This window comes from Cinclus cinclus, chromosome 5 (genome assembly GCF_963662255.1).
Source record: "Cinclus cinclus chromosome 5, bCinCin1.1, whole genome shotgun sequence".
Classification (NCBI taxonomy): Eukaryota; Metazoa; Chordata; class Aves; order Passeriformes; family Cinclidae; genus Cinclus; species Cinclus cinclus.
In genome coordinates, this window is record NC_085050.1 from 22,781,918 (window position 1) to 23,070,275 (window position 288,358).

Genomic DNA, 288,358 nt, shown 5'->3' on the forward strand with positions numbered 1-288,358 from the left:
CATGCACAGGGAGGTGAGAGCCTGGTGGCTAATGGCACTGCCCTGCTGCTCAGCTCTAGAAGAATATAGGAGGGATGATGACTATGGATTTACTACCAGTACAAACTTCACTTCTTTGCCATTTGTCAACATTGGTTAAATGAAGTAAAGCAATTTGAAGACAGTGACTGCACAGTTGAAGCAACAAACAGTGAGTGTGCTGTGGAACTGGTTTTAATTCTGTGTTTCAGATCTGCATCCCATCTTCAGGTGCGTTTGTGTCCCTGGGCAGGTTTTGCAGGTTTCTGGGCAGGCTGTGCCAGCTGGGATAGTGCTGCACTGTTTAATGGTGTAAGATATTGTTTGGGTTTTTTAATTTAATTTTACTGTAATCAGGCGCTGTGTCATATTGTGGTACCTCATTCTTTAAGAGGGGTGAGGGAGAGGGAGTACTCCCCAGCCCCTCTCCTGCAGGTCTTAGCCTGACATTAATTCAGAGTAAAAAAAAAAAAGCCCAATTTCCCCAGCTCATGTAGTTAGACACTGACATGAGTAACTGAGAGCTGCTTTAAACTGAAATACTTGTGAAGTTGTCCAACAGCCTTGTCATTTCTTCCAGCGCCCCAGAACTGGAAGCAAGTTCACAGCTGAAATTGACTGATGGTGCTTGCTAGCTTGACTCGTCCTGTACTTAGTTTTCTGTTTCAGTGGCTGTAATACTGACACATTTGGCTCTCAGATGGGTAACTGATACCTCCAATACAGCAAATCCAGGATTTTAAATTGTTTTTAAGATCAAGTCTGGATCTGGAGCACCTGTGTCTGGTATAATGTCAAATAAATTACATTGCTTCACTTAGTGGCTACTTTGTGTTGAAGTATATGCATTCTTTAGCTGGGTTTGTGACAGCCTGGTATAAAATAAAGGGTAATAAACTGGGCTGGTGAGGAAAATATGGGGGGGAGAGGGGGAAGGGTGGTAGAGAATCCCTTTTGTGCTGATGATACCTGAGCCACCAGACCCCTTTAGCACCCCAAGTTGTCCATGTACAGCTGCCTTTGCTCGCAAATGGTGCAGGGCATGCTTGGGGCCCCCTGCTCCTTTAGTGCCTGGGGAAGAGGGACAGTGCCATAGTTTCTTCCCTTTGTCTTTCCCAAAACCTCTTCTCACAACTGGCAGTTTAAAAACATGATGATGGTTAAAGCTCCTGCTGTCCCTGAGAGGTTTGGGAAGTTCACTGCAGCAGAGCCACATCACTGTATGAGGGCAAAGCTACCTATCCCCATTTTTATACTTCTACCCTGCTGCCCAGGTGCAGAGGTGGGTGGGAGGGTGCCTTTCTTGAAGGAGGAACATTTTGCTGGTTATAGCCTCCCAAAATAGGAGCCAGTTATGCACCAAGATGGATTTTGGTTCAAAAGCAGAACTGGTTTGTCCCATTTCACACTGCAGTCCAGTCATAATGAAGAGTGGGCATGGAAATCGTGTCATTGCCACAGCTTTAAATTTCCATCTACACAAGGCTGGAGAACAAACACCAAACACAAAGTGGGTCCCGGGTGTTTCTGGAAGTGGTGGCCATCACATCTTCACCTTGCTGCAAGAAGCAGTTGGGTGTGAAGTAGTTTATCTATGTAGAACTGGCTTAAAGGATCCAAAGCTGTAATTGCAAATGGAATGAAAACACCTGATGTTTATGGCTTTTGCTGTTAAAGAGGCAAGAAATGAATCCTGTGTATGAACAATCTGCTGGGATGGGGGCTTGCTCACTCTCTACTTGGCATACATGTTGCCCACTATAGCTTATTCCACATTCCAGTCCTTTAACAGTCTGAACCACATCAAAAATACCTGGATAAAGTGTCTCCAGACCATGCTTATCAGGAGAACTATTTGGACTATATGAACAAAATAGTTACCAAAGGTTCACTGGGTCACACGATGAGGTGGAAGGGGAAAAAAAACAAAGCATAAACCAATCCCAAACATTTCTTAAAAACAAAGAGGGAAAGTCATTCTTTGTATTGTTTTGTGCCATTCTTTTCACCTGTGAATGGTTTTCATCTGTGAGGAATTCAGGAAGGGGTAGTGTAGAGCCCTGAACCTGGGGAGGAAAAACCCAGCCACCAGTACAAGCCAGGAGAACTGTAAAGCAGCTTGGCAAAAAAGGGACCTGGGGGTTGGGATCTGGACCAAGCTGAACGTGACCCACCAACCCATTCTCGTGGCAAAGGCGGCAAACTTATCCTGGGCTGCATGAGGAAAAGTGTCAGCAGCAGGCTGAGGAGGTGATCCCACCTCTCTGCACAGCCCTGGTGAGGCCACATCCAGCAGAAATGGCAGGCCCTGCTCTGCTGGGATGGGCTGGAGGGAGCCAGCTGTCCACACAAGAGATTGTGTACTCAGGGGGCCTGGCTCTGTTCAATGGGACTGCAAAAGAAGCGAACAGACACAAAAGGGACCACATACAGCAAGTGTGAAATGACAAAGCCCTCTTAATAGCAAAAAGGTTAAAAATCCCCACCATCAACTCCAAAAGAAGAAACAACTTATGTTTCAGTTTAAAGGTATGTTTTGGAAAGAAAGCAACTCAGTGATGCAGAATCAAATGACATTCTGCTATCATCTTGGCCAACTGCTTTGGGCAGCTTCCAAAACCACCCTCATGAAAGAATGCATGCAAGGGAAATACTTAGAGCAGGAACCCTGGCAATGAGTCACCCTGGCATGTGGTGTAGTTCCCATGTGGCAGCAGGAAGGGGCTTGGACACAGCAGGGTAAGAGGTCTCCTGGAGGAGAAACTCATTACCATTTCAAGGCTGAAGAGTGACCAAATAATAAACAGACTTGAGCTCTTGAGATCTGAAGAAGCTGGCACATCTGTCTCAAGTAAACTTAACAGAAGGCCCTGTGCCTCTGATTGTAGCTCTGGGGATAGAGGTGCCCTCAAAAACAGCCAAACAGCACCAAAGGCACAGTGGTTATGTGGGAAAAGAGTGTGTTGGTCAGACACAACACACTTGGAGAAAGTGTGTAAACACATGGAGTGAGGCAGTGGGGAAGAAGTGGTGCCACAGCACTGGCAGGGCCTGTCCCCCTCTCCACAGGTACAAGAAAAGCTCCAGGGAGCAGAAACCTACAGCCAACCTGGGCGGGGGGAATGAGTCAAGGGAGGGGATGCAGTGATGGGTGTTTTGCTGTGACCAGTCACCTACAAGGGATGTGATTTCAGGTTGGTATTAATTGGTTGGGGAAAAGTTTGGCCTGGAAATAGGAAAAGTTTCCAATTTCCATTCATTTCTCTAGGGATGTATTCTGGCTCTATTTGTTTATACTCTCCTATTTAGGTATTTATACACATTGACACACTCTGAAGGATGATCTCACCAGGAAGGCATCTGAAACTTAGAGAGACAGATACAACCACATCTACTTCACGGTCAAACACACCAGGACTGCTGTGAACGCCACCATGATCTCCTATGTGCAGTTTGTGAGGGTTTGGTGTTTCCTACATGTGTGGTAACTAGAAAGGATTAAAACCACACCCTATTTGTGCATGGGGGGGCGGGAGGGGGAGAATGCTGTCCTGTCTTGTAATAGTCCAGATGACTAGAAAACTTTGCTAAAGCACTGGAGATGTGGCCATTTAGTACTTTGACAGACAGAGGTAACTCCAGAGGTAGCTGTGACCCTCAGGTGGGTAAGTCTTGCAACACGCAGGTTATGTGAGCCAGAATCTGCATGGTGTGCTGTGGGTTCAACTCTCCTGACAAAGGCAGTGAGAACGGCAGGAACCAACTGCTGACCTCGGGAGGATGGAGGACACCAGCACTGAAGATGGTGTCCTTGTGGGAAAACCAGACCTTACAAGCTTGCTACTAAAGCAGAGCCTGATAAACTGTGACATGCAGGCCCCCAGCAAGTCCCAGAAATGAATCAGGGCAGAGTCCACTTTCTTCCCAAATCCTTTTATGCTCAAAGCTAAACTAATTTAGAATAAAGTGAGAAGGTAATGCAAAAGACACAGTGTGCAGGTATGGATGGATACTGATGCCATGGGTTTTAGTTTTTATACTCTTCAGATTCTCTGCTGCTTAATGTGTAACTCTGAAACTTCATGTTAGGTGTAAGTAACTTCTCTTCACAGGGTAGTTAGACAAAACAATTCCTTTCTAGCTAGAGAATCAAGGACAACCAGTACCCAAAAAACATAAACAATGGCTAAGGGAAGGGGGCAAGCCAGGGGGCTGAGACTTCATAGTCTGGGGCTGTGGTTGGGTAATTGACCCCAACATGTAGATGAACCAGAACTTACAGAACTGTGAAGACTCACGACCAGGATCCATCTTGGATTTGACCAGGGTGTAGCCCTGGCCGGGCTCTGTCACTGCCCCAGGTGGATCCTTTCAATAAATACCTGTCCTATTCCTTTTGCTCTGTCTGGTCCCTGTTCCGGGTCAGCCTTTCCAGGCATCAGTTCTGGCACCCCAGATGGGACTTCAAGGCATCTGGAGAACCCCTGGACTGGAGGAACACCCAGCTCCAGTTTTGTCTAACTACCCTGCAAAGAGAACTTACAAACACCCAATATGAAGTTTCAGAGTTACACATTAAGCAGCAGAGAATCTGAAAAATGTAAAAGCTAAAACCCAAGGCATCAATACAGCAAAGAGACCTTGAAGAACAGCTTTTGGGAAACAATGTACTACAAGGCTGAGAAAAGGGAATTGGAAAGGGCATTAGGGAAAGGCACCAAGCTATTCTGTCATGCTCACACACCAGGTGTACAGAGCAGATTCTTTGTCCGTGTCCCAGCCTGAATCCTGTCCTGGTGTAATAGCATGAGGAAGGACAAACAGTGGTTGCTGCTACCACCACGAAGAGTAATTTATCCAGATTACAGATTACTCTCCCCTTTCCAGGGAATGCTCAGGGATGGAAGCAGGTGATGGCTTGAATTACATGGGCAGTGACAGTCTCTCCTAATTTTACAGCAAGTGGAGAAGAGCTTATGTGCAGGCAACAGTGAGCAGTGCAGCGCACCTAGCATGTGCTCTGGAGACAGCACATAAACCTCCTGAGAGGAGACCAGTGGCTCAGACCTCTGGCATCAGCATAAACCCAGCGTGTTGCAGTACCTAGGGCACACCAAGACTCCTCAGTTACTTTACAGCCATTGGACCCAACACCTAAGAAACAGCCATAACCACCCTTCATCTCTTCCTTCAAAAGCTTTGATGCAGCAGAGTCAACACATCAAATTCTGCTTCCAAGGCAATAAAGACAATTAAATGCCTGAACTAAGAAGCAGAACATGTATTTCTTGTTCCAGAGCATGCCCAGCTTGCAGCATTATGAACACACATCTGAGCTCTTGTGGCTGGCAGGGCTGTAAGAGGATGCTCCGTATTCCAGAGCTATTTGGTCAGGCGCTTTGCCTGAGCTGGCACATTGTTGAGACTACACAGCTGCCAGCATGACCTAAGTGAGTTACAAACTGGCTTGGATAACCTCTGTGCTCCCAGTGAAAAGCAGATGTCTCCTCATGGCTGTCCCTTCTCATGAAGCAACACAAGACTCAACTGCACCATGCACTTGTGTTGTCTCTGGAGGTCCTGCTTCTGCTGACCACGGACAGAGCTGCACAGCTGATGACTTCACCAGGTTCAAAGTTGAATGGCTCCTTAAGTAATTTCTTGCCAAAGCTGAAGGGGTTACCATGGCCCGACTTCCTCCTGATGTCTCCCAACACCCAGCCACTGCATGCCAGCAGTCCTGTTAAAATTGCCAGGACTTTCCCTAGGCAGAGAGATGCTCTGTTGCAAGTCAGAAAGGTCTTTCCAACAGATCAACAGGAAGATTTGTTCCAAAGGTATGACAACTGCCCTTTGCCTGGTATGACACCAGGGCTCCAAGGAACATGTTCACAGCATCTTCCAGCTCGTGTGATGCCCACCAAGTTCAGCTGCTGAGCTGCTGCTACCAACTGCCAGAGTACTTGTGGCTGTGCCGTCAGCTTTTTTTGCAGAGTGAGCGGGAGGTCTAAACTACAACACGCCTTTGGCTCTGGTCCCACTCATCTCTTTACAAGCAGGTGCACATGCCAAAAACTTGCTTATCTCCTTTCAGACTGCAAAAAAATAGGGCTATAAAGTTCCCCAGAGTCAGAGATGTTCTCATTCTGAATCTAAAGTACACTAGGGAGTGATTTGTGAAAGTAGTCATCCTGTGGGTCATCACACTGACTTGGTGCTAAGGAATCTCTGATGGGAGTACTGGGTCATTCACCTACTTGGTGTCTCATTTAGAAATAAGAAATAAAAGGACATCCTGGATCCACTGTCCTGACTCAGGCTGTGCAGCTAGGAAGGGACACGTTGTCAGCAACCACTTCCAAGTTCTCCTGAGGAAGTTCTGTCTTGTTTTCTGTCTTTGAGGAACTGAGGCAACTGAATCCAAGAATGTGTGGATTAAAAAGTCTTATGGAATGGAAGCTACTGTTGGTCTTCGAAGTTTAAGAGTATTTTACAGTATTGTTTGAGGTTCCTTCTGGCCACCTGAATACCTGGGGTACTCATCAGCATGTTGATTCCCTCCTGTCCAAAATTCAAGAAGTAGAAGCCTTCAAGGGACACATAAAGTGCTGCTGTACGGAAGGACTTTGCTTTCTGCTTTTTAACACCTTCCTGCTCCCTGTGCAAATCTGTTCCTGCACCCAGATACAGTGCCCTAGGCTTAGACCAGCCACTCTGTGACTAATGCTTGGTTATCAGCTCTGTGCACCTGCAGCCAGGCTGTCAAGTAGATTTTAAAGCCCAGGACCTTTAGTTTGGGCCATTTCCCTGAGCACCAATTTGAGATTTGATTTTCAGGCACAAACAGAATTATTACTGCTGATAAAGACAGTAGCAGAACACAGAGGCAAGTGAACTAGGATCCACATGGATGATTTCTTCAAGAAGCAAGCCTCCTCTATATTGCAAATGTTTGGTGATCACAAATCTTTCCTTATCTTTAGAGGAAATGGTTCAGTTGTTACAGCCCCATCAGTTAACTCGACCTTCAAGAACCAGTCTGATGCTGAGCTTGGTCCAACAACGTGAGCTAAGTGTCTAACAGCTGGAAGCACATTTTAGATAACATTCTGTTATTTATAATTTCTAAAACTTGCAGGGCTTGTCAGCATGTGCAGAAAAGGTTTGTAGTGCATGTTACTTCTTCTGTTTAAGATTGCTCTAGACAACATTACTTTTTTATACAAAACTACTATTCAGATTTAGTTTTGCTGAGTAGTAGAGCAAATGTGTAATTAATTTAGTACAATACAAAATATGTTCTCAGAACAGCTTTCTTGTCTTACTGTGATGAAAGCCATGCAGTCCAGGCATCAGAAGACAGAAAGAAACAGAAATAAATGCATGTCTACTAAGAAACACAGCCAGATTTTTATGAAAATGGGAACTTAAAAGATCGTAAGAACTTAACTCTAACTATGTAACCGAATGTGAAATCTCAGCACCTTTAAATCCTATACTGGTAAAAAGCCATAAAGACTGGGTTTTATCAGGCTTCCTATTAATTGCACAAAAGCAAGTGAAGAAGTCTGAGCACCAGTTATAATAATATTACAACAATAATAAATATAATAATCCTTATTATAATGGAAGAATCCCCACTCATATGTACAATCTTTGAAAACTGATACATGGCCAAGAACACACATCCCCCACCCAGCCCCCTTTTCTTTGAAATACTTGGCTTTCAATTCCAGAGTTTTATACTCCTTAATAGATCTTGATTTTAAGGCCTCAGCAGCACTGGCAATGCATCACTTACGTCTGTGTAAGAATGCCTGGTTCTCCAGGCTGCCCCCTCCCTGCATGCTGTCTGGCCTGGGGTGCAGCTCTGACACAAAGGTGCCCACCCATGGCTTCGGCAGCTCCCAACAGCACCACGGCTGCCCCAACAGCTTCAACAAGAGAATGGGGGCAAGCAGGGAAGGGAAATTCTGTGCATAGCCTTGCCTGGGGCAAGTTCTGAAAAGAGGCAGTGAGGGCCCTTTCTGGTAGCTCTTGTAAGCTGCATTTTGGTTCAGCTAATTATGCCCAGCATGATTTGCTACATGAAAGCGCCAACTGACTCTAGTGATATCCAACATACGAAAATAACTCAAATGTCCACATTAAAAAAACAAACCCAACAACAACCAAAAACTACCAAACAACCAAAAAAACTCAACATAATCCCATCTGGAGAAAGAAAGACAATTGAAAACCATGCTCCAAGCATGGCAGTGAACCTCCAGAAACCTCTTCTAACCAATATCATTCTATGATGATTCATTGAATAACATGACATTGTGATTAATCAAAAACTGACCAAAAAACATAAAAATGAAAAAAATCCAATCATAATCTGCTTTATAAAAAAAAAAAGCTTTTGAAAATAAATCTGAGTTACTTTCAAGATTCATCAAGTCTAGATTTCAGATCACTGTTAAAGGCACACCACTAGGTGCCAGAACTCATTTCTAAGAAAAAGCAAGTTTCTTTTTCAGGTAGCACCAGAAAACTTTGAACTTAAAAATTTTAAAATTAGTTTAAACGAAAATACTCTTAAACTTTTTTAAGTGGGAAGTATTTGACTAGAGCACAAAAAGAAACTGCATTACAATCAGTAAATCCATCTTGAGAAATTATTTCAGTTTTAGAAATCAAACCACCAATAGGTGTGTAATTAAATTATTTAAAAGTCTCCTCTCTGCCAGACGCATTTCAAATCCTTCAGGTCAAAGCACTGCACGTTGCTTTAGAAGGGGAGCTGCCCACACTGCTTTAAGCACAAAGCCTGATTTCCTGTTACAGAAGAAAAATAACACTGGCTGTACACTTGCTGAGAGAGACTTAAGTCATTTCGAAGAGCACACAACTGCATCCTATCCATTTTAGGAGCACAAGCAATCCCTAACTAATGCCACCAGTATCCAGCTTTTCTATATGAATCAAGGGATTTCAAAACAATCTGGAGAAGAGAAATGGGGAACTGAGGCAGTGGGAAGCAAAGCAAAACTCTTCACTGTCACCCTGCAGACCAACCCAATCCCATTACAAGATAAAGCACTGCAAGTTCACTGAAAAAACTTAACTTTTTAACTACCTGTCTGCATTACAGTTCCTTTGCTCTGTACAGCACTTCTGTGAATGTCCTAGCCCATGCACAGATACAGCAATTAAGTTTTCTGTGAAAGGAAAACAAAAATAAAAAAAAGACCTCCATGTGACACCTAGAAGCGTTTATTTTATGCAACAAACTTAAATATGACCATGTGTACATAAAAGTGTACACTGTATCTATGCTGAACAATGCCAGGAAACATAATATTGATGCAACAATCTTCTAAAATAAACATTAAAAAATGAGCCTGGACAGGAAGACAAAATGCAAAACAGACTTAATTCCAATCAGCACAATGCTTAAAATTGAGAGCAATCCTAAACATTTCCAACTTTCCTTACAAAGCTGCCAAAGTCCAACTATTTTTAAAAACTGATTTTTTTTTTTTTTACATCAATAATAAAAATCTGGTGACAAACATTATAAAATCAAATGCTGGACTGTCTTTACTCCTTTAAAATTTAGAATATTCCAACAGAACCGCAGGAGTAAAAACACTTAAAAGTGATATATGTTTTTATAAAACAAACATCAATATGTACATTTATTGCAAATTATATTAAACTAAAATGGAGGGAAAATTAAAAAATGAAATGTCTACTTGCGGATTAATAATAATTTTAAGTGATTACTTTCCCACTCTGATAAAAATCAGAAAGCAACATTTATAAAATTGCCACCACATGACTTTTCATAGCAGGGAACTGAAATCTGTACATCTTATTTTTGCAGAAAAGTAGGCAGGCAGAAAGAATTATACATAAAACAGTCTCCAAAAGTAAAGCAAAAAAAAAATTGTTTTTTTTTTTCCTCTAGTCTTGTTTAAAATCCATTCAGTAGACTTCTACCTTTTCTGTGAAACATGGGAATACCTGGCTCTAGGATCATGAATTTTCAATGTCAGTGTAAGGACCTTCTCTGACTTCCTTTAAAAAAAAATGCAGCATGAAAGTTAATGGTGTAAATACACTTTTAAACTCCAGAATGCAGGAACTGGAACCAAGTGTTAAGCAATTTGCTTAATTATTGACTTTTCATAAAAAAAGTCTCTGGGGAAATAAGTACAGATGCTTTTAGCCTCTTTCTCAAGAGTTTCTGCTTTACATTTCCATTGAGAAGGATTAATTTCATGTGAAAGGGAAGCATAGTTTTCCTTCTGGTTTCAGAGCTGAAAGCTGTGTGTTTTGAAGTAATTTCAGTTCCTGTATAGGAAATTTCTGAATCCTAGTTTTTGCAGAAGCTTGGAGCATGCCTTTATTTGGCCTTCATTTCCTCCCTTTTCGAGCAAGTTTTCTTTTTACCTTTATGAGGGGAGAAAAGGAAATGAAAGTTAACTGTAAGGACATGGAAATTACAAGTGATTCTGAATCAAAATCCTGCCAAAAACTGTTTATACTCTTTATTATTCCAGCTCCATCTTTTATCTTCTCAACAATTACAGAATTGAATACTACTGAGTTTTCTTATTGTATAGCACAACTTCCTGATAAACTTGAAACTACCCAACTTTCATTGTGCATTTTATAATTTCATAAGCGAGTTACGTTTTAAAGCATAAATATAAACAGTTATCTACTGCTTTCACTGGAATCAAGAGAATAAGAACAGTAACTTGATCTAATTAATTGCAATTACCAAGGTTTATAAAAATAGCCCATTTTACTTCAGAATAGGCACTTCCAAGTATTTACAGTAACTTGTATAGGTCTACTTAAAAGCAAAAAACCTATTAGACAGATCTTTTTTTACACAATATTTCTTTGATTTCATACTGTATAAACTACAATGAAGAAGTAAAAACAGAGAATTGTCCTATATAAGATGCCTGCTACACCTTAAGGAAGCCTCCCTCTGCTATCTCTGTATCCTCAGTATCTTCCTGGCTGCTCCCACAGGCCTTAAAAAGATCCATTGCATTTTGAGAGTATTCTGAACTTGAGTCTATCTCCAACAGTGAATCTCCATCACTTCCAAGCACCTGGCTTCTGAAAAACGTTAACAATGTTTTGGTATTTTGTCCAAGAAACACTGAGATACTACACATTTACAAGATGTTATGTGATACAGTAGCTTATTAAAGGCTATGGATAGTGCAATTTGTTCTGAAGACTTGAAGAAATTTGACATTAAACAAGCATTGCAAAAGGCAGCACACAAATATTACGTTCTTGACAGAGCATTTTACTGGTGTATAAAGCTTACTCTGAGAAGAAAAGGTAAAGCTATTTTTGTTCAAGGTTCTCTGCAAGATCTTCAACTTACAAATCACTGAAAGGAAACTATTCCAATTATTCTTTTTGCCTTTAGATTAATTTGTGATTTCTTAGAGCACATTGGTTTGCAGACCTTATTGCTCTATCACTTTGGACACTTTTGCATTAATTATGCACCAGCAAAACAAACTTCTCATCTTTATGAACATTATGAATTGCTTTTATTGCAAACCAAGTCAACATGTTTAAACACTAAAATAGCCCAGGTTATCATTATCTTTCGTAGTTTACAAAGTTCCAAATGTTCATTTTCAGTTACTTGAAATAGACATTATAGTACTGCTAATATTAAACAAGCACAAACTCAAAATATCAGAAAATAATAACAGCTGGAATTACAAATTTTCCTGTGCATTAAAGACAGTCAGTTTCCAAGTCTTGCTATCAATGAAGGGAAGAATCACAGAGTAGCCAAATGCCTGTGTGCCTGGCATTAATGAATGCACTGAAACACCATCAACTCTTAGTTCCTTTACATAGCAACACTAGGAAGGGGAACCAGGATGCATAAAAATATCATTTGGTGAAAACAGGTTAGGTTTATCCGGTTCTGACCAAACAAATTAATTTCTCCAGTTCCAGCTGCCCAGGTACTTACTCTGAAAAACAGAACTCAATGCAACATATGGTAGACCATGGTATTATGTCCTTAACTATGCTAAGACCTGCTGTAATTGTAAACTCAGGGTCTGATTTGAGACAGGAAAATACCACTCCCCCTCCCCTCCTCCCCATGTATTTCATTATTTATTTTTACCTCTGTAGATCAATTTGTCTCTGTGCTGCTGCTGGCTTTTTTGCTGTGTCTTGCTGTTTTGGTGCTTTGGCATTACCTGCCTCTAAACTCCCTGGACTTTCTTGGTTGGCTGCTGCCCTCTTCCTTCCCCTGACAGGTGGTTTATTTGTTTCCTCGTTTTTTGCAGTGGTACCCTGAGGTTCCGGTTTGGTTGGTCGCCCTCTCCTGGTTTTTGCTGCGAGCGATGGGCCTGTTTCTTCTACACTTTTTTCCTCTGTTTTTTGATGAATATTCTCAGTTCCAGATGCTGTTGCTGTTCTTTTTTTCCCACGTTCAGTGCTATTTCCTTGTGTTGTCTGATCAGAATTCATCTCCTAGAAAATAAAAATCATGAATGTGAACAAAAAAGATTCCCAAAGGCAAACCCAAATTGTTACCTCCCTCCAAAAGAAATACAAGTTATTAAAACTGTAAGTACTGCTATGAAAACACATCACATGATCTTAGACCTAGCAATAGGTTTTACTAAATGGGATTTTGGACCTTATCCTTGCAAAAATATTTTTGACATTGTGTGTAATGTTATTAACTCCACCCAATGTATCTTTGAGAGAGATTACACTAAGAATAATTATCTTTATGAGCTCCTCCCATGATGGTTTTTCTGAACAAGCTCCTTGTACTGTCTCTTTGTCAAATGACAGGAGAAAACTGAGAAGCAATATAATTATTCCAATACAGCAGTATTTACTATTTACTTCCATACATACAAATTTTGAAAACAACATTCAGTAAAGGTGCAGTTTACTGAAGATCTAAGTGTCACTAAAGAAAAACCCAAGACTTGTAGGGAATAAAGAAGTAAGATCACAGCAAAAATTAAACTTGCTGTGTTTGTTAATTCTTTGTCATGTCTGAATAGGTATGGTCTACATGCATGTTTTTCTCAACACACTGAACAGGGTAATGAAGTGATTAAATACCATGAAGAGGAGTGAAACAAAGGCTTAGCAATGTACTTCTCTACACAGAGCAGTGTTCATATGGAAAACAGGAAAACAACTGGATGCTAAGCCTTCATTTGAACACTGACTTCCAAACCAGCTAGAAGTGGTAGAGAAAAAGACACTGATGAAATATGGCTGGGATGACTTAGCAATTTCAAACAAATCAATGTCACTATTCTAAGTGCTGTATCTGAACCAAGGACTTTTTTTGTTAAATATTCTACTGTTATTTCTTATGTGTTCAAATGATTCAAGACAATCTCTGTAATCTTCACCACTGTTCCAGCAGCTTCATAGTAGACATTTACAATTGCTAGCCACATGAACTTTACAGATTCTCTGAAATTTCAACTTCAAGAACCTAGAAACCATTGTTGAAGATTTCCTTTTTATGTGCTTTCCCTAACTTTTCTGTGATCATACAAATCCAAAAAACCTGCTTATTACTCTGATTTCATCCAATAAAAAGAGATTAAGCATTTATATAAATTATTATATTCTTAAAAAGCCTAAATCATCTATATATCCCTACATTATTACAAAAATCTGCTTTAAATCACAAAATCATCTAGGTCGGAAGCGATCTTCCAAAATCATCTTGTCAAACCTGCTGACAATGTGGCCTCAGTGGTTATCTAGGGCCTTGACAAGTCAAGCCATGAACACTGATAATCCACCACCACTTTTCTGGACAGTCTGGTTCCTGTGTTTAAATTTCTCCACAATGTAGATTTTTTTTTAAGCAATTTTTTTTCCTGCTTGAATCCAGACAGAATTTCCCCTGACGCAACTTCTTCCAGTAGCCTTCTGTCCTTCCAGCAAGCAGCCTTGAGAATACTTCCATCCATCTTTTCCATAAATACCTTTTAGACACTGAAAGACTGCTTGATCCTCTCCAAGGCTTCTCTTCTCGAAGCTGAACAAACCCAACACCTTAAACCTTTCTTCACACAACAACTCAATGCTTTAATCATCTTGGTGCCCCCTACAAGTATCTGCACTGAACTGAGGAGGACACAGCATTCCAGGTACAGCCTAATGAATGCCCAATGGGGTTGCATAAGCACATCTCTATCTGCTGACGACTCAGGACACAGCCTGCTGCCCTCACTGCAGCCAAGGCACACAGCCAGCTCACACTCTGTTGGTTATCCACTGGGGATGGTTCCCCAGGTCCTTCCCAGCCAACCTGCACTCCAGCCATGCAGATCTCAGCATGCTGTACAGCTGCTTGAGTTTAGTCTATCCCAGGTGCGGGACTAACCGTGTTTAATTCATGCTATTGTATGTTTTATAAATTAAAAAATCATTATGATTTACACATGGTGTTCTCTCTTTATTGAAAGGGGGGTGAATCATACAATGTATTTGTAACAGTTTAATTAAGATTTTAGTTGTGACAAAATTCAGAAGTTAGATGTTTATCTCTTGCTGTAGGACCACTTGACATTTTCTTGGCAGTATTTCAGTTAAAGCTACTACAGGTGTGAACTTGCACTCTGAATCCCAGGCTCACATTACTTATATTGGAAAACGTGGAATACATGTGGGATTACTTCGGAATTTTAGAAAAGAAGAATGAAGTCCATTAAAATGAGTGCTATAAATTACTCTGGATAAAATAAATGGCTGTTTTGAAGATAAGGGGTCTGCTGTGAGGCCAGGAAACTGACAGAACTACATGAAATGAAACTGGACATTACCAGTTCCTCAGAGACCACCTGCAATAATGTATACTAAAAAAAACCACAATGTCAAGCTTATTATAGACATACAGTCCATAAAATCCCTGGACATACCTTGTTTTTCACAGGTTCTGTCTTTGCTGGTGTGACTGAAATAATTCTCACAGGATTTTCATCATTTTCACTGACTCCGGTTTCTGATATATCTGAACTTTGTTCCCTGGGGGCATCATGGAAGACATAATAAAACAAAAACATACAAGAAAGAAGAAAAATGTTTGGAATTATTGGGGGTAAAAAAAAGGGGGTGGGAGGGGGAAATCAATGCAATAGGCTAAAATAGTTTAAAAACAATTGAATTTGCCAGAGTCCACACTTGTATTTTCTTTCCCAGAACTGGGAAAAGTCCGAAAGGAATTGGCTAGTCACTGAGCCAAGTAGCTTACCACAGACACACCACCGTATAAAAATTTTTGCAAACTTAAGACCAGAGCTCTAAAATAGGCTGTGCGCTTTTCCAGATAGAAAGAGCCGATACTGGAAAATGTAGTGAAGAATAATAAACACCAATAATGCCCCAACTTCACAGAAAACAAAAGAACAAAAAAGAAAAACTAAGATTACAACTTACACACACACTTACAGAACAAATTCTGAACGCAGTTATACTTTCCTCTGGCTTCATAGCAATTAGAGCTGACTTTCTCTGCTTTCTTTAACCCTTTATTTTAGTCAGATAACCAGTTCCAAACCAAATTAAACTATTAAAATCTGAAAGTGTAAACTGTTTCTCCAGATTTACAACAAATTTTAAAACTCTGCATCCATATGAAAATAATGCTTGCTAAAAGAAACACTGAGTATTACAATCATATGTGGCATCTTTCCACTGAGACCCTGGCCTGCTTCAACAAGCTCTTTTTATAGTTTTTAATCTTACACAGATCAGAATATTTCATCTATATCATAGAAGTTTCTTTTTTCCAGTCAGGATTAATCCTAATTTATACATCAAAACACCAACCACACAATCTGAACCAAAAAGCAAGTAAAGAGATTTTACCTATTGACAACTACTACATTTTCTAAAACTGGACAAAATAAGGACACTCTTCAAACATGCAAGCACACACATCAAATCATCTCCTGTCCTAACACTTGCAAGCACAGTGGAGAACATGAAGAGCTGATGGAAGAAATTTTGGACTCCCGTACCTTGATCTGTTTCCTGCAGAAGAACTCAGCTCAGAGTTTACACTGCTTCCAGTCTCTGATCCTGTAGTCCTAATATATGGTCTCCTTCCAGTTGCAGATAATGGTTTGTTTACTGTACCTAATACACCGGTTGGTTTTGGCTAGAAAAAAAAATGTTTAAATCCTTAGAAATGCAAACTTCAGATACATACTTAATTGTACAAATATTTGCTTGAGTATTTAAAAATACTTTTTCTGGATTAACAGTCTTGATCACAATGCCATCAGTTTAAAGCTACTAACTTTACTTTAAAAACATTGTTTATCCTTTTACTTCTCGTAATTTTAGAGCATTTTATCAACTGCCCTTCTCTCTCTCATGCTTTGAAGGAATAGCAGCTAGAGAAATCTCAACAGAAGCCAAAATGTTAGGCAATATTAAGAGTTGAGAGCTTCTGGATAAGGATAAATGGGAAAGCAAATGAAAGAGGATATTGTGGGAGTCCACTATTGACCACCCAGCCAGGACACTACCAGCAACACCTAATTCTACAAGGAATTACAGCATCTTTTTGGATCAACTGCCTTTGGCCTTGCGGACAAGCTTGGCCCTGTATATGGGGGACAGCAGATTTTGGATGCTCTGAGAATCTGCTTTTGAGGGTACTGCAATCTATGAACACTGATGACTTTTTAGGAACCATCTCTTAAAGCACAGGAGCAGGCAGTTGCAAAGTGTGAGATGTCAAGCAAGTGAGGCAGAAGTTTAGTCTTGCTGAGCAGGGATCTTCTTCTGGAAGTTAAGCAGAAGACAGAAGTATACAGTATTTGAAAGCAGTAACAGACAACATGGCAGGAATACAGAAATGCTGCTCTCCACTGTAGGGAGAAAATTCCTGTGGCCAAAGCTTGATTACAGGTCAAGTTGGCCAGCACTATAAAGGCCACAAAAAGGGCTTTTTAAGATATGTCAAAAGCAGAATGAGATCAGAGATAACACTGGGACTGGGCCATTCCTTGATGAGGCTGGTCACCTCACAAACAGGAGGTGGCAAAACAGAAACATTTAACCCCATCATTGCCTCTGTCTTCAACACCAGTGATGGGCCCTGGAACCCCCAGAAAACTGTGTTGAAACACTGTGCCTGGGGGGACTGATAACCCCAGTTCCCTCAGCTGCTCCTCATAAAACTTGTGCTCCAGACACATCATTGTGTTTTCCTTCTCTGAATATGCAGTAAACTCAGCTACTCAGTAAATGGAGCAAACAAATTATTTTATTAAAAGAATAATATGGTTTTTTTAAGTAACTAGTGTGCAGAATTTGCACTAGGATGATGCAGACACTGAACATGTTTCCAGTAATAAGCCTTTTCTACAGAGATTATTGCTATTTTTGCTAGCCAATGTTTTCCAGCATCTGTAATATCTTTCTCCTGCCTGCTCCATCATAACTTCCACACATGGGAATTATTTTTTCTTCTCAGGAATGTCTTAATTTATTAACTTGGCCTCTAAGGAAATGTAAGATTACATGAAGAATGTGACATGCCAGTTACAAAAACTTCCTTGACTGCTCTCCAGGGACAAAATAAAAAACTTCCTGTTGCCTACTCAGCCTGAGCACATGGGTCAAGTCATCAGCCACAGCAAGATCTAAAATGTTACAACTGTATCAGAGAATCCCAAAGAGACAGCATTTACTTCTAAATCACCTTTCTGCATATAATTACGTAAATATAATATAAAAAATATATCATAAATACATAAATATAACAGTTCAGTTAAAACTGAAGCTGGCCACTGCAATGGAAGATAGTAAGAAGTGTTTACACAAATACATTAATAACAAAAGGAAAGCCAAGGAAAACCTCAATGCTTTACTGGACATGGAGGGGAACCAAGGACAAGGAAAAAGCTGAGGCACTTAATGCCTTCTTTGTCTCTTCTTTAACAGAAAGGTCAGTTATACTCAGGCTACCCAGCCCCTGTACAGGTAGACAGGGACAGGGAGCAGAATAGATCCCCTGCAACCCAGAAGGAAGTAGTTAAGTGACCTGGTGAGCCACTCACAAGTCTATGGGGTTGGATGGGATTCCCCTGAGGGTGCTGAGAGAGCTAGCAGCAGAATTCACTGAATCTAAAAGAAGGCCCGAGAGAGAATCTGGGAGATCTACAGGTCTGTCAGCCTGATCTTGGTGGACAGGAAGGTTATGGATGATCTGCTGGTTATCTTGAGTCTGATCACATGGTATGTACAGGACAACCAGGGGATCAGGCCCAGCCAGCATGGATTTAGGAAAGATGGGTCCTGCTTGAGCAAACTGATCTCCTGTTATGACCAGATGACCTACCTAGTAGATGAGGAAAGGCTGTGAATATAGTCTATCAGGACTTCACTAAAGCCTTTAATGTCTCCCAAAGCACCCTCCTGGAGAAGCTGGCAGCACATGGTTTGCACAGGTACACTCTTCACTGGTTTAAGAACTAGCTAGGTGGTCAGGCCCAGAGAGTGGTGGTGAAGGGTGCAACATGCAGCAGTGGCTGGTCACTACTGGTGTTCCTGAGGGAGCAGTGTTAGGGTCAGTCCTGTTTGGTATCTGTACTGATGATCTGGACAAGAGGATTGAGTGTCCCCTCAGTCAGTTCACAGATGACACCAAGTGACAGGCAGCACTGTCTGCTGGAGGGCAGGAAGGCTCTGCAGAAGGACCTGGATAAGCTGGATCAATGGGGCAAGGCCCATGCTATGGGGTTCAACAAGGCAAAGTGCCGAATCCTGCACTTGGGTCACAAGCTGCCCAGGCAGTGCTAGAGGCTTGGGGCAGAGTGGTTGGAAAGCTGCCCAGTGGAAAAGGACCTGGGAATACTGGCTCAGAGCAACTGAACATGAGCCAGTGTGTGTCCAGGTAGAAAGAAAGCCAACAACATCATGGCCTGTGTCAGTAACAGTGTGACCAGCAGGACCAGGGCAGTGACTGTCCCTCTGTACTCAGCACTTGTGAGGCCACACCCTGAATCCTGTTTCTGATTCTGGGTCCCTCACTGCAACACTGAGGTGCTGGAATGAGTCTAGAGAAGGGCCTGGAACAAAAGTCTTATCAAGAGCAGGTGAGGGAGCTAGGGGTGTTTAAAACTTTCTACAACTGTCTGAAAGGAGGCTGTAGCCAGGTGGGGAGGAGCCCCTTCTGCCAGGCAGCTAAAGACAGCAAAGAGGCAATGGCTACAAGCTGTGCCAGTGGAGGTCAAGCTTGAAAATCAGGAAAAATTTTTTCACTCAAAGGATCATCAGGCACTGGAATAGACTGGTCAAGGATGTGGTGAAATCACCATCACTGGAAGTATTCAAGAAGTTCTCAACATGGCATTTAGTGCTGTGGTTAATTGATATGGTGGTGTTTGATCAATGGCTGGAACTGATGATTTTGGAGGTCTTCTCCAACCTTAATGGTTCGGTGATATCTCCTACTGTTGCATTCAACCAAATTCTGCATTACATTTTGGAAAGCATCTCCCAGAGGTGCTTTGCTTTGCAAATACAGGATGCTAGAACCACAGAGTAATTCCAGTTGGGACTTCCTGAAATAGATGTTCAGAAGTGCATAGACATTTGCAGCTGAATTTAACAGCATTAAAAGCTGTATTAAAAATATTACAACTGAAAATTTAAGATCTCCAATGCTAGTGGTATCACAATTCTCTATATGCATCATAACTTTACACCAAGCTTATTTCAGTAATAGAAGAATCTGAAATCAAGAACCTGTACCTCAGTACACAGATAATCTTGGTGCTGTGTACTCATCAGATTGTATGTTCAAGGAAATAATTATGTCATTGAATAAAGAGTCACAAATTACTGTACATGAACTCTTAATATAATTTTTAAATTACAGCAGTCCAGAATATTTTAAAAATCCCCAGTCATAGTCAAAGACTTGCAGCTTGTCAAAATACAGTACCTTTCCTGTCAAAAGAAGAACTCTTGTCTCTTCTGAAATGTAATTCCTGTCATTGCAGAAATCCTGCATAAAAAATAAAAATTTGTTTGTTTGATGTCTCAATCTCACTTCTTTTTGTATATGCTCAACTGACTTCTCAAATTAGATACAACTATCAAGTGTTATACATACTTCACACCGTGCAACCTGCTGATCAATGAATCAATCTAACAAAGATCTGTCAAACTTGTAATTTGGTGAAGATTTACAGTGAGCATTACTGAATGACAGCATGCCATACCTGAAATTGGAATGAACATACTTCTTTCTAAAGTGACATGAATTGTTTGAAATTATGCAAAACTGCTCTCCCTATTCGTTCACTTGCACATTTTTAATGGGAAGTCCAGAGGAAAAGAGGAGCCATTTTCTCTAAACAAGTTGGAAGTTGTTACATTTGCCACTCTGAGTATCAGAGTTTACACAAACCAAAATGCTGTAACTGAATAAAGGCACCAGCTCACTGTTACATGGCATTTGCCACTTCTCAATTACAAAGGAAACCAAATTTTGCTTAAATTGACTCTGGAAAGATTGTTAATTAACAGTCTAGGGCACTGAAAAATGTCAGGCAGTACATTCTCCAGGACAACTAAAACATCAGGTCTGGTCCAGAGAATTAAACTTGTGTTCCCTTTACACTTTTCAGAAGTGATTCTCTTGAAGTGCAGTAGTGCCACTGCTGACAGCAGAGCTGTACTTGCCAAAGCTATTACTAGGCAATAAGAGGACCAATATGTACAGCAAGCAGAATAGCCCAACAGCTACTGACAGAAACATACCATGGGTAAAATAAAATAATGTTCTGGTTTTTTTGTCTGGTTTGCATTCTAATTCACTTATACAGTCACAATCATATATTCAAGATGCACTTGTAAAACACACTAATGAAATGATTCAGCAATACATGCCAACATATCAGCATTAATTCCAATTAGCTCTCACCTGGTTACAAACATTTCTGTCACATCTTCATAATACACAGACAGCATAGCATAGAGCTGACATTAAAAAATTAATTGCTGCTAATAAAGATGCATTTTCCCACTCATTATCATATGGACATAACCAGCTCTCAATCATAAAAAAAAAAGTATTTCCCTTATTACTTTGGAAATAAAATTAACAAATTTACCTTTTCAGGTTGTGTAAAAAATTTGGTTGGCAATACAGGGTCCTTCGGTGAATCTGCATTGCACAAAGCACTTTTGCTGTTGATTACACATAGTGCTACATCACATACTGTGTAAAGTTTCTGGAGGGAAAAAAAAAGAAAAGCATGCTTTAGGAATTAACTTATTGTGTAAGTTAACTTACTGTGTAGAAAGAATGCAGTACTTTAAAAAGTTTATACTATGTGTTTAAATAACCACCACTAAGAACATATTTTGTACTTATATCATTAACCATACTGCTGGGTCTTAAAACACATGGAGAAGTCCTCATTTTTCATATTATACTATTTATAAAATCTAGTAGTACCTTACATGACTATGCTTCACAACTGAAGCTCCTGCTCAATCAAACCATCTTTAATGGTTTCTCATCTCTGCTAGAAACTAACAGGTTTAATAGTAGCTGTATAATGCAGTATTTCCTCCCCCAACAGCAGAAAATACTTATGTCAGGAAACCAGGCAGTTGTTAAAATAAGGCAGGCAGTAACAAGAGTATTTTTAAAAATTGCAGGTGTTATGTACAGGGTGAGGTCAACAAGGTTTTGCAAGAATGAGATTGGAAACATACACACAGTGCTTGCAATTACCAGTGTCTCTAAAAAACCATAAAAATGTCAGAGCTAGTTCTTTCAGACTTCCTGTAAATCCTGCTTGTGAAGCCCTCAGCTCATCACCCAGCACTAAATCTCAACGGCATTTCTTACTTCATTGGCCTTTGGCTCATCAGGAGACTGAGCATCTCGGGTAAGCTTGATGTTTTCTGACATCTTTTTCATGAAGGCATGGCTATTGTTTTCATTCTTTGTCATTAAAACTTCAAGCATGAACCACAGGCACCTAAAAAGCCATAAAACCACAAGCAATTACACTCCAGCTTTTACATTACTGCTCCTACATAGAGCAAAGCTTTACAAGATTTTGTTAGCTGTACTAGCTTTTTTTCTGAAGAAACCAAAATCAATATGACGACATAAACAGGTAACATCATATAATCGTGTAAACAGAGTCTAGGCCTTTACCACACACAGTTAATTCTACTCCTTGGAAAAAACCTGCCAAATTACTGTGCTTATTATTACAGCTGAAAATACTGCCCAGCCAATCAACTTTTTTCTCTTCCACATATGAATAGAAGCAGGAATTCTGATGCTGTCATCACCCAAATCAAATTCTGTAATCACTAGCTTGAGCAACATGTCCCTATCAACAATGTACCATGAGCACACTTTAAGGCAAGCTTAAACAAATCATGCTGCTGCTAGTCAGTTATCTACAGGAATTGGATTAATACTGCAGCTCAAATAGGAGAAGAGATCCAAAAACAGGTCAGATTCTTGCTAACGTTCCATATGGGAAGAAAATTCTCCCAGGTAAGACTTAACGGAATTAGCTTTCCTAGGCTTCTTTCGTTAAATCTAGTTTATTCATAGTGAGACTACATTTATTTTGACTGAAAGTTTGTTTTAAAAATTTGTCAGTTATGATATAAAGCACAATTTTATTGTCCATCTATGGTCCATCCATGCTATCAAGTTTCACCACTGCATATGGTTAAAGGGCCGACAGTCACAATATTGTAAAATAGTACTTAGGTGGCAAAGACATAGCAGTGGTTCTGTGAAATGCAGGGTTTACCAGTAGCTAATTTAATTTTGAAGCTTTGGAAGAGAGATTATACTTTAGAAAGTGGTAATAAAACCCAAGAAAAATAGGATGACTGAACATTGTAACTGCCTGTTCACAAAAACCCCCATCTTCTTACCTGATACAAACTGTAATGAAAGAGATGAAGGAACATTTCTCACAGAAGCTCAGAGGCTTAAGCTCCATCAAAATACTGACAGGGCTATCTGATGTTCAAGAAACTAAGATGTCTCTAGTCTGACTTGCATCCAAGAACTACAAAGGCTTGGTAAATCAGTCTTAACAGACAGGTTTACATCCATCTATCCACTATTTCAAGAACTTGAACAGGATGAACACAGGACCAGTAACATACCATCCTGATCCAGGTTCTGTAAAATCCAGTGTCACCCCAAGATTACTACTGAGAACACATTATACTCTGGTAATTCCAGTTAATTCATGTCAAATTTAATAGCTTGACTTTTTCATTAAGTCAGCAAATTACATAAATAATTATCAACTTTGAACCAGACTTTTCCAAAACACCAGTGGGATTTCATGTAAAAAAACATGCACCTAGAGGAACACAGCCATATAAAGTCATTCTTTGTATCCATTCCAGTAATTTTGGAATATGAATTAGGAAGAGAAAGACACTTGAGACTGTATAAAGATAAAAAACAGCCAACCCCCAAACATACCCCTGCAGGATAAGCTTAAAAAGCTTCATCAGTAACAGCAGGTATCACAGATTATGGTTCAGGAACTGCTAAGCATGCATTTATTGTACATCCCTGTATCTAGGCCATGTAAACCAAGACGAACTAGGGAGACGCTGATGAAACACACTGCAAAGCCTGCTTTTCCAACTTTGCAAGCATCTATGTTAACACTTTAAAGTGAACACTAAGACACTCAGAGCTGTTAAAAGAAATACTGTATCACATTAAATGGAAAACATTTTTCTTATATCTCAGGAGACTCTTCAGAGAAGTATTCTTGCCAAAATTCCCCCACAGAGTATTTCTTTGTTTGGAGCAGTCCCTTCTGGCTAGTTCAGCCAGTCTGTAACAAGCATGAGGGAGGAAATTCGACAGCAAAGAAAAGCTATACAAGGAGCGTTCAAAAAAGCTCTGTGCAAGAGAAAGTGCTTCTCAAAGAAAGTATTAACTCAGTGACTGCAAATCAGAACTTGTTCCCATGCATTTTGGATGAAGTACACGCTGGAGGATGCTTTCAGATGTTGCCAGGAACAGGGAGAGCTGGGACAAAATGCAGACTTGTTGATAAGGTAAAAAATCTTCACCGACTTCAGGTCTGACCAGGTGTGAATCAAGTAGCTCAGAAATCAGAACACACTAAGCTTTTAATTTAGAGAAAGAATCAGACTTGGACTGTGACAAGTGAAGGTGCAAAAAGCATTAAGATCTGAACTAGTCTATTGGTGACTAAAAAGAACTACTTTTCAGATGATGTATATTGATTGCAGTGTGCGGTTCTACATGCCCAATACAAAACCAACAAACCTCAGTTTCATCAAAAATACAATAAAAAACCAAAGCACTAAAACCAGAGCTGTGTGGTAGGAGAGACAACAAGCTTTAGCAATTTAAGTGTTGACTATTTTTCAAAATTTTAAAATTCACTGCAAGACATAAGGAGTAAGAAGTTATAATTAAGACGTGAAATATTATTTGAGGCACACAAGAAGGTCTGAATCTGTAAAGAGCACAGAACAAGTTCCTGCCAAGTATGACTGTATTGTGTACAGTAATCTGTGCTGAATACATTAAGAAGTACTAAGCCTGCACTGCTGATGTACAGTGCAAATGTTAAGTCAGCAGCAAACTTAAAATGCATTTTAGTAGGCTTGCATAGGAAGGGGAAGAAAGTTTCCAGTGAGGCAGGACTTACCCAGCCTCAATGTTTTCAAATCTTGGAGAAGCACTATTTTAAAAGCTCCAAAATATTTGAACTAACATTACTTGACGTCCTATAAATATTCCCAGGCACAAAGACAAGCCTCTAAAATAATTACTTACTTTAAAAGAAGCATACACAACTCACTGATGTGGTATACTACAGTATGACCTACAGGTTACCATTTGGCCATTCAGAATATACTGCTAAGCAGCTGTTGGTGCATTCCTCCCATCATTAGTGTGCCGTATTTCCTCTTCCTAATCAGTTTCTTTCCAAGTGCAGAACAATTCTCAGCATAAGAATTCTAGAATCACTTGACACTTACTCTTTGACATCACGAAGCTGATCAACATCCTGAGGTTTTGTGAAATCTGGATCATGTGCCAGCAAGTGAATCATATATGGTACCACATATTCAGGCAGCAAGGACAGCAATTTTTCTACAGTAACAACAACAAAAAGTTGCTTCTATATTATACACATATATGAGCTTCATAAGAAAAGCTCTTTCAAAGTATAACTTTTTCAAACATGAAATGTAAAATTTTGACTTGCATTTTCTTCCTACAGACTTTACTTTTAATGAACCATTAAAAAGATTAACAGGGTTTAGTACTACAGAACTACTTGGTCCTGCTTCAGGAAGAAGGTCATAAAGCTTAAAAATATCAGGACACAACGTTTTATTTTTTGAGCGAAACAGCTACAACTGTAGTTGCAGAACACTTTATTTTACATCCATAATTCTCAGCAATGTACAGAGAAGCATTTTCTGGTTTATGCTAATACTGAACTAAGTAAATTTAGATTTGAATGTGTCTAACGTAAAGATGGAGAACTAGATTAAACTTACCTGGCGTTTCTTTAGAAAAGCCAATTGCTTAAGGTTTGAAAATTACTCCTTCCAGTTTAGTATTATTGTATTCTTAACAATTTTACTGAAATACTAACCGTTAGCCATAGGATTCTGCTTAATATATTCTCTTCGTATACTGATGTTTTTGAGCAAGCACTGTCTGGCATGTGCTCTTCTCTCCTTCACAGGGTCTTTGGCACACAAAGCAAAGATTGCCATATATTCCAAAGGGAGCAGTAATTTCACCAGTGCCTTATGCAGCTTCTGGGCAAATATCTGCCTCACTTGGTAGCACTCATCCTACAGCAACACAAACCATAAATGTGCAACCATCAAAATCCTGGTCTTCAAAAAAAAAAGGCATTCAAGCTGGAATTATGAGGAGGCTTTTTAAAAATACAAACAGGAACAGCACTATAAACATTTGAAACTGAAACTTCAGTAACTCTTGTGAAAGCTGCAGTGAGGAACAGAATATACTCAGTGTAGCAGCAACAAAAGCTCAGGCGTAAGGACTCAGAACTCAATTAAGGGTCACTTCAATTCTAATGCAATTACTTACATTAATGACGAGTGCACAGAGCTGGAACTGTTCTGGGGTAATTATTTCATGGTAACAGGGTTCCTGTGCAAGCTTCATTATTGCACTACCAGCAGCTAATCTCAGTCGAGACATATCTGATTTACTAAACATGGCAGAGAAAAAAATCCAAATAATTAATCACAGCTTACCACAACTATCCTTAAATTACCTGCATGCCTTAATTTCTTTTTACAAGATCAACGACCAATCAATGAAATCCCAGTAACATAGCTATAGATCAAGCTAAATTAACCATACCAAATTTGTGAAAAATATAGTGCCTTACTTTCCCCACAGAAAAAACTCTAGTTCCAGTAAAACAATAAAATTAGATGAGACAAGTTTCTTGTTTTCCTATCATTGTCTAAAGGAAAGCAACACTTTTGCCACAGTTTTTATCTTTCCTTCCTTCACCATCAAGATGAAGTTGAGGTGCAGTTACCTCACAGTTGGAATGAAGAAGCTCCAGCCAAGATAAAATCTACCATGTTTGGGAAGTGGTTATCATTTAATTGTTTTCAAAGATACCTCTGCAGATGCTTTACTCTCTATAGAGTCTTTTACTAGGAAAATTAAGTAGTTTGGAACTCCGTATGTATTAGCAAATTGCAAGTAAGGAAGCATCTAACATAATTTCATGCTGCCACTCTTCTCCTAATATTACTACTCTGATCAGATCTGTAGCCAACATTGTGCTGACCTTAGCATTCCACAAGCACTCTCAAAGAACCAACATTCTTTGAAATTCTGAAACAAAATTTATGGAAGCCTGCAAGGAACAAAATCTGACCTGATTCGCTTCTGTTCTGTCAAGTCTCCTTCGCTGACGAGCATGGCTGACAGTAACCGGAGTGTGGAATTTGCAGATTTTGACTGGTTATTTTTCATACCCAACAACCAGCGTACCAAAAGTTTAATTGCTTGCACCTATGGCACACAAATCAACAATCAACTTTCTTGCCAAAGCTGGTAAGTTACTAAAACCTACTCTTGTCAAATTGAAATTCCCATAGTGTATTAGAGCTGATACATTTTAAAGGAACAGAAGGAAGCAGTAAATATTTAGAGTGAAAAAGGAAGAAGTAGTTAGTGTTTATAACCTCAGGAGACTTCAACTATGGTCCACTGTCTTTGCAGATTTGCATCTGCAAAGGATCCAGGATACTTGATATACAATTAAAAGCAAGAGCAACTAGATAAAAATTCCTAGAAATGGCCATAATTAGACTCACACTTGGGGTCTCTATTTCAAGTATGTTTAAAAGTCAGCAAAGTCCAAGTAAAGTCACCTTTCTTGCAAGGAAAAAATTTTTGGATTTCTTGATTTTCTCAATGCTCTGAATAATTAGTATCAGTAAGTGAAGCGAACAGAATGCATAGCTTCTATCAATTTTACAGTTCTGTGAATAACCCAAAAAACCCAACAGTATTCTAATAGGACTAATAAAAAAAAACAAAAACAAAAAACAAAAACACTTGAAGGGATTTCTTCTAATATTCCTGATAGTGCAACTGGACGAATAGTAAATTTTTAATTGCAGATATACATATTATTGCTGTCAGCAGATAACCCACCTTTGCTAGTACTTCTGGAGAGACTTCTTCATCCGGAGACCACAATTTTCCATTTTTCTCACCTGTTGACTATAGAAATTAATGTAAGTTTACACACTGGTTCAATCCATACAGAAAATTAAGAAGCAAAAACAAAAAAGCCATGGATTAGGCTTTCTTTTACAAAAATACCTTTTATAATGCAATTATCACTGTACTAACCACTCACAGAACACTACTTTATGGACTTGTTTGACAAAAAGAGTTCTATTCCCCAGAGTTCATAACAGGCTAACAGCATAATAAGCACTTACAAAAAAACCAAAAAAATCTTACCCTGTCATTCATTAGGAGATCCTTCACAATGAAATTTGCAACAACAGATTTCATTGGAGAAGCAAACTGGTCTGGAGCCAACATAGAAATATGACCCAAAGAGACCAAGGGAGTTATAAGCTGTTCTGGTACATCAGCATTCAAACTTCTACTAAGAGGCTGAGGAAGGAAAAAAAAACATTCAAAATTCTACTTCAGGTAATAAATTAGCATGTCTTAAAATAGTTTATTTTACTACTGTGCTACTGATGCATTTCACTGTTTTTACATAAGAATCAATAAAATTAGCCATCAGAAGTATAAAGAATATAACTTCCTATTTAACAGAGTAAACAAAAATCTCTCATAAGGTAAGGGAAAAACAAATTCTGTATTCTCTTCTTATTTTAACATGAAACACATTCAAACCCAAGAGACATGTGGAAAAACTGACTCAATTCCTTTCAGAATTGTGAAAACCTGAATCCCAACTGCCAAAGGTAGAAAACAGCAGCAAAAATTTTGGAAACCACCAGGGACATTTCTACTAGCCATCAGTATTTACCTTCCAGGTAATAGTCACCAGGACAATTCCTGCACCACCCCACACCATGGCATCAGATTCTGGTATTAGGGAGGGAACAAGCACTCTCACAGAAGTCTAAGCAGAGACTGAACTCTGCAAGCTTAACTCAAAGCTTTTCCACACTTAGGAATTATGCACAGGTTCAAAGACAGCCAAGATTAAGCACCTAAAATTATTTACAAGTGCAGATTAATAATGTTATTATTTAAAAGATGACAGTGAGAAGTAATAAACTTCCTGCTCAGTATAGAAAATCTTTCTGCTTAATAATTTGTCTAAGGAAGCTGTAAGTGGATGTCTGAGCTTACAGTCAAGTCATTCTGCACTAACTGCCTTAGTAAGGGCAAGGCTGTATGTGCAAAGACCTTAAAGCTCCATAATTCAATACAGCCTTAAAGCAGGGGATGTTATCTCTCATTTAGTATCTGCTAAATGTGTCCCCATGGGATTTGCTGTGGTCAGGCCAGCATATTTAGCTTACTTCCCCCAAACATCTCCCACGCAGATAAAAAGGAAAATCTTCACCTGTCAGACATAAGAATATTAATAAATTGTGACTTTATGACACAAATATTAATAACTTGCTATTGTAAAACTAATTACTTAAGTACCATACAACTGTAGGCTTCCTGACCTCATAAACTATTACGTTAATAAACAGCAGGAATTAATTTTATTACTAGTATCAATTAATAAGAGAAGCAAATCATTAAAACAAAAAAGCAACACATACCTCAAAGATCTGTGCAAGTTGTACTTCTTTATTTGAAAATATGGCATGTATACAGTGAACAGCTTGTTTTGCCTGATGAGGAGTGCCTCTTTTGGCTTTCTGATGCAAAATCGGAATTAGTGTTCTGTGTGAACATTAAATAAAATACTTTAAAATGCAATTTGCAATCTACAAAAAGTAAGTATCTTCACACATACAAATCTATCATCGCTGTCTTATGAATCAAGCATTCCTTTGATGTCTGTTCAGGAAAGATCACAATCATAAAGTAAAAACTGGAGGGGGGGGGACTGTATTTACCAGTACTTGCTGAATATCTAACTGTACACACACCAGAAGGAAACAGCCCACAGGAAAAAAAAATCAAACATGAAAGAAAATAATCATCAAAATAGGAATCAAAATTTAGTAAGACAAATATAAGGTGGGGGGAATATGACAGTTTCAGCTAGGGTAAATTCCTGCACTTATTATCCAATCCTGGGAATGACAGGGCTGAAGAAAAGCTATGAAAGCTAAGAATAACCACTACACATCAGTGTTTAACAGGCTTTTACAAATGAAACTTTTAATTGCAATGCACACCCAAGTAAACAACTGCTTTGTTGTGAGATCTTGAATTTGAATCTTCTGCAATCTATCTGCTGATCAGAAGGAATGGAAGGAAAGCGCAGGGCAGAAGCCCCTCCTGATACCAGGTCCAGGATGGTCAGACTACCACTGTCTGTGCCAGTGTCACTGCCCAGGCAGTGCTGGAAGGCAGGCCTATCCCCTCAGAGCTCAGAAGCTGAGACACTAACTGGAGACACTAACTTTACCCTACAACTGACATGAAAAAACAAAACCACCTAGAAAGAGAGTCTGACACAGAAACATCCCCCCAAAAAATCCCCTGCTTTACTGAAAACCTCTTTAACAATATAGTATTCAGTACATGGATTATTCAGCACCCCACTGACACATTCTACATAATCAAAATCAGCAACTGGAGGCTAAAGAGCAACTTGCTGGGTTGAAAGACTCAAACCTCAAACAGTTCCCCCAAAACCCCCCACAAAATCCAAAATCAAACCGAAGACCCTGAGAAACATGTTAACAATATCCTGAAGTAGAAAATCTCTTCTCAAACCTGCCAAGATACCACAAATTGGATTAAGAGCCAACACAGGAAGGAATTCAGTAAAACCTACAGTTAAAATAAGCTTCAATGCCTAACCTACAGTTGTCATGGTGTTAAATACATGTACATTAAAGTGTCTTTGCCAGACCTTGGTGCAGCAGTTACAAACCACACCTCAGCACGCCTTAACTGACACACACCTGGAAAAGGTGAAACCTGAAATGCTGACATGCACCTTTACATGTTTACATCTATATGTTTACACATGGTCCACGGGCACTGTTTGAGCATGCCCAGTGCCTCCAACAGCCCCCCAAGTCATATGGTAGTTTGTCCATGAACTGGTACAAAAACCCTTATTCATTTCCTACACAAGGAAGAATTGGAGCTGCTGCTGGTGAACACTGCTTCAAAGGACACTAAGTAACCTGCTCACAGAAGCATTTAAAAAATACCCAAAACATGAACAGGTCCCTTGAAACAAACCATAGTGCTGATTGTATCAAATAATTCATTTATGATAAAGATTTCTGAATACATGAAATCTAGAATATCTACTTCTCCTGAGACTTCTTTTTCTTTGTGTCGAGTGTAAACACTGACATGGCTTTTCAGAATGCCAAACTGACCTGCCTGGAAACCATGCCAAAGATGCCACCTCTACTCTGACAGATTTTTGAGACCTCCCAGACTAAACTTCACCAGTAACTGGCTAAGGCACGACATCAAAAGAAATGTCAGCAATACCAGATCCTTTGAGACAACATGATATAGGCCAGCAATAAAGTGTTGATTAAATTCTGGTAGGGAACCAAAGACACTTGGGACTATACTAGGAACTGTACTGACAATGGGGACTGCTGGGCTTTTCCTTCTCTTTACCCCTACAAATGTCTGAAAACGTATCTCATATACCTGTACTGGTACTATTTTTCTTTTGTCCAAAATCTGATCCCCACTCAGAAGAATCGCTGAGGTTAGAGCTTTAATTTACAGTAAGCTTAAAAGTGTACAATGATACGCATTTTAGCATGGCAATATCCAAAATGCTACTGCAGTATATGAGAACTTGAAACCTGAGATTTATTATTTGGACAAATTAGTTATTGACAGGGTGATTCTAAGGTTTCAAATGTTACCATAAGGTATTTAACAGTCTGTGAATACCTAGTAGATTATTCACCTTTAATCAGCAGTACAGCATTAATTGCATGACAACTTACAGCCAGCCTATTATTCTTTGCTAGAAATTCATGCCTGCTCTTAGATTTTGTTTCTCATCTTGTTTAATAACAAAGAGAGCTGTTAACTACATCAGAGATTGTATCTGCATTCCTTACAAAGGTAGAAAAACCGTGTGAAGGACAGATATGAGTAGAAATTATGCCAAGGAATCGTATTTTTTTTGGCTTTATTTTTGCTGTTGCTTACTTTGTAACCAAAAAGATTTGGCTATGCACTGGTTTTGATGTGTCTATTATAACAAATAATATTTTTAAGAAGTACCTAACATGTTCAATAAATACGTAAAAACTATGAGAGCACAGAATTTAAAAATGAAGGGACAGAAAGGTATTGAAGGAAATCAAAATCATGGAAGAGAAGTTGTTCATATTAAAAAGACTAGATAGGGGCAACATACTGAATCAACTATCAAGAGGCAGAATTCCAGATATGAAAAGCAGTACATAACAATACTTACGATCTTATCTGTGGCAAGTCTGTTTCTATTTTGTGACCCGTGTTTCTGAAAATCTGTATGGCTGCCTCAGCTACCTTATCATCTTCCATCCTGAGGCACTGCAGTAGAGACTCATAGGTCTCTGCAGAGTGGAACGAGGTAGGATGTGTAAAGGACAGAACCTGCAGACACACATTAAAACAAAGGTATATTTATTCATAGTAAATGAATAATCAGAAAAACAAAATGATGGCTGTTTATGAGCATTATCATCAACGTAAATAGCTGTTACATGAAATTATCACATTCAATAACTACATTGTGGAGAAGATTATATATAAATTTTTAAATAAATTCACCTAGGTTTTGTTTGTCAGGTCCTCCTGTCCTCCAAGAATTTTGTAAGATACTACATTATTTGAATATATAAAAACACACTTCTTCAAATAAACACTTATTCAAGAGAATTTGTTTATATTGCAATCTATTTAAGAACACTTCTTCTCGACCTAATTTAACTGAACTGAAATTTTAATTTCTCCAGAATCTATAGTCCTTGAGCAGAAAAGAAACCAAGAAAATTAAGATATCTACAAACAAAACATGGACTACTGTTTTCCAGATATTTAAAATCCCTCTTTCTCCCCCTTCCACTTCTCAGCACCACTGAGAACACAACTCCCCTTTTTTCTCTACATAACATGGCTCTTGAGCTAACTGCTTGCTTTCCTTACAGTATCATACACACCCAAAGAAAGTATCTCTCCCAGTTTCCCTGTTTTCTCTTCCTCTCACTTTACCTCCAACACCTTCTCTACTACTTCCCTAAGCAGAAACCCATTTCTACTTTAACATTTCCATTTATATGCTTGGCATCCTTTTCAAAACATACTCCTCCAAACAAACCATCTCTTCCATTACTCTTCTTTCAAGTGAGTATTAATAACCAGTTTCATACATCAAAAAGTATTATCTAAGTAATAACTATTAAAGTCATGCTAACATTAATTTGTGACTCATGCCACTTTTGTTCCTTCCACTACAGATTATAACTGCATTACTGTAGATTACCTTGAGAAGTTCAAGTCCTGCACGAATAGCAGTATCAGGACTTACACCCTCCTCTTCATCATCAGCTGTCCCCTCTATGGATTTATTCATTAGTTTTACTAGTGCACTGAAATGGGAAATGCAAAAAGGAACAAACAAGTAAGTATGACAATGTTAAAGGCTGGAGATACAAGCAACATTACTTGGTTTTCACAACATATAAAAGGAAAGCAGCAGTCCTTTGGGGATGGTGTTGGCATTGCTGTATGGTTTTTGCTATTTATAAATTATTACATTTGTCTTTTTCCTTCTAATTTCACTTTCTGCAAAACGAATTCTTTAGGGGGAAAAAATCCATTAAAAAAAAAAAAAAAACACCATGCTGGCGGCATTAGATCAACACATACTTGCAGAAGTTTCAGAATGTAATTAGGTTGCCAGACAAGTCTCAAAAGGAATCAAAACATTCTCTTACACAATCCCACAAAAGCTAATTAATTCAGATGATATATGGACGACTCTGCTGCAGTTAACTATATGAAAATTATGTTCACAGTTTTCACCTGAAGCACCACAAATAGAATTTTCACTGTGAACTGCCACATTTTCAAAATCATTTTGCAGACAGCACCACAAAGCAGCATCAAAAGAAGTTGCATCCTCTAGATAGCTGGGAATGAATACATCTACATAATTTTGATTTAAAACTCACCCACACATTTAGTGCTAGGACAGACCAATTTAAATCCCAGGAAAATTACTTTTTCTTTGCCATTTCTAACATCTTCTTAATAATTTAAGAGTCAATTTTTCATGATCTTCCAAACTTACCTAATGGCTTCTGAGTCAATATGTACAGGGGCAATTCTTTCCAAAAGAAATTTGACCATTTCCAGAAAAGGATTTGTTGGCTGCTTAGGATTTGCTAGTTTCCGGGCTATCTCCCTCTATAAGAATGTTAGATACAAACAAGAATTACACTCATTTTACTTACTTCTTTAATATGCTGAGTAAACTAAATATAGTCACTTCTTGTTACCACAGAGATTGGGGTATAATCAGTGACATGTATTTTAAGGGGAGGGGGGACTGTTGGTATCTCCACGCCTTTTTTTTATCACATTATATTCAAAGCAGACATTAGAGTTCTTCAGGGGTTCTTAAGAATTGAAGCTCAGATTCAAAATAGATTTAAGGAAGAGTGAAGTGCAGTGCACAGAATGTGTATGTCTGTTGTCAAGTGTAATCCAGAAAACTGTGGGGCAACCCTGTAGTATGAGATTTCATAACAATGAAAAAATTGTCCTGGTCCCCTCCCTGTCAAATTTCTGAGCCATTAGACAAAACTCAAGAAGTCATGTCTGCTTTGTAGATGCTCTTTGTTATCTTAAACTTCTGTCAATGAAATGGCTTACTTTGCCTTAGACCATTTAAAAAAAAAAAATCTATGTGGTTGGCAGAATCTGGAAAAGTACAATTTAATATTAAGGCATGTATTTTCATCCAAGAGGTTAAATAACATGAGAAAGAGTGATCTTGAAATAGTATTCTAGGATGAGAAATTAATAATATGCAGATGGTAATATGACTTGCTGGCACTTGAAATCCGAACCAGTGTGAGAAGACAGTTTGGGAACCCTACCACAAAACAAGCACTTGAAATAAAGTATTTTTCAGAAATAAATTGGTGTTCTAGACATTATGCTTGATGCTCATAATCCCAGGAAGGAATAAAACTGATGTCTTCTTAAGATGATGACTGTAATTATCTTTTCCCTGATCTCCACAAATTAATCAAAAAGGCATTTTTTGAAAACTGGAAACATGTAAAAACCATGTTTAGGTAACTAAGGTGACCATTAATTCCAGGTAGCCATTTTAAGCACAAATACTTATGGTATAAAAGTTTGCTTTTCCATTTCCTTACCACACAGACATCTGCCTGTTTACAAGAACATGTAGGGCTAATTAACAGTTCAAGCTGGGACCGAAGTTTCTCATCATCACCCAAAACCTGATTGAATTTCTTCACAAAATCTTGTGCTTTTCCAGGATCTGGAAGGTTTTCTGTATGATTGAAAACAATTTAACATGAGATAAATTTGAAATTTCAGCAGGACCAGATTCACAGAAATGCAGTTTCCAGGAATGATGAAGTAGTTTATAGAGTATTTATAAAAAGTTATTAACACTTACTTGCTATGGTCATCAGCTTTCCAAACATGGCAGCACTGTTTGCTTCTGACTGAGGACAACAGTAAAAACAAACAAATCAGCAATATCTCCTTTATAGAACACACCTTCAAGCTGATCTGTTAGTTCTTCTGCAGCACTACTTTCTACCCCTGAATCTTATGTTTTATGTTTTTTTAAGAATAGATACAAGAATAGCATAACTATCATTAGCAGCTACTACACAGAAAGGGGAAAAAACTTGTAACACTGAAGAACTGCAATAAAAACCATTAATTCACGTAACAGGTCAAAATCAGGAAAAAGACCCCAGCACCCCTCAAACCAGAAAATTCCCACAAGACCACTTTCTCACCAAAACATCAAAGCAATGCCCTTCTATTTCATATTTCTACTAGTAAAATTCCAGTACAAATATTTTAAAACTTGTTTTTTCTAACCTATGAAGAAATCACTGCTTTATGTTACAACATATTCAATTTTCAGAATCTCAAAGAAAGAAAGAAAGAAAGAAAGAAAGAAAAAAGGTCTGTCAAAAGCAAACAAAAACCTTTGAAACTCTAAAAACTTGTTCCAAAGTTCTTGAGCATTACTATGAAAAAATGATCAACAGAAGGAGGTCATACACCTTCAAGCATTACAGAAAGCAACTTTACTTGGGGAGAATGGAATGTCTTCAGCAATCAATAAATAATGAAGTTACACTGAACAAACAATACAGTATTAAAACCCCTCAGTAAATTAGTCCCATAGATCCACTGGATAAAGTATAAATATTTTCAAAACCGTACAGTGGGCTGCTTATGCAAATCCAGCAATTCTCGTACATGACTCCTTAGCATGTTCTGGCACTTCCACATCTCATTCAGTGCTCTGCAAAAATGGGAAACCAGAAAAGAAAAGCTTATTCATGACAAGAACATGCCGAATGTTTTATTAAACAAGATTGTTTATTTATTTATCTTAGAAGTTCAATACCTGCTAGGTACAATCAAAACCTACCAAATATTAAAAATACGTGTTGAAAACAAGGTGGAACTGATTTTCTCTTTTTACAGAACATCATCTCTCATTCTTCTAGAACAATTTAACAATTTTTAAATTTAGCAATTTAAAGTATTTCTTACAACCACTCAAATAAAAAACAGGCCACCATCAACCAGAATTCAGTTACAGATACCTTCATCATGGTCCCTAGTACAGAGCAAACCTAGGAACCATCACTTCTGCACTTTCTGCATTGTTCTCATTTGATGGAAATGAATGGATAAACCCGCTCTTCTCAAATACCATGGGATCTTTTTGTCTAATGGACGTGTTGGGTTTGTATATAAAAGGGAAATGTTTTCAAATGCTATGCTACTTGCAAATAATGCCAAGAATGCATTATTTGTATTCTTATTACATAATACAAGCAAGATAACAGAGATGTTTGAAAAGCCTAAGAAAGCAAGTATTTGTTGAATACACACTATACTTACTTGACAGCATTTGGATCTAAGCTAGCATACAAATAGTACAAGCACTTCATTCGCTCTTCTGTTTCCAAATTGTGTGGAACAAGATACTGAGCAAAGATTTTCTCTACCAGTAATCTGCAGGAAAAGAAGAAAAAAAAAGAAGAGAAATCACTACTGTACATGGCAAACAATAGTGGTACCTTTCAGACAAACTGAAAAAACAGGAACTAGTGTAAGTTATTAAAACCAGATTTTTCAACAAAGAACGAAGACAAAAATAGTAGTGGCCTTTTTCTCAGCTGTAAAGATTACTTCCACTACTGACAGAAAGATTAGCAAGAACTGCTCCTTGAGAGCTTTACCACACTCTTTCACTTTCACCTCTAAGAGGGAGCAATTTGTCACCATCCAAATTCTCCTTCTCTTTAGGATCTGAGAATCTCCCTTTGTTTACTCTAATATATAGAGGGAAGGAACACAGACAGTAAAAAGCTCAAATAAAGGAGAAAGAAAGTAAGAATATAACTCAAAAGGGAGGAAAAATAAAAATCTGAAGTATCCTTGAGGGAATGGTTAAAATTGAATTGTAAACTGAAATGTAAAATTGAATTGACAATCTACTCATTCCAATACCTAAGCCAAAATTCAGCACTAAAAGGGTGGAGATGAAGGAACACCAAACATATACAATTAAAGGGGCAAAAGGGAAACTAAGTGAGAACAAACCAAATCAGCAAAAGCCATCTCCAATTATCTATCTTTTTAAAATACACACCTGAAGTTTTACATTAAATACCAACTTCGAAGAACAAAATACAAGTAATTAATCTAATTATAGCCCCCCCCATGAAAGAACATTCAAATGTTAATTTAATTCATACTAATGAAAGCTGTGCACAATGTTCAGCTATACAATTTTATATTTATTGACAAATACTGTGTGTTTTAAAACTTTTTCACTATGTACCAGTGCACTAGTATGAGCAAGAACTCTGTGAGTGCCTTGTACAGAGACCACAGCAGCACAGATCAAACACACCTTACTTCTGCTGACATGGTTTATTTTTGTTAAAAGAAAATTCCAAGAGATGTAAGGGCAAGGCAGAGGAATAACGGATACAACTGATACTCAATACCATGAATATGGATACAATTATCTCAACACAGCCCACTATTATAAAAGAAAACTTGGCTTTGTCTCTTTAAATGTACACTTTCCTACTGATGACTCCACAAACTAAACTGTTTGGGGAACAGGATCTTCAAATCTCAAGGGACTCCATCTATTTAACACACTAGAAGATGAGAGGCATCAGAGCTCTTACCAATTTACAAACATTGCTGCTCTAGTCCACATCTCTGTAGAAACAGGTTCTAGAAAAGTTGTCAATACAAATGGAGAGACTGCATCATCCCTTCCCTGGTCCCTGCTGGCTAAGGGTAAAGATTTACAAAGTGGGAATAACTGCAAGACACACTTCACTTCTCTCCTCTTAGGAAAGTGACTGGCTAGCATGACAATAGCTGGTAACAGGGCACTGCTTCAGATGTGGTTATTTCACTCCATTCCCTATGCACTTGTTGTAAGACAAAACTCAAAGAACACATGAGAGGCAGCTCGCATTGTCCGAAGTTTTCAGTCTTGAGTACACATGTACATCAACAGTCAAGCAACAACAAAAACTTTATCAAGTGATCAAGTTAGCCATGTATGGGAAAAAAATCTATTTATTCCCCTTCATGCCTAAACCCTGTGTGACACTGCACTATCTTCTAAAAGAACTAGTGCTATCCCACGGACCCTGTGCAAAGTACAGATCTTCCACTGGTACTCTTTAACCTCTTTGCTGCATTACTGAAGGAAAGTAGGCCAGAGTTGGCTAATTTTGGCCCATGTTTGCTTATGTGTTTAAAAGGATTGGACAGACTCTGTCTTCAAGGATCACTGCATTTCTACAGCTCTTCAAGTGCTAAATCTTTAACATCCTGACAATAGCGCTGAAACACATTTATCCCTCCACTGAGATCAGGGAACCAACTCAAAGTTGTCCCTGAGCAAGAACTTCATTGTCATCCTTGAAGATTAGTAGAATTTGAATTGAAATTCAGAGTAACAAACTGACCTAGAGGAACATTAAAAATCAAGTCACCAATCTTTCTGTGTGGACACCCAGAAAACAAACAGGATTACAAGCCATGCCTCCTTATGAAAAAGTTTCAATAGTCTAGTCAGACTTTCTGAAATCACAGAGAAAGGTTCAGAGAAAGAACCTCAGCTTTGATAACACACTCTTCCCTTAAAATTCCTTGCTTCATTTCCATCAGTGTTCTGCATTTGTTGTGAGCAGAAATACAGAAAACGTCTGTCCCATTCACTATACAACTTTGACTCATTGTCTGTCCACTATCAAACTTGTGTGTTGAAAATGAGATGTAAACATGGTAGAAAAACCAGAAACTTCTCAACGCAAACTAAACCAAAGTATATTTTTATGATATGCTGAATTAGCTTTGTATAAGCTACGTGAAGATTTCTAGATTTTCAAAGAAGGTACCAACTAATCAAATACACAACTATGGCCCACTTACGATAAGCCACATGAACAAAGTGAGAGACTTCACCACTGCAGTGGTTAAAAATCTGGTATCAGAACTGGTAACTGAAGGAGGCCATTGGCCTTCAAACTAGTCACCAAGATAACAAAACATACTGAAGTAGCAGGCTGCATAAGCAAAGCAGAATCACTGTAAAGAATTTTTTGAGTCCATCATATTAAAAATCTAGGCTGAAATTCTTAGTTGGTGTGATCTCACAGCTTCTCCCTTTCTGAAAGACTATTAGTAATCTTCCAAAGCCTTGGCCAAAATACTTTTTTCAACACCAAAATGGTATTTCAAAAAATCAAAGGGACTGAGCGACAAAACAGAGATGAATCAAATATGAAAGCACCTCTGATGTTTCTTCAGCTTTTGGTCTACCAAAAGGAGATATCTGTGCACATACTGTGGTGTGGACACATCACACTCGCAGATGATGGATTTTAACAGCCTGGCCTCTGGAAAGCAGTAAGGCAAACAAGAACTGGCACAGTAAATGGCAAATTTGACTTTTTTTTTCTACACAGTAGTTAGTGAAAAATCTGCTGTCATCATAGATCTAGTTCCATCAGTATATAAAAATGAATCCAAGAACAGATAAATGAACAGATAATACAAACCTGAGTATGTGCATACATGTCTTAATGATTAAATACATCATACATCAACCCATAAATATAGAATGTAACAGCTTTCACAGGATAAACATTTTTTCACAGTATCTCTTATTACTAGACGATTAAAATTAGAAAGACTTAGATTGACTCACTTGTCATCAATGCTATTTTGATAATATATGTGCAAAAGTTTATCCTTTATCCAGCTCACTTTCTCTGCAGCATCTTTTCCAGCCTCAGCATGAAGACAATACTTCTTGTACAGCTGGGCAAGACCCATCATAGCTTCTTTTCTTACTCGCCACTAGAGAGGGAAGAAATTAAAATAATTTGGGGAACTGGTTTTGGTAAATAAAAAATAAATGAAACAATATACAGTAAAGTTGTAGAAGCATGAAAGACAAAAATAGTCACTTTCTGATTTCCTAAGTTTAGACACTTCAAAAGCTGAAAAATACTGTTGGAAGCCTCTAGATGAGAATTTGCAAAGCCTGTGTAAGGGTTTTCTTGCCAGTACTATGCACATTAAATACCATGGGTACCCAGGATTTCAGTACTTCCCAGTGCCGAGAAAAGAAAATCTGGGAGCTAGCCAGCAGAAAAGAAGTTAAGTACAGCTTAACATGTACACCTGAATAAATGTCTTAGTCAGGATCTGGAAGGCTTATCTATTCAGAGACAGGCACCAGAAGTGGCAGACTTTTCTCTTCCCATTGCCTTGCACCATCTTATAGTACCCTTGACTAGACATGCGAGATCTGGAGCCTAGGCCAAACCAAACCTGCTAGGCTTGAACTAGTAGGCAGCTTCCCAGGACAGTGGGAGAGGCCATTTTGCTGAAGCCTTGAAGCAATCGCTCCAAGACTGCAGGGATTAAGGGGAAAAAAAAAATCCCAGAGTACAACACCTACAGGAGGAGTTCATGGCTTCTCAATCTTGCTTTGTGGTGGTCATACTTTATCGCCTCAAGCAAATAACAAGTATCCCATTATTAAACAATTTAACAGACAAGATCCATAAGCCATCCTGTGCTTTGTGTAAGGAATCATACCGGAGCCAACCTGAGGATTAATTTAGGCAGCAGAGTGTCTCATGCTGAACGATTTACAGAGTAAACCTCAGAAGACACTTGTTTTCCCACATCATTTAGAAGAAATGCATGAAATGAGAATTTCTTCCAGAGTACACTAGGTATCACTTTTGGCCTTGAACTCCCAAGGACTAACAATGCTCAAATAATTTCAGCCTATGAAGTATAAATGCAGATACTAATATGCATACTGTAACTTCCTCAATCTTGTTAAACTGAAGGCTTGACTCAATACCACTGAGGTACTGTACATTTAATTCCTTAACAGTTTTACTGATTGATTTCCTTTTCTTGAAGAGCAAAGAAAAGACAAATCTTCAAGATAATAGGGCTCATGTCACCACAAGACACCACTACCTGTTGAAGTAGATTGTAATAATAAGATGGAAAAAACAGACTTGCATTTTGTTACGTATTTCTTAAGTATTAAAACTGTAAGTGACAGGTCAAGAGAGTAATGACTTTGCTAGACTGCAACACAGTAGTTAGTTTTCACGAAAGAGAAAAACTTTAGCTATAAATACATGTCATTGTTTAACTTTTCTGCAGGAATTTGTTCACTTCAGCTACGATCTAAAGCACATTTTAAAGAAAATAAAGGCCTGAAAGGGAAACATTTTCAGAGAAGTATTAGTATTCTTCTGCATTCAGATATACCCTTCCAATGCAGGTGATAGCTTCATCAGATCTCCTATATGAAACAAGAAGGATGGCAAAACTTGTCAGAAGAAAACAAAAAAGCGTTTCTAGAAATTATTCCAGGTAATTTAAGCCTAAAATGAAGGAGTAACAAGGGGTTACAAAAGAAAGGATGTTTGGATTGCCAACAGAATTCTGATTAATGAAATTGCTGTAGAGGAGATCTCGGACCATGTAGAAAGGCAGTTGTAGACCGACAATAGGAGACACTGGACCAAAGCCCTTAGAATATGTTTTTAACACCACAGAAGCAAGTCACTGAAGAGGAGATAGATACATGTAGGGGGAAAAACAGATTAAGATGCTTATGAGAATTAAAGCTGTAACAGCAAATAAACATAAATAGGAATGCAATAATCAGTTTCAAAGGCAGCATATGAATATACACAGCTAACAGAATTACCACTCTGACTTAAATTAATGGAAAAATTTTGATAACCTTAGCTGCCTTGGTTGACCAACATAATTAAATTCCTCCACTGATGACTGCTGGGCTGAGTTCTGAAAAAAAAGTTGCTATTGCAAGTTCAGTACAATCCCTCACCCATTAGAATAACTAACCTGTTCCTTCCACAAACATCTTATAATCATTCTCCTTCATCTGGAAAAAGCTGCAGTAGTTTTCAGCAGAGTTAAAACAAATACACATACAAAAAAAAGGTGCAAAGAGGAACCAAAAATGGGTGTATGATTCTATGGATCCTCATTCTATAACTTTTGGCTTCAAGCTAATGATGTGCAAGACAGTTCTTTTGAAGGGCCTCAGTCTCTACTCCAAGAAGATTGTTGGGAGAAATGCCAATCTCTTAAATTCTTCAGGTTCTTAAGATTATCCCAGTATAATGGAAATTAGTATTTTTGCTATTTGTTTTTTAAATGTCTCCTAACTATTCTTAGAAGTGAAGATGCTGGAAAGACCCTCAAGTCAAGTGTCCCAACAGAGTTCTCCTAAGACCAAAGACTAGATTTCAGTTTCTTGGAAGCATCTGTTACCAGAACTGCTTTTCCATCTGGAGCAATAAAAATGGATTTGAAAACTACTGGTGGAAAAGGGTTTGTTTGTTTGTTTGTTGTTTTTTAAATAGTTCCAATCATCATGCAAATGTCTATATAGATCAAATCAACTAAGGACGTTCCTACAAAAAATTACATAGTCTCTTTTACCCAGAAACTTTTACTCTAGAAATTGGAATATGGTTAGGAAAAAGAAAATGGATCACTTCAATGGCGTACCAGTTAGCACAATTTAATTTTTTTCCCTACTTTATAAAGGTAAGAGGCAGATCTGAAATGACAGGTTGGCACTTTACTTCAGCCTGTTGGACAAGCATTAGTTTCACAGTAATGGTGATACTCATTTGACAGATGACTGCAGGCCTAAAAAGATGAAGTCAAACTCATGAACGATCATTTAGGAGTTTGCTGTTGATGTGTCCAACAGAAACCCAGCTACAAAGGGTAAATAGCCAGCAAAATCCACAGCTCTTATAAAGAAAAGGAATAATTAAAATAGGTATAATGCATTCAGCCTGGAATTGAGAAAAGCCTAAATAGAAAACATAAAGAATAATTACATGGACACTATCAGTGTTCCTCTCCCAAACTGGAGAAAAATCCTAAAAACAAAGAAACAAACAAATAAATAAAACAGATGAAATTTTACAAGTCCTTGATCTTCATTTTATAGCACTAATTGTGTTTACCAACACATCCTGTATTGCTAGGGTCTACTTCAAATGCTAGCTATTTGTTGTAGCAATTTCTAGTCAGTGCTTAATTTTATTTTCTCCCCAGGATATATTTTCATTAAAGCTCTCTCCAGAGACTTTTTTTTTTTTTAAGACTAACATCATGTAGCGACAGAGTTATTAGTCACTGCCAGAAAAAGCACCTAACCTCTAAAAGGAACACATCAAACCTACGACTGGTATGACATGACTTAGTCAAACATATGAGAAACATTAAGTGCCACGACACTGATGTAAAGCCATACAAAAAAAGACCTAGCTCTGTAGAAATCAGCATTACAGCTGTGCAGCAATAGCTGTCCACCTCTCACTGACAGCAGCATGCTAAAGGAAAACAGACAGACACTGTGTTAAAGACATAGTGACAATCATCCCATTCTCACTAGGTGGAAGTCACAGTGGGATGTGGTGACTACACTAAAAGTTTTTAGATCTTATAAATGACCTTCTGGACATGTTTAGTGGCTGAAAAAGAAGGAAGGTGATCTTGATCACTCCTGAGGAACATGTCAAGATGCAAGTACAACTAATTGAAGAGCTGCTTTATAACAGTGAACATGTTCAAAATCAGTATTTCTCTGTGTAAAGATGGCATCCTTTATTCAAAATCCATTATAATAACATTGTCATTTTAAAGGGGAACAAAAATGTAAAACTCAAAAAAAAAAAAACTGAAGTCACTAGCTAGAATGACATAGGGGGTATCCTTTCTAAAGCCTATCAAAAAAGAAGAATAATAAGGAAAAAAGAAATCAACATGGCTACACAGCACAGAGAAGTCTGCTATTAAGCATCTTCCTTCAAAGAGCATGGAGCCACATCTGAAAAAATGTAAACAGGAAACAGTATAAGCTCTGGCAAACTGAAAGTAAATCCTTGATGAAGCACAAGCAATAGTTTCAAAATGAAGTTATTAAAAGCACACTAACTGAACAACTTCACCAAAGCTTCCAGAAGCAGGAAGCCTTCCAGACCCTTTCTGTATGGCTTAAAGACAAACAGATTTATTCCAGGAGAGAGGTCTGAAGAGGTTTCTTAAAGTATCATTAAGAGATACTTAAAAAAAAAAAATAAAGCAAGCAGGAATAAAATCATTAAGACCAGGTCCAGACCCATCTATGACTTTTACAAGAATTTGGACACTATATACCAAATACTAATTATTCTATTATTGCTATCTATCCATAAACAGATCGAAGACTGCAAACGTGAAAGTAACCAAAGGGTCCTATGAAGAACAAGTGCCACTCATCAGAACATCTCATTCTGAATGGGCAAACAGGCTGAAATAGAAGAGTAATGACAACAAGGAGCTGACACTTAAATAAAATAAGTTGAAAAATAAGTTACGAAAATGTGTCACTGAACTTTATATAATGGGAAGTTTTACCTAAGAAAAAATAACTTTTAGCCAACCCAGAAGTACATCAGTAAAATGCATAAGGATCCCAAAAAATTTCCAAAAAATGTCTCGTACCAGAGAGCCTTAAAATAAAAATTCAGTTGAGAATTAATTATTAACTAAAACATAGGGGAGAATGGGTGGAAATAAATGACTGATTTTCACAATGAAGGGAACAAAAGGAACCTACAGACAGAGTCAGAAAGGAATCTCTGATCCTTAACTTATGAAAAATTATTACAAAATGAACTGAACAGTGTGTATAAAATCTACCGAGGTAGTCAGATATAAATCATAATTAAGAATTGCAGAAAAATGTCATGCTACTGAATTGTTACGGTATGAAATGGAAGAAGTTCAGATTAAAGACAGGTTTTCCCACCAGCATTAACTGCATGTACAGTATTTGGCAGTACACCATCTATAAATTATTCAAGAAAAACATTGACATTAACATTAATGTTTTCCAAAACTGTCAGCTGAGTGCTCAGAAATAGCAGAAGAGACAGACAGAATGCTTCAGAATAAGAAAAAAAGTTATCATCAACTATGTACACAACACGGTGCAAACTGTGAATGCCATTCAAAATCAGATGTTCTGATGAGAGGCACATTGCTCCTAAGTCTGGTCGCCTTAGTCCCAACAGGATAGGGAACACCCAGACAAGAATGATCAGAAGTACGCAACAATCAATCTGTGTTGAAGTTAATCAGGTGATTCTTTAGAATGGAAAACAATGAACTGGAGAAGATGTAGTATTCATATTTGTTAAACATATATATAATATTTAATTATAAATTAATATAAAGAATATTCATTCTTTCATGTAATCCATGAACTATGAGATACCCAGTCAAATTATCAGACAAGTTAAAAAGCAAACAAATGAAATTACTTTTCCCAAGCATGCATTAAACTTGAATTTACTGATGCATATGCCATAGAGGCTTCTAAAGAAGAAATGAATTCAAGAAAGAACTTAATAAATACATGGAATAAAGTTCTATTAAAAGTTCTTATGAACATGTGCCAGCAGACATAAATCCTTAAATCACAAATTGTTGGAAGACAAAACTGACCACTGTGAGAATTATAATGGGTTATAGTGACCTTTGGGTTAAACATTTGAGACCATTCTTATGTTCTTAAAATGCAACTGTGTTTATTACAAATCAATGACCCTACTGCTTGACAAAACTTGACTGATGCCACCGTAATACGGAATTTTCATTAAGATGTTCTCATAAGAAAATCAGTTTTTTCCCAACAGTATTCTTGTTAATCATCAACTCTGAAGATTCTCTGGCTTTGGGTTTTTTTTATTTTACTTTTACCAAAATATATTAGAAACAGGTAATTGCTGAAAATACAATACGAACACTTACCCGTTTGTCCAGAGTTCTTTCCCTTACAAAGCCAAGCAGCTGGTCATTGACTAAAGAGAGATCTCTCTTGCCCGCAGTAATAATTGTAACAATAACATCATGTCGAATGGCTTCTTCTGGGTCATGTGATCTAACCTTCAAATACTCTGTTAGAAGCAGAAACAATGACAAGCTTGGGTTTTTTACTTAGGTGTGATGTGTTCTGATTTATTAATCATGTTCAATCAATTAAATGTCAGTCATATATCACAACCGTGTAATCTATTAAATACAGAGCTACCCACAAGAAACATCTGTTCTGATGTTTTCTATGTTAAATATAATTAGATAACTGTAAATATCAGAAGAATATAGGCATGATATGATATTTTTTGAAGTGATAGCTTTCATGATAACCTCATTTGCTAGAGGCAATAAAGTGAAATAAAGTTGACTAGAATATATTGTAGGCAAAGGGAGTTGAAGGAATAAGAAGAAACAAAAAGAGAAGAAACTCTCACTCCCAAAGAGCAAAAAATGTAAATAAATCAAAAATACTGACTATTCTTGTAGAAGAGCTCGCATTAAAAAACAACAGTATTTTCAGTTAAGTCTGAAAATCTTCTCATAGTTATGATACTGTAGAGAATGAAGTAATTTCATAGTTTAGAGCAGCAAAAAGGTATTTTCTGAACTCAGTGCAACAGAGTAGTGGGGAACTCAATGACTGGTTTGGAAAATAAGCAAGGATGCTGGCACCAATACTTGCCTGGCACTCAAAGTTTCTTTAGAACTTTATTTTAAAATTACTTTAAAATTCATTCTGCAATGGGTAGCTTCTTAACAACCCACTCTGTCAAAGTGCACACAAAATCACACACTCCTCCTCTTTCTAATAACTAGCACTTGTCTTCAGCAGAAGCCAATTAACTCCACAGATACCTCTGCCATCCAGCATCAAGCACTGGACCTGATACATTTCCGAACTACACTGCTATGTACAAAAATAGTTACACAGTTCCTTGCTCATTTTACAGATTATTCTAAACCCCTGTACAAGCATCTCACCAGTGAGGTCTTTTGCTAAGTCTGGATGGTTCATTAAACAATGACTGGCGAATTTCACACTCTCTAATCTCACAGGGACATGGATATCATTGAACCTAGAGGGATAGAAGATGTTGAATGTTAATTTCTAATTAGCTTTGCAAATCAGTATTATTCTCTACCTAGTAACGTGTTGACAATATGTTCTCTCAACCATTAGAATACTTTTATATGACAAAATTAGAGAATATAAATGCTTTGAATCTATCTCCATAATGTACCTCATATAAACATTTGTTATTTCTTGTGAAATTCAGTCAGGACTAAAATGAAAGAATGAGTATGGTGTATGTGGATAAAATGTCAACCCAATGGATTTTGCCCACTGACTTCTGAACACAGCTCTCCCTACAACATCAACTGTGTGCGTGCGTATATGCACACACAAAATTACAGAAATGTAAATTGCCATCAAACAGGAACCAGTCAAAAAATTAACTTTTTAAACTCTACATTTACGTGAAAGAAAGCGTCTCTTCACTCAGGTAAATGCCAAGCATAGTAGACTGAGTTGCAGATACAGCTGAACAGTGTGAAATTTCAGACAATGCTGGCATACCCGTTGTGCAAATTCTGCTATGCATATAATGTGCTGTCTATCTAACTTATATGCCCACAGTTGATAGCAATATTGCAGCAGTTCTTAAGGCTTCCTCCTTCTAAAATATAACTGTATGCAGTTTTCTGCTTTGAAGATTTAATAAAGTAACTTGTTCAAATACGAACAGTTAAATCCTCAAAAAGACAATGAAAAATGCAATATTGTTAAGAAAACAGAAAAAAGAATAGAGATTTAGCATTCTATCCCATTTCTCCTACCGCCCAAGAAAGCACTGCCAAAGAGGTCGATTTTGCGTGGCCAGATCAGAATCTTTGGAGCCAAAGAGTTTAGCCAGAAGTCGAACAACAGCCAAACGTTCTTCTCCATCATTGCTCTAAAAATCAAAACATGAAAAAAGAACCGTAGATCATTATCCATAATACGTTAGTAAAAATGTTCTGTTTTTTGAACAGATAGATTAAAAACTGAGTTTGAAATTATTTCTGACAACCCTCATTCTCTAATTATCTTACTGGATTAATATGAGGCAAAATATACATATACCTATTAAGATGATGTACTACAGACATTGAATAGATGGTTCTGCTTTGAAAGGACCTTCTCTTTCAGGAATAAAACCCCATACACAGTACTTTAACACACATTTGACAATACAAACAATTAATGATGTGTTTTAAAACTATTTTATCAAATTTTAAATTTTTAAAGACTATTACATGCGTGTGACAAAGACACCAATTAAGATGCTATAAACACATGTGCACTAATGAAAGCTACCTGTAATTTCACTAAATACCTATTTCTTGGTAACTTTTGTTTGTTGCAACCATAACCTACACGTACATCCACACATACAATCCACTTACAATCCTAGGAAAGACAAACAGCTTTTTAATTAAAATCCCCAAAGACTTCTAAATCAGGCTAAATTAACTATTTTCAAGGATTCAAAAGCAGTCAACTGATTTATTAGCTGACAATAACAAATGTGATATTAGGAAATACTTCCCTATTATCAAAACATTATTTAATAGAAGAAAATTCTGCAAATCAATACTGAAGCCAACACATTTGCATTGCATAAGTCAACCACTACGTAATTACTTCATAAATTTTGTGTGTAATCCAAAGATTAAGTACATAAAGCTTTGGCATTAGACTGCATTAATTTATTATTATAATGACTGTATGTATTTTGTGTGCATAATACATGTTTGCAAGCACAATAAGCACATAATTGCATACAAATTTCCAGTATCTCTTCTGTAATATTGTATTTGCTTTCAAAATAAAACAATACAGATTTTTTTTATCCCCCTAGTAGAATACTTATTAAATCTACAATTCTGTGCTCTTAAGACCCCCCCCCACAAATTTTACGAATTGCCCAAACTACACTGTAACCCACCTTCAGCTTGAATTCCAGCTGTGGCATGACAGACAGCAGTAAGTGAGGATCTATGGCAAAAAGCTCTTGTATCAAGTCAAACACGTGTTCTGATAAGTCACTTACTGAAGACTTTCCCAGTACCAGAACCTGGTTAAAAAACTAAAATACCAGCAATATTATGTAGTATATTTTCCTTCATCAATGCAAACTTTATTTTAAAAATTATTTTTATGTAGTATCAGTAGTGGTTTTACACTAATGGAAGGCACTCAAAGCACCATTTCTTCATTATATCAAAGCATTTCACCCTTACAATTTTGGCTCAAGCGAATTACAAACACCCTTCTCAGTTCAGTTCTATTAATTCTATCAAGATAGTTTAATACATGACAATTTGATAATTTCAAATCTCAATAACTATCACCCAAGCAAAATTAACAGGTAGTAAAAGAACTGTTAACTTAAAATGAATATTCATCCAGTAGACCAAAAAACCTAGTACTTTAAAAAAATTTTTATGATTGAAACCAAATCTAACTCAAGTTCATCAAATGCTGAAAATAAAGATTCTCTGCTTTAAATCCCTTTTAAAGAATGTCAGATGTCTTTATGTTATGTCTTGCAATATTTGATGGGTAATATATCAAGGTCATTAGTGATCTAATAGAAACAAACTGAAGTAGTCTAAATTATGAATTATTTATTTTTGGATTTAAATAAAGTATATTATAATTTAATACTTCCTATTAGCTATTGTGGGTTAATATTATTTAAGCAGTGCAAATGCAAGAGTAAAAAAAGCTATTATGCACTTGAAAAGCAAAGTAAGGAGAACAGTATTAAACCAACTCAAAAGTTATTTTACATACTATCCTGTTTGCAGATATGACTAATTAGAAAGCTTAAAAAACAGGAGTATTAGAATGTGGTAACTGTTAGTGAGACTTCTCCAACTTTTACATACTTACTGATGAATCTGCCTAATTCCCTTTTAAACTACTCTGAATTCTATTGATTCTATTGGCTTCAGCACCAAGGAAAGGCAACAGAATGGATCAGACTACATTCATCAAAGACTGTAGTAGCTGTATTAATAGGCAGAACATACAACACTCACATTTGACAAGAAGGAATTATAATTTGAAGGAAGCCTTGTAAAAAGCATAGATTTTTACTCTTTATGAGTACAATCATAGTAGGTTTAGGAGTGAAAGAAAATCTAGCAAGGAGCTGGTAGCTTGAAATGCTTCATCCTAAAGCTTGGTATGAAATGGGGCTACCTGGTTGCTGGACATATGAAGTATTAGTAATTCCTTTTGTTGTAACACGATTTTTGGTGATCACCTATTTTCACAGCCTGGATTTAGGCATAACATTAGATTGAGATGGATAAAAATTAAATTCCTCTTCACTTATTTGAAATACTCCACACACTTAACTAAGCCAACAATATCCTATCTGAAAAATTGTAGTAGCTTCTATAAACAAAATTTAAAATAATAAAAATTCCCATCAAATCTCTAATACATCAAGACAGTAACAAGAACACTTGTTACTTGCAGGTAACATGGATTAATTGATCTACATACATTGGCAATACACGGTTCAATGGTCTGGACGGTCCTTTTCAACAGGACTTTTGCAAGATCAAACGCTTGTTTGTTAAGGTTCTGAAATAAAGAAAATATAATAAATTTTACAGTTTTCCCACACAATAACAAATTTTGAAGAAACATTATCATACTTCCATACTCTGAAAATTAACGTGCACCAAATCTGGCACTGAGAAATGAATTAATTTAAATTAATATTTAAATGTGGTTTTGTTTGCCCCTCACATACTCATTAAAGATACACTCTGTTGCAAGTTCAGCCTTGTCTAGAGTAAAACTGTGCACCGACTTCTCCACAGACCATACCATATGCTCTGAGACAGCCCACAGTGAGACTACAGAAAGTACCTACACTTGGGCAAAGTTAGCAGTTAACTTTCCAAGTAGGCATTTGATTGCAACATGACAAATCTGAATATTATTTATATTGCTATTGAGCAAGAAAAAGAATGTAAGTGTACATCTGAAAAATCTGACTGTTCAAGTCTGTACAAATCCCATATGCAGTATCTCATATTATCTAAGGATTAATGCAGCTTGGAGGAAAAGAAAATAGATTTGGATTAGCTGATTGACCTGACAATTACACATCACTGCAGACAAAATGCAGGTAAAGCCTAGGGATGACTGATTATTGGAAATACAGCATTTGGCAAGTCTGCATTGGGAACAACTCCCACATGTTCTTTTAACTAATAAGATGACAAGGACAGCTCATCAACAGACAGTAAAGAGAACCAAGTGGCCAAAGGCTCAAACAAATACCTCCCCAGTCACCAAAGCACTAAACTGATATCTCATTATCGAAGACAGATGGATTTGTATGAATTCTTCTCAAAAAATATCCCAACACTTTCTCTCCAAACCCAGCCATGAGTAAAATCTTGTTGATTGGTATGCTGGTATTAAACTAAAGGACCGCCAATCTTAAACTTTAAAATACATTTTCTATGGATTTTCAATAGAGCTTCTTCCACAGAACCAAATCAACAACCCAAATACACACACAAACACAGAACACCACAATACCAAAGAACCAAACACCAAAACAGCCTAGAAAAGTAATACATAACTTGACAAAACAAATAATCAACTGTTTCAACTCTTAGGAGAAAAGAAACCCTGTGGGGTCCGGATTATCCATGATATAGAACATGCAGAAGAAAACTGACTTTTAACACATTAAAATGTTTTTAAGAAATAACTTAGTTAAGACTGGAAAGGAAAATATTCACTGAATAGCACTACTTTTCAAGTTAATAAAAAGAACTAGTTTGAGGCCACAGGTCAAAATGTGAGCAAAATGTGACATGCTACTGCTACTGAAAACCTGGATTTACTAGATCAGAGTCACATTAGCACACACAGAGAACAATCACCACAGCATCACTTTACTAAGAATGGATGTACAAATTCAAATAACCTAGATTTGGAGGTAGACAGTATATAATGTCTAATTTTAAAAAAGGCAAAACATGAACAGATTGCCTTATCCAAAACACATTATTTCAGCCTCCTTACAAATTTCCATCAAGTCTTGCCAGACAGATATTTTTGTTACATCACAGCAGAGAATGACAGGCATTTGACTATTTGCACAGACCTAAATGTATGGCTATTGTAGTCATCCTACAGAAAATCAACTGTGCTCTTAAGGCTACAGTGCTTCTGATTGACATACCTAAAGACAAGCAATACAACCACAGAATTTTCTTGAGGATCTGTTCACGAAAGGAGAACATAGTTACGACACTCAGACTCTGCTAGGCAGATCAGACAAAAGAGCTTTCTGGTTGGTTTTATTTTTTGAACTACCATGGTAAAGCAGTCGTTTAAGTGCTGTTGTTACAGGAAACAAAGTAGCACAGACCAACACATTGACCAAATTACAATAGTGAGCACTGACTACAGGATATAATTTGCTCAGTCAATGACCAAGAACTGGTATGACTGGCACCAGTCCTCTAAGTGATACTAAATATGCATCACAAGTCATTATTTACACCAAGTTTATCTCCCTATCAGAGCCTTACTTCTTCATTAGGCAAAACAATAACAATGTTAATGTTAAAGGATCACATTCACTTTTACTTTGCCTAAATCAAGTAGTCACAACACACTGTTAAGTTGTACAAGGTTCTACTGGGCCTTTGTACCCTCAAAGCAATGCCCACCATTGTTAATAGCATCACCTCAGATCACCACTCTCTACCTTCCCTTCCCTTCCTCGTATCTACTGCCTATAATTCATCAGAAGCAACTTACAAAGAACAGTGCATTTTCACAAGGACTCTCATTATAAGAGGCCTCTCCACATCACTAATTTCAATAAGTCATTATCCCACTGCTGTCAATAAAAATCATTTGACAGAATGGCATTATTGTCTCATTATCATGACAGAAGAAATGCGAACTCATCTCAGACAATAGATACTTTTATAAGATTGATGAGAATTCACAGGTAAATGACAATGGTCACATCTTAGTCAATCCCATGCTACATATTTCCATGAATTCTCCCTCTTTATGCAACCAAATGAATAATGCCTGCTTTTATATATTAATTTAATTATACAGTCAGGGATGTACCCAGCTTAATTTTTGTAATTATTTTAAATTAACTAACAAACAAACACATATTTGGTAAACAGAGCATAGTTCATCTACTGTAACTAGTAAATGAAAATTACAGTACTCTGTACTATTTTTGATAAATACAAGTGTTCTAGCAAGAGAATTTTCTTGGTCAGTGTAAGGCATCCCCAGCCTGCACTTCATTTTCCCTTATTTCACAGCTAAAGGAGTTGTATTTATTTTCTTTTTACATTTGTTAAGGCGTTACAGTGAAGGTACTTTAAAAGCTCAAGTGCAGACCCAGTGATCCCCTCTTCAAAGAGCATAACCTGCTCTAGAAAGGGAGTGTGTGTGTTCTGTGTCACTTTGTTCCATATTAGTCAATTAAATGAAAAAGACAGTGCAAGGGGTGGGAGACACAACCAGAAAGGTGCAGCGAAGTCTGACTGGCAAGCTGGGGAGAACAGTAAGACACCACAGAAGTCTTGTTAATATCTTACCCCCACTTCTATTTAATTCAAAAATATTAAATATCTTCTCCATTAAAAAAACCCCAACATATCCCAAAAGCAAAACAACCAACTGCCTGCAATCCTCAAGATAAAATGCTTTTCTATTATGTTTGCTTGAAAACACTTCACTGATGTTTCAGTACAGAGATCCTGAGGTGGCAATCTCCCGGTATTGAATAATCTAGACACAGCTAATCAACAGCACCAGTTAATTCCCAAATGAATGTGAGAAAATAAGAGAGTCACGAGAGCTAAAATGTATAAAGAGATAAAAACAACACGTAAAAGGCAGTAAGTATTATTGTTGTTATAACAGTATACTATTGGCAGACCTTGTGTGCAGGAATGAGGTTAATCAAAATTGAGTCCAGCAGCTCCTGAGTTACTCCATCGCCTTCCATGATGATAGAACTCATCAAATCCAGCATATGCATTTGTACCTTCTGGTTGTGGCTATTACTAAGATCATAAAGAATATTATCAATATTAAATTCTCAGACTCTGGCAAATACTAGTGGTACAATCAAGAAACAACATCTAGTGTTGTCCAGCCTGGACTCCCTTATACTCTCCACATCTCAAAACTATTTTATGTGCCTTATACAAAGGTTCAGAAATCTAGAACAACCTAGTTCTGCTTTAAGAGAATCAAAATAAATAAGGACAGTAACAACCAATACAAAAATATAGATAAAATAATCAGAATGAAGTATACTGCTGTAACGTGGACAATAAATTTTAAAACACATCTACTTTCAGACACACATCTCTCCATAAATGTCAGTAGTTCACACTCACCTGCTTTCCCAGTAGCTCTTCATTTAGGGAAATAAAGACTTCTGTTCAGACATATTTATCTGTAGACTATGCAATGATTCAGTCTACCCCCAAACCTGATGATATTTTGACAGTTAATATAATGGAAGCAATTCAACTTACTTGATAACTGAAAAAAGAGTCCTAAAAAGCTGAATAAAAATGTCATTGCAATCTTCCAACTCAAAGCAGATGTTGTAAGATTTGACCCAAGCTAAATTCTAAAAGAAAAATTAGGATATTTAGGCTAGTGCAAGTTCACATTAAGTAACAAATATAATCATGTTAGCTATATTTTTTTTTCTATTTAAGGAAAAATAATATACAATAGATGTAAATGCTTTGGGGAAAAGAGACTGGATATTTGCTTTGCATATTAAGAGCTCCTAACACAGAGAGTCTTTGCAAAATATATCCAGAAAAAGCTAAATACAGAATGATCTGATTTCTTAAGTATAAAGGCCGATTGACAGAACTTTAGTATAACAACACCTTACTTTTTCTTCATGCTATGAAACAATACAATTTCAAACATCGTGTTTTAAACATTAAATATCTTGTTTATAAATGAGATACTATTTCTATAAGCACACTGAACTCCACCACTTGGCTCTTATCAAGACTATGTTTTGCAATGTTTTTAAAGCAAAAATCTTACATTTCCCTCCCATCACCAATATAGGCACATTTGCATTTTCATCAGCCTTTGAAACTTTCTCTCTTGATAAAATCCTTCAATGCATGGAATTGTGAGATAAAGGCTAAATTTTAATGAATACCAATTGTTTTATAGATCGACAAACTTATTAAACACAAACAGCACTATAAGTACTAAAAGAAGCAATTCACTGAACTTTAATGAGACTGGTGTGATTTACACAGTAAAAGATATTTGCCAGGCATACTGGAGCATCAGGAGAACAACTGATTATACTTCTTAGGCTTACAAAGCTAATACCATCTACTGAAAGTTACAACTATTGTGTTACCTCTAATAAGTAAAAGTATCTGTTAAATTGAGGGCTCTTCGTGTCCTCCAAGCCTTTTAATTGTCTTGTAATAAACAAGAATATGTCCTGTCAAAAAACAAAGTTTACAAGCTTGATTCAGCAAAAAGTGAAAAAACAGTCCTTTAGTAGTGACATCTATCCACATTTTCAAACTCATAATGTGAGAACATTAAATTGTCTTTTTTTGGCACTGACAGAAAGCTATCACAAACAGATACTGGCTATCTAGCATTCCTTTACACATCTCTGGCCCTGAAGTATTACGCTGATTTACAGGATTAAAGCAACTTCTCTTTAATAAAACTAAAACTCAGAACACATAAAAACATTTTTCTGTTGATTTTTTTTTTTGGGGGGGGGTACTGTTTGGTTTGTTTGGGGTTTTCTTGGGGGGGGGGGGAGGGGGAGCTGTTAATATTTTCTCAGTAAGAATAAGGTAGGAGAAAAGCCTTTATTTTATTAAGTTTTTTTACCTTAAGTTTGTCATGGGAAGTATATGGAGCTTCAGGAGCATAGATACGAAATATATCAGCCAAGCAACAAGCTACAAGGAGGCGCACATCTTTATTGGGATTCCTGAGGAAGAATTCAGATGCAAGGTGCAAGGCTAATGGGAGATACTGCTGCTTCTCATCTTCCGAGTCCTGGTCCATATCCATGAAGGTTTTTACCACCATCTGAAAAATATTGAAAAAAATTGAGTTCCTTCTGCTTTTATTCCTTATTACCAGCCAAGACTTTTTAAAAGGATGCAGTGCTATCAATGTGTGTTCTGCTGTTTAATCACAATTAGTACTTGAATTTTTTTTGTTAGGACAAATATTAGAAGAAGAGAAGCGTTAATCTGATTCTTACAGGTTTATTGAATTTGATGCTTTAGATTACGACACTGAAAACCACGTTACAGTTCTGCTTATTTTGTCAATTTTAACCTGAGGGACAGCACAGAAACTGCTGTGCACAGATGAGGCTGGAGATGGCTGCACCTCTTCCTCAAAGCAGTCCCACTGCAATTCCAAGTGAGGACTCACCTCAGTGTGAATGGTGCAAGGGGCTGTACGCCATCTGGCCTAACGCACGGCTACAGTACAATGCAGCTGCTTTAGAGCTGTGCCAGGACCAGATGAGAGACCACTCTTAATACTCTGCCTCTACTGAGGCACAGACTTCACAAAGTACTTCACATATGCACAATCTTTCTATCTAGTTTAAACAAACTAGATACTGGATAATTTAAGCCTTCCTGAAAAATAAGTCTTTACACCACAGATCTCTCTTCCTGCATATTTAGAGCTGCATCTTTAGCCTTATTAACATCATGCAAAAAATTTAACCACATGGTTTCCTCACTTCTTCCAGCGCAGCTAAGAACTACTAATTCCTATGACATTCCACCAAAATAGTTTATTTTTAATTATTATACAACCCCAGTTAAGTGAAACTTCTCAACATAATGATTGGGCATAACTGAAAGTAAGAATTTAGTTAGAAGAAATAAAAAGTTGAAGATTTAACTTCTAGAATAGTGTTTACTAATGGATGAGAATGACTTCTAGGATGCCAGCACAGAATGGGCAGACATTGCAGGGACTTAGAATGACCTTAGTGAAATCAGTCTCTGTGTTCCATTCCTCCACATCACTTGAGCATCCTTAGAGTTAAAACTGTGAAGGACAGGCACACTGCATACCAGTAGGATTTGGTATGCCCACTGTAGACACAGTATACACAATGCACACAATGAAGAGATACAAGACAGAACAAAGAATGATAAATCTTGATGAGTCAAATTTGTCTGTAAAACAATAACAGTAAAACACAAAAGAAGAACGAGCTCACACAGCTAATAAATACATCTCATACTCTAACCAGAATTTTTTTGTTATGGTGTCGTTCAAATTATCCTAGGGCTGCTTCTCCATTATTAAGTATGTCCCTGCTTCCAACATGAAAGTGCTGTGTTTCAGCTTTCTTTCCTGCAGGAGCGTTGAGGGGTAGGACGGTCGGGATGGATGGAGACGAGAGATCTCTAAAGCCAGGTCTTGGAACTTGTGGTTTGTTGCAAAGGGCGTGGGTGAAACGGCCCTGCCTGGAGCTGCCAGCTGCAGCTTGGAGCAGGCCCGGGAGAGCAAGAGAACAAGAAAGTAAGAAGTAAGAACAATAGTAAAAGGAAGGGCAAGAGAGTAAGAGAGTAAAAAGTAAGAGGTAACAGCTAAGAGTAAAATGAAGCATAAGAGCTAAGAGTTAGGAGTAGAAGGAAAGGTAAGAGAGTGAGGTTCCTGTTACAATACAATAAATCTTCTGTGTTGAATATTCTAATTTTCATTAACCAATTCAATACAAGATACAAATCCTATAGCATTTACATACAGCCTATAAGAATCACTACATTACCATACTGTGTTACACTTTAAACCCTAAAAACTACTCTTTGGACCCCTTCGGCCAAGCTAGTAGGGTCTGCTCTGACCCTTGGACCTGTCTGCAAGCAGAGGGAATTGTTCAGTCAAGAGGGGATTACTTTCAGCTGGCCATACTATGGTTTTCCAGTTGTTCAGTAACTAGGGTTGGGTATCTCAAAGATGGCTTTCATTTCAATCTTGCTCATAGTATCCATATTCTCAAAATCTTTTGCCATGCGATCATATTTATAAAGTTTTCCTGTTTCATCTTTCCCAACACTTTCCTTCCCGAGTTTTGAAATATAGTTTTAAATTCAAATGTTATAAATTAAAATAAACGTTGACAGCAACCTCTCCTACAGTACATTACTTAAAAATCCTTCTCCGTTTCCACTAGAAATGTACAAGTATAATCCAATTTGCCACAAAGACAAAAAAGAGGAGATGAGAGACGAGAAAAACCCTACACAAAAACAAACAGAAAAAAAAAAAGAACTTTATACCTACAGTCCAGAAAAACACGAATTGTAACTTACTGGTCTTTTTCCTAAAAAATATTCTTAAGCTGTGCTTTAAAGCCCTAGCTGAATGCACAAAAACCATTCTTCTACTGTCAACTTATGTCTTCCTGTTACAGGGCCATTTGTTGCTGTGTCCTGGGGTGCATCAGGCACAGCATCACCAGCTGGTCAAGGGAGGGGATTGTCCTGCTCTGCTCGGGTAGCCTCACCTGGAGTCCTGGATGCAGCCAGAGATTGATCTGCTAAAATAATCTGATAACGAAACTGAAAACCTAAAATAAACTCTATAGATACAAAAGGCTAAAGTCAAAATAATTTAAGTTTTGAATCTCCAAACTGGAAATCACTCATTATCACGCTAAGAGTTTTTATTCCTGAAACATGTGATCAAACTAACAGGAACTCACTACTTTTTCAGATTACAGTATTACTATCTAACTGATGTCTGGCTCTACAGTTGAAACTATCTAGAACACTAATATTAATTTATACAAAAAGCATACAGACTTAGCAGCTTTCACAACAAAAATCTGTTACTACACTCTGGGTAGAACAAGGGACAGAAAGATAGTCTCTACTAATATTAATGTAACATCATCCATTCCTTTCCAAACAACTGAGCAGACAATTTAAACACTAATTCTAGCAAATGTAAACAGAATACAGCTATACACATTTATGACTAAATTCATTCTGTATCACTTTTGATTGAATGCATCTCCAATAATTTGTCACATATTGGTACTTAAGTTAGCTTGAAAAAATAAAGCATTATAACTATTATAAAAATTGACATTGTCATTTTTACCACAGCACCCTGAAATTCTAATTATCAGAGCAAAATCTTACTCTCACAGACTGCAAATAAGTGAAATGACTGGATTATAACATTGGAGAAATGCAAACGCCTTCACTCAAATTAGCAAGAACAGCTAAATGAAGACTGCTAAAGTCACTCTCAGCATGTTATGAGTATACTGAAAATTGAAAAGTTAAAGCTTTCAGGAAGGTGTTCATCTGATTGCATCAACCATGCAGTGTGCAAGCCAGTCACTCTGGGTTACTCTTTCACCCACAGGAGAGAAATACACAGACCCTGAGTTCAAACACAGATGTCTATGATGACATCTACAGATGTTGGCTTAGTTTTGCCCTGGAACTCTGCACCAACCATGAAAAAACTCAGTGAGACTAGAGGCCTGAAATGAGGCAAAATGATCAATACCTGCAGCATCTTGTGAGACTGTCAGCCTTTCAACTGCACTGAAACACACACACAAGGTTGCCAAAGGGCTCTTCACACACTGCCCACATCTCACATGCAGCTTACATGTGGCCTGTTTCCAAAGATGAAATCAGCATGGTAGCTTGCCTTTATGTGACTCAGCTGTGGCTCTTGTGCAAGAGCTATGCCTCAGACAGGAATACTAACTTTTGCTGTTCCGATCTGCAGGATTTAGGAAACTGGTTTGCTGGAACAGGAAGCCCATCTACTGCTGAAACATACTGATGACTCCAGCAATATAGGGGGCAGAGGTATATAAACACCTAGAGGGGATAGGGTTATCAGTACAGACAGCAAAAAGACTCAAATCAGCAGCTGCAGCGGGGAGGAAGCAGGCAGATCTAGAAAAGCCTTGCTGCAGTTGGCAGGACAAGCATAAACCTCCAAGCCAATCACAGCAGGGGGAAGGCGTGTACATGTTGAATTTGTTTTACTGTTCTGACACCAGCTTATTCACAGGGCTCCAAAGCAGTAACATTTAACAACCTTTGACTTGTAAAAAGACCAGGAAAAAATACTCAGTATTTTAGAAAACCTTTTGCAGTCACTGAAAGAAGAAATTCAACAATTGAGAAAATTTGATATCATTTGTTATAACAGGGATGATACTGTAAAATAACTTCAGTACTAGGATTAAATTACAAAATATATTTGAAAGTAAAACTTAACCAAATGGATGTGAACCCAGATGACACTTCATGAGCTAGGACAATTCAAGCAGAGATGCCAAGAAAAGGCTGAAATCACAGCAGACCCAAATAATGCAACTCTGTCATCAGAGTGTTTTTACATCTTTCCTCACAGTACCACAGGTGATTCTTGCCATTAACTATTAACATTATATTATATTTTTATCTCACATCTCACAGTAAAACTTAGCAAAATGTTTCACAGACATGTGAACTCTGTGTGTCTGAAAAAAATACTTCTATGTGGCAGAGATTTAGAGTCCTATGCGTCAGCCAGAAGCACCAAACAAAAGTGGGAAAAAGAGACATTGAAGTGTGAAGAAAAGAAAAATACTCAAATCAGGAGGACTTGATTGTTATTTCAAAATCTTTAAATTCCTGAAAAATGAAATCACAAATGTAGTAACACAGGTTTTGTCGGCTTTTCTTTAAACAAGCAAAATAATCCCAAACAACTATACACACACCACCCCAAGCTAATGCCCAAACAAGGGAGATACCAACTGAATAGAAAGCACCAAATATTGAGGTAATAATCAAGAAATTACATCTTGCCAGTAAATCCAACAGGCTGACATCAACAGAACTTTATAATACAAACCAAACCCGGAATGGTCAAATGAACCCAGAAGCCAAGAAAAACAGGGTAACATGTGAAAAGCAAATTACTTTGATAACCTTCATCTCAAAACAGCTCATGCCTTTAATAAAGATAATCAACACTCTATACAAGACTGACCATGACAAGAAGCTTAGTTTGAGTGTCAAGAATAGCATCACATTGAGCCACATGTCAACTGAGGAGCTCGAAAGAGATGAAAACTAGGCTAATACTGTCTCCTTAGCCCCTTCCTAAAGTGATAAACTGAAAGAATGTCTTGGAACTGAATCAATTTATTGGTGGAGAATGATGTTATAGCTGACCCTACTTCCATAAAAAACTGTGGTATGAGAAGTAGGAATTGATGGTGGTAACAGTTACAGAATGGCAGTAGAGGACAGGATACTCTATGAGAAGAACAGAAATACCAAAAAATCACCATTGGTAAACCATCACATGCTTATTGCTTAAATCCAAGAACTTATGCTATTAAGACCATATCTGCTGTAAAGAACAGAAAAGGAGAAAGATGAACATTTAGTCGGCAATTGTAAAGAATTTATGAGCCAACAACAGGCTATGTACATGAAAACAATCAAAATGCAATTGCAGGATATGGCAGAGGAAGGAAGGAAAAAAATCAGCAATACAACTCATGAAATGCTAAAAATACTAAATGCTGATTGGAAACACATTACTCAGTCCTGATTACCTTCACTAATTAAAAAATAAAATAAAAATGACACAGGTACAGAAGGTATCTGCCAAAGGAGTCTCAAATGCCTTTCCTTGTAAGGAGACATTTATCAGACTGTGCTAATTAAGAACAACAGCTGAAAACTTCTTTGGGGCCAGTATTTTGTTAATGATCTGGACTAAGGGATTGGGTGCACCCTCAGTAAATTCACAGATGACACTAAGTAGGGTGGGAATGTTGTCTGCTGGAGGGCAGAAGGCTCTGCAGAAGCACCTGGACAGTACAGACTGGTGGGCCAAGGCCAATGCTATGAAGTTCAGCAAGGCCCAGTTCTGCACTTGGGTCACAGCAACCTCAGGCAGTGCCACAGGCTGGGAGAGAGTGGTTGGAAAGCTGCCTAGTGGTAAAGGACCTAGGAATGCTGGTCAACAGCTGCTGAATATGAGCCAGGGTGTGCCCAGGCAGCCAAGAAGGCCAATGGCATCCAGGCCCGTGTCTGCAAAAGTGTGGCCAGCAGGACCAGGGCAGTGACTGACCCTCTATATTTGGCACTGGTGAGATCACACCCTCAATGCTGTTTCCAGTTCTGGGCCCCTAAGTTCAGGAAAGACTTTAAAGTGCTGGAGCAAGACCAGAGAAGGGCAATGCCCCATTTTCACTACAAATTCTTTTATCTATATTCTCTGACAACACATTTAACTGGCTCTGGATAACCTGGGGAACGGAAAAAAGAAAACGAAAAGTTGAACAAAAGACAATAATATAAAGCATATACCCTTTGAGGTGCAAAGACTATTTGCTTTCTTGTTTATGTCAATCTCCTCCTCACCATGTGCAGCCAATGAACAGTGTTTCCAGATGCGACAACAAATTTATCATATGAGATGTAAAGTTGATGCAGCAACAGCAATGGTAGCCATAGCAATACCCCCCTTCCCCCAACTGGGCAAACAGTTCAACTGGCCATTCTTCCCCTGGGGACTGACCTACACCAGGCTTTTCTTGGGAGTTCCAGCCAACTGACCAATCACAAGCAAAGAAGTCACAGATTGGTAATTTACCACTATCTTCTCATTGGTGAAACAGCATATTCTGTATTATTTTAATTACATCAAGCAAGTCAGATTGATTTAATAACTAGATTATTGGAAAATAATCTGACATACGAAAAAGTAGAAAGACTGACTCCTATGACTACTACTTGTAATAAAAACAGTATATGGAGCAGATAGCTCATGGGTTACTTGAAGGAACTTCCTTGATACACATTTTGAAGTAACTACAAAGTGAATTCAAATATCACATAAATAGGACAAGTACTGTTACCAAACTGGGAGAGAGATGGTACAATTACCTACATATAATATCTTCATAATCAATACACAGTAGAATTCCAGTTCTGTTGTAAAGCTGTAAGAATCCTCATAGTAAAATGAATACAACAGAAGGGGGGAAACAAGGCAAATAAAATTAGAAAAATCAGATGCCCTAATCCAAAATACTTTTCATGGCACAAATTAGAACATGTTTTTTAAATTGTGCTTCAATATTTTGCTCAGCAAAAATCAGTCACATACTGACAATCAGATTGCCATCTTGGTTACAGCAACTCATATGGACTGCTGCAAGGAAAAAGTTCCAAGAAAGTATGCTTCCCAAGATTACAGAGGTGCAAAAGGAAGTAAAAGTCTGTCCATCCTTCCCAGCAGAAGATAATCCTAATGCTGTCACCTCTGCATGTGATAAATGTTGTACTCTTTGGCCATGAACAAGCCCATGGAAAAAAATCAGATTCATGATGTGCAACAAAGAAAATACTACATGGCTTTTCTTATCACCACAACCTCGTCAGAATATATTTTGCTCAGAACTACTTTAGACAATATCACTGATTTTAAATTTTTACTAAAGTAGATTTTGAAAGATTCAAAACTATTTTTGTACACCTTCAGTTCCTTTACCACCAAATGCAATAGTAATGTACTTTTTCCTCCAGTATTTTAAACCCAAGTCAATTTATTTTGTGTAAGAACAACCTGTAAATTTAATTACATTCACACTATTGCAACAATACAATGAAAGGAATCTTTATAATCTGTCATTTCTTGCGAAATGATGACTATTGAGTAATCACATGCAACAAATTCATAGCTGTTTGGAGACAGGTTTGAACTGTGTACCGCTAAGATTACTGGTTGGCAAACAGGTCTGAATTTCTGTCTGGTTTTGGCTTCATGTGACACGGAGATCCCGTTTAACCACTTGCAGCCACCATCTCCTTCTCCCTTTCCTCTTACTCACCCTGCCCTGCTTCTTGCCATGCAGTGCCAGCACACTTGTTGAACAATTCCATGATTAAATTCAATTTTCTGATCTGTCTGAAAAGCCTCTTGGGCAAAGTCCTGGATAGTTTTCTGACAGGCATAGTTAGATCCGAGACAGACCTGATACATTCCAGAAGCAAGAAGGTAGTTAGACTTCAACAGCCCAGAGCAGGAAGGGAAAACGTAAGCCCTTCCAGTGCATAAATTCTTAACCACCAACCCAACAGAGGCACGAATTCCTAACCTTACTAGTGGCAAGCTCAGGAAGCATGAAACAGGCAGCTATAGATAGCCAAATCCTACTAGATCCCCTGAAAATTTACCTTTAATTCTATTTAGTAAAAACTGGCATAAGATGTGATCAGCAATTGTTTTAAATTCAAGGTCTCAGAAATGTGTTGCTACAGTAATTTTCAGAAGTTGTATCCAATGTGTCAATTAAATTCTTCATTTTATTTTAATAATCTGTTTCCAGGGGTTTTATCATGACCTGAGACAGCAGAGGTTTCCCATTTACCTTCAAAGGCCATCTTTTTCTTTGCCTTCCAGGTTCTTATTATTTTCATCATCCTCAACCTCATGCCTTTGGAGGCAAAGGTTCACTATAGTATGGCACAGAGTACATTCTCATAGTATGCAAACAAGCATACCTGTTTGATTCATATAAAGGAAGCATAAAACAGTATTCACCATCTGCCTCCTTATCCAGCACTAAGTTCCATAAGGTTTTTCAACAGAAGCTGTTCAGTCAAAGATTTCATTGAGCAGCCTCAACTGATGCATCAGAATTCCCTTATTTAGTCCTTTACAACTTCATGAAGTCATAGTTTTATTTTCTCTCATTATTCCTCACTATGCTTTAATGAACATTAAACCTAAAAGCTCCCACTGGGTCAATTCCATTCAAATTATTTGACTTAATACAAATTCTCCTTAGTTGTGATGAACAAAACCAACTCACCTCATCACATTTCCCAAACAGCTAAAAGGTTTTCAAGTGTGCAAAGTACTACCTGACATTAGGTCACTGTATGGGTTGTGACCAACAAAAATATTTCTTTGTAACTGCTTTTTATTTACAAGCAGCTTTGGATGACATGGCAATACTTGGCTATTCAATCCAAGACCTTTTGAAGTTATTTTAATGCAAGAAACATGGAGAAATATTGTTAGTTTGGTTGTATCAATATTGCAACCCCGAAAGTATTTTGTTATCCCAGTTCTAAACTGGTTTGGTGTCACAGCACCAATTTTACTTTTTTTTAAGGGATTCAGTTCTCAGCAGTATCTAGTCTTTAATACTGGAAAGATTTGTAACGGCATTCTTTGCAATTTTCCCGCCAAAGACTAGTAATTGTTTAAATATCCTAAGAAGATTCTTAAAGATACCTAAATTCTCAAACTTTGCTTCCACATAAACAAGAGAGTGTTGCAGAAGGACTAAAAAGAGCCTATTTTTAAAATGTTCTAATGATAATTCATCAGTTAGCAGCATTTCCTTAAGAAGTCCTCCTCCCCTAGGTATAATGGCAAGTGTTATATATGGATGGGGTAAAGCCAAAATAATCTTCAAACCTTATTCTCCATGGTGAAGGAATTTCTGTTTCCAAATGAAGTTTCGCAAATACTTTGATAATAGCTTCCAGATGTGAGAGAGAGGATTCTTCACAACTAGCTCAGTGCTGTGTGTTAAGTCATTTTCTCTTCCAAAGAGAAGGTGGTGCTAGACTAAACAATGGCATTTGCATTTCTATTGTGAATTGACTGTAAGGATTCATTTTGAAGTGATTAAGATCAATTCTTACAACACAATCATGTATTAGGGTTTCACATTAAACACACCTAGGAAAGCTCTGCTACCAGCAGTACTGGTGTTGTAAAGACTATATCCAAGTCTATTTCTACACTAGGGTGCAGGTGCATCCCATGGTACATCCTACACTCTCCTGACAACCAGAAGCAGCACCATGCTTTTTCCTGCTTGTGTTTTGTAGTAGGTTGATCTTGGCTGGATGCCAGACACCCACCAAAGCCTCTCTACCACACCCCTCCACAGCTGGACAGGGAAGAGAAAACAAAGGGTTCATGAGTTGAGATACAGAGAGTGATCACTCACCAAATGCTATCACAGGCAAAACAGGCTCTTATTAGAAATAATTTATTTATTACTAACAAAATCAGAGCAGGATAATGAGAATTAAATCCTTAAAAACACCTTCTCTCCTATCCCTCCCTCCTTCCCAGCTCTACCTCCTCCCCCAGGAGCAGAGAGAAACAGGGAATGGGGATTATGATCAGTTTGTCACATGTTGTCACTTCTCAGGAGGGGAGAAGTCCCCTTGCTCCAGCGTGGGGTCTCTCCCCCCGGAGACAGTTCTCCAAGAACTCCAACAGGAGTTCATCTCACAATCAATACTTCTCCACAAACTGCTCCAACACAGGTCACCCTTCCACAGGGTGCAGTCCTTCAAGGACAGGCTGTTCCTGCGTGGGTCCCCAGGGGGTCCCGAGTCCTACAAGGACACCTGATCTGGCAGGGGCTCCTCTCTCCATGGGTATGCAGATCCCTCCCAGGGTCCTGCTCCAGACAGGCCTCCCACAGGGTCACAGCCTCCTCTCAGGCATCCACCAGCACTGGTGTGGGTCTCCTCCACAGGCTGCAGGTGGATCTCAGCATCTCTGTGGTCCTCTGCAGGCTGCAGGGGCACAGCTGCCTCACCTCACAGCTACAGGGGAATGAATCTCAGCTCCAGTGCCTGGAGCACCTCCTCTGCCACCTCCTCCACTGACCTGGGTGTCTGCAGGGTTGTTACTCTCATATATTCTCACCTCTCTCTTTCTCTGGTTTCCATCAACACAAACAATTATTTTTTTCCTTCTTAAATCTGTTAACACAGAGGCATTACCACCATTTCTATTTGGCCCAGCCTTGGAGAGCAGCACATTCATCTTTGGAGCCATCAGGGACTGGCTCTGCCAGACACAGAGGAAGCTTCTGGCAGCTTCTCACAGAAGCCACCCCGATAGCCCGCCCCCACTACAAAAGGTTAGTCACTCAATCCCAATACATGTTTCAACACAATCAATAAATGAGACCAAAAAAAAGTTTCTTCCAAGAAAAGCATTTTTCTCTTTCAGCAATCTTGTAAACTGATTCAGCTGAAGACCTCATAAAGCATAAAATATCAACTTTTTGGACCCTGATCTTTAACTGACTGCACATTCTTATTTCTTTTAAAAGCAGAAAAAAAATATTCTTTTATCTGTGACAGTAAGAAAAGAAATAAATTAGAATTTCTTTAATGCAACTTGTTGAATGACCTGCAATTGCACAAAATGATGTCCCACACTGTAACAGAACAACGGTACCATGGGTTGACAAGAAAATACTCTTTAGTTATGACATGAATTTTCTGGTTTGTTTAAGAGCCAGATTCCAATGCACCTTAGAATTGAAAATCGGGGCAAATCATGTAAGACTCTAGCATAAATCATACTTAGTGACCAAACTTCACTGAAGAATTTTGTCTCTTGTCATCTACTGGAGTCACAGTACAATACTGTCATATTAACAACAATTATACAGAATGCAAAAACTGAGAGTTGCCGTTCCCAATGCAAAAGGCTGGACAAAAATCAGATTTGTAAAACTGTAAAAATCTTCGGTCTTTCACAATCAAAACTTATACTACCAACCAGTAACAACAAAAAACACCAACAAACCAGAACATCAAACCAGTTCCCCAGAAGGCACTGGCTGCCACGGAGATCTCTGTCAGCAGCTGGTGAGGTGCCTACCAAATGAGATGCACTGCTGAAAAGAATTTCTGACCAGACAAATTATCTTTCTGCAATGAAGCACTGTTTTACCAGACCATTTTGCTACCTATTGAACACTATTATCAGTATCAGAAACAGACCCCCCCCGACCCCCTGCACACCACAGCTTTGTCTTTAGGCAGGTACCAAGCTCAAAACTAAGGCACTGCAAAATTGAATGAATGCAAAATGCAAGAATTTTCTTACTTTGTGCGTGTTTGGTAGTTTAATTTTATTTTTACCTAGTCCCATCAAAAACAAAGTTTCTGAAAATTCCTAAAGCACAGGGAAAAACTGTTGCAAAAAATTGGACCTGAAACTTATCTGTAGTGGTTTTCTCGGCTGTAAGTCTTATTTTTTTAATAAGGAGGAAGAAAATTATTTCTAATAAATGTATAAAAAGTATTGTATTTGTAGAATTCATTTAGCAAGCCTGAATTATTTTACTGTGCATAATGCCAAATACCCCTAAGTAATAGACTGACTTATGATATATGTAAAATGAATAATATTTTTAAGGTATTTTCCATTTAAAAATTGTCATTACAAAAGAATGGGAGACCAAAGGAAAAATAAAAAGGCACCAATATTGCTGATATAAGGACAGGAAAGTCAAATCCACAGTGCTCAGCAAAAGGATGATGTTAAAGACCTAATAATTATGTGTAGGATATTCAGTTTCTGAGAAACAAACCTGTAAAATCAATGATATAACTACACGATTCTAACATTGGTAGCAAAGAATAATATGATAAGTCTTCAAGAAATTATTATTACCATCATAATTGCCAATATTAAACATGTTGAAATATTTCAAATCAAATATATTATTTATAGAAGCATTCTCCTGGACTTTACAGGACAGTCCTTAAAAGGCTGGATTTAATGTTATAACTGTTATAACATGATAACACATGTAGACTTTTCCACTTTGAGCATGGGAGTAATGCGCATTTATACATCCAAACAAAAAGTAAAAATGAAAAGGTAGAAACAGGAGAGAAACAACAAATAAACAAAGACCAAAAATCAGGTTCTCTCATTTGTGTCTCTGTATCATACCTACCTTTATTTGCTCGGTCTTGACATTTACACCCAATCACCAGTAGCAGGATTATGTTTTAACTTGTTTCTAACTTTGTTAAACATTTTAGTAGTATTTTCAAGCAATATAGCTACCTTGAGCTGATTGAAAGTTATCCCAAATCCAGAATACGTACTCTGTTTAAAAAAACATTACTTCTTCCTTACCTAATAAAAGAAAAAAAAAAGTCAAATTCCAGCTTTTAGAGAGCCCTAATATACCTTTCTGGACTAGCAATATTGTTTCAGAAGATATTATGTCACATACCTCAGAGAAGGGGTGGCTTTGCTCTGATTTTCTGCAGTTATTTTAATGTCAGGCTAAGTCTTGACTGGGAATTTTTGTCTAGTATTTTGAGAACTTAAGTAACTCCTTGTTTCCATTGTAAGAGTTCTGCAACTGCTCTGCCTATCAGTTCCATCAAATTCCTTTCTTGTAGATAGCTAGAATATGACCATAACTGCTGTACCTGTCCCTCAACATTCCTCCTGTGTAATTACAGTTTTATGGTTACTGATTTTGTTAAGATAAGAAGTAGGCAGCATATCAGATATAAAGGGCTAATACAAGACTTTTTTTTTTTTAGGAACATTTTCAAAAAGTGACTGACTTTTTTAAGTAGTTCTAATAAGGAGTGTCTTGCACTAAAACTTCATTTTTGAAAAATACAAATCTCACTGAGGTCCCAAAAATCAGAGAGCACTGCCATTTCCTTGCTCTGCTAGAAAATGACTTCAGAAAAAGGCATATTTTTTACTTAAAAATAAACCTTATTTGATGCCTAATTTATATATTTTAAATACATCATTCAAGTTCAGTCTCACAATTGATGATGCTGAATTGAACTGAAAATAACATTTCACTGAACTACATTGTTGGAATCAGAAACTTGCAAGTACCAAATATGATTTAAATAGCTGTCAGCAATATCCTCATAAACAATGCCTAAAACAGGAATCACACAAAATTTCTTAAGGTTCAGCATACTTAAAAATAGTACTTGAGGCATAGTAGCTCTGTATTTGTAAAACACAGACCCTGGTCATGGTCATACAGAAAAATCACTTATCCTCACCATGACAAAATTTGAGAAATTTCGATGCCAAAAGTACAAAACTACACAGGTGAGACTTGAGAGAGGTTCTTGAGGTTATACCCCTTAAATTGGTTTAACATCTAGTTCAATACTTCATTAGAAATGTTTTGTTACCCACTAAATTTTACAGTTCCTGAGTTTTTAAAGCTCATTCAGTAAACTCCATCACCACAACACACAGTGTCTCAAGACAGCCCGTGCTCTGCAACAGTGAGTAACTTTTGCCTTCACTTGAAATAGGGAATTAGATGAAATTTCCAGCGAAGATCAGACAGCTGAAACAACCTTAACCTGTACCCCAAGCATGAACATAAAATTGGTACCCCGTGGCACCGGATCTGGTCATTTCACAAATATCTGCATCTGAGACAGAGTGTGAAAGAGAAATTTGAGAAACTTACAAAGACTGCACCAAGCTTCAGGACAAATATGATTGCCCAGAACACATAAAAGCAGGCACTTCATCAATAGTACTGGACTGAAGTGGCCAGAAGCCAAAATAACACCTCATTTAGAAATTATCTTTGTTTCTCTGACTCAAAAATTACAGATTTCATTCACTTGCTCAGCTGCAGTGACCTCAGAACAGTAGCCCACATGAATGTTCTGGAGGTTCAATGTATCATAAAAAACTCAATGATCAGGAAAATTAAAAAAGAAGAGGAAATATTACCAGTAGGAGGACAGAACAGATCTCTTCCACATACAAACTCTGCAGGAGAATGACAACTAGCTCACTAGATGATTGTCAACATAAACTTGGTCTTTCTTAAACATACATAGGGCATTACACATAGGCACAAAATTTAACTTTTCTTATCTAAAACCATTCTAGACTGTATAGTTATTGTCTTGAGGTCCTGAATCCTATATAAGAGTAATATGTTTCCTAAGCTTGCATACACTATTTTAAATACATGAAGCTCCATTGCTTTTACTCTTCAGAAGCCTTGAATGGCTTTTGAAACAATGAAAACTTTTTCATTCATGCTTGGTAAGCTGTATTTCTGGGTTTTTTGAGTGTTCTATTTTTTTTTTTTTAAATCACCCTCATGATCATAGCATGCAGATCATGTAGTGGTATACTGAACCCATTCACATAAAACTCTCTGTGGAACATACCTCTGCTATCTTTGCTTTCTCATCTTCCCACCCTAAGAAGAAAACTCTAACATTGCAATATTTTATTCTGATTGAATTGGTGGTCTTGTTTCGGTTTTTTTTAAATTGAAAATCAACACATTTTGCAATTCATCTTCATAGCAAGGAAAGAAAACCTCAGAATGCATTTTGGCCTACGAATTGTAGAGGTATGCAATAGTCTTCTACAGCTGCAAGAATTCACTGGACATCCTAAAGATGCTTTTGGCTAAGATTTATGGTAAGGAAACAAAATCTGTCAACTACAATCTTTAGTGCCTAAAACTCAAAACATTGAACTGAAGCCACCCAGCACCTTAAAGAAAATGGCTGAGACATAATACTGTACTATGGAATTTAAGGGAAAATAACGGAAGTAGAAACAGGCAGATGCTGACCAAGTAACTGATCTTGAGAAAAATGCTTCAGTGTTTTTATTCAATAGTCCCAAAATACTGATACATTCATGATGAGATTTATTACAGAACTCTGTTCCATATGTTGAAAGTAGAGCAAATAACCCAAATCCAGATGAGGCTCAAATTCCTAACCAAGGAGAGAGGCCAAAACATATTACTCCCAGATTTCATTACTGGCAGTTTCCCCATTGAAGGTAAGTATTGCTGTACTAAGGACCAAAAAGAAGTATCAAAGGGAAACAATGCTGCAAAGAAAACTGAAGTACGCAGGGAAATGCTTCCTGCTTGAAACCACTGCCTTGTTTTACTTTAGGCATCTTTCTTTTGCCAGAGCTCTGACTGCACACATATAGGGTTAAAAATGCTAAAATCACGGGTAACATTCAAATCAGGTAGTGCCCACCTGCATATCGTTGACACTGTGTTACAGTATTTGTTCTGAATTTGCCTAGGAGCTGCCTTCAGAGGTCGGAAGACAGCTGATTCTTGTATGTGTCAGGTATTGAGAAGCTGAGTGGTAGGAAAGTAGTTTTCAATCACTGAATAAACTGTTCCTACAAAGCATTTTGTATCCTGTGTGCTCATCACTTCTCTCCGGTGAGAAAGCAGTATCTCCCAGTCAGCAGTCTTAGAGAAGCCCAGCTAACCCAGAACATCTTCCCCCATCATTTTCAGTATGATATTTTTGCAAGCATTCTGGTCACAATTAGGACAGTACAAAGTAAGTTTAGAGTAAAACAGGTATTAGCCTCCATCTAGCTTCCTATAAATGTACCCAAATATCTTTGTGCTGGTCAAACCTCTGAACATTTGATTCACTGGTCATGAATGGTATCAGTTACAGGGTTTTTTTCATAAACTATCAAAGGCTTGCCAGGTAATTACAGATTTTTGAATCAAGACTCACATAAGGTCTCCAGAATTTATATACAAACAAAAAGACTGAACTCCAGGAATTCCAATATACTACTCAGATGTGAATATATGTAAAGCATATCCACACACTCATTTCTTAAACATTATTTTGAAGTTTTCTGAATTGGAGAGTACCAGAAAGGATTTACTTCAATAATATAAAATGAAATTAATAAACCAAACCACAAACCAAATGATATGAGGTGAAATCAAATTATTTCAAAGTAATCAAAATCATCTATGTAACTTCATCCAAAAGTTTCTGGCAACATTCCCACACTGCTATTTTCTTAGAAGTTTCCATATACAAACAAACTGCTACTAGAAAAGCAGGCAAAATTCAGCTCTAATGTTAGCTGAAGTTTGGCAACTACAGAATTTCAACGCATAGAAACACTAAAAAATTGCAAACTCCTTGTAAACACTGTCTCTAAGAAGAATAAACAAAATTATGTTCAAACATATTTCAACAGCAGCTGGATTTTTGCAACTCCTATCAAAGAGTCCTTAATATGTTCCGCACAACTCTCAAGCGTAAGTGTAAAAAAATACTACTTAAGTGAGTTAGAGTTCTCACTTTCTATCAATAATTCTGGAAGCGCTTCATGTGCAAGGGTAAACTTGGAGTCTATTCCTGCTATAAGCCCTGTGGAGTGTTAATAACTGGCTTTGATATGACACACGCACACTAAAAAAGATTCTACTCCTTGCATTTTATCACTTTATGCTTGGGGGAGGAAGCTATTTATGGTGCCTATCTGCTGGATAGTACAATTTTTATTTTTTTTTTTGCATTAAGTGTGGTTCTGGAAATAAAAGATTCATTTCTGTCTACATGTACGTATCCATACAATTACTCCCCTACAGACAGACACACATCCTGGAAGTTAGCACATGTCTGTTTAAAGAACAATCAACTACAACAGGCATTAGGAAGGGAAAAAACAGTAAGATTCAGAGCCAGCATGAAGACAAATCTGTTTGCAAGCACTGGCCTGTACCACCTACTCTAGTTCAAGCCACAGCACAAGACTCAGTAGTTTGGACTGCAGAACAGGAAAAGACCAGTCTAAACATCACAGACTGCATCTCATAACCATAATACTGGTACAGAACTGTGAGCCATCATGCTTAGGGAGGCCTGAAAAACACTAAACCCTCAAATTCCTTCTCTGTACAAACAGGACAGACAATAAGAGAGAAAGAGAAACCAAATGATCCTAGAGAAAGGAGAGGTGTTACCTAAGTATTTCTCTCTATTATTAATACATCAATTCTGAATTAAAATATAAAAATTATTAATTTTGAAAGCAATTAAGATTAGGATTGGAAATATTAGGATGAATGGTATCTATTACTGCATTTATTCAACTGAACATCAGAAAATTCTTTGTGGATTCCCCAACATTCATGCTTCAAAAATACTGGCACCAGCAAAATCACACATTTGCGTATAAACACAGCACTGATCTCAATTGTTTGTAACCAGAGACTATTCTCCTCTATTTCTTAGCTTCTTTTTTCAGACATGGAAGGCCAGTATATCACTCACAGCACCGACATTTGCAGCTGCCTGAAACAAGGGAGACACTTCATTTTGTTTACAGAGATACTGTCTCACAAATAGATGGGGTGGAGGGGTGTTTGTAGAATTTCTTAGGGTGTAGTTTCATGGCTGTGTGAGTCAACCCAAATCTGCCAGATCTGTCCCTCCATTATGCCAAGACACAAGTGGCTGATAAGTGACACTACTGAAAAATCCCTTTTTCTGCCCAGGTTACTTTTCAGATATATCTGCTTCTTGAACCAGCTCATTACATGGCTGTAAAAATGACAGGGGAGGGTGAGATTACTTCAACCCAATCTCAGGGTACAGTTTAATGACTTAGAAGTTGATTTAGTAGGGTCAAGCTCAATGAACACAATGTTCCAAATTCAGCTGTCACTGCAAGTAATAGTTCACCCCAATATTGTCACAGAGCTTCCGTGAAAGCAAGGAGGGGGTAGTGGGTGACTGTGCAAGTCACGCTGATCCAAATGAAAACTTACCTGGCAAAACTGCTTTTGAATTGGATCAATTCCACAATCCAGTATCCTGCAAGCCACAGATACACCTGGATACACATGAGGAAAAGTATGGCCCACAAGCAGCAAGAGTATTTAACTGTCTCAAATTGCTGGCTTTGGTGTTTATGCTCCCATACACCAGGGTTTGATTCAGGGCAATCCTCCACCTACTGGCGTAGAAACTCCACCCTTTCCAACTACATCAATTTTCCCCTCTTTCCCTATAGTCACTATGTGCCTCTATTTTTTACTTTTTCTCCTCTCACACTTCACAAACTTGATTTGTTTCTATGACTTCAGGAGTGCTGGTGACTCAAATAAGGGAAATTACTATGAACCATTATTCTTCCGGAACAGCAGTGGCAGCAGCAGTGAAAATGAGCAACTGCTTCTTCAGTAGCAGCATCACACTAAAAGTACTCAAAAAGTAGTCAGACACAACAGTGACAGGATGACAAGCTTCCAGAACACAATTCTGGCAGACTATAAAGAGAACTAGCCTTTTTAAAAAAATTATTTACTTATTTATTTTTAAGATAAACTAAATTGATTTAGACTGTTAGAATACCCACTATGCAGGTCAGCTCAGATTACTAAACTGACTGCAATACTCTACAAAACCAACCTCCTATTACTTACTCCTCCACATTGTTACAATCCTGACTAAATTATTTTTGCCCACAGCTTTGTTTTTGAGCAGAAGACTGATAAAGATGATGAAAAATCATGAGAAAACTCTCAATGACTCTTCGAAACAGCAACTAATATTGTTCTTATTTCTAAAATTTTGAGGTTAGTTTTAAAATTAATGTTCTGGGGACATTTCATGATGCCAACCTTTTAATGAAGCGTTGAGAGGCTTCCATTCAGATTCTGTACAGAAACGAACGCATGACAGCCCTCATACAGACTGAAGTTGGAGTAACTGAGGAGTCTCAACAGTGTGAATTAGGGCACAGCTCCACAGTATGAATTCTCAGGAGGCAGAGCCTGTGAGAGAGAGTCCCTCAAGGCATTTCTCAAACCAGTTCCACTGCTAGATAAAAATCTAATGGTGAACTCTATCCTCAGACATACACAGGTATCAGAAACTAGTTTTAGCATCAAAATATGGAGTGACACACACAGCTCCAATTCTAGGATGAGTATTCTGTAATCTACATAGCATATCCAGCTCAGGCCAGAATGCTCCAATTTGCACAAGAACCTAAACTAAGAACAGTATCTAAAAATGTGAAAGTGAAACAAAATTAAATGGCAGCTTCTAAATCTGTTATCTGACTGAAGGTGATTTAACCTTACAGGGAAACACAGGCTAGGACTGAAACCATAACTTCAGAAAATATTACACACCACCCCTGCTTTCCCAGTTGAGATTTAGAAACGCTGACATTAAACTTGGTTTTTACTCCCATTTCAAAGTGATTTTTTAACAACTTATTAAGTTTTCTACTGACCTACTTCCAGTTCTATTAATGTGTATATAGTCTACAAAGATATGGTTTTTGTACTTGTTGAACCCTCCATTTCCTAAAGCAAAATTTTAATGATTTTACAGCAGTCTAGACTACCAGTTTCAAGCAGAACAAAGCTGAAATCTTATTCTCAGATTTCCCAATTTCACTTCAGCTATAGTAATGCCCACTTTCATAGTCTACATTCATTTTCTAAGAAAAAGAATTGTTATTAACAGCTCACAAATGCAACTCCTAGACCTTCATTTAGTAACTTCACATGAGCAAAAATAACACTTCTTGCCACTGATATTCTACTACTGGTAAAGAGCAGAAGAAGGAGCTTTAGAGAAGAGATGGATTTGACTTTTTCAGGAATAATGGCAGATGCCAACTACATTTATAAAAGATGATTGAATTAGGCATTTAAATAAACATGCATTTTCAAGGAAAAAAGCTTTAAAGCTGCCTGGCATTCTTTATTTGCCTTCTAGGTGAATGAGTGTTAACTCTGCAGCACTTCATTGATGAGAAAGAAACACCTCCTAAAACCCACACATATAGGACCACTTTTTCCATCTCTCACAAATCACTGAGCTGTTTTCAACCATCATAACAAAATACTGAGTTCACCTGCTTTATTTTTATTACTCCAACAGCTTAAGAATTAAACTTCCCTTCACATACTCCACAATACATTGTGCCATTGTGCAAACAAAGCAGCATAATTTCTGAATTATTCCTCTTCACTACATCATGTCAACTGAAGTTTTTGAAAAAATTATTTCCTTTATGACTGACAGGAATAAGGCCCACAGAAAAGAACTGCAGTTAGTTAAGTGACTGAATAGCTTAAATCACAAAAAAGAACAATTTTTATATTCTGCAGAATTTACTTTCAAATAATTCTCTACTAAATTATGAATAGTTTGATTAAATTTCAGTAATGAGTTTATTACAGAGAATCATTACCGCATTTGAATAAGTATATGCATGTATTTTCAAATGGTACCAGAAGAAAAGCAATTAAAAGACAAAATTATATTAAAATAACAGGATTTACTGAACTTTGACTACCCAATGGACCATAAGACAGAGTAAAAATTTAAAGGTGAAATATCTTCCTTATACTGAAAATGTAACAGAAGTCAATTAGCTTATTTTTTTCAGGGAACAACTTATAACCAACTTAATTTCATAGCCACATCACTATTGGCATAAACATAACACTTGTATTGCGAAATTTCTTTATATTAAGCACTTCTTAAGTTCAACTATAGTTTCATTGCACACATTCTGCTTCAGCACTTGTACCATAACCCTGATTCTAAGAAGCCAAAAAATCCAAAAAAGCTAATTGCATAAAAAAACCACAATACAAAACTTCAATTGAAGAACTTACTGTTTGTCTTTTAAGATTTTAAACTACTTTTGATTGATTTGAGTCTTGTGGAGATTTTAGGTTGGCTTTTTTAAATTATTGCTTTACCATTTCAGTAATATCATATTGCATAAGCAATTTCCATTAAGAGGATGATCACAGAATACAAATATTATATTCAGTTGTTAAAAACCAATCACTTTCAAGTTTAAAAATTAGTCATATTTTTGAATACCATGAACCACCAGTTTGTCGGTTAAGAGAGTATTATAAACTTTTTGTGCTTTATTTTCCTTGTTTGTCTCCTGTGCTGTTGCTATTTGAAGCTGATTTTATCACAGGCAGAAAAATTACCACTGGCTTGTTTCCAAGAGATCTCATCCCCATCACTCTTCTCTCAGAGAGCTGCTGCATCCCTTGCCTTGCTCTCATCCTCCTTCATTACCTGCCCACTTTCCTTTGGGCGCCATGTCCAGAAAGCTGGGGAGAGGGCAGCACATCCCCTAAAACATTTGAAACACCCATGAAGCAAGTAGTTGAATTTATTCCAGCTAGCACATGGACTGCTGCCTTCTGAAATGTTTAACAGTGCTGGTCCATGTTCCTTTGTGTAAACAGAATTCAGATGTCTCTATTCTGTTCAGCACCAATTAGAGAAGTGTTCCATCTCTGAAACCTCTCTCCAACTGCCAGCAAGTTTTGAACTAACATAACTTCAGGGAAGATCAGTAACAAAGAAATAAAGCTTATTTCATTAGAAAAGTGAGGTAAAAACATTTTCCCGGGCAAAGTTCTACCATATAAAGTAAATTGAGACACATGGATGTTTTCCTCCAGTTTTTGAGAGACAGATTTTTGGGTACTTAAAACAACAGTAATAAGATTTTCATAGTAAGCACAAGTCTGCAGCTGGTCTTTCAGTGAGCTTTCACATTTATCAGCTGCACTGATAAAACTGTTTTAACATCAGTAAGTTACATTATATTTTAGAAATACTGTAAAACTGCACATGTTAAGCTATTTCCTCATGATCAATCAGGCTATTTCCACACAGAGCCATAAGAGAGAACTGCAGAGGAAGGGGAATTCTTTAATGACAGCAAGCAAATCCTAACACTATCAAGTACAAATCTAGTTCTCTTGTTTTTTTAAGCATATGCATTTTTCAGGTGCTGTAGACACCAAAGAATGGTGTGTGTGAGAAAACTCCAGAAAAGTCCAACTTCTCTAAAATCCTTAACAAAAAAAAAAACAAGTTCTTTCTCCTCTTTCATCTTCAATATCCATTAAAAAAATATTGGTAAATAGGAGAGACATGTCTCTTTAGTGCTTATGAATGTATTTTGCCAGTACATAACTTTTACTCTGTTTCAATAGTTTGGAAAGTTTTCATGAATCTCACGGAGAGAGACATCATAATTTCTAGCATTAGAAACTGAAGACATGAGACCTAAAATGCTAAAATACCAATCTGTATTCCAGCAAAACGTGACAGGCTGTACTCATGGAAGACAACAGAGTACCATTAAGATTAGGTAATATAACTGAACAACTATAAAGAAACAGGAACTCACTTGACAGTAGGACATTAAAAAGGCTGATCAGCCTTCACAGTAAGTTTGAAAGAATTTTCCTCCCACTACAGCTGCAAAACTGATCCTAACACTGAAGCTCTGACACCTCCGTCAGGTAAGTATCTATCTTCTGTCCTGCATAAATGAAATGTATGTTTAGAATATCCCCACTCTATCCAGGTACCAGAAAGTTTTCAATCCTCATTCCTGAGCAGCAACTACATTGTGCCAATTTTATCTTTGTTTCTCCTTAGCAGTATTTCATCATACTTAGGGAGACCTTTACAACAGCCAAATTCTGATGTCAGCACAGCAGCGGGAATACAGTTCATTAGTTTACTGCAGCTGCAAAGCCACCAAAACACACATTGCTTTGAGTAACACCAAGAACAAGCACGTGTTAGGAACTGATTTCTAGGTAACAATGGTGATTAACAAGACATTGCAGCCTGGAAAAAAACCGCTCAGATAGGAACAATGTTTAACTTCGGGGGACTACATGAAAGTTTGGCTTTCTTTATTACCAAAATGGCTAAATGGCTACAATACATACTGTGAACCAAAGATCTGCTAATATTTTGTTTGTTGCTTTTCACAGCAGAAGATGCACATTGACATTAAGCAGACAAAATAATATTAATTTATTCAAGTAGACAAGGTAGAAAAGTAACTACATATATATGTCTGATTTCTCTATCAATCATCTCCATATTACTGTCTGCAAGCCCAGGGATACTTTTCTTTCACTTCGTATCACTGGGAAGAGAGTAACACTTCCTTTAGGAGACTTTGCCCACAGCTGAAGCTCCTGCTGTTTCACAAACTTAGGCATACAAACTCCTCATAAGAATGATTTCTTGATTTGAAAGTCACAGATTTTGCACCCCAACTTTATTTAAAAGATTTAAATTCACATAAAGTCTCCCACACTGTACCATAAAAATACACACTGACTTGCATATCCATTGAAAGTGACTCATGTGACTAAATCATGTCACTTATACTGAAGACAACATCAACTCTGGTCTGCCACAGGCTTCCAGTATGCCCCTAAGTAATATTAAGCCTTCTATAATTTGTTTCAGTTTCAGAAGAGGACAAACCCAGAAATTTGCAATTTATTATCTCTTTTGCAAGGTAAACAATCCTGTGCTTCTCAAAACTTCTAATCAGCCTTCATAATAAAAATGTTAATACAGTACTTGGTAAGTGATTACACACACACACACACAAAAGGAAACACCACAACCAAAATCTTGAAGCCATTACTTGGTTCCATTCACATTAAAAAGTCATTCCAAGTTAATCAAGGCTGTTTACTAGAGAAGCATATTGTTCAAATACCACCTTTCTTGTTTATTGAAGATGGAATACTATAACTGAAGGAAAATACTTGAAGAAAAGGAATATTCTATGCTGTATTTTGAAAGTCTGAAGACTTGCATGCCAGCCTCCCACCTATTACAAAGTTTCTATACAATGCCTGTAACACAGTTTTCACAGAAAACATTAGTCATTTTCTGAGTTTTTTTAGGAGAGATGATGAGGCCTGATATACAGAAGCCCTGGGGCACTCAGAAATGTAACTGAAATCAAAGAAACTTTCAGTTTGAGCCTATAAAGTGCAACAGAATGCACTTCACTTCTCAAGTCACAATTTAGAAATACCAAATCAGGCATACGAAGCCAGCTTGTCTTTCTGGTATTGGGGTTTGTTTTTCTCCTTTTCAGTATCTCATCATGCAGTCACCTCACAAAAAAAAAGCATTAGCATAAGAATAAGATTTAAAATTCTTTGAAGTTTGTAGTAGAATAAATAAGGGTATAAAGACTTTTGAACTACTCCGTCCATTTCAGTGGTCAGACATCAGACATTACCATTTCTAATTCAGCAACCTTCTGGGTTCCCCCCCTGCCCTTTCAAATAGGGGCTTTTTTTTCCTTTCACAGCACATTTATCTTAGTGTTGCTGGGAAACCATTAGAATAATATTGTACATGTGAAATTGCCATTAATTACTGATGCACTTGTAACAAAAGAAAATTATCAGATACAAAAACAAAGGGTGTCATCATCAATCAGTTTGAAATTCAGTAACATCTGGGTGAACTTGGTAAGTCTACATGGTCCGTTCCTCTAAGGATTGACAAAATTGGGACATTTACAAAGCAACTGGTTAATATTCCATTGGAAAAAAAAATCAGAACATAATTTCTTCTTCTCTGACTAGTGGCCTGTCCTAGTTAATGAAAAACTTGATTGTTACAGACTCAAACTAATTAAAAAGATGAAACTATGAGCAAAATCAAATTAAAAATTTGGCTTTAGGCTTACATGGCCAGCTCAAGAACACTGCAACTGCAGTCTGCAGTTAAATACAATTAATGAAAGTTTAATATTATTAGAATAATTAACTGTGGATCATTTCTGTAACCTGGCTGTATGACCTCCACAAAATTACTTACCATTCTTAAATATAAACATGTAAATACATACAAGTCATCCATGTCATTTAAGACTTGCCAGCAAAGAGCATTTATTGGTTAATATACTATCCAACCCACTTAATATGTATATACCTTTTCCTCTCAAATATACCAAATTCTTGCGGGTGACAATACCAAATGATATTTTAATTTGTATTTTTTAGTATTGTTTAAAATGACTACCTAGGTAAAAGTCAGGTCAGATCAAAGGTGCACCGAACTACACAACCTCAGAGAGCAGCCATTAATTTACACAGAAATATCAGGGCTACTTAAGATAACCTTTTTTCCCTCTCACATAACTACAGCATACTCCAAAACAATTAAGTATCAACAAGCAACCCATCTCAATTTTAACATGATGTAACAGATGCCTAAAAACCACCTGTACACGATGTAACAAAGTGTTAGCATCAGCTATATCTAGTGGTATGGAAACACAACAGGACAAACTACAAATGGGCCAACACCTAATAACCAGAGGAACATGCAGAATGACAATGGAAAGAAGGAGAGGGAGGGTGTTTGCTTCATTCTCGCACAAATACATATAATAACTAAGAAATGTCAAGTGACAAGATAGGGAAGACTCAAGGCACACCTGGACTGCTAACTAGTCCAGATGACCACAGGCTAGGCCTTGGGGTGGGCATGGCAGGGGGAGAACTGGAGAGAGGATGAAATGGTGTGGAGGCCACTGAAATCAAATGCAACTTTCAAAGCAAATGCCTTGCCTAACTGTCACTATGGGAAAAAAGAACAAGACTAACGGGCTCACTGAAAAACAGGACAATCACTCCCCCAAAAAATCCAAACAATCACAAAACAAAAACCAGAATCCTAACCCAGATATGATAAAGAACTGTATCTCCCTCACTAATTCTAACCTATTAAACACCTTGAAACGCTGCCTAAAATCTGTGTTTAAAATTCCCATGCTGAAATAAATTTATCACTGCCTTTGAAAAGTTACAGAAATATTTTTTTTGTATATTCAGTGTCTGATTAAATGTGGTTTCCACAGATTTCGTGAGTTATTGTTTACAATGATATCTCCAGGTAAAAGAAAATGCTGCAGTGTAAGTATTTTCTTTTTTTTTCTTACAGACTTGTTTTACACTTTACCAAACGGGTAGTTTTTAGTAGAAAGCTTTATCTGAACTCATCATCATTCATTCTTTATTTCACATTAAAAACTCTAGCAGGCTGATGGTTTTCCAGAAACAATGCAAATGACCCCATCTCTAAGTCAAAAGAAAACATTCGCTAACTTTCACATTCAAATCGACTCTGAAGTTCCTTCAATACTCTAAGGTAGGACTGCCACAAAAATAAGTTGTTTTTTCCCCTGTGCCAGCCCCAGCATTTGTGAGTTCTCATGATATATTACACAAGAAAATGGTTCCAGTTAAAATTAACATAGTTGGAGAGGGGTGTTCTGTCGTTGGTTGATTTGGGCTTTTCTCCCTGCTAAGTTTTAACCTGGTCAACCCTTACATTCTGGTGTGCAGCAAAACAAAATGCTTGTAAAGAGGGTACAGAACGGAGGTTGGGACAAGCAAGTGAGAGCCCCACATACTTTGGTGGCCGCTCTGGCTTTGTCTACAGCCTTAAAGGGCTGTTTATGTCAGTCACTGAGAAAATCAGTCTCTATGCATTCTGGATTGATGGAGCTATTTGTAATGTATCTGACAATTAAGTACACCACTATTAATCTTACTCATAATGACTAAAATGTTTTATATAGATGAAATTTAAATATTCTCTTGTGATCAAAGTTATATCTGAGATTTAATAGTTTGCTGACAGCAACATATAAGTCTGAAGTTTAACACGGCAGTAAAATATAGTCAATTTTGAAAAAAAAAAAAATCAATAGTCATAATGAAGCTTTGCAGCAAAGCAGATGTCAAATTTCTAAAACTTCTTTCAACCTTTAACTATCTTATGGAAATAAATATAATATTGCTAACACAATTGCTCTCAAGTTTTATTCAGGTTCCGGTTTCACCTTGGAACTGAAGGAGGACTTCTTGGGTCCCTTATAATTATTTGCTTTCCCCTTCTACCACTCGGTTATGTCAAAGTTACCACCCCTCTTCACTAGCCTTACCCAAATTATCAAACATCTGACTTGATGCAGCTCTAAAACCAATCCCTATGTAACTTGAACATCTGCCCTGTAAAGACGGACCTAAAATTAAAAAAATGTAGTCAAAAGTACAGTAAACCTCAACACTCTGCTACATGCTAGCTGCCTAGTTTGGTTAAACTTAATAGGATCTATTGACTGGAGACTTGACCCCAGCCACAGCACACCAGTTAAAATCACTTCCTCAACAGTTGAAACTATACATCACATACTGTCCCAGTCTAAGAAGGCACCAAACCATCAGTGTAATCTAACACACCAGAAACTACCTTTGACTTCACTAAGCACCTGAACTGGTGTTTCATTTGCCATACATATGCAAGGCATTTCCTTTCTACAGCCCTCAGAAGATGCATGTTAATTTTAAAATTCTCGGTACTTTCCTTTCAGGACAATGATAATGCTATCATACAGATACATCAAAACACTTTGAAAGTATCTGGCCTACATTTTATTACCCACAACCCCAAGCAAAAGGAGGGAAAGGATATAAAAACATTCTTTTTAAAAGTCCTTGGCACAAAAGCTACTGCTCAGGCACTCTGGGACAGGTGCCCAGAATGTCTCAAGTTCCAATAATAAGAAAAGCTTTCATTAGGAGGTCTGGACACAAAAATACAGACATGATATCAGAAAGCTTGCTAATAAGGACACGAATTTGTAACCAATTAAGTTGACCATGACTTTAACAAGCTAAAAGAACAAGAATTTGTAGGAACTGACACACATCCTGGTGGCCAAAACTCTAAGCTGCAAATTTTCTGTGAGTAAAACCTCCTGTAAGAGCATCTTCGGCTGACACGTGGCCAAGAAGACAAAAAATCTAGTTTCAATAACTGATTCATGCCCGAGGTGGTACATTCTGTTAAAGTTGGCTTTTATCATTGAGTCATATTTAAAGTTCTGGAAAGTTATCTTTTGAAGAGAACCAGAAGAAATTGAACTAAACTTTTTCAAGCATTTCCATCCCAAGCACAGCATCATCATTATATTCCACATTCCAAACTGAATTTGTTTTTGTAAATCAGGTCAATATAAAGTCAGAATTCATAAAGAACATACACATGATACAAAACCATAAAAAATATACTTGTTGGTTTAGTTTTAGAGTGGACAGTACTTCACATTTTCTTGATGCTTCAGTAAAGTCAATACCTGACTAAAAAAATTCCTTTAACTCAAGATTATACAGTACCAATACAGTATGAAAAATCTTTCTCTGTCATTTCAGCGATGGTAGATGCAGTAGCGAAGTATTTGTTTCCATTTAAAGTTGGTCTCAATTTCTTTTGGTGGGGTGAATTCCATAACAATAATTTAAAAAAGGATGAAAAAAACCTCAACTTTTAGCCTGAAAATTATGTCTAATACACACACATGTGAATTCAGTATAACATATACATACTTTTGAAGTTCTATTATTCCTATTACACAAGAACGACATAGTTCACCATTGTAAGTCCACCAACAACTGGGACAAAATAAAATACCTGTTTCAAGGATCACCTCAAAACTGCATTCCTCCACATTCCACAGACTTTGATCCAAGATATCTGTCTAAACTGTCACAACTCTAAGTGTCCTTTCCTGTAACTGGCAATATTCCACTGCAGTTTTGAAAATACGAGGCTGGATTTGACCATTCAATAATTTTCAAAACTGTAAATGGACAACAAGGCTCACTTTCAAAAAGCACACTGACACGTGCCTTGCTGCTTAAAAAGCAAAGCACAAAGCCTACGTTCTCTTTGTATTTATAACTAAGAAAACTTTTCAATGTACTAACCAACCAGCCAAGACTGTGATTTCTATTTTTCAGTCTTGGTGGAATCACTGCTGTCATGGGAAAAAGATCATCAGATGACAGAGTATTTCCAATCTCTAAAAATCATTACTCCACCCTGGGCACAGGACCAAATCCTAGGTTACAAAAACCTTTGATCCAAAGACCACAGTGTTAAGAAACGAGCTGTGTCAATATTTGATCAATGCTCAACTTAATTCTCTATTTGGACTTAAGAAACAATACTACTGTAACACAGTGGCATTTAATTTTATTTCCAGTGGAAAAAGGGATTAATAAAATAACAAAGAGGTAAGACTTGCAGTTCCCCAGGATGCTGTCAAACAAGCAGAGAAGATGCCTTTCTAACGATCCCTTTTACTTATTAAAATTTTGCAATTTTGTCACTTACATTAAATAGGAAAAAAACACTATGTATTACACTAGGTTAAAAAAGGGTTTTACATTTTAAACTCTTTCAAAATTGCATTCTTAAACTCCAGAAATGAAGCTGGTTTTTTTCTGCAAATAGTGTGATCTTTTCAATTGAGAATGCTCTTACGTAGATCTACTTGTTTCCTCTGCTCAACTACAGTTTCTTCAAACGCTGGAACCAAAAAAACCACCTAGCTTGCCAAAAAACTGTGCTAACATATCCTGTCATTATTACTTATGATTCCACCTCAGACCTCTCCTCTAAACTGTGAGTATGTTTCACGTACACATTAACAGTTAATGTATCAACTCTGGCATTGAGAGAACTCACAAGAGTACTGTAATGAATTACAAAAATGGGAAAAATGGGGCCTCCACTTTTAAGGAAAAGCAACGAAGTCATATTCCCCTAAAGGTCTGCAGGCAGGAAGGACAACAAAACTCTGGCAGTTCTCCATTCCAGTGATAAAATGTTTACCTTAATAACTAAAAGTTGCAGGGAGAAAGGTGGTGGTCAGAATTGCTCACCTTTAACCGTTTAACCACCTCATCGTTGGTAATTTTGTCCGTAATCTCCTTCACTCCAGGAGGATAGTAGATGATTTTCCCGTCGGCAGCAGGTTTTGGTTGGGTAGCAGGGAAGTCCATCCTGGCGCTGCTGGTTATAAACTTTCCTTCTCCACAGTCCTCTACCGGCCTCTATCGGTCAGAAAACAAAAGTTCATCAGAATGGAAACGACTTTCTAACCCTCTTTTTCCATTCCTCACCCTCAATTCGCTGAAGGCCCCGGCTATCGCCCCGCCGGCCGCGCCCCCCAGCGCTGCCCCCGCCGCATCCCGGCGGGAGCGAGGCCCGGCCCGCCGTCGCTCCCCGCGACTCGGGCCCCTCCGCTCCCCTCCGGCGCCTCCTTTCATTGCGGGGCTGCTCCAGCCCAACACTGTTAGTTCACAGCCGACGGTTTTACAATGAAATTTGGGGCCCAATCGAGGGATACCCCGCGGCCGAGGGCCCCTTGCGGCCCGCAGGGTGGGCCGGGGACACCGCTCCCGGCCCCAGGGGGGCGTTCAGAGCCGGCACACCGGCCCCGGAGCCGGGAGACGAGGCCTAAACAGTTAGGCCTCAAAACTATCGGGAGACAGAGAAGCCAACAGGAGAGGGGGAGGGAGGGAGGAAGGGAGGGAGGCGGCGGCGAGCGCAAACAAAACCCCCCCGCGACCCCCTCATCCCCTCAGAGCCCCCCGCCCGTCCTCCCGCGCCTCCAGGAGCCCCCCCGAGGAGGGGGCCCGGCCACTCGCCACTTTCCATTTGTTCCCGCAACTTCATGTCCCCTCAGCCCTCGCCCCGCACCCCCCTCCGCCCCGCCGCCCCGCATTCGGCCGGGCCCACAAAGAGCCCCCCACAGCCCTAGCTCCGCGCACACACCCCCGCGGCCGCGGGAAGCGGGGAGCGAGCACGGGGGGAAGCGGGACCCGGAGCCGCCTTTACCTCATGCAGCTCCGGAAGGTGCAGCATTGAGCAGCCTCCGTGCCGGGTGGTGCTCGCCGCTCCGCCGCCACCCCGCCGGCCGCTGCCCTGGGCGCTCCCGCCGCCTCCTGCTCCGCGGCGCGGCAGCTCCTGCTCGGGAGCGCTGGCTGGGGGAGGGGGAGCGGCTCGGTGAGCAGCAGCGGCGGCGGCAGCGGCCGGGAGAGGGGGAGGCTCGGGCGGAGCGTGCGCCGCGGGAACCCAGCGCCGCTCTCCGCCCGCCCAGGGAAGCGCAGCCCGGGAGGAGCCTCCGCGCCGCCCCCGCCCCTTCCCCTTCCCCTGCCCTCCCGCGGCCGGCGGCGACGCCCCGCCAGGAGCCCCCAACCCCCGCCCCGGGGCAGAGGGCGAGGCCGCCCAGTAAGTGTGGCACTGCGCGGAGCCCCGTGCAGGGCGGGTAGTAGCGGGTGCGGGCGGCGCTGCGCAGCGCTGCTTCGGCTTGGCGCCTAAACCCTGGAGCGGCCGGGCCGGGCCGAGCAGGCTCCTCCGGGTCGGCGGGAGCACGGCTGGCGCCGAGCGGCGATGCCCGGCTGCCGGCTGTGTCAGCGAGCGAGCCTGCGGGTTCCCGGCTGCAGGGCGGGAAGTCGAGAGTTCACTTGGTTCTTCCTTAGGGAGCCTGGGCCGCTCATGGCTGCGCGGGCTGGTCTGGCCGCTCCCTCAGTCATCTGGGGCCTGGTCAGCGTGACAGAGAAGACAGTGTGCGGAAAGGGTGTGCGAGGTGGCACGGAGCGTGCGGCGACAGGCGAGAGTGAGCATTCCTTCTTCAGGCAGATGAGGGGAACGAGCAGTACCCACACCTTAATTATAAATCTTAAGGAGAAACTTGAATATGCAGACCAAAGGAGCTTTTGCCAGCCAACTCAGGAAATCCTTCCGTGCAAATTGTCTTTGTAATTTAATATTCATATTTCCCAGGGATGTGGTATGTCTGGAAAGTGAATAGCAAAGTGGGATATATCTGTCTGTTTTGAATCTGCAGTATGTATCCAGTCTGTTTGAAGTGTAGGTGGCTATGAAATGTTTCTGAGATGCTTGTGCTGCTCAGAGAAGGTGTGTGACAGCTGAAAGATGACTTTTAACTGATCAAGACTAATTGCGCATCTTCAGCTGGTTATTTTTGTTATTCAAACCAGCTAAAAGTATTATTTTTCTAAATTGTGCAAATCTCTGATGAATTTTCTTCAGAGCAAATTGAAGGTAGGAGGTCAGGATGAGTGTCCATGGAGGGATGTTTCTCTCCATCTGTGGATTGCACAGGTATGACGAGCCGCGCTAGGCACAGAAGGGTGGCTAGCGTGGTCTGGCAGTGGCGAAGGAAAGATGCAGGAGGGTGATGGGATGGGAAAGGAGTGAGTAAGATTACGGTGAAATATGCCATATTCCAGCTTTACAAGTTCTGGGTGGAAAATGTACAAAGACTGAGAAGCTCTCTGGAACTTAGGGTGTAATAGCATGTGGGTAGGAAATTGCTCTCCTACACTTGTATTCCATGTCTCCTTGCAGTGTTGTCCTAGGGGAGTAAAACCCTTGAATGTCCACAGCCTCTGAACCAATCTTAGAAGGAACTGTAGTGAAAGTGACTGAGATTTGCAAGGAACACTTGAAGGATCTCAAGTGATTTTGGAATTTAGAAGGGTGTCATCAGACCAGCCATTTAAATCTAGCTGTTAATCCAGACTTAGGTGAAATTATTCTCTCCAAGCTTAAGGATCAATAGATTTGGGCATTCACAATAGACAGGTGACCCTAAAGTTGTACTGATTTTAGAAAATAAAGACAATTCAAAGTATGTAATCTTTTCTCTGAATCCAAACTAAAGGGGCCATTTAGGTTTGTCTTAGCATTGAAGTACTCAGACTAGCTATCAACTTTAATTTGTTGTCAATCAAAAAAGATGCACTGTCAGAACTTATATACATTGCACATATTTGGGTCTTCTGTCCTTCAATTTGTTACATAGGTACTTCCTTCTCAAATCAAATTACTAATATAAAACATTCGGTGTAGATTTCTTATTTTTAATACACTTCTATTAGCACAATAAATTAGAAACAAATCCTGGAAGATTTTTCCGTAACTAAATAAAGTATATATATATAAAAAACCTATATGAGCTGGTTTTAGTTTAAATAGAAAAAGACAGAATCTGAGTCAGTAAAAATAATGCAAGAAATAAATTTAAAGAGTCCAAACATAAAGCTAGAAAGATGTTAGGTAGACTTCTCCTTGTTCAGAATTGAAGTACTATGGGTTTTGCCTTCCAGAAATTTCACCTAAGTCTCTGAACTTCCTGGATTTTGATATTTGTTTTTTAATATTCTTTAGTAGTTATTGAAAAGCGCTGCTTTATGTACATCATTAGTGTGATCTACAATGTCATAACTTCTTGTTGTAATCTTGTAGTTGCAAGTTATTTTTTTTCACAGACATCTTTATTTAGAATTGTTTATACAATGGGTCATGAAGTAGGACTAAGAATGGTCAAGGGCTACATTCCCTCAATTTGCTTTTAGTCTAAGTTAGGGACAAACACAGTGCAAAGCCTCTAGTATGCACTTCTAATCACTTTTATTTTTCACCAAAGAGTAGGATAGTCTTGCATTGTAAGGAATATGCACATAGAAAGTAGCACTTAGTTAGACAAGGCAGTTCAAAGACTTGACATGAGAAGGCCAGGCAAGGTTTGCTCATTCAATTAAAATTCTGTTTCATCTTAGGCAAGTACTTTGTGAATCCCCACACTGAAGTGCTCTTGGTTGTGGACCAAGATCTCTGTCTTCTTGCAGATTTCAGATAGATAGTGAAGTTAGAATTGCACAGAAAGTCTTGAAGGGCATCAGTGGAAGGTTGACTATCAAGGAGCTCACACAAGATTCCTGCTTTTTTGGTTAATGAGTGATTAGTCAGCAGTATGTTAGCCAGATATGTCATGTTTTGACTGATGAGTCTTGGACAAATCATATCAGCAAAGTGGTGCAAATTCCGTAATCGTGGGCTGATTAGGCAATGGTCCTATCTTTTCTCGGAAGGGAAGCAATGGGATTCATACTTCTGCACCATTTGAAATTCTGAAGGGCTAAAACAGAGCATGTGGTTCTGATATGTACCCAATTAAAGGAGGTATGAATGGACACTTAACTGCCAATTAGCTTGAATATATGCATGGTGTTTTCAGCATGTAAAAGCTTCAGATAATCTGACTTGTGGTACTCTTTAATCTGAATAGTCCTGAAATCTGTTCTCATCAAATACGATTACAGCTGCTAGTATCTGGTTTGTTGCTTTTGCTTGTTTGACCTTCACCCTTCTAATTTCAGCAGGCAGCTGAGATCTGACTTGGACTATGCTTATACAGCTGTAGCCAGGTTCACATGATCCCTTGGGTTTTACTGGATGGCTCTGTCTAATCATATGACCGAGTCCTTTAGTCTTTACCCAGATTTTTGCTGTTTCCATTGAAATTTTATTACCTTTGATCACATTGTTTTTATTAGAATGTATTTACTCTGATCTGCTCATTTGTTTTGATTACATTTTAGACTCTGATGGCAAGCATTATTCATAAACAGACTGAAATAAAGGGTGCCAAACACCTGTGGGGCAGCTTTGTGAGGTACTTCTTTCTTTGTATTGTGATAGGACAGGTTCAAGGAAAGGATCAAGAAGGGAAAAATGTGTTTTTACTGGTAGGGAAAACAATTCACCACAAGGTTTTCAGAACAAAACACTTTTCAGGTGAAACAGAAGAGAGTATGAAGTGATTACTTCAAGCACAGAAAATCCTTTAATTCATGTTGATTAAATTAAGCTGTGCTCACATGTTTCCAGGAACTGCTTAGTGGTTCTCCTCAGGTCTTTGTTAATACAGTAAACATGGATAGTAACAATGACTAAGAAGTAAACAGTCACATTAAGACATGACACTATGTAGTGAACTGCAATAAGTAATACCTGTAGTATTGCAGTATAACATACTTTTGATAACACCACCTAATTGTTTCAACTGCCTGTTCTATTAATTGATGTATTTTATATCTGCTTTAAATTGAGAGGATGTGGGTTTCTTGACAATGTACATTGCTATAATGAAAAAGCTCCAAAAAGTGTTCCATTCCAGGGAGTATTTACAGTGAAATTACTCTTAGAATAGCCCAGGAAATGAGCTTTGTCAGAAAACTGGGGACCTGTGTATCTCCCGTATTGACAAGATAAAATCTATAAAAGGGTGCAGGAGGACTTATGTGTATTGTATCATAAAGACAATCAGATGGAGACACAAAGTGCTTTTGTGGTGGAGTCCCACAGCTCACTGAGTCTTCATGGAGTAGTACCAGTTCTGAATAAAGGGAAGGACCAAATACTCTATGGATGATAAACTCTTTTGAAACTGATCCCTAGCTATTTGTCTAAATGTTATTTTTGCTCTGGTTTTGGTAAGGAGGGCTTCTCCATGTGCTGCCTAAAAATGCCGTTATTTTGAATCATGCTTGGAAATAAGGCAGTTATCATAGAATTAAAGAATAGCTCAGGTAGAAAGTGACTTTAAAGGTCATCTAGTCAGTCCAGCTTCTCCCACAGTAAGCAGGAGCATCTCCAACTAGATCAGGTTGCTCCAAGCCCTGTCCAGCGTGACCTTGAATGTTTCCACAGATGAGGCATCCGTAACCTCTCTGAGCAACCTGTTCCAGTGTTTAGCACCCTCCTGGTGAAAAATATTTTCCTTATATCTAGACTAGATCTACGCTCTTTTGGTTTAAAACCATCACCCCTTGTCTTATCCCAGGCTCTGCTAAAAAGTCTGTCACTATCATTTGTTTAAGTCCCCTTTAGATACTGGAAGGCTGTTACAAGGTCACCCTGGAGTCTTCTTTCAGGCTGAACAACCACAGTTCTCTCAGCCTTTCCTCTCAGAAAAGATGCTACAGCCGTCTTTCTGATCATCTTCAAGGCCTTTCTCTGGACCAGTTCCAGCAACTCTATGTCCTTCCTGTGCTGGGACCCCAGAGCTGGATGCAGCCCTGCAGTGGGGTCTCACCAGAGCAGAGCAGAGGGACGGAATCCCCTCCCTCCCTGCTGCCCACGGTGCTCTGGGTGCAGCCCAGCACACGTTTGGTTTTCTGTGAGTGCTCATGGCTGGGTCATGTCCAGCCTCTCATCCAGCAGCATCACCAAATACTTCTCAGCAGGGCTGCTCTTGATTTGTTAGTTCCCCAGTACATGTGTGCGCGCGCACACACATACATATACACACGTGCCAGAGACAATTACACTTGTCACTGAACTTTTGTAGTGTCCTGGCACATTTAGAAACAGCGAGGATTGTCACTGTTGATAATATTTCAGCCACTGTGAAAAAAGTGTATATTTATGAATACATTTTTGATTTTCAAACCACTCGACAGAATGATTGTGCTTCTTTCATTTGCTTGCAAGTGAAGTAAATCAATTTATTGGCATCTGCAGATTGGTGATTTTGCAGGAGAATTTTTAGAAGCTTCCATGATCTATTGCTAGTTTTGAACATTCAGAAACTGAAGTTACAGCAGCCTACTGCATGCCATCTATCCACCTTCTTTCTATCTGCTCTTAATTATGATTTGTCACTATTCACTCCATAATTACATTCTCAAGGTTATTTCTATCTCTGCTTCTGATGTGTCCAAAGCACATACATTGACACCTATTCATTTCTGACAACCAAGTCTACTTTTCTCCAATAATATATTTAATATGTGCATTTATCACCTTTCCTGTCCAGAAGGTACATAAGACTTTGCTTGCCCCAGACTGCTAAAGATTCAGTTTTCTCTGTCACAATCAATAATTTCTCAAAAGTCACATTCATAAATTGCTGCAGCAAGAAATTGGGCATTTCACCAGTCAAATCTTTCTATTTCCATGGTGATTTTTTTTCCAGGCTTTTATAAGAGAAACCATGGATGGATCAATTAATCTTCAAAATATTCCAGTTTCTATTGGACAGATTCTGATTGGGTAAATTTCACGTCAGGTGAACTGAGTTTATGAACAGTCTCTATAGCTATACCACTAATCATGAACCCTGTTAATACACTATTTTTATTAAGTAAATTATTTTATTTATGGCATACTCAACAATACCCTGTGTTTTTCATTAGCCTTTTATTATCTCTCTAATACTTTGTGAACAGCAGATGTGGTTATGACAGATGTTATGTCATCAGCTGAAGGTCATTTAAAAGAAGTCAATGTCAAACTCAAATTTTCCGTTCTGTGAAGTCCTTCTGAGATTTTTTATATTTTTTTTGTCCCAGTCAGGCTACAAGGAAATTTGCAGTTACCTGTAGTTTTAACAGTAGCACATGTTTTTTTATATTCACTTGGTATTTTTTTCAAATAGCAAGGCAGATTTGGGGAAATTCTGAGTGTATGGGACTGCTTAGAGGAAATACTACTGGGGAAATCAGGAAAGTTTGGCAGTATATCTAGCCCATGGCAGCTGTTTTCTGGAAGCTAAACAATGCCCCCTGCCCCATTAAATAAGAACTGTCCTATGATCTATTAAAAAATGAGAACATGTGTGGTACTAACAAGTTCTGATTAAGAGGCTTATTTGTGAAAAGTGTTGATAATATTTGCGATGCTGCTGTTGCTTATTCTTCCAACAGATATACTGTCTGCTTCTCCCAGTAAAGAAAAGAATGATATGAAATTTTACAAATTATTATGAGATTGGAATTTACCATTATGGTCAAAGAAAGACGTTTGATGAATGGATGTGCAGCCTCAGAGCTGTGCTGCAATGACGGGGTCATTTCACATTGTTGTAGAGGTTATATGGTGTGTTCAGAGGCTAAAAAAGGGTTACATTTGTCAAACACAGGGAAGCATCAAAGTGTGTGGGTATGACTGTGTGAGCAACAGAATCATTATAGTTTGCCTTTGAACAAAGCCAGGAAATATATTGATCATATAGGTTTATGCACTAGGGGAGCAGCTAATGATGATCCAGTCAATGTGTTCTGTGAACGGCTCAAGGGTGTAATCATTAAAATATTACACCACTACACCATTTTGGAACCTGAATATGAACCCTGGAATTTCAAACCCCCAGAAAGAACAATTTCCCTTTGAATTTATGAAATAAATCTATGAAATAAAATTATTTCTTTAGTTTGTGCTGCTCCAGTCACTTCATCCTTACAATTCTACTGGATGTTTGCATCCAGGTCATCAGCCAGCATGACAGTAGCAGCACACTGACAACGTAGTGATCCAGCAGCAGGGAATACTGAGCATCAGTGGAAGAAATTTTCCCTAAATTCAGGGTATGTGGCAGCAGAGAAGCTAAATAAGGTTATTTGAGCCAGTGCTTGCATGGGTTCTTGACAAAGCAGACATTGAGTTAGTGTCTCAAGAGAGCACAGAATATCAAGTATTGAGCAGACAAAGCCAGAAGTAGCCTGGACAAGGCACGAGCAAATAGAGACATGAGAAAAGATTTGTCTTGACAAAAATGCTTAGTAATACAAAAACTGTGTTAACAATATACAGATTTTTAGCCAAAAATTCTTCATGATGCAATATTAAAAAGTACATGATGGTAGAATGATCAATGAAGGTGATACTAATGCCAGCAGAGGGATTACTGCTTGTAAAGTAGACTGCTATGTATCCACTTGGAATTTCACCAACATCTAATACCACTATTTATATCCTATCTGAATTTGGCAAGGCAGCTCATGTGTACTCTGTGCATTATACTATAACTACACTGTATCAAGCACATAAACACTTACTTTCTTAAGTATATCTCTGTACTGTGCTTTTCATCTTCCACTGCATACCTATACCTAATAATTTATATTTTCAGGGAAGCACTCACTAAAATTGTGCACTTCCTTTATCTAAATCCTTTAATAAGGCAGAAAAAGACTTTTAGCCACCATGTGAATATTTAAATCACTATTTTAGACGTAGTCAGGTTTTGTTTATGAATTACCATTGACCTATATTTAATCAATAATTTTTAAACCTTCAAGATCTGTTCAGCAGCAACCTCTAATCCAGAAGAAAATTGGAGTGAACCATATTTTTCATCCATTTTTAGTATCATTCAGCTGAATTTTTCAATCAAAAAAAATACGTTGACAAGTCTATCAGATTCTGAATATAGTAAGAACATAATAATGTTATTTATAGGGGAGGAAAGCAATAGATCCTTAAATCCCCTGAGGAAGCTCCTTCATATAGCAAGTACAAAATAACACTAGAAGTACACAAATGCTGACATAATCTATGAGCAAAAAAAACCCCCAAAGCCTCTACAGTTTCCCTAATTTAAGCAAACTTGCAGTAGTATTTTTTCTGTCTTACCAAAGCCTTATTTTGGTGTTTGTCTCTCTCTTCCTTTCTAAAAGATTTGTCCCTTGACCCGCTGCTGGGTGTGGGAAATGGGAACTCAGGAAAAGGTATGAATGAACAGGAGAAATGGGATGAGCAAAGATGAACACGTAGTCAAAAAGTCTGCAGCTGGTTGGGCAGTAGGAGTTTCATGTGAGCAAACAAATAATGCAGAGATAGAAGGTGAAATAAATAGTACACAGTGAATTGTAAGTATCTTTTAAATATCATTATTTGTGATCTGTAAGTACAATTTTGCCAAATTCAAGATGAACTGGAGAAGCCAAATTCTGAAAACAATATAATTAAATGTTCTGTTATAGATCTTAAAACGAGTTGCACCTACAGTTCTATTTAATAGAAAGGCTCCTTTCAATTTTGATTTTGGCTTTCCCTATTTAGCAGCCACTATAATAATCTCTTTGGAAACTAGCTGGACAAACTTGGAAGAAGGTTTTCAAAAAAAGCATACTATTAAAATTCAAAGTTAAAAAGAAGATTGTTGTGGATTTCTTTTACCCCCTGTTTACATATGAAGGGGAGTTTCAGGTCAACTGGAGAGCTACATCAAAATATCTTGTGAGCTTTTATTTCTGTGTGTGTGCATGTCCTGCTTGTTATTTTTATGTCTCTTGCTGAGACCTGGGAAGAACATATGTGTGACAGTGATTGCAGTCACTAAAGCAGTGAACGTGACAGTGTAGAGTCTAGAAAAATAAACTAAACAAGCTTCAATTATGGAAATGTTTGTTTTCTATTTCATCCCATTAACGGGTTTAAACGTAAACCTGATTTACTTGTATGGTATGTGCCTTTTATAATTGCTGAATTTGAAAAGTACATGTATAACCAGAAGCAACTAGGGGAGTCCAGAAACATGTGTCTTTAAGAGTTGTCAAAGCCACAAACTGCCTAATGCTGCTGAGAAAAAGAAGTACCAACTGGCTGTTGTGGTTTAACCCCAGCCAGTAACCAAGACCCACACAGCCACTCAATCATTCTCTCACAGTGGAATGGGAAAGAGAATTGGAAGGGTAAAAGTGAGAAAAGTCATGGGTTGAGATAAAGACAGTTTATTAGGTAAAGCAAAAGTCTCACACACAAGCAAAGAAAACCAAGGAATCCATTTACTACTTCCCATGGGCAGACAGGTGTTCAGCAATCCCTAGGAAATCAAGGCTTCATCACATATATTTGGGAAGTACAAATGTCATCACTCAAAATGTCCCCCCCTTTTTTATTCTTCCTCCAACTTTAGATGCTGAGGGTGACACTCTGTGATCTGCAAAATCCCTTTGGTCAGCTGCTCCAGCTGTGTCCCTTCCCAACACCTTGTGCACCTCCAGCCTCCTCGCAGAAGATGGCTTGATACTGTGTAAGGGCTGCTCAGCAGTAATAAAAACATCTCTGTTGTATTATCAACCCTGCTTTCAGCACAAATCCAAAACACAGCCATCCCCATATCAGCCACTGTAAAGAAAATTAACTCTACCCCACACAAACAAATTGCCAATTTGTTCTGCTGAACATGAAACCTTTTCATTTTCTACTCTTCTGCTGCATAGTATATTTAGTTTATTTTTTGCATGTGGATAATAGGAAAGTTCATAATAAAAACTGAGACAAAGATATAACTCTCACTTAAGGTATATATTTTTGTCTCCTAACCATCACCACTGTACAGCAGAAGATATACCAACTCAGAAATTGAAGAACTACACAGGAAATATTAACTACTCCCACATCAATGTTCTTTTACGTTAGTGTGTTCGTTCTTCCAGGTTTTGAGGAATGTAATCAGAGGAATAACGCGGTTGAAAGAGTTCAGTGTTTGATCATCTATTTGTAAAAGCTTAAACATATTTTCATGCTGGTTGTATCAACTGTTTTTGTTTGGGGTTGGTTTGTTTGTTTGTCTGGGTTTTTAGTAAGTTGTCTATTATAGATGGGCCCAGATCCAAATGACACCGCCTCTGCTCCAGCCTGAATTGTGTGTATCAGGTTGCAGATATCAATCCGAATGTCATGAGCTTGAGCAGGGTGGAGTGGAGCTTGTCTTAAGATATGATTCCCTCATTCGTTGAACTTGGAATTGTTATGGATTTGTCAGGTACAAGCTAACAAATTTTTGCCTAGTCCTTAAATAAATTGGAAACTGTAGACTGTCCTGTTAGAAGGAGTAACTGTCCTTTTATGTCGCTGAAACTGTAAGATGGTCCACAGCTGCCTGTGGCTTTCTAAATTTGAGTTTCTTTTGTTGCTGATGTTATTCACTGGGAAAGAAAGTGGCCCCGTTTCCAGTGAGAGAGGGTATGAAATGTTAAAAAATAGAAGTGATAGGTGGATTTTAAAGGGACTAAAGAAAACCCCAAAGAGGTCAGAATTTACAGGAAAGCAAAAGAAGGCATTCCCCACTCAGCAATAACCAAATAGCTATCTGTTAATTTCTTATCTAAATAATTAGATTCTATCATGTGACACAAAGAAACACATAATAAAACAAAGAATTTTCTTTAAAAGTTATAGACTACACAGCTGTTTTTAAATGCACATCACTCACTTGCTGCTTCCTTCCCCCATCTCCTTGGCTTCTTGTTTCAGCGTAAGACATCTGGCATACATGTTATTCAAGTTCAGAAACTAGTTACTGAAATCTAATTAATAAATGAGTGCTAGTGGGTTAAGACCGTAACAAGTTCCCTAATTTATTATTACGAGCAGTTGGAGTAATCTACAGATGTTCATGACAGATGTCAAGCACAAGTATTGCTGTAACTAGCAGCTTTTATGTAACAAATGGTAAGTGAGGAAAACTGACACTAAGCAGGATACCTGCAAGATATGTCATAAAATTTTGAAGCTATTGAGTTGTGGTATCAGAAAATTTTGTAAAATATTCATATCTCGATAGGACATGTACATATCTGGACTTGAGAATAAGGCCTCTATGAAACTATTTTTGGAAAGAAAATAGATTTTTATATTGTTTTAATTTTATATTAATTGATGGTCAGTTACTGTGAGGAAAACAGGTTCATAAATCACTTGTGATTGGCAAGCAATTAACTTCTGGTAAATTAATTGCATGGGCAATGGAATACAGTCTGTCTTGACAGGTAAAAGCATTTTTTCATTAGGGCAACAGTAATAAATGATTGAAACTTGCCTAAGATTCAGGCTTGTACTTAATATTAGATCTACTTAGAAATTCCATCCTGCAACAAGGCCCAACATTTTAACATTTAAAATTTCTGAATCAGAGCAAACAAGACATCTTGAAATTTTCAGCAGAATGAAAGTATTGTTTTTTATTTAGAATCACTGAAGGGTTTTAATGACTTTTTCTCAGAATTTAGTAAGGGGAAATGGACTGATAATATCACAAAACCCGTAAAATACAAAAATATAAAAATTAAATTTTACTTACAGTATTACAGAGTTGAAAGAAAATAATAACTAATAGCTTCCCCCCCCCCTTTTCTTTCAAATTGACATTTTAAATGGTTAATTTCCAAGTGTTTATTTCTGCATCTCAGTATGATGTGACCACATTAAGTAAACTTGGGAATTAATATATTTGAGAAAATGCATCTCTTTTGCTCTAAGGAAAATATTTACTTTTGGAGATACAGAGTACGTTAAAGTGATAAAATCCTAATATGAGCAAGGCAGTTTGTAGTTATTACCTGCTATCTTGAAGGTAAACAGGTAGGAGCATAATATTATTTTAACCATCTAATACGTATAATGAGATCCTATTCTAGCTAAATGAAACAAACTTCTTTTCGCTTCTGCCTCTGTTCTAATTTTTCCTTAGTGAAGACTTAAGTCCAACATGGAATTGTTTGGATTCAGTTGCTATCACTTATGCTAGGGATTTGGTTCTTAGTAAGATATCCCAGGAGAAGCTCATAAAATGCTGAAGTGTGACTGCAAATTCTTGAATTATATTAGTTCTGTCATACTGTAGAATATTTTAGCCCAATTCAAAATCAGTGACATTTCTTCTGCAACTGTGCCCATCCTCTTAGCAGCTGCCTAAAGGCAGATACCTTGCAGATTGGAAACCTGGAGATTTTCTGTCCTGGGGCAGTTTTGTTCTTAAAACTCTGGCTTTATGAATGAATGGAGGCCATTAATGATACTGTTCCATGGAAATGTCCTCTATCTTAATCAGCAGACAATAACTGTTTTGTAAAGAAACAACAAGTAAACTTTCACATCCCGGTCAAATTCCACTTTAGATAACAGCACCCTGCTGACAAAGTTCCTACCATTTCAGATGGATAGTAACTGCCTATTAACCTACTCTATGTTATTGCAGGGCATAGTTAAGCAGCTGTTGCATTTTGTTTGATGTAGATGTATTAAGTGAATCCCCCATGGTTTTGTTGTTTTGTTTCTTTTTGACAAAACATTTTGGGAATGGTAGAAGTTGCAGAAGAGTCAACCATTATTCATTTTTTCACATTAAGTCTAATTCCTGCGGTGATAGACATGAAATCTGTTTTTTAAAAAAATAATACAGAAATGCAATTTTACTGCTAATCTTGTTCTTAGGCCACTTAAATATGTGTATCTCTAAGGTATCTGATATTAAATTTACCATAGGATAGGATCAACACAGTTTTTAAAAATAAAGGAAGTGATATTCAACAGATAAAAGCATGACAGTTAAAATGAAAGTCAGCTTATTACTTTTTATCATGTGCCAATGTGGCATATTAAGGATTGTTTGTTCTCCATTTCTGCAGTTCAAACAGATTAGGGTGGATTTTTGGTATCTATTGACTTTGATACATCAGATTGATAAAAGCAGCAGAGCAGAGAACATCCAATAAAGAAATCAGATTCACCACAAATAAAATCTGAAGTGTGATCTTATTTCAAATTCAGAAGGTCCTTGTAGCAGTGAGGATTCTGTCAGCTATATAAGCATGACCTCATTCTATGCCTGCAGAGAAAATACAATTAAGTATAATCCTTCAGTTCTTGGATAATAGCATTTATTACCATTACCTCTCTGCACCTCCTTTCCTAAAACCCAAGCATCTTTATAGTTCATATATTCCAGAGATGTTTAGCATAGCAGGTATAATGAGTAAATTTTATTTCTGTTCTGCAATATATCTGGAGTACCTCATTAAAGTACAGGTACTTTAAATTAAGACTAGTAATATGCTGCTTTAGAATGCATTTAAACAAGAATTTGAAAATTTGGAACTATTAACCTTCAGTGGTAATGTTATAAACTATTTTGATAGTTTACTGATGGATAGGTGAACCGAAGTACTGATTTGTTCAGTGACTTCTTTAGTATTCATTAGTGGTAATGCTGGAATAGGTGTGACCTGTTTATTTAAAAATGCAATCCTATTGATATCAGCAGAATTTTTGCTATTGTCTTCAAGTGTGGCAAAAAGTGCCTTCATTATCTAGATTTCTGTTGCTTCTACTGTTTTTTCTTGTTTAAAATAATACTGTTTAAAATATAGAACCCTGTATAGAGGGAATTGAGGCATTATCTTAATATAGATATTATAAATCTTCACTTTTTGGAATTAAAAAATGAATGTGTGAAATGACTAACATTACTGCAGTGATAACAACCTGTTTCTTCAGTTAACTATGCAATTGATTTCTGTATGGAACAGAAGATCAATATCCTGCAAGTGTAGAAGCCAGATATGGAGTTTCTTAATGCAGATAAAATACCAACATCCACTATGCATCTGACTTAAGTCTAGAGATGGGTGGAGGAGAAGAGACAGGTATGTGAATAACTCTGCACACATTTCTTTCTATAAAACTTCTCCCCTCCCCCCTTTTTTTTTTTCTTAAGGAATTAAATTTCTACTTCGGAAATCACATTCTGGCAGAGGGGAAGAGTTCTCTTTTGTAGGAACACAAAGTCTAAGATCATGGACAAAGTAATATTAACAGGAGACAGAGACATTCCAAGAAGTCAAGCTAAACATCTTAAATCAGCATTAAGGTAAATACATTTTTTAAAAATAGGGAGGGATAGCTAACACTCTAATTTCTACAATGGTAAATGAAACCTAAAGCTGGCAATGGAATGTGGAAGGCTCCTTAGGAAAAGGGTTACAGCATGGAGGACTGGATTAACTTTTATGAAAATGGTTTCTGCAGGAACTAGATGAGTGCTATTTTCATCTCTCCTTTCTGAAGGGAGAAAAAACCTATGATAGTCTGGGGTTTTCATTACATATATTAATGGTCCAAAGTATAGTTCTGAATAATGATAAAAACTATACCTTAAGCTCCTGGAAAGATAACTTATTTCAGATTTACTGCAGCAGGCATTAATTTTTAATGCACACTTATTCCTCAGGCCTTTTCCTACAGTATTTATTATTGTATATTCAACATGTAAGTAATAACAAGTCTTTAAAACTGGCAAAGTTAAACATGTCTTTCTTGCCACACCAGTACACTCTGCAAGCCAAAAGTTTAGCTGCAATTTGTTCTTGCAAATCAAAATCTATTTTTTTTAACTATAAAGACATTTAGAATGTAAAAGAAAGGAAATCACAAATTGCTGAGTAGACGTAGGCTGTATATAATCAGAAACATTATAAGGGACTGTAATTTCCTTGTTGTATGGCTCCACTCTGGTAATATTACTACTTTAATGTGATTTATAACAAAAAGTTATTAAAGTATTTTTACTTTAAGAAGGCAGCACTGAAGAAAGTAAAATGGAAAATTTGTTGTTAAAGTACTCAGTGAAGACCAGACTAAACACTTCAGCCAAACAGCACAGATTACATGCTGTATGTTCAAGCCACTCCAAGTAAAAACAAGCCGAGTGTAGACATAAGGAAAGGCAAAGGAATGGGAAAAAAAACCCCAACCCAAACCAACAGCATATATAATAGATGATTATGGTGTTGTTTGAAAAAGTTGTGTGAAATTTTGAAAAAAAGGACAAATACTTGAAGGAACCTCTCGTACAGTGATTATAATTTTCTCATCAAAAATCCTTCCTGTTAAAATCAAATCCCTCCTATTTACAGTGTTAACTGTGGTAGTGAGAAATCTGCCAGTGCCCAAATTAGTCTGGTATTTTTGTGGTGTCAAATACTGTAATATGTACAACTGGCAAAGAACAACATAGTTTCATACGTCAAGTGCCAGCAGCAAAACCCCTCTAGCAGTGCAGTTTAATGGAGGCTATCAGATTAGAGCATACTGAAAACCTCTCTCTTCCTCTTTTTCTTGGCAACCTTAAAAATATAAAGACGCAGTCATTACACTGGAATTTACATGACCTATTTTTCCAAACGTATGATTAACACATTACCAGCATCACACCCTTAAAAAAAAACCGATTTTGTTTCTGGTACTTGTCCAGACACTGAACACATGAAGTAAGGGAACAGTTCCTGGTACATACATGAAATTGTCACTTGACACCACCTGCACACACATATTCCAGTCGAGGCAAATTTTCCTCCAGATTTTTTGACACATAGAATGGCAGTGTATTGAATAATTATTTATTTTGCTTTTGTGAGTCATGACAAGAGACAGCTTTTTTTGAGGTTTACGAGCACATCCTCTGGATGATTATGTATAGGTTTTATGTATTGTATTAGAAGTGCAAATGTTTGTACTTGTTTGTTTAAATGTTGCACACTATATAGCTACAAAATAAGTACTGCAATATCAAAGTCACAGACAAACTAACAATGCATAAATAAATTTATTTCCTAAAACATTAAATGTTTTGAATACGAATTTAAAATTTTCTTACATTACTTTTATTGAGGAATATATAAATTGAGAAATCCTACCAAAAAAAGCCTAATTTCCCTTTCTGTTGCTGTGCTACCAAATAGCCAACACTTTGGGACTGTGATCCCTACAAGCTCTAGACAAATTACCCCAAGCAGCCTTCTGCAGTTTTCACAGGACAGCTGTGTTGCGCTACCCATGCGTACATAGTTCACCCTAAAACCAAATATTATTTTTGCACTTGCTTATTCATTACTTCCATTAAAATTAAGCTACATCTATAATGGAAACAGTTGGGTCCTGGTGGCAGAAGGAGGCTCTCCAGCAAGCCTAAAGAACCAGAAGTGGCAGTAACTGTGATTGAGACACAAAGCTGGCTGTGACTTCTTGGTCTTTCTTTTGAAGCACCTAAGATTAGGTGCTAAATAAGCAGACCTTTAATAGTCTTCTGAAGGCCACATCTTACATATTTCCCTCTTTGAAAGAAAATGAAGAAGAAACAGAGGCTCAGGGATGGCCACCTCCTCTGAATGGGATGAATCACACAATGAGGGATCTGCAGGTTGGGAGACAACTTCACTCCCTTTGTGGAGGACCAGGCATTATGTGCTTATGGCATGTTTTGTCTCAAACATTCTGACTGTTGTGACAGGAAAGTTGTGACTGTAAAAGAGGGTCCTGTGGAAGTGGGGCAGTACTGTATGGAGAAAAAATTTGTTTTCTGTCTTGAGACTCATGGTCAGCATGCTTGCATCAAGACAGGGGTTGAGCCCCCACTACAGGGCACCTCACTACAAGGGGTTCCAAGAGCCCCACAGACCTCATTTCCTGGAGGGTTCTAAAGTGCTTAGTATTGCATGCATGAACGAAATAGTGCAAAAATATGTTTTACATAACACATGAGCACCAGATAAACTGTAAAAGAAAGTGGATTGGTCTGTCTCTTCCTCCTCTCTTACCCCAGATCCAGACCAGTAGGGAACCTGAAATGTTAGGATTGCGAGTATATTAAATTGTGAGCTTGTTAGCCAACACTTAGAGACCTGAAGCTTGTTGAGGGAGTTGGGAGCTTGTTGAAGTTTGTTGTAAAAGTTAAGGGCTTGTTAGCCAACACTTTTGAGACTAAACAGCGGGCTATTTGCTGGAGTTAAGATGATGATACAAGATGATGTAAGAGTTCCCTGACACATGGACTGCTGTATTTGTACGCGTGATGAGAAGTTATAAAGAACATTGAACATTCTACCAAGAAGGTCGTAACACCCCAGTTGGAAGGGAAAATGCTTCTCCCCTTTCACGGGAGCATCCTGTTTCTGTTCCCTATGAAGATCACAGTGGGGCACCTCCAGCAAATGTCCTCCTCAGGCATTGTGCCCTGGTGGGAGGTGCTTGCATGCAGATGGCAGGGAGGTGTATCAAGACAATGGGGCACAGGAATCCATCTCCTGAGAACAGGATGTACAAGTACTAAGTGGAGACCCTGCCCATTACCTTGGCGGGACAGGCAGGGAGACAGAGCTGCAAGGATGCCTATAGCAACGTAATGAAGTCCTATTTTCAGACATCAGTAAGGTGTAAACTTCGTATGTAATTTTACAACTATATTTTAAAGCCCATTTGGTGACTGTGAAATTTCTCAGATCAATGAGCTTCTATAAAAACTATAGAAAAGTTCTCCCAGTAAAATCTTCTCATCTGGAGTGTTGTTTGGCCTTTTTTTTTTTTTTGTTCGGCTTTTTGCTTTAAAAATAATTTTATATTAACAGCTCCACCCATAAAATCCTTTTGCACCTTGTGCATCAACACACGTAGATAAATTCAAAGCTCTTGTTCGCTTAGTGCCTTTCACGGTGACTTCACAGCAGTTGTAATTTAGGGCTATTTTTTATCATCATCTCCGTCCATCAAGAGCACATCTTTTTTCCTTCATCGTTCCATAACCTTCCACTGTCCATCTCCATCAAGCGTCCATTGCTTGTTGTAGATAACGAAGCCCTCTCCTCCTAATCAGCTGCTTCTCTATTCTGTTGCAGCTCGTAACTTCCACACCTATCACTGATGCCAGATCCCACCAGACACTCCTCAGCTTCCTTAAAACCTCTCATTCTCATCCTCTCGTCTCCCATTAACATGCCATTTCCCCTTCAGTATGAGCCTGCAGACCCACGGCATCATTCCAGACTGTGTGACCTATCTCTACGCAGCCTTAAAAACTGCTTAGTAAATATGGGCGGCAGCAGCAGCAGAAACAGTCACGCTTTTTGTAACAAGAGTGAAACCTGTCACTACACGGCTGAGAGATGTCACCGTGCTAGCTGTCGGCGATCCCCGGCCGTTCCTGACCCCTTACCGCACGCAGCAGCGCGGATCCCACCGCGCAGCTGTGCCCTCCCTCCACGCCGGCTGCCCAGCCGCCTAGCAGGGCGGAGCGGCCCTCCGCCCGCGGCCCGCAGCCCCGAGCGCTCGGCCGGCCGGGGCGGGACCGCGGGCCCGGGCGGGCAGGGAAAGGGACGGGGCGGGGCGGCACCTCCTCCCGGGCTGCCCTTCCCCGGGAGGCCGGGGAGCGGCGCTGTGTCCCCACGGCGCACGCCCCGCCCGAACCTCACCCTCCGCGCCCGCCGCCGGTGGCAGCGAGCTGAGCTGACCTGGCTTAGCTTAGTTTAGCCGAGCCGAGCCGAGCTGAGCGAGGTAACGACCGGCGGGGTCTGGCCGTGGGGCCGGGGAGGAGCTTCGCCCTTCCCCCGCTCCCGATAGGGCGCGGAGCTGCGCGCCGCGGTGTCCCGGGGGCGGGAAGCGGGCGGCCCTCGCGACGCGTCCCGTATGGCGGCGGGCCCGGGGGGCCCGTCCCTGGCGTCACTGCAGAGGAGTTCCCTGCGGGTGGGAGGGGAGGCGGCGGGGCGGGGGCGGCACTGCTTGACCGTCCGCCCGCGGCTGGGCTGTGGGCGCGCGTCGTCGCTGCCGAGAAGCGGCCGGGGCAGTGCGGTCGCTGGCGGGCGCTTCCGCCGCCGGGCTGGAGCCGCCGCTCGGGCCTGCTCTCCGCAAGGCCTTCGGGTGGCCTCGGCGCTCCCGCCACTGTGGTGAATGCCGCGGTGCCGGCGGCCTGGCCCATCCGACCGCCGCCGAATTGCCCGGCCTAATGCAGAAATCCCGACTCGTGCCCTGCTTGCAGCTGTGGCCGCTGAAGGAAGGGTCAGGGCTAGGGAGTCGGCGAAAGGGCTTCGGCCGCCTGCCCCGCAGCAGGCAGTGCGAAGTGCGCCTGAACTTCATCTCACGAAGAATAGAGATACATTTCCTCCGTTCAAAATGAAAACAAAATATTCTAAGTACTCCAGGGGCTTGTTCGTTCTCTACAGTCGAGAACCGCCTAAACGAGTTTATCCGTGAGGTTGTTTATGACCTCTGTAGCATAGTATCCCTCCGTGCTTTGGACAATTTGCAATTTTGCTGATCAAGTACCCTAAGGTGACTGGAGCTTTGGAGGAGCCTGGCTTCAAAAGCAAGGAAAAAAATTGCGTATTTGCGAGTACTTTTCTTAAGTCCTGTACTGAAAGACTAAATGTGATTTAGTGTTAAGACAGCGTGACTGTTAAGAGACACGTGCTGTTTCATACAGTGCCTTGGCAAAGTTTAGTCTGCATCTTAGTCTCGCAGAACCTTAGAGTGAAAAGTTGCGAATAACTCCTATAGAACTTAAACAAAAGATCTCCAAAAGGAGTAAAAGTTTCAGATAACCCATCTCTAGTTGTGATTTGAGAGCCAAAGGCTGAAATACAAATGGAGAAAATTACAGAAAGACAGAAAAAGTTAAGTATGCTATACGTTTGTAGGTTTGGAAGTTTTAACCCTCATTCTTCTCGGCATAGTCACCCTGACTGGGACGGGGCTTGCTTGTGTCACATGGCTGCAGCACGTGTTTGCAGTTTGGGTTCCTCTAGACTGCCTGAAGAACCGATGAGGGAAATTTAACAGCATCAAAGCACGTCTTAAAATCCTGTATTTTGTTTTTAACAGGCTTTTTCTTGCTGTCTCTTGGTTTTTGTTTTGTTTTAGCTGTGGAGTTGCCCTCTATTTCTTGTTGCCTTGTTTACACTTTAATTTTAAAAAGCACTCTTCCTCTGTTGCATTAACATTAATGTATTTGATGTGGGGAAGCCACTGATATAGAGGGAATCGAAAAATGTTACAGTAGGGGCTTTGGGGGATTTTAGGTCTGAGGTGTTGTGCAGTCTCTTGTTTTTCACTCCTACCTATATACTGATGTGTAATCTATGCTAAGTGGTTGACATAGTGGAATTACTATTTCAGGAATGTTTATAGAGCTAAATTTACAAGCAGAAGAACTCCATTAAAAATAATAATCCTTGCATTTTAAGAAGTTGCTGCCTTGGTTTTTCTCACAGAGGCTCTTGCAACTATAGAAATGCCAGTAGGACATTAATTAGCTGTCAGTTATACTGCCTAGCAGAATAGATTGCATAAAGCAAGTGTATGCAAGTTAGGAATGAAACTTACTTGTCAGTGTCTTGCACTGTGACAGAACTTGATATGAAAAAGGAGGACCTTTGTTAAAACTGTTGAACAAGACCTTGTAACAACAAGTGGGAAGAACAGAGCGGAAGAAGAAAAGAGTAGAAAAGATCCTTGGTGTGTTTCCAGAAGCACTGTCTTCACTGGGTATAGATTTTTCACATTCAGTAACAAAGTGGCCTGTTCCTTTGCTGACTGCTGGCAGAAGTGGAAGAATGCAAAAAGCTCCCAAACTATCTCTTTTGCTATTCCTACACTTACTGAGAAAAATCTGCATTTCCTTGTTTTTTCTTTCCTTTTTTACCTCCTGGTTTTTAGTGGGCAGACTCTAGCATTGTCCGAAAAAGAAAAGCTTCTTATTTTATAAATGCTAGAAAGTAAAATGAATTGGTGTCAATTTTATTTCGTTGGCTGCTTTTCCTCTTGTGCTTGTATTGAAATACCTAATTGTTTTCTTTCATTCAGGAAACCTTAAAGTGCAAAGGAACAAATGTGGAAATAGCCTTTGTTGAAAGGTTGTTCTGTAAAATCATTGTATGGCTTTTCAGCTTTTCCTGGTATGGTTTTTCTGAAGCCACTTTGTTGAGGTGAATAACTTTATATGTCTGCAGCATGTCCTTTATTTTGTAATTTTGGATTCTCATTATCAAGTTCTTGCTTAAGTGAAGTGATTTGTGTGTGTTCTGATAGCAGTTCTTAAGTCTGGAGCAGTGGAATAAGGTTAGATGTAAAATGTGAGATGGGTATCTCCATTTCTTGTGAAGATTTAGGCCATCAACTTGTCATGGTAGGAGTGTGACAGAATAGTTGTTCCAAATCCTTTACCTAATTTAGGTGTACATGTTCAGTTTGGTTTTGGTGGGTTTTTTTGTGGGTTTTTTTTTTTTTGGTTTTTTTTGGTTTTTTTTTTTGTGGTTTTATTGCTGTCTGGGTTTTTTTTTTTAAGTTTGTTTGGAAGCAAGCACAAGACTTGCGAGGAGTAAGCTCCAGGCTAATATGTACACTTTAAGTCAGTGTGTACACAATTAAGTCAGGCTTTGAGTAGGCGCAAAATCTTTGATATGTACACAGTGGGTTAGGAGTTGGCAGATGCTTTGATGAACTGGAGATCTTTAGCATCAGGAGGACTATACAAATAAGCTGTGTAAGTAACGTAATTTTATTTTGATGTGCCAGGTTGTATTTGCCTAATTTCCCATATGATGGAATGAATGTAATCTTCACCAGCATGGATTTGTAGACCTTTTCAAGATGGTTAAGAACTGTGGCAAAAAAACAAGTGGAATGGCAAGTGTGGAAACTTACATTTATTTCTAACTAATTCTTCTGCTATGTTATTTCTTTACCTGGTGTAAGCCAGTTTTTTAAGATAAGAAATCACCTAAAAACTGAAATCGGGTAGATGTTCTTATCCTTGGGAAAACTTGCGGTTGAGCTCAGCTTGATATTTTGGGTACTTATTTAAGATATTAGCTGTGCTTATTCTATTCAAACCTATTAAGTGTATTGCTCAGCGTTAACACTGCTTAAAGTGAGCAAAATACAACTATTAACTTGTATTCTGATTATTCCTTTATCAGGAGGAAGCAGCCACTTCTGCTGACATCTGATTTGTATGTTAGAAAGTATGGTTTCCTGAGAGAAGAGTGTATTACAGTTTTTAACAGCAGATCTTTATTAAATGTGCCATCAGTGGTGGTTTTGGAAAGATGAGAAAGGACCCACTGTGGGGCAACTCAGTGAAGCTGAAGATGTAAGTTCTGTGCCATTGCTATTTTTATATATTGAAAATAGAGATTTGTTTTCCAGTCCCAGCTTGCAAGTGTATATGTGCATGTGTTTGTTTTTTTTTTTTAAAGCCAGAAGGTTCTCATGGACATTACATGATAAATATTTTATAGTTTGAAATGAAGAAATTCTTCAAAAACCCTGAAAGCAAGCCAAACTAAAAATCTGTCACCACCACCCAACCAAAACCAAACCAACCTCTTTTATATATATGGAGTTAACTACCTTAAAGTATTCAGAGAAATTTAAAAATATATGCAAATTGGGCAGCTTTGTTCATATTGTTTGACTCTTGTGTTGTGTCAAGGTTAGAGACTTCCTCTGTCCTTAAAAATGAAGCGAATTATTTGCCATTTGAACTTGGTCACAGTTAAACCAGAAATGTCTTATTCTGCCTAATGCTTTTAGTAAACATTCAGTAGTGGTTAGAATACTTCTCTTGTTTGTTTACTTACAAAATAAGTGTAAAAAAATATATTTGCTGCTAATGGTTTCCTAATGCAATCTCTTTGATGTAGAGAGTTTTGTGAATACCTTTGGTATCAACTTTTAACTCATTTGTAAGCTACTAAAGTAATTTAGTATTTTTCTTCCTCCGTGTGTTCCATCTGCTCTTGAATACTACCTGTTTGCTTCTTTTCTTATACTTGAGATATTACATGTAATAGGACTTGCAGTCAGAGCATGTTTTTCAGCAGCATGTCCTTACAGGATTGATCATTATAAGGGAGCTGGATTCAAACACTGGCAACACTTGAAATGTTCTGCTTAAAGACTGTTGCTGCACAGTAATGTCAGGGTGCGTGAATAACTTTGTCCCTTGCCAGATCTTTCCTTTGTCACTGAACTTTTTACTGAGGAACAATCACATTTTTTAGAACTGTCAACGTTGTTCAAGTTAGGACAACCTATTCTACGGCTGGAGGGTGAATCAGTTAGATACAGAAGTTTGAAGAAAAACAAGACTGCCTGTAACTTTTTTTTTTGATCATTGAATACTTCTTCATGACAATAAAGAATGGTGTAAGGATGGCTAATCAGAGAGGTGAACCAAAAAAGTTGTCATGAAAAAAACAGCTGCAATTGTCCCAGCTCAGTCTGGCCAAATAGCTTTTTCCACCATGGTTTCTCCTTTATTTTTGGAAGTCTGCTTCTTCCTTTTCCTGTGTATTGTTTTCCTTGTCATGCATTTCAGACTTCCTTGACCTTGTTACTGTTTCAGACATCAGTCTTGTTTGTCTCTTTAAAGTCCATTTACACATGATAGAAACTCCTGGAATCCTAGAGTTGTCTGTTTTGCTTTGGTAAATTTTTATGACTTGAGAATGTAACAGTCAACATTCTGCTGAACATTCAATCTCTTGGTTGTTGGAAGAGATTGACTGAGGATAATGGAGAAATGCTGTTTGAATCTGGCACTGATCTGGCATTGTCATTTGTGTGACAGTGATCCAGGGAGGGAAGGACTAAGTGAAAGTGGAAGTGCTGCCATTGATTTATTTATCTGCTCATGTTGAATTGATCATCACTGGCAAAATACCTGTTTTATATAAAACCAGGTATTTTATGGCCTACTTAGTAATTGTTATTGGTAAAAGTGACTCCTTGCTGTAATTAACTTCAGATTTCTGAATCTTACTAAGGTTTGCTAGTTTTCTGAAGAATTATTTATATAAAATATAAGTTAGTTTATTATGATCATCACAACACTTCAACAGAGCTTTGATACTGATAAAACTAAAATAAAGCAAACTATGAAACAGCCTGGTTCAAGCAGGGCTGTTTGGTCAGGTTTTGAGAATATGTGGGGTTGCAGACTCCTCAACCTCACTGCCACTGTTTGAACACTGAAGAGCCTCTGTTTATTCTTAAAATATCATGGGTGGGGGGGAAGTCGTGAAAGACTTTTGAAAGATTTGGTAGCAATGTTATGTCTTCCAGTACTTTCCTTAGAGGAGTACTTTCTAAATGTTAACACCGCGTAGGTGGTCCATAATGTTAACTGGTCCTCAGTGTTGGAGTCTGAAACAGAAGCCTCTCTGAGTTCCTCAGAGAGAGATCAACAGGCTGCAGTGAGAGCTGAAAAACATAGTCCTAGATACCAGTGTAGAAAACAAGTCTTAAAAACTGGTCTCCGTAAAGGCTCCAAAACATAGTTTTAGACATAATAAAATATAGTAAGAATATTGCTTACACATTTTTAGATAGAACAGAAATACTATACACATAGTTTATATGTAAACTTTTGTACTAAAAAACTAGAATTCTAATAGGTTAAGAAGAAATGCTTCAGATTCGTGTTTTTAGCTTATTGGGTAATTTGTGTGTAAGAATCTGTGCACTGGGGAGAGATGCTCTCTCTTGCTTCTCTCCCCTCACTGCCCTCATCCTTGCCCAGAAGAAGACAGGAGCTGCAGCTGCAACTTCAGCCCTCCTGGGGCCTTGCAGCAGGAGTTGTTTCTACTTCTAATTGGGACTTTACTTCTACTTAGGACTCTATGCTGAAAACTTTTAGCATGCACCTTAACACTTGGGACCCTTTGCCTTTTGAGACTGATGTGCCTTTACAATAAACAACTTTAAAGCAGCTAATAACTGCTCAGCTCTTTAAAAGAAAACAAACAGCCCCACACTCAGTAGCAAAGGAATGTTTGTGAACTGGCTGCCTGGCGTTGCAAACTTTACTTTTCTGGATTTCTCTTTTAAGCTGCATTTTATTTGTTCTGCCTTCCAGACACAAATTCAGTGTGTAGTTAACTGGCAAATAAGGCTGCTCTAGCTGTCAGCCATTTGAAAAGAAGAAAGGCAGACGTCTAGAAAATGCTTTCCTGTATGCTTACGTATTTTTTCTATCTTTTAACTATTTAAATAGAAGACATGGAAATGTGATTATGTATTTTATTAAAATTTTTCTGGTTTTTTTGTTTTTTTAAATTCCAGGTCTGCAATTTCATTTTGGTCTATCCCAGTTAGAAGAGCTTTTATTGTGATTTTTAAGCTTGGTGCCATCAGCCCCATGTGAACAAATCAAAACAAAAAGCACACTGGGTATTAGAAAACAAAATGCCAAGGAAGAAGAAAACTGGTGGGAGTCCTTCTCAGAAGAATGGCAATTCTGACAGAACTGCTATTGCTGTATCCCAGGGGGACCCAAGCCACTTAGTGGCACAAGCAATGCATTATGTCAATAAGGAAGAGCTCTTCAACAGCATGTCGGAGATGTTTTCTGACCTAGATCCTAGTGTGGTTTATATGGTTCTGTCTGAATGTGATTTTAAAGGTAAATAATACATAGCTGACATGAGTTTTGTTTCATGTGCAGATAGCTCTTAACTAGTGCAACACCAGGAAGGTTGGTGTGGGTGTTGCAATCATATTTGTGACTTTAACTTTTAATAAGTAGGTGAGTAGTAATGTTTTGAAATTTTACAGCCACATAAGATTCTCCAAGTTTAACAATGTTTCTGTGAGGCTGGTAAACGGAGCAGTGTGCTGCATAAATGGAGGTACTGTTTAGAGTGGATTGTTCTGTGACATGGAGCAGGCAGGGTGGAGTTGTGAGGAGAATCTGGTTTTTCCAATTAGTTTCTGTGCCCTATCTGCAAGATGCCTAAGCTATTTCTGCTGGAGGGGTATTTTACGTTCTAGATCACACTTCTTTGCTGGTATGCCATATGTAGTCCTGGCAGCATTTGGTTTTCCATAAATGCTTGAACTGAGCTTTTGTTTTACATTTATTTTGCATTGTCATCTTATTGTGTCCACTGAGGATTAATTTCTGCAGGATAAATTCTGTTTGCTGTGTTTAGTTCTCTGCACCCTTAGTGGAACTAAAGCAAGGAACTAGTTTCTTTCCGTGCATTCTGCCAACCTACATTCCCGACTCTCCTGGCAGACTATTTTCTTACTTATGCCCAGTCCCTCCCTTTCTTTTGTGATTTTAAAATTCCTCTGTATGCACAAAGTCTTATGCACTTGCTTATGATAAAAGTACTGCATGAGGTGCTGGATAGCAGTGTATGAGAACTTACATGTCAGGGGAATAAGCCATATATGGAGCATTTTAATCAACTTGTATTCAAATTATCAGATGTGGTTAACTGAAGTTATTTTAAGAATAAGTGCAAAGGAAGCAAATTTTGGCATTTTTTTTACATGTATGAAAGCTAGGTAACCATTAAAAGGACTGTTTTTATTACCTAAATTGTGCAGAGTTTATAACTTAAGAACAAATGTGGGAGTGCTGTTGTAATTGTTGTTCATTTTAAAACAAATTTCATGGAATTACTGATTCTTGCTTTGAACTTGTAATAAGATTTGCCTTTATCATAATAAGTTTCTAAAGCTTATTGGAGAATGCAGTAAACATGTAGAGTTCATAGCTTTGTACTGTTAACAGTAGTTTAAAACTGGAAAGGTTATCATGTTTGAGTGCAGTAAGTTGTTATTCATACAGTAGGGAAGCTGGAAGGATGACAAAGATTTTGTTGAATGGGTGCAGACAGAATTGTATTTATGTGAACTTAAAGTTTTTGCTACACTGTCTTTCAGGAAAGCACAAGCTTAGCTTTTGGGCTCAGATGATGTTTGTGCCTGCTTTTCATTTTGTTCATGTTCATCAGTGGCACCCTCTGCTCCATTTAGTGGCTTTACAAGGAATTAATGCAGATACTGAATTTTTCAGGCTATATTAGATAGGACATTTTAAAGGGCCATAGGGAACATACTTTGCATGCTTTTATCTCTTTCATCCTTTGTAGAGTTTCTAGTTAATTTTACACTATTCCAGCTATATGAGATACTTATTTCTAATCTCTCTGTTTAAACATCCAGCTCTGATATTTTTTCCAGTTAAAATCAGTATTTTTATACAGTATTTCCTTAGTAATTGTTAAGTTTATTATTTTTTAATATGTCTTTACTTCTTTTAATATGCCTTTAATTCTAATGAGAAGTAGGTCAAGGGAGTTTCAGAAGATATGTTTCAAGGTGAATTGGTGAGCTGCCTTTTGGTTGTTTCTTTAGTTGTAGTAAATGCTTCTTCAAGTAAAAAAATTGCATGCACATCAGCTTGGGTTTGTTTAGTTGACCATGCTTTATTCTGTTTTCTTATCCAACAGTAGAAAATGCTATGGATCATCTTCTAGAGCTGTCCACCCATGCCAAAGGAGTAGCATCTTCAAAAACCTTGGGTTTTGATTTAGCAGCATCATCATTACCTCTTGTTAATCAGCAAAGATCTATTGAAAATGAAAGAATGAGGGAATGTACTGGAGCACATAGTTATTCTGGAGCAGCAAGAGAAGAGATCCTATCACCTGGTGTGCAGCTGACTGGAGACCTGAATTCCTTACTAGAAACTGCCTTTCAGAATTACAGCTTGAGTGAGGAATTTCCTAATTCTGCAGATGACCAAATAATACCTGAGCACCCTGTGGAACACAATGGTTTTACCAAATTTCCCGAGTGGGAAATATCTGATTCGGTTTGCAATGCCCTACTTTTTCCACAGCAAGCAGAGACAAATAATGTGGTTTTAGAAAACTCCTGCTGTTCCCAGCCACCAGTGAGTCAGCTGAGCGTCCAGACAAGCTCACCATCTTCATCAGGCAGTTTTGCACAGATACTGGAAGATTCTGATTTGTTGGAAATACATGTTCAGCATGATGTGGCTTCAGAAGTATATAAACTATCAAATGGAGAAATAAGTGAAAATTCTGATCAGACACAAGATACTCTTTTGGATCAAAGTAGTATGACTGCTGCTTCTTGTGGGTCCTCCCAGAGACCTATGGAACTTGGAGTAGCTGTTACTGGAGATCCTAATTCAAGGTGCCTGGAACAACATGAAGATGCAGTGACTGCCTTTAGCAGCTACCAGAGTGCTTCTCTTCCAGAGGCGTATATCTCTCCTGAAACATCCAGTTTCCAAACACAAAAGCCTGCAGATACTCAGCAAACTCAGCAGGGTTATAACGTACATTTTTCTACACCATCAGGTCAATCTCAACAGCACTGGAATCTCATGGCTCCCGTGTTTTATCCATCCAGTGGAAGTCACAGCTTTGTAATTCCTGTGGCTGCCGGTCCAGGGCAGTGGAGACCTGTTTCTAACTCTAGAACTTCGGAAAAAGGACTTTTTCTTTCCTCCCCAGTGGTTTCAAATGCCTGGGATGGCAACCCTTCTCTGAAGGTATGGGGAAATCAAGATAGAAACTCACAATTGAACCTCTCGCAAGCACAGCAACCACGTTTTTGTCACATGATGAGAAACAAGATGCAACTTATAGGTCAAGTACTTGTCCTTCTCAGAGGTGTTCCAGGATCAGGAAAATCATATTTGGCAAGGTAGAACATTTATATTGTGAGCTTCTAAAAAAATTGCTTAATTGTGTACAAGATTTGGCACAGACAGAGAGAATTTTCTGACACTTGTAAATAGTAATGCATAAACCCTAAATTGCCATCTACACAGTACACACAGTGTGATGGGTAATAGTAACTGCTGAGAGCAGAGCTGCTTGCAGGTCCTTTCCTAGTAGAAATTGAAGTAGGAATGATGAGCTTTAACTTCTGTCACTGAACAAAGGAGTTTGTCAGCAGAGCATCAATGCTGTAGTGTTAGGTCTGCTGTATTCTTTCAGTCCCAGTTTATTTAGAATGTTTTCTTGGAGTAAGACTTAAGGAAATATGCCAGGTCTTTACAGACAGAAATTCCCCTTTCACTGTATGACTTTTTTTATAGGTAGTATATGTGAAGCTTCTTGGGGAATTTTTGATTTCTTTTCTTACTCTCTAAAAGCCTAGTTTGAAGTTAGACTCCTTTTGACTGACATTTTAAATATTTTATGCAATTAAGACAGGATATTTATCAGTGTGAAAGTATGTCATTACATGTAGATGGAAAAATATCTCCCTTGTTTTGAAATGAGAAACTTGTAGGGAAAGTATATCAGCTTTCTCCCCTTGATAATCCTCAGCCTTTGGAAAAAACAAAGGAGGAAAATTATCATCGATTGTATTTGCTTGGAGGTTGATTTTTTTTTCTCCTGTTACCTACATTTGCTGCTTCCATTCCAAATAGTTTTGGTTTTGTGCAAGAGACTAAAGTATATGTGGTAGTAGACATTGGAACCTGGGAGGAGAAGGGGAAAAAGCTGTTTATTTCTTGATCTTTCACAGGAATTTGCTTGAGGATAATCCAGATGGAATCATCCTTAGTACTGATGATTACTTTTACAAACATGGACAATACCATTATGACCCTGATTGTTTAGGGGAAGCACATGACTGGAACAGGAAACGAGGTGAGAGATAAATAAAGGACTAGCTTGCTCATTTACAGTTCAGTGCTTGTATGCTGTTTAAAGATCTGCCTGGCTTGTTACATGGCAAGGAACACATAACAGAAGTACTTTTTAGTATGTGCAGAAAAAGAATATGAGCACAAACTCAGAAGTCATCTGTTCATTGTGTGTTTTGCAATTAGGAATGCCAGTGTCTTTGTGAAAAGTATGTTTTGTCCTCAGATTTTATCATGGTATGTATTTTGGGTAGTGTCCCATTTCCAAAGTGGTTACCTACACTATCTCCCAGAAATATTTCTTCTGAGATGATCCATAATTTGCATATGTAGTAAGTAATAAGGATACAAATAATATACTGATATCTTCGTGCTCTTCGTTATCTTTTTTTTCTCTTGTACACAAAATTGTCAAATCTAAACAAAATCAGAAGAGCAAGACAGAATAAATTATTTTTTCCCCTTTTCATAATTGGGTGGGGTTTTTTTTCTGACAGTGACCTTTGCTAAATTCACCATAGAACATTTCTTTTTGAGCTTTTACTTACTAAATTTGAACCATGATCCCTTTTCTGCTGTCAAATTTCTACCAGTGGAGAAACTAATTAATAAATGTGGGATTCAACAAGAACTGTGATTGTTCAAACACATTATAACATGGCTACAGAAACATGGTGCTCTGTCTCAAAATTCTGTAGTTCTATACATTTTATTACTGTGTAATTAAATTACAATAATTCTTTCGGTTTTTCATATTTTATGCAGTTTACAGAGTGGACTAATCTTAAGACTGTTATAAAGCCAAGAATTTTGTATGCAACAAAGAAGTCCACTTTAAGGTGATCATGTAGTTTTTTTAGTTTAATTTACTGATTGATTAGTTATCTTGGTGCATTTTACATCTGCATTTTCATTCCTTGATTATCATACATGTATTAATTCAAAAGCTAATGCCATATCTCGGTAGCTTTACATGTGAGGGGGGGATTTCTGAAATTGAGGGCCTTGAAACAGATTAAGCTATGGCAAGAGTTCTTCACACAATGGTTAATCATTAGGATTATCCACGTAAAAATAGAACAAATTTAGAGAATGAGTATTAATATTATGTTCATCCTATTGTAATGAAATTAACTGTATTTACATTGTTTTGTACATGTGTATTTTTCAGCCAAAGAAGCATTTGAAATGAGAATCTCTCCTATAATAATTGACAACACAAACATACAAGCATGGGAGATGAAGCCTTACGTTACTTTGGTTAGTATTACAATTTGACCAGTGAAAAGAGATTATTGACTAGCATGGCAACGACATATGTTTTAAAATGGAGTGTCTTTCTTGATTCAGCTGTTACTCCACAAGGAAGTCTGGAGTAAAAAAAAAAAAAAAGTGTTGCATTGTTGCATGGGATCATATTGCCCAGTGTCGTGTTGTGTGACTCAGTGTCATGTGGTACGTGAGCATTAACCTGGCCTAGTTACCAAAATCCAAAGGCAAATGCTTTGTTCTGGGGGCCAAAAGCAAATGTTGAAGAAGAAACTGAATTTTGTTCCTCTTTTATATGATCAGTAAAATTAGAAGCTACTTTAAAAATGTAATCAACACTAATGAATGAGTAGTGTGATGCTCTGTAAAACTTGAAAAATCAGTTTCATCCTAAATATGATGTAGAGGCAGGTACCAGCTGGAGGCTAGAGTTACCAAATACTGCTAGCTTGCTTGAAGTGATGCAGATTTACTTGGTACTTTTTGTTGAACTGATCCCAGCTTTTCACTTAATAGTTTCTAAATGTGCATCAGCCCTTTTAGAGTCCAGAGCATATTTTGCTATTGATCATTGACCATATTGGTTGGTAGTTAGAACAGCATTATTTAAATGCAATAATACATTGCAAACAAGTATTATTCTGTAGATCTTGGATTTCTCCTTGCCTGTTACAGAAATACAGCAGAGAGTGTAGTATATGTAATTGAGCTTTTGAGCAGATACCCTACATATGCTGCTTGTGCTGATGGATTAATGAACAGTGAGACTTTAACACCGATAATTTTTGTTAATGTTTCTTTTGTTATCCTTGTGTTTATCAACAACTTTCAAATTAGCAGTTCTTGTATAAGTTATGTCTTTCATTTTGCTGTATACTGAAATCAAGATGCAACAAGAGTTCTTCAGAAGTGCAGTGTTTGGTACAGTGATAATTTTTTTTCTGAAAACAGGAATGGGTAGAAACAGCGCAGTACTTGCAGTGTTTCATCTGATTAGACTTTAGGCTCCTTTTCTGTCATGATGAAACTGGACTATATAGGAACCATTTACCTGCAGTTTGGTCAAGTTCCCATGTGGCAGGAAGGCTGTCCACAATAGCTGTGCTAAAGTAACTGAGTTGCTTGTTTTGGAACTGGTTTACATCTGGTCAGCTCTGAATGTAAGCTGTGCACCTCACTCTGCCTTGGAGAGGCTGTGTATACACATGCATGCTGTATCTGGAAAGAGGAGATGTTTTGCAGTATTGTCTCAGGGAAGACACATCATGGCACACATTTAATTTTACGGTGAGAAATACATATATGTGTTTCAAAAAAATCTCACTTATATAAACTGAAGTGCAACACTGAACAAAAGTGTTATTCCAAATGTTTAATAGGTATGAAAAACGCAAAAAACAGCTTTGAAGAAGCAAGCTAGGCATATAGTGTGCTTTTTCATAGAAATAAGGGTGATATGGCATGTTCTGTTTTATATCTCTTTTATTCAGGCTCAGCAATACAAATACAAAGTAATGTTCCGAGAACCAGACACTTGGTGGAAGTTTAAACCAAAAGAACTTGAAAGGTAAGAATGTAAAGGAAAATAACATACTGGGCAGTATAAACTATGATTTTTAAAAAGGTGTCACTTATTATAATTGCTAGTGAAGTAGCAAGGTATCTGTCAAAATTTTTGTGATAATAAGTAGTTTTTAAATTATATTTTGTGGACTTCAGTATGTGTGTATGTATTATAAGATCTTTTGTCACTTCAGTTACCTGCAAAAGGTACTATTAGCAATAGACACAGTAATGTTTGCCTTATTAGAGTTCTCTGCATGTAAGGTATAGTGACTGTTACTTTGGTTACTGAGGTTGCAAAAATTGTCATGTTGGGGCTGTTTTTGCATCCTGGTCTGTTGCTCTAGTTGAAGTGTTTCTGCTGTCATTGAAATTAGGGCAGTCAGCACCTTGTGGCCTAAGAGGGACAAACCTCTGTGTATCATCGTTGATGCTTGGCTCTTCTTTAGCAGGACCATCTGTTACTTAGGGCTGAAATCACCAAGACATAAACCCTATGTAAGTGAATAATAAAACATAAGAAAACATAATGAGAAAACTGGCTAGATGCCAGGTTCAAATGTTATGATCACTGTCCAAAGTGTAGTTTGGACACAAACTTCTCCTGTGGGGAAGGACTGCAACTCTTTAATGTCCTTTTTATGACTTGGATGCTGGGACAGAGTGTACTCTCAGTAAATTTGCAGGTGATACGGAACTGAGGAAGAATAGTTTTTTCAGCCTTAAACAGAGATTATTGAAGAAGAATCATATTGTTGTTTTCAGCTGCCTTTTGAAAGGTTATAGAGAAGACTAAAAATAATTGTGCAGGGATAGGACAAACCAAAGATCATCAAGTTGGAACTTTTGATTACATAAAAAAAAAAGCCCAACATTTATTTTAAAGGTGGTTAGGTACTGAAAGAGTTTGCCCAGAGAGTTTGTAGACTTCCAGTCATTTTGGATATTCAAAATCGGACAAAAAGCTCTGAGCAACCTGATCTAGCTGTACTTTCTTTGAATAGGAGACTGAGATATGAGAGGTCCCAGAGGTCCCTTCCAACAGAAGTTATTTTGTGATTTTGTAGTATCTGTTGTCATATGAGTTTGCATGTTTACCTTAAGGTTGGCTGCTTTTTCAGTGAGGTGAGATAGATTATTTTCCTTCTTAAAATAAAAGTTAAACCTTTTCTTTTGTATTTTCAATTTCTCTTTTACTATACTTGGCAAGATTCACTTGTTCTAGGTGGAACTGCAGCAGAACACAGTGCTAGGTGGTGCTTAACAGTTAGTGAAAATTTCTGGCCAAAGGGTGTCCAGAATAGTAGGTGAGTAGGTTTTCTTCAGTGCTCAGCAAGTTCTCAGTTTAGCAAAACCAAAGAAAGAAGACTGAATTCAGAAGTCTTCTGTACCCAGTTTGATATTCTGCATCGCTGTCAGGATCTGATATAGTGTGTTTTCTGAAATTTATTTGAAGATGATGTATTATTAGTATACAGTTTTAGATTTTAGTATTGTGCAAAACATCCAACTGCAGTAGAGGGAGACCAGATGGGGTGGAGAAGTGGAGCAGAAATTTGTCTGATGTGTCCTGTTTGCAATGCCTTAGTGTACTGATACAGAAAGAATTGCTGTTTCACAGGTTTTCATCTGGCTCCCTGAATTCTTTTGTTAGTCTTGCTAACTGTTAAATTTATTAAACTATTATTAAATTATTCTCTTATGTCATTGTAATTCATAAATCTGAGATGTCCCTTTTTGGTTTGTTTGATTTCAATTCATAGGAGAAACATTCATGGTGTATCTAAAGAAAAGATCAAAAAAATGTTGGAACGGTATGAACGCTGCCTTACTGTTAGATCAATATTGGATTCTTCAGTCCCAGACAAATCAGAAGCTGCTGGTTGGAGTGAAGATCCTTGTCAGGAGGAAAGCCAGAGGTTAGATTCTTCCACTAGCTTTGTAGCATCAAATAAAAGGCTGAAAATGAAGCCTTTTGGCTTCTAAGCAACAAAACCTGGGTAATAGTGTCGAACAGTGAATGCATTAAGAATGATAGCTAAATAACAAAAAAATTCCCTTCATAATTTTCTTAATTTTTAAGAATTTCAGGATTTACTGAAATGAGCAATCAAGCAAAGTCAAGTTTCCAGTGCTTTTGAAAGTCTCCCATTATGGCTGTGTTACTTTTCAGGAAGCCAGTTTTGACTGAGTTTCTGTTATCTTAGAAATGTTGTCAGATATACGCTATAGATTCAAAGCACTTAAAGTCTATTAATTGTTTTTAGAAGAATGTAGTGCCAAATAAGAGCAAATTACTGTTTCCAAGTTTGTATGTTGGTGTTAGATTATATCTTTGTGGTAGAAGGTGGATTCTTTGTGCAGTAGTAACAGGTTACCTACTTGCTCTTCAGTATCCCTGACTTAAACTTGCCTAGGTTTCTGTTGGTTGTATCCAGGACTGTTGTATAGTTGCCAGTCTGGATCGTGTATTGTAATGCACAGTGTTATGGCTCAAGAATGGCACTCCCCACTTCAGTGCCCCCACTGAGACTCCCAAACCATGCACTGCTTGTTTGCTCCCCTTTTCTCTTGGTATTCCTGCTCCAGCAACAGTGTGAGGTGGTATAGAATAACCTCTGTGTTCTGGCCAAAACTAGGACACACAGGAAATCAGATTTTATTTCAGTTATTTCACTTGGGTTTTTGCATGTGTGATGTAATTGAAAAGATAATTAATGGAATGTAGTTGATGGTTAAAAATGGTTTGATTAAAAAAAGGCACATTCTCTCCTAGTTAATGTCTAGACTGTCTTTAGCACTAAGCCAACAGGAGAGAGCAACAGTCATTAGATAAAAGTATATTTACCAGACTTGCTGATCTGAGTGAGGAAATGTCTGGCAGCAAAGTGCTCTGATACAAAACTGAATGCTGGAAACGGGATGGGGATGAGATTGACTCCTAAGAAAGTGTTCTTAGCCCTGTGCTCTAGTAAGAAGGGGAGACTTACTAAAAAAAGTTCATCTTTGCTTAGCTCCTTTTGTATTGAGGAGTGTTGAAGTTACAGCTAGTCATAAATTTGTTCTCATCTCACTAGGAGTCTAACTAGGTTCAGCTCTCTAGTTCTAACTGGAGTTGAAAGTGTGGACAAATGCTTCAAGAAGGTTTGAAATGGGTTTACATTTCATTTCAATTTGTCTTTCAGAAAGCGAGAGGTACATTCTGGTGTAAAGGAAGAATGTTTTGCTTCTGAGGTGGAGCCTATTGAATTAACTGAAGTTGATAAAACTTCGCCAAGTGTTTCTCTAACATTAGAAAGTAGTTGTGATCCTGAGCATTTTCATAAAGAGGAAAAAGAAATGGAAGATAACTCAGTGGAACCCAATTCTGAGAACAGCACTGTTCAAGATGACTTGGAAATTAATTCATCAGATTGCACCAAAAAAGAGCAGCCCTTGGAGAAGAAAGAAGAAAAGGTATTAAAACCAGAAGAAACTGAAGCAGAAATGGATGAGGTAGATGTGATCCCAGCTGAAGAGACTGTGAACTTACACACAGGTGGAGCTGAGGAACACAGTGATAACAGCAGTTTCAAAGCTCAAACTGCAGTTGAACAATTGGATGAAGCATGCATGGAACCAAAATCAATACAAACGAGTAACACAGTGGAACCAAGCAGTTTGGCTTTTGATGCATCAGGAAAACCAGAACTGCTAAACTTTCTGGGTGACTGGCCCGTGGAACAAACAATGGGACAGAGAGTCAAAAGATCTAGAAGACTAGGAAAATCTCTGAAGAGTGATAAAGAAGGTGAAAATCCCAGTCAGCAGCATTCTGAGATAGGTGAAGAGCAAGTAGGCTTGCTTGAGACATCTGCTGTTGAGAAAGGGCATGAGGACAAAAGTCTACCCTGTAGCTGTTACTCTGTTAGTTCAGATACACCAGAATTACAAATGTTAGGATATTGGCCTGTCTCAGCCTCATTAGAACAGAGACAACAAAGGCCAATGAGAATGAGAAAGACAAATTTAAATCAGGGTGATGAAGACAGAAATACTGAAGATGACACTGATATGAATGCTCTTGAAACTCTACATGCTATTCACGGGTCGCCTGTGAACACTGGAGAGCAACCAGATATAAGAAGCTTGCCTGTGCACCAAGAGGAAATAGTAGCTAGTGAAACTGTAAGTGAGGAAAAATCCCAGCAAAGTAAGAGAACAAGAAAACATCACAAATTAGCCCTAACTTTTACAAACAGCAGCTTGCCACATCCCAGAGAAGAGGACCACTTGTCTAAACTTAACGTGGCAGAAGAGAAACAGGACACAAACTTTCGTAGGCATAAAAGTAGCCATTCACAGACTGAATCACAGGACTTTGCTGTCCTGTGGAGATTAGAAAAGAAAATGCTTTATCCTGAGGCAGCAAAAGTATTGCATGGCAGGCTAGATGGCTTCAAACCCAAAGATACAGATAATGTCTCAGATTCTCAGGAAAAAATACCCTATCGAGTTACGTATGATAAAAGCACTTTTGTGGAGGAAAGTGAGCTTATCAATATTGATGAGTCTGAAAAACTAGATATGCTCTGTAAGCTCTTTGAGTCTGTTTCGTTTGAAGCTCTGAAAGATCTTTATGAAAGATGTAACAAAGACATAGACTGGGCCTCAGGTCTATTGTTAGACTCTGATGAAAAGTTACGTAAAGCTGTTGATACTGAAAGCATTCAGGTAAGTGAAGCTGAGCCAGTGGTCGCAGACCTTGATTTCAAGGCAAGTACAAACTGTGATGAGAATCTCAAAGACTGCAAACAAACTCCACAAGTACTTGGGGCTGGTGATATCTTTGAGGCTTTAGAAGACAAGGACTCATCACTCAGTATTACAGAAAGTAGGGCTGCCAAGACAGCTGTGACAAGTGCTGATATGTCTGACTCATTCACTGCTACCTCATTGAATAATTTTGTGGAATTGAAAAATTCTGTGGATTCAGCCCCTAGAACTGTCACAAGCAATTCAGCAGCAGGTATCATTGAGCTGTCTGTTTCAAGAAAGCAGATGGGAGAGAGTGAGAGTCCTCCTGAAGAAACTGTAAATAAGCCATCACTTTCACAACTTGATGCAGGTTTGCCTCATGATCCTAAATCAACTTCTGCCAATTTGAAATCTGAATTAATCAATGAAAGTGACAGTAACCCTTCAGAAAGCAATGCTGAAAATTCCAAAGGAGCTGGTTTGTTACTGGAAATGGATTATGCACCTCTGGTTGGTCCTAGGAGCAATAAAGAACTGGAGATGGATAAAAAAACTCAGGAGAATTCCAGGGAAATGTGTGGTAAAGAAGAAATTGAAACTCCAAGCTGGGCTGCAACTAAAGCCAAGAGACAAAGCCCTATACCAGCATCACATGCAGCCTTCAGCATAGATTGCCTAGAACTAACATTGCCTCCTGAACTGGCACTCCAGCTGAAAGAGATATTTGGGCCTGTTGGCATTGATGCAGGTATGATGTAATTATATGCATGTTTTTATGAAAAAAACTATTTTGGTAGGAAACCTTTCTTTCTTTGCCTGTGCTTTTTTCCCTTCATGCTTGATTTTTAGGGAATAGATTCCTGTAATTCCTTGTGATACTGGTGATTGATTTTGTTAATGCAGAAATGAAACTGAACTAAGCATGGCATAAAATATAAGTGCAGTAGTGCACTTCTGCCTTTGTCTTCTGCCTTTGTCTTTTTGTACATGTACATACTTTAAAATAAAAAGAAAGTATATGGGCTTATTTGCATTCTGAGCAACAGGCCTTTGAGCTTATATTCAAACACTGAAGAAATATTTAGATGATAAGGAATATGCAAATTGTGGCTGATTAGGAAAGAAAAAAGGGAAAAAAAGCCTTTTGGCATCAGTTAAGTTGTGGAACAAGAAGATGGGTGATTAAGGGAGATGAAGTGTGGCTGTATACTTAAAAGATGACAACAGACAGACTGCTGGCAAATTATGGTTAAGGAAGCCATAAGCAGCTTGAACGTGCATCTCAAAATTTAGAGTGGTAGAAAAAGGAAAAAAGAAAATAGTAATGTACAGTTTCATGTTTTTCTCTCTTTTTTCCCCACACATTTTCTTTTTTTTTCTTTCTTATTTCTATCTTTCATCTTGAAGATTGCTTTATGTGAAACCCTGGATACTTAATTTATTAGTGGGTTTGATTGCTGGCCTCTTTGCCTTACATGCCTACCTCCTTAAAAAAAAAGGTGTTTTTTTATAGCAGGAAAGTGTTTTATTGTGCCTGAAGTATGCTCAAAAATTTTTATTTGATGCATATGTACTTCTTTTTTTATTTTTGAAAGGGTGAAAAACACCTTTTTAAGGAAAAGGAGCTATTATTATGATACCATGATAATTTCTGCTGTTTCCTTTAGAGTTTGGGGGGGTGCTTGGAGTTTGTTTCTGTGAATTTGCATGTTGGAAAGGAGGGATGTGGCTGCTGTTGGGCTGTGGTGGGCATGTTGTACAGAAAAGCAGTTGCCATGTGGATTACAATCGAATAGGGGAATCACAGTTTCATGGATGAAACTGTTATTTTCAATTAACAATGGCTTTGTAAATGAAGAGTTTTCTAGAAAAACAGAAAACAGGAGGAAAAATACAGTTGTCCAGGTAGTCACATTTCTACAATGTACACTTAATGTTAACTTGCTTATTTCCTACCCTTTCAGAGTTTTTGAACACCCAAAACTAATTTCTGTGGAATGCTTTTTTTTTGTTTAGAAGTTTTTTCAGGTGTGACCAGTTAATTTAAAATCTCCAAAGTTAAAATTAGTAAGTCTAGAATACTGTACTTTAATTGCTTACCTAAGTTTTTACAGAATGCTTTTAATGAATATATTCTATTTGTTCAACAAGGTTCACTAACTGTTGAAGATTGTGTGGTTCATATTGATCTGAATTTGGCAAAAGTGATTCATGAAAAATGGAAAGAATCTATTCTGGTCAGTAGATTTCTTGCTTATGATACAATGTGGCATGCCTGTATTTTGTCAGACCATTTTTCTCAGTGTGTCTTGGTCTAAAGGTGTTATCTTTGCAAGAAAAATGATAAAATGTAATAGTTTGTAAAAAGTGTGGAGTGTATCAGCATGTTATAACTGTTGGAGCTATTTAAAGACATTTTAAGTGATGTCATGAGTGCCTCATCACGAAAACAAGATTCTGAAAAAAAGAAGGATCACAGTGCACAATTTCACTACAAGATTGATGAAAAATTCCACTGGCCGAAAATCCTTACTGTTTTTCTAACCTGTAAAAACAATTCTTTTATTAATTATTCTCTGTACAGAACATCCCTGCTTACAGTAATTGAGATGAGTTCTCTAACCTGTGTTCCTTCACATCCCTGTGAAACTTGGAATGCCTTTTGGAAAAATTTTGTTTGGGTTATATAGTCAAGGCTGTGAAGTCTTAGCAGTGGGGCATGTTTCTCTGGTTTGATGTATTTTCAGAAAGATAATTCCATCTTACAAATTTCACTTCATAATTATCCTTCCTAAATATATTTCTTTTAAAATACTGGATCTTTGAGAAGTATTGTGAGACCTTATTTTGAAGCTGCTTTAATTAGAAGCTAACACTTGCAAAGTTTTCCTGCAAAATTCATAACTTATTCATGATTTTACTATTTTTATTTAGAAGCGTCAGAGGAGAGATGAATCGTGTAAGTTGTCTGCAGATGGTATGTTGTGTATTTCTTTTAATTGTAAAAATACTTAATGTTCATTATAAAAATAATTAATTATTTGAAACTTAAGGTTGCAAATACTCCATCAGTTGAAAAATAATGACTTTATTTATTAGGCTAAATTTCATTTCCTTTGGAGCCATTTACCAATCTCTTATGAGATGGTGTGGGGGAGGGGAGAGAAGTTAAGTAGAATCACTATTTCCAGATAAAGCCTGTAATTTTCTGTTATCCAGAAAACTCAGAAGCTCTGGTTGAAGCAGACAGCTGTTTGGTAGGAATTCTCTGTGGCAAGAAAAGGAGCAGCCAGAGAATTACCAGCAGAGTAGGATCTCTGCAGGTGAGGAAGGGAGGTCAAGAATACAACATTCACATGTTGTTCATCAGAGGAGATTTTAGCAGGAAGATGGATGACTTGTTCAAAAAGTGTTAACATCTCCTGCAATTCAGTTTTAATTCAGCCTCCAGAACAAATGTCCTTGTCTTGCAGAACCCCACTGCAGACTTGGATTGCAATGTGGGTGCAAACTAGTGACCAAACAGTGCTGTTGCCATTAACTTGTAGAAACATAAAACCAGACTGTTAAGCATCTGTCCTTAAATTGTAGAAGAAGGGCAGGTAAACATAGCAGTCAGTGTTTCTTTTATAAAAACAAACAACCCCCACTTAATGTTTGTGAAAGACGGTTTTACAGATATAAGATATGTCTTAGCACTTGAAAATTTGGTGAGGAAGTCTGATGGTTTTCTTTCATTTCACAAAATAGATAAAGATGATAAAGACAGTCTTTGGGAAATGGAAGTGAAAAAGATGAAAGCAATGTGTTGGTTTCTGTTTTAGCATTAATAATCTTGCTTTAACAAAACTCAAACTATATAGGTTGAAGAACTTGTCTTAATTATATTGGCATTGCATGTATATATAAGCTAATAAGTGTTTTCTCACCCTACTTTTACTGCTTTTGAATGTCCTACAGTGATTCAGCAGTTAGATACAGATGACTCAGAAGTGTTGCTATCTCAGAATGCAGACAGCAAAATGCAGACAAAAACATCGAGCTCAGCTGCAGACACATCTCGAGATATTCAGACTAAAACCCCAGCAACATCGGACGTTTTTCCATTTATGGACCACTGGAATGCTCAGATTCAGAAAGTTTCTCTCAGACAAATAATTTCTGAAGAAATAGCAATCCAGGAGAGGGAGGACCTGGTATGCATAGCACCATTTTTAAAATGTGGTTTAGATTCATTACTAGATAGTGAAATAAGAGTATGTCTTATTTGGTGACTCATCCCTGTGCTGCTGATTACAGCTGGGATTTGTGAGACAAATGCATGCCAATTAGTATTGCTGATTACTGTGATACAGGAGTTTGCTTGAGGTAGATGGTTCTGTTGGAAAAATACAGTCTCATTTAGAATGTAATATTTTGGTTGTTTCACGAACAGATCGTGCTGCACTTCACTATGCAGGTTAGCATTTGTGTTTGGTTGAATTGTGTTTGCTTGCTCAGCTAAAACCAAAGATGTTTGATCTTCCATGCTTTTTATTGTGACAGCAATATCAGAAAGAGTTCTTAGTTGGCGCCATGCCTTGTTTGTTTAGAAGTGTACTGAATTCATTTTAATTTTTATTTTTTTTTTTGTAAGCAGAACCCATAACATTCCCAACAGATTAGACATTAAAATAAGTACTTGAGGCTAATCTCAAACAAGTTTCTGTGCTCGCTTCTGAGAATACAGTAACTCTTTAATAGATTTTTAGTAGTTCTTTGTTTTCCACACAGAGTTCCTGTACACTGCCTGTTTGGCTTGTGCCTGTTGCTGCCCTCTACTGCCCCACGGATGTTCAGAACAGGCGCTCTTATTTGTAATTGTCTCTGATCAGCAACTGTCCTAAAGTAGAGCAGCTCTGAACTTGTGTAGAAAGTTGTATGAATGAGCCTATGCTTTGAAAATGGCTTGTGGATTCTTTCTTGGAACTGCATATATGTGCCCTGCTGGTAGCAACTACTGTCATGTCCACAGCTTTATTTTCAGGTTGGATTCTTGGAGCTTGGCTTTTATTTTGACCACTCTTTTTCTTTTTTTCAAAAATACCTGAATATTGGAACAATCATTCCAATTGATGCTATAATATAATGATGTCATCTTCTCAGATGACTTCACCAGTAAGAATATTTAACACAGACACAACTTCAGATACACCAAACCAAAATTGTTTATGCTGCTTAATAACAAAGTGTTGTTTCAACCCCGGGCCCTCAGTGTAGAAAAAAGAGGTGAACTTTACAGAAGCTTAGCACTGGACTAGATGGACTGGCCAAAACTCAAATCCATCTTAAAAATCATCATTTTACTTTGTCAAAATTATGAGGGAGCTCCAGCTGCATTACTTCAAAAGACTACAGAGCACTGCAGTGATGTATAATACAACTCACTTGTCCTTACTTTACGCTGATCAGTGTGGTAGGCTGATACGGTTGTCATTGCTGTAGGTGCATACCAACTGAGTAGGTACCTTTTAAATCGTAACAAATAATGGCAAAGTTGGATTGGCTCCACCTTTACTGTATTTTGTTCTAATCAAGAACTTGTAATATATTACTTTTGTCTTCTGGGTAGAATCGCATTCCTTCTACAGCTAGAAAAGACTGTGCTGCTAAACTAAAGGAGAAGCAACTTTTTGAGATGTTTCCAACTATGAATCAAAATTTCTTAATGGATGTCTTCAGGGACAACAAGTAAGAAATCTTTTTGCTTCTTTGTAAAAATAGTACTCAGTTACAGCTGTAAATATTGAGAGTTAAAATAATGCTAAAGAATGGCTTTTTCCAAAGTGGCACTTTTTGTTAGTCTAAATCCAGGCAAAACTAGCTGGTCTTAAAGGCAAAAAGGGTATAAAAAGTCTCAGTTTAGACACATCTCTTTTTAGGGTGGAATAGACAGTTTCTTTCACTGGGAGAAGAATGTCTCTGGCTATTGACCACTGACTAACTGTCAGTGGAACTGCATATTTTCTCGGGAGCTGAGGTTTAAATCTAGTGGGAGAAATTAGTGGGTGTGGTAATAGTAGGTTCACAGGAAATGGCATCTGCCCAAGGGGAAAACACTACCATCACCTGGTGTTACCTGTGAGTACTTTCCTGGCTACCACAGCTTTTCTTAAGGAATGAGCCATCTCTCCATCTCTTCCTGCTGACATTTTCTTTCTCTCTTCTGCATTATGTTTCTGGGATGTGTCTACCTTCTTAAATCCAAGTTTTTGAGAAGTAAATTTTTTTTTTATTCAAGAGAGACATCTTTCTTCATTCTTGGCCATTTGAAAGTCTGTCTGTACATATGGGTTTGCATACCTACTTGTCAGTCATGCTGCCTGTCTAGGTTGTTATAAAAATCTTTCCTGTGTAAAATATATCCTTCATCCATTTCTATAATTCAAACATTTCACCATCTCATTTTTCACATCCTAAATTGTTCTCATAGTGTTGCCTTTCCCAAAATCTGTCTTTATTTTTGATCAGTTTGCTCTTCTTAGCTTATGAAAGAGCAAGAATAAATAAGAAAAAGGACTTATTAGAAAGTTGTTGGCAAATGATGTCTTAATTAAATTTGATAACTAAAAATACAAGGATTTTCCCTCATTAGGGTTTCAGAAAACTGAGCTATTTTTAAGTTAGTTTGAACTATCTAACCCTGAGCAGAGAAGATTTAAGATGAACTGTCTTATCCAGCCCAAAGATCAGCATTTGTTAATATCTCTTTGATTAAGGTAGGATGCAATTTATTTCAGTATGCCATTTTCCTTTTAATGTTCAAGTGCCCCTTTGTTAGATTTCAGTCGACCAAGACTGCATATGTGTTGATACCAGTAACACCCTACAAGGAGTCTGCAAGCCTTTCTTTAAGAAACTGGAATATTCCATTCCAGTATTTCTTTTCATTGTAATCTAATTCTGTAAAAATATTAAGATTTGTTATAATGAATTTAGATAAAGATAGCATACATTAATATGTATTTGTAAAGTCACAGATTTTATTTATTTTTTACAGCTACTCTTTAGAACAAACGGAACAGTTTCTGAACTGTGTTCTGGAGGCAGATCCTGTACAAACAGTTATAGCTCAAGACAGTGCTCAGCAAAATGAAATTGTTTCTTCCTACAGTGCTGCAAAAAACCGTGAGAAGAAGGTATTGATATATTTTTTTAACCATAGTTACAAACATAGCCGAAACTGTGTTAATGAAAACACCCTACAGTGCATCCATAACTTCAACAATGCAAATTTCTACAGGCAAAAAAAAGTAAGGAAGAGGATGATCCTTTATGCGAAATGTTTCAAGACTTTGACTATCCACAATATGATGATTTAAGAGCAGAAGCTTTTTGTCACCAGCAAAAGCGACAGGAATGTTTGAAAAAGGCTGGGGAGGCCTATCGCATGGGTATGAAGCCTGTGGCAGCTTTTTATGCACATCAGGTAAACAGTAGTACTGTGCTTTTTGTCTGAACTTAGGGACGTACTTAAACACTGAGTTGGAAGTGGTAAGGAAAACATCATGCCTGCTAGAGTTGATGAATTTAGTCAGTGTTCCCTGTGTGTTATATTGACAGTCACAAGTAAATTCACTTCCACTAGTAATGATACTGGCCCAGGAAGCTAATGTAACCAAAACTGGTGTGAGACCTCATGAAAGGTGATATCTAGTGCTTAGTCAGGTGTGTTCCTTTGTCTTAGATCTGTCTCACATCACATACTTGTAAACACTGAGATTTGTCTCCAAGTGGTCTGGCTAGGTTCACTGGAGTGCGACATGGACTGCAACAAACATGATTTTTTGAATCCTCTGTGTATGTTGGTGCTGAACTGTTTTTAAACACATCTTCTGTACTTTATAGGAGTCAGGTGTTAAGATTCTTTTGCAAGAATCTTGCTTGCTTCAGCCTCCATAAATCTTGGGCAAGATTGCTGCCTGCTGTCTTCACTTCTTCATTCTGACTATCTTTATAGCTACAGTCTGTCTTGGGTGGGGATAAATGAGGTGTGTATGTCATTCTTTTCACAATACATCTGGTTATGGAGTGTAGATCTGCTGCTGATCAGTCTTGCATGTTCTGGCCTTGGAGCACAGGCTCTTTGGTCTAAATTCAGGCACATTTCTTAGTAGGTACCAGTTTGAGTACTGCTGATCAGTGCTCTTGATCACACTCTTGCTTTTAAGTCTCATCTCTTCTTGTAATCAAAGTTCCTCTACATTGGTTTCTTGGTGCCTTCATGGGAGATCCTTCCCTTGACATCACACTTGAAAAATCTGTTACGAATATCTTCAAAGGCTATAGTTTTCCCCTGATCTAATAGCATATAACAATTTGGTAAGAATTCACATTATAGAAGCATTTCATTCTCTACATGTTATGACAGAACAAAAATGTAATAATAGATCACTTGAATTTGCTTATGCAAAAAGCTTTCATGCAAGTACTATAACTCTAAATGTTTAGATTGTCACTGTGCATGCAGGAAGTACTGATTATCCATCTTTATAATGAACCTTTTATGTTTTTTTTCATATATTCTTGAATTTTTGAGACAAAGGGGTTCAGGATTTTAAACAGAAATGTAATTTTAAGCCCTGTCTTACTTTTGTTCTTAGAACAAAATCTATAAGAACAAATACAATCTATTGTAAATCTGTTGAAATGTATTTATTATATACTTTCCTATAAGTAATAAAAAGGCAAAATAAGCTACCTTTGTTCATAAAAAATACTTCATGCTTGGTGGCCATTGTCTTGGGAATCCTTTGCAAGTGGGTTACAGAGCTGCTATCTTGGGTCTGACACTAATACACTTCAGATGATCCATTTTAATAAAGTGTAAGACAGACTTCCACTTTTGTTCTCTTGAGCCTTTGTTAGTCCAATACCTGGAGTTAAATCTTCCTTTTCAGACTGTACCTGCAGGTCTTCAAGGACATAATTTGTGACTTTGATCTGTGAGATACTACCATTGGAAGGTTCGTGGGAAGGAGTTAGTACTTGTTCACTCTGTAAGGTTACTAACTGTACTGCTCATTCTGGAAGAGACTTACTGGCCCTGTCTGTCATAAAAAATGTCAAAAGTATTAGGAGAGATAATAGGCATTATTATTAGTAGTATTAGTATTAAAAGTATTTACCCTTGGCTTGTCTGAAATTTTGGGAATGCATTCGGAGGAATTAAATTCAAATACAACAGTCAGCAGGCTTTTCCTAATCTGTTGGGCACTTTCTCTGACACTGTTTCAGTATAATTTTAGCAAAATACTTGCAGAAAATAAAAATCTATTGTTAGGAAAATAAATCTGCAACTCAGTATGGAGTATAACTTTTTAGCTTATGTAAAGACCTTACGATTTTGTGCCTTTTCTGCCTTTTTTTTTCTCCTTGTAAGGTTTTTGTTGTAATGTCTTCTTTCTGACAGCTTTGAGTAGTTTCTCACAAACAGATTTCGTGAAATCTTATGAGTAGGTCTCACTGAGCATCTTGCAGAAGTTCTGCTAGAATTATGAATTTTACTGGTTCAGACTTGAACTGTCATTTTGAAACCACTGACCAGTGTGGAGCTTAAATTATTTCTTGGCGTGTAATAGACACTGTGCTTATGAATAAAGGGTCGCCTTCATGAGCAGAAGATGAAAGAAGCTAATCATGCTGCTGCTGTGCAAATCTTTGAGAGAGTAAATACCTCCTTGCTGCCCATGAACGTGTTGGATTTGCATGGTCTCCATGTGGATGAAGCTGTGAATCACTTGTCCAGAGTGCTGCAGGAAAAAAGTGAAGGTAGGGTTTAGGTAATAATTCTTGCTCCCTAAAAATGATTCTCGTTTTCTATTAAGAAATCATGACACATGGCAATATTAATGTGCTTTAATAACATCTGTGTTTAAAAAAATCTAGGCTTTGTGTTGTCTTGTTTTCCAAGTACCCCAATGGAATTGTTTTTCTTTCACATGACAATGGTTCTTGTTGCTTTCTGTCTTGCCCCCTTCCCCCTGCTTCTTTTAAAATCTTCTTCCTTCTGTTTTATCCTTCTTTTATTACTGTTACTGAATACTTGGTCTGTCCTTCCTGACGTTTTTAACTGAGATGATGCAAACACATGTGTCACCATTGCATTGCTTTGTCAAAACTATGTTGCTTTTATAATCTTAAAAATTACTGTGTTGGAATTCTAATCACAGTGATGATATTGTCTTCAGCATCTAAGGGTGAGATTTAAGCTGCCTTTCAGAAACTTCTGTATCAGTTTGTTGGCAGCATTGCTTGATATCAGAATACTGCTGCTTCCAGAAGTGTCATTTTATGCAGTTTTGCTGGAGAGCTCATTTTTTCTTGTAGTGGAGAGTACAAATACTTAATGAGTGTCCATGCTGTAATAAGATACATTTTCCACATTACTAGTTTACCCTCTAAATTTAAGCACACTGGGAATCCTTCTATAACAAACATTTCTTGCACAAGCTACTGCTGCACAAACCTGATTTTTTGAATCATCTACTTCACAGAGTATAAATAAAAGTGTTCAGTGGGGCTTTAGATAACCCTTGTCTTTCAGTATACATCAGAGATAATTAAATTCCATTATCTCATGCAATTCCTGCAATGACATTTGTGTAATTTAAACTGTAACCTAATGCTTCTTAGAACTAAATTTTCAGAACTGTGCTTAAATCAGGAATTCTGAAATTGATAGTAGGGGCGCTCTGTTCAGTTCACCTAAATCTAAAAAAAAAAAAAAAGGAAGGAAATTTCACTATACATACATACATACATGGGAAAAGGATCAATACTGCGAACTTTTTTGCTGGCAAAATTAACAGTAAATAAGTATAAAACCTAAATAATGGTGTGGGAGAGAGTAGTTGAAGAAACAGATCATGTGAACTGGTAATTCCAAACTGGCAAATCTTGACTAGTTGTGAGAATCCAGTTTAGTTTATTTATTCTTCTTTTTCAGACTCTTCATCAATTTAGGTTGCTGTTTCCTCTGGGAAGAGAGCAATTTCTTTTGTTATCAGGACTAAACACCCTAATAAAACTCATGGAATGTGTTAATCTGTTGATTTCTATGCTCCAGCATAGCAGAAGATAGTCCAAATAATGTGATGTGTCAGAAGCTGGGTTAATATTTTTCTTTCTTAATTTCTTCATTCAATAAAACGTTATTTCTTTAGTCACATTATTTTAAAATAAACATGAAACAATACACAAGCACCACTTAAAAATTCAGTGAATGACACCCACCCCTTTTAATTTTGCAAATGAAATTTATATCACAGAATGTGAATTCCAATTGAATGTTAGATTACAGAAACAGTAAAGCTTCTGTGAAATTGGAAGGATTTTGTGGTGATCACAATATGCATCTTGCAAGCAATCTAGATTTTAAATTTTGTTTTTTTCAGAATGGGGAAACGTGTATTTTTGATAAAAAAGCCAGTTATCAGCATGGGAAAGCAAAGCTCTAAATGAATAGTGAGAGTTTTCAGAAGACTGCATGGAAGGGTTATACTGAATGCCAAGTCTCTTGCTGAGGAAGGTTTTAACCGTTGCAATTCCTGCTGTTGCAGAGTACCAGCAGACTGGTGGTAAACCATATCTCATTGTTATCACGGGGAGAGGAAGCCATAGTCAGGGAGGAGTCGCTCGCATCAGACCAGCAGCTATCAGATACCTCACAAGCCACAACTTCAGGTGAGTTTAGATTTTTGTTACTGATAATTTTTTTTCTAAACCCCCATTTAACTAACTGAAAACTGAAGTGTAGTTTTAGAATGCTGTTAAACTACTGCACAGATTAGGGCTATCTGCTATCTGCTGTTTCAGATTACATTAAATTGGTTGTTTTTTCAAGTGCAGTTGTGTAGCACCTATTAAACCTGAGATCCTTTCCTCTGAGATAGTTTAATTCTGTATTTCCATTCAAGATTGCTAGCTTTACTGTGAGAAGTTGTTAATCCTGCTTTTTATTGGTTCCCAGTACTTGCATTCATGCTCAGTTTATGAGGGATAGCAATTCAGTAAGTCTGGGCTGGCACCAGTGTGTTTGCTGTTTTTTACGTAGAGCAGTGTAGGAAGGTGAGCATGAAGGTGAGACTCAAAACCAGCAATGACTCCCATTTCCTTCCTGGCTTCTACAAAACAGAAGGATGAAAATCCATTTTGAAAGAAGAGGGAATGAAAGGGGAAGTGGAATAGAGGAACAGAATTAATATAATAACCAAGAATACTGGGCAGCTTTTTCTTTTCTCAAATCTTCATCTTAGTTTCTGCTTTTCCCAGGTCTTTCACACGCACATATACTGGACTGAGAACCTTAACACTCTCCTATGTTTGATGAGAATTGAAGGTGATGGCATTGCATGTAGTTCACGTGTTGATGTTCTTTTTTTCTTGTTTCACAGGTTCACAGAAATAAAACCAGGCTGCCTGAAAGTCATGCTGAATTGAAGAGTTGTGGAAAGAGGTATATAGACACTGAGGTGTCAGATGACTGCTGGGTAACAGAAAAAACCCCCGTGTTTCGAACAACTGCACTGGAATTTTGTAATCTGTTTTAAAAGATGATGTTTTATTAGAACTGGTCTCAATTTACAGCAAGTGGATTTGCCAGTATGTTTCCAATAAATGTTTGTGTGGAATAGATAATTTTTTGAACCTGCAAAAGGAAGATATTTAAAAGGATTTGAAATCTCAGAAATGCAGATTAAGAATTTTGCTTCGAAATAACAAGTTTTTAAGGGAAGTTAAGGTACAATTTTTAATATAACTGTCTTCTTAGCATACCTGCCCTGTCTTTTGACCCTTGCACATTTTGATTGCTGTGGCTTCTGTACTTCTAAAACATGTATTATATTGTACCAAGTTATTTTGTACTTCAGAACTTTGTGCTAAACCCTTCAGAAGAGCAAAGGAGAAGCTGAAATTGGGCAACTACTGATATTTCAAATCCAGTTACATCTGAGTGCTGAGTATTTCCGGGTTTCTTCAAAAATCTGGTGTTGTTTTAGTGGTTATGTTATGATGGGTTGACCAGTTCTGTTATCCTTACTTCATTCTAAACTTCTCCAGCTATTGAAGGAAGTTGCATATAAGGCCTGTGCATTAAGGCCAGCTATGTGTTTGGTAATTTGGCAGATTTAGTGTGATCTCTTAAGGGGAAAAACACATTGCTGTTATTCTGGAGATCCACCTACTGGATTAAAATTGTTTCTTACTTTGTGGCTTTTTAAATGCAGCAAATGCAGTACTGTTTCACTTTACAAGTGTCTAATAATGATTTCTTCATTTTCTGTGTATTGTTTGGTGATTTCCTTGTAGAAAATATGATAATGAGACATTTTAAATGTATTTTCAACATCAAAATGAATGCTAATATTGCAGTAATAATTGCCTAACTGGAAAATCTGGTAGTACAAAAGTTACTCTTGATTTTGGTGGAGTTGCATCAGCATCTAGAAATACTCATGTAAAAAACCAAAACAACATAAAAAAACCCCAAACAAAACCATTCAAAAATTAAATAAGAACATCTGTACTTAGGCAAGTGTTTCCAGTAAACAATCAGAACACTTTTTAAGTAGAAATCTTCTAGAATGCATTGCTATTTTTATTTACATCTTTGCCTCCTGAAAGGCATATAAATTTTTGTTGTAAGGCTTTTTCAGAACAGGTGTGAGTTGTGTATTAGGAATAATATTAATATATAGGGATTAATATGAGGAGTTTTTAAATTTTTAAGCACTTTGCAGTAAATTTTATCCAGGGCATGCACATAGTTTGTGCATATCTGTGTGCAAGTTCTGCAATTTGTATGCATGAGTACTAATAAACAAAGAACTTCTGTGAGAAAAGCTGTCCACGGAAATAGGTTGCACTTGAAAACGTGTCTGCCTAAGTTGCTGACAGGCTGAAAGACGTGATGTTTCCTGAATATATCTGTATTTACTCTGATACATACACAGTGAATATGATGCATGGTAGACTCAAAAATGAGTTTGTCGTGCTTCAGCAGATACAGTACTCTTTCCTTGGTGATTTCAAGTGGAAGAATGGCTTGAGTAATACTTAATCAAAGGGGCTCTTTCTGTAATACCAGACTGCCATAATAAGTTCTATATTTTTTCTGGGTGGTTAGTTCATCTGAATTATGTCCTTTCTCTGTTTCCTTCTCTCTGCACTGCTCTGGGAGTCAGTGGGTGAAATACAAAAGATCTGTGATCCCCACATAGCGCTAACAGAACTATTTCTGATGCTGCATGATGTCCTGTGTGGTGAAGTCTACACTCCATCCTCTGTGACAGTGCTTAAAATGGACTGAGATGCCATTTAGGCACTTGGCCTCACGACAGTAGTTCAGACTATCAGCTGTACAGGGTTGCAAATGCTAGAATTACCTCAGCGGAGCCAAAATCTTTGTTTTGGACCAAGGAGCTTCCTTCTGTTCCTGAACAGGTTTTCCTCAGTGCTGCTTTTATAACAAATGGAGTTGCAGCTCTCTGGGACAACTCTTTGTAGTATAGTCCCTGTTGGTTGGCTTGAGTGGCTGTTGTGTGTTGAGCTGCTTGGGTGCCCAATCCCTACAGAGATGTGCCTGTTAACAAGGGAGTGCCAACACTTCTGGTTGTTGGGAGGCAGCCTGATTCACTCAGCATATTCGCACCATTCCCGACATGGACAAAGACAGATTAGATCTTAGTTCAAAAGACAAGCAGAAAAAGTTGTCTGTCTTGCCCATCTGTTCATCATAATCCAGTTGACAACTTTACCCTGGAGATGGGAAACACAGCTTTTTGCCTTCTTCTGTCTCAGCAAGTGGATGATGATGATTGCTTGACTCTCACTTCCCCAGAAAATGCTCTGGCCAATGTGCTTAGGAATATTTTTGAAGCTGCCATTTCCTCTTTCAGAATTACCATTGCACGCTAAAAGTGCAAGCTTAAGAGGACAAAAGGGATTAAAGAATTAAAAGTGCATAAACAGTCTGGAAGTGGGCTAGGACTTTTCAGAAAGGAGCTGTTCTGGAGAGCTTCAGTGTCCTTTCATATTACTTTTTCATCCCTTAGTCCTATTTGGATAAATACATTAAAAACGTTCAGGGTAAAATCAGCTTTACCTAGTGCTAGGAGAATTCTTCTCCATTCTGTCAAAGTCAGCAGAGAAGCACACACAGTTCAAGAGCAGTTTGGAATATTTTTCTCTCTTCCTCCTCTGAATGCCCTGTCTGGTGTAGACGGGTCATTCACCTAGCATGTATTGTTTGACTACCAGCTGAACTTGGATGGAGATAATGGCTTAAAATCATAACACTGACAAAACCAATCTTGCCTCTGTTGAAAATAATGAAGCCTCTATCAGCTTCAGCAACTCAAAACGAGGCATTGCAGTTCTGACTCAGAGAAAATACAATGGTCCTCTGAAGGATCTCTAGCACGTGCTTAAAAGCTGTGCTGAGCTGGATTCAGAATAGGTCAGAAGATCAGTGCACAGAGTAGAAATAAGTAGAGTTTTATCAGGAAGGATCTCCGTGCCTTCACCTGCTCGCCAATATTCTAGAAAAACAACACTGGAGTTCTTGTATTTCTCTGACTGATTTTATAATATGTCCTTGGATGAATTCTTTGAAATACAATTATTTCAAAATGGTATTCAAATAGGTTACATTTTAGAAGTTCCAGCTGTTCTGATGTCTCTTGCAGTTACATCAGTGAGAATCCTGAAGTACTGTGTAAATTCTGTATCACCTTAAAATTAAAATAGCAGTATTACCACCAGCACTCTAAAATAATGTGCAACTGTTAAAATACCTATTTTGTGTACCACTTTCTATTCTATTCTTCAACAGCATGTGATTGTGATGAATGGTGGCCTTTAATATGTGACTTTTTGAGTCTTTTACAAAACATTTTAATAGTTACCCCAAGTTTTAATTTCAGAGAATTATAATTTTTTAATATACAAAACTGTTGCTCGTGCTAGCATTGATGAGTGCTCTTACAGTTTAAAAAAAAAAAGGCCAGAGGTGCAATGAAGAAAGTTGTCTGAAGCAATGTGACTTTGAAAGCATTTCAGTTGATTGTGACAGTAGTAGGGCAAAAATTTATTTTTCAAAATATTTCAGGATACCTGGACAATACTTAATGACTTTGGCTTTTGCTTTTTAATATCATGTGGTACATCCCCCTCAAAACCCACCCAAAGCCCAACTGTTGATGCTATTTCAGCTAAATAAACTCTGCAGAGGATTAAATGACTAGACGTGAATATGCATGTGAAAACACCTAGTATTGCAGCTACCAATTGTAAAAGCTGTTAGGACCAGTACATTGGAAGATACAAATTTCTATTTTTAAATTAAAATAAAAATGATTTTTTATTTGTATAAAGTTGTACTTTTGCTGTTAACTATAATTTTGTTTTATACTGAAATAGTTTTGTAATTTGCATTTAGAATTTCTAATATGAAAAGGAATTTACAAAATCTAGTTTAATAAAGGATTTTTGTCACAAGTATAGCCTTCTGTCTTTCCTTGGAAAATTATGTTTCAGCTTGTATCAAATTTTTTCAAATAGTAGTCTTGGAGTTGTGCATGAAAGCCACTTGCTTGACTTCAGGATACCATCTGTGGGGAGATGAAGCAACCATCTGCAGGCATAAAAAGGAACAGATTTGTGGCCTGAATTTCAGTGTTGCGAGTGTGAGCTGAATGCTCAAATTGCTGTAAGCGAGGGTCATGGTTTCAGGTTTTTTTTGGCCTGAAGTAGCTGAAGAGATGCTATTCCACGCTGGTGTACTCATGGGAGAGTGAGGGCAATAGTGTATGTCAAGGGGAGGGGCAGTCTGACCACTGCAGCAATGGAAGTTTCAGGAGTTTCTGCAGAGAACTCATTTAGCAAGAGGGAGCACAATGCTGTACTGTGGTGGATACAGAGCTAGTAAGCCTGGCTTTTCCCAAGTCTGCCCTGTTCTGCTCAGGTGCAGGTATTTTCCTGTTTGTTGTCCCGGAAGTGTGAAATGACACCTGAGACCAAAGTGCTGGCTGGAGTCTAACCTGATTTGTTAGCTCAGTTTGAGGACAACTTGCTGTGACGCAAGATGACTTCTGCAGAATCATTTCTATAGCTTCACTGCCTTGCAGTTTGGGTTGACTGTAGAAACAAGTCAGGCTTGTGCATTTCCACAGCAAAGCCCTAACTCAAGCTGTTCAAGAGAGCAGGGAAAACAGGTTTTGGGAACACATGAAAGCTTTGGCAGATGCTGGTTTAAATGTGACGTGGCTGATCCTGAGCCACAGTTACTGGACTACAGCATTGGTAAATGTCTCGTTGATTGTGTGATCCTTACTTACAGGACTCCCTGCTCTGGCAATGTGGCTGGATGTCCAGCTTGGGCATTAGTCTCTCAAATTGTGATGTTTCAAATGGAGGTACCACTGCTGGACTTGCCTTCTGTCTTGAGGCAACTTAACGCCAACCCTTGCTAAAACAGTCCATCCTGCCTCAAAAAAAACCTGAAAGCTGCTGTTTCAGTTCATGTCCTTTATTTCCTGAGTGCTGGGACAGTCTTGAGTACCTCTCTGCTTCCAGATGGGAGTTTGCTCTTCAAAAGCAGTCCTGGGGACTTCTGAAAGTCTGTCTCCCTATTTAAGTAAGAGTAATAGGATATTGTAGTCTATCCTTACTTAAGAGAAGTATTTGAATTTTAGGACTGAAAACTGTAGTGTGGTAAAATAAAAATATTGCTTTAGACAAACCGTTTGTCAGCTCAAATTATTGAAGCATAATTAAATGTGTCTGCTGGTGGAACGTGTCAGGTATCTTGACAATAGGTGGTGCCCTTGCCAATGGCATAGAGTGATGGTGGCAGCACAGTTCTTAATGTGCCCCTACCAGAGCACAGTTGTTTCTCTGTATGACAGGTGCTAAAGGATGTTATTACACATCACGTGCTGTTAATTTCTTCCGCAGAGGGAGAACACTGTATTTGGAGTATTATTTTGGTGATTTTTTTTCTTTACAGATGGGTGGGGTAGAGTTGATTTTCAAAATATACTTGCTGCTCTGTGCTAGAGATGGGCAAGACAAGTTCGTTTTTGCACACAGGTTTGAAGATGGTAATGCCAAGGTTTCTCCATCAGCTACCCTGGGTTAGTTTTTGTAGGTTGGATGCTTGGACAGATCAGTCTGTTTGGAGACTGACATGAAGGCATTGTGCTGTTTGGTCAAGTTCTGTGCCACTGTGAATGTTGCTGGTGGCATAATCTTCTTGAAAACCCTGATAGGGAAGGACGTCCTTGATGTTGCTTCATTTTCTGCATCATGGGGCCTGGCTGGGCTAGCAGTGGCTTCTCATTAGTTGCCACTAATTGGTAAGCAACTGCATGGATCAGTGTTATTTTTGTATTATCTTGAGAAACAGTACTCTCCTTCATAGACACCTGTGGCTAGTCATACACTGGCCAGGAGAGCAAACAGTTGAAATCCTCTTCCAGTGCCACAGATTTAATCACTTTGGTCTGTAAATGGTCTGTGGGAGCGCTCCATGATAGTGTTTACTCCATGTCAGCTAACTCACAAGGCATTGCCTTGGATTCCTGCCTCTAAATCAGGGTGAAAGTAGGCTTCTTCACCTGTGTGCCCCCCCTTGCCTTTGCCTCCTTTTACTGTCTTGCAGTGCCATATAGACAGGTTGGGCATTTATCAAGATAGCCATGTAAAATAGATACTTTGATAGGCTGTAGATGGCAGAACATCTGCATTGGAGGAATTACACACTCTGGTGGCAGGATGGCTTCCCTTTGGGAGCAGGTCAGGGCACCTATGCCAGGCTCCTGTTCTGAGTCTTCTTTTGGGGTAACATCTCCGTACTGATGGACTAGAAAAGAGAAACTAGCTGGTGAAGCAGAGAGCCTGAGACTGAACAGTGTAACTATCCCTATCTCCTTCGAAACAGGACAAGTGGGAAAAGCACATTGAAAACAAAACCAGTGGCTGCCTTCAGATTTCTGAGTTTCCCAAAGGGAGTCCCAATGGGCTCTTGCATAGCTGGGGCAGGAGGCCCGGTTTGTTTTCTTTCCTGACAAGACGAACGCACAGTCAGCAGCACCAACGGGGCCGGGAAGGACAAGGCCGTGGGGCTGGGACAGGCACTGGGGAGCAGGGAGCCGGGAGCAGGGTGTCCGCTCCCTCCGTGTGTGCCCGGCCGTTCCCGGGGCCTGCGGGAGCAGGGAAGGGGCAGCCCCGGGGCGGCTGCAGCGGGGCTCCTGAGGGGAGAGGCTCCCTCCGCCGCCTCCCTGCTGTGGCACACCGCGGCCCCGCTTCTCTTGGGCAGAGCCAAAGGAGGAGCCTGCGTTTCCCTGGGCCGCTGGCCCGGGCAGCCGCGCGGGGAGCGCCTCGGCGGGCCTGGGCCCTGGGCCGGGCCGGCCTCAGGTGGGGGTGGTTTCACAGGGAAAACAGCTGGAGCCTCGTCCACGCTTACAGCAAAGCCTCTGGCGTTCGTTTCGCATTAGGTCCCGGTGGAGGAAGGAAGTATCAATGTCCCCCGGGAGAGAGAAAATTGCAAAAGTCAGAGAGTTTAGAGAAACAGATAAGGGTTTGCACATTCTGCACGTTCTCCCTTTGAGAAACTAAGAAAAAAATAGGCTTTTTAAAAACAAAATAAGCACGCTTCCATGTGATTTTCTTGTGTCTCTGGTGCTAGACATAAGCAACAATTAGCATTATTTTAGAATGATCATCTAAGACAGGAGAAAGGTTTGTAGGGTTAAATACAGTGGGTATCAAGAGTGGCGTGGTTTACTCCCTGAGCCTTGGACACACCACACTCTTTGAGGCAGACCAAAATCAGAGCTGAGTGAATCTGAGAACAAAAAGGAAATCGGGCAGGGGAGACAGGAGCAGCTCCTGCCAGTCGGAGAGGTCTGCCCTTAGCCCCAGGTCTGCCCCGTGAGGTGGCAAATGTCTTCCCAAAATGCCAGCCAAAAAACCCCACAACCAGGCGAACACAGAAAGACTCTTTTTCCTTCAATAGAGCAGATGGGTATTTTGGAAATAGTACCTGGTTTAACAGAAGAAGATTGTATTAGTTCTTAGAACAGGTTGTCAGGGAGGCTGTTGGACACCCCAGCACTGGCATTGTTCAAAGCCAGGCTGGATAAGGCCTGGAGCAAGCTGGTCTAGTGGGAGGTGTCCCTGCCCATGGCCTAGGACTGGATGATCTTTAAGGTCCATTCCAACCCTTAAACATTCCATGATTATATGATGTGACTGCTTTTATGCTAGGCTCTCTCAGGATGAGAGATGGGGGAGTTACAGAACCCTCAGTACAGTTCCTAAGCATGCTTCTCTTTCAAGAAAGGGGATGTAGGTTTTCATGTTGCTCTGGAGGAAATCACTTCCTGTACATTGTCCACCAGCTCTGCACTGGCATCACAGGAGTAATTGTGCTATCAGATTCCGTGTGTCAGATTCCAAGAAAACATTAAGAATGTAAATGTTAGTTTTGTCACAGAGCCCATGTTGCTGACAACCTGATCTCAAGAGAACTATCCCGGAGAAATAGCTAATTAGTGGGGAAACACAGTGGGGAAACATCAAAGTAATAAAGAATAGTTCTGTAGCTGAGATGGCAGAAAGCTGTGGTCTCAGAAAGTGGGGAAATCTCTGCCTGCCTTCCCTCAGAAGTGTATGGGTTTAATGTATGGAGCTGCATCCATCTTGAAAAGGGGCTGGATGAATGGAGATGACCGCATCCGATTCTTGGTGCCAAACCCAAGTTTGATCATTGTTTACACGACTCAATGTTTTCTGTTTTGGGCCTGAGAGGTCTGTGCTGCTCAGGCATGCCCAGGTCTGAGTTGCTTTGTGCCTTGCACCCATCTCAGCACTGCACCCAAAAATTGGGCACCTTAGGGCCAAATCCTGCAGAGCAGGATTAGTTGGAGGGCTGCTCTGTGAGCACCTGAAGCATAGGGCAAGCCTGTCACTGAAGGAGAAGAGTCAATAGCATGGGAAGAGGCTTGGAAACTGAGCTGAGCTGAAAGGTGAGCTTTGTAACTCAGGAGGGAGGCAAGGGAGTCCACAGGGAGAGGGTGGCATTTCAAGCACGTTCCTTCATTTAGGCTTCTCTGTCAGGCATGCTCCAGTGTGAGTATTCTGGAGGGCTTTGGCTCACCCTCTCACCCCTTTTGGCTCACCCTCTAGTCCTGCTTCCACAAAGTGTGAGGAACCTGCCTGATGTTAGATTTTGGGTTCTGTTTTATCAGTATAGGCTTCTGTTTATGCCACTTCACTACCAAACTTGAGGGGTATCTAACCCACAATGTTAGGATGATGAGGAACCAAAGCCTAAACTCATAAGGCAAATAATATGTGAGAGTTTTACCAAAATCCATATAGGAACTGCCTGTGAGACTGCATTTTCATTTCTTCTTTCAGATTGAGTGCTCTCACAATGAGTAATGTGAAGTTACTGTACCTGCTTTAAAGACTCTCTTAGTAATGCTCTCTGCCATGCTGTGAGGAAGCCTCCTGTTTGCTAAGGTACCTGTTCCTGGGAATGGAATGGCTTCAGCCCCAGATTGAAATGGGTCTGGGCATCCTACCTGATTTCCCCTATACTGCCCAGGAACTCAGGGGAAAGCAAGTAGACACATCCCAGTTTTCCCAACACACAGCTGGCACCTTGACCACATACATTTTTGCTGCCTCCCTTTGAAAATTATACCAAAAAAGGATTAGACTAATTTCTCACAAAACAAACATATTTCTTGTTGTGTTTTGTTTATATATCTGGTGCACTGGCTAGAGATAAACAACAATTAACTTTATTTTGCATAATTTAATGATCATCTAGAACAGGAGAAAGGCTTGGAGGGTTAAATACAGTGGGTATCAAGAGTGTCATGGTTTACTTCCTGAGCATTGCATATACCACACTATCCGAGGCAGACCAAAATCAGAGCTGAGTGAACCTGAGAAGAAAAAAGGAAATCAGGCTGGGGGGGGGGGGGGGGGGGGGGGGCAGGAACAGCTTCCTTCCTTCATCTCAACCCCCTTCCTAACACCAGCAGCTTTCTTTGTCGCCAAGAGGGACAGATTAAGAAGGAATCTGACTTTTCATTGTAGACTGACCCATGTCAAGACCCTGGGTAATGTTATTTTACATTCGAATGTTATTTTTGTTATTTTTAATTATTTTATATTTTCTTATAAACCCTTAGTTACCTGTGGTTTAAGACTTTATTTTTTGCTGTCAGCCTACTTCTCAATACAAAAATAAACTGCAAGCCTTCACTCCGCCCCCATAAATATTTTCTGCAACAAGGTGTTTGTTTCTGAAAGTCCCAGATAATGACTCATAATGAGTTTTTTAAAAAGGAGAAACAATGTACTTTTTAATGTATTAACTATTCTCTCACAGCCAGATGTTCCCCTTCATTGCACAGCATGAAGATGTGAAAAGGAGCAGAAAAACTGCAATAAGAAAGACAAAAAAACTCCCAAAAGCCAACCCTACAAACAACCAAAGATCAGGAGAAACAGGTCAGGCGTCAATTTTACATCTAACTTTGGAATTACCTACATATGCTGAGTGCATGGAGCTGAGGGTCTTTTGCTGGAGTTCCAGGTCTCTTGGAAGTGAAATTTTGGATCAAATGTGTGAAGCATGTGTATTACTGAGAAAGGTCTCAAATAAATAAAATTCAACTATTTTTGGGAAGTTATTGGGTCAAGTTCATTCAGGAAATGTAGTGGAGGGAAACGGGTGGAAATCAAGACATGTTAGAACATGTTTCTTACTCTACAGTGTTGTTTCTTTGCTGAGTTCACTCAGTTTAAAAGTTTTTTATGAAGTATTTTACAGATGGATGCACTCTTTCCAAAATGCAAACTACTTAACCAGATGGCTTCACATCTGGATTAATCTTAGCATGAAACAGAGAAAGGTAGTTGCATTTTTAAGTATCTGCCCTCTGTAGCAGACCTAAAATTGGTGATGATCACCAAAGACATTTATATCAGTATAATTTGCAAACAGTATTTATTTCTCTACTTCTGACAGTTCTGAATGTTTCAGATGGAAACCATTCAAAATGTTTGGGTGTCTGATTTGCTTTATCACAATTGCAATGGAAACTTACTGCCCGATTGCTTAGGCTGGTACTGAGAAACCCAAACGCAGTTAAAAACAGATTAATAGATGTTTAATGTGAAAATGAGGAAACACAAGTTCTCACATAAACTGGTGATGTGCTGAAGCCCCTTATTCAAAATATTGTCTCAGACTAAAAGGAAGATTGAAGATTTTAAGAAGGATTCCCAAAATGCCTTCTGTGGGCCTTCCTTTCCTTCATCACTGTTGATAATAAACTGAATTAATTTCATTTTGTAGGGAAAGGAAAAAAATTGATTCCCTAGCCTAACTGTGCAGCACTGCACAAGCAAGTTTCCTTTTTGCTTTATTTTGTAAATTATTCTGTTGTTTTTTGATCTTTCTTGGAAGCAGGATGACTTTATCTTGGAATATATTTTATTGTCATAATGTTAATGTGGACCAATTAATTAGCTGTCTTCAGAAAGTTTCCATCCTGTAAGGAATATAAAATGCATGGCCTTAGGTCTGAGACGGGCAGTCTGCTGCTTCTGTTTCGTGTCTAGAGATGGTCTGAGATAAATTCACTGAGCCCAAAATACTTGATGAAAAGGACTTAGTTTCTGCTTCTGTGCTTCTGGGTATCAAGGCTGCTTGGGAAGCCAGTGCTCATGCCTCTGCCTGAGGACTGGACATTTCATGGCACTGGTCATCCTGGCCCCTCGCCTTCAGCTCAGAGAGAGGGGCTCTCAGAGAGGCGGCTCTCTTGGAGAATGGGACAGGAGTCCCTGGAGTCTGATTGCCTGATCATGCAAAGTGGGCAACCTCTTGTGCTGATGACTCCTAAAGTATATACCATAGACACTTGAAATCCTGAAACTGTCATAACTTTGGCTTTCAGTGTTGTGGTAGTAGTTGTGGTAGCTGGAAGTGATGCAGATCTCACCAGCTCAATTTGTCTGTGCTGGGAAAGGTGGGAGTCTCCATGTCTGTCTTGTCTCCACCTGCTCAGCCTCCTTTTGCTGGTAGAAGAGAGGACATGTATGGTGATAAAATGATCCTACTGATCAACCCTGACCAGTGCTTCATAGGGATCCTCACTGTGTTTTAACAAAACCAGGTACACCAGTGTTGAATCAGCCCAAAGTGCCTGCCTTGGGTTTTTGCACAAAGTCAGTTGAACATGCATGGTCTCCTCTGTAAAGGCAGGGCCATATTCCAGGTTGCAGAAAAATCCCAAATGTTGTTCTGCTATCGGAGAGTGAATTGCACGTTGCCGTGCCAGGCAGTTGTCAATCTGCTCCTTTTCTCCTTGCACGTGTTGATCTGCTGGGCTGTGCTATGCCATTAGCCCCTGTGGGAGGGAGGAGGCAGCTGTAGGAGCAGCAGAGTGCAAAGAGAAAGCTTTCTGCAGCTTGGAGGGTTTGCCTCCCACCCCCATCTTCAAAATTTTTACATCTGCTCCCATAGTCACCAAAGAGCGAAAGACCTACCAACCCACAGCAAACCCACAGAGGCAGAGCTGTGAAGCTCTCACCAGGAAGCTGACTTACACTAAACCTCTCCACTCTTTCTCGTCACACTGCATCTGGGTCTGCTGTGACTGCTGCCTCCAGATGAACTAGACCTAGTGGCCAGGACTACTTTGACCTGTATGCTCAGGCATGTCCAGTTACCTTTAGAGCTTTTGGATTTTTTTGTCCTCTCAGCGATATAATTGTTCTAATCTGCTAAAAAAGAAGTCTATCTGAAAAAGCCAGGAACACCAGAACACCACTCTTCTTTTTTTCTTCCCTTGTCTCATCTAGGATAGTTGACTTCCATAACGTTTATTTTCAAAAGCCTCTTTCAGCTTCCTGCCTCTGGTGAGTTCACTGCATTTCTTTTTTTTTTTCCTAGGAGTCTTAATGTGAATTAATATTCTGAATCAAATTCAATATATTTTGTTTTACTTTTGTTAATTACTTTTATTAATAAGTTTGTGAAATTGATTCATATAATCAGTTTTACTTTTCTGTTAAATGCCATCTGTTAAATGCTCAGTGTTGAGATACACAATTATACACTGACCTAGATCTTGCATTTTCTGGATTTTCATTTGTTCCGGAGTTTTTTTTTCACCCCAGCAGAAAAAGGCCTTATATAAAGTAGAAAAAGGAGTGTGATGGGCTGTACCATGCCAGTTTCTTCCATGTTAACTGATATATAAAAACAGGAGAAATGGGAGTTACTCTCAAGATGGTGGATCATCAGATCTGATGCTCTTTTCTGTTGTATGAACTATGAACCCTGGAGTGATAGACATGCATAAATCTGCAGCATTTCAAATGATGGTCTTCTTCCCCATTTGTAAAGTACATCATGCTTATGAGAAAACTGCTCTGTTTCATCTTAAATATTCCCAAACAAATTTAGATGAAGATTTTATTGTGAGAATTTGAGAAACATGTTCTTAGGACTGGAGTGAGATTCAAAGTATTTTTAATTTGACAGCATATCTGTGTCTGGCTCTGGCTCCAGCAGCTGCCTGGACCTGCTAGGTCTAACAAATTCCTGTGCCACCTTCTGAGATGGAAGATTTCCATCTAAATGGCCATGTCTATAACTCTTCATTCAGCTCTCTCCTACAGCTTCTTCTCTGCTTTGTGAGCCAACTGTGGAGTGGAGTCCCCTTACAGAGCAGTATGTGCACATCTGTGCACACCTATTTCCAGATTCACCTCACAAAACCTGCTTCTCATGATTCTCTGGTGGTAATGGCATGGTCTTGTCACATTGCCAATGAGATGCAGTTGACCTGAAAGGTGAATGAAGATAGAGCACATTGAGTCTGGAACCATCTCTCTGACACAAGTCCCTACAAAAAATCTGAGTGTGGACCTAAGATTTTCTAACTTCTCCTTTCAGCTGTGTTTCCACCTCTGGATGGGGTAGGAGTTGAACTGTGGCATCTGGCAGAGGCCAGCTTTAACGTGGGATTTTTCCTGAATAAAATACTTGCAGAAGAAAAATGTAGGGTAAATGAGATAAGTTAGTTGTTAGCAGGCACATCTGTCAGCAAATTTTGGTGTCTGTTGCTGTTGGATTAAGGTGGGATTGTGCTTTGTATTGTGCTGCTTCATATTCCACATTTTCAACCCTGCCATTTAGATCAGTGTGTGGTATGTTTGTGTTTTTCTGGTAGGAAGGACCACATGTGTATACTTACTTGACTTTAGAATGGGATTTGATGTAGTTTTTGTGAGGCTGGCCTAAAGATCTATCATTCAAATGAAGTCAAATCTACCAGAGAAAGTGGGTACAGACTTCATGTGAATACCTTGTTTGAGATTTGGGCAGTAACCACAGGGTCGAAAAGACACATGTGCACTTGCTTCCTGCTGAGTTTAGAGAGTAGGTCTTAGTGAGGCATAATACCAGGTTTTACATTCCCTATGTTAGGTACGTGTAACCAGGAAAAACTGTAGTTTTGTAGTTACAGAGAACTGGTGTTTTTGTAAGTAATCTCTACTTACTAAGTTCCAGAGCAAAGAATTAAATTTAAAAATGGGTTTGATTTTCATGTATAGTAAGACACAAATTCATAGGCCACCAACAGGGCAACATGGCTGTAAATTACTGTCATTTAACCCCATTTTAAGGTAATTTTAAGGTAATTTTGTGCCAAAGCAGCGTGAAACCATCTCATAGCAGAAGAGTATCAGGCCTCAAAATGGAGAGACTGATGCTAAAGTCACATTGCTGGTAACTGCTAGTGCCAGTGATGTCAGGGAAGTAATTTCTTGTACAGTGAGGGGCAAACCATATAAACGCTCAAAGATGTAAGTGGGTGATCTGCAGCATACCCAGAGCACACAGTGTAGTGGCAGTGTTGCAGGCTGTGCCCATTTTGTAGAGCAGTGGGTCTGTACCAGGGAAAGCTCTCAAGGAGTTTTTCTCGGTGACACTTTCTGATAACCAGACAGGAGGGCATGCAGGCAGGGAGATGAAATTCTGATGTTTCTCCTCTTGCTTTTGCTGTTCTATTTGCTATTTTGCTATAGTTCTAGATATATAGCAGCAGGTGGGTTAGGCACTTCAATGTAGAAGATTTTCTGTGAAAATTACCTCTTAACCTCCCATTTTATTTGTGACATTTTGGTGCTGTGATTCTATAGTTTTCTCTAAGAAACAGTAGTATGTTACTGAATGCACCATTCAAGTGATTAATTTGATTGACATTGACCATAAAATGAAAAATTTTTCTGTAGTGCTTTCAATTATTGTTTGAAAAAAGATAAGTAACTGTAAAACTTGCCTTTTTCAAAGTCTTGGTGTAACATTTCAGACATCACACCACATATCTTAACATCATTCACAAATTAGGTTCTCATGTTTCTGGCTTGGGGTGTATGGATTTATTATATCCACAGTTTTCAAATGTTTCCATGATATGACACAACTTAGAGCTGAAAAATATTTTGAGATAACCCCAGCACAGCAATTAAGAAAGGAAGTTGGCTACGTCTATCTCAGGCCCACTATTAAAGCATTATGGCCTTAAAATACTGGACAGGATCACACAAACACAACAACAATATTTGTGGGCTGTAGCCTACCATTAGCTCTTCTCCAAAAAACCAAGTTGAGTTTCATATTTGCATAGAATTTAGTTGTCCTTCAATTTTTACATCAGTGAAGAACTGGAAACCTTTCCAATCTGCCAGAAGGATCAGTGTACAGTGGAAGGGGAGCCTTTTGGAGCCTGCAAAACTTCTGTAATGCATCAATGAATGTGAGTACTGGAAGTCATTGCTACAAACCTTGGTGTATCAGGTCTAATATGAGCAGCTGGAAAAGTGGCAGGGAGCAATAGTCCCAGCAGTGACAGTGTGTCACTGCTGACAGGGTGGCTGGAGGATAGGGGGGAACATGGTCTGAGCACTTAACTGTGTGCATGCATTCCTTGCAGAGCAGGCACGGGAGTGGTTTGTACCCAGCCTTGCTTGTGGCCTTGCCCTGTGTTATCACAGATCCTTTATTGCTCCTTTTTGCATGAGCAATTTCATTTGGTCTTTGGTTACAGAAGCCAAGGAGAAGTGTAAATTGCAAATGGATGAGGGTGGGGCTGAACTTGGAATGCTTCTCTTTACCTGACTTAATGTATGAACCTGCTGAAAACAACACGAGGTTTCTGCTATGGTTTAGGGACTTCTCTACAGGGAGCCATGGTGACCTGTCACATTGGAAAGACCCAGCATGTGCTGGAAAAGGAACAAACACCTCTCCTGGCAGAAGCTGGCACAGTGGGCTGTGGTTACATACTGTGCATGATGCCGCTTCTCACACACAAGTGTGGAGTACCAGTAACTGACACTTGCCAGCTTGAGGTTGTTGTACCATCTGGTGATACCACTTCTCATGAGTGACAGTGTGTTGCTTTATAAGGTTAGGCTGATTTATGTCAAAATATAGATATAAATGGCTCTCCTAATATAAAAGCATGAGACCAAGACTTCTGTGTAGATAGGGGTCTCTGTTGGTTGTTTCCTGTGCTATGGTCATTGAAAGAATATGAAACCTCTCAAATTTTCAAGAAAACTGTTCTTTCCTTTCACTGATAGGCATGGCAGTGGACACACGGTCTTCAGTTTGTCTCTCTTTTTTTTTTCCATCAAATGACTGTGCTTAAAAACTGGTAAAGACTTTTGGAGTTTGAAGTTGCTGAGCTACTGATATACTCAAATATCTGTTAATTAATCTAGCTATTAATTATCTATCTAATTATCTGTGAGCTTTTGTTTTTCTCACTCTAAAATATATATTATTAAATAGCTGACGTAAAAACCCTTCATATAATTTCTTTAGTTTCCCTCAATTTAAATGCAAGTTTTTAAATTCCCATCTCTTTCAGTGGAGTTTTAAACCTGGATGAAAAGCCGTTGGGTAAAGTATCTCTGAGTTTGAATCAAGTCCATAAGGATTCAAAAATAAAGCATGGGAAATGTTCTCATAATGTTCAAACATCTCTCTCCTAAAATATATCGCTTTTCATATGTGTGATCATTTTAATTCAAAATATATAAAAATCAAGAAAATCAAGGAAAACTTTCTATGCTTCCCACTGAAGAACTCTGCATTAAGGTTTACCATAGCATGGGGATTTGCATGATCTTTAAACTGACTGAAAGCCAAGCAGATGTCAGCTATAAATATATGAAATGGCTTCTCAAAATACTCAGCTGAAGAATGAGTGAGGAGGATGTATGTATTACTTTGGGTTATAGAGTCTTTTCTCCTCTTAACCTATTCCATATGACCTGCTGCTGTCTGCAGTATCATATGTTTTATATAAAGGTGGCAAGAGATCAGGGTTGTAATGGAATCAGAGAAAAGTAAAGGAAAACAGGCACTAAAATATATATGCTGCTCTAGCATATAGCTGGTGTAAGATATAAATCAATATAAAATCTGAGCTACCAGGTATAGCTTGTGCTAATTGCAGAAAAAAAAATAAAAGAAAGCATGTTCCTTTGAAATTGGGCTTTAATCATAACTATGCATGGAACATAGGCAGTTTGATGAAGGCAAGTATGCATGCCCATTTATTTTATCTAATTTTATCTTCTTCAATTAAGGAATTCTAGAGAGGTTACATAGTAAGAAAAAAAAAGTCCTGCTTATATTGTAGATATGCATTATCTCTTATTTTATCCGTGTGCTGGATATAGTGCATGAATACTAAGTCATGGCATAGATTGTGGAATACACTCCTTTTTTAAAACTTAAAAAACAAATAAAAAAGATAAAAATCATAAATCAACAAATGCAGGTCAGTTTATGATAGTTGTATGTTTTATATCACACCTGCTACTTGAAAAATAATTGAAAATATTTCTAAGCAAGGTCTTAAAACTTGTAAAATTTTTATGTACATGTGTGCACATAAAATGTAAGAATATCACCGGTGGCAGTTTCCCGCTGAAATCTAGATTATGATTTTAAACACTGATAAATACAGAGACAAGAAGGTTTTTGTTGCTGGCAATTCTAAGAGAAAAAAGCTAAAATTATCAGGGAGTTTCTGTGTTATAAAATAAATACCCAATCAAATTATTGTTGCTTTCTTTGCTAGCTTTGCTCGTTAACGTCAGAAGGTTAATATTCATCACAGCAAAATGAACAGGGACATGCAGTAAATATGAGTACTCCCTAAATTAAAAACAAATCATTATGTTTTAGCAAGAGGTCATTATTGTGAATTGTTTGCTCAACTGCCATATCGTTATTACTACTCAAAACACCTGTACATCTGACACTTCATTCTTATCACAAAAAATACATACAAAAATAACCTTCCATGGAACACTAGCTAATTCTGTTCTAACTAACATTTTCCTCCTTCGCTTTTACCTCCCACTGAAATCAAACCTGAGCAAATACATAACATAATGAACATGGAGAACCTCCTTCTTCTCCTGCTGATATTAGGGGGAGAAGATCTAGCTTGAGAATCTCCTTATTTTGTGCTAGGCATTTTATAAAATCAGAGCAAAGTTAAACCTGAAGAGACTTCTGAAAGTGAAGTTGGAGATCTTGCAAGGGATCCATAGAAGAAAATGGAGAAATGGTAGGGCAATTTTTAAAGACCTTTTAACACTGAGGAGCATGTTATATCACCTGCATCTTTCATGTATTATCTTTTAGCTATACTGCTACTGTTGATTACTTGGTAGCGTTTAAGGGAGCAGTCAAGACCATCAAGTAGTGTGCAAACAAGGGAGAGGAGTGCAGTCCTACCACAGGTTAGAGCCAAACCACAGAATTCAGCCTTCTCCACTGCAGTGGGTTTGGCACAGGCTGTGAAACAGGGGAAGCCCTTTTGCCTGCAACTGCAAGTTTGTGTATGGAGATGTCAGTCTGTTTTAACAATTTATCATGTTACACATCTGTTTAATATAAATCCATGCATCTCCTTAACAACAAGTCATTGTAACATATTGTAAAGATGTGATTAAAAAATGTAATGGCTGCATACACATCAGAAATATAATAGTTTGCAATTTACAAAAATTTTATATCTAAAACTCTACCAGTTACCTGCCTAGGTTATTGCAAATCCCCATTTAGCACAGCAGTAGTCTCTGTTCATGTGCATGTAGACCATGGTCATTTCAATAATGTATCCATTTGATGAAAAATATGTATGTAGGTTTTCAAATGATATCTTGCCCATAATATGTTTCCTACAGCAATCTGTAGCAATGGCTTTTGCAATGAATTAATATCCATTTGTCCATAAGTGTGTGTGTGTGTGTATATATACAGACATACACACGTGCATGTACATATGGATGTGATTTTTTGTGCATGGGTGTACCGATCTATATATGTGCATATACACTTCTATGCATCCAGTCTAGCAAATAATGCATCATTCTCTGAGAAATTACAAATTATTATTTAAAACTAAGAAATGTTAGTTTTGTATGAAAGAGAAATAGATACTTCATTATGATTTTGCCCCTATCTGCAGATGGTAAAAAAAAACAAAATAACAAGCAGAAATAGGGGTAGGGTTAGGCTCACTGGAAAGAGAACACAATAATTGTTGAAGGTTGAAAATAAAAGACTACTTCAACAGCCAATGAATATTTCAACAGCCAAAAAAAAATTTGAGGATATTTTGAAGAGTTAAATCTGTTTTAAAAAATTCCTATAAAAATATGTTGTAAATGCCTTTTTGATTTGTGTCAAACTTCAAGAAATTGAATTGTGTTAAAAGAGGATGTGGCATAAAAAATTTTAAGTGGTTTGAGGCCCAAAGTTGCATACATTTCCACACGTCAATAATTCTACACACAGTAGTCTGATTAAAGTCAGTTACTTAAATATAATGTATTTTATATTATCGAGGCTTCAATTTGGCTACAGTGCAGTTAGACTTGCTGAAAATTTGCTTTTGGCCTGTAAGTCATTTGGGTAGAAGAACTATTCATAGGTATGTGTGATAGCACTGGAGTCAGCATGCAGCACTTTACCCATGTTCATCTGCAAGTGTATCTGTATCCCCATCTGGACCCAGAAGCAGTTCTGTGTCAGTGGTGAATATGTACATGTAAATATATCTATCTATCTATTTATATATACATATATATATATATATATCTGCATATGTGTGTGTTCAGAAACAGTGACTGTGAGGTAAGGCAGGTGGACAGATGTTTGATGAACTTCTGTGCTTGAACATACATACATGTGACACTTGCATGCCATCTGCTCAGTGTACAGCTGTATCTGTAGTGAAACTCAAAAATGTCTTCTCTGTTTAAGTGCAGAGGAGAAAAATTAACACAGAGAAGGGTGGGAAAGAGAGGTGACATATCCAGGATCCTGCAGAAGGAGAACGCTAGGCTTACCTAACTTCAGGCATGACATGCTGCTCCATATCTGGTGACTTTGAGGTTATTGGATCAGATTGAGAGTGGTTTATGAGCTGGTCCTCTCTGAATGGATTACTTTCCTACACTTGATTTACCCCAATTTTAATTTGGAGAGAACATCTATACTGAAAATTAATCCCTTTGGAAAATGACCCATAATGCCAAGAATGCCACATAGTTCATAATTTACCATGTCATGCCATAAACACGAAAAAAAATTACTTCAGACTAATGGCTTGCATCTTTAAATGGGTACTTAGCATTGCCAGATCTCACTGAGTTCTATTTAGAGATTTAGGATCTCAGATCAGTACATGAGAGTTTTACAGGCTTTTTGTTAATTTTTTGGAGTGGTTCTAACAGGCTGTGCTCATGTGTAATTTGTAAATTGCTGAATCAAGGTGTGACTAGCCACAGAAAGAGGGTTCTTGAAGATAAAACAAATATTTCTTTTGTCTAATTCTATAATTAGAATGAGCGTTAAATAGTTTTTGTCAGCATCTATAGTAAATTGAATAGATCTTTAGCTGTGTCATTATCCGTTGCTTATATATATATTATTATAGGTACTATTACTAAAGAAATTAAATCGATTTTTTTAAAATTTAAGATAGCTCATTAAGCAGTTTTCTATGTATGTGCAATGTGTAAGCATGTGTGTAAATATTAAAAGCTTTCATCCCCTTACTAAGACTTCACATCTCATTTAATCTTGTAAATAAAATTGGTCTGTGTTTGTTGTTGTTTAATATCAAGACTTCACATTCTCAATATGAGGGAATTTCCTTTAAATCTGATAACTTGAGTTCCCTTGCTAATAATAAAGTTGACAAGATTACTGAATATTTGGTATAAATCTTTCTCTTCATTTACAGTGGTTATAACTGCCAGAGAAAGAAATGGAGGTATTTTCAGGTGTTGTCTTGATCCAAAGGTGATTTTTTGCAGAGACTTCGAAGAAAGCAGTTCTCTATTTTCTCGAAATGTCATAAATTAGAAATTAAACCCAAAATTTTGTTTTTTATTTTTTCAAAAAAAACCACTAAAATTTGAAAACAGGAACAGGATTTCAGTTTTGTGAATAAGGGAGTGAAAGAAAAACTTCCAAGTTTTTATGTCTGCAATTTTTTTTTTTTTTAATTCTGGAAAGAGACTGTTTTTGAGATGACAAGACACCCTGGCTTTGAAAACAGGGGTTCATTACATGTTGCTTGCTTTTCTAACTTCAGAAACACATTGAAGAAATGATTGTACTTAAGGATAAAATATCTGTATAAAAGCTCTCATCCAAGCTTCTAAGCATCCTTTCAATTCTTTGAAATATAAAAACACCTTGAAAGGTAATCTGGCAATTAATCCATCAGTATTATAAATGTATCCGACAGCTGAATTATTCTGCCAGTGAGTAACCTGCCATCTTGCTCTTGGGCCAAAAAATAGCAGTGGCCCCAGTGGCAGCCAGCTTAGGAAGTGAATGAGTTGAATGGAGATTTTTTTGTGGAATAGTGTGGGGAAAAGATGCAGCATCTTGCGAAGGTACAGGCTGTGAGCCAGTTCTCCTTCATGGCAGCCACTGAATGCCACTATGGACTGAAATCACTGACACTCTGAGGTGGAGAGAGGCTGATTGACAAGATGGGACTATAGATCAAAATTGTCTTAAAAGGAGTTTAAAAAAAAGGAATGTGTGACAGGTGTAGCAAGGGGCCATTTGCTTGCAGACCAGCAGCAGTCTCCAGACAGACTGCAGGTGATGGATTAGTTTTCAGGAGACCTGTGCTGTGGAAGCAGTCTGGCGGTTTGTATCTGAATGGAGCAAGTGCACATCATCCATGGAGCTGAAAACCAGGTAGTGTGACCTTGACAACCTGGTGATCTGGCAGAGTGTCCAAACTGGAGTCACAACAGTTTCTGTGTCACAGGAGCTGCATCTTCTGGGCATTGTCACTAACCAGGCAAAAGTGTCTCTGCCCTGTCTTGATTCCTGCCAGCCTTCCTCCTCCTTCTCCCTCTCCTTCTGCTTGCAGGAGTTGTTCTCAGGCCCTGTCCATGCCCTTCAGTGCCCACTGTGCCCATCGAGGTGAAGGTGTAAAGCTGCACACTGTTCTGGTCAGTGAGGGTAGTTTTGTGTCTCCTTCCTCTCCTCTAACTAAGGGCATCTAACTAAGGGATGTGAGGAGAGTTATTACATATCTGTGGTGCAATTGGAAGGAGCAGTGGTTACAATCAGCACAGTGGAGAAGAACTGTAGGCACTGTTTTGCAGACCCTACCTATGTGTGAGGTGAGACAACAGTAGAATAGGTAGGCAATTCAATTCAAGCATTGCACAGCTAGTGGGTTTCTCTCCTGTGGATTCCAACCTTTTCAATTAATATAAATATTTTAATTTCCTTGCCATGTCAAATCTCTTCCAGAACTGGCATACACAGTGCTCAAACTGAAAACTTAATCTGCTGTTATCCTGACATAAACAGGAACTCTGCTGAGATGTAATTGAGGTAGGGAGTGGATAATGGCAATAATAGTTAGCATGTTAACTGCTTTAACTCTCTGAAGCATTTTGTGAGTGTCTGATCTAAAAAGCTGGTTGTTTGCCTGCATGGTTTGTTTATGTATGAGCTAATTCCATTGAAATTCCAGCCTACCTGAGTGTGCATTATCAGTATCTAAGATAGGTTTCAAAATGAGAAGTTTCTGACTGTTTTTATTTTCCCCTATCATAAGATGCTGTCCATCCCCTGGAGATGTTTAGCCATAGCAAGTCATGCTCACAATGATCTTATAGCAGATGCCAGGGATATTCTTGGCATAAATGAAAATCTCATTTGGTTCAGTTGATACAGTAGTCCTGCTTTCCTTTGTTGGTAGAGCTCTTTCAACAAATACCAGATTAGTTTTTCGTGGAACATATATTCACTTGAATCCTCTACCTGCAAAGAGCTCGGTGCTGCTGTGCTCCACTTTTCATCCCATCCTGTTGCAGGTTGACATCCCTACTCACCTTCTCCATATTGTATTCAGCCATGATCAAGTGTGAGGCATTTTACCTGTATGAGGTTGTTGAGGTGCAGGTCAGACACTGCCAAAGAGCGACTGTTGTAGGCTTCTTGTGCTCACACATCAATGAAGTCTGAAGTCTCTGTAACCACACACCAGTGCCTATATTCCAAAGAGAGAGGGAACAAAACCTGAAGTTTACTAAAGACTACTCAGCATGACCACACAAGAATAAAACATGCATTCTTATACCTAATGATTTCATAAAAGGTCTTACCTTATTATTAAAATAACATATTCTTTTGTTATGAGTAATGAAAGCATAAACCAAAAACAAGTGTAAAGAAGATACAGGTTTATATGTTGAATTTAATCTACAAAGTGATCTTAGCAACGTTGGTAAATTTTTGAAAATCAAATTGTTGGAGGAAAAAAAATGCCTCGGCAGCTAGGCTCCATCTCTGATCTGTGATCAGAAGGTTTTCTGCAATATTGTAATGGTTGTAGCACACTGCGTTGTCAGACCAAGACAGAATATGAGAGAAAGGGATCAAAACTTGCAAATATTTATAAAACTGGTTATATGCTGAGGCACAGAAGTGCCCAGTACTGTTCTTTAAAGGACACTGCTTTTTGTTGATGTTTAATCAAGCATTTTCCATCCAGTGAGGTGAACTTTTGTAATTATTTTAATGCACTAATGCTGCTATTACCCTGAGGCTGCAACAAGGACCATCTATATGCCTACTTAAAGATAATACTTCATTATGCACATATGTAGTCCCAATTATATATGGAGGCACATGAAGTGTTGTGAACAAATGCGAGGTCAGGGCCACTGAGAGCATTTTTATCCACGAGACCACAATATGTTACATACCAGGTTTTTTATTATTCATTGTTGGAATGTAGAACAATATAATTTGCTTTGAAAACAATTCTGCACTGTCACAGTGGAATATTTCAGCTTCTGTTATTGTCTGTCAACTAGCCATAGTCACTAGTCCTTAATAGCTCTTTCAGTCTTCATAATAGCTCTTTCAGTCTTTAATAATTTTTATACTTTATTTCAAAATAGGCAGTAGAGTTTGACCTGGTAATCAACAAGTTTAGTGCCAGAATAATCCTTTTATCTGTCTTTCTCTGTTTTGACATTTATGAAATTGTGAAAGTCATGCTTTGGACATCCTTATTTTCCCCCACGTTCCAATGTGCACAAAATAATGAACCAGAAGGCACTGAGAACTACTTGCACCAAAGAAATGTTTATTCTGAAAAGGATACTTGGTACGTGGAAACCTTCTCCTGAGAATATGCAGCTTTGTCTGAATAGGGCACTACTATCTTGTGGTGAAATTGAGGTATTTTCAAACTATATTGCTGACCCAATTTTGAAGTACAATACTCTGAAAGCGAGATTATGATTCATGTAAGCAATTTGAATTCTTATCCTACATATGCTTTTTTGAATTTTTTGTAGATGTCTTTTGTAAAGGTGTTGTTTAATTCCCTGGAGAGCTTGTTCGGAGAACAGAGAATGTGAGAGAGTGGAGTCAGACCTAATGAATCTTTAAAAACAAACTTTCATCTGCTGCCACTAAAACTTAAATGCACAGAGCAGCCTGTTTCCCGGCAGCCAGGAATGTGGCAAAGCAGCCTCGGCCTCCATCGCACTTCCTAGAAGTGAGCGGCGATGGCGAGAGCGTGGTCTGGCTGGCAGGCCAGGAAGTACCGTCTGTTGCAATGACTCCTGTAGATACCATAATTCCAGTATGTGCAGGGACAGCCCCCAGCCTTAGTGCCACCTCTATAAAGCAACGTGCTCTGGCCACACACCTTCTGTCAGCCGGGGCATCTGGTGGGAGAGATGCAGGTGTGCCAGCAGCACAAGAGGAGGTAGGGCATGGCCTCAATACAAAATGAAAGCAGGGCCAAGAGCAGTTGTCAGTGCCTGTAAAATGTTCGCTCTAAGCTCATCTAGGACTTTTCCTTTGTTTTTCCCCCTTTGTGGAGTAAGCCAAAGCTTGGAGTGTACTAGAAATGAAGGGGGAGCAGGCTGGTGTGTTAGGGTACTGAAAGTGGAGAGTGTTACAGTAAAATACAGTATATGCCCTTTGTGGCCATCATTCATTTCTGTTCAAATAGCCTTCAGGTGTAATGTCTCTCTACATATATGAAGGAAACAGAAATATAATATTTATATAACAAACATGTGACATTCGGAAATTATGCAGTGATGTTTTCTTTTTAATTACTCTTGTTCATCAGAATTTGTCTTCAGTTTTGCTGTTAGTGATTTTCAGAGCATCTTGTGTGTCACCCTGTGTGAGCAGTGAATCTTGCACACAGCTAGTGGGGAAGAAAGAAATGCTTTCAAAATAGGAAAATTTGACTGAATGCTGGCAGGAGCTCAAAAGCGATTACATGCTCTGAAGAGTACTCTTCGTTCAGTTTTACAAGGGAGTAAATGCCAGGACAGTTATATCCCATTCAAATCAAGTTTTGACTGGGGCAAGCATCAGTAGTACAGCTTTCTTTGGCTTGTGCTTCTTGATTGTTGAATTGTTGAAAGCAATTTGTAAAAAAAAAAAAAAAAGGAACTTATTTTTGTGTATTTTTGCTGTGAATCCTTCATTGCTTTTGAAAATTGTTCAGGTTCATGCGATTTGAGATTCACACCTGAGGTTTTTGCTTCCTCATTGTCACAAATGGTTCTGTGTTACTGTTCCATATAGGATTATTTAAATAGTCAAATTGGTTAGCAAAGAGCTTTTTTCTCCTGACTACCTCTAGAGACTGTGGGTACATTTTCAGGGGAATCTGAACTGATCATTTAAGGATTTAGGATTCTTGGTGAAAGAGGCAGGGAATGTCTCACAGCATATTAGTAGCAGTTATACCAAAGTTAATTGAATTTTATTAGTCTTTAGACAATTGAAGGGAAAAAATAGCTTGTGTCAGTGGAAAATGGCAAGAGTGATAAGACTGTTAGCCCCTGTGGAGCAGCAAGAAGGTTATTTACGCAAATAGCTGTTGCACACGCAGCTGGCTGGGAGGAAATGGAAAAGTTCATCATCCTCAGTAAGAGATACTTGCCATGCCTGTCCAAAGATATGTCCAGGCATCTTTATCAGGAGTGGTTTATTCTCTGTGGGCTATAAATGTTACATTTTATTTTTACTCTTCCAGAAACATCTTCCAGACTCACTGAAGATTTAAGACTGACAAAGTCATGTGGGAGAAAACAAAATTTTAGTCTCGAGTGATGGAATCAAGTCATAAGAAGTAAAGAGATTTGGATGGTTTCTCACTAAATGGAAGTTATATAGAAGGCCTCTAAGACCACTGCATCTCTCCATCCCACTCCTGCTGCACAGACCCTGTACTCTTGGCCTTGGACGTTAATAAAATGCTGGATTCGGTCAAGTGTGTTCTGGTGGGAGACTCTGCTGTTGGGAAAACATCTCTTTTGGTACGTTTCACCTCTGAGACTTTTCCAGATGACTACAGACCCACTGTATATGAAAATACTGGAGTGGATGTCTTCATGGATGGTGTACAGATTAGCTTAGGTCTTTGGGACACATCCGGCAGTGATGCGTTTAAAGGCATTCGCCCCCTCTCCTACCAACAGGCAGATGTGGTATTAATGTGCTACTCGGTAGCAAACCACAATTCCTTTCTGAACCTGAGGAACAAATGGATCAGTGAGATTCGCAGCCATTTGCCCCGCATCCCCGTTTTGGTGGTGGCCACTCAGACTGACCAGCGTGACATGGGTCCTTACAGTTCCTCCTGCATCAGCCCTATAGATGGAAAGCGGCTCGCCCAGGATGTGCGAGCCAAAGGCTATTTGGAGTGCTCTGCCCTCAGCAACAGGGGGGTGCAGCAGGTGTTTGAGTATGCCGTGCGGACAGCAGTCAATCAAGCCAAAAGACAGAACAGACGGAAGCTCTTCTCCATTAACGAGTGCAAGATCTTTTGAGGACTGTCAGCAGTGGTTTTGCTCATGTTTGTTCTTTCTGTTTTCTCACAAAGATACTGCAGCAGAGAGAATGGGAAGTGAATTGAGGGAGGGCTCCTGGCAGGACCACAGTGCAGGTGCCTCTTGTGAGACAGATGTGCTCTTTATCTGATCCTCTACCCTACAAAACACAAGAGCACTGTCTTGAAAAATTAAAGGTGCATACCCTTATTCACAAGCCTGTGTTTGGACTTTGCTAGCCTGAACTGGAGCAGGCCTAGCCTACAGATGTGCAGATAACAGCAATACTGATTTTGGTTTTGTTTCTGTCAATGTTCCTCAGTTGTTGGTTTGTCTGCATCTGCATTTATTTAATGATGAATTTCTGCCTGGATCAGCCCCCACGTCTGTCACTGTGGATATTTTTTTTTAACTTAAGAATGTAGTATATAAAATCTGACCAATGTGTATTTTATTTAGAGGACTCTAGGATATATTGTTGTAAAATCCCAAAAGTTGGTTTTAATATTTTGGAGGGTCTCCCTTTACCTATGCACAAAAATGAATTGTCCTATCTGTGTAATAAATGGCGTGCCACTCCTTAGACATGCCTGAGTCATTGTATAACAGTCATCAGTACGTCCAGCATAGGAGTAATCAAACATCTGTCTCCTGCAGTTTTGTGAGATTTGTTACCTTAATATTTTTCCTCAACAGCATGGTCAAAGGTGGGAAACTAATCTGATTCTTCCTAGACTTCACTGGCTTACAGCCTCAGCAGGGCTTGCATACAGGGCTGGTTTAGACACACAGTTGGGCTGGCAGGGATGAATCGGTGCTACCATCACCTCTTTTGTCCCTGCTGTAATTCTGGAGGCAAAAGTTTTCAATCTCCAGAGATGGAGGATATTATTTCATGAGCACTTAAATTCTCACGTATTTTTAGTACACTTTTTTCAAAACAATGGTTTTAGTGAAACCAGTCATCTACATTAGTAAAAGATTGAGTACATAGCAAAGTTGAATGGGTATATTTAGAATGGCTAAATGACTTTTTTTTTTTTGAGTTTGCATGCTAAGTATAACTGCCCGGGTTGTATATAAATAAGACCAAATCAGGCTTTACATCCTGGGGAGCCTGTCTGGTCTAGAAGCCAAATCCTGATGTAGGTACTGGGGCCAAGTTACCCTCCTGCACAGAAAGGCAGGCTAAAGAAATGGAAACTTCAGGTGTGTAAGAGAACTCTGGTAGAAGATGAAATGGGCACAAGACACAATGCTGTACATTCCCTGTGAACTGTGGCGGTCCCCTCCTCCTCATATTATCTCTCCCCTCTGTCCTGCACCCTCTCTGAGGTTTTACAGATCTGTCTCATCCCAAAAAAATTTCTTAGTGCAACAAGATTTTCTTTGTCCCTTTCCCTGTCCTTCAGCTAGCTCAGAACTAACCTTTGAGGGGTTTATAGCATAGTGTATAAAAGGTGGCACATGGCCCAGTAGGGTTATCTCATCTGTGATGTAGGTCAGCAGGTATTTACACTGTGGGCACCTTGAATACCAGTGGGACACAGAATACACAGTGTTGTGATTGCCCCACTAGCTTCTAGACAGTTGAATATTTACCACTCATCAACTTGACTGTAAGGGGGGCTTCTGATCATAAAAATATCCTGGTCTCATCTGAGGTTTTCAAATAAGCCTTATCTTAAATCTTTACAAACTTCTGCACTTGAGCACACAAGACAGGGACTTCTGTCACCACCCATCTTTCCTGAATTCTTCTCTTTTCTACTTCTTTTTCTTCTCAAGTGTTGATTTCTTCCTGAAACACTAAAACTGACATGTTTGTAAAAGAATCTGAATGGCATGGTACTTGTGTAGTGTTGCACAAGTGGCCAGGTATTTGCGGTCCTCAGTTAAAAATCTTTTGGCTTTTGGGAGAAACATGCTTCTACATGTCAACTCTTGCAACGCCTCTCCACTGTAACTCTAATTTAAAAGTAGCCATTGTTACTGTGAACATTAAAGATTGTATGCAAAATGTCATGTTATGAATTTTCAAATCTGTTATAACTGGTGACATTTTTGTTATGTTCCCTAGTCCACTAATGGATTTAATATCTGGTTTCAACTATTTTTAAAACATATTTTTTCCAGAATGCTCTATTCAATTGTCTTATTTTTTTTTTTTTTTGCTCTGTGGGTTAAAGTTTGTTTACAACAGTTCACACAGTTTTTATGTGCTGAGGAACAGTAATCACCAGGTGAAAATGCTGTGTTGTGGTATCTACCACAAAGTGCCACATTCAGGCACCAAAAGGCTCCACAGAATTGTTATCACAGACGAAGCCATATGAAGATGTGCTCCAGAATCACACTGTAACTGAAAATCTCATCTCATTTCATCTCATCTGTATTAGCTTCACAAAACTTGTTATGGTGTGTTACAAAATTAAGAAATTAATGTCTGTTGCAATGCAGTGAAGCCAGGTGGATAGGCTTCTTTGAGATGCCTGAACTGACAATAGAAGATACACACGAAATTTAGGGATGGCTCGATATGCTCTTGACTGTGCATTCTAGAGCCAGTGCAAGGTGTAAGGACACTGAAAACCAGCTGATTTTTAAAATCATTTTGGAAAGACTATAAAATAATGGGGATTTGGGTTTCATGCTCTGTGAGAAAAACTGTTCAAATCTTCGCAGCCTGGTTATTTTCAGACTCTCAAAGCTAAAAGGCACTTTTCACTGGGAACAAACTGTGAAGCACATATATTTTAGTGCCTGTAATTATGCAGTTTTCCCTGAGCTATGGAACTGATGCACTCAAAAAGTGTGGCAACTCCAAAACAGAGGTTGAAATCTAGACACACCAGAACTCAGATGAATATTTGTCCAGGTGCTATGCTGGGGGTCGTGGTTTGCACAACTGCAGCCCTGGTGTCTGTGATGGGAACAACAAGGGACTGCTGAGGTTTCCTGTGAAACCCCTCCAGGGTGGTTTTGCTTGTATTTACTTGGGTAATAGGGTCCCTGGGTACTGTTCACATGTTAAAGTCTGACTCTGGTATTTGAGATACATTAAAATGACCCTTATGAAATGTCACTTATTTTTGCTCTGAAAAACGTCTAAACAGAAATAATATGCAGCCCTGCCTCAGCTGGGTCAGGCTTTCAGCTGAGGAATGAGACTTTGTCCAAATATTCTCCTTCCATCTTCTCAAATGGATCCCTTTCAGTTTGTTATTCTGTTGCTAATCTTATTTTTCCTTGCTATTAAAATAGGTTAAAAGTTGGGGTTTTTTTCAGAAAAGGATTATTTTAAATACAGATTTCCCAGGCTTTTAAACTTAATTGATATGCAGCATACAATATAAATATTTTCTACAAGTAAATAGTAAAAATATGTTTCAAATCATTACTCTTGGCCCCCTGATTTTTCATATGGAAAATTTTTCAAGCTTGCTAGATATAATTGATACTGTTTTGCCTAAAATTTGCAATTAACAGTTTGCAAATTTCTATGCAATTTTTGTGGGTGCTCTGTGTTTACTAAAGTCTGTGAAGATAAACTAGCTGATGCTTTTGTTAATAAATAAAATGTGTTTAAGGGACTCTATACATGGCAGCATTATAAAAGAAGTCACCAGAAGAATCAGACATGAAGGAAAAAGAAATTTCAGCACTCTTGACATCTCAGCCTTTCCTGTGTTACTATGGCATTTGAGTGAATACAGCCATTAGAATAATTTCTAATAAATGGGGCAATCCATGCCTTTTTAGCACTTTCTCCTAGTGCTTTCGTTGCACATAGCTCAGGTTAATATAAAAGGAATAAAAAGCTTCATTTCAGAACATCAGAATGCTTGTCTGCTCTTACCTTTGTGAGCAAGTTAACTACCTTAATTGAAAGTCAGTTCAGCTTCTTAAATAAGCCAGATATGACCAAAACTGGATTAGCCAAACTCCCTTGCTCTGAAATGACAGTAATGAATTTTCATCTCTGAGTATATGTCTCAGAGATTTCCTTCTCAATGGTAAGAGCAAAACATCCTGACTAGTTATCAGCATGTACCTCTTGTAGCAGACCTATCCATGTCACTCGTGAGGCAGAAGAGCATCACCACAAAGCTGCCTTGTGTTTTTAGCAGGACAGAAGAGATGCTCCTCAGGACACCTATTACCTGCATCACAGGCAACTGCCCTGCTCTGACTTCTGTCACTTGCAGGTGGCCTTGCAGTAACACATTTATTTGGTGTGCCATTTCTAAAATCCGTGTCAGTGTCCAAGTCATTGTCGAGGCCTGGTTTCTGCAACCACTGTTGTACTGGTAGCTCCAGCTGCTGCATTTTGGAGGGGGGAGGGGGGGTGTGTCTCAAAGCACTGAGCTAAACCCTGTGGCACAGCCCTTCCTGAGCATGGGGAGCTGGCCTCCAGCATGAGCTGTGAGTTATTAGCAAACAAAATAATAGCTACTGCTGCCTTTCTGGTTATGAAGTGAGTGAGTGACATGTCTGTCAGGTCTTTGACAACTGCCCCACACAAGGCAGGCTGGGGCACTTCTGTGTGTCTCCTCTCACCCTGGGTATGATTCATGCAGGGTGGAGCAGCAGGGCATGGTGGTTGCTTCTGTCTCTGGAAAAGAGGAAGGAAATGATGATTGGTGTCTTTGCTTGGTGCGAGGTGCTCTCTCACCCGCGTCCGCAGTGTTTCTCAGAAGTCTCCAGTGGGAACCGACTCCCACAGGAACCTCAGCAGCTCCAGACTGTGCCTCAGAGGATACAAGCTGATCTGGGACAACTCTTATGCCAAGACCTTCTGAGTGTCTTCCTTCAGGGCGTCTTCCTTCATTCCCTTGCCTGCCTTGCCAAAATGCTTCCTTGCTGGTCAGGTATCACAGAAGGGTGAGACTTTCAAAAGAGATGGCTTTGCTTTGCAAAGCAAGGTCCCTTGCAACAGTCAGCTGCCCAGGATATGGCTGTGTCTGCTAGCTGTCTGCTAGCCACAGTCAGGACCGTGGTGGCCGAAGCTGCACAGCCAGTCTCAGCGTGTAAGGTGAGAAACCCAAGGCTGATGTTCCTCAGCTTGGCAGATGAATTAAGTAGAAACAGCTGGAGGGAGACTTGTCTTATACCTCTTGTAACACATAAGCATTGCTGTTTTTTTTTTTTTCTTGGCAAACTCAGGGTTTTTTAATATAGAAATTGCTAAGTGTCTTTCTGGCTATTGCCTTATCGCTTCCATTTATCTGTCACTGTGACCAGATCTGATGCTTAAAGGCCAGTGATGCAGTGTTCAACACAGCTTGTATCTGAGGAAGCATTAAAGGTCACAGGAATCCACAAGAGACTAATTTAGAACTTCTCATTAATCTTGGGCATTGAAATGTATACAGATATTTTAAATTGTTCTCTTGTATGTAGAATTAGTGCTGGTATCTGATCCATCATAGAATTATTGATCAACTAAACCAGAGCTGCAGCCTTGACTCATAATTAGGACATTGGCTTAGACAATGAACTTTGCTGTTCGGTCCCTCCCCTGTTGGGCAGAGCTTGCCCAAAGCTTAGTCAGGTCAGGTGGGGAGCTTTTAAGTTTAACCAGGCTGTGGGCCAGGCGTGTGTAAACCTGCACAATTAACTTTAAGATACACAGCTCCAAACTGACTGGTGGTGAGACCAGCCAGTTTAGGATTAGTTTGACCTGAATTAGTTCACTTTGCCTGAGCCGGCTCCCCGAGGCTATCTGGTGGATGGCAGGAGGATGAACCACAAGCATGAAATGCTACTGCACAGACACACTGGGTGTCCCTGGCCTCACTTCTGCAGCTGGGTGACACCGGGCAAGCCACAGCTCTACTGGCCCCTCACCACGAGATGGACACATTGCAGTGACCTTTTTTTAGAGTACTTTTGGTTGGTCGTGAAAGATCTTGGTGCTGGTGGGTATTTTTGCATTTGTCAGGCCTGTCAGGTGTTCTTTGTGGCAGGTTTGACCTGCAGAGTTTGCTCTGAATAGGTTTGTAACACATGTAGCAGGACTAGGGCTTTCCAGATTTCAATTCACTGAAGCCACAGGGGGTAGGTAAGCCTAAGGGACAGAAAGAGAAGGGATAAGATATAATAAAAAATTAATTGCTTTACTACTTTAATAGTTTGTAATTAACATAATGCCCTTTTTAATTTTACAGAACATCAGTGTGGGATGAGCTAACATCTCATTCATCAGTGATATGTTTAGAAATCAAATTCTTCCTGACAGAGTGTGAATGCTGGAAAGGTAAAGTAGAGAGAAGGTCCCTCCATTGCTATTCTTATCCCTCTTTTTGGAGCATGCTCTTACATTCCTCGTAGTGACTGGACTCTGGGCTGGATTGATCTCAGTGTACAACAGAAACATTCCTACAGCCCTTTGTGATGGTAAAGATTTTTTTTTTTTCTGCAGAGGGAGCAATCAAGAGTACTCATTTAGAGTACCTAGAGAACCATTCAGGCTCACAATGCTGTACATGACACAATTTAAGAAGATTAACTCAAGGCGAGGAGCATCTGATTCAGCTCCACATTTTCCACAACTTTCCACCTGGCTGCCAAGAAAAAAAATGCCGTGCCCTTGATTTGGAGCATTCTCAAGTTTTTGTCTCTCTGTTGTGTAGGGATACATCTTTGTTAATTTTCCCTGAATATCCAGAGATGTTTAAAGAAAATGAGGCATCCTTACTGAAAATATTTCCCTCTTTCATAGCTGACATGTGCTTTTGGCTCCCACTACAGATATGTCACAATTTAACTTTTAGTTTATTTACAGATGAAAGAAATCCCATGAGTCTTGCCTGGCAAAAATTTGCAACTCCCAACCACACCCCACGAAGAATAGTTAGTTGTGCTGCAGTTGATCTTTGCAATAGGTGACGGTCAATGCTGGCAGAGTTAAGTCTTTGTGAAACTGCACAGAAGAGACTGGAGGAATACCAGTGCATTGCCTATTAAATACATGAGTGATATGGCTTTGAGCTGAGAGCACTAATAGCGTATGTATAGCATTTGCTATACAAATAGCAAATATACAAATAGCAAATACACAAATGAGTTTAGGAAAAATCCAAGCCAGAAGGGGTTGGTTAACTGGGTTAAAAGACTAAGTCCTAATTGGGATCTGGGACAAATCACTCAGGAATGCTATTGAACAATCGAGAATTAACAGGGCGTTCACCAAGCACAGAATCTTAGATCTTAGTGCTCTGGTGTGGTGCCTTATGACAGAAGAATCAAAACAATGTGAAAACTGAAAGCTAAGGCAGTGTGGCATAAAAAAACACCTGCCTTTAACTTCACTAAATCAATCTGCTGAGCTGCATGTATCATGACAAACATGAGAAGCTATGGGAGTGCCAGGCATGATGAGTGAAATATAGAACCAGCAGTGAACATCATGTAATTGGAGTCTGCAAGCACCAAGAGAAGACACCTGGTATGGGAAGAGGAGAAATCAAAAGCCAGGGAGCTCAGAGGTGCTCTTCACAAGAGCAGTGAACAAAGCTGCAGCAGGAGATGAGCCAAGTCTGCATGAATATGAATGGAAATTACATTCATTTCTGTACAGTGCAGAGGTACGTAAGCAACTGTAGTGCTAAAGTAACCCCTGAAAAAATCCCTGGGCTGTGGAAAAAATGTTAGGGCCTCTGAGGACTTGCGGGTGCATAAGAAAATAGGGAAATAAAAGTCTTTGAATGGACCAAGGGGTTCCAGAGCTGTTGGTGCTCTCTGAAGGTGATGCTGTGGTTTTCTGATGGGAAATAAGGACAGTGAGATTCTGAAGCACGAGCTTATGCTGGTGTTGCCCTGGCAGACACAGTTTACAGAGAAATGAGCCACACTTTCTCTGAAACCCAAAGAGAAGGAGGTGATGAATCAACCATTTTGCTGAAAAGGTCTCCCATATGCAGCAACCTGAGAAAGTCAAGCTCCAACCAAAACAAAATAGAGGAGATGTGTCAATATCCAGGGTGGGAGCAATGGGTCCACAAGGCCTGTGGACATCCCAGGGGCTGTGGCAGGACCATGCCTGACAGCAAGACTGAGTCTAACACATACCATTCCCTGGCTTGACTTGGCTGAGGATGAGGGGTATAGAATACAGGCCTTCAAGGGACATCTGTAGCCCATGCAGGCAGAGATGCCTGAGCTAAAGCCACTAGTCCCTGAAGTCCTTGTGCCTCTATTGATATAGCACTAAGAGGTGGGTTCATCTCAGTAACAGGTCCCACTTTGACCTGTTTTTAACAGGGTGCAGTGGGCTTTGGGACTGGGCTACAAGAAGCTGAGTATGGCTGGAGCACCAAAATTTTCAAGAGAGGCTTGCCTGGCTAATACAGCAATCACAATAAGAGGTGCAAAAAAAGAATAAATAGAATAAAGTTCATTGTGTGCCTCCAGTGTGTGCAGAGCTTAAAATGACAGCAAGCAGCTTTGAGGAACTTTGCATCCCTGCAAGCATCTTATGATTTTGGTGCTGCCATTGGGATGTGGGTGAAGGAGCCACAGCTGGATCGGGCAGTGACTGTGGTGGACTGAAGTCTGCTCATTCTTGACCTCACAGATATTGTGAAGGACAGAAGGAAAACAGGAGACAGAACCAGAGACCAGCAGGGTCAGACTCAAGTCCACAAAAATGGGTTTTCTATCAGTACTTCTTGTTCACTGGCCATGTAGCTGAAGGAGTCTGGTAGTAACAGCTTCAAAATATCAGCTAGGTAGATAGGATTGTCACTTATGGAGGGTAGTGCAGGGACTCAATTTTTCTCTGTGCACTGAGGATCAGGGCACGAGAGGCTGGTGCCAGACATATTTGCACTCAACTAAGAGGCAGGAGATGTGTGAAGTACAGTTGTCATGTGGCTCATCACACCAGCTGAAGGTATAAAGCATCCTTTGTGCTGGACAATGCAGTCAGTCATATTTTCTGCTTCTCTATGGGGAGCAGAGCTTGGCCTAGGGAACCAGCCTGTCCATGGAAGCCATGTTTCTTATCTGGGACAAGATGTACAGGACTGAACCTCATTCTGCTGATATGGTGAACACATTCTTGGGCTTGAACCCATATGCAACATGATATCGAAAGAACAATATGCATTTATTCTTGCTCCCTGTCTGGCTAGTTTAGCACAGCAGATTCGCTTCTATTTCAGTCCAGAGGCCTCCACTGTTATCTTCCAACATGTGCAGTACAACCCTTGCAAAACATTTTCCTTTCACAGGCTGAATGTATGTGTGAAACAGATCACTAAGAAGTAGGTCTGCATCTTGTGCCTCCAGTGTGCTCCAGATCAATGAGAAAGCTCCCTCTTGATGTAGCAAATACTGATCAAATTGCAAAACCAATTTAAAAAAAAGAGGGTGAGGGTCACAAAATGAAAAATATCATCAAGCCAAAGGACAGAGATGATGCAGTCTGCAAAAGCTGACACAAGCTGGGTTTTGTGATCACTCCTCCATGCCCTTTGTAGAAAAGAGCAAATGCTGCTGGCAGTGTAATGAGAATTCAGCAATATACCTGTGCTTCAGGGAGCTCAAGCCTGAGTAATCCCTGCATGATCCAACAATGCACATCAATGGCCACAAAATTAAGCCCAGAGCAACTGGCTCAAACAGGAATAACCTTTTTTTCTTTCACTGAAGTGTCCAGCAGTTTGTTTAGCAAACTATTTTTATTGGACCACAAACCTGCACCGGGTTTCAAATTCATGGACAGCTTGCACTTATTGCAAGGAATAATTTACAGTTTTGAGGTGCATATGGTGTAGTTAAGGGGAACTTAGTTCAAATATATGTAAAATAAGCTTATTGGGATAGTCTGCACACCTGCAGATGGGAACATCTGAAGAGCACTTAGCTGTGCCAGAACGACTTTATCAAAAAGTGATGAAGAACCATAACAGCAGCAGTGGTGGAAGCTCTAACAATGAGGGGAATGTAAGGATGTGGTTTGCTCTCAAGGCCTTCAAAGAAGGTAGAGGGGGAAGGAGAGGAGAGAGGTGGGCTGCTGTAAGCAGAACAGTAGGAGCTAAAGCGTAGCAAAAGGAAATGGCTGAGGCTGTAAGAAGTGAAAAAAGTTGCTGAGAACTGAAGAAAGCAGAGAAGCGACCACGAGGCTGAAGGAATATTTTTGTCAGCCCTGCACTCCTGTTTTCAAAAACTGTTCATTGTGTGGTTTGCAGCACAAGAATGTATTTGAACAATTTATTTTGATGCTCCCACAGGGAGAAGACCAATGTGATATCCCAGCTAGGAATTCCTTGGGGAAGAAAAAGGCAACATGAGGAATGACCTGCATTTGCTGGTCAATTTGAAGGACGCTCCAGTGAGGTCAGTTTGCCATGCAAGAGTGTGCAGAAGGACATCTAAGGCTACCCCCAGCCCAGCTCTCTCAGGCAGAGTTAAAGGCAAAGTTTAATATGTACCCTTAAAAAAGCAAATTTGCCTTGTACCTGCATAGCAGCAGGCTGAGACACTCATGCTTTTAGCCTTTTGCTCACCTCCCCAGTGCTCCTCACCCAAACCTTGTCTGGGGCTCAGGGCATGTGTCCTTGGCTCTGGGGAGTGTGGCACAGGGGATGTGGAAGCTGCCTCTTGGTCTGTGCAGCTCTGCCCAGGGCCAAGGGGCTTGGACCTGTGCTCACAAGAAAACATCTAAGCTCAGGAGCTGATGGGGTGGCTGTTTCAGTGGTACTGGGTCAGGAGGGCTGTGGAGAGAGGACAGAACATCTCTGAATGCTCTGGGGTGTGGGGTGGCACAAGAACTGTGACAGCCAGTGACACCAAGTGGTAGCAGCCAGGGTGGAATTGTGTCTGTGGGAGTGAAATTGCTGGTTTTTTTCCTTGTTGCTTTGGAGCCTGCATAATTAATACAAACATTATAGAAGTGATAGGGAAACCTGAAGCTTAGTGTTGCTAAAGAAAAGGTTTCCAAGATACAATCTCACCCAAAGCAAGTTTTGCATCTTACTTAGAAGCTTTTCACTCTGCTGGGACTGGAGCTATGGGTTTGGTGCCCAGGTTTGTTGAGGAGCATCCTGACAAGCATGCAGAGGGCTCATTTGCCAGTCAAGTGATTGGAGTAAAAATCACCTTGTGCCTAAGATAAAGGGACAGAGAAAGCAAGCCTTCAGAGCATGTGCTGAGGGACTGGCATTCTCCTATGAAGCCTTGCAGATGTTAGAGTGACCAAGTGGCTTCTGGTGGCACAGGGTCCTCTTGAAATACGAGGTCTGCATACCAATGCTTTTTGCAGGGTTTGCTTTTGGCACAACATCACTCTGAGCATAGCTTAGAGCAGAGCTGTTGGCCCAACAGGTGGTATTTCAACATGCTTCGGATCCATGTGTCCATCTGTGTAACACTGCAGAAGTATTGACAGGAAAGAAGAATTTGCAGAATTGAAGAAACGTGAGATTAGCAATCAACAGCTGTCGGCAGTGTGGTCATGGGCTGTGTTCTATCCTCTGCTTGCAGAAGGGTTCTCATGGGCTCCATCAGTGCCAGCTGTTTGCAGATGTGCAGCAGGGTGGGCAGGAGTCTGCTTCTGCCTCCCACCCACTCTCCCAAAAAAGCAAACCCAGAAGTGTAGCAGAGATAAATTAGATACTTCTGACATGCAATTCCTTTGGTCTGTTCCAGACATTGGTAAGGTGAACCATGCCCCTGAAAAATGTGTTGCTCAGTCTCAACTGTAAAAGAGGTCTAAACAACTTGCTCAGCCATAGGTGTCCATACTGTGACATCTGAAAGTGGGGAGATTCATTCTACCCTTGTCTACAGACACTGTCACAGACTACAGCACAGTTTCTGGGACCCTCCCTGTGTTTTCTGACATGGGTCTGGTGAGTCCTGACACAGCTACTGCTGGTGTGGTGCCTCTGTTGCAGCAAAATGGGTCAAGCTGTGTTTCCCAGGGATTTGTGTCTCAAAGGTAGATGAGTCCAACTCAGATGGCAGCTTTTTCACATTTCCATGACATTTTTAATACCTGAGTATCTCTGAGTTTTTTGCTCCTCCATGGAATTTAATTGAAATTTGCCAACTCATGAACAGGTAATTACAGAGAAAACAAGCAGAAAGCAACCACATCACCAGCCTTGTTTGCTTAGGAATTGAGGGGAGTAGAGTGATCACCTTATTTTGGTGCTTAGTCTGATCCCTAAGGAAAAATCTTTGCAAACACCATATTCCACAACATAATACACAATTGAGACACTGCTACTGAAACTGTGAGCACACATATAATAGATTTCTACTTGCATTTACACCTTATTTTATATTACAATGCTGTCAAGAGGGATGGATACACTCATCACAGCTTATTATTTGTCTTTCTGAAGTTAATTGCGCTTTGAAGGTTCTTTTTTCCCCACCAGAAGCAGAACTATAAACTTCCAGGAGTGATTGTGCAGCAGAAAGCAGCATAAAGGTATGATTGTGTATATTTGATGTAGGATCAAATAACATGCAGAGGAATTGGAGACTAAGATAAGTATATGGGCCTAAATCTCTGGAGTTCAACTTCTGCATCAAGAACAAGACAGGCATATTGTGTCCTGTAGATCTGAGGTGTTTAATCTCACAGCAGCCACTTCAGAGTTTTCCTGTTGCATGGGCCATAAAGTCAGTTATGATGACTTGATGTCAGATTTAGGATTTAATGAGAGAGGGATGGACACAGATGAGGTGTGAGGGATGTGCAGTGAGAAGGCACAGCCTGATGCTAATGCCATGGGAGAGCCCTCCCTCTTTAAGCTATCTTCCCTCTTAAAAGAGTCCCTGTTAACTTTGCAGCTGGAATTACATCCAGAGTTCATTTTCACACTGAAGTAACAGTAAAATTTGTCGGCTCCTGGATTTTTAGCCAAAGCAGGTGTGTTATAAGTCTAACCATTTAAATGAGGACTTGTTCATCAATTACTCATTAAGGTTAAGACTTTCAAATCTTTCACAGCATGGTGCAGATGGCTTGGGCAATCACCCAGCTTGAGTATATCCTTCTGTCCTGAAGGGAATGGAAATTATTAAACTCAACACAGGTTTAGTGAGCTTCAGCATGGAAAGAGAGAGGCTCTGACTCATCTACTCTGCAAACAGCCGCATGAGACTGCAGTTTCACTTTTTGATGTGGTCTCATTACAGAAGAGTATGCCAGCTGGATTATCAAAATGAAATACTATTCCTTTTACCTGGCTAAGAACTTGGTAATTTTGCTTGAGGTTCTGAGGGAAGAGAGCTGAAACTGCTGCAGTGGGTGTCATACCCCCAGTTCAAGCAATAACTTAGCCCATAGTATCTTCATGGAGGAGCTGAGGTCTCACACCTGGTGTTCTTATCCCCTTTATGGAGGAGAAGAGGATGACAAGACCTAGATCTGGAAAGGACTAAGTCTTGTCCTCTGAGGTCCACGCACATAAGAAACTGCAGTGAAATAGGGAGGCCTCTGCTGTCTGTGTGCCAGACAATGTTTGCTATATAAAATCTTTGGTGAGATTGGGGTGTGCTCCTGTGCTTTTATCAGAAGGCTGTAATGAGAGAAGAAAGGGCAGCTCTCAGATGCAGAGTTCCTACTTTGACAGCAGATGAATTTCCTTCTCCCTTACTTTGTGAATCTGTAGATCACGTGTTAAGCTGTTGCTAGGATGTGGGAATGGTTTTTATTATAAGTATGCCTAGTAGGTACTTATATTAATTTTGGCAACTTTCTTATCTATACCAAAAGTTACTAACAGCAGTCACAGGACTCTGGTTACTGAATACCTTCCCTGTTCTGTGGTCTCCAGCACATCCTACTGCAAATAGTATTCTCCCACTTTAACATTCACTAGCCCTTGCATTAAACTTCTCCTGGACTATTTCCTAGGTGATGATTTCAGAACAAAAAATATTTCACTGAAAAGTTGGTCACTGGCATTCTCAGCATTTGTCATCCCTCTTTCAGAGATAAATGCCATTGGGAAGGTGGTGAGATGTCTCTGGGTTCAAAGTGATGAAAAATCATCTATTTGACATAAAGTGACCTGGAAGTTTCTGACTTAGCCTGATCAATTGCAAGTGTACATCTCCAAGTCTGAAGATAAGACTCTTGGCTCAAGATAAGAGCTCTTGACTGTGTAATCTTACTCCTCTTTTGAATGTTAAACGCTGGTTCTTACCTAGGATGAGAAGACACATGATCATATAAATGAAACCACTGGACAGCTCTGGGTTCTCCACTATCAAATATTTAGCTACTGGGCCCTTTTATCTCCCACTTAACAGGACATAATAGACCCTATTCAGTGGGAGCCTGACCATTTAAAAAGGAGTTAAGGTCTTTTTTATCCTATACCACAGAACAGAAATACGACACTCCAAAATAGAGACAGATAGTTCGATTAGAGGATATGTGAAAGTGTTATCTTTGCCAGGGAGCTAATTGCCTCAAAGGACACAATCTGGACTGGGTTAGAGGCAAAACTTACTGTGGAGTAAACTGCTTGGTTACAAACTTCTGGGTGAATGCTCTTGCTCTTTGATGAAGTGTGAAGTAATTTACACCTTTTTGCCATATGTTTTGCTGAGTGGGAACGTGTATGCATGGCTAGTTACCATGGAATAAATGACGTGCTGTAAAGTCACACTGTCAATTAAATTTATTTATGTGCCCATGCTTTTAGCCAGAGGAACACCCTGTTTCTGGATGGTGGGTGGGGAGCAGTGTGAGGAAAAATGCGATGTCAAAACAAAGCTGCCTCTGTGCACATGTAATAGGAAAATCAAGTGTTTTTGAAACATTATGGTCACAAACTGTGGGCCTACAGGCTTCCTCGTGGTCTTGGCTGTCTCAGTTTGACTCAAAGGTGGCGCATGGGGTCAGCCCTGGAGAACTGCAAAGGGAAGAAACTGCTGGCAGAAATGGGAGATCGAGTGCTTGAGATGGTATCTTCAATTCAGGTGCCAACACTCCAATAGAAATTGATGTGCACCCAGATCCCTTCTTCAGGGTTCTCCACCAAAAGAGCAATAAAAAATACTATTACTCGCTTCTGCAGGACAAAGTGGAGCAATTTTGTGAAAAAAAGAAAGGAGAAAATCTAGACCTACATCAGTATTTACTATATGGTTAGAGGTGTAGTGGCAGGCATGCTCCTGAATCTTTGGGCCAGGAAGCCTCTTTTTGTTTTCTGCACTCTCACTGGGTTTGGCTGCACTCTACCTGTAGGATTATTACCATTTGTTGCATCACTAGATTTTTCATCTTAATTTTGCTGCTTAGCTTCCCTCCAGGAGTCTTCAGAGGTCTTTATTTTTCCTGTCTCCCTGATGGAAAGGAGATGGGTAGTGACAATTCCACTCAGGTTAGGATGAGTAAGTCCAGCAATGGGGATGTGCTCAAGGGGCTGGGGAAGGCTGGTAAGCTTTTCCTGGTTCATGAGAGCTGCTGGCAGCACCTGATGCTCCACTGCCCTAGCCCAGCTTTTGCAGCCTCTGTCACAGAAAACTAAGTAAATTGTGGGTTTGGGGGGGGGGGGGGGGGGGGGGTTTAAGCTAACTTCTTTGGGTGACATTAAGTACAGAGGTTAGTGGTGGGTGTTAAAATACTCTCGGGCTCTGGAGCTTTTTCACAGGGGCTCAGATAAGGTGGGGGGGAGTTTCTTGTGTTCAGCGCTGATCGGTGAATAAACTCAAGTATACTGTGTGGCTTAACCACAGGGACCTGTTTTCGTTGCCGGAAACACCTGCCAAAAAGGCTGTGTTCACTTGGGCTGTATAAAGAAAAGCCCCAAATTAAGCTTCCAGTCTTATAGCAACAGGTCAGGAGGTGATACTCGCAGTACACTGGTTTAAGTTCAAAGCATTCCACTGTGCCCACTGGTTGTCTTGGTTTGAAAGACAGGTGTTTGTTAAAGAAAGGCAGGAGACTCTCTTGAAATGGAAAATGTTACCCCCCCTCCCTCCAAATTACAATTTTGAAATTAAAGGGCTCTCAGGCAAAGATATGGAAATAGGAATAACAGTTATTTACAAGGAAAAAATAAAATAAAAGTACAGTAATACAAAATTTAAAAAAAAAAAGAACAAAACACTGACAGAGTCAGAATACAACTTGACACTGTCAGTCAAGGTGTTGGTAGCAGTCCCATTAAATGGCAGTTGCAGTCCTGGATTACAGATGTGGTTCAGTTGGAGCAGTGGTCCTGTAGAAGGGTGCAGTTTTCCTCCGAAGGTCCAGTGATGATGTGTAAAGGTTTTGTTTTCCTCTGGAATCCAGTGAAAAAAGGCTGCCCTTATGTTCCAAATCTCAGATTTTACCTAGGTATGAAAAGCTTGGCTCCTCTCTCTGGGTGGAGCATCTCACAATGGGGTGAGATAATTTTATCAGTCATAGAGTGGGACTCAATGGCCCATCAACAGACAATATCTCCCTGAAAGAAGGCTGGGTTGTGGAAAAGATAACACTGTCCCCCCAAAAAACTGGTTTTAATAGATGGTCCATTAACAGAAGATATCCCCCTTTGGAGATAAAGATCACTGCCCCATCTGTTTTTAACAGATGCTGATAGAATACATACTTTTGGTAACATCCTGCTTTGCAAGCCAAGACACTGGATATGAAAAAAAACATAAATTCTGTTAATTAAAACAGAATATCAATATAAAGAAACTAATGATGCTTTTCCTCTCATAATTACCAAAGAAATACCTTTTCCTCTCACTGATTTGGCTAAATTACAAGAAGAATATGGTCACACTCAGAAAGAGTCTGACACTAAATATGTATGAAGATCTCCCTTATGTGGGGAGAGTGATTTATGCTGACAGAAACAGGAGCTGAGAGCAATGGGGGATCTGGGGTTCTCTTAACTACAGGAAGTAAGAGCTCCCTGGTCCTTCACCCAAAGAGCCACCTATTGGGCTGTGGGGCTGAGTTCCCCTGGAGACAGGTGATCCAATTGCCACAGTAACTTCTATGGATCAGCTGACTGAAAGTGCCCAAAAGACTGCTGGCCCCCAAGTAATGCATCAATGCATACTGGAACATAACCAAGAATCTCTGATGACTGTGCCAGTGGACCTGGATTGACATTCATGAATATGAGCAAGATTACTGGGACTACAGCTTGTAGTAAAGCTGTGGAAAGGGATCTACTTTGTATGCCAGGGAATTAACAGATTGTTGTCTACTATTACAGCTGTTTCTACAGAGTGAGTTTCCTCTAACTAAAGATCCTCTTGGAAACTAGTTGGAGGACTGAGGAGTGCAGTATGATGCTGTTTGTTTTCTGAATACCTAGATGTCACCTTGTTCAGTTGTGTCCTGAACACACTGATGTGAAGCACTACACAGGATGCCACTTCTTCAAACATTCTTATGTATGAAAGGTGACACTCAACCTTGGCCTGATCATGCTTCTCAGACAGTAGTCATTTAATCTGTGTTAAAAGTCTAACAAGTGCATCAATTGCAGAGTGAGTGTTACTTATGTTAGCTATGGCTATGTCTATGTCCTCTGCCACTTTTGAACTGAGCAGGGCCAGCTCTGATGAGTTCAGGCTTCAATTAAAGGCTACTTTTGGTCAGTATTCAGGTTTGATACATCTTTTCAAGAGGGTACAGTGAAGGATACTAAAAATTGTCAAGGGGAAGGTTTCTGTAAGTAAGGAGACTGAGACTGCAGCAGTGTCAGGTGAGGTTGGATGCAGCTGTGATGGAGCTGCCATTTGGACAATAGAGTAACTTTACTGCTGGTGTCACATTATCACTAGCTGTCAGTTAGCTTTACCTCTCATCACACTAGACAGTAAAAAAAATGTGGATTTGTATCAAGTTACAGGGTCATGTCTGCAATGAATGGCCTTTGACCAGGGTGCAAAAAACCCCAAACAAACAAACAAACAAACAAGCAAAGAAACAAGCAAAAAAACCAAAAAAAACCAAAAACAACAACAACAACAACAAAAAACCACAAAAAACCAAACCAAACAAAAAAAAAAAAAAACACCAAAAAAAAAAACCAAACAGAAAAAAAAAACCAAAAAAACCCCACAACAACAATCTAGAGGAATTCTTGAATGAAAACACCATTAACACCATTTAATGTAAGATTACACAAGGTCAAAATGCAATTAGAACAAACATGCTGCAGTGCCCCATGAGCCCCAGATTTAAAACCATGACATTTCATCCTCAAAGCCACCACACTTGTGAAGTCACCTTCCACTTGTTCCTCCCCTTTTCTCTAACTTTACAGAAATTTAGTCCATATAACATGTAAAATTTGTGCATTGCAGAAGATGCCCTCTGCTATGAAAGTGCAACAGATAGACAGAAGTGTGTCTTTTTCACATTCTTCACCACCACCCTGACATTCTATTAAACACTTTACGGGAACACCCGTGAGGTACTCCTGTTAGGGTTCCCCATCCAGAAGGAATGTACCCCATATTGGTTTGGAGGAAGTCCAGAAAATTTAAGACCACAGTGGAAAACAGTGAGGAACTCCCTCTTTGTCACAGCCATACTATTTGAGTGCACAAAGAGAGGGCCCTCTCCTTGTGGCCGTGCTGCCACATAGATACGGAGAGCTTCAACAGGACATACCCATGTCTCTTTACATAATTTCAGTCGGATAAAATACCTCTGTTGGCCCATATGAAATGGATGCAGAAAAAGGTATGCACTCCCTTCTGTCAGCTGGAGGTCATTCAAGTACAGGAGCCCTGGCTGTGCTGTGTTTCGATGATTTGCCACCATCTCTTCTATGTGGAGTACACCAAAAAAAGCTACAGTAAAAATGGCACGGAACAGCAAACACTCGTAAGGAGACCTACACACAGACTCCAGAGTTCCCAGGAGAGATCTTAACACTTCAATTGTTACAGGAGAGTATTCATCATTTGAATGGCGAGTCCTGTGTTTCAGCCTTGACATCATGAAACAGATAAGAGGATCTGGGAGAGGATCAGGATGATCTACCATTCTGGAGATGAAGGACAGTCCTTCCATGTACATGATTATTTTTGTGGCAGGCAGATTCTGGGACTCCATGGCTACCAGAAACTCTCTAATTTGTTCAACTGGAATTGGCCAGACTGCAGACAGGGCCATGCCTTCTCTAAAGGAAAGGAAGTTTTTCAGGCCTTCATAGTAGAATTGCCATAAGTGTCTCTCTCTCGAGTCCTCCAGTAGCAGCAGAGCCTTCAGGGGACAAGGGCCCAAGGAATGCTTCTTAGGAGCCTGGCTGAGCTTATCTGTTGAAAGAAAACCACGTTAGTAATGATAAGCAAAAGCAGACAGTGGTTCCCTCCCTTGCAATATGCTCCAGCCTTTACTTGAACATTTCTGAAAAAAGGCTGTCTCATACATTCCTATGAGTCTCATCTGCAGAGTTTCCACTAGACAGAATACAGGAGAAGGATTACGTTCTCAAAATCCATAACCCCCCACCTATTTGTCTCTTTAAAGCAACATCTCAATCCTGGTGACACATCTGACACCTTATTGCAAGGTTTCTGTGACCTCAGACCTCCATAACTGGGCACGAGTGGCTGGGAGTGACAAAGGCACCGCAAAGTAACCATATATTCAGGAGTGTACAGAGGTCTCAGAAGACTTCCAACAGCGTGGTCAGACCACATGGAAGAACCTGGCAGGACTCTACCCACCTCCCGCACCGCTCGGCTTCCCACCGCCCCTCCCTGTTCCCCCAAGGGCACAGTCACCATCTCCATCCTCCCTGCCAGCCCCCAGTGCCCTGGTACCGCATGATCTGACGCAGCCATCCGGACCGCAGGGCAGCCAGTCCATGCCGGGCTCCCGCCGCAGCAGCGCCAGCAGCGCCCAGAAGGGTGAAGGGACAGCAGGCAGCTCAGCCCTTCTCTGCATCACCAGCACAACAGCGGCCGCGCTCTGAGAAGCACGAAACAACTCCTCCTCGATGGTGCCACCGTGCTGCCCTTTTATACCCTGGAGCTGCTCTCCAAATTGGAACGCCCCCTTTACGTGCCCTTCTGTGACCCTGTCCGGGACTGTGCCTCGGGGCCCGTGGGGGATCCCCCCGTCCTGCCTCCTCCGCTCCCTGCCCACGGGTCTGCGGGGGCATTACCTGGAAGGTGACACTTCCAGTACCTGGAAATATCCCAAGCCGCCCATTATCTCCTCCGCTGTGCTGCCGCTGAGGGCTAAGGAAGGAGCGGAGGGTGCGTCCGCAGGTGCCTTAACCTGTTTGTCCCCGGCCGCGTTCCCCTCCCCTGCCACAATGCTGTGCCATTTTGTTACTAGAGAGGAGACAGCCGGCAGCAGGAGCAGGTACAGAAGCGGAACAGGTCTCTGTGACTGCCCGGAGTAATGGCCAAATCTTGAGGGAGCGGATGCTCCCAGAGAAGGAGGCCGCCGGGGTCCCTGTACAGCTTTCTTCAAAGGGAGACCAAAGCCTCAAGTTGTCGGCTGAAGGGCCTGGTAACTTTGTTTTTTTCTTAGGATTTTTCTGGGATAACTACTGTGGATTTTTCTGGGGTAGCTGTCTCGTTAAACTGTGTTAAAAGCATCTCCGTGCATACTCTCGTGCATCTCAGTACTCTCATATACTTAACAGCGAAGGAGGGCTGTTCAGTAACTCAGAACGGAGCCAGCTGCCCTTATCTATTTTCTACCAAACCTGGAAAACACGTCTTACAGAGCCCAGGAGAATAACTGGGGGACAACGCAAGTACTTTTCGCTCCTTTTTAACCGTATCACTACATCCATTATTACGCCTTCTGCTAGTCACATTCCAGGCTCTGGCAGAAGACGCAATGGATGGCTGGACGTTTCACACCTTCCAGCTCTCAGGCCTGGCCCTGTTTCCCCTCCTCCTCCCGCATCGCCCCGGGCAGCATTCCTGACGTCCGGGACTATTCCGGGCGGCCCCGGAGATAAAAGGGCCCCCAGGGCTCATCCCTGCCAATTCCCATTCCATCGGCTTCTCGTCCTCCTGCCATGGCCTGCGCTGTCCACGCTCCGGCCGCGCCGGCCGCCGAACTCTTTTGGGAGATGCTGGCACTGCTGTCCCGGGAGCCGGGCATGGAGTGGCTGGAGCCGAGCCTTGCCGGGCGGGCAGTCCGCTCCCCGCCGGGCAGCCGAGAAGCGCGGCGGAGCGGTAAGCGCGGCCCGGGGCCGGGCGCTGCCCAGGGACACCGCATCGCTGGTGGCCGTGCCTCCTACCGGGCAGCTCCTTGGTTTTGCTCGGGATGTTGCCGGAGGCTGGAGGGTTTGGCGGGATGTGTCGAGAGAATTCTCCCTCCTGGGCTTGGAAGTAAAGTTACGTACTGGAGGGTGTACTGTGTGGCCTTTGTTGTTGTAACTTCTATAAGCCCACCCTTGGTTTAAAAAAGGATTTATATTTGTCTTCTCCGTTACTATGCAACCTTGTAAATTCACGGAGTGTTACCACATCCAGTGTCTGAAATGGGCCTGATATGTTGCATGTTTCTCATTTGAAAAATATCTCTGGTGCAGCTGTGTGTGAGCTGTGTATCAGATAAGCTCGCAGCATTTTCTGGAGGTGTAATGCACTCAGGAGTACTGTCTTTGTTGCCGCTTAAGTAGTATGCTTATGCCTCTTGCCATGTGCTAATGTGGATCTTCACTTGCAGGAAGCGGGATCAGTTATCATCAGCATTCCTTGGGACCTTGGCCTCTGAAGACTTTGTCGTTGCTGGAGCGCTCGGGGGATAGTAGGCTTTGGCAAGCCTACCTCGAAGGACTGAAGAAATTCCTTGCCTTTAGGGAAAGCATGGGAATGCCCGCAGCCTGGCCAATTCCAGTGGAGCAGATTAGAGGGTTTTTGGCTGTGGAATCTAATAATTCCTCCTCGATGTCACTCTTATACATTGCAGCACTTTCTTATTTATCAAAATTGACTGGTAACTCGGATCCCCTGGAAGATCCTATAACCTGTTTTATGGTGACAGGGTTGAGACGTCGAGCGGGTATCCTGAGGGATAAATACTTGCCCGTAACAATTGAGATGTTGCGATCTCTCTTAGGAGCTCTGGAGTCTGTGTGCATAACCCATTATGAATGCTTACTGTTCCGTGCATTATTTACCGTCGCTTTTTTTGGGGCACTTCGAATAGGAGAGATGGTGGCAAAGCACCGTAACGTACTGCAGCCTGAGCTGCTGTACCGGAGTGATCTCCAGCTGATGGAGAGGAAAGTGCTGCTTTTTCTTCCTTATTCTCCTGTGGACCAGGAGAGACATGTCATCAGCCTAGCGCTGTCTGGAGAGCCGTGGGTGTGCCCTGTTCTGGCCCTCCAGAGCTATCTGACAGCTCGTCCACGGCCGGAAGGGCCGCTCTTTGTGCACTCGGACTTCAGGACAGTGACCAAGAGGGAGTTCCTGGCCGTTCTCCGGGGTGCCCTGCTCCTGCTGGGGCTGTGTCCGGAGCAGTACGGCGTGCATTCCTTCTGGCTGGGGACGGCTGTCACTGCTGCGCGCTGCGGCTATCCTAGGGAAGACGTCACTCGCCTGGCGAGATGGCCCTGTAAGGTCCCAGGAAGATTCTAACCATGGAGACCAACAGGAAAATAGAACCTAACGAATCATCTTCTTTATGTAGAATCAACTATAGCTGCATAGTTTCTAGCCTTTGACGGGAATTTAGTATTGACACCTGAAGGTAATTTTCTACATCACAGTGGTGTGATTCTAAGTTCACCCTGAATTTGTTTGTTCTGTCTGTAGTTGAAGGTGGGGGAATGTCAAACCTTTGTGCATAGACTGCATTTTTATCTTGTAGAGTATCTTTATTATCTTTAGATAATAAATATTGCCTGTATAAAAACAGTTTCTGTCTACTATTGCTATTGCTGCTCTTTACTCAGAAATACTAATCTTGGCTTTGAAAGCAAAGAATGACAAACTGACTCAGTTTATCATTCTTTGCTCTCAAAGCAAAACCGAGCTTTTAAGGTAATAGTTGTAAAGAGGAAGTAGGTAAATGGTATTATCTTTTGGCATAGCTGTACACGTTTTAACGCTAATATTTCAATAAGGTCAAAAGGAAAGTGTAAGCTACATTATTCACCAAATAACAGACACAGAAGGATGATCTTCTTAAAATGTTGATCATCATAAGATGTTCAAAATGATACCTTTTATTGTTTAAGTGGACGATAGCAACTTTTCATCAAACTGCCTCTGAAAATATTTCATTTAATCCTCTAGACTGAATTCCCTGTGAGCATAATTAGCTTAATCAGTATTTTAAATACAAAAACTAGCACATGGTTCACCTAACAGTTAATGATTTCCTTAGGGTACGATACTTGGTGGCCTTAATTTGACTTGCCTTTTTCCTGAATTTTAACTTACTTTTAAAAATTGAGTTTTCAATCACAACCATAAAGTACAATGGCTCAAGTATTTCTAATCTTGGTATTAATGGCATTTGTAGCACTTTGATAGCCTCTGGTGGAAAATATTTTTCATCATATGGCTGGACTGGGACAGGAGTTGGTGAGTAAAACAGTACTCTGTCTGTGAGCTGTGGTGAGCAAACCTTTTAGAACTCCCTTATTACTATCACTGCTTGAATCCTGGACTATGATTGTAGCTCAACAGGCTGGTTTTGTTTCTTGCTCTGTGCTATACCCTACTCTAAAAAAATTATGGGGAACAGAAAGAAGGTAGCTAGCTGAAATTTAACGCTGGCTTGATGTCCATGTGGATAATCAGCCGTGATTTCTGATACTTTTTGTTTTTAATTGAAATACACCGTGTCAATGCAGGGCAGCACCTATCCACTACTGTCTACTGTGCACGGTGTTGGGTTCACTGTGGGAGTTAACTACAGTGCAGTAACACTTCTGTGGTTATGCTCATATCAGAGATATCAGCTAAAAGCTCAGCTAAAAGCTGTCCTTTTCATTGCTTTCCTTTGTTCACCCGAATTGCTTGTTTGCACAATAATTTCTATTTCTGTGCATGAAATCTGAAGTGTAAATAGAGCTAAGGTAATGCAAATGTAGCATCTCCCCAGGAATTATTCTGAGGTGCTCACCAGCAGAGCAGATACTTAGAACATACCTGCATAAGGAAGTGATTTTGTGCTCAGTGGGAGCTTTGGGTTTTTGCTGTCCCCTGTGTATGTGATGTGTTTGCTCACTGGCTTGTGCTGTGTTTAGGCAGGCCAGTTTCTAGTGCTGTCTGTTGCTTTGCTGTGAAAGGTCTGTGTATTGGCTTTATGTTGCACAGTGGGAGAGGGGACTGCGGGGATGGCCTCCGTAGAAAGAGGTAAAAGGGGCTGCCCAGTTCATATTTTTGTTTCACAGCATCCAAATATTTTAATAGTGAACGTGCCTGACCATTTAACTAGCTGCTAGGACTTTTCCATTTAATTTCTTTCAGCAATAAATTGTGCTTCCCAAATGGGGATACAGGAACATTTTTTGCAAGTATTTTAGGAGTGTGAATAGTTGTCCTAGCAGACAGGAATGGCTGTATTAATGCTTGCACCTTTAGTATAGGTAGTGTTTTGAAAGATTTTAGATAAGTTTGCCTTCTGGAGAACCTGGTATCTGGCAAGCAAATACCATGATGATTGCTCAGGAATACTGGGAAAAGGGATGCCTGTCTTATCTGTAATTTCTATGTATCTGATACATGAAGCAGAAGAGAGAATTATCTTTGATCTTATTTCTGCCTACATTCTTCAGCTATAGCCAGAGTTTTTATCTTGTACCCCTCCTAAGAGGAAGTAAAACCTCAGAAGTAGCACCCCCTGCCCCTCCTCCACTGACCTGGGTGTCTGCAGAGCTGTTCCTTTCACATATTCTCGGCCCACTCTTTTCTGGCTGCAGTTACATCCACAAAATAACTTTCTATCTTCCTTCTTAGATATGTTATCACAGAGTCATTAACACCATTTGTAACTGGCCCAGGCTCGGCCAGCAGAACGACTGTCCTGGAGCCATTTGGCATTGGGTCTGCTGGACATGAGGGAAGCTTCTGGCAGCTTCTCACAGAAGCCACATCTTTAGCCCCCTGCCACCAAAACCTGGCCATGCACACCCAGTACACTGGTTCTTTTCATTTACCTATTCTAAAGAATAGGTAATTGGAAGGATATTCACTTCAAGGTGTAAAATGGGTAACTATTTCAACTCACATTTTTTCCTACCATGTTAATTAATGGTTTCATGCATTTTTATCATGTTAAGGATGAAAGGCTAAGTGTACCGTCTCTAGAAAAAGCTGAAAAACTTAGTATTACTGATGACTCTACTGTGGGAATTCACTGTATTATGTGTGGATACTGGTTAATCATTCATGTGGAAGCTTAAATTTAAAATTTCTAGAATGTATAATTGTTAATTTAAGCAGTTAGACTATTCAAGAATAAAGGGGAAGTAAGAGAATAATAGAATCACAGAACTGTTTGTGTTGAGGCCTTAAAGACCATTCAGTTCCAACCTCCCTGCCATGGGCAGGGACACCTTTAGTAACTTGACCAGGTTACTCAGAGCTCCATCCAGCCTGGCCTTGAATACTTCAAGGAATGGGGCATCCACAACTTCCCTGGGGAAACTCTGGGAGTACCTTACCACTCTCAAAATAATTTTTTTTCCAAATATCTAATCTAAACCTATTGTCTTTTAGTTGGATCCATTTCCAGCTGTCCCACCACCACATCTTCCAGTAAAAAATCCCTCTCAATCTTTCTTTTAGGCTCCATCCAGGTACTGGAAGGACGCAATTAGGTCACGCCTAAGCCTTCTCTTTTCCAGGCTGAACAACCCAATTCTTCAGCCTTTCCTCATTAGAGAGGTTCTTCATCCCTCTAATCAACTTGATGTCTCTCACTCCAGCATGTCCATGTCCTTCCTGTGCTGGGACCCCAGAGCTGGATGCAGTCCTGCAGTGGGGTCTCACCAGAGCAGAGCAGAGGGACAGAATCCCCTCCCTCCCTGCTGCCCACAGTGCTCTGGATGCAGCCCAGCACACATTTAGCTTTCTGTGAGTGTTCATGGCTGGGTCATGTCCAGCCTCTCATCCAGCAGCATTCCTGAGTCATTCTCAACAGGGCTGCTCTGGATCTGCTCATCCCCCAGCCTGTGTTGATACCAGGGTTTGTCCTGACTGAGGTGCAGCACCCTCTACTTGGTCTTGTTAAACCATGAGGGCCCACTTTTCAAGCTTGTCCAGGCTGCTCTGGGTGGCATCAGGTCCCTTGGGAGTGTCAACAGCACCACTTAGCTTGATGTCACCTACAAATTTGCTGAGGGTGCACTCAATCCTTCCATCTATGTCATTAATGAAGATATTAAATAACAATGGCCCCAATGCCTCTGAGGGGCACTTCTGGAGGGTACCACTGATGTCCATTGACCACTACTCTCTGGATGTGACTCTTCTACCAATTTCTTATCCATCTAACAGTCCTCTCATCAAATCCATCTCTCTCCAATTTAGAAAGAAGGATGTTGTGGGGGGCTGTGTCAGTCTTTACAGAAATCCAGGTAAATGATGTCTGTAGCCCTTCCCTTGTACACTGATGCTGTCACTCCATGGTAGAAGGCCACTGGCTTGGTCAGGCAGGACTTGCCCTTGGTGAAACTGTGCTGGCTCCTTCAAATCACCTCCCTGTTCTCCACGAGCCCCAGCACAGCTTCTAAGAGGATCTGTTCCATGATCTTCCCAGGCACAGAGGCGACAGGTTGGTAGTTTCCAGGGTCTTCCATTCTACCTTTTTTAAGATGGGTACAATGTTTCCCTTTTTCCAGTCATCTGGGACTTCACCTGAGTACCATGACTTTTCAAATATCATAGAATGTGGCTTAGCAACTTTATCAGCCAATTCTCTCTAGATTCTGGGATGCATCTCATCAGGTCCCATAGACTTAGGTGTGCTCAGGTTCTTCAGGTGGTCAGAAGGAGGCTATGCCTTCTTTGAGGTTCCTTTCCTCATTTACATATATGTGTTTAGGTTTATTTTTAATTAAAAACAAATGATTTTTTTTTCTACACCTGGTTGGTATGCATTTGATTCCATTCTAATTGTGATGCTTATATTAAATGTATATTCTTTAGAATGATAGAAGTAATGTTGCCTGCTCATTATGCCAGTACTAATCTAGCAAGTGTAAATCTTACGTCCTTATACAGATAAATTTTTAATTTTTTAAATTGTACCTTAGAATTCATAATCCTGAAATGGATGAAATTTGAAAGGATCTACTTATTTTCATATCTACTGAAAATGAAGTAGATAAAATCAGATATCTGCCAGGTTTCACACTAGGATCCATGAGTATTTCTAGCTTGCAGAGTGAAGCATCCTCTGTTAGTCTGACTAAGCAGCATTCAGTGTCTTTTGATAGCCAAGATACAAGCCCAGAAAATGGAGAATAAATAGCCAAACGCCTTTAAACTTCTTAGGGTTTTCTTTATACCGGTTATATGGAAAATTATTTGTGCTGTAAAAAGTGCTGAGAAGACTTTTTGAGACAAACTGCTAAGGCAAGCAATTCTGTCTCCCATACTTGTTTCTTGTCTGCAACCAGCACCTGGATGAAATGCAGATAGGAAAAGAGATCCCTTGTAGGCTGAGGGGTTCCATTGATTTGAAACATTCCTGAACTGCCTTTTACATATCTACCTAGAAGTCTTGGTCGCCTTGACTTCTTCCATCTGCTTGCTTTTAGATAATGTGTGTCCATCAGTTGTGATGTTCCCTGTACACTGAAGAGACTTGGTCATTCCTCCCCATAGCAAGGAGGACACTGACATTCTGCAGCAGCTGTGCACAACATACCAGTGCTCTGCTTACCCTGCTCATGCTTTCTGTTGAAGATGTTTCATTTCATATTCTTAAGTCATTCCTCTTCAGGAGGTTTGTAACTACTAATGCTGCAGACTTGGAAACTGTATAGAGTTTGAAACAACGAGTATTTTCAGATATCTAAAGGGAAAACAATGTTTTTCAGTCAAGGTAGGTAAGAGGGCTGTTTCATGGGTTGTGATGAAAGCCTGGCTAGGATCATTAGCATAGTGCCAAATGCACCAATTGCTTACTGGACCATGTCTTCCAGTGAGATGTCATAATGTGTTGCTGTCTTGCTCTCTGAGGTTGGCTGTGTATTCACTGCAATGTGCTCCTTAACCATACCAGCTGCCTATATTGCCTTGAAATACTGGCAGAAGAGAAAGAATTATAGAACAATGTGTACCACAAGTCCCATGCTTTTTTCCTTGGGTTTATCTTCCCACCAAGAACAAATCAGTTATCCATCAGAGTCCAGCGTAGACTCAGGCATAAAAACCATTGGATAAGAAGCAGCTGTCTCATATGGCATTGTAATATGCTCCTTTTGTTAGAGCCCAGGAGTAAAGCCAATATGGAATTTGTTGTTTAAATTGTTCCATGTTCTAGGAATGTTCCTATATTAACTCTTTGCTACTAGTTTGAGGAACTGGTTCATGTCCTTTTATATACATTTCCCAAACGCTACAATAACTCCAGGATGATTGTAGGATAGTCTGACTTCTCATAGCTCTGTTATAGCTATAAACTGCACTAATCCCTCTTGCATTTTGTTGAGCATTTTGGTTCTGTTTCAGAATAAAATGCACTTCTTTAAGCTATAGGCAGCTGAGCAATTGGCAGAGATTCTTCACAGCCCCCTGCCAATTCTTGGCAAGCAAGGAGAAAATGTTTTCCAAAGCACACAAACCTATCAGCTATGATATGTGGTTATAGTAGTAATTTAATGCTAAAGAACTTTTTTTTTTTCCTTAACAGCTTTTTTTACCTCATATCACCTTGTGGGGTCCCTTCTAACTAAGAATATTCTGTGCACCTTCCACAGTACTTGAAAAATAGCAGCTACTTAAGCCTATAAGATTCAGGTCAGTGTGGTAGGCTAACACTTTTAGATGGCAAATCCTATGTCTTTATTGGCAAAATAAGCTTTTTCAGCCCACTCAGCCAAAGAAAAGATGTTCCTTGGTGCTGACTCCCTGTATTAGCACTTTAGCTTCAATAAATAACTTCAATACAATTGTTATGAGTGAAAAAAAATAAAACAATAAACAACATTATGTCTTAGGACAATTGCTTGGAATTTGCAGATGAAAACCAACAGTATAAATACAGCCTCTCTTAACAGAGCCACTGTGCTTACAGATACTTAAGCAAAGGGATGCTGTCTTCAGCTGAAATGGTGGTGCTTTGTTCCCAAGGTATAAATGACTCTCCTGTGCCTGAATGAGTGTAGCTGCAGAGTTTGAATAAATCAGCAGGTTTACTACAATGTTTTGCTCAAGAGGAAATATTTTTGCTTAAACCATAGCATAATGTAGGTGTGCTCATGCTAGGACATTTTAAAGAATGCCAGTACCCGTGTGCCATAAGATGTTTTGTTAGCTAAACCCATGATTTATCAAAAGTTCTTTTCCCTCAGAGATGAGTAGTTGCTGCTTGCTTTATCCCACAGAGAGGTTTGTTTGGGCCTAAATGCATTGTGGTAATTTAGAGTTGTGTCCTCCCCCATGTAGATCTGCCATATTTTGTGTTGCAAGGTGTATGTGAGCTCACCAGGAGAGCATATGTTTCCAGGAAATGCTAAACCCTCTATGCAGGTACTCCTGTGGTCGTGATAAGTCTTGGTAGTGTTTTAAAGGAATGTTCCCATCCACCTCTGAATTTTGGAGAGAGTGAAACTTTATTTTTGAGTTAGTGCCTAAACCGTTGCCTTTCAGTCTCACCTCTTCAGACACTGGTTTAATGTCTGGGGTTTTTTTTGTGATACACATACAAGCTGGGGCACTTAGAGCTGTCTTCAGCCTGCAGTGGTAGCTAGAAGACTTCCCTCTGCTCCAAAAGCTGAGGTAGTGTACTGCCTTCCATGGCTCAAGAGTGATCATCAAGAAGAAGATGTTCAAGTCTGTCAGCACACTTGTAACAGCATAAGAATTTTTCTCTAAATAAGCTTGATTTGGAACATCAGGCTGCCTATCAAAGCAAATTTGTGATTTGTGTCTGGGCCCAGAGCTTGCCTTTGTGTAGAGCACAGATTGTGCAACTGGCCATTCAAAGGCATCCTACAAAGCTGGAAATCATCCCAGTGAGAAAGAGCTGTGTATAAAATAACTATCTGATACCTAAAATTATAAATTAACTTTTTCCTTAACCCTGCCAGATACTCATGGATAAAATGAGCTTGTAAGCATTGTGGTGGAAAACGAGCAAGCTGATGCATATTAGACCATATTAAGTAATACCAGACTTCTAGGTTCAGAAAGTTTCTCTTTGGGGGTGGGAGGTGGTCAGCAGAGCTGCCTGTGTAAGTGCACCCAAATAATTTAGATTCAGAACACCCCACAACTGTAACATGCAAATGAGGATTTCCCACCTCTGGAAAATGTGACTAATATTCTACATTATCTCATGACCTAGAATTGTGAATGCTTCCTAATGTATTTCCTATCTTCCATGTCTACAGCAGGGTGGAAGAAAATATGAATGAGTGCGTTGGTTTCGGGTGGTAGGGGATTTTTAGAGAGAAGGAAGGAGGAGGCAGTAGGTGGGTGAGAAAAAATGAGGTGGAGAGAAATATGTTGCATCTTAATGAAGTGCTGTGTTCTCCAGAGCAGGCTCGGTGAGGCTGCTCTGCTGGCAGCAAAAGCTGCTGTTACCCGTGCTGTTAAGACCAGTTAGTCTAAGGAGAGAAGTCTGACTCTGAACAGTTAGTGTGCTGCTTGACCTGATCACAAGATAATATTCAGTAGCAAATGCTGTGAAGAAAGTGAATGCAACAGCTTCTGTGGGGAAAAATTGGCAGGAAGGCAAGTAGAAGCAGACTGTGAGACATTTCTTGCAAACTGTGCTCAGAAACCAATCTGTTCTTTATTGTTCTCTGATGAAGGGGAGGGATTATAAATGGCACAGACGGCCTTGAGGCCTGTGATAGTACAGTATCTGCATCTTTTCTAGTTGAGGGCTTGAAAACTCTTAATGGTTTTTATCCAAAAAAGGGTAAGAATCTATTTAAAAATTCTGAAAATGTACATGTAAAAACCTTAGGCTCAAGAGCAAGTTATCATTCTACGCAGGAGGAGAAGGATTGAAAGACAAAAATTCTAAATGTTTTTACACTTCTTACTTACATTGCTTATAGTTTGGCTAAGATAAATAACTTTGGAAGTTTTAATATGAAAGAGAACTCTCCTATGTCATCTCCACTTCAGTCTATTCTTAGAGCACATGCAAAGTCAAATTTCCCTTGCACGGCAGTACACTGAATTTAGATTTTTGATGATGTCTACATAATAGTATATGTGTGTGTAGAAGCATTTAAAGTTAAATGTGTTCCGTGAGTGGTGTACAAGCTCAGTGCACCAATGAATGGTCCACTCTTGTCCTACCGAGTGTTCACATGAGCACAGCGCTCCACTCTGTTAATAGCCCATACTCATTCCCACGAAGTCAAACAAAATACGTGGGAGCAGGGTTGGATATTGTGCCGTGAGCCTTAATCACTCCGCGCACCAGCAGAAGCAGCCCGCGCTCCAGACGCGGTTTTGCAGGGACCCACGGGCGGTGCCCGCGGCCGGGGCTCCTCCTTGGAACCCTCCCGCGGCTGCTCTCGGTCTGCTCGGTCCAGCCGACAGGGAACTCCGGCCAGACCCCGGATTCAGCCACGAAAGGGTTTTGTTCCTTCTGCTTATCTTCCTCTTTAAAAGAGCAGCTTATCTCGCCGTGTCTTGCATCAGATGTAAGGCAAATAATCCGCGAAAGGGATGGAAGTAGAGTATAACGCGTGGTGGTTTTTGGGTGATAAACCCGCTCGTCTCTCCGGCTGGATCAGTAGGCTGGGTGACAGGGCCATCTGCTGGCAGAGGGACTCCGCCAGCATCCCGGGAATGCTGCTGGGAGCGACTCTAGCTCTGGGCGGGCTTAATGGCTTCATTCGAACTTCCAAACACCCGTGGCTCTCTTAAATTACCTTTGTAAGCGGTTTCGTATATTGGATTAATTTCTGACTTGGTAGCAGAACGTTTTGCTGTAAAGAAATACAACTCTAACTATAAATTTAAGCTCCATTGAGAAGTTGAATGGGATGTTTGATGTGGGGATCATATTGCCTTAGACCATGCCAAAACTTAAAAACTATGTTCTCAGGAAGTGTGGGTTTGTAGACAAATCTCTCAGATCAACGAGAAATTAATGTTAATGCTTGGCATTCATACAAAATATATACATTAGAGATATTTTGATTAAAATACAAATCAGATATGTTGTGAACAAACATAAAGAAGCCAAAAGGTCTGTCATACTAACATTGTTAATTTTCTTGTGTCTTCAATATTGAAAAGGCTTTTGAATGCATTTTAGTTTACTTTTGCAAGCATTGTGCAATCAGTGCAGCATCTCAAACATAACAAACAAGTTTAATATATGTGTGCTCAGGTTTACCTGTCTGCATGTCCAGTGTGATGACTGAAAATATTATAGGTTATAAATCATGATTATAAAATTATGATGGATCCCTTTGCAAGTTTATAATTAATATTATTGTATGTGTGTATGAGAATAAATTGGGTAAACAATATGCAAACATGCTTTACGGGTTTTCTGGGAAGCTGCTGTTTCCCTTCAAGAAGACTTGAAGTTGCAGTAAAAGTGCAGAGTTCTTTAATATACGTGATCTTATGCAAATTAAAGTACATCAGTCCACACTTCCTGACCTGTGTGTATTGCTGATGTAACAGGTCACACGGTTGTCTCAAGCCTGTGGCAGAGCAAGGCTAGTTCTGTTTCCAGGAGTGTTAATAGCAACTCTCTTACAGCAGCACCCCTGACCACTCTTGTGATTTCAGGAAGAGATGTTATGCAGTAGCTACTTGCTGACAGAATGGCAATCTACTGTAAGCTAAAATTATGACCCGAGAATACCTTCATCCCACAGAGAGTGCAGGTTATTGCATACTGCCTAGGGGCTATGCTGACCTTTTTGACTTCTAAACAGTTTTCCACTTTTTTACTCCTCTGACAATTCAGCAAATGAAATGACAGAGATGGATTTCATTATGGGAGCTTTGACTGAAATTATTTGTTGCTTACTTAGTTAATCTGGCCATAAAAGTAATTGATTTATAAATCCCACAAAAGCACAAACATTAGCCAGTGACTGCTTGTACTGCTGCTGTGTAGAAATTATGTGTTTGGAGGGATAACTTTTCTTTTAGCCAAAAGACTGTGCAAGAGTAAAGCAACCATGTCTTCTGTGGATCACGACTATTCTGGACCATTTTTTTTTCTGGTTGCACATTCTATATCTTCACATTCTGTTTTAGTGACTGTTTTCTGTTATCTGTTCTAAAAGGATGGCAAAACGGACTGAAGTATATCAGGAAGGTTGGATTGGACTGTGGAGGGGAGGAAGTAATCTCTTGTCTGAGAAACTTGAAACAAAATGTCTGTGGTGCTAGGAAGCTAACTTGACAACATGAGTAATATAGACAGAGCTACTGAAGTTCTGGCCATCAGGGTGAGATGAAAGGCCAAGTGAGGTACCGTTTCATGTTCATATTTTTCTCTTGAAACTCTTCTGGCTAAATGCAAGTGTGGTCCAGTAACTGTATTTTTTAAGTCAAGTTCACTTGTGAAAAATTGTACTGTATAAGTGAAATGGCATTTTACTTACAAACTCCAGGTTTGTTCCTGATTTACTGTGCTGAGTACTGGTCTCCAAGTTGTCTACATCTGCTGAAGTTCTTACACAGTGATACTGGGCTACTGCAAATATTAGATGTGTTTTCTGACTTTGGTGCCACTGCATCTCTTCTATGTGGTAACACTTTGGTAATGAAAACCTTGTTTTATCAGCATGGAAATTATTGGGCTGTGGCCAAGGGTATTGGTTTGGGTTTTTTTTTCTGTGTGATATTGGATGTGTGATGTGCAGAGTAACTATTCCTATTAAAGTACCGAGTCAGATCACTTTTTTGTGAATGTCCACAAATATGGAACTGGTTCCATATTCCGTGGAACTGGTTCCGAGCGGGCTATTGCAGATTATAAGTGCAGTAAAACAAAACCCGCTGAAGAACTGTAAAAGGGTTTGTCATAAATTGGACGAAATCTTACCTTGGTAGTAAAACTGCGCTGGAATACAATTTTCGCAATGATACCGTATCTGCTGGTGTTCTGTCTCAGCATTAGCCTGAGAGCAGGCAGCGCTCAGGTTTCCCTCCCGAGAGAGGGAGGGTTGAGCAGAGCCGCAGCCGGTGGCAGGGACAGAGCCCATCCAGGAGCGCTGTAGGACTCTGAGCTGCTCGGGGAGGACCCAGCTGCTTCCAGAACCGCATCCGTGTATCAGCACCTTGATGCTGCTGTACAGCTGGATTTACTTTCTTTGTATAGCTTTGGGTGGTGGTAAACACTTCTGTGCCCTTGGGTGAACAGTTTTATTTAAGGTCCAGAAATGAAGATAAAGAGCCTCTCCTCCTTTTACGTCTCTCTCTTGTTGCTATTCACAGCAGGGATACTCAAAGGTGAGAATACTGCTTGCTAGCTAAATGTTGCACTGAAGTTTATTTTATCCAGATAGGATTTTGTGACCTGACGTACCCTACATGGCTGAGCCGTAGAAGTGTTTAATTAATCTGTTTAGTTTTACTTTGCCTCACTGATACATAGACAAAACGATCATGGTACGACCAGAATTGCAGCGCTCTTCGGGAAATTTTCGTTTGTTGCAATATCTTTTTAGTCACGAAGGTTTGCTTTGAACTCTTAATTAGTGCTGGAAGTCGGTGTGAATCACCAGAGAGAGATGTGCTCCAAAGCACTTGTTCCTACATGGCATTTGCGCAAGCCTTGCGAGTGTGAGAGGCTGAAATGCTGAAGTGATAACGACTTAAACAATTGGCCATTTGCAAAAGCAGCGGGTGCTCTGATGAGGCCAGATTTGCACCCCACAACCCAGGGGGAGGAGGACAGGGTTTGAACTTGAACAAGCACACAGGTGCAAAGGGGTGAGCACCCATCACCAGAGATCACCGCGACGAACTACCTTTGTTTAGCAAAAAGCTAAACAGAACCAGATAAGGGAGAATACCGATAAGATGCAGATCCTGTGAGATAGGATAATACTTTTTATCATGCATGGTGATATCAGTACTCTCCATTATCTACTCTTATCCTTTTTCTTTCTCTTCCTTCGGTATTTTAAGTTCAATGTTTATGCATTTATATTTTTTCATTTCTACAGGCTATAACCCATACGACTGCGTACCTCTTTCCCACCGCTGGAATTGATGCAACTTTTTATTTATTTATTTATTTATTTATTTATTTATTTATTTATTTATTTATTTATTTAGTTAGTTAGTTAGTGACTTCAGTAAGGGGTTTGTTTGTTTGTTCACCTTTGCCCAGGGGGAGGGGAATTGAAGTTTCTCTTCAAAAGACTGTTCACAGAGTGAGGCATGATGAGTTTAACATAAACAGATAGGGAGTAGCCAGAAGATACACAGGAAATAATCGAACATTAACGGGCATTACCCCACAGAGACACCTCGTCTGGGAAAATATTGACAAGAGAACCAAGGAATGAGGGCCAAATTAGTATCAAAGGTGAAGGGATCAATAACCAACAGAAAATTGAACACTAAAAATGGTGTAATTTAAGAAGAGTGAATGTAAATTTCTTTGGGGTTTTTATGTATAAATAGGTGCAAAATCAGGTAAAGAACCATGTATGATGGAATGATTTTCACTGCACAACCCAGGCATGTATGGATGAAATAATTTCTATTGCATGTCCTGCTCAGAATAACATCCTGCCCATAGTAAAGTGATGTCTAATTCTCTAACATTGAAAAGACGTTTTTGGATAGTTTCTGTTTTTCCTGTAGTTTCAATGACACCACTGCAAACAAATTGTTCTAAAATAAACCTGCCATACATAAATATATGTATTTACACATGACCAGTCATTCAGTGTTGTTTCACTCTTATCCATCCCAAGTGATCTATTAAGAAGAACCTCAGTTACCCCACCTTCAGGGGTGGGTTGTAACAGAGTGGTTCTGTACTTGCCTTTTGCTTGCAGAAATCTGTGAATCTGTGTGAGGATGGTACAGAGGCTGCCTAAAGAAACTGTGATGTACAAAACAGTATGAGCAGTAAAAGTGTAATTTAAAATCTCAAGTTTCAGTCAATTATCTTTAGTATCTAAGTCTGGACAGCAAGAAGCATCTCCAAATACATGTTTTGGAAAAGATGTTGGTGCACAGATGTATTCACACGTTTTGCAACTGCCAGCTTGTGAAGAAAAGCATCTCAGACATTTTACAGGTGGTAGTTTTTAAAAAGAAAAAGACTAAATTATGGAAATAGTAGGAATCTTAGCAGTGCTGCATTTCTAGACATACCAAAAGCCATGAGCCTGTGAGTAAATGTGATTTCAGACCTTGCTGACTGGAAGTCAGTAATATCTGCCTCTGAAGGATATAGGTAAAATAAAATAAAAAAAAAAATATTTACTTTCAAAAAATGTAGGAAACGCTGTATTCAGAGTGTTTTTAGTGGTTGTGAAAAGCTTAAGTTAGCTATTCATTTGCTTCAGGTGAACATTGACTTTATTTGAATAACTTCATCATGTACTTCTGTATCTGAACTAATGATATTCTACCGTATATGAATGATAAATATGGTTATAGCAAATACAGCTTGAAGCAGTAGAAAGAGGATGTTTTCTGATGCTGCTCAGTGCTTAATCTAGTGTACTGAACAAATCCATGTTATCCAGCTGTAGAATCAGCCAAAGGAAAATATGCTCACATGCTGTTTAACGAGCTGTTTGAAGACTACTCCAATGCTCTAAGACCAGTGGAAGACACTGATAAGGTACTGAATGTCACCCTTCAGATCACATTGTCTCAAATTAAAGACATGGTGAGTAGAAGTTTAGTTCTGTTTTTCTAAAAATATACAGGAATATACTAGATGTAAGCCTTTTGTTTGGATGTAAGCCTTTTGTTTGGAGAAGGAAAAGCAGCCTTCATTTTGTTGTGACAACTTCAGAAATGCTCCCTCAGGGCAGGGGAGAGGGGGTGGCCTGAGGGGATGAGGATGGATGTGTGTCCTGTTCTCCAGATATTTTGTGCATTCTTCTCTGGTTGCAGCACTTAAAGCTTCCATTATAAGCCTGGAAACTTAGAGCTTCTGAATTTTTAAGACTTCTTTTGTAGTTAGGTGTTGGTATCAAACCCTCTAGGCAACTTTTGCTGAGTTTTAAATACAGCAAATGCTTTTCCTGAGATGCAATTAATTTCTGCATGAAATCTCTAAAATTAGCCTTCAGTAATTTTTATGAATATGGTTTTTTAGATACACTTTTAAGGCAAAAGAAAATGTTCCTGGAAGGAGAAGGAAAGACTATTTTTGTGACTTCTGAATTATAATTTCAAGGCGTCTCCAAGCTATCAAAGAATTTCTTAGCTATTCTGAAGCTTGCAAAAGAAAATTAGGAAGAACTGGAAGTATTAGACGCTGATTAAAACTAAGGAGGTTGCTGAGGGAAGAAGGTTTGCACAAGTCAAAATCCAAACTAGTGATTTCTCTCTACAGTGTATGAGCCTATATGCCTGTCTGAGAATTATTTTGTGGCCTCTTAGTATTCTGACCTGTTTTGAGCACTACATCAAAGCCATACCACAAATGCTTTTTGTGTCTAAGATGTGATTTTGTCACCTTCAACTAGAAATATTCCTACATTTTTATGCAGGATGAAAGGAACCAAATTTTGTCAGCTTACTTATGGATTCGACAAAGCTGGTATGATGCATATCTCAGATGGGACAAAGATAAATACGATGGGTTGGATTCTATCAGAATTCCAAGCAATTTGGTTTGGAGGCCAGATATTGTCCTATATAACAAGTAAGTGTGGCTGGAGAAAGCCAGCTTGCATATTTGAGGGAAGGAGGGGGTTAAAGAACTTCTGGCCTGCAGAAGTCTGAACTTTCATCTCTACCTTACCTTAGCAAGGGGTATGTTTGTTGTCTTAACTTTGGTTGTTGAAAATCTAAATATTTTACAGTAAATCTTTGACAAGATCTGAAAATTATGCTACTCAACAAAGCTTTTCTGAGTTTCTCTGCATTGAGAATTGAATATCCTGTCTGTCTGAGGTGCCGTCTGCTGAGGCTCCTAGAGAACTCCAGAAGATAGTGCACAAAAAGATGATACATAAAGGCTGCCCTCCTTGTCTGCTTTCCCAGGCCAATAATGATCTGTAGATTGTTTTCATCTTTTAACGGACTCTTATCCTTCTGTGCCCTGTTTGAGGTCAAGTTTGAGGAAACTATGGCTGACAAATACAGCATAATTTAGCAGCACTGACATTTGGCATTCACGAGCACTCATATCTGTAAATAATGGTTAATAGTAAGTTTCTACTAAAATTCAGTGTAAATATGATTTCAGAAGCATGCTTTTAATAGTGTGAAAGGAGAGTTTTCCCCATTGCCCACCTTCTCTGGCCCACATGCTTATGTTTTTGTCTGTCAATCCTGATTGCCATTTTTCTGTCTTTTAGGGCTGATGATGACTTTTCAGAACCAGTAAATACTAATGTAGTGCTGAGATATGACGGAAAAATCACTTGGGATGCACCTGCTATCACAAAGAGCTCTTGTGTAGTGGATGTGTCTTATTTTCCTTTTGACAGCCAGCAGTGCAACCTTACCTTTGGGTCCTGGACCTATAATGGTAACCAGGTAGACATCATCAATTCTCTTGATAGTGGTGACCTCTCTGACTTCATAGAAGATGTGGAATGGGAGATTCATGGTATGCCAGCAGTTAAGAATGTTATCACTTATGGCTGCTGCTCTGAGCCTTATCCAGATGTGACCTTCACACTGATTTTGAAAAGGAAGTCCTCTTTCTACATATTTAATCTGTTGCTTCCTTGCATTTTGATCTCTTTCCTGGCCCCACTGGGATTCTATCTCCCTGCAGACTCTGGTGAGAAAGTGTCTCTGGGTGTTACAGTTCTTCTTGCTCTGACTGTGTTCCAGCTGATGGTTGCAGAGATCATGCCCCCATCTGAAAATGTACCTTTGATAGGTGAGCTTTACACACTTTAAGCATGATTTATTAATAGCAGGGCTGTATGTCAGGGAATCTTTATGTAATTTGCGATTTCTGGCAAGATAAATTTGCTATGATTTTGAAACATAATGAAGTACTCAAAAATATTTGTGGAATTTGTATTGATATGCTGCAGTTTTTAGAAGTTATTTTGTATTTATTTTAAATTATACATTACCTAGCTATTATATATTTATTAAATCTAGTTAGATAGTTAGAATTATGGTATCGCATCTTGAAATAAAGCCAGTAATGGAAAGAATTTTACAACTAACACATGAAGTATAATCAAAAGCTATAAGTACAAGGTCAGACTGTTTCAAGACATGTTTCTGTCAGATCAAGATGGTTGGATGGCCTGGCTGGCATACTCACAGTTGGTTTAATATCTGAAAATTGCTGCGTTGGATTATGGTTCCTGGGACTCCATTATACTGAAATTTAATTTATGTCTGGGAGTTCAGGAAGGATCATGCACAATGAAAGGGACATAGCTTATAGCTAAAGTCTGTTTTCTCTTTTCCCACACTGTTCCTTGCCATCCTTCCCAATCCCTTTGAAACTGGGCTCACATCACATTTGCCTGTGGCATGCCTGTGCTGTTGCTGTCAGCCCTTGCTTTTCCTGCTGAGGCTGCAGAGCAGGGCTGGGAGCTGCCTCTCTGCATAGGCTGGTTGGGTGGTCAGCTGTGAACTTCAGTTGCCAAAAGCAAGGGCAGAGGAGTGCAGCTCGTATTCTCTTCAGCTTGCCAGCTTCAGCTCTGTGCTCTGACCTCTGAGCTGGCAGCTGGTTGTGGATACCAGCAAGGTCTGGATATTCACTGACAGATGTGAGTGTGAAAACATGGATCTGCTGGCATGGGGTGCACCAATAGCTCAAACAAAGTGTTATCATCACTGTTGTTAGTACATTGGGAAGTGGGATTTCCAAGGTGCCATATGAAGCCATTGGCATGGGGATATTGCAGATGCTATGAAAAGAGCAGGGCCCTTGAGAAACAATTTTGAGCTGCTTTCTGAATGGATGTGCTTCAACTAATCAGAGGTTTTGGCTTGCAAATATTTACCATGCTTATACAGTAGTCACCCATCTGATAAGGACATGCCAGTAATGAGTATGATATTTTATTTTAACAGTTTTAATCTTTGTTTTTAACTGGTAAATCATGATCTTAAGAGAATCAGGGTGATTGAAGCTTTGTTTCACTTGTATTTATGCTTAACACTATGTTGTCACACTGTTACTTTTCACTGATTTTAATTTTATTAGAGTAACATCTTTAATATTATTTCATTTTGCATTCTAGGAAAGTACTATATAGCAACTATGACCATGATCACAGCTTCCACTGCATTGACAATCATTATAATGAATCTCCATCACTGTGGCTCAGAAGCAAAGCCTGTTCCACAGTGGGCCAAGGTGGTTATTTTGGACTACATGTCAAAAATATTTTTTGTCTATGATGTGGGTGAAAATTGCACAAGTCCAAAAAGAGAGAAGGAAGAAGAACGTAGGTTAGAGGGGGATGATGGGTGTCAGAGGAGACACAAAGAGGTAAGGAGCTCTCTTTCCACCAGGAATGATGACTGCATCCTCAAGGAAAAGCTCAATGGAAATTGGAATAAAGGCTATGGAGTTCATGGTGAAAGTGTTAGGGAGACTGTTAATTGCTGTTCTTGTTACAAAATGCTGATTAAAAATATAGAGTATATTGCTAATTGTGTTAGAGACCATAAAGCAAACCGGGCCAAAGGAATTGAGTGGAAAAAAGTTGCAAAAGTGATGGACAGGTTTTTCATGTGGATTTTCTTTGTAATGGTGTTTTTTATGAGTGTGCTGATCATTGGGAAAGCTGCTTAACTGAAAATGAATATGTTCTTTTTGTAAATCTGAATAGTCTATGTTAGTTTATTTAGGAGGAGTTCTGTGATAGGAGCACTTTTGAGATCTTTGTCTTGCATTCTGTAACAACAAACAAGTTGATTCTGTAGGCTGTGACAGTGAGTTGAGACATTGCATAACTGAGGACTTTGCTGGTGACAGTCCTTGCCTTTTAGTATGGGTGTGCTGATTAAGCTTCAGGATAGCCAGTCAGTGTTCCACCTTGGTGAGTGGTGGCCATGACTTCAGGCTGTCTGGGCCAGAGCATTGCAGCAGTGGAGCAGACAGCCTAGCAGGCAGCTGTGTATTCACAGGGCTGCATCTCTGCACCTTGTAATTTGATCAGCCCTTTCTCTCTTCCATGGGTAAAAAAAAGAAGTGTAATTGTGACATGGTGACATTTTCTGGAGATCATCTCTTCATGGCATTGCCTTTTTTCCTTTTATTTTAGCTTGACTTGAAAACTTACTTTTTTTTTTGTTACAGTTCACTGATCACTGTTCCTATCATTTCATAGGCTCTACATGTCTGTCTGATGTGCCTTTAGCTTCTGATATGGTTTAGCCTAGTGAATATGATCTTCCTCTTTATAATTTTCTGCTGCTGAATGTTACTGTATTTGTCAGCATGGCTCCAGATTCCCAGGGTTTCTTCCTCACTGAGTCAGAGGGCCTGCTTTCAATTCTTTCTCTTGAGCCTAAGAATAGGAAGAACTTCTCTGGTCCTTCCTACATGTCACATTGCCCTGGACATTCATGCAAGATGTGCCTTTAAATTTTGCTTAAGACTACTAAAATAGGAGGCTGTGACTTCTGTCTTCCCTCACTGTATTTACCTACCAGTATTCACCCTTTGTGTCTCTTGTTCACTCTTACAAGCTCTTTAATGCTTAAATTTTAAACAGTTTACAGGAAAGCCAAGGTTGCTCCATGCATTACTTAGCACAAAATCATGATCTTACAGACTCATTAAAATAGTGCCATAGTCAAGACTCCTTTCTTACAGGTATGGGAAAATGTTTGTTGCTGACAACATCAAAAACCCCTCTTCTTTCTGTTAATTTCTGTTAACCCTCTCAGACTGATAGAGCTCTGGAGGATGTCTCTTGTAGTGAAGTAAGAAACCAGTACCCTGGGCATACCCATGGCAAATAAATTCCTTTTGCAAAGCACCCTGAACTTTGAAACCATGATATTCTAGATGCAGTGGGAGAGGCAGAATGGCATTGTAATGGATCCCAGTCAAAAGTTCATGTGATAAAACCAGTTTTCATAATTGTCACAGTTAATAGGAGCATACCTGTGAATCAGTAACTTAAGAGCAAGGAGCTAAACTGGTAAAGTGATGCAGTTGTTGTGACCAAATTTATTAGAAGAAAGGGAATTGTTCTTTTTATTTTGACAATGTAAATGATGCATTGAATTGCTAATGGCAAGTTTTCTTTTGTGTGGAATAATTAACACTGTAAACTTATCTGGATTCTCATACATAATGCAAACCTTAAAGTCCAGGTTTTAATGTAAAGCTAAGCTGTGTGTCTAGCCAAGAATAAACTCAGTATGTGGAAAAAGTCTCAAGTGTGTTCCTTGTGTATTATCAGTTCCCACTCAACCAGGGTAACTTTGAGTAGCTCCTTTAGAAGACAAGCTGTTCATTTTCATTCACTGTGCAGAAAAATGATTGCATCCATTTACCACGTAGTTCAGGGTTTGGCACTTACACTACCTGCTTGAGGAAACTGGTTTGTTTTTTGTTGTGGAAAGAATTATTGCCAGGAAAGCTGAGGGAGTAAGTTATTTAAAGATAAGGGCAAAATATTCAGAGCATGAGTCTTCAGCATGGAAAACTGATGACCAGGGTTTATTTAAGGCTTATGGGTGGCATAAAGAGCTACTGTTCACAGTCTCTTACAATATAGGAACAGGGTACATGAAATGTACAGTGTGTGGTAGTGGAGGAGTCTGTACAACATGTGATAAGGCTGAGGAACTCTTTGCAACAGGATTGGTGAGTGCCAAAAGATTATATGGATGTCAAGACTTAAGGGAAAAAAATAAAAGAAAAATCTATTGGCATACTTCTAAATACAGTCACCAAGCTTTTAAAGCAGGAGCTATATTTTAGGGATTCGTAACTATATGTTCTTCAGTGCTCTTCATCCCACTGGTGGCACCTACTGGAGGCAGCTTCAAGATTTAGACAGACCTTTAATCTGATTCAGAAATCTTTCTTAGAAATTCAGATTTTGTCCATGTCACTCTGTTCACAACTGCTGCAGTTGTGGGCTTTCCATGTTTAAGGGAAAGTTTGCAATCATAGGTGGATTGTGGCCTCTATCATGCTGGTGCTTCTCAGTATTCTGCATGCTTGGATGATGATGATGATGTTGAAATCATGCTTTTCAATTCCCTAGTACGTTTTATGTGAAGATGTGATGGTATAAGAAATACCTTCCTTTTAAGAATATGATTTGAAAAATAGTTCTAATGATTTGAACTTATTTGAACTATTAAATTTGCTTTTAAATTGTTGTCCTTTTCTTTGGATCACCAGACATTCTCAAATGTTTTTTCCACCCTTTATTTACATATGGTGATTTTTCTTGATCTTGTAAGAAAGACTTTTCCATTTTTATTTCATAAGAGCCCTGGATTTGATAAAGATTGTGAGCAGCAGATGATGAGTACCAGTAGAAACTGGTCCCTGAATTTTTGTGATGCTAGGACCCTTGAGTCATATCTTTGGACTTGATCATTGTTCAGGGTGAAACACATGATGTGGCACTGCATGGCCATGATTCTGGTGACAAGGCTGATCCAAGGCCCATGCTACTGCCATGCAAGGCCTACCTGGTTTAAAGCTAGCTCAGGAGTTTCTGACTAAACTGTAGGGACAATAGCTTAGGTCTTAATGTTTGCAGAAGCACAGAATCATTTAGGTTGGAAAAAACTTCTGAAATCATCAAGTCCAACCTTTGACTGATCACCAACCTTGTCAACTAGACCATGGCATCAAGTGTAATATCCATTCATTTCTTGAACACCTCCAGAGATTTTGAATGCACCACCTCCACTGGCAGTTCATGCTAATGCTAGACAGCCCCTTCCATGAACAAATTTCATTAAGAAGATACTTGCTCTAAATCAGCCTTGTGTGTCAGTAGGCAGAACTGTACATGACAGCTGTAGTGCTGAGTGAGACAGGACTGCTTTCTAATTCTGTCTGTCTTGGTCTCTTCCTCTTTTGTGTGCCTCGTGCTTAGGTCCAGTAATCTTTGAGGAAGATGAAATCCAGAAATTATTAATAACTATGATTATAGTAATGGAAATTAGCAATTTATGCACTGAGTAACTTTATTTACCATGAAGGCAGCAGGGTGACTTAATATTTACTGAGGAAGACAACAAAGCTGTAAAAATACTGTTTTGGATCTCTATGCTGCAGAGGCCTTCAAGAGATGAGCTGACAGATTCTTTTGTGCCATCTCTTGGCAGAGAGATCAACCCTCCTTTCTTGCACTGAGTCACTGCAGTGTTGAAATGAGGAAAAATATAAACTGTCTCTTGTGATGCCTTCACTGGTCTTTTCACAAGCAGAATTACAGAGCTGAAGTGCAATGGGATATTGGGGCGCTGAATTTTCAACGGTGCAAAAAGATAGAAGACGGACTTTCCTAAGCTAGGAAATGTGTTTGTGTTCATGGAGATTGAAACAAGAGGGTTCAGACTAGACCAAAAAGGATCATCTTGAACAATAAGTGACATTCTGAGAGAGAAGAGGTTATTCCCATATTTCATGAATTCAGATGTTGTATTTCTAAGAATCTACATCTTTTGTCCACTGGTTACCAAAACTTGATTCTGTGACACTGCCAGGATTATGATAAGTATCTCACAGTAGTTTCTCAGGAAATGGGGAGTGTGGCAAGAATTCCTGATTGTGAGCCAGTCCCAGTTTGAGAAGCTGAAGACCTGAGCATGATTGTTTTGGAGACGGGAAAAGGAGATTATGGAGTGAAAGGCAGCTCCTCTCATTCTCTTTATAGAAGTGTGAAGAATCCATATTTTCCTACAAACTTCTGTTATTCATTGAGGAAAAGAATATATTGACTCTTGTTTTCTTTCTTAAAATCTTTTCATCGGTGACAGTATATAGGACCAAAGGTGACCTCTGTAGTTTGTACGCAGCCACCTCCTTTGTACTTGCAGGCAGAGTGAGTGACCTAGAGCTCAGTTAAAAGAGAGGAGCAAGCTGAGCATCTCTTTTCTCACTGTTCTCTGAAGTCTACTACAAAGGAGAAATCTTTCTTCTATGTTACAGACAAGTCCAACTCTGTGGAACAGACCAGAGGTAGTAGAGATGTTTGTATCTAGTTTGTGTTGTGCAAATTAGGGTTTCATTGTCCCCAGACACTTCTTAGGAACTCCATTTTACCTTTGCAGCAAGGAATAATGTAGACAGCAAGTGCCTAGCTCAGTTTTGTTTTTATGACTGTCTTCCTAAATACTTTTGTACATTTGATTCCTCGTGTGCAGGCCACAGACCACTGAAGATCTGCAAGGCCACCAGGATACACTGCACCCCAAAGGTGAGTGTCTCAGGTGGTGCCTTCTGGTTACCTGGGATGCAGGGATGGACCCTGGTAGTGAACTAAGGCATGCCTAAGTCACATGAGTTGCTTTGTCTGGCCATGACAGTACTGTATGTTCTGTCACGTGTAGTTCTAGTCATTGTGGCTGAGAAGGCAATCAGGTATCTGAGAGGTACCTTTGCATCAGGATGAAATACAAATCTAACTGTAGAGGGTGGGATGTAAGCTTATGGGGAGCATAGAAGGGTGGAAAATATGGTCTGTGGAAAAGCTGGAGTCTGGTGCTGCTGTGGTCTCTTCTTGGGTTTTCCTGCTTCAGAGTAGAAGTCCATGTAGTGAACATCCAGAAAATGCAAATCGAGATTAAAAAAGGCATCTGGAATTCCAAGTAGGGTTTTTATTCTACTTTCTGAAGACATTTATTTAAAAAGTAATCCAGTACTACCTTTTAAGTAACCAATCTAGGATTATGGATTTTTCCGGGGAGCAGGAATTGTTTTTTGCCTCTGCCATTATCATGTAATGTGTCTTGACATTCACACAGCTACTTACAATAAACCTTTATCTCTATTTTAGAAGAACTTGGAACAGATTTTTGTACGTCATTACTTTTATTCATATCACTCTTCACTGAACAAGATTTTATCTGTTGTGCTGGAAGTGCTGGGGAGACTGCACACCGGTCTTTCCTATATTTCACTTTGGTTTGAAGAATGCACTAGTTTGATTAATTTAAAGTCAATGACAGAGATGGCAAAAGAAGAGTGGATCAAAAATTCACATGCTTTTAAAAATTACTTAAACCTAACCCAGATTACTGTAGGCAGAGTGTTTCAGTGAATAAAATTATTAAAATGGATTCACTGGGTTATTTGTTTGCTATGTGTCTGTCACCACTAACAGACAACTTGATTAATAGTGGTCTTAAATATGTATAATCACATCATATTCTGGTTTTGTTTGCTTTTGAATTCTCCATTAGCATGCTTAACAGCAAGTTAGCAGGAAATTTTTTGAGACAGTATAATATGAACAAAAAAAAAAGAATGATACTATCATTAATGCACACATCTGCATGCTTCTGTTGCTGGTGTGCCATAGATAAGTGATAGATCTGGCTCTTCTATTAATTCTGTATTTTCAGTTCTAGCTGAGCCTTACCAAGCTGCTCATGACATTTCAGAGACAAGACTGCCTTTTTTAATGCTTCACTGCAATGAAGTGCACTCTAACAGTAAAGTTAAATAGATGGTAAAGTCATCTGGAGTAGTCTCCGGAAGTTAGAAAAGACCTTTACAGAGAAATCATTTGGCTAGAATGTGGAGTCCATGTTCAATGGGGATGAAAGTATTGGTGTGACTTCCATAGGGCCACAATAGAGGATGGTAGCAGACACAGCTGTGTTGCAAAATAACGCTACATAATGTTAGCAAAACGTAGAAGAGGGAAGAGATAGGAAAAGCTAACTAAACATGAAGTGAAAAAATATAAAATCTCTGAGACTATTGTTCAGCACCTGTGAGTTCACTAGAGCACGTTCAAGCTGTGGTATAGCTACTTTCAGTTTCCATGTCCCATTCACTGGCCAGCCTGTGTCCAGGGCTGGACTGTTAGCAACCCTGGGGCTGCATCCCAGCAGTGGCTCTGCTGTGGGCTGACTGTCTCAGGTTACTGTCTCAGTCAAGGACAAGGGTGCCAGCCTACCCCAAACCATGACGATGTGTCCAAACCTTCACTAGCTTGATGAATTGGTGGGACCCTGAGGATCCACTGTCATCACCCACTGTTAAAGCAGTTCCACTTCATCTCTCTGCTCACTTCCCAAAAGCAAGTGTCTGGTGGCCTTCAGTATGAAGATTGTCACTTATACAACCTGGAAGGTTGGTTTTCTCTGTCTACTTCATAACTATAAGTTCCTTCAGACACCATGATTATTAAAATAATTTTTTGTCACAGAAAGTTGGTAACTCCCTCCACAGGAGGCCTGACAGGGTTCATAGCTATTATAGGTGTACTTTCCTGTCCTGCAGGTTATGCCTACTTTTGATTAGCATTTTAATATTCTAGGTGAATGCCAGCAAGATATCCGTGGTGAATTAAACTTCTGTTGCTTTTATCTAGTGTTTTTAACATAGCTCAAAACAGAATGTTGTTCACAAGATAATCTCTTTCCTCACAGTTAAAGGATGAGAGTTTATGAAAAACTTTATGAAAAAGGATTAACACTAACATCCCAAACCCAAGAGTGAACTGGCTTCTTACTCCCTCACTCTGAAACAGTAGTGGAGTGAAAATGACCTCAGGGGTATGCTGCTCAGGTATGGGCAAAACATAATCACCTTCAGCTACTGTGCCTCAGCTCTGCTTTGGAATGCCGTGTTCACTATCCTGTAGAGGTTGTTTGACCTGCAACAAACAGCATTCTCAACACCATGGCTCAAGGTGGGCTGGGCTGGATAAGTGTGTTATTTGGGACAGCATCCTTGAGCTGCATGAATTCTCAGCAGTGCTTCAAGCCAGCAAGTTTTGTGTCTCTAGGAGCATTATACTGGGACTCTAGATTTCTGAGGCACCAGCAGCAAACCAGTCTGGGGGTCCTGCTCTCAGGGGAATGGTAGAGAGGCGGAGGGTGTTGGAAAGAGTAAGTCCAGGGCCCGAGTGGCTTTGCTGTGAAAGCACCTTGCAAAAGTTCCTTCTGAGGAGTTAGTTCCTCACCTAAATCCCGAGACCTCTAGGGGTCATGCAAGTGCTGTTCTAGCTGCTGAGATGCTTCAAGGCCATGCTTGTAAGCAATTTTTTAAATTAAAAGAAAAAACCAGCTCTTAACCCTAAATGTGCTGTTTTCTCCAAGACACAACAGGTGATGTAGCCTTGTCAACACAGTTGTTTCTGTTAATCCTTTATTAAAGACTAAGTAAAAAAAGAATTCTATCCTATGGGTAAGAACAAAGATTGCTATTCAGAAAGGCTGCTTCATTACTTCCTCAGAAGCAGTTCTTTAATTTATAGTGTGATTCAGGGGCTAACAGTTTTGGGAATAGTTCTGATTTGAGGTAGGCTGCTGGTCCTCGAAGTACTGCAGGTTGAAGGTTTCATGAGCAGTGGAGGTTGGTCCCTACACTTGGTCAGAATAGTCTGGCATGTTGTTGGGACCAAGAGAAAATGTCTGCTGGAGCCATGGGGAGCTATGACAGCAGGAACCTGAGCCCTTGGCCAGGTTGTGGAGGTAATTTTCTTCATAAGAGCCTTCACAAAGCCAGGCTTTGCATTGGTAGCTAGAAAAGTGTGGCTAACACCCCAGAGCTTTGGCTACTGCTGAGCAGTGCTTCACTGCATCAACTCTATCTCTCCAACATTTCCCTTGCCAAGCAACTGGGCATGATTTTGGGAAAGGACAGAGCCAGGACATCTAACCTACTAATCAAAGGGTATTCCATAACATAAGACATCTGCTCACCTATAAAAACTATGAGAAAGGAGGAAGGGAGGGTGGTAGTAGCGAGGGGGTGAGGAATTTTTCTTCCATAGCAACTACTATGTGTACTGAAGCCCTACTTCCCAGGAAGAAACTGGACGTCATCTCCTAATAGGAAGTAAAGAAAAAATCTTTTTGTTCCCTTTGCTTCTATGCACAGCCTTTGCTTTTGCTTTATTAAACTGCCTTTATGCTGATCTATGAGGGTATTTTCCCCATCTTATTTTCTCTTTCCCTGTTCTGCTGAGGAGGGGGATGATAAGAGTGACTTAGTGGGTACCTGTTGTCCAGTGAGGGTCAACCCACCATACCAGCTTAAACTTTCACTGTTGCATCAGACTGCCATCCTCTGAAGGATTCCTGGAGTGCACAGACTGAGCAACTGCTCCTGTGAGGTACGATGGAATAAGACTCTGTTGGAGATAATTTGGTCCATCTCAAGAGACCCAGAGCACTTTAACTGCTGCCTGGGCCTGGTTTATTCTCCAACCTTCCCCCATGGCACTGTTTCCATTGTACCTGCTTTTTTTTTCCTGTGCTTTGTAGGTGATCCTCTTGAGCCCAGCCAGGCAGGTGATTCCTTCCCCTTCCCTCTCCATCCCAGAGGGACTCATACCTGAAGCTGCCCGTGCACATGGCAGAGGGGAGGAGGCAGTGCTGCTGAGCAGGCAGAATGGCTGCAGACTCTACCAGACTCTGTCATCAGTCTAGCTGTATTTGCTTGAATGGTGATGTGACCACTCTGGGGGGAAGGACTTCATCTTGTGCAGCAGCAAAACATCAATCACTGTTCACTTCCACTGTGCTGCTGCTGTGGCTGTTACGTTGCTCTTTGCAAATTTGTATTTTCTTTAAAAAACCTACAAACAGAAAAAATAGCTGGAACAAGAAGGCAAATGTTAATAATCAGACCTGTATCAATATTATCTTAAATCCATTAAATACACAAAGTCCTGCCTATAGAGAAGGAACATGGCACTGATAAGAACTGATTTCAGAAATTCCTGTCCTTACCAGACATCAGAAAAGTTACAAGCAATGAAGTAAAAAAAGGGAAACCTTGTGGAGATGCAGTGGGACCTAAAATCGCAGGTTTTACACATAGATGATGGGGCTTTATCACAGACTGGAGAGAACCAGTGGGCAGATCTGCAGTGGTGTGGCATCTAGTTTTAATGAGATGCTTATTTAAGGATGAGACAGCAAAGTATTATGATAGCTCTGGGCCATGGTCCTGATGCTGCTTGTCTTGCTCTGACTGAGGCCTGCTCCTGTGGCTTGTATATCAGCAAGAAACCTATGCTTATTCTTTAGCAGGTTGTATGAAGAAATTGTTCTAGATGGGGTGAATACATGACAGAACAGAATGATATTTGGTTCTTTTTTTCATTGCCTGCTTTACTGTATTTAGTGGGGGTGCTTAGCTAGGACGCTGTGTATTGGTAGCGATTTCCCAATTCCTTTTACTTAACAACTGGAGCTTTCTTCCTTTCAAGATGAAGCATCTCTTGACAAGTTTAGAGATGGCATTTGTAGAAGTAGACCATCATGCTAGAATAGCTGCTTTGGTTAAGCTCTGGGTCCTGCTGAGGTGCTTCCATGCCCTGGTAGCAGGACCACCACTTTGGAATTATCCCACAAGTGTGGCAGGCTTTCCTACAGCTCTGCAGTTCTCAGTATTGATGATTCAAGTGCACCCAGGCATTATTGCTGAATAAACAAACATAGGCAATTTCTGTTACAGAGATAAAGATTTCTATTAAAATGCATTAGATCTATAGAGAAATAGATAGATAATAGAGAAAGGGAATAGACACTCCATTAAGTCCAGGAAGAGCTGTCATGGGGAGCATGTGCTGAACAAAACACAACTTGGTTAGAATTTTCTGACTTTTTACCTGGTACGTGAGCCTCCCCTCTTTTTATTGCTCCTATGGATCGTGCTGTCTCACTGTAAGTAAGATCTCTCCAAAGAGCAGCTTTATCTACACCAGGGTAATTCACCTAATTGCATGCCATTGAAAGAAAAGGGTTTTACTCTGGTAGAGAGCTTGAAGTTCCAAGGTTCATGGCAAAACTAAGAGGAAAAAGTATCTTATCAAGGATCTATACAATCACTTATAGTTTGCTTTTGTTCTCTTAAATACTGTCCAACAACTCTGGATCCCATGTGAAATAAGTGTGTTTACTTTTATGATCTCAGTATACAACAACTGATATCTTGCATAACTCCTCTGATATTAATGCTAATTCCTTTTGCTGTTGTTGGTGGATGTTGCACAGCCTAACTTCTGTCTTGGTATTTTTTGCTTTCAACCTTGCTGAGTTAAATGCCAGAGGTTTATTACATGCTCTCTGTCTGGGTTAATTTTTTTGGCCTCTGGATCTATTAATTGCCATTTGTAAATTTTCCTGGTGGTAAAGGTCACAAAGATAACTTGGCCCCCATAGCTTAACCTCTTGGCACATCTCAGGTTATGAAAGGCAGTGTTGAAGTTTGCTGATTAAATTAATTACTCTTCTGAGGTTTCATCATAAAGAAAACCTCTTTTGCTTTTGTAGTTCACTTCCATCAAGTTTTTGCATCATATTTCAGAGCTCGGTTAGGAACCTGTAATTTTACTGGAGCACAATCAGATGGTAGAAAGAGTTTATGTTTGTCAAACATAAACCTGAACCTGAACTGTGTGTTGCACAGATGCCTTCCTCTGCTTCATAAGACTGGAAGTCATGCTGCTGCTTCTGCTTTCCCTCTAAACTTTCTGCCTTTGCTAAGAACATTGCTGGGCTGATGAAACTGGAACAAAGCCTGAGAATAAAACAACAGTGTTTTGGTGTCTAAAGCCACACAAACAGCACTCAACCTTCATTCTAGCCCCAGCAGAAAACTCACTCATGAAAGTGTGTGCTTCTGAGCATAAGATACATTTTCCAAAGCTGTGCCTGAGTGCAAATAGGGGATCTGGGACCCTAAACTGACCTATTCCTGTTAGAGGGAACCAGGAGCAAGCTTGTACCAGGATGTCATCATATAAAGCTGGTCTCTTGCTGTTCCTTACATCCAGCCCTTCTGGTTAGCCTTTGCTCTATGCACTGAAATGCACAGGGCCATCTCCACTGCTGCTCCTGACAGTCACACTGCCAGAGTCCAGCAGGGTGGTGACAGCTGAGTCAACACCAGATCAATCAGAGCAGCCCTTTATCTGAGCTGTTGGGGAGGATGTGTAAAAGCAAGTGCCCCTGTCCCTTCTGCACGCTGTGGCCTCCTGCTTTTCTTTGCTGAGGTAGTCCTTACTGTGTTTTATCACTGGGTACAGCATTGCAAACATGGCATTGCAGCCCTTCTGGAGTTGTTGGAGTTTAGCTCATTGTGGGGAAGTGCTGGCTCTTACTGAAGCTTAGACAACTCCCCAGAGCCACTGCAGCAGTGAGAAGTGAGTGTAGTGAGAAGGCCACTACCTTCAGGACTAATCAACACAGGGACGTCTCAAATATCTCCTTGTTGTGCTCTGGGGTCCCTATGGACTAGCATTGCAGCCTTGTCTTTCCTACCAAGATTATCTTCAAGGCAGTTGCAGCAAAGTGACTGTGGTACCTCTAAAATGTAGATTATAATTTTAAAAATAGGAAATAAAGTATACATATGGCTATATAAATCACAAGGCAAGATATGATAATTGCATTTATAGAATTATAAAATGGTTTGGGTTGGAAAGGACATAAAAGATCATCTACTTCCAAGCCCATGACACAGGTAGAGAGAGACACCTTCCACTAGACCACGTTGCGAAAGTCCCTATCCAACCTGGCCTTGAACATTTCCAGGGATGGGTTGTTCACAACTTCTCTGGGCAGCCTGTTTCAGTGCCTCACCACCCCCATAGGGAAGGATTCCTTCCTAATACCTAATTTAAATTTGCCTGTCTCAGTACAAAGCCATTCCCCCTTTTCCAGTCACAACATGCCCTTGTGAGAAGTCCTTCTCCAGCTCTCTTGCTCATCCAATTCCCAGTGCTGAACACCAGCTCAGCAGAGGGGCTGGGGTCAGGGTGTTGTGGCTGCCTGGCCACCCCTGGCTGATCTTCTCCATGCCAGTCCAAGCCTTTGGGGGTTTTGCAGAGCATTTAGAGAAGAAATGGACACTATAACATCTGTGTCCTGTTGTACTGGGGAAATACTGATTTCAGCTGATTCCAGTGCCTTTGCTAGATTATGTTTTAGCAGAGTTTATGAATGCAATAATTAAATGTACTTTTGAAGCATCTTTCCTGGTACTTCACTGCAGTGAAAGTAAGGGCAGCTTTAAGAAAAAAGACCCTCCAAGCAAGATCTAAAGGCAACATACAAAATTATACTTAAGATACATTTGCCTTCTCTTTCCAGAGCATCCAGTCCTCATGTGTCCTCCTTTTTTACGTAAGCATTGCACTTCATTTTTCCAAAGCCTAGCTTCAAAGTTCCTCTGCTCTATCATTTCCCAACTCAGAAATAATTTGCAGCATGTCCTTGTATTTGATCTTGGATACATGAGATTCCCAGCTGAAGCCAGACTTTGTTGCCCCTTGTGCACAGGACATACTTGATACATTAGCAGTATTATGCCCAGTATGTCCATTACATCTGCTGCATTTCTGCCAGATGTCAGGCTATATTCCTAACCAGTACAGTGCTTGGGCATGATCTGAATAGCCTGAACACCTATAGCAACCCCTGGCACTGAAGCTGCCACCTACCTGCCAACACAAATTGCTTTCTGCAATATTGAGGCTGTTGTAAGCTTTATTTGTTCCTGTGGATACAGCGTGTCTGCTATTTCTCAATGTGCTTATCTTGAATTGCCTTGTGGAAAGTAGCTCTTTCATCCATAACTCCTTCCTTAAAATCAATGATAGCAAATACCAACATTTTCAGAAATGCTCAAGATGAGATTTTCAAGAGCACATTGCTCTAGACTGTGTTTATTTTCTCAAAAACCAAGACAGAATGAGGGCTAAATCTTCAGAACTGCACAGGAAATGCTGCTGGATGGGTAAGCAAGTCAGAGTAACTACCACAGTCTCCAAAGGTGAGTGTTCTTTCCTACCTTCCCCACAATGAGACATTATTCTCCTTTTACATTTCAGGCCCAGGAAAGTCACATACAGTTTAAATGGAAGCAATGACAGGAAAGTAAAAGGACTGTATCCAAAGTACCTATGCAAAATAAGAAGGAACGATGTCTGGTTGAGCTTCCATCCGTTTTATTTGAGGGAGAGTACCTGTGTGTTGACGGTTACTAAATAAACAGAAAACATGTTCATCTGCAGAAATCCCTCAAGCTGGAACTGCCTGGAGGCTGAAGGGGTGCTGGGGAACAGTAGATAAACTTGTCCTGTTCTTTCTCTTCCCTGGTTATTGACTTCTGACAGTGGTGGACACTAAATCTTAGGCTAAATGGATCCTGCACCAGACTCAGCACAGATACCCATAAATTCTAACTGTGCAGATGCTAAAGAGATGAAAAGATCTTCCTGGGGAGTTGATGTATTTCCTCCTAGGTTGTAAAAGGTGTGGAAGCAAATCCATCACTCTGCTTCTTCTCCACTATTCATCTTGGGCTACTCTGAAAAACCATCTTCTCTCTTAGCATTCCTTTTAGGAGAAAGCAAGTTGAGTAAAGTCAAATTGCTTTGCAGTTTGGGCTGAGCAAATGTAGAAAAAAGAGTTTAAAATACTCACAGTTGTCTCTCTTCTGGCAGAGATCCCCCATAGTACACTGGCCCAGAACACCCATTGCATGAGGCTCCTAGTGGGAATGTCCAACCAAAAATCAAAATTTCACACGAGCAGTCACTTTGGCAACAGCCTGCTAGCAAGCTGTCATCTAGCAAGCTGCCAGGGTAACTCTTTACCAAGTGGGGAGGTGTTGGCAGCTTAAACCCATGGGAGCAGAAGTGACGGGTCAGGGCTGCAGTATGGGGGCTGACGCTACGGCTGCCCAGTGCAGCACTGCTCACTCAACGTGTCTGTCCTGTTTGGGATGCAGCTCAAGTGAATGCCCCTGAACAGCTTTTTGGCAGAAATTTTACAATGATTTGCCAAGCTTTATCATTTTTATCATAGTTCCTGTATCAGCTCATCCTTGTTATTGAGCCTTTTATGTCAATTTAAATGCATCTATTTCTAGCTTTCATCAGTTTGAGCCTCTTATGCCATCTGCTAGATGTCCAAAAGTTGCTTTCTTACTAGAAGATTGTGATCTGCTATATTTACCCTTCAATCAGAGATATTAGCTCTTTTGGACCTGTTTTTTATCTTTGATCAATAGAACCTATAACAGTCATTAAAAGCTTTTGCTCCTCCTGATCAAAGTGGTAAAGTAAAATGAAGAGAATTTTCTTTCATTTTCCTTAGCATTCCTCTGCTTTTTTAGAAGAAAAGGTTTATTCCTTGTCTATTTTCTCTCTTCTCCACCCTCTTAAGCTTCATCTACTATTAAATCTTATCTTTTGGGTTACCATTATCTTCCTGGAACAAGCAAAGCCCTAATTACATTGAATTTCTATATTAAAAATACTGGGTAGCAGCTCCTTTGCCTGCCCTGCCATTTCTGGAATGAAATAGCTGCTTGCATAAAGCCGCCCTTTGTTTTCCTTGTTGACCTCTTGCAGGTTTTTCCACTCTGCCTTCACTTTTTTTCCTTCCCCCTTCTGATTTCATTAAAAGAATAACTTTCATCTTTTGTTTTGAGAGGTGTGTGTTTCACATGCCCACTCATGTGCTGGCCTTTTGTGTTGCTTTCACATCAAACTCAATGAAGGTGGAAAACTTAAAGGGAACAAGACCTGAGACCTCTAAGTCCTGTCCAACCTGTGACATGGTCCTGCTCATTACACTGCATGTCAGACTGCAAGGAAAAGCATATAGATAGAAGAGCATATAGTTAGAATTTTGTCAGATGATGACTATACTTCCACCCCTTCTACTTATTTTGGGGCTTATTGATTGGCCAATTAATAAATAGCCAGGCAACAGCTAATTAAAATAAAAGAGAAAAATGACTGTACTGGCAAGACTTGAATCAACAATGGGAAAGCATGGAGAGACTAAGAAAACCTGCCAAGCTTAATTTATAATAATGCTTTTATGTTTTATAAGTGAAGTATCAGAAAGCTGTTCTGAAACGTCTTTTTGGCAGGTATGTTCTCTTTTTCCCCCAGCATAATATGTGGTGCTAGGATATCTTAGTAATCAATTCTTAAAGACTTGTCATGAAATACACAAAGCCATTGAGCTATGTGTATATAAGACATGTGATCCCTTATCTTATACAGTCTGTTCCAGAGTGTTTCTAAGTTCTGTGAAAGTCAGACCCTGAAATGCTTCTTGGTAGGAATTTTCCACAGTTGTGGTAAGATGAGGACATATGCCTCTGTGCAGGTGCAGTCTGATACACCGGTCAAATCAGACCCAAGGAGGAGTGATGCCACAGGAAGCTTGCTCATCCTCTGTTTTTCATTAATATTTTTGTCTGTTCCCTGTTACAGGCAATGTAATCTCTGTGCATCACAACAGCCAGGTCAGGTGTCCCCACAGTTTCCCCTGTTTGCAGACATGAAAATCCATTTCTCAGGTGAACTGGAGGTGAACTCCTTAAAGGTGAGCGGTGGTTGCGGTGTGCGTGCATCGTTGGGATGCTGAGACCATGGCAGGAGGGAGCTGGGGAGAGCAGCATTCACGTGTTAAAAGCTATTGGTGCTCGATCCTTCTCTCACTGATGGATGGCTCTTGCTGCTGGTCCCTCCTAAGCCCTGAGGAGATCGTAATGCTATTGCGCAAGCGGCGGGAGGGTCAGGAGAAGAGATGAGAGGAGCCTGGTGGAATAAGTTGGCTGTGTTGGGTCCAAGAATTATCTTAGTAGGTTTATTACAAGAATAAATGGGAGCAGGAGAGCTGCCAGTTAATAAAAAAAGGCTCATACCAGAAAATATTGGGGCTGAGCATCAGAAGCAGCCTGACAGGCAGAGTCACAGTGCGGCGTTGCCCAATTTCACGTACAAGATGTTTTCTGTGCCAAAGGTGGGGCTTTCACATCGCTCTGCCGTGCCACGCTTACCTGCCAAGGCATCGCCAGGTGTGCTTCTGCTGCTGCGCGCTCACCATCGCCCGTGGATGCAGGCAGGCTGAGACGGGAGCAGATGCTGGGCTGATCCTGCAGAACTGCCTTGGGCTGCACAGCTCACCCCTCTGCCTGCTGCCGGGCCGCTGCGGTGGTTCCTGCGGGGACGTGGCAGACGGCACCGGGAGCCGAGCCCGGTTAAACACAAGCCCTCGCTCCTCCCCTTTGGCCCGTCCTGGCCGCTGGGAGCTGGTGGAGCCAGACTGGGACTGGCAGCGGCGGCTCTCCCGGGATGGGTACAGGTACTCGGGTTGTGTGGTTCACCTGCCCTGCTCTGGGCTGGTCAAAGCTGAGCCAGCTCCAGTCTGGAAACCTGCATGTCATTCTCTCATAAAACCTCAGAGGTAAAGCCCTGCTTAGCCTGTACAGATGTCCAGCTGGCAGGTTCCAGGAGATTGCAGCGGTGCCTTTACAAAGATACTTTTCGTCTTTAGTTGTTATCATGCTCAGGGCAACATTTCCATGGATTGAGCGGACTGCAACTAAAAATAATAAATATGTAATAAATAATATAATATAATTATATAATATAATGAGACAAATGTTGCCCTAAAGAAGGTATTAGTATGTGTTAGCACATGGGAGTGAAGCCAAACAAAAAAGCAAAAAACCAAAAAGAAAACAAACAAGCAAACAACCCCCCCAAAACAAACAAACAAAAAACAAAACAAAACAAAACAAAAAAAGAAAAAAAAAAAAAAAGAAAAAAAACCCACAGTTCTCAGAAATCAGCAGGCATGCCACCCTTGGTGCTGAAGAAGAAAATCTCCAGTGCCTGGCACTCTGACAACTGCTATTGCACCTCTCAGTCACTTGAAGTCAGTTCTCTGTGCTCACAGGAGAATCAGAGTGTACCCTCCGGACTGCGCTGGAGCAAGTCATGGGCACAGTCTGCAGTGTTTCCTGAAGGTCTTCTGTCCCCATTAAGATTTTGCCAGCCTGTCACCTCATCTCAGCTGACAATGTTGCCTAAATATTGCCTTGTTAAGTATGGTCTCCTACTCATAACCTCACCTGTGTCTCAGGGGCTGAGACTGCCCTTGTCACTTCAGGGCTGCATGCAGGTCCCTGAGGATGCTCTGTCAGGAGGGAGCTGCTGAGTGTACCCTGGCATCTCCACACATTCTTGGAGCATGCTCCTGATCCAGGGCAGACCTACGCCTCTGGTTGGTCTGAACTGGCTTTCCTATCACAATATAAGAGGGTGTGCAGCTTACCAAACACCCAGCTGCCATTTCAACAGTTTATGGTATTCTGGAGATGAAGCAGAAATTATAGTAATTGCTACTGCTTTATCTCAAAACACAATTGGCTTTTAGAAAGTTGTTAGTCATACTCTGGTTGCAAAACCAAATGGTGGACAATCCTCACCTGTGATGAGCTGACATGTCCCTAAATGCCACATCCAGGGAGAAATACTGAAACTCACTGAGAATTTTCAAGGTAGGAAAGAGTATTTGGTCACAAACAGCTGCCCAGTCCCAGCTTTACCTATGTTAAACAGCTCTGTAATTTTTTTTCTCTTTTGTGGGCAAATCATTTACTATAATTTAATGATCACAACCACATGAAATTCACTTCCTTATGTGAAAAAAAAAAACAAGAAAAATAGGATTAAATATCTCAGTTTATCTTTCCACATAGGTCACATGGCCAAAGTTGATTGTAAAATGTTGAAATACTAGTTTGAGGTGTAGCCAGTGCCAAGTCTTGTACATTTCCGTGTTCTCCCTCCCTTCCTATTGCTCACAAAGATGTCACAGAAAGACAAGGAAGTTCATTTTCTCAAGAGGCAGATTTTCTTTTTTACTGTAAATTTAAAGTCCTGTTTATTATCCTTAAATGTAATCCTTTTAGACCTTGGTCCTGTCCTAATCCCAAATCCAAAAGGAACAGCCTGAAAAAAAAATTACACAAAAGGCAAAGTGTGTAACAAAGTCACTTAATCTGAAAGTGTCTCAAAACCTCACACAAGCTGAAAGAAGTGGGTCCGGAAATAGCGGGTGAGACCCTCGTGCCCCATGTAGCCTTTTCTGAAAAGAGCAGAGCATGTCCCTGTGGTTTTGGGGTGCCTATATACCCAGGCAGGGTGCTCAGGCAAAGATGAGGTGGCTGAACCTGGTGAACACCTGCCTGGCAGGACACTGAGGAGATTGGTGGTTTGAATCAGCATTTGGGACTTTGGTTCCTAAGGATGATGGGTGTAAAGGAGTTTGGGACTCAGAGTCCGTAAAATGCCATATAAGACTTGATTTTTCTTCCTAGCAACAAATCATAGCAGACTTCCATAATTTCTTTTTCCATGAGCAGCAACTTATGTTGGCTGTGGTGGAAGTGGCTTCAGTGCTTCAGAGCTCTGCCAAGCTGCCCCATTGCTGCTTGGATGCCTGCATTGCAGCTGCTGACTAGGAACGTGTCTCTCTGTGTCCTGCACAAAGGCTGGTGAGCCAAGGGATCCATCTACTGGAGTGACTCCAAGCTTTAAGGGATTCCTTAACTTATCCACATGGCTGGAAAGCCTCCTGGAAGGGACAGCATCTGAAAAGTTAAAGATTCGAGAAAGGGTGTGTGGTATCCATACACATACATAACAAGTTTAGTAAGCAACCCCTTGTCATTGCAAGCCCTTTGGAGTGACAGTAAGACACCTTGGTCCATAACCTATGAATTTGTTACAGGAGCGAGAATTGCTTATTGTAGTTAATGCTTCCAAATTTTGGAACAAAGGACCAGCTCTAAGGGCAGGCTGTTTTGCCTCTGACTGAGTTAAGTGAATTTTTCTCTCTGCTGGTTAGATGGGGTCGCTCCTGTGGCTTGTGTAGGCTGTTTGCAGGGGTTTATTTCATGCTTCATGAAGGTCTTCAGGCTTACCTGTGGCTTTCTGCTTCCCACCAGTGCACAGATTGCAGGCAGTGGCTGAGCTAATGATGAGCTTCTGTGACATTGCAAAAACATGCAAGGATGGGCTCAAAGTGCAACCTGGCTGGCAAAATTTATGTGTGTGTGTTTGGAAAGAGGTGGGGGGAAAGAAAAAGAACAAAAGCATATTTTTCTTCCCAGTGAAAGTACGATGGTGTCAGCCAAAACATGAAAAGTGACCCAGCTTCCTCCAGGGCAGCCATCACCCCACAGGCCAGCTGCATGAAGAAGCACAGGAACAGCCAGGGTGGGCACCAGCCCATAACACAGGCTTGTGGCTGTGTGACTGCAAATGCCCTGAGGAAAGATGGCTGTGGGGAGCCCTGGTCCGAGGAGGCGAAGCCCCAGAGCCCACTGTGGGGCAGAGCTTTGACTTCCAGAATCTGTTAAGAGGGAGGTGTCTGACAACTGACACAGCCTGTTCAGACAAAGAGACAAAGACATCTGACACTAAGTTGGGAAGACACAGGCATTTGGTACATGTGGGACAAAGCTGAGCACACATGAGCATTTTTCCCTGTAAAGTTTTCTGGTGCAGACAGTCCTTTACTGGTCACCTCCCACATCCAGGATTTGCAGTTTTGCCTGAGCAAGGACTGTGAGACAGAACTTCTATCTTCTTTGATTAGGAACCAAGTGAACTCCAGGTCTTGTCTTCTGGGTGGAGGAAAAAAATCTGATCTAATTCATCAGCTTGACAGAAAACATTTCATGTGGAAGTACTTCTACAGTACCAGATTTCTAAAACTTTCCGTAGTCTCTTTCCTCTTTGGCAACTTGAACAATCATAATTGCATGGCACAGCCTCTCTTTGTGCCAAAAGGGAAGGACTCGATGCCACAAAGCCACTTTTTTTTTTTTATTCCCTAGCTTGCAGCTCCTCCCTGCGCAGCACTGTTCCAACCATTTTACTGCTAGGCAGGACCTAGCTCTAAAACTCAGTCAAGTGTGATTCAGCATTTAATTGACACACTGGAGCATAAAACCTGACTTTTGCTGGCTTTTAAACGCACAGCAGAGGCAGTTTCTCTTGTTACAAGGTAGGTCTCGAGTTTATTTATTTTACAGGTCAGCATGATGGGCCAGTTTTGTGGCTGATTGGCATCCAGGGAGCAGAGAGTTCTGTAAGTGCTTAGGACTCATTCAGGCTAGAAGTGTTAGGGGTGTAACACCAGCTGCAGAGAGGGAGATAAAGTGCTGCATCTACCTTTTTGTATGTATGAAAAAATAATTTTGCATATGCTTTGAGTGTTTTAATAAATGAGATATTGCCATATCAGAGTGGTGCGCTTGAGTTTCTTCTAAATCTGTTCATATAATAGCTGTATCACAGTTGTGCTACCAGATGGTGCTTCCTGAAGAAAGCTGAAGCTGGTTTTTAACACAGTTTTTAGGATGATACTAACCAGGGAAGACCACATCTGCTCTTCAAGACTATGAAGAAAGATATTCAAAAAGGGAATGGAATCACCTTGGCAGCATTTTGAATTGTCACAGTGCCCAAGGCCTCCGCAGAGCTCCTGACATTCCCAAGGCAGCAAGGTCATCTTGAAAGCACAATTGCATTTCTCTGGCATTGTTTATGTTAATATCCTGAGAATGACTTGCATATTTCAACCTTACCATGAGTTAATCATTAATTAAGATCTTACAAAACTGAGGACAGAAATCAGCAGCCTAGAAAAAGAAAGAAATTATCTTGTAAAGTGTATGTTTAGGAAAAGTTATGTAGATTAATTTTAATCTTGGGTAGTTTGGATAAAGGGAAAATGAAAGAGCAGAAACACATTTCAAAGTAGCACAGTTCATCTCATTTGGAAAACACTGCTTTTTGTGAAGGTCATACCTCATGTTTAAACATCTGTAAAGGGCTGTGGTTTGCTGGTAGTTTCTTTCTCATCCAAGTGAATTATAGAATCATTAAGGTTGGAAAATATCTTTGAAATCATTGAATCCTGATAATCTAGCACCGCCATGTTCACTAGTAAACCATGTCCCCAGGTGCCACACACATATGCTTTTTTAACACTATAAGGGAATGGTGATTCCACCACTTTGGGCAGCCTTCCCAATGCTTCACCACCCTTTCAGTGAGGAAATTCTAAAATCCAATCTAAATCTCATCTGGCACATCTTCAGGCCATTTCCTCTTGTCCTGTCACTTGTTACCTGGGAGAAGAGACCAACCCCCACCTGGTTACAATCTCATTTCAGGCAGCTGTAGAGAGTGAACAGGTCTCCTTTCCTCCAGGATAAACACCCCCAGCTTCCTCAGCTGCTCCTCACAGGAATTGTGCTCCACACCCTTCCCCACCTCCATTGCTCTTCTCTGGACATGCTCCAGCACCTCAATGTCCTTCCCGTGGTGAGGGGTCCAGAACTGGACACAGGATTTGAGGTGTGGCCTCACCTGTGCCAGGTACAGGGGGACAATCCCTGCCCTGATCCTGCTGCCCTCGCTATTTCTGACACAGGTCAGGGTGCCATTGGCCTTCCTGTCCACCTGGGCACACCCTGGCGCATGTTCAGCAGCTCCCAGGCAGCACTCCAGGGCCTTTTCCACTGGACCACATTCCAGCCACTCTGCCCCAGCCCGTAGTGCAGTGAAGGACCTGGCACTTGGTCTTGTTGAACCCCATAGGATTGGCCTTGACCCATTCATCCATCCTGTCTGTGTCCTTCTGCAGAGCCTTCCTGCCTTCCAGATCAACACTCCCACCCAACTTGGTGTCATCTGTGAACTGGCTGAGGGGCACTCAATCCCGATGTCCAGGTCATCAACAAAGACGTAACAGGACTGGCTCCAATACTGAGCCCCAAAGAACACTGCTCTTGACTGGCTGTCAGCTGGATAAAACTCCATCCATGGATGTAACTCTGGCCTTGGCCATTCAGACAGTTTTTTACCCAGTGAACAGTATACTCCTTCATGCCACGGGAAGCCAGTTTCTCCAGGAGAATATTGTGAGAGACAGTGTCTAAATAAAATAAAGTTAGACAACTTCTACAGCCTTTCCTTCACCAGCCAGGTGGGCCACTCTGAATGGTTCCCTGGTTTCTCCTTCCATTCCTTCTTGTAGATAGTTGTCAGATTTTATACCTTCCAGCAACTGGGACCTCTCTGGTTAGCCAGGACTACTCTCACAGACTGCTCTTCTCCACAAACTTGGTGTTTACAGCAAATTTTCTCCAGGTATGTTTACACCAAGGAAACAGCCAGGGAGTCTAGAGCACTGCAAACGATGTGCAGCTTAGCTTTCTGTAGGTTTGAAACATGGATCATGCTGAAATTAAAAGGATGAACCAGTTCCCAGTGCTCCTGCCTGGCAGTGAGGACATACAACAGTGATACAAGAATTTGTGCATTGGGTGGATGGAAAGCACAGGGGGATGTCAGCTCCAGCTCCATTCACATCTAGGCACTGACTCTAAACTACGTGTAAAGAGAGATTTAGGTTGTTCAGAGGATGCTGGAAGAATGGAGAGACGTCCAGTATGAGTGCTGGGAAGGTCACTGTCCTCTGCAGGTGGTGGGACAGAGGAGTCAGTGGAGCAGTTCATCTCCCCTCCCCACAGGAGCCTGCAGGGATGCTGGCTACAGTGTCCTGATCCCCTCCTGCCCCAAACACTCTTCCCAGCTTGGAGGGGACAACAGCCTTGGCAGAGTGGGATGTTGCAATGAAGTAACAGTCTCTGTTTTTAAAGAATGCTTTATTCACTACATCCTAGAAATGTACCGCAAATGGAGCAAGAACTAAATAAACTCAGAGGCTTCTGACAATACAGAGAAGAGAGATACAATAAAAATATCTAAAATATCAGCTCTTTTGAGAATAAGGCACACTAGCTTTGTTTTTTTTTTTAATATATATACTTTTTTTTCTTAGAATAGTTTGTTCTTAACCTAAAGATGTTCACATTTCAAGTTATTAGACTTACCTCAGTAGTAGTGTACATGAAATGGTTTAGAAGCAAGTGTCAAGACAGGCATGGGCAGGAGGCTCAGCATGAGCTGGCTGCCTGCATGCCTGGGTCCTGCCTCCATCCTTGGGTACTGCCTGCTACTCCCCTGGCACAGGCAGCACCCAGTGCTGGCCAGGGCACATCAGGGTTTTCCCTCATTGGCTCCTTTCTCTTCCTGCCCTCTCTTTGAGTGGCAGGTCCCTTGCCCTGTTGGCAGGGAGAGGATTAGTGGGAAGGGAGCCATCACCCTTCCTCTCTCCTATGGGGGTCAGCCATGAAGTGGGGCTGGAAGTGGGTCAGCAGAGCCCCAGACCGCTGGACTACCTTTTCCTGGCCCCAGGGGTGTTTGTGCCTGGCTCAAGGACCCACGCTGGCGTTTAGTGTTGAGCCATCTAAGGCCTTAGACTGGAGGAGGCAGTGCTGGACTCTGGCTGGGGGCTTGCCCCTCAGGCTTTGCCCAGATCTCCTCCTCTTTTGCCCTACACAAGGGCAGGACCTTGGGGCTGAGGTCTGGGTGTGCTTTCAGATGTGTAAGTACAGACCATAAAAGTTTGCTGGGAAGGGAGGGGCAGAGTCCAACCTAATGGGTAACCTCACAGTGCTTCTGCTAATGGGTCTACAGGGTCAAGGGGAGCTCAGCTTGTCTGAGCAAGAGCACCTGAAATACAACTGCTCAATTTTGAGGCAAGCAAAAGAAGTGTATTGAAAAGGTCACTTAGCTGAGCTTGATGCGGTCTCGAAGTGGTTCAGTTGTCAAAATATGGCCAATGTGAAACCCCTTTGGTATGTACTTATACCACAAAAAGTAAAGGAACATTGTTTACTGACTCCCTGCTTCTCACCTTTTGTCACCAGGCTTGCATTTACAGAGCTGATGAACTTCATATGAAGGGCAAGATATTTTTTTTTACCATTTTACTCTATTTTACATTCACTGCACTACTAAATAAAAGCCTTTAAACAGGCCACAAAACACTGCAATAATATATTTACTTCTTAATAAAACAAACTTTTTTATAATATTGCAATAAAAGGTTTTTGTTTTGTGGCAGACCACATACCATGTAAATTTGCAACATAAAATGACTTTAAAAATGTATATTAAAAGATATTTACAAGCTCTAAAATGTCTTAAAATCAGTGGGTCTAATCACTCCCAACCCTGATGTGCATATACAACTCCAGTTGTGGAGAAGGGGAATTAAGAGTGGAAGGGAGGCTGGGAGGGAGGCTAGCCCTGTTTCACTAGTTCCAGTATCACTACCACCCCAGTACCTTTGAAATTTCTCATGGAACATGATGGAGCAATGGGTAAGTAATGCTGCAAATCCTCTTGGCGAGAGCGTGGCTACTCTTGCCAGCAGCAGCATACGTTCTCAGTCACTACAACATATACTTCAAAGAATAAAATGAAGAGCATTGAAAAAGAGCCTTGGCTTTATACTGGATGAAGATCTAAGTCAAGACACCTCGCGCGAAACATCAGCTACTCGTTTCTGCTCCAACTACAAGTAGGTTCAATAAATAGAAAATCCAGTTGCTAAGGAAAACTTGAAGCCTTTCTTTAGCTAAAAACAAGCCTGCAAATCACACTCTGAAGAGGTATGTGTGAGGAGGCTTTTTTCTTTTCTCTTTCTCCCAAACAGGCAATATTAGTTACTTGTGATTTCAAATGAGAATGAGCAGATTGTATTAATGCCAGCACAAAAATGCAGAGGTCTTGTACATTTTTCAAATTGCACTTTCCAGTATAATTTTTAAATAAGGTACTTGTTGTTTACTTCTTAAAAAACAAAACAAAACAAAACAAAACAAAAAACTAAGGTATGTATTCTTTAAATATTGAATATACTCTTCAAAATATATTGTTAAAACTTTCCCTAGCTGCTCAGGTGTGCTTTTTAATATATAGCTGATATATTATTAAAGGCACTACAAAATAGACATCTCTGGAGTGCAGAAATTACTAAAAAATAACCTTCATACCACAAATACATTGAAAATATAACTGCTAAAAAAAAAAGACCCTATGCAACCCCACTACAATGCTTATAAATGCACGTCAGTGGTGGGCTGGATGCACTGAGGTCCTTTGGAAATGTATGAATACAGGCATGTTAAATTTTTAAAAATAGCCTAAAAAAGTTAGTGAAAACTTCAAGCATAGAAAATATTTCAAACATGTTTTTCTATGACATTCTTCACTGTCTGCATTGTTTTACCAAGCCCAAATGTTTACTCTTTTGCAGACTGTTCTTTCTTCATAAATAGTAAAGTGTTCCTTCAGTGTGTGTGTTTCTCCAGCACCCTCCTCTGCCAACAGTTTCAGTACGTTTGGTAGACGTCGTGGATGGGCACCTGGATGGTGGCGGCTGGGAATGCCGGGGGGATGTAGCCGGCGTATCCCCCGTAGGCAGCAGCAGCAGCGTTCTTCTGTAGCGTGGCTATTGTTGCCGTGGCCGCGGCAGGCGCCGCAAATGGCACATAACTTGTCCCATAAATCCCGGCGGCGGGGATCCGCTGCACATTGGGAGCCATGGTGTACACCGGTGTGATGGGGCGACCCTGGAAGGAAAGGGTTCAGACCTCAAAAAACGTACTTTGCTGTAACATCCCACTTCCATGCCCTGAATGGCAAAGCCCCTGGAAGGGAAGGAGGTTATGGGGAGGGTGGGCAGTCCATCCCTCTTGGGTGAGAGTTATGCTATCATGGAAGGCTGTTCCACTCCCTCACAGTTTGAGTTCCCCTTAGTGGGGAAAGCAATGGCCCAGTGCAGATGTCTGAGACTGGTCAGATGAACTTCAGGGCTCTTGGGCACTGTGACATCCTCAAGAGCATGTCCTGAATGGAAGCAGGGCAAGAGACTGGGCTTTCCTCCCCACACTGGATGTGCATAGCAGGATGTATGGGAAGCTGGAAGTATGGGAAGCAGGAACTTCCCACATGCTGAACTCACCTGGAAGGGAGGAGGTGTTGAGACAGCTGGTATTACAGCTGCGGCTGCAGCTGCTGCAGCAGCTGCTGCACTAGCTGGGTCCTGCTGGACAGCTATAGGGTTGATGATGTGCTCAACAGCATGGATTTTGCCATCTTCCATCATCTTGGCCGGTGGTGCGGCCTGAAACACGGAGTACTGGGCACCAATGGTAGGGATGGCCACTAGGAAAGACCAGACGTATCAGATACATCAGATACAGAGTTTCCAGGACCTCTTGTCAAAGAACGCTCCTTCCCAGCTACGCAAACTCTCCAGCAGTGATCCAATGCTGCTCTTATCAGGGGACATAGCCTTGTGTGCAGGCAGGGGACCTGGGGCACCTCTGCCCTCCCCATGCATGGGAGCGCCATAGTTGATGCACAGTGACAGGCTCAGTGCTTTTTGGTCCAGCATTTTCCCCCATTCCTGCCATGAATGTCCTAGGGCCAGAGTCCTCCTGGGGACCTCCTGAGTCCTTCCCACTGGCCGAGAGTGTGGTCTGAACACAAGGGGTAAGAGTGTGCAATGTCCCAGTGAGGTCCCTGCTCCAGCTGTTGATATCATGGAATATATAGCTGCCATAGGAAGAGCTGCTCCAGGACAGAACGTTGTGGTTTGTACTGCAGAAGTTACAGGCAGCAACCGGTCTGCTTCACATACCATCCTTTGGCCAACCCTGTGAAATATCAGCTCTTTTACCTGCATTTCCCAGGCCTAGCTTGGCTAAATATGTTTAATCCCATCTGTCTGCTACGGGATCAATCTACTTAATGACATTAAAAGAAAATAAACTTCTCTTTAGGGAATTCTCCCTCATGCCACAATTAGAAAACATGATATAATTTGAGCCATGGTCTTTCAAAGGGAGAACACTCTGGTCAGAATAATAGCGTTCAGGATGGTAAATTTGTACATGATCCAAAATGGAGCTTCATGGCTTGCTTAGGGAAGTAACATTCTTTGCTGAACATTCCCACTAATCACAGTAATTGCACATGGCCTGGAAATGCGCACTTGTAGCCCAGAAAAACCAGCTGTATTCTGGGCTGTATCAAAAGCAGTGTGGCCAGCAGGTTGAGGGAGGTGATTCTGCCCATCTCTTCTGCTCAGATGAGCAGAATGGAGTGCTGTGTCCAGTTCTGTGGGCCCCAGTATAAGAAGGATGTGAACCTGTTGGAGCAGGTTTAGAGGATGTTAAATGAGATGGAACACCTCTGCTCTTAAGTCAGACTGAGAGATTTGGGTTTGGTCAGCTTGGAGAAAAGATGCCTCTGGGATAAAGACCTCTACTGGACCTTTTCAGTACTAAAAGGGGACCTATAAGAAAGACTTTATGGTAAGGCCTGTAGTGATAAGACAAGGGGTAACAGTTTTAAGCTGAAAAACGGTTAGGCATAAGAAAGGAATACTGTGTAATGAAAGATGAGACACTGGATTGTCTGTCCAGAGAAGTTTTGTGTGCCTCATTATTGGAAGTGTTCAAGTTCAGGTTGGACAGGCCTTTGAGCAACCTGATCTAGTTTGAGACACCTCTGCCCATGACAGGGGCATTGGATGAGATGATCTTTGAGGTCCCTTCCAATGGAAACCATTCTATGACACTATGATTTCCATCATTGCCTCATATTGCACACTTCAGCATTCAACTTGTGAGCTTTTTAGTAGTAAGGTTATTCACAAGCAAAACAAAATAATTGATAAATAATGGACGATGGACTAAAAGGCAATGTTAGCACTTATGGGAGGTACAGCCAGTAAACCAGAAATGAAGCCTAATATGCACAGAGGTTTTTTTCTATGCAATGAAACTTTGCAATGTTAAAGAGTGCAGTTATGCCAGGTGGAAGGAGGTGACAGAAAGCAGTACTCTTGCTCTGATTCTGGAGACCGCAAGAAGGAAGCTGATCAGATATCTTTCAGACAGAGATGTGTCCTCCACCAGTGGACTACCACTGTTTCCTGAGTCAGAGACCCCCAGCTTGTGAGGTTTTTCAGTTCTCCCTTTACACTAAGTCTACCTGTTCAGGTCAAACCAGTTTTATCTCTAGTTTAAATATCCTGGATAATTTCTCACCAAGGCAAAGAGCTCACATGCTCCATTCTGCAATAACTTCTGGCAGAAAAACAGTAGCAGGCATCTGGGGTATTGGGGTGACCTCCCAGGAGTATTCCAACTATTTTCAAAGAAATGAGCTTTAAGGTTGATCCAAACAGTAGGCAGGAAACTGCTGTCAGTACATTTCTACTCTGTTCTGGTAATGTGCTTTCAAAGTCATACCCTCTTCATAACAGTGGTAAGTCTTGTGTGTGGTACACCTTATTTGATCAGTTGATCTGACTGGGGAAAACAGACCAGGTACTTCTGTTCTCAGAGGCTGTGCTGGAGCCATATGATAGGGGAAGGTCTGATTAAAAAACCTGAATCTCAACATGCTTCGAGTGTAGAAACATTCTGACTTGAGCTTCAAGCTTTTGTTTGGCAGTCGAATTAAGTATAGACACCACTACTAAGCATGCATTTCCAAGCTCACTTTTCAAGCATCCTTTAGTAATACCTGGAATTCCTAAAGTATCTTTCAAACACACATAGTGGTAATATTTTCCGGTGGTGAGTGGCTAGTGTTCTCAGGAAGTCTGATCTTTCTCCAACTCTAATCTTAACCACCTTCCATTGTCTCTAGACTTCTTCTGACATTATCTCATCCAGCTGCTATGAAGAACTCTTCACAGACTTCATTAGATGCAAGCTGTAATTTTCACTGTCATAAATGAAACAGGTTTTGGGAAACCACAGTAGCTCTGTTATTAAGCAATGCTTACATCTTGCCATTGCAGTTTACTTGGAAAGAGAAGTGGAGAGAAGACATCAGTACTTCTGCAAGAGGGCAGGTGCCCATCACCTTCAAGGGCCTTCTTCCTCAGTTCACTTTTTCAAATAAAAATCTTTCCAAATGGGATCTTGAGGAATTGCAGGGCTTTAGCTTTCATCTTGTTCACTTGGGAATGGCAAGGGCTGGGTACTCAGCTGACAAAGTGGCAGAAGGGGGCAGTCCCTGCCCCACCCCTTGGATTACCCCAGCAGAGCCCAGCAGAGATGAGAGCACTCCTGTAGGCACTACACTGCTGCAAGATGCACCCGAGGGCTCCCTGCCTTGCTCCTTTCCCATGCCACTGATGGAAGTGGAGGAGTTTGCCTCAGTCAGGGACTTTCCTGCAATGGGAAAGCCCCAGATCCTTTTCTCAGCCTCGTATCACTGGAGAAATATGGACTAAGTAGGGGAGGGCTCCAGCCTGGCTGGAAATCTAGGATAGGAAACTCCCAGGGTGAAATTAGCATTGACGACTTTAAAAGAAAGAAGGCCTGGTCTTAGTTACCATATTCTGGTGTACATGACTAGAAAGAGAGGAAAGTCTGCTTCCTCCTAAGCAAATGCAGAAGGAGACTGGAGGAGAGGGCATTGCTTTAGTCCTTTTCTCTTAGGCCTGAAGAGCTCCCAGATATTCGTGTCCCCTAAACTGCTGTGTGCCTCTTGTGTGAAGAAAGACTTGCCAGGGCCAGAAGGCACTCAGCACAAGGGAGCAATGAGCCCCAACCCTGGGGCCATCCCCACTGACACAGGTGGAGTTGTGGACTGGCTCTGGAGGGGTCCTTACATGCTTGAGACATGGCATGGAGTGGGGGCCTGCCCACCACCCCTGCTTTCCTCCCTTCCTTACACATACTAACCTGCACCAGGCTTAATGGCCACTGGATTGACTGCAGGTAACTCCAAGTTGGGAACCAGTTCATATCCTTTCTCTTGCTGTTTTCCTTTGCCTTCGTGGTACCTGCTGTAGATTCCACGGCCAGCGGAGTATCCCCCCAGGTAGGAACCCCTGGGACCCGGAGCTCTGTTGCCAGCTGCACCTCGCCCTCTGCCTCGTATGCTGCCTGCTTATGAAAACAACACAGAAGATGGTGAATAATGGAGAGTGACAGCCCCATGGGGAGTACGAGTAACCCCAGGCTGAAATCCAAAGCCTTGTACTGTGACTGCTGGAGTCAGCATGATTGAGTCTTAGCAACTCTGCTTCGGAAAATAGAAGTAAGTGCATAAGAAGCAGCCAGTAAGCCTATGCTTATTTAGCTTTTGATGTTTCTGAGCATATGTTAACTGCTCATTTATATTGGTGGAACTCTTGTGGCAAGTGTTACAGGCTCAGTGCAGTCAGTAGAGATTGGGGGGATGGCCACAGTGATTTCTGTGCATTAGGAACAGCTTCTGCTTTCAGGTGTCCTCCAGAGGAGACCCATCTTGTCAACTTGTCAACCCTGCCAAGATGGCACGACATCATACCTGCCCTTCAACCAACATTGTCCCACCACTGCATATATTTCTACTTATGCTGCTTAAATATTTTATCTGCTATTTTATAAGGTGCATATAACCCACTTCCAAAAATATTGCTTTTATTCATCTTAGTGACTCCGCATATGTTATGACAGTACTTTGAACACTGCAGTATTCATATACTTTATGATGGTCTAATTGAATATTTAGACTGTTACTCAACTCTGTCATAGTTCATTGCAAGTACAAATCTGGAAATTGAGAAGAAGCTAAAATTCTTGAATGATTAAGGTTAAAAATATTTCTCTGTTTATGTGGGTGCTTTAAGAATATATTGATGTTAAATTGCTTCTTCTATGGAAATGCACATCAAATTTCAGGAAACTCTTATTCCTGTAAGTGCAGGATAATTGTAATTATAATTCCAGGTAGGGGTTTTTTGTGAAAAAGTGATTTTTGGTTAATTTTTAATGACTGTAACTGATAACTAATTAAGGTATACATAATAAATTTTTTTTTCACTCACATTATTCCTTCTGCTTGTAGTTCTCAAATGACTTTATGAAGGACAGCATTACTGTAATTTTAATGCAGAAGGTAAATGACACATAGAGAGTTCCTAACTAAGACTTTCCCTAACCTCCCTCCCTTTGGATAAGTCACCATACCCATGCCTCCAGAGCACTCTTATCATAGGATTCAGCTCTTTGAAAGGAGACGTCAGAAGCTGGAATCTTTAGATTTGCCTCAGACTTAATACAACACTCATAAAACCCAGCTCCCTCTGTTCCCCATCCCATGCTTGTTTTTTACCTATTCTTAACCATATATTCGATACCTCTCTCATATTATCTTGTATATTAGCAATTATTTATAGATAAATACACTTTGTGTAGTCATAAACTAAAGTAAGACCAAACAGAAATATGACAAAAAGGCCTATAAAAGAGTGTTAAGAAAAAACTGCGTGGCACTAGCTGTCCTTTGGCTGAGGCAGACCTCTGTCATCAACCTAAGATCAAACCTGCCCATCACATCCCCTAATTGTGCTTACTAACCTTTCACAAAGTAATCTCTGTTGGGCCCGATCAAGGCATTGTATGGATATCCATAGTATGCTAGTGTGTATGGATCACATGAGTAAACATAGTTAGGTTGCTGAGTTGCTTCGGAGGTTGCTGCAGCCCCTCCTTTTGCTGCTTTCTGGTAGCGAGTGTACTGCTCCTTGTCTACCGGCTTGGCCAGAGTAACCTCCAGGCACGAGCCTTCTAGTTCAACACCATTAAGGTTGTTCATGGCATGAATGGCATCTTCCCTGGTTGTAAAGTGCACAAAGGCATAATCACGTATTTTTTTCACTCTCTCTACACAGCCAGGGTTAAACTGACCAAACACCTTTTTAATGGTGTCCTCTGTGGTCTCAATCATTAAATTCCTCACATATAGGATTTTAACAGTCTCCATGACATCTTCATCCACATCTATCTCTGGTTCTGCCCAGTCAACAGCAATTTGATGTCCCCACAGTTGGATCCTTCCTGGCATGAGTTTTCTCCTGGCCATGGCTGCTGCTCGATGGCTCTCATACTCCACAAAGGCAAAGCCTCTGTTCTTCATCTTGTCTGCGGCACTGGCATACACGATGACATCCAGTACGCCTTCTGTCACCTTGGCAATCTCTTCCAGGATCTCCTCTCTCTTCTTCATCTTGGGAATGCCTCCGATGAAGAGCCGGCAGTTATCCACGCTGCAGCACACACCCAGCAGCCTGCCGGGGCGGATTTCATAGTTGTTCAGCTCCCTGACGGCACGCTTTGCCTCATGCTTCTGCGTGTACATCACAAAGGCGTAGCCACGGTTCTTCCCATCAAAGTCCATCATCAAGCGCATTTCGTAGATGCGGCCGACAGACTCGAAGACGGGGACGAGCTCATCTTCGTAGACATCGCGGGGGATTTTGCCCACAAAGACCTCACAGCCCCGCGGAGGGTGCAGCCCCTCCCAGCCGGGAGGAGGGCCCCCATACTTGCGTTGCCCGTTCTCCTGGATCATACTGTATCCAGTGCGGGCCATGAGGGCCAGCAGAGCTGCCTCGTTGGGTGCACCAGCAACACCTTCAGGGACTTTCGTGGTGGCCACATTAGTGGAATCATTGCTCATCCTTGCAGTGGAATCCTCAGCAGTCATGGTGTCAAAGTCATTCACAGTGTGAAAAAACCTGGGCAAATGAAGGAGGACACTTGTTAAAAGCTATTAGCTACCACCAGAATTCCACCTCTCTCATTTTCCTGTAGTTGTTCTACAAGTTTGTTTTTCGGACTGAGACTAAGGCTGCAGAAGAGCAGAGGAACAAGCCACACCAGCCTGAAGAGTGATACTGCAGGGATAGTGCATCCTGGACATAGGCAAAGCTCCTCTTTGAGGGAATGATCAAGGATTACCTGCCCACACATCCCAGGCATCAAGAGTTGCTATCACAGGACACCAAAGGCACATGAATGGATGCCAACAAGTACCTCAAAATCTCAAGACGTTTGAGACCCTTGTCTTCTCTTTGAAATGGTAGGAAGGAGATTACACAGAATTGGGAGAGAGAAGATACTGTCAGGAAACCAGAGGTACCCATCCACAGAGCCTTCTCCTCCCTCTCAGTCACTCATCAGTTAATCCACTTACTCCTGAACAGCACAAGCACCAGGTGCCATATTCCATGGTGAAAGGTGGCAAATGCATGAGAAGCACCAGACAGTTTCCATTTGCTAACAACCCCTTGCTCCTCTAGCCCTCCACAGTAACTGTCAAGTAGGAAACAATAAATATGCTTTAGCAGCAGGGGTGGGGGGCAATCCTTTTTCTGTTGTGCAAAGACTGATCTGACAAGCTTCTGAGTTGCCTACTGCTTGTGTTACAATGTCTGACATGTTTGTCCCTTCCATTATTACAGCAGGATTTGACAAAAGCTGAAGAGAATCACTCCTTTATGAAAGGCAGCTTGTTTTAGACCAAGCAAACAGCACAGCACTGCAAGCCAGCAAGAGGAAGGCAAATCTCAGTAACCTTACTCTGCATTTGAACACAGGCAGAAAGCAGGAAATGCAGACATACAGGAAATGACCATGCTAATAACCAAAATTGCAAAACAGTGGGCTTTCTTTCAGAGCACAACACCTTGGGACTCTGAGAGTAGTTAGTTCACTGACTTTTAAAGCTGCAAGGATCCATCAAACAATTTAATACAAGTGATTGTATATGACATGGACCATTACATTTTAGTGTTATTTGCGCATTAGGTGCTATAGCATTTATCTGAGTAAATTGTATCTTCCACAAGGACCTTGGCTTTAAGGAATCAGAGCTGTGGATCCTGTCGCGTCCCTGTGTGGCTTCTTTGCTAACCACTTCATTATACAAGCAAGTGTGCAGTATTTCTCATGAGAATTTATTTTTTATTGTTTGCATTCATCACCAGTCGGTTGATGAAGTATCAAAATACATTGACTCTTATAGGACACTGCAAAACACCATAAGAAGTGGTCCCAATATATGGGTTTGACAGGGTTATTTATTTTTTTTTTAAAAAAAGGACATAGCTTCAGAGAGATTTATTTATTCAATGAGACAAAAGTTTCTCTCTGTCCCATAAGGACTCAAATACATACCCTTCATCTGAATGATTTGTCCATTGCATTGGTTACCACCAAGGAAGATCTTTCATTAGTACAGCAAGCCCAAATCCACAAAAATATCGCACAAATTTTAGGCATGAAAGTCTGATTTGTATGGCTCACAAAATCCATTTAAATCCTGGTAACTTCAGCACCTCAAATTTTTTTCAGTAAAGCTCTTGAGCTGCCCAGAATTGTGCTGGTCTATACCCAGAGATGCCTCTGCACGAGCAAGCACCACTGAGCTTGGTTCATCTCCTAAACACATTTGGGATTGGGAAACCAGACTTCTGAGCTTTGGTCTGTGGTTGGACCTGATCCTGCATGTGTTTTTGGGCCATGAGTGTTGCATGCTGATGCTTCTGAGCCATTTTAATTTCAAAATATGGAGAGCAGAGGAGAAGATAAAGGAAGTGGAGGGCAACAATAGTGATGCTGATGCTCAGGTAATATTTTAGTAAACACAATTCCTTTGAAGCCAGGTCTGTCATGGATAGCTTCTTGAACTGCTGCTGATGTTTCTCTCAAATTCAGATACAGCCCTTTAACAGTCAGACATTTTAATTTTATTCCTGGAAATTATTTGAAATAATTAAGAAAACTGAGGTAGAGTAAAACAGCTTCATTTTTCACTTGAAAATTTGCCCCTAGAATGTAACATCACCTTTATTGGAATAAAAATGAAGCTAGTTATACAAACACTTTGGTAGGAAATAATCATTACCTTGGGCCACCTGTTGGCAAGTGAAGTACTTATGACTCCAAGTTAGGCTAAGTTTTAAAATTAGCAATTCCATTCAAAACACCCTGTTTTAGGTCAATCTTCAAAATAAGTCTCTATATCTCTGTTACCTGCAGGGCTCTGTGTCTGGGGCTATAGTCTGGAAAGCTACAGATGATCACTGGGTTTGTGGAGTGAGGGGATTTGAAACAGAATCTCCCCTGATCCCCAGAAATCAGTTGGTAATTCAATGGTCATGCACATTCTCCAGTACTTTGCACTGCACCAGCAGGTTGATTTCTCATATTGCAAGTTGTACATGAAACTGCTTCTAACTGCTGCTGGCCATCCTTGCTGCAGACACTGCCATACACCATTTGTGACAGTGCATAATTAAAAATTCCTTGTGAACCTAAAATACATTTATCACTATTTATTTTGAATCAAGATTAATGATTAGATGTGGTTTGGGTTTTTTTTCACGTGCAGCTACATAGATCTGGGTTTCATAAGCAGGTACTACCCAAGAAATTTATAGAGCCCATATAGCCATAATTGTTGTAACTAAATACACACTTAACAACTTGTTCATTGCCACATTACACAATCAACACCTTGACTAAATTCAGGTATCATTTACCAGAACATTTATCATCAGTGGTCATCTGTAGCTTTATGAGAAAATACACAGGCTGTCTGGTCTGAGAGCTCTTCTCTCCTGCTGTTACTGCCTTTCAAAATGGGCTACCAGCACAATCTAACCCTTTTCAGACTGAAATGCAATCCCTCTCTAGAAAGCACTTTCTGAAAATACCAGTTTCCAAAGTGTTCAAACCTGCTTCTGCATTTTTAAAGTCAACAGTAAACTAGCGTTGCAAGTCTACACAAAGCATGGCCTGATATGGGTCTAGAGGCCTTACTAAAGCCAAGCTGATTTCCAACATCTGATGTGTGAAATTAATGCTAGGAAAGGCATAAATTTAATCTCCGTTAAAATTCAGCGTCTTGTGAAATATAAGTGCTTGGTTTCTAGGCTCTGAGGAGGAAGGCACACCCAGTCTTGATAACATAGATTCAAAAAAGAGAGACAGACAAAAATATCTTTAACAAGAAAAGTTGTGTTTTGGAGACAGATAAGTTTTAAATTACTCATTATTGGTACTGAAACAAGTTCTTGGCTCCTTTTTAGGAAAAGGTAAATCCCACTTGATTGTTCAACACCATGTTAGATGGATGCTAACATCTGCCAGCCTAGCAGTAGAGAGGCTTACAAGATCCTTGGCTCATCATCTCTGTTCCAAGGACTCTTCCTTGCACAGGTGAACTCTCAGACATCCATGTTTCACCAAAACCATTCAAATTTCATTTCACCTTGCTTATGAAACACCTCTGCTACCAGTAGGAAGGGTGTAAATTGTTCTTGCCCTAAACATTAAATACCTTCTTTTTAAAGGTACGTTTTTCTCCCACATCCCAGAGTATTAAATGGAAAACTTACTGTGTTAGCAGTGACTGACCTAAAGCATACTGTGAGCAGGCTGATTAACTGAGACAGGTATTTTATTAAGTAGAAATACCACACCTTGATCAACAACAATACAGGGCCAAACAGCGATGTCCCTTGTCCCAGGGCAAAGGCAGCATGGGGCCCCAGCAAGAAAGCAATGCCCAAAGTCCACATATCAACTTATCCCTGGGTTAGTCCTGCACTGGGCAGTGCCCTGTGAAGTTAGGCAGACACATTCTCCTCTGTTGATCCTAGTGTGGTCAAATAGGCTTTTACAAACACAGGGACACAGCCAATGCCCTTGTGGCAGTAACTGTGTGTCCACTCATGTGCTCCTATAAAATGAGGTTGTTTATGTTTGGACTTAAATCATCCCTCCAGTTTTGTGTTACATAGGTTTAGTGGCATCATGTGCTGTTCTGTGGATGACACAACTGCCAGCAGTCACAAAGCCTGGGAACATATGCCAGCACCACCATAGGCAACAGGAGAGACCAGGGAGATGTGCTGTCTAGGAGAGACCAGGGAGTTGTGCTGTCTCTGTGATAACTGTCCAGAGGAGGGATGGGAACACCTGTTCGCACCTGGAGACCCTGTACTTAACAACTACCACTGAGCTGACAGGGTGTGTCCTCATGGACACAGCATAGCTACTTCTTCCTTCAAGAAACTGCCACAGTTTTGCATTTTTAACCACAGAGGGAAAGACAGTTGCTGAAATTTCAAATACACCCTGTTGGCAGAGGGAAATAATAGCTACTTGTTTAAATGTGACCTTCCTAGTATTTTACTTGAAATAATAAGGGAAAATGCTGATCCTGATGATGATGATAGGCAGCAGCTCTAAAAGCACAGCTGTTATTAAAGTTTTTTATTTTCAAATCCTGACTCTATTCTCATGACAACTTTACATTCATAAAATGCATACCAAAACAACAGCTTACTAAGAACAACTGTGTAATTTTATCACAAACATCAGACACCCCAGAAATGCTTCTGCTGAAAACCCAGAAGCCTGTTTAGAGATCTATTGGCGGAACAGAAAAATTCAATGGCCTCATCAATTCTAAATAAGGAAGTGACTCGTGCATTGCTTCAAGTGTCATGTGCAAGTTTCAAGATAATTACAATATCATTATACATTACTTCGCTCTTTCTTGCCAAGACTGTCACTCTTTTCCTCATCATTATTTCCATAAATGAGCTGAACAAAGCGGTTGTCTTTGAGGCTGTTGCTGAAGCTGAGCCGTACCATGCCCAAGTGCAGGATCCAGGGCCAGTGTGGGAATCAAAAGGAATTGGATCACACTTGGTTTCCTGCATTCTGCCATTAGTGAAATGCAGGTGTCTAAAGCTGAAACTTGTGGTGGGTCAGTGCATGTGAGTGCAGCATTTCAGAACAGCTTTTTGGCCAAGGCCTTTTCTGAAGGTCTTTCAGGCAGGAAAGGGTAGGTTACATGGGATGGATGATGCCTTCACCCTTTTACAAAAAAAGCAATATCTGAGGCCAACAGGCCATGACAATGTCTGCAATATGTCAGACACACTTCTTTACCTGCAGCTGAACTGAGTGAAGAAGTTGCCCCAGGCTAAGTGAAATGTCTTGAAAAGGTGAGTTTTCTTAATCTGAACCACTTTGGCAAAACTCTGTGGAAGAAGTGGTGAACTGCGTCAGCAGACCTGAAGGGGCAAGAACAATGGCTGGCGAGAGACTTGATGAGTAGCTTGTGATGAGCAGCTTGGAAGAAAGCAGCCTCAGAGATCATTGACAATGGCGTGTCTGTCTGCTGTGCAATTTATCCTGCTGCCAGCACTGCTGAAGGAGTGCTTATTCTCATCATCATCTGTATGCCTCTATTGGGTCATCGAACTTGTCTCTTCTCAGCCAGGGTCAGGAACTTTTTGGCTCAGGTGCTGCATGGAACACAATAACATGTGCATGGAGCAGGATTTGCTGCACCGTGTATTCCCCACGTGTGTTCAGACAAGAACATGTACAAGGAGAGGCTCTTTGCCCTCTAGAAGTACTATACTTAAATATAGAGAGCAACTGTGCTGAGAGGTAGGATAAAACCAGCCCACTGCATCCTGAGGCTAGCTGCTGAAATTAGGACAAAAGGAAACCGCCTCAAGTTGCACCAGGGAAGGAAAGATTTCTTCATTGAAAGAGCTGTCAAGCATTGGATCAGCTGCTCAGGGATGCAGTTGTGTCACCATCTCCATAGGTATTTAAAAAACATGTAGATGTGGCACTTAGGGACATGGTTTAGTGGTGGACTTGGCAGTGTTCACCTAATGGTTGGATTCAACGATCTTAGAGGTCTTTTCCAACCTAAAGATTCTATGATTTCATAAAAATTTCCACTTCTGCTATGGTGACAATTTGCATTCTAATGTAGAGCCTATCATCAGAGTTCTGATCATTGATTTCATTGCAAGAGTTCGTATTTCATGCTTAAACTTCAGTTTTATTCTGGTCAGTTAGTTATGTTCACTTTGTATGGGATGAGTTAAGGTTCAGGCCCTGAAAAGCAGTTTTCAGGGTGGATTTATTGCAAAGAGGGTCTATGCACGGTTTTAGGTTGCTTAAATTTGTCCTAAGTGGCTAAACGTGTTAAAAATGGTTGGTTCCATTTAAAACTCACCAAAATCTGTTGACTTTGAATTTTGATTGCATTAGGTTCAAAGAAAGAGACAGAAAATAAAGTGTGATATTTCTAATAGTACTCACATCTAGCACTACTCCCATGACATAAGTTATGAGACTCTAATGGCTGCAATAAATCCCTATTTAAGATAGGGATGCACACTACAGAAAATTCTGCTTTAAAGGCCTTGCAGGGACAGGTTATGTTCTCCCGGCACCAATCAAAAGCAACGTATTTGGCTTAAAAAATTGAAACAAAAGTACTAGGAATCTGTTCTTTTGCTTCTTGCTCTTTTTTAGGAGGAAAACACTTCAAATTGTTCTGTAAATTAACATCCTGGAATTTCCCAGGTTAAAAATTGAATACTAATTAGATAATTCGACAAAGAATTTGTACAGTCAACAAACTTCAACTACAGCTTCAAACTAGGATTTGAAGGTTAAGCTTCTTATTTTCACCATTATGATTAGAAAAGTAACTATCATAGATCTAATTCCCTTAACCATATCACACCAGTTCCCTTGACCTATTAATCTTACCTCACAGCAATTTTATTTACAATTTTAAAAATTGAGCTAAAATTATGATTCCTATAAAAAATCAAGTCACCTTTTGTTGTGCAGACATCCTAGCTATTCTGTTATCAACCCTCCCTGCATCTTTCTATGGTGTATTAATCTTGTGTGTGATCCACTTGCATTATCTCTAAGCACTATCCATGCCTAGCAGTGAACAATCCCAGGAGGAAGGTCCCTCAAGGACCTGACCCCCTGCTTAAAAATTGCAGAAATTATATTCAATGAGATGTGAGTTATGATATTTCAAATAATAAAGCAAGAAAACTTTCCTGAGTGAAGTTTTGTTTCCTGCCATGGCTTTTTGATATTCACAAGTCAAAATGTGTTCAGGAACATGTGGTTTTAGCATGGCAAGAATGAGTCCATGCTGATGAAAACGTTATTGATGTATCACAGCACCACCGACACCTACAGAATCCTACTGACATGACCCTGCTTCTGCAATGTGAATTTTGTTAATGTAATATGTGTTTCTTGAGTATTTTTATGTTACTGCAGTGCCAAATCAGCCCCCTCAGCTTAAACCATTTCTGAAGGAAGTTTGGGTAAGCAAAACCTGGTCCCCTCCCTTATTTTATAATGCGCTTTCCTGCAAGTCATTCAGAACTTTGTCCAACAAGTTGTGCAACCCCTGTGTTATCCTGTTTGCCCCAGCTCCATCTTTTACCCACTCCAGTTGATATTAACTCATAACTCTCTCCTATTTTGATAGGACTTGTTACTGGCTGAGGCTGAAGTTATTACCCTGCAATATACCGAAGCCACATGTTGAGGAAAGCTGAGAAGATGAGACATGGTTTGTGTAATAATCACTGTTATCAGCTGTCTAATCAGGAAAGAGCACAACCATTCATTCCCTTCTCCCCAAACTCCCGTATTTCAATCTAGTCAATAAAGTCTATAATTACCATGATTAGACAGGAAAATGCATGATATATAAATTTCAGCGTAGTCTTTCCTATTCTGCATGAGCTGTACTTGATGGGAAACTTTTTTCCAGTGTTTTTTTACAAAAAAATGTGATTAAACACTGTTCTCTGCATGCTGATACAGGTAAATGTGTCCTCCTCATTAACTGTCTGCTTTAGAAAGCATTCTGCTTGGAAAGGGGGAAGAGTTTCAGTCAGGATGGACTAGAAGCTCGCAAACTTTTGCCATAAGAAGGACAGGAGAAGCAATGTTCTGCAACTGAAAAACAAAACCACAACTAGACTGATCTGTTAATCATTACACAGGAGAGATAACACATTCACTTATTTAACTTCTTGTCCTGAAGAAAAATCTTATATATGAACATGGTGATTTAATTCAATCATTGAAAATGTCTGTCAAAGGCTTTGTTGAACTCTGTGGTGCAGGGATATGTGTGCATGTGCTTCTTTCCTTTTGTGACACAGGACACTTTATCTATCTGTCTGTCTACATAAGTACTACAGGAATATGTTCCACTCTGCAGTGCAACTAATAGTATCAAACTTTCTCCTCTAACTCTCCTGGAGATCCCAGAGTGAAATGTAACACATCCTGCCTGTTCATATGAAGTCTACTTGCTCAGTCAAAATTATTACAAAAAAAAGAGCTTCCGAATTTTCAGTTTACCCTAATCCCATGCACTACTTTTATTGCAACATTCTAAGCTTTGTGCATACCACGTGAAAACTGCAGCAACAGGGGGCCCAACCTGTAACCCTGCTTTCAGCAGGAGGCAGAGATTCCAGGGAAAGCTGAAAGTGGCTCAACGTGTTCCCTCCCCCTCAGGTCACTGAAATGAAAATCAAAATAAAGCAAACCACAGCTGGGATGTGAATGTTCGCTACTGAAAGTACATTAAACTCAAAGCATTTGGCTTAGTCAGTGGCTGGGGTTTTGTCCTTTTTTTTTTTCCTTTGTGCACTGACATTTGACCCTTTTTATAATATGCACCTTGCACCACTGAAACCCGGCTAGTTATTAATTAAACTCAGGTACCAATGGCTGACTTGTACATATCACCATTTTAACTGCCTGGCGCTGCCCAGGAGTGGGGGCTGGAAGTCAATCCTCTTTCCTGTGAAATTCTGTCATGTCGGCAGAAAGGACCTGCAAAGTGCAGCAATTTGTACCTGACCTCTGATCTAAGAAGTTTGTACAGACCTTTGAACACTGGATTGGAGAACTGAGAAACAAGGTTTACAAGTACAAGGAAGAGATTTTCAGCACTCGTTACCTGTGCCCGGTGTTAATATTATAAATTTAAAAAAATGTTTAACCAAGGCAGGAACTCTCTCAGGGGGCAACTTTCCTGTGCTGGGTTAGTTCAAGACAATTTAAGCCTACTGAAATTAAAGCTCACTTGGAAATATCTATGGTTTTGAAAGGAAATTTCTGCTCACTCCAGAAAAGGAGTGGGGTTTGGGAGAAATATAATTTGAAATTCACCTTTTGTTGACCTTAAGTGAGATTATTTATTTTTTAATTAGAAGCTGAAGAAAGAAGACAAGGACAATTTGATTCAATATAATTTCTTCAGCAAAGACTGGAGCTGAAATGCAGAATTGAATGAAAATTATTAAAAATAGTAGCAAAATGATGACTCCTTTGTTAACTTTATTTTTATGCAAGAGGTTATCTAATCTTGGTTATATAGTGCAAAGCTGTATGAGAAACCCACGGAAAAATAATCAAACCAACAACATTACAACAAGTTCTTGACAGACAGTCATGTGGCCTTGTCTTGACAAACATAAAGGACATATTTTGAAGTTCTGTTGGATTAACCGTGTAAATTTAATTAAAAATCTCTCTTATACACACTGGCAAAGTCTTTGGTGCAACACCATCAGCTGACACCAAATGCAGACTGCATTGGGTGCGAAGGCCTCCAGAGATCAGCTGCGATAATAAAATTGAAAAAGATGTCCTTTCTGCAAGCCAGCCTTCCAGACCATGGAGCACTGCAGGGGATGGCAGTAACATTTGCCATGACATCCCTCAAACGTTCTGAGCCCAGGCTGTCACCCACAGCTAGCCTGGACATACAAAGAGGGAGGGAGTGCTTTACAGATACATTTTGAATCATGGTTTCAATCTCACCTAGCGCAGGACAGGACAACATTATATACAGCTGCTGCATTTGGTCCACATGTAAACTGACTTTTTGTCATTGGTTTTAAATGAACTTTGCTTTGAGCAACTACATTTCTTTTGTTTCCTGGTTTAAGTTCAAACTTCACTATTGTTATCAGCACTGACCCCAATAAAACAATAAATTAATAATTAAATAAGGAAGGGTGAGCCTATTAATGTCACGTGTCCAATGTCACATACAAGTCTTACACATTTCACATGTTGCTTAAGTAGAATGAGGAGAATAATAGCAAAGCTTTTGACTTTCTTTATATTCTGTCAAACTTTCAGTATGCTGATTGAGCTATATAGATTCATTTATATTAATAATATTTGCATATATACCGTGTTTACTTAAACCTTCCTAGACACATTCAATCTAAAAGCCCCAAATTCATCACTAAAAACTGATAATCCACTTTTAAAGTTTGATTTTTTAAATGTCAATCTCTTGAAAAAGCAGAACAAAATACCAGGCGGTACAGACAATGGTAGAGACAGACTGTCTGAAAACAATGTCAAGCCGCTGAAATTGGCTGCCTTTTACTTCATTAATTTAAGACAGCAGAAAAGATACCTCTGAAACATGATTTTGTGTTCTTCTGTCTAAAATATCAGTGGGTTAGTGTTCATTGTTCTGACATTCATTTTGGTATTTGCTATGCAAATTCTTTCAGATATTCACATGTTGATCTCAGAGTTCAATCTTACCAGCAGCTGCTTAATTCTCAAATAACCCCTTAGGACCCTCTAAAGGACAGCAAACCCCTGAACCCATACCTTGATGATGACATACTTTTGGTCTCAACTCCCTGATAAATGAAACCCAGACAAAAAGCCCTACAGAGCAAACAAGATTTCCCTTACCTCTCCTCTCCTGCGATCGAAGTGCAACAGGTTAAGGGGACTCGTGCCTTTGCCCGAGCAACCTTTCTTCCTAATGGCAAGAGCTGTGCAACCTGGTTATAGAGTTTATGCATCTCTTTATTGGCCAGCGAGCGTTAGCCATTTAAATTCCTTGGGAGTCATTTGTTAAGGGCTCTTAGGCTGAAGCTAAGTGGGTGGGACAGAGGGAGAGGGGATGTTAGTGCTGCCAGACGGAGAGAGCTCTCCGAAGTGGTTTGAAGATTAATAGAAAAGTATCTGCAACGAAGGGTTCTTTGGAGGGAGGGCTGCATCCAACCTTCAGGGAAGCACAGGAAAGAGAAACCTAACATTTTCAAGAATTTGAAGAGAAAGATTTCATTTAAAATTCAAAACTTGGAAAGAAAAGGAGTGAAACATGTACAAACAACTCCTTCCTAGCACAAGGCGTTGTGCAAATAGCTTGGGTTACTCACAACAGATAAGATAAGAAAAGGGCATATTTTGCTTGACTGCATGAGGTTTTTTCAGTGAAATATTTTGTTTCCTTTATGTTGTCTGGCAAAATTATTTCAGGCAGCACTGAATCAGTTTACCTTTGGTTGTAGGTAAAACCAAGGGTCTGCAGCTCCTAGAGTGAGAAATAGATTTACTGATCATGTCAGCAGTGGGATGGTAGGAATAACTCAGCCTATGCCGTGTACCCGACACGCACTGTGTCAGCAGTAAACACGGAAACTCCAATGTGTTTGCTCAAAATGAAAAAAAGCACCTGGTGCAGAAGTAAAAGCACAGGGTGGTAAAACATGATTCATGACAGTAGAAATGGTCTGTACATAACAACGGAGCATTAGGCCCTGGGAGCACTTAGGCAAAGCAAACAACACACCTTCTCAAGCAGCCAAGAGGAGGAACCGCTCCGAAACACTCGCTGGATGATAGATTTGCCCGCTTGGCAAGCAGCGTGCACAACCAGCCAGCGGGAGAAGAGGGAGCAAGGATAATTTCTGGGAAAGGAGACAGCTTGAAGAAAGTGGAAAGCAAACAGCATATTGCAGCAGCAAAACAACTACAGTCTTCTGTTCTTTCCCTGGTGTTTTTTACTAGCATAACCAATCTTTCCTTCTGTTTTTTTCCCACCCCAAAAAGAAAGCTTGGTCCAAACCTCCATCCAAACAGCACACAAGCAACAACCTCAGGGCACCCATGTATGCAAGGAAAAGTGTCTTAAACTCTCAGTGACAAATCATAAATACAAATATATTCTGCACAGGAAGTCCTGTCAGTTTGTTTGAGATGGTCCTACATAATAATTTATTCTTGTCCTCTGAGTCCTTTAGTCTGGGCATGCAAAACTTAACAAACAACCTCATATTACCAAGTCAGAGGCTGGCCAATAGGGAAGAGGAGTAAGGGAGTCAGTGGGTGTAGAGATAAAACCTCTAATATTAGAAGGCTCCAAGCTAGAGAGAAAAATGTGGAGGATGGCAAAGACTGGCAGAAGAAGCATCTTTGTGGTGGTTTCTGAAAGCAAACACGAAGGAGAGATGTTCTACGTACATTGCAAACCAATGGGTGATTGCAGTCACTCTGCTCTGGATTTTTATACTTGTTTATCCACTGTACTGGGGCTATGGTGTGTTAAGCACTGTACAAACACACCTGGAGCCTGGATCCTGGTCCCAAAGTGCTGGCAGCCCAAGTCTACTGTGCAAGTCTTTCATCTTCAGAATTCATCCTTACAAATGTTAACCTGTTAGCTACAAGAGATGCAGAGAAGCAGGTACTGCCCTGCAGGTAGGGAAGCTACATCATGGAAATTTAAATAGTCTACCCAAGACTATGGAAAAAATCGGTATCAAAACTGGGGATAAAATCTAGGAGATTTTGCCAAAATAAGAGCCATGCCTCAATCCCACTGATCTCTATAAGAGAGTATAAAAATTTGGCAGTTATGAATTTCCAAAACTCCATCAAATTAATTGATTTTAAAAATTCAGTATCGTTCTCTTACTTCACATTTTTTCTGTTGGAAAACCAACCAAACTTATAGCTAGAAGTACTGTAAAGTGAATCCTATCAGCTACAATTGTGTGTGTACTTGAATGCCCAGAGAAGACTATTCTGGTGTAAGTGAAAAAGCACTGATGCTTGTGAGCTGATGGGCTCATTTTTAGACAGCTGTTCAAATGCTGTGTCAATTAGGATCATGTAAGAAGGCCTCTCAAACCCTTGGCTTTCATTTCATATGTTCACTTTTAGCTGCATCCAGTTTCCAAGTTATTTTCCCTTTACTGTTTAAAGCAAGGATCACCAACAGATCATCTGTTGCAGGGTATTCTGCGGTGTTACCATTCTGAGTGTCAGAATTTAAAAATATATTAATTTTTCCTGCAGGCTGTGCTTTTATAAGGAACTTCAGAGTTTTGGGCAGAATTCTGCAGTGTGTCTCCCAGCTTTCCCTGGCATTAGACACCTGGTTTCCTTTGACTTCAGAACCACTGCGTTCATAATGATTGCATGACTTTATATACTTCTTTATGATGGCATGTGAGGAAGAGAGAAAAAGTGTTAAGGGCAGAACCATATAAGCAGCAGGGAGGATGCATTGTATTATACACCACATGTTCGTCTCTTCAAACAGCATCCATTGCTCTGGGGTAAAAATATAAGCACTTTTTTCCTAATGTACAGCTGACTACAATGAATAAAACCCACCCACCATTACAATACTACTATATATATTTAGTTGTTTTGTCATTTAAATTACTGACAGTGAATCAGGGGCTAAATCCTAAGAGATGCGAAAGGGAACAGACCAAATCAGTCCATGCCCGTGTTTCCCTGAAACATTCCATTGCCTTTTATTCTTTTCTGTAGTGGGATTGCAGGTGAAAGATTTTTCCTAAATAATTATTCTCCTGAATATTGTGATAGAAAAGGCTGGAAATTTGAAGAAAAAAAAGAGATATTCATTGGAATATGGTAATGCCTGTGAATGGGGACCTTCTCTCTGGTGCAGAAGACTTCCAATGAGTTGGTGTGCTTCCCCTCAGATGTCTCTCTTGTACAAGCAGATGCATCAACTGTCCTTTACAGATGGAGTGCACTGGGCTCCTCAGTATAATGGCAAGCACTAATGAAGCACTGGATCTGCCTTCTGAGATTTTTAAAAAGGCCAAACCCAAATGCTTTGGGAGCTCCAGAGGCTGACCACAGGCTCATCATTTTATTAGTGAGATGTAATTGTCCAGATAAGAGTGAGTATTTTTGATGATGGTAGTAAATAGGTTTTCAGAAGATATTTCATGATGGAAACTTAGCATTATGTGACAATGCAGAGCAAATGAAATGAGAAGGGAAAGTAAGGAATGAGCAATAGGTTGGCCTTTATGGTTTTATTTGGAGCTCAAAAACTAGTGAGAGACTGCAGTGCAATGAGAAGGGCATATGCCAAGTAAAATATTTCACTGGAAGGACACATGAATCTGGTGTGACTGGTAAGGTCTCTAATCTCAATCTCAGAAAGTCTTGATCAGTATATTCACACATAAATCCAGTCACAATACAGCCACAAAAGTTAGTGTCTCATAATGTAACAGCATTTTTTTCCTTTTCTATCATTTCCTTCTCTTTTTAACAAAGCCACTCTGTATTTGGTAGAACAGGTTCCCATGTGTTTATAGAACAATTTTATTGCCTATTTGAATGTTTAAAGGGACAACACCACTTTATTTAAATTAACAACATGTTATTTTACACCTGTTCTTATACAATGTGAGTTAATACAGCAGATTTTGTCATTTCCTGACTTTCCTAAGCTGTTGCAGACCAAAACCTGGGGAGATCCTTCAGAGAATGCAAAATCTGTAACAGCTTTCCAAGTTCTCTCTTATCCAAGCTTCTTCTACACATAACCTATGTCAATATTTTGATCTTTACCTTGTCACATCACACAGAATTGCCCTTTTAAAGATGGACTCTCCATCTTCTCTGCCAGCCAGCCACACACCTTATCCCACCATGGAGATGATAAAGCCACAGACCTGAAGGTGGAGTACCAACAGGGGGAAATTTGGCCAAGGATACTTTGGGCTTCCCCATTTTTTTTTTTAGTCTTAGGCTTCTTTGGTTCATGGGCAGTGGGATTTGCACTGATAACCTTTATGGTCACTAAGCAAAGGTTTTGTTCTATTTTTAGCAAAAATTTATTTTATTGTCATTCTGCAATGAAAGTCAGCACAGAGGATCACCGTAACAATCAGGCTCAGTTTCTCCATGTAGAATTTTGTATTTTCGTTTAAACTTGAAAGCAGGCTTTAGGTTCCAAAATGTAAGAAGACAGATAATGAATAAACTCATGGAGTGGAATAGATTTTAATTAGCACACAAAGCTGAAGGAAATCAGCAAAACACAAAGTTGGGTTTTTTTTTTACATAGCCATAGCCACTACATTTCTATGGCATGTTTGTTTTCCATTCAAATAAATACAGGGTGGGTTCTGGATAGACATATCTATAAGGGAGGTTAATATGTTAATTGCCTTTCAGTCCTAGAGTAAATAAAACACTCCATAGGAAAAAGGTTTTGCTCTTGCTAGCCTGATGTAGCTGCTCCAGACCACTCTTTCACACCACAGCTTCACCAACACGTTAAATTGGTGCTGTCTACACAGGGTCCCACTCCATCCTTACTACAGCCTCTCTGCATGTGCTGCTGCAAGCATTTGTGAAGCGGCACCATGCACCCACCCACACCACCTGAGCATCTGTGCTAGCAGAGGGGTTAAAGAGGGTGAGACCTGTCCCTCTGCCAGCATTGCTCACTTAAAGTGTTTGTCGGGTCACCAGCATTGAGCAAATTCATGGAAAAGTAGGGGAACGGTTCCTTATAAAACCTGCTGAATCTAGTTTCACAGCACAGCTCCTCCTCCGAAGAGGCCAATGAGATTCCGCAGTGGGGTAAATCCAGCCTTTCCATAACATCAAGGAGCTCACTGAATCATCCCGGGAGACCAGAGGGTGGAATAGCAAATTGCAACTCTTTATAAGATTGTATGCAGTTGGTGAATTTTAGCACTGTGGCTATTGAGGGGCTGAAGGTCCTGGAGGGATCAAGGAAGGAGGGGCAGCCCAGTAGAGTGAGCTCAATAGGTCATCAGAAGGTACCCAATGGTCACCTCCTGTGGTTAGCAGGGATATCTGACCAGCCCAAGCCAACCATGTAACAACTGATTTTGATACTTAAAAGGTTACTGGTAAACAACATTCTTGCTGGTTCCTTTCAGGGTTTTCTTTTTGTAAAGAAAGCCATAGAGTTTTGTGATACAGGTTCACAAGCAGGAGAATAAAGACCTCCAAATGTATACTTACAGGTGGCTTTCAGAATCAGGGTATGAAAATGAGTGTGGTTAGCACACACAGTCTCTTCCAGTAATTGCTTTGCAGCTCACAGTAGAATATAAGCATATTAAAGGAAAAACTATTCCTCCAGCCAACAGACATCATCTTTGACCAGGGCATAAGCTTTTCTATTTTCATTCTTAATGTCTTATTGAAAATGAAAAATTAAGCATCACATGGAAACTGTGTGCAAAAAGAGGCTATCCAATTCAGGAAACTGAGAGTTTCCTTTAGGAAGGCAGATTTATTTTACTGCCTCCCAGTAACATGAAGGAAAATTTTAAACCACAGGAGACTGAATGATCTACTAGGGAATTTACAATATCTGTGAACTCCAGCATCTCTTACATTTTATTACGTGTCCACAACTTCCATTTCTCAGAAAACTGATTTACTATCAGGATTAGAAAAAGCAACTTTTGATGATGTCAGCAGACTCTGAACTGGCATGCTCAGCAAAGGCACCATTACCAGAGAAGTCTGTGTTAAGCAGACTGAGCTTTATACCAGCCCCATGCTGGTTAGCACACCTGTGATGGCACTTCCCAAGGAAGGAATTTGCTGTGACTGAGTCACCCATCAGTGGTGGCTGCTGCCATAAGGCAGGAGTGGGGTCACATCTCTTGGCCCATCACACGGCAGATTTTGTACATGTGGTCCAGCACAGATTTACCCATGCTGTCGTGCCCTTGCCTTACCTAACCCCAGCCCAGCACTCTGGCTCCTCCTCTGCCAGCATCTGCATCCTGTCTGCTCCTCTCCACTGCTGACCTTCCCTATGGGCAGGCAGGGCTGGGGCTGCAAACCTCCTCCAGCTGAGCTTTCTTCTCAGCAGCCAACATTGTACCAGGAACAAGCTGCAGGCATGCTGTTCCTGAGCCACTGCTTTGGATTGACTTGAACTAAGTTGCCAGTCTAAGATATACTTCTGCGGTGTAGGAAATGGGGTGGATTTGTCTGTTATTCCACCAAAAGTTGTCTACAGCACAGGCAAGTCCTAGAGCTACATCAATACCAAGCCACTTGCAGGGCACAGGAACAGAAGTGTAACATCAGCGACTCTTGGTAGAAACTTTGCAGCCTTGTGGTAAAAACACTCACCTTAACCAAACATGCTTAAATAGTAAAAGGGGACTTTCACCTCTGCAGCTGCACCTGGGCCAGGGCCTGCTGCTGGTGTGGGGCTCTCAGGCATCATCCTTCTGACTGCCAGGGCTGCTCAGGTCACCTTGTGGGGCAGAGCCAGTTTAATTAAACTTGAAACTGCTCTAAGGCTGTGTTAATGGGCAGCTCTCAATAATCACAGGGAGGTGGTTTTTTACAGAGCTACACTTCTGCTATAAAATGCTTCTTTCTCAAAGAAAAATCTCAGAATGCTGTTCACATAACTTACCTCAATAGACATTTGACAAGATAGACCAGGCTAAGTGTCTGTGATTTCAAGGACCATAATAGCTGAAATGTTTAGGAATGAAAAGAATGGTCTGAATGGCTGCAAATATTAAATCCACTAGCCAAATTGCTCTTTCCCTTTCTCACTAAAGAAAATATTTCTACAGTGACCCAGGACCTGCCACTCTTGAGCCATTGACAGCACCTAAGCAGGAGATATGTCTCATTCAGGAAGAACCTAAGCCCCACACTTCCTGTTTTTAAGAGAAGGTTTGTGTTTTCAAGAGGGCATTTCCAAACTGTCAGTAACTAAATCCCTAAGTTCAGACTTGGAAGCTACATGAAATAGTCCTGAGACAGAGAGATATTTTTATTTTGGCTAAAGGAGGGGCTGGAGCCACAAAATGAGTTTTTCTGGGCAGTGTCTGCACTCTCAGCTTTGCTGTGTTTCTCTGTCACATTTCTTGTCTTCTGCAGGGTGGATGTGGACTGCCTAAGCTAGGTCCTGTGGCTGAGGCCACCTTGTTTTAGGGGGAAGGACAAGACTTCATGTAAAAGGTTGTCTACTGTGCTGTCTTTGGGTTCAGAGAAAGCACCCCAGCATGTTTTATTTGTTAGAAGAGATATGATAAACTGTTCTCAGCTATGGGGCAGAAATATTATTCACCATGCACCTGAGATATGAGCTGTTTGCAAGGATGCATCTGCAGTTAAACAGGAAATTGCAGCTTGTCAGTGTGTTAAATGAGTGACAAATGGCAGTAAGTATGCAGAGATACTCCTTTTTTTGAAAAAAACTATCTTCTCAGGAGCTTTAAATGGACTTTTTCAGTGACTTTGCCCTTCCTAAAAATAATCAAGGTAAACTCATTCCTAAAGGAAGCACAATTATATAGTGGGAATATGTATAGGTCACATCTTCAAAGTAAGCATTTTACCAAATATCCAGATAAAGAGCTGCAACAGTCCCTGTGCTAGCTAAAATGGTTGAAATATGACCTTTGTAGGGCTGTGTGCTGTCGTCAGAGAACCAAAGGAGGTAGGCAGAGACCTATGCATGAGGACATTGTCCTTCCTGCTGCCTCACTGGTGAGTATTTCAAAAGATTAGCATGGAATGTCTGAATATGAAAATGAAATATATTGCTATCTAGCACATAGATTAGTGTGGCAACCACCAGATTGTCATCTGTCCAAATACTTAGACTTTCACGTCACCTCTGAGGTCTGAATTTTCTATCTGTAGGAGGAAGTATTTGCTCTGTTTATATTTGGGGGTGTATATGAAGTGGTTGAAATTTTGTTAGTGTGTAAGTTTATTTGAATGAAATCAATACAGTCTTGGTGCCACATCATCATGCTTGACATGAACTATGTCATATCAAGATTTTAAATCGACTTCTCATATGTTTCATGGTATGAAACTGGTGGTATGTAAAAGAGAGCACATTCCAGAAAAAACAAATAAAACTATCAGGTGGTGAGGTTTGTCTCATTCTAATCTCTGGTCTTTGAAAAGTGAAGCAAAATTATTTTCTGAAGGTGTACCACAAGACCAATGAAGAGTAGTAAGGTTATTTTGAGGCTTCAAACTGTTTTTCTTTGGAAACTCTCAATTCTTTTGGGAACAGTTATTGCTAGAAATGAAACCTAAGTGGATTAAAATTGCCTTGATCATGCCAACAAAGGAAAAGTAATTTCTTTATACAGTCACTGAGCTATATAATTTCACAGATGAAAAAATGTAATATTATTTCTCTGTGTATTTACTCCAGAAAAGACCATTTTATACACTTGAAAAGATTGCTTTTGGTCTGTTATTAATCACCTTAGGGAATGAAATATAACATTAAAAGAGCACTTGGGAAGCACAGCATGAGGGTTGCTGTACATGCTCTGGCACAGGACAGTGGTGACCTGGAAGAACAGGAGCCTTCACAGTTACTGCCTGTTTCTAACAGGGATTCTCAGTCATGCTCAGAGCATAGTCAACTTCATAAAAGGAACAACTTTCCTATCTAAAGCATTAGACTGTCTCATGCATTTAGTGGCTAAGAAGACATTAGAAGAAGATCTAAGAAGACATAAGAAAATTTTGAAACAAGATTTTCCATAACCACTTCCTCAATGAACATTGCATTTTAGAGCACCTACTACTTCCCAAGAGACTGAAACAGGTCTCTCACTGTCCAGGTTCCCTTTGACACAGCCTGAACCTCTCCTAAATACCACAGAAAATATAACCATGACCACAATATTGCCATGGGGTATGGTTACTAACCTACAGATCGTTCCTCAGCTGGCTGGCAGAGGGAGGCTCGTGCCCTGCTGAGCTGTCACACACCCGGTGCCTCTGTCAGCGTCGTGTCCCCAGCTCCTGACTGTCCACTGCTTCAAGACCTCAGCCAGGGACTTTGGAGGTCACAGAGAAGCAGCAGGACAGACCTCGTGCTTTCAGATGCTCTTTTACTGAAACTATCAAGGAAACCTAAATCATTACAACCCTAATGATGACTGGAGCTGATTAAAGGGCACTTTACAAAAGGTTCCTCCCTGGGTACACTGTGACCGTGTTTCACCAGGAGCAGCCAGCTTCTCTCCTACTTCAGCTGGCCAAAGGTTAGCACGTCAAAGTGAACAAAGTCCAGCAGTAGCTCATGGTTAAAAAGCTAAAGTCACTCTGCCTTATGGCAGGTGCTCCAGCAGTAAAGCTGCTGTGACACTGAAAAGCACACAGAGAAACTACAGTAAAATTTGGAAGAGGAGAGAGTGCATTTTGGCACAGAAGACAAACATTTGCTACTGTAACTGAACAAACAGGCAATAATAGACTCATTGTCTTTGCCCGAGTTAATTTCCCTGTTTGCACATCCTAACACTTGCATGCTTTTCCTGGTTTTGCTGAATGTGTGGTGTTCTCATCCTGGTTTCCTAAAAATTGTCCCACACCCTGCCCCTGCAGGGCTTACAAACTCGTGACATGTCTGCCAGTCTTTCATCTGCACATTCCCACTTGTGGATCTCCACACCAGGTGCAGTCAAGTTGCTCACAGGTGGAGAGAGGTCTCAGAGAGTTCATGCAGCCTTGGAAAAGCCAGAACTAACTCCGAGATTACATTTATATAAAGCTGAGAGAGAAGCAGTCGGGGCTGAGCTTTTCCCCAGTGCTCTTTGGGGAAGCAGTGGCCAGCAGGGCTGTACAACATGCAGGTGATAGCACCTGTGGCCCTCAGCAGTTGCAGGACAAGGTGCAGAGAGGAGATCAGGAGAAGGACCAAGGTTGGGAGGATGGGAATTGCTGGGAACCTGGACTAAAGCTGGAATTTCTCAGCATTCCTACAGTGGTATTGTAGAAAAGCAGACTTAATAAGTTGTGTTAGTCATAGATCAGCATGCTATAATGATTTTAAATCCTCCAGTACTTGTCTGTCAAATTCACACAGAGATAAGTAGGAACTAAGCATGCTCAAGAGCCTTTGAAGACTGTATGGGTGCCTAGATACTGGGCTTGGGAGATCTGACTTTAATTACTCATGTCTTAAAAGAGCAACACATAAAAATTAGTTCTGTCTTTCAAACACAAACTTTAATAGCTCATGTAGTGCCCAGGTCACAGAAACTTTATCGAAGAAGGTACACAGTTACATTCTAACCCTGAGTAAAAATCAATTTTCTGAGACTGTGCTGTAGTTTATTTCATTAAGCATATAACATCTTTAAATTAACCTAGACTTAAAGAAACATATTCCAGAAGAGCTGACCTTACAGTGAAACAAGGAAGAAACAATGAGGACATGCAGAAATCTGAAGAGTAGACAGTATCTTCTGATAAGGATGTATAAGGGAACAATCCCACTGCTTGTCTGCCTGTTGGTTTGGAAACCCCTGACAGCTAATATACTGCACGCTACTGTGCCTTTATTTTAGCAAAGGCAAAACACAGTTTATTTATTATCCCATTATAGGGATTTGTTTCTGATGTCCTTAGACTCAAAAGCAGCAAAAGCACCAAAACAACATACTGTTTAATGTCAAACAAAACTCTTGTTTCTCATCAGAACAGGGAAGTCAATGCTTCCTCAGCTGCACAGCCAGAATGAATATAATTATATATTTAGACTGGGATTACCAAAGAAAATAAGGAACAGGACAAGAACAGGGCAAATTTATGATAGCAGAAAAAGCTGTTAGGAGTTTCTCTAAGTGCCTGCCAAGCTGAGATTACAACATTTTATAAAACTCAGTGTTAGCTCAGGAAAAGGAGCCAACAACTGGAGATGTGGCATGGGATAAAGGAATATGTTGCATTTCAGTGCAGAGTGGGACACGAGAGCCCCAGCTTTTGTAGCTGGCATAGAGGTTACTGCTGGGGTCTCACAGCTCAGATAGATTCTCTGCCCTGCTTTGCAGCAGTTCTTTCTCTTGATTTGGACCATAAATTACATTATAGACATGAAAGTTCAATTGAAACTGAGCTCTTAAAAGAACATTTTTGGTTCTAATCATGTATTGCCTGCACCAAAACTGCAGAGCTTTTTTGCTTAAAAACATTCTCAACAGGCCATAACATAAGCACATCACCTGGACTTGAGCTCTCATCTCCTGAGGAGGAGCTGCAGAAACTCCCTTCTAAACAAGGATCACTTTTACTTCTAGGAGGAGATTCCTGGTAGAAGAAGGACTGGTCCACTGCCTGCACCTCCATTGGACCTGTGAGACAGCAGGGGATGGTACCTGTGTCCTGTCCATTCCCAGCCAGTGAAACCTTCTGCTCATTTGGATTCCAGAGCAGCTCAGAGCAGTCCCATGCCCTCTGCACATCAGCACCATGTGATAGCTTGGTTCTCCATGTCGTTCTCTGTCCTGGTCTGCTGAGCATCCACACAGCATCAGTGCTTGCTTTTGGGTCCTCTTTTAGAGAGAATCAGACTATTCTTCCCAACCAAAGTCCAAACGTGGCTCCAGGGACAGACAGGCTCCATGGATCAGCTAGTGCCAGGCATGGTTGCCTGGGCTGACGCAGCAGAATCTGCTAAGAGGATTGTTGCACTCCCAGGTGACCCTATATGACCCTATGCTCTGGTCAAATGCACACCTTCAGTTTCATGACAGCCCTCTGCTATACTTCAAGAGCTGACAGCAAACAAGAAGCATATGAAAAATTATAATTATTCCTCAGAACTAGGAGGGTCATCACAGGTACTAGAGAAGACATAGGATACATGTTATATGGATGAGTCAGCCTGCTCAAGAGAGGTTAGCAGGCCACCTCCAGCTTCTGATACAAATAATAAATTGATATTAATTTCAGTTAATAAACTACTACCTACTTTTATTTTCCTTAAGCAACACAGCATTGTTAGTAAATATAAGTGAAAACTGCCAGTTACAAAAGTTACTCTAAACAAAAAACAAGGTCTAGTAGGCAAAATAAATTTGTAGGTCTCAGGTGCAAGCTGCACATGCTTGTTGTCATACCTCCAAATGATGTTCTGTGATTCTACAGATTGAAACCTGCCAGGAAGAACCTACCCTGGGGTCAGGTAAGGAGAAATTTATTTTCCTTCTTGTTTCTCAGAAGTGGAGTATTTGTATGAAATGTGGACCTATAACTAGAAGGTTATTTCATTTATAAATGTGCAGAAACTTGCATCTATCACTGGACCACTTTGAGGATGTTGCAAAAGTCCCTGTGTCTGCTGCCTCTCATAGGCATTGCAGTGCAAGTGGTTAAAAAAAACCCCTACACAAATGGAAACAACATCTTCCCCTAGGAAGAGACAGGCAAGCAGAGGAGAGAGAGGCACATCATGGCACAGCCTGCTGCTGAGAGCCTTAAATCACCAAACAGGAATGAAATACTGTGCCATTACACCGGGCTTGAACAGAAAGCATCTCACTGCTAACAGGTGAATGGGAAATTTGTTTTTCACAACTGGATTTCAGCAAGAGGGTCATGTTTTGAAGATGAGAGGCTATGCAAAAGAAACAGCTTATTTTTAAAAGTCAAGCCCAATGCTTGGATAAAACCTTTTAAAAGGGAGCCTCCAGCACAGTTGTGTTTATGGGTCTATTCAAACAGTGAGTAGCTGGCTCATAGAACTTGAGCACAAGTAATAATTTAACATCATGACCCAAGCAAGAAACTGGAACACTCCAGAAACGATTTTGGCAAGGGTCCATTTAGTGAGTCAGAATGTCCTGTTATCTGATGGCATGATTTTACATGGGGGGAACTATTTTTATTGCTATATAATAATCTGAGAAGCTGCAAAGGGTTGATGCCCAGTCAACATCTATCATGGTTTTGCATGGTGTCCTCCTCAGCAAAGCAAAACTGCTCCCTCTCCACTGGATCTATCTGCTCATGGACCAGGGTATGGAGGCACCATGCACATGCCCTCTGGACAGCTGGGACTGTGACCTAGGCTGCAGCTCTCCTGTTCCTTCCCTGTGAATTTTCCTTTCTTTTACGGCTGGAGAAAGAGGCCCGTCTTTCTGATATTTGTGTCTGTTCTTTTTCACATGAGCAGCAAGAGGAAAAAATGAGAAGTTGAGTGTGCTCAGGAATCAGAAATAAATCCTATTTGAAAGCTGAAGAGATGATCCAGATGGGTACATTTGTTCTGGTGATGGTTTCCATAAAAAACCCACCTCCCAGCCTCTTTACTCAATCCCACATTAATTTTCAAAGAAAAATAAAAACTCAGCAAAACCCAGATAATTGACCTTATTGATCTCTTACTGATAGAGCTGACAGGAGACTTATAGACACTATGAATTAACTATATGACTAAAATCTGCTAGTGCCAGATATTTATATAAGCAAACAGGAAAATCTATTGCATGTAAGAAAACCACCGATGTAATATGCTAATCTGAGGTATCAAAAAGCTGCTCTCACAGCTAAAAATGTTTAACATTTGTAAAGTTGCTTAATTAAAAAAAAACCAAACAACTTTTTTGACCACTTGAAAGTTGGATCTGGAATGGTCAAATGCCAGTTGCATTGCAATTAATTTTCTGTCAGGAATTTTCATCATCTCTACCTGCAGATATAAGAATATTGAATATTAACTGCCTTCCAGAGTCAAGGTGATCAGAGGGATTAAAGAGGTGGAGCAGAGAGACTTGCTGCACATCTGTTTGTCAGGTCCTTGAGTATGTCCCCCTCACACAGACACAGATCTTGCTTGCTAACAGCCTGAAGGACAAAAGCCAGAGTGCCTGCTGTCTTGACACTAAAACTAATTCACAAGACAGAAAAACCTTCTTAAATTGCTTGCATTTCAATCACAGAAATATAACATTAAGTAATTTACATAATTAAGACTTTGGAAAACCTGAGTTTAAACAAAACAGCAAAATTCCTGGAACTAGATTGGACAACCGGGGGGGGGGGGGGGGGGGGGGAGGAAAAAGAAAAAAAGAGGAAAGAAAAAGAAAAAGAAAAAGAAAAAGAAAAAGAAAAAGAAAAAGAAAAAGAAAAAGAAAAAGAAAAAGAAAAAGAAAAAGAAAAAAAAAAAGAAAAAAAAAAGAAAAAAAAAAAGAAGAGAAAATACACTGATCCTATCTCCCATAGCCTGGCGTGTTAGCACGACTTGATTCCAAAAATTTACTTCCTAAAAAACCTGTAAAAATCTGACTTCTTGAAAATAACCTTCTCCCTGTCCCCGCCCCTTTTTTTTTAAACGTACCTTTATGGTATATTCAAGAACAAAACCATTAGGCCTCAAAGTTCAGCACCATTATAAAATTAAGTGCCAGTTAATAACTTGCCAAGGAGAGCAATCATGGACTCTGGGCACAAAGTTTAGTGAGGTGGTGTCCTACATGCCCAGGGCTAATGGAGATCTGCACCATGAAGTTTTGTTAAATGGTGCTAGCACAGAGTCCCTTCACTTCATCAGGCAGGAGTTTAAGAAGGCTGCTCATCACCATAAGGAAAGAGAGGAAAGAATTCATGAAAGCCTGAGTTTACCAGTTTTGCCATTGTCCATCAGAAATTCCTAAATTTGACTAAGAATTATTTTTGTGTGTTTTTGAGATAACTCTGTTTTGACCTGTTTTTTACCTAGTTCTCTAGTTTTCCACAAAACAAAGCTCTAATTAGACTCCTGATGCAGTAAAATATCTAAGCAAGTGAAAACAGTTTAAATCTCATCACATTAACACAATTACTCTGTGTCTAAAATCACACATGTGCTCTTGGGGGTGAAACCTTCCTGCATTTCCCAAAAATGTAGCCAGAAGTTTCAGTAAAATCCCTACTGCTGTGGTTAATGAACAGAAGAGTTTTCACTGTCTTTTCACACTGGCCTAAAGACACTCCCAAGTAATTCAACAATTCCTTTATTGAAACTTCCTTGTTTAAATGCAAGTGAAGAGCAGAGCTGAGCCTACAGTGTTGAATGAACTTAAATTGAAATGCCTTAACCGGATTTAATTTCCATGCCTTCTCTCTTTTCTTCTGTTGGGAAGATGTGTCATCACACAGTTTAAAAGAAATCTCTCTATGCATCCTGTTTCTATTTACAGAGGTCTGCTCACCTTTCCATTTGCCATTTTTAAGACCAAATAAAAAGAAACACACTCTTCATCGAAACATACCCTTTACACATGTACACAAAGCAGTCACCTTGGAAAATGCTCAGCTGCAGACATGTACATTATTCCAGTTAGTGAAAGTCATAGCATTTATATCCAAAATCAACATTAACTTCCCATTTTCATCAAAATATTCTGCAGCACAAAATAGAGTGAAAAACTTAGCATATAGAACAGTACAATTTCAACAGCTGTGTATGACTCTAATGGGGGATATCTGTAATTATGGTGGTAGTATAAGAATCACAGTGTTGATTTTTACTCTGGCTGATCAGAAAGAAATTTCCTTCAGCCTCATTGGAGCAACTGCACAACACAAAATGGATCAGGAAGCTCTTTGCTGACTTTAGTTCAGGGTGCAACCCCATCAGGGCATTGAGGAAGACAACTGTAGCCTGTCGAGCCTGCCAAAACACATTTCTACTGGATGTGCTGACCATTCCCCTCATCTCCAGGTTGTGGAAAGGAGGAGCCTGTTGCCTCTTGTCAAGAAGACAGGCTTGTTTAGGCCCTTTATACTGCTCTTCAGCACTCTAGTCTTGGATTTCCAGCCAAATGACACCTTTCTGGTGTGGGGTGTGATACACCCCTGAAGCTGGCAGCTCTTCTGAAGTCCAGGCAGCTGGTCATCATCCCATCTTACTGCTCCCCACTCCCTTCTCCCATCACCCTCCCTGTTTGTTTCTGTGACATTGCTCCCTTCTGTGGATTTTTTTCTCAATGTTGTCCTGATACACCAGGTGTCCAAAACCTTTCTCCTGCCTTTCAGCCTTCTCTCAGCCAAGGGCAGCAGGGTTCCCCCATGCCCACCACCATATCAAGTTCTCTCCACAGGGATTGATGGTGCTCATTTGGATAGATGTACTTGATCATCTCCCACTATCCCCTATGGTACTGGTTTTGCAGGCATTGTGGTATGATAATGACAGCATTACTCAATTTCAAACTGTCCCCTCTGCTGAGAGATTCCCACCTAACTGCTGAAGCAGAGCTAAGCTTTGCACTTCTGTACTGATTGACAAGAATAGGAATATATGGAATGGGGTCCATAGGCACATCCTACAGAATTTTTGGCACTACAGCCTGTTTTTCCCTGGAAATCTATTCAGAGCTATCCTTGATGTTATGTCCATATAACGACCCAGGCAGGCATTGCCTTTTCAGATTTACTCATAAGCACATATGTAGGATGTAATTACAATGTAGGTCCCCAGGATAAAGTTACCAGGTGTAAACCTGCTACCAGATGGAGGAGGGTTTGCAGAATCAAGATTTTATCTATTATTCTCATTGATTAACACCAATGAACCAAGTAATCCTCTTAAATTCATCCTGAAAATGCCTATCCAAGGATTTTCTATTGTCAAGTCCTTAGTTTCAGGTTTATAAAGTTGTCTGCCCACAAAAAAGCTAACTACATGTGTGGTTTGATCATCTCTGGGAGCCATTCAAGGAAGAGCTACATGACATAGTGGCCATGACTTGGAGAAGCATTAACAAAAGTTCCATAAACCAGGGTGGCAAAAGCTGTTTCTGTGCATTACAGAATGTTTACATAGCAATGTTCCTTTTAAAGCATCCCAATTTTTCCAGGTGAAAGTATTCTGTTCAGTAAAGCTTAGCATGATCCCTGCTAACAGTTTAAGGGCTGCTGTGGGGGCTCCTTCCAGGTGCAGTAACAGAGACTTCCCAGAGGAAAGAAGCTAAGAGCAAGATGTGCAATTTTTCAGGAGACCATTAAAAACTACACTTGCTGCTATAGTACCACAGCATTTTGTCTGATAATATCTTTGCAGGAGGTAGGAAGGACTGGAACAATGTCTTTTCTCTGCAGTTCTTCAAAAGTTGGTTTTGAAGTTGGTAGAGGCTGACTCTTCACGCAAAACCAAAAAAATTTGGTTTGAACAATGCATTTTCATTTTTAATCCAAATACTCTTTAGATGCAAGAAAGACAGTCTGATGACCTCTCAAACTTGTTTCTTTCAAAATACAAAGATTTAATGGCACTATACCACTTTTGCTCAGTGTTCTTTTGCTTTTCACTCTTACAGTCTGAGAGTTGCAGGGAAGAAGAGCAGTAAATCTCTGAGTCAGAATGTTGTGGTATGAGAAGTAAATTTAGTTCAGTCTTTAAAAAACATCTATACACAATTATTTGTTATTACTTCTGCCTTCTAATGTGCAAACAAATGGTGTTTGATATGGACAGTCATTTAATGTTGGAATTAAAGGAAAAGCATTGTGACCGAGCACCAGGGAGGGGAAGGCAGAGCTGCCATTCATCTGGATAGATCTGCTTAATCATCAACTATATACTGCACTATGATCTGCACAACATCTGACTTCTGAGGAGATAAAAGTTCTGAAAATTATTACAGGAAGCACAAATTGAAAGAAATTGATAAAGAAATATCATTGAAAGTACATATTGAAAAGAAGGAAAAACTAAACCAAGATCTAAGCACTCATTTCTCTTTGGCACAATTGGGAACCACATATACATGCATGCAGCACAAAATAATTTTTGTAATTAAAATAACTAAAGTTGCTTCATTTTATGGAAATTATATTTCACATTCAGCTGCAATTCATAAATTAACTTTGTGTTATTTTAGCAAAATCTAAAAGCTGGGGTTTCAATGCATCACTAGTACTTCTGCTCAGCTACAAATGTGCAAAGGTAAGTTTGCTAGTCTCTAATAACTGTCTATTAATGTTTGCATTTTACCTGATAATTTCATTCACTGCAACAGAAGGAGGAAAGCTTATTGTCTCAAAAATATACTTCTTCAATTGGCTCTGGAAAAGTAAATAGCCCCCCTCAGAAAACTCTTACTTCTATAAAAGAAAGTGTCCCCCAGTAAGATTGACACTTCTGGCTTAAGGAAATAAACTACTGAAATGCCAGTGTTTTAAATTGCTCCCAAAGTGACACAAAATCACATTTTTTCTGGTGGTGTGGGTGGTGTACAAGTAGACCTCTATAGAAAAGATTGTCCAATATTTAGAAAGAGAAGCCAGTAGCTTTTCTTCATAGAAGGAATGAATCTTCTGCCAAAGACTGCAGAGCTCTTCCTCTTCTGCCTCAAGCCCAAAGCATCTGCAATAGCCATAATCAGCTGCCATGTGGCTGTCAGGGGGGAAAATATTAACTACAAAGTTCTCATTTGGAGTAGGCTCTTTAACAAAGAGGTCCAGCACAGCAAGACACAAGTTACCCATCTGATCCAGGTGATTTGTTGTCATCTTTGTAATGGGGAATCTCAGCAGTGGTGTGATAGCTGCTACACAAAAAATACAGTAAGCAAATGTAAGCCACCAGAGCAAGTGCTCGAGTGCAGGAGGTCACTGAAAACAGGGCCTGGATGCTCCTCTTGGCACCCTCCCAGTGACAGCCCTGTCAGTCACCCACAGAGAGCAGGGACTGGGGCTATTCCACCCTGCAAAAGGGCACTGCTCACCTTGTGGGGCCCTGGCAAGCATGGGCAAGCTGGGAAATCCTGACACCTTCCGGGGAGGAGACAGCAGAGTTTTGCAATGCCCATTCTGCAATCCTGGATGCATGAGGGTTTTTGTTTGGCAGGGTTTCTTTTTGTGCCATTGAAGTATCTGGCCCTTACATTGAGAGCATCGTGCCCAAAATATATGAAGAGATTATTCCCATTTAATATACCCCTTTAACATGGTAATTTCTGGTTCAAATACAAATTGGAAATTTAAAATAACATCACTATGTGAACTTTGTGGGATCCAGGACATTTTATTTCATATAGGTTTAGCATTAATGCCTGTGTCACAGGAGCTGCCTTTAAGGGTGAAGAGAGACTTGTTTTTAACTAGCAACTCCATGACTAGCCCAGTCTAAACACTGGTCTCAGTCTTCTCTGTCTTGTATATCCAGAAAAAGATTTTGCAGACCAGATGCTGCACAGCCCTGCTCCTTTCAGTCTATGTACACAGGTTTAACCAACTGAAACTTGGTAAACAGCTGTGCTGAACTCCAAGCACAGGGGATGAAACTGGTTTGCTTCATTTCAGCATGCAATGATATATTACTATTTACTGAAATTATTTAAACTGTTCATTATCTACATGGCTCCCTTATCCTGAAAGCTGTCTCAAACAGGACTTAGTCTGAACAGATTTTGCCAACAGCCTTATTCCTTCTGTTTAAGCCAAGAAATCTCTCTTACAGTCAGCAGCTAGAACCCTGTCTTTGTGTGAAAACAGACAAGATAATTTTGTCATCATTGTCTTTTGGTTTAGATATTTATTTTTTTAAATTCAATCTCTGTGAACTTTTAATAAGATTTTACCACTTTTTTTTTTTTTTTTGGTTACTGCAGAAGAAACTTTTACATCAGTCCGATTTACTATCGGACACTGGAACATACAATTTACTGTCAAATACTGTTCCTGGGAGGAGAGGGCAAGAATCCCACAACACTGTGACACAGATGAAAATCACAGGTTTTTATCGTAGTCATGCTTTATGTCTGCAAATTCACCAACAGACTGAAACTATGGTGCAGCCTTTACCAAAATTTTTATTGAATCATATTTCAATCCTTTAAATCAGCCATTAGTGGGAACCCAATTGCTTTGTTCTCCAGCAACCTTTCCTTGCACTTTGCTCTAGGAGCTTCAGGAGCTGCACTTAGGAGCTGCACTTAGGAGCTGCAGGAGCTAAGAGTTGGAGCTGCACTTAGACCACTTTTTAATAAAGCAAGTGTGTTAGCACACGTCACTACAACCTAACACCATGGAACATATACTGAGCATAAATATGTTGTGTGCAAGCACAGTTAGCAAACACATCAGGAAATTCTCTGTCACGTCAGGGAGGATTTGAATATGAAGTAAGCACAGCTAGGGCCAGACACTGATAAACTGGAAGCGACAGGTTCTTTTAAAAAAAGAAAAAAAATCAACCTCTTGCATTTTGTTTAGCACACAAAACATACAGATGATAAATCATGAATACAGACAACATGTCATTCACCTCAAACTGAGCCCTCTTCAAGATTATTTGACAGCTGCTTGGGGTGTAAAAAATAATTTTTGAGGAGTCACTCTAAAGATAGGTACTTTTATAAAGATGCATCCAGATCAGCGAAGCACACACGGTGTATGGTTCCTGCATGAATGAGTCAGTTTCCACTGGCTGGCAGAAACTTTCAGTCACTGAGCAAAACTGAAACAATTATTTTAATCTATTCATCTTCACCTCTCTGAGTGGTGTATGCATACTAGGAACTTAAATCCTGGTATTTTTTTCTGTGTCTGTTGTCCATGTTCCAAGGAACATGGAAATAATCTTGAAAAAATTAGTCACTTTGCCTATTTTTGCAAAGCTCGGTCAAAAATCAGCAAGTATTTTTCAGCATGAGTCACTACCCACATCCCTGTTGCAATAATTGGATTACACATTTTCATTAAAATCTCTGACTCTTGTTCCTAGTCTTCAGTTAGAAAATGAGCAGAAGCCAGGTTAGAAGACAACGAGGTTTTCAAATGCACTTATGTGCTCCTTCTGGTTATTCAAAGGTACAACAAAACCCAAACAACTAGCTAATCAAGACTGAGTTAATCAACCCGTGCTCTAGATGACACCATTCAGCCAACTACAGTCGAAACAAGCAAACTGCAAAATAACAAGGCTAACTCTTCTTCCTCCTTGCAGGGAGACAAGCTTTGGCAAACCCTAAAACCCTAGAACCCGTCACCATTGCCCTTCTGCCTTTGGAGGCTGTGGAAATGGAAGTGGGAAGCGGTACCTGGGGAGAAGCCGGCGTGTTCCCGTGGGCGCGGGGCTCTCTCTGCCTGCCTGGGCAGCCCTGCGCTTCCACCTTCTCGTCTGCCTGCGCTGGTCAATGTTTTACCAGGCTCTGAACAAGCCGTGTCCCACCCTCCTGGCAAACATCTGTGCGAGAAGGCAGTGCCTGGGCCACGGGGGCAGAGCCAGTGCTGCAAAGGTCGCTCCTCTTCTACCTGCCCTGTTCTCCACAGGGAAAACAAAGCGCTCAAGAAAAGGGAAACCTGCTAAGAGGGGGATCTAGGGAAAGCGTGTCATGAAAGGTAAAAAAAAAAAAAAAAAAAAAGGTACATACGTGGTGCTATAAATAGATAATTTGTGGCAGGTAAGTCATGATAACCTTTCTCTGTATTGTTCTAAGGTTGCAGGCAAGCCTAGGCGTGCCTTGCTGAGGGGGAATGCTTAATTTGTGGGAGTACATAAATTTCCAAGTAAATCTGTGGCATAAGAGAGCACTCATTCAAATGACAGCTAAAGCTCCAAAATCAGAACAAAAATACCTGAACTGCACGAGGAAATAATGCAAAGGGAGCCTAAACACAAAGACAAGGGGAAGAAGTGTCCAAAGCATTCTGCAACAGCGTACTCTGCTCCTGTATCTTGGCTTTTCAGGAGTGCCCCAGAGTTAAAGCTCTACCTGTACTAAACAGAGATTTCCTGCTCTCAGGAAGTTAACAATTACAAGCAGAGGGCAGACGAAATGGGCTGGCAGCTGAGCACAGCGCTGATAAGGGGAGCTGCTGCTCCCTGAGGAGGAAGGGTAGCTGCTGAACTTGGGAAGCGCCCAGAGGCTGGGACTCGACGTGGAGTGGCAGCTCCCAACATGGGAGACATTTTCTGGACCCGGTATGCAGATATTTGCTCATGGAGGAACAGCGGGAAAATCTAGGCTACGCTGTATGTTCTGGTTTTGTGATACTGCCTTGTCTGTCACAGGATTTCAATCCTGGTTTGGGGAAGAACAATAAATGTTGTCTAATTTGGATCTCCAACCTCAACAGTGTGTATTATAACGTACACGTTTAACGAGAAAATCTACACTACAGCTGCTCCAGCTAGCCAGATTAGCTGCTAAGACCTGCCACATGGTGCAACAACAATCACTGTAATGGGGTCCATGTGACGGGGTTGCTGTTGATCTGGATCTTGTACAGCCTTGCCCAGGGTTGGGGATGTCCATACCCAGTGATGCTGGGCTGAGGGACACCAGCTGAGTCCAGTCAGGTTGGAGAGGCACTCTCTGCCTTTGGGTTCACTGCTGTGTGTGTATTCACAGGTGGCAAGCAGCACAACTCCATCCAGCTGAACAGCTTGCAAGCACATGTGACACCGTTGCTTCAGCAGTGGGTTGTGGCTTGATGTGTCACTGGAATGACACAGGTGTCAGATATGTCACAGGTGCCTTCCCTGAGCCAGGACTCCTCAGAGCCCAGGGCAAGCCTGCAGGGGCTGATGCATGGCCACTTGCTGCAATAACAGAAGCCTTGTGGCTACAGCCTGTACCAGATGCTCAGTGTGCCCTGCACACAAAGTCTGCTCAGCTCTCCAAGGCCCATTTGCTCTGCGTGTTTTCAGGTGTGTTGCTCCCTCCTGCCAGTCTGCATTCACCTCCCCTCCCCTTTTGCCTGGAAAAGGAGAGGCAGAAGGGGAATGTCACACACTTGGTACTATGCCACCATGGCTGCAGCCTGTGAATGCCTTCTAGGATGGTTCTTTACTAGGAATGGGCAGGATGCTCGCATGATTAGAAAAGGCATATGGACTTCCCTACAGCTGTTAGACGCAATCCTGCTGACTCCTGCTGACCTGCAAGACTCATCATATTATTTTGCATAAACCTATTGAATTCCCAGCACCAATTTGTATACCCTCTGGATGAAAATGCCCCACAGCTGCTTTACAGCATCTGCTCCCCCAACCTGTGAGGGAAAGTGCAGTAATTGTGCAGGGGAGGGAGAGACACATCTTCTTCTGACCATTTCTCAGGCTTGTAAGCCACATCATGTTAGCCTCTTTGTGCCTTGCTGATACCCCAGTAGAAGTAAAAACACCCTGCTATTCCACAGAGCTGCTTGGAGTCTCAGCTGTGACTGAAGATACTTGAAAATAGCTGTGCCTGAAGATAGCTATGGCTATCACCTCTAAGACCCCCAGGCAGAAGGAGAGGATTTATCTGAAGGAGTTTATCTGGGCTTAAGACACTGTCTAACCAAATGCAGGGAGCAGGAACTCATGGCAATCTTGCTCCACCTGGTAACAAATGCTGCTCTCAGGGAGGTGCACTAGATAGGCAAGGGAGGAGGTACAGCCAAGCTGTTTCTCTCTTCAGTTTGGATAAAGAACCCATTCAAGGTCTCTCAGATTTTTTCAACAAAACCTGCTTGGAAAAGACCATGTTTCTCTGAAAAGATTTGCTTTTGCCAGTTTGATATTTCCTGGTTGCAGTAGCATTTCAGCAGAAAACTCTGGAGGAGACCTGGCCACACATCTTCATCAGATATAGTTTTTGTCACTGCTGTATTCCAAGTCATGGTCTGATCTTTGGCAAGTTGAAAATTGAGGCTGCAGGGGTGAGATTTGGAAAAGGAAGAGCAGTGCACCAATACTTGGGTTATGGATCCAGCTCAAATTTGCCTGGCAGCATAGACAAGGTTACTGCCTGTTATGTGAAGGTTGTACAAATACTCAATTTTCCACTTCTGCAAATCATGTTAGCCTGGTACTAGCCTAAGAGAGTCAAATAGTGTGTAGTATTGACACTCCAAGGACAGAGGACTTCGAAGAAACTCACTTATCAGTTGTAGCTGCCAGGTATAGCTACCACAGAAAAATGATGGTTCTACTACAGCATATCTGAAGTTGTATTGTGTCCCCCTGGGCAAATAGAGCAGAGGAAAGCTTGATGGGTTCTCTCTCTAAATCTCCCTTGTAGATTAGCTGATATAAAGCAACAGAAACCAAACCTTTTCTTCATGGTTGCACAAGAAATTTTAAAAAGGCCTTCCCTGTACAGCCATCACCTTGAGAAAACTCAGTCTGTTATTCACACGTTTTCCTCTCTCAGAAATGAGATTGGTTTCCACAGGCTCAGAAAGAGGTGGATTCTTCTGAGGAGGCCAAGTCTGGCCTGCTGTCACCTGGTCTGAAGTGTGCTGCACCATGCTTTTGTAGATCACTGGGGGTGGGCTTCTGATTAACACACAGCTGACATAAGGGACTGGGGCCCATGGGACTGGCATTTCAGTCTCTTTCCAACATGCAACCTCTGTCACAGAGCACAGGTTTCAAGGGCAGTGTAACACTTGCATATTTACTTACAGCAAATGGAGGAGGTGCCGCGTTGGACAGCACATAGACTGTAAAGTCAAACATTAATTTAATACAGACATCCTATAACTTCATACTGGCTTGGAAGAAAATAATATATTGGGATATTAAAAGTGAGAAAGCACCTAAAATTCACAAAGCTCTTTCAATGAAACACCACATTACTTAAAAACTGTTAACAACCTTAACAACACAGAGACCAAACAACAAAATGAAAACATGGGTATCAGGTAACATAGGGGAAATTTCTGTGAATCTTACATAGGATTTAATTTTGTTCCAGTTCTTTTTCAGCAGATGCGTTTGTGTTTCATCCTGCAGGGCAACACTTACTTTGGAAAAGAATCCAGGCAGATCCAGAGGGGCTACTGCATAGGCTTTGAAAACTTTCCATTCCCAGTAAAGAACCTGCATCTGAGCACATGGGGCTATTAGGTATATGTTTGGACCCATCCCTAAGCAACGTGTCGAAACCACCTCCCCAGGAAATACTGGTACAGCACTGATCTCCTCTGACAGGAGTTACATCCCCTTCTCTGGAGCAGAAGGACTAGCAACTACCTGCTGCTAAAAAACAGGTGGGAGGGGAAAAATAATTGCTGTGAGCTGTGGAAGATCTTTATCACAGTAAAACAGCAGAGACCTGAAGTATGAATTGGGAGCACTCTTTCAACAGCAGCCTGAATACTGCATACATGAGGACACCTCTCCAGCTGTGGGCTTGACTGGGTCTCAGAGCTCTTTGAAATCCTACCTGGATATGCCAGCAGTGCAAGATCTACCATCCTGCCATACCTACTCATCTTTACGGTCCATAATTTAGTATCTTGTGCTGAGTTTTCAGAGCAAAATGTCCTGTAGATACTCATCTATTAGAGAATGAGTCCTCAACACTTGACAAAGTACTTCTCTGGACAATAAATGAGATTGTAAGGAAACTGTGAAACATTGCTGCTAGCTGATCCCAGAGTGGTTTGGCTTGTGGTTTCAATGGATAGGAGTTTCAGTCATCACTATTCCCTTAGAGGGAGCTGACCTTACAAAATATACAAGATATGTAAAAAAATTTACTCATGATTCACAGAGAAACCAAATGTTGATGGGAAAGAACATTTGCAAACAGTTTCTGCATAGCTTAGAAAGAATGGTCAACACAGATACAAAATCATACGTCAGGCTAGAAAGCACCCTACAAAAAGAGGCTTATTTTCCAAAAACAAACCAACATATCCCACCTTTCTTGTTCACTCCCTTATTTGCAGCTTTTTTTTTTTCAAAAATAGTATTACAAAACATCATCCAAAGCTTTCAGGGAGTATTGCCTATTTTTATCTTGTTTTGTAAGACCACACTACACTAGTGATTTGGCAACTTCACACTGCAGACAAATATTTCAAAATATTCCCTTCTTCTGAACACATAGCTGTTAAACCACTTTTACATGTATTGCTGCATTTTGTGGTGCCACCCACAGCCACTCTTAGGAAAGGACCTGGGAAACTTGGTGTTTTAAAATCAGGGATATACATACCCCATGGGTTTGATTTTTAATGCAAAAGTCTCTCAGTTAAGCTGCTTCTGGGATTCGCTGATGAGACAATTTTATGTAAACAGGGAGAATCTCAGACTCAGGCTTTGGTGGTGCTGATTTAGTCAGGATCCTCAAAGGCAGCTGGATCTGTGGTCTGGATGCTTTAACATCTTACCCCTGGACCCTTTGTGTCCAGTTGTGGAGACCAGGTACAGAGGAACAAATGGACAGGTCTGGGAGGAGATGCCCTCAGGAGCACCAGTGGCACCAGGACTGCTTGGCAGGCACACCTGCCCTGGCAGCCATTGGGATGGCACTGGCTGCAGGTAGCAGTGTCTCTGGGGCACTGGTGTGTAGAGACCATAACATTAATTTATTTATTATCTATTATCTATCCTGTGTCAAGATACATTAGGTTTTAAAATGCTTTGTAAGAGCTGACTGGACATGTGGAGCTCTAAAAAGTTAGAATTTCTCATAAAAGAGAGTACATGTGTTGCTAACAATAGCTTGGTTCTACTTTTTTGGGCATTAACATTGGAACTGAAACTATCCTGTATCTATTTTAGCATTAAGCATTCTTCTTACACTGTCCTTAGCACCTTATGTTAAATTTGGGCAAATATTTGCTCTCAAATTCAGTTGCTAACATTTGATGACATGAAGCACTTCCATTAGACTCCACAAGTGCAGCTAGTTGTCTTGAATGAACCCCAGGAGACAAATAAAGTTTCTAATTTAAAATAACACTTAGGAAGATAGTACATACAGATTTTATAGCTGAATGGAAAAGAATGGGTCTGAATCAGCCTTTCCAGAACATACTGCCAAGATGATGAATGAAATATTTTTATTCTTATTTGCTTTACTCAAAATCTCAGAGGAGATATTGATACAGATCTCTGTGAGGCCAATTCCTGAGGACTGTACTTATGTATTTGGAAGTTATTATCTACTTAATTATCTCCATGCAGCCCAAAACATCTCAAAGCTTCAATACACAGGTGTCTTTTACAACACATCCACCTCATAATCAAATTCAAGGCACAAGAAAAAACATTTGTAGATGAGTGGGATGAAGATCTGAAGGTTGGACCCACACAGTGGACCCCTTGCTTTGTGGTTTTCCTATCATCTACCTGTAAGAGGTGCCTGGCTGCCTCTCACTTCTCTCTTTTGGTGTAACACAATGAAGAGTTCCTGCCTAGAAATAGCAGAATGGCTAAGACACAGCTGGAGGTAGATCAGTTACCACAAAAACACAAGTTAGTTGAGGATAGCCAAGGATAGAGTTAGTGACTTGATAATTGAAAGGAAGTTAAAAGAAAATCACAGAGATTAATAGAAGTGGTTCAGGAGGTACAGGATATTGGGAACTGCTTACAGAGTGAGTGATAGATGCAGAGAAAGGTGGGATAGAGCTGGAAGGCATCTTGTGGGTGGAAGAGATAGGAAGAAATCCACAGTTTCTGAAGGGAAAAAAACAGGATGGGGCTACCCAGTTGCAGAAGTGAAGTAAATTGTTTTGGAGAGATAGCTGACAAGACATGGTACTGCTTGTGCGAAGGGAAAAAATGAGGGTTGAATTGGAAAGAGGAAGTAGTAAATACAGGATGTGCAGATGATGGCTCTGAAGGAGTGCCTGTGAGTCAGGTAAAATAACAGCATAGTGGAAGGACATAACCAAAAGGACATCTAGTCCTTGGGTGAAGGAAGCATTGGTGGGTAGTGTGCCTTCAAGCCATGCATCTGGCACTACTGTACTGGGTACTGGAAGCCACACTGCTCAAAAGTTGAAGAAATGGAGTCAGTCTAGAGAGAGTCATGGAAAAGGGTCAGAGGGTACAGTGCAATGGAGGCTGACAGCATTAAAACAGGGATATTAGGGACAAAATCCCTTGTGTGATGAAGCTGGAAGGTTGCAAACTATTTAAGAGGGACTGGTGGGAAAACCAAAGTGATGAGAGCTCAGAGGTTTAAAGATCAGAAGATAAACTGCCTATGGGGATCTGATCAGTTAGGGAGCATTTTTGTGACCAGGGTGAAGTCTTGCTTCAGTTTCATGAAGTCAAGCAAAGCTGTGAGGCTGAGAAGGTAGAAAGCTAACAGGGATATGGGACATTAAATGACAGTCACTGTGACGAGGAATGGAAAGAGCCTGAGGTGCAAAATTTTGGGAGGAAAATGATGAGGAACAGTGTGTCTAAAGGTGGTTGACGGGGGGAGGAAAGTGAGGCAGTGCTGGGTGCAATCTGCAGGGGCTTGAGCTTGTTAACCCTTGCTGACACTCAGTGGTGCAGTGTCAGAAATGGGAGGGCACTGTGGCTGCTGCAGGGGATGGGCCACTGCCAAGGCAGCAGGGAGGGCTGGGGAGGGCAGGTCTGGCTGCTGCCAGGGTGAAAGGAGGAGTGGGAATTGGGGAACTGGAGGGGTCATGGCTGAGGAAGAAACTGTACAATGAACCTTTTCCCTGTTTGTGATAAAAATACCCTCAAACAGGTTTTTGTACTAATTAAAAATATTCATATAAAAGACGCCTAGGAGAACCAGCAATACCCTCCCTACAATAGCTACATCACATGTGCAAACAAAATATGTTGTTAAACTTGTGTTTTTTTCTATGTAAGGGCTAAAAACAGATATAATTTATTTCTATGCATACACAACCGTAATAGTTCATGCTTGTAGAGTTCCCATCTATTGTATGAAAGCTGGAGAGCTGAGTAACACAATGTTCTGTACCAGAAAATAGGAGCATTTAGCCAGTCTATCAGTTCCCCAGAGTAATTTTATGGTATTTCTATTTTTTAAGCCTTCCAGTAACAGTGAAAGTGGATTTGTTTTTCCATGTGAAGAAATTATTTAAGAGCACCTCCGTAATGCCTACTCTGGCAAGCACATTGATACATTTTCTGAGCTCAGTGGCAAAATGATCTTCAGTCTGACTGTCCTGAGGCAAGCAGCATGGCTAGTGAGAAAATCATGATTGAAACTCCCAAGTTACAAAATTCATCTTGTTCCTGCTTAAGATTTTAGAATTTAAAAACCTTTCACCAGATTATGCAGAATTCACTTTACAACATTTCATCTTAGGCAGACAATGTATTTTGAGAACTGACATACAGAGCCCTGCTCAACTCACTACTATTAAATCAGAAGCTGCTCTATACATGTATTTCGGTGAAAAAAGTACTGTCTACTTATAAGCACAGTCACAGATATTTGCAGTTGGCTGGGTCTCAGTCCAACTTAGCTGCAGGCTACAATTCAGATTTGAGGCTTGGATTTAATTTATATTAGAACTGGAATTACACATTGTGCTCTCACTAATCTTTGCACAAGATGGAGGGACTCTCAGGACTAGCTTGTTCTTGCAAGCCTTCTGCATAGAAAAAACCTTCTCAGAGGACCACAGTTTGCATCTGAGTTTAGCTTCATCTGTACTAGGGCAAGATCTTATAATACTAGAATTATAGAGTCATAGAATAATTTGAGTTGGAATGGACCTTTAAAAGAAACCTAGTCCAACCCTTTCAATGAACAGATATATCAGCTTCATCAGGTTGGTCAGACCCCTGTCCAACCTGAACTTGAACGCTTGCAGGGATGAAGCATCTAACATCTGTCTGGGCAACATGTTCCAGCATTTTGCCAGCATCATTGAAAAAAAGTCTTCTTTATATCTAGTCTGCATGTGGTATCTATAGATATAGATCTATTATATCTATTTACACTCTTTTACTTTAAAACCATTACCCTTGTCCTATTGTGACAGGCCCCAGTAAAAATCTGTCCCCATCTTTCTCTTTTTAGCTACTGGAAGATGCTGTAGGATTTCCCCAGAGCCTTCTCTTCTCCTGAACAACCTGAACTCTCAGATTTTCCTCATAGGAGAGTTGATACAGCCCTCTGACCATCTTCATGACCTTCCTCTGGACTTGCTCCAACAGGTCCATGTCTTTCCTGTGCTGAGACCTCCAGAGCTGAATGCAGCACACTACATGTTTCACAGAACTGTAGAGGGAGAATCACCTCCCTCTGCCTGTTGGCCACATTTCTCTTGATGCAGCCCAGCCTGTGGTTGGCTTATTGGTCTTTGAGAGGACGTTGTTAGCTCACATCCAGCCTCTCATCCATCCACACCTCCAAGTCCTTCTCCATAGAGCCATTCTCAATTCCTTCATCCCCCAGAGGCTTCCCTTACTCAGATGCAGCACTTGCACATAGCCTTGTTGTGCTTCATGAGGTTCCCATGGGCCCACTTCTCGAGCTCATCCTGGTCCCTAGGGATGGCATCCCATCCCTCAGGCATGTGAATGGCATGACTCAGCTGGTGTCATCTGCAGATTTGCTGAGAGTGCACTCTTTGGCTTTGTGCTTTCAAAACAGTGAGGATTAAAACACCTGAAATTATTTAATTTGATTCAACACAACGTTATTTGTTCCATGAGGATACTGAAGAGCACTGAAATTTTCCCTGTGTTGTGGACTCCTAGCTGAATCAGTTTTATGGTACTGCACATCATGGAAAGCTTTTTTTTTTTCTGGTTTTTAAGCAACAGAATAGATGTATGAAAACAGCCATTCAGAAATAACATACATAGGGTCTTAAATGGATGTCACAAACCACTGTGAAGGGAGATGATGAATTGTATTTTAATGATTACCAAGACTCCAAGTATCACCAGATTATGAGAAAGGTCTTAGAAGATGCCTTAGTAAAAATTGCTAGGCAGAGTCTAAGTCACTCAATTTATCATCATCAAAATATCAAATTCAGAACCCAAACTGTTAGTGTCCTGTCCCCAAGTGTGAGAACAGTGAAAACAGTGCTACAAATCTGGTAGCAGGGCTTTTCCATGATTTACTAGTTTTTTTTTCTAATTTGTCACCTGAATCTAGACTGAAACTTGATTGGTAGTTTGGAATAATCCTGAAGTATTCTGCAGTGATAGTTGGTATTTCATGTTACAGCTACGTACTCATGGACTTTCAAATCCTCTTAATGGTGTAGATTTCTTTAGCCTTTCCCTTGAAGGAATCCCAGCTCACTTGTTTTTCACATGGTGCTTTCACCTCTTTTGATATGCAGTCAGCTCTGAAGGGGAACATGGAAATTATTAAAGTCAGAAATTTAAAAAAAATAATACTTGGTTTCACTAAGCTTACTGTGACCATTTTGAGTATAGGATAGTCATTTATCTTATTACACACATTAGTCAGTTATTGGTTAAAAATGTAGGGATGGGAAACTGAGTGTCTTGGCCACTTCTAAAGATTTTCTTCTTACTAAAGAACAATACTCTCTCCAGAAAAAACATACCAGAGGCAAGCACCATTCATCACAGGAAAAGTCAGAATACCCTTATCTATTTAATTATTAAAATTGGAGGTGGCTCCAGATCATGAAAAGTGTTTCCAGACCTTCACCCATTGCTTGAGCTGGCAGTGGGGACACCAGACTACTCAAAAATGGACAACTGCAGAGGACAAGAACAAGTCCAACACAATAAGGAGCAACATCTCAGCTGTGTTTTGTTTGGGGGCAGCCAAGGCTGCTAAAATTTCCTATTTTCCACTTATACTTGCTTCATTAGAAGAAATAGATTATCTCCTGCTGGACACTGGGTCTGTTTGAGCCAAGGTAAGAACTGCCATTGCAGCATCTTTTGCAGAGATACGGCGCACAGCCAGCGTGAGCCGCCCTCCTGGCTGGCACCAGCTCTGACCAGCCTCACTCCTCTCTGCAAGCTCACTTCTAGGCTGGGACACTGGTTCAAGAGCTGGACCTGGGAGCTTGCCAGCAGGCAGATCCTGCCACCAGGCAGATCTCCTGTGATCCTCCCTCCGCCCCGGCATTTGCTCCCAGCATGGCCACGAGGATGCTGGGAGAGCAGCCAGAGCTGGGGAGTGCCTGCCACCCCGGCTGGGCTGAGGTGTAACCCCAGCACATCCAGGGGAAAGGTGAGGTGTTTCTTCACGAGAGGCCTCTCTCAGGAGTGAAGGACGGCGTGTTGGAACACCGTCACTCTTCGATACAAACAAGTGAGGGCGACTCAGCCAATCTAAACAAACAAATAGAAGCACAGAGGAAGGAAAAATTGGACTTTTTGGATTTGCTGCTATTCCTCATGTGCACATTTGACACTTAAATGTTCTTGCATTGGGTGCCACGGTTCAGTTATTGATTGAATCCAAGTTACTGAGCCCATTTCTTGCTCTTCACTGATGTCACTTTATTGACAGGTTGAATATAATTTCATTTGCTTGTGGTTAAGTAAATCATCAGTGAAAATCTTTATTTTCTTGCAGTGCTAAACCCACTAAAAACACGAACAAGGCAGAGCATCAATGAATATAAGCTTGTGGGATCACACTGCTTATGAGCCTGAAATTCCAGACTGTGAATCAGTCTGTGGACTGTGTGGCAGAGCCTTTAGTGATCCTTTGCACAAAAATGGAGTGAGCCTTGTCGAAACTTCATTCTCATCAGTGTGTTAGTCAATGTTTTGGGTGTTAGCATCTTGCTGATTGCTTTCTTTGTTAAGGAACAGTAAATAAAATGGCAGTGTGTAGCTCCTTTGGTGTGCAGATATCTCAGCTGTGATGCTGTATCTCTGAAGGGAGAAGCAAAGGAGAGACGGATTTATAACCCCAGAGCTGTACTGAGGAATTGCCACTGTTAAAACAAAGTTCACTCCATCCCTGCACTACTCATGATGGTGCTGACTATCAGGAGCTCTGCAAGCTTCTGGACTTCTGCAGTCATTAGAGGTGCTGATGGGTATTCTGAGGGAATTTATTTCTAGTGAACAAACAGTCTAACATGTCCCATGCCCTGGGTTAGCATCCCTTGAGTGCTGTATGGGATAAGCCAACACAGGGAATCCATGTCGGTTTTGTCGTGGAGCTCTGTTCCTTCTAAACTGGGAATGGAGGCAAGGGGATTGTATTGTCTTAGTTCTGCTAAAATTCCCCCCTTGTCACCTACAGGTCTATGTAAAGTAGTAAAGGAAGGAAGTAGCAAGGAAGGAAAGAAGATAAATGATGTTCCAGAGAAGGTGAGAGGAATCTTCATGGCCTCATTAAAAACACATTCCTGGCAAACTGATTTCTAGAAACTAAATTTCCTATTTATTTCATTCCAGTTGAATGAAGACTATGGCAGTCACTCAAAAAGAGGTTTTAGCCCTATCATATTTTGGTGACATCCTTTTAGAAACTTGTGTCTCCAATATCCTTTTTTCCTTCTGAATAAGATGCTGAAGGAATATCCAAGATAAACGTCTGCATTTCTAACCTAAAAAAAAATACCATTCTCAGTCATGAAAATTCATGTGTCGGTCAGAATCCACTGCCATCCCTGGGATATCAGCTCATGGGCTGACATAACTTCTTTTAACCTAATGAGTATATATTCTTCATTAAAACAAATTAGCACAGTTCCACTGGAGTCAAGGCAATGGTACTGTTTCAGAGGGCTTCACAGCAGAGCTTCAAGCAATGTGACTAATACCAGGAATAAGTTGCTTTATCCCCTCTGAAACAAAACCTGGAAGTGCTATAGCAGTTAACGCTTATACAAAACCTAAAATAATGCAGATACCATTTATAAAAGTTTTATAAAAGCCTGTATTCCAGGCAGTACAGATATGTATATATCTTAAAAAAAGCCCGTGTAAAAACATGCTTTAGCTCCCTGCAGCCACAGAAAAGGAGCTTACATCTTGTGATGACATACATCTGTGCACATATTTGACACAATTCTCATGATTTTGCATATATATGTGTGCACAAAAACTGCAGTACCCCTTTTTAAAAAAGTATTTGTAAATAGAACAAATTATTTATATTTTTAAATTTTTATACTGTTTATTTAAACATTTTCTAAATTTTAGAATGTTTATTATTTAAATAATAAAATGTATTTATTTAGTTGCAATTACTAAGCCATAGGAATATCAGAGTGGTTTTTTTCTTCATAACACATATTGCTTGTACTTGACCACATTGGCACTCAGATGATAAACGCACAAAACACAGCGGGCCAGAAACAGCTTGTCAGAGTTTCCCCTCCTCACAACTTCAGACTTTAAGGCAATGGAATTGCATTGATTTTTTTAACAAAGGGCTTATCTTTCCTGCAGTATAAGAGAGGAGGATAAATAATATTTTTTTTCTGGTAGTCTGAAGATAAGCAAGTTAATTTAAACTACTAAATATAATGTTTCTTTCTATATGTTCTCAAGCACAAGGGCAATTCAAGTTTTGCTGCATTGCTGTGATATGTGTTTTACTTATTTGGAGGACAAAGGAAGAACTTGGGGTCATTTGCTAATCCACAAACTTTCAAAAAATTATTTTAATTTCATAAAAGAAAGCACAGATCCCAGTTGTCCCTGTGCACAAAAAGAGGGACAAAGTGAGACAGAAGAGACAGCGATGAAGATTCTCTTGGCTAGGGCAATCTTGTCAGGCTAGTTTAACAGGGTTAAAAACCATCCTAGTGTAAGTAAATGGGAGCACTGTAGCACACGGCTTCACAAAGCATAGCTTGCAACTTACTGGGCCCCACACAAAATACACTATCATGCAATGCTGCCCTTGCCACTGAGCCCTACTCCTGTGTCTCCCAAAGCATCTGGTAACTATAGTCATGGTGTAGCTGACATGGTGTTCTGACAGCAGAGCAACCTGCTTCCCAGAGGTGCTGTGGCTCTACTGCTCCCTGCAGTGCTCTCCCCTCCAGCTCAGGCACAGATGGGAAGACAGACACCTCTAATTCATCTACACATCAGAAATCTGGTACACAATTGGCTCACAATTCAAATAAAAATACAAGAACAGTGTTATTGCATATGATTTTTGGGGTTCATGTAACCCAGTAACCTGTCTGCAGCAGTGACAAAAAACTGACCCCTGAAGAATAGCAACAATAGGATGAACATAACTGATCTTTTCTGAAAGCCATCTCCCAGCCTCCAAACATTTTCAGCTCAGGGGTTTCCTCCAACCTGATCTAGATTAACCCAGTGGTGGACCTCTCTTCCAAGTACTTGCCCAGACTTCCCTTGGGTGTCTGAAAAAAATTGCTTCTACTGTCATACCCTTTGGTAAAGAGTTTCACAAATCCAGTATTTGTTGCATGAATAAATATCTCATTTTCTTCTGAAAAAGCCTCCTAAATCTTAGTCTAACAGTCACTATCTTGTGCATTGAGAGAGACTGTGAACAGCACACCCCAAACCACCCACTTCACACCACCCTGGGTTATACAGACCTGAATCAAAGAAACCCCCATGGTGGTCTCTGCCTGAGCCTGAGCCTGCTCAGCCAGAGGCTGACTATCACATGTGTTTTGGCTGCTTTTTTTCCCAAGGGATTAGGGAATTTACTAAAATGTACTTGTTGCCCAGGGTCTCTGCACATCCTTGTGGCAAGACTTCAGCCCTTACCCACTGGCTGGACATAGAGCATGCAGAGCACAGCAGCCATGCAAAACTTGGTGTGGGCCACCAGTCACAAATATTTAATTGCCAGTGTGAGTGTTGATTGCTCTCTTCATGGTACTGCACAAAGTACCAAAGATTTTGCTTTACCTGGTGTATTGAGATATTAAAGCTAAGGTTCCCTGATTACTTAGGTGCACTCAGTAGCTTTTAATTATATTACCTGACATCATGTTTCCTTTTCATCACATCATTCTGCCATATTTTAATTTGCCTTACTGCTTGCTTTCTGTTATCTGTAAGTAAGCCAGAAAACAGAACTTTTAGTGGTCACCAGCACTGCAAGCACTCATATATTAATTGCTGCCTGCAAATATCTGCATGTTATGCTACTGAGTAATTTTTTCAGTTGCCCTGTGAAAGCCAAAAATTCAGGATGAGCTCAGTCAGCAGATCTTTTAAAAAGCTGGCTTCATAAGGAATGATTTCTAATGCTCCATGCTTTTGCTATTTTAACTTCTCTTAGTAAGTGGGCTGGAATGGAAATCCTGCCTGATCAAGAAGATCTTGATCAGGCAACATACCTTCAATTGATTTTACATCCATTCATCAGACTCATTTGCTTGAAAAACCGATTTTATGTCTATATAGAACACAAGCAAATATGTTTAAAGTGGGTACCCCATGTTTACATGTGCACCATATGGCCACCCAGTTTACCTCCCATACTGGGGCAGAAGGGAATTTTTAACTATTTATAGCAGGGGCAGCTCATCATAACCACATCTGTAAAAATCAGTTTGGCCAGTCATATTCCTCACAGGTCTGTGAAGCTTCCCAAAAGCACATCCTGCCCTGCTTGCTATGCAGACCTTCCAGGCATCTTCTCTCCTGCTGAGGCAGGGCCACCCAGCCCTGAGAGAAAGTACTGGCATCCTAAAGAAGAGCAGCTAGAGGCAGCAACAAATATGTGGAGAATGTTGGAACAAATATATCAAATACCTCAGGTTAATTGGCAATCAATTAAAGCTAATGTCTAGGAAAGCTCTCATGAGATTGCAAACTCAGGGCTGAAAGCGGTAGATACAGAAGGCTTGTATCTCTGCAACTTTAAGTAGAAAATGCTGATACTATTTCTCACTTATTTACTTACTTATGTTTATGTTTTTAATGTTTATGTTTAGCAATTTTTTCAAAGCAAATTTAAGATGACAGACTAGACCAGAAATAACTCCATGGCAGCACACTCAATGGCTGTGACTTGATCAACATCAGTTCCACTGACACTAGTGGCAGGAGACAGAGCAGAGGAAGATAATACTGCTGTAAGAGTGCAATGAAGTGATACCCCTGTGAGTCACCATTCATGGTCTTTCCCTTCATTCTCAACCGATTGCCCTGGTTTCCCCGGGGACCTGCTGGAGGAGCACTGCTAAATACTTCACCCCAGGATCCCTCTGAGAGAAACTTCTGGAGAACCAGCTCGGACCTGAGAATCACTGATGGATGGGTTCATGCACAGCCAGGCCCCCAGTTCTGTGGCAGAGCTAGTCTCAGGTCAGTAATTGCATGTTTAGCATATTATGCAAGCATTTGTTCCTGCTTTTTCACAAGTATCCATTCTTCCGCTTTGCGATAGCCACTCCTTTTCTCACTGATTTCACACGCCGCAGGATCACAGGTCCCACTGGCATCAGCATTCTGCCCCCAGCCTTGCCTGCCCTGCAGCAGTGACCCCGTGGGTCCTGGTTTAGGACCCGCATACTGCTCAAGCCATGTTTCTCCTGAATTCTAATTAAGATCAAAAGTTCAGCAGGTTCTGTCCTCTGGTTCTATCCATCTGTTTATGTGTTTATTTGTTCCAGTAACCTTCCAGATCTCGCAGGTCTTAATCCCATGAGAAGATCCTTGCCTTTCTTCAGAGCTGGCTTGGCTTTTGCAAGCACAAACTGAGGGGCTGCTTTGGAGGGAGAGCAGAGACATGGGGTTTGTGAAAGGTCATGAAATGCTGTTTGGAGCCAGCAAATTACCGTTAAAGAATGCTGCCCACTTATGTAGAAAAACTGGGTGCCAGCCGCTCACCAACCCTGTTATTCAAGTTCTGCAGCCTGCAGCAAAAGGCTCCTAGAATTAGTTCCCCCAATCTGGTGGTGAGACACCTCTGATGTCTGAAATGGTTTTGCCTTGGGGTTGTTAAATACTTGCTCCATGTGATTGGGCTAATTAAAAGTTTTTAGCCAAACAATTCCCTGTTTGTGAGGGTATAAGAGCTAAGAAGATTAGATGTTAGTTAAACTAGACATAACTGAGAAAACAAAGTTGCTGCTGTTAATTCTTAAAAATGCTACCCCACTGTGCGCGGGTGAAAGGAGTGAATAACAAGATTAATAGGTGAAACAAAAGTCTCAGATAACAGGTATATCCCATCATAAAAAATGCTTCAATAATAATAATGCTTCATAAAAATTAATATTAAATGAATACTGAATTCGATATTGCAATGTAACGGGAATTAATGTATTTTTTTCTACATAGAGATGGAAAAAACAGCTTTAGTAAAAATTGGTCTTGATCTCATGTATTCTTCTTGCAAAGGACATGCAGGTATTTTCTGTTATTCTATAGGTTTACTACAATAGCACATCGACTAAAAAGGTAAATACAAATAGCCCCAGAAGATGGCTAAGAGCAGTACAACTCCACAGTTTGATCAGAAAGATTGTCTGCTACTAACTACACTGAGAAACTGAGTCTCATTGTACTGACCAGCTGGAAGATCAGTGCCTCTCAAGAACCCTGTCCTTCCAGGGGGGTCTCAGTCAAAAAGGATCAGCTTCTTTTAAATTTTCATATGAATCAGAAGTCAACTGCTTTCTTTTTCCAGTAGCGAACTGCTTGCAATTGCATCCCCAGTAAGAACAGGTTAGGGAAAATGGAACTTGGACCTACAGCGTATTTGTGCCAAACACATGTTTCATCCCTACAAAAAAATCTCCACAAACCCCAGGCCATTAGAGCCTCCAGACCCCTCCTTCTCCCTTTCTGCAAACAGACTCATGTCTTATGCTTGCTTAGAAATTCTTGACTTTATTCCCAGTGAAACTGTTCAGTTCAGCTGCAGCCAGCAGCCCTCTCCATCAGCATCTGCTGCTACCTTTCATTTTGCCTAGCTTCACTCTTTTCTGGGCAGACATCCCATGGATCACAGGTTTTTATCTTGATGGCTTCATACTCCCTACCAGCCTCATTCTCTAACACCTGCTAAAGCTGCTAGCACTGATTATACTTTTACTTGAATGTAAATACTTTGCCTGGGGACATAATAAGTATACACCTGATTTTGGAGCCTCTGAAAGAAGACTGTTGAGCTGATCAGTGCCAATGAGGAAGGGAGAGATGTAAGAACTACCTCCACAAAAGTACGTGAAGTCAAACCACGTCAGCAAGCATTCCTGGATGCTGGAATGGAAACCAGTTGCAGTTTTTAAGGTCCAGAACAGCTGGATATATGTCATTTAAATACCAGTTGCCCAACTCAGAGGAGAAATCATCACTCTCCCAGGCACAGACCGAGGGTTAGGGTGA

General features: G+C 40.1%; 5 protein-coding genes across 7 annotated transcripts; 3 read left to right on the top strand and 2 right to left on the bottom strand.

Moving 5' to 3' along the window:
- Nucleotides 1-12,183: 12,183 nt before the first annotated feature.
- On the bottom strand, nt 12,184-87,850 carry PDS5A (PDS5 cohesin associated factor A). Its single transcript, XM_062492722.1, has 32 exons — nt 87,824-87,850; nt 86,866-87,036; nt 56,487-56,690; nt 55,993-56,079; nt 55,127-55,224; nt 54,520-54,646; nt 51,078-51,158; nt 49,507-49,647; nt 48,356-48,471; nt 47,498-47,592; nt 46,451-46,596; nt 40,278-40,429; nt 36,932-37,045; nt 36,242-36,323; nt 35,454-35,502; nt 35,185-35,324; nt 34,089-34,204; nt 33,279-33,384; nt 32,229-32,389; nt 29,407-29,530; nt 28,109-28,267; nt 27,794-27,862; nt 27,009-27,145; nt 26,198-26,321; nt 25,731-25,935; nt 25,105-25,219; nt 21,935-22,067; nt 21,189-21,308; nt 20,015-20,077; nt 16,074-16,213; nt 14,973-15,078; nt 12,184-12,540 (listed from the first exon to the last, which is right to left on the bottom strand). Exons 1-32 carry the CDS (start codon nt 87,848-87,850, stop codon nt 12,184-12,186), a joined length of 4,065 nt encoding a protein of 1,354 aa, XP_062348706.1.
- Nucleotides 87,851-110,227: 22,377 nt separating this feature from the next.
- N4BP2 (NEDD4 binding protein 2) lies at nt 110,228-141,609 on the top strand. The gene is made up of 17 exons (XM_062492723.1): nt 110,228-110,279; nt 113,255-113,594; nt 115,435-116,662; nt 117,497-117,621; nt 118,789-118,877; nt 120,377-120,453; nt 122,213-122,368; nt 123,635-125,934; nt 127,338-127,423; nt 128,121-128,163; nt 129,147-129,382; nt 130,798-130,916; nt 132,226-132,364; nt 132,469-132,654; nt 134,828-134,996; nt 136,787-136,910; nt 137,621-141,609. The coding sequence occupies exons 2-17, from the start codon at nt 113,378-113,380 to the stop codon at nt 137,664-137,666; spliced, it is 5,340 nt and encodes a 1,779-aa protein (XP_062348707.1). The 5' UTR covers nt 110,228-110,279; nt 113,255-113,377; the 3' UTR covers nt 137,667-141,609.
- A 22,529-nt stretch (nt 141,610-164,138) lies between these two features.
- Nucleotides 164,139-164,714, top strand: RHOH (ras homolog family member H). The gene has a single exon (XM_062493466.1). The coding sequence runs from the start codon at nt 164,139-164,141 to the stop codon at nt 164,712-164,714; it is 576 nt and encodes a 191-aa protein (XP_062349450.1).
- A 34,469-nt stretch (nt 164,715-199,183) lies between these two features.
- Nucleotides 199,184-205,725, top strand: CHRNA9 (cholinergic receptor nicotinic alpha 9 subunit). Its single transcript, XM_062493467.1, has 5 exons — nt 199,184-199,253; nt 201,515-201,660; nt 202,493-202,647; nt 203,306-203,838; nt 205,169-205,725. The coding sequence occupies exons 1-5, from the start codon at nt 199,184-199,186 to the stop codon at nt 205,723-205,725; spliced, it is 1,461 nt and encodes a 486-aa protein (XP_062349451.1).
- Nucleotides 205,726-231,177: 25,452 nt separating this feature from the next.
- RBM47 (RNA binding motif protein 47) lies at nt 231,178-249,365 on the bottom strand. 3 transcript variants are annotated; one of them, XM_062493468.1, is made up of 5 exons: nt 249,253-249,365; nt 237,220-238,379; nt 235,558-235,764; nt 231,810-232,012; nt 231,178-231,417 (listed from the first exon to the last, which is right to left on the bottom strand). In XM_062493468.1, the coding sequence occupies exons 1-5, from the start codon at nt 249,363-249,365 to the stop codon at nt 231,178-231,180; spliced, it is 1,923 nt and encodes a 640-aa protein (XP_062349452.1). The 3 variants fall into 3 exon arrangements, with proteins under 3 accessions (XP_062349452.1, XP_062349453.1, XP_062349454.1); XM_062493469.1 differs by lacking the exon at nt 249,253-249,365 and adding an exon at nt 241,747-241,771 and having other exon boundaries at nt 237,220-238,383; XM_062493470.1 differs by lacking the exons at nt 235,558-235,764; nt 249,253-249,365 and having other exon boundaries at nt 237,220-238,348.
- Nucleotides 249,366-288,358: the final 38,993 nt, after the last annotated feature.

Excerpts from the sequence above, each read along its gene's own strand:
- N4BP2 (XM_062492723.1), top strand. The coding sequence starts at position 113,378 with ATGCCAAGGAAGAAGAAAACTGGTGGGAGTCCTTCTCAGAAGAATGGC. Across the intron at positions 113,595-115,434 it reads GTCTGAATGTGATTTTAAAG|TAGAAAATGCTATGGATCAT; the intron begins GTAAATAATACA and ends CTTATCCAACAG. Across the intron at positions 136,911-137,620 it reads CTCACAAGCCACAACTTCAG|GTTCACAGAAATAAAACCAG; the intron begins GTGAGTTTAGAT and ends CTTGTTTCACAG.
- RHOH (XM_062493466.1), top strand. The coding sequence starts at position 164,139 with ATGCTGGATTCGGTCAAGTGTGTTCTGGTGGGAGACTCTGCTGTTGGG.
- PDS5A (XM_062492722.1), bottom strand. The coding sequence starts at position 87,850 with ATGCTGCACCTTCCGGAGCTGCATGAG. Across the intron at positions 47,593-48,355 it reads TGGCAGTGCTTTCTTGGGCG|GTTCAATGATATCCATGTCC; the intron begins GTAGGAGAAATG and ends CTATCCCTCTAG. Across the intron at positions 34,205-35,184 it reads AACAGGCAGATGTCTGTGTG|AGGGAGATAGCCCGGAAACT; the intron begins GTAAGGAAATGG and ends ACATTCTTATAG.
- CHRNA9 (XM_062493467.1), top strand. The coding sequence starts at position 199,184 with ATGAAGATAAAGAGCCTCTCCTCCTTTTACGTCTCTCTCTTGTTGCTA. Across the intron at positions 201,661-202,492 it reads TGTCTCAAATTAAAGACATG|GATGAAAGGAACCAAATTTT; the intron begins GTGAGTAGAAGT and ends ATTTTTATGCAG. Across the intron at positions 203,839-205,168 it reads TGAAAATGTACCTTTGATAG|GAAAGTACTATATAGCAACT; the intron begins GTGAGCTTTACA and ends TTTGCATTCTAG.
- RBM47 (XM_062493468.1), bottom strand. The coding sequence starts at position 249,365 with ATGCATAAACTCTATAACCAGGTTGCACAGCTCTTGCCATTAGGAAGA. Across the intron at positions 238,380-249,252 it reads TCGATCGCAGGAGAGGAGAG|GTTTTTTCACACTGTGAATG; the intron begins GTAAGGGAAATC and ends TCATTTGCCCAG. Across the intron at positions 235,765-237,219 it reads CAGAGATTACTTTGTGAAAG|CAGGCAGCATACGAGGCAGA; the intron begins GTTAGTAAGCAC and ends TGTTTTCATAAG.